General features: G+C 44.7%; 3 protein-coding genes and 1 long non-coding RNA gene across 9 annotated transcripts; 3 read left to right on the top strand and 1 right to left on the bottom strand.

Moving 5' to 3' along the window:
- Positions 1–37,359: 37,359 nt before the first annotated feature.
- LOC142775007 (uncharacterized) lies at positions 37,360–101,356 on the top strand. 2 transcript variants are annotated; one of them, XR_012886631.1, is made up of 5 exons: positions 37,360–37,977; positions 60,110–60,192; positions 63,832–63,941; positions 81,744–81,813; positions 96,324–101,356. It is a non-coding gene; the product is annotated as an uncharacterized LOC142775007 (long non-coding RNA). The 2 variants fall into 2 exon arrangements; XR_012886630.1 differs by lacking the exon at positions 60,110–60,192 and having other exon boundaries at positions 37,364–37,977.
- Positions 37,991–42,453, top strand: LOC119176616 (mitochondrial ribonuclease P catalytic subunit). Its single transcript, XM_075876258.1, has one exon. It carries the CDS (start codon positions 41,167–41,169, stop codon positions 42,367–42,369), a length of 1,203 nt encoding a protein of 400 aa, XP_075732373.1. The 5' UTR covers positions 37,991–41,166; the 3' UTR covers positions 42,370–42,453.
- On the bottom strand, positions 51,338–109,630 carry LOC119175829 (uncharacterized). 4 transcript variants are annotated; one of them, XM_075876254.1, is made up of 24 exons: positions 109,471–109,630; positions 109,231–109,341; positions 108,974–109,099; positions 108,734–108,862; positions 107,591–107,770; positions 102,415–102,543; positions 101,347–101,481; positions 94,665–94,961; positions 85,562–85,724; positions 78,802–79,008; positions 75,089–75,271; positions 72,186–72,323; positions 72,016–72,099; positions 71,624–71,687; positions 68,132–68,194; positions 66,760–66,880; positions 66,557–66,676; positions 63,475–63,584; positions 62,210–62,303; positions 61,377–61,463; positions 60,113–60,185; positions 59,529–59,607; positions 58,553–58,689; positions 51,338–51,809 (listed from the first exon to the last, which is right to left on the bottom strand). In XM_075876254.1, exons 1-23 carry the CDS (start codon positions 109,540–109,542, stop codon positions 58,569–58,571), a joined length of 2,886 nt encoding a protein of 961 aa, XP_075732369.1. In that variant the 5' UTR covers positions 109,543–109,630; the 3' UTR covers positions 51,338–51,809; positions 58,553–58,568. The 4 variants fall into 4 exon arrangements, with proteins under 4 accessions (XP_075732369.1, XP_075732370.1, XP_075732367.1 ...); XM_075876255.1 differs by having other exon boundaries at positions 51,338–58,689; positions 94,665–94,821; positions 94,912–94,961; XM_075876252.1 differs by having other exon boundaries at positions 51,338–58,689.
- A 571-nt stretch (positions 109,631–110,201) lies between these two features.
- Positions 110,202–184,308, top strand: LOC119175828 (stAR-related lipid transfer protein 7, mitochondrial). 2 transcript variants are annotated; one of them, XM_037426825.2, is made up of 6 exons: positions 110,202–110,967; positions 111,403–111,593; positions 111,677–111,726; positions 126,620–126,730; positions 136,538–136,720; positions 173,094–184,308. In XM_037426825.2, the coding sequence occupies exons 1-6, from the start codon at positions 110,504–110,506 to the stop codon at positions 173,298–173,300; spliced, it is 1,206 nt and encodes a 401-aa protein (XP_037282722.2). In that variant the 5' UTR covers positions 110,202–110,503; the 3' UTR covers positions 173,301–184,308. The 2 variants fall into 2 exon arrangements, with proteins under 2 accessions (XP_037282722.2, XP_075732372.1); XM_075876257.1 differs by lacking the exon at positions 173,094–184,308 and adding an exon at positions 152,095–152,631.
- Positions 184,309–264,411: the final 80,103 nt, after the last annotated feature.

The raw sequence follows: 264,411 nt of genomic DNA, 5'->3' as shown, positions 1-264,411 counted from the left end.
CAAGACAAAGTTGTAACATCGGACAAAATGTCAGTCTTCTTTCTCTCTCCTTTTTTTTTTACAACTGCTGTCTTCTTAACTTTTTTCTACACTGCATCGCGCATTTAAATTTCAGCTTGACTTCAGTTTTCTGACTTTTTTTCTCTTCTATCAATTACCCTAGTCTTGTTTACTTTTAAATAAATTTATATTGATTGATATGTGGGGCTTAACGTCCCAAAACCACCATATGATTATGAGAGACGCCGTAGTGCAGGGCTCCGGAAATTTCGACCACCTGGGGTTCTTTAACGTGCATCCAAATCTGAGCACACGGGACTACAGCATTTTCGCCTCCATCGGAAATGCAGCTGCCGCAGCCGGGATTTGAACCCACGACCAACAAGTCAGCAGCTGATTAAATAAATTTATACGGTCACCCTATTATCGGTCAACAAATCCCCCCCCCCCCCCCCAGTGCATGGGTGTGAGCCACAATGCAGAACAAGAACGGATCCCGCAACCACTGAAACGAAGTAGCGTAGTTTTTAACTGTGTTTATTAGCCTGCTCGCGTATACACGCGCCAACATTGCATTGCTATCCGATGAAATGCACTCCGAAAGGCAGCCTCAACGCCCGCCAAGAAGGTACCTCTGTTTTTTTTTTCAACTATTTATGGCTGAACAACACCTATAACGGCTCTAAAGTAAGGAAAACCAGTGGCGATGATATTTATCAATAATAAGGGCTGCACTCACTAAGTTCTTAGTAACAACGACATGACGTTCACAGTGTGCAGCGCAGCGAAAGGTTACGGAAAATAATGTACAAAAACATGCTGACTCTACGGGACTTGCCTTCTCTCACTATCTAGTATTTTCTATAACATTTCGAGCAATATTTATTTCATCAGAGCGATTAAATAACAACTCGACTAAGCTTCTTCTGTCAGCCTAATTGGAAAAAATGAAGGCGTCGAATATGTTGACACTACCAAAATAGCGGGATGAGTCACTGTGCGCGTTACAACCGACAAAACAGGTGAAAAATCTACGCCTCGTAAATAAAATAAAGAAAAAAGGGGGCAGATATCTCAGATATTTCACGACACGTCAACTTACGTTAATTTATCAATCTGCAAAACCACATAAAGAAATAAAAAAATTGTTGAGCTTTCACCCGCCCAAGGAAATGACCACACTGCTATCACTCCGGGGCTCCTCTCGGCCTAAACAGAGCAAAGGCATCTCTTGGGCGGGGTATACGTATACTGATCCCGTCCTCGTACGTTTGATAAGCTTACCTATAAAAAAGAAAAATGAGCAAGATTAGAGCATTGATTGTATTCGTTTATATAGCAACTTAAGGAACTACCCATTTGTGGCCGATCTCCTGTGGTGGGTTGCGCCAATTCAGTAAGGATCAACCAACCAACCCGAGAATCGTGAAGTAACAACTCAACAAAAATGACCTTCAAAATAGTTTTTAACCATATGACCACTACAAAATTACCTCCCTCCCACCATTTCTTTTCAGCTTAATTAAGACCACAATTTCTGTGGTATGTATGTGCTTAAGTCAAGAGGCAGAGCTGCCAATCATATACATGCTAGTATCCGTCTCATCACGTTCGAGTAAAGGAAGGTAACAGTCAGACTAATCCCTTTATTTTATTGGTTGACACGCGCACACAAGAACCGAAACACAACTGAGTGTCAATATGCCACCAAAATAGGTCTAATCTTTCCAAATCACATAAGGGTGCAGGAAGGCCAAAAAAAAGGCCGGAAGAAGAAGCTCTCTGCCATCTGCGGAAGAAGAACACGACCACCATGCTGTGCGGAGCCAGGGGAACTGCTAAACGTTCCTTGTTCCATCTTCAGGGTTGCGGTCCCTCTGGTCGGCCTCTGCTCCCCCTCAGGATTTGCCCTTATAGAGTTGTTTCTCCGCAATGAAACCCGTAGCGTTCATGTCGTTTTGGTGCCAACCACTGGTGGGCTGATCCGTATGAAGAATCCCAAGACGATCCAAACGGAACTTCGTGCGATCACTCCCCACTCCCTACTTATAACAAAGGTTCATCAGTTTGGACGCGGGGAGATACTCTGCTGCTCACCAGACAAGGCTTGTATCCAAGACCTACTGAAGTGCACTACTTTTGCATGACATCCGGTGAGCTCTTTTATCCCACCTCATCTAGCTTGCTGCAAAGAATTGGTTCTGGGGGTAGACGCAAGTCTAAGTCCATCAAAAGTCTTGGATATCTTTTCTCCAGCTGGTGTTATTTCTGTTTACCGCTGTACCAAACAGGAAAACAAACAGAAAGTTCCCACTGAAACTGTAATTGCCACATTCGCTAGAACGGATGGCCCTTCGGAGATCAAGGCATGGCCACTTTATAGAGTCCAAGCTCTATAGGTCCCCGTCCGTTGCAATGTGCTAAATGCTGGCGCTTTGGACGCAGTACTAAAGGCTGTCGATAGGACGCTCGATGCCGCATATGCGGGGCTATATACGGGGCCGGTCATAGTACTGCTGAGTGCCAATCAGGCAATAAGACATGCTGTTTGTGCAAGGCAAATAACGCTGCAGACGATCCTAACTGCCCTGCAAGATAAAAAAAAAACTTCAGGTGCTTGATATCATTGAAAGGAGACGATGCTCTCGTAGAGAAGCAATGGCAGAAATTCAAAGCAGGAATCAGGGTTATGCTGGCATATAGCACTTCGTCCACCTCTTGCTATGGGTGCATCACTTTCTCAGTCCATTTCAGTTATGGTAGAAAAGGTTGTAGAAAAAGCCTTAGAAAAATTTTTACTCAATCTGTCTGACTCACTCAATAATATCATGCATTCACAGATGTCGGGCGTATCTGATCGAATAACTAAGCATATCCAACCTCCTAGTACTTCACTCAATAAAGCCTGCCGAACATCAGACAGATGCCTCTATTGATAATGAAGCAAGCGTCATTCCTTACATTATCCATGCAGCTCACATATCTCGTCGCACCGGTCATGTGCTTCAAGTTTTTCGCCCGCGTGCCCATACTAAAACATCTTCTGCTTCTTTTTTTCCCAGAGCAGCAAAAGACTGGAATGGCCTTTCTCACGATATCGCCACAATCAGGCTCTCTATCAAGCTTCATGCATATTATTTCAAATGTAACTTCACATTTATCATTGTGACAAATATATTGATTGTATGTTATCCACCCCTTATGTAATACCCTCTCGGGGGTCTTTAGGGAAATATAAATGAAATTAAATGAAAGGCCTCCCCGATTTAACACAACTGAGCAGGAAGGTATATCTGATTTAGACTCAATAAGTAGTCGGGATGTAGATATGGATGCTCGCATTTGAAACGCACCAGATCACCTACTAGCAAGTCTTATAGTTCTTCTCATCCAAAAACAAAAAAAGAGTGTGAAGGAACCTAGGACTAAGGCGGACTTCTTAAAAGACAGTATTTTTGATCAAGCAGTTGCTACTGCTTGCTACTCATCATAGGGTGCCTTAGAGTACTTCAGTGGAACTGCCGTTCAATTCTCTCTGCAACTACAGGCTTATTATACCTAATTTCTCAACAAGCTCCAGATGTCATAATGCTACAAGAAACTTGGCTGTCTGCTGATCAAAACTTCTATCTAAAAAACTATCAGGGGCTTCGGCTGGACAGAGACTCACGTGGTGGAGGATTAATTTTTTTTTCATTTCATTCAAATTTGTCATAAAGCTCACTTAGTTTACAAACTAATATTACACGATTATGAAGTATTGGTTCTGGAAATTCACTTTCCTGAATGTGCACCACTATCTATAGTCAACAACTACTTTCCGGCTGGAATACAAGATGAAAGAGCCTTCGATGTGACTGTGCGTTTTTGCAGAAACAGCATACTATTTGCGGGAGACTTCAATTCCCATCACTTGTCGTAGGGATTCGTCGGGAAAATGTTTGTGGGACTGGACTAATCGGAATAACCTTACTTGTTTGAATTTCAGTTTCCACATTTGTTCGATGTAATTCGAGGTCCGTCTTAGATTTGACATTTACTAGCTCAAATGTGACAATATCTTCTTAGAGTGATCTTGATACCGCTACAAGTAGTGATCACTGCCCCCTGGTGTTTGAAGTCAGCATTTCTTTAGTGATGGTAGAATTGCAGGTGCAAAGTTTTGTAAACTACTCTAAATTTAAAGGAGCACTGACATCAAATTTACTCATGCCAAGTTTTTTGCGTCAGCGATTAGCTATAGACCCCGTAGCAGCGATTCGCGGCCTAAAACGCAACTGAGGGATGAATAACTATCACTTTTATTAATTTATATTACTGGTATCTAGCACTATTCAAAACAGCCGGCAATCCCGTCATTTCTAGCGCTGGAAGTATCAGCAGTGACGCTACCTCGCGGTCACCTCCAGATAACGCCACACCTCCACAGAAAAGAGTGACGTCAGGCTCAGCTGCTCTGCAAACATTTCGTCTGCTAGACGGACACACTCAGTCATGCCTTGTCACCTGCATTACTGTCGTCGCCGTACAAAGTGTCGACTGGGGTTCTATACGATAGTCTGGAGCTTGGAATCCCCGCGATTCGCGACGTCGCGAAATATTTTTGCTTCGATCGACCTTTTGCAGAACATTGATTCTGAAATGGACGCCGTTCCAAGCAGCACTACAGTGTCTAGAAATATACTGGCTAGTGTGCTGAGTGCGAGCTAAAAGATGGCCCCGCAGCTGATGACTGCCGGTGGCGCCCACATGATGCGCTGCTGTGCGAGTGGGTGCATTTGCGTTCAATTCTTCCTCTCCGCAAGCGCTGCAAAGCCTGCAGGAGGCAGAGCCGCGCGAAGCCAACTATTATTTTCCTGCATTTTCGGAGTGTTTTCAGGGCGAAGCTCCTTATGGCGTGGCTTGTGCATCCCTCGTAGTACGTAACTACCAGTGGCACATACCCGAAATAGCGGTCCTTACGATTTTGACCTCCAAGGTGGTTCCGGTGAGAGATTTCTTCTGTGCGTTGTTGAACAATAAAAGATAGTGCTCAATGCACATCTTAATGGCTGCTAAGGGGGAACGGGAGACAGGAGCATTCGGCCTTTAGGTAACGCGCACGCTGCGATCCCCATTAGCAGCTATTGGCATGTACACTGAGCACGATCTGACAAGAAAGGGTTGCTACGTTATACTCGCTGGGTGTAACCTCCTTGGTTTTAGAAAGGTTTAGCGAGCGTTGGGCCGCAAAGCCATGAATACAGTGAACTAGTATGTACCATGAACTCGAGGTGGTTAAAGGTGGGAAGTAAACCCGAAGCGCAAGCCCTAAAAAAGTGTGCATGTGCCACCTCCCGTTTAGTCCTTGCAATGTCCGCTGGATGGCGGTGCTTCTATATGGAGAATATATGATGAAAAGATGAGAGATGGTGGTACTTGGAGTGCTGAATAGATGGACGAACGGACACACAGACAGATGCATGGGTGGACGCATGAACGGACGCAGGCGCGGATGCATGGATGAACGCACGAACAGACGCACGCACGGACAAGTGGATGAACGCATGGACGGTTACACAGACGTACGCAGGAACGGACGGAAGCAAGAACGAATGGACGGACGAATGCTTCGCCCCACTCCCCATCATTCACTCCGTGGATATGCGGGCATTTTTTTTACATAATGCTTTATTGTGTAAGAACTACTCCATTGCTTTCAGAGTACTGGAGCTTTGCAATACCAAATGAAGATCATTTCATGGCATACATTTCGCTACCCTCTACTGCCCGAGAAAAAAAAAAGACGCAGATGCCACGTAACTTGGGAATCAATGCTATTCAAGGTGACTATGTTGTAATTTTTATTAAGTGAAACATTATGAAGTGGCGCTAAATATGGGCGAGAAATTGGATAGTCAACACAGGAACCAGCATTGGCGTTTCACGAACATTTGGCTCTTGCAAAGTATTTCGAAGACCCTAAGTTAAGGGGTGATCGTGAGGGCACCCAGACGTAGGCGATTCGATAGATAGATAGATAGATAGATAGATAGATAGATAGATAGATAGATAGATAGATAGATAGATAGATAGATAGATAGATAGATAGATAGATAGATAGATAGACAGACAGACAGACAGACAGACAGACAGACAGACAGACAGACAGACAGACAGACAGATAGATAGATAGATAGATAGATAGATAGATAGATAGATAGATAGATAGATAGACAGACAGACAGACAGACAGACAGACAGACAGACAGACAGACAGACAGACAGACAGACAGACAGACAGACAGACAGATAGATAGATAGATAGATAGATAGATAGATAGATAGATAGATAGATAGATAGATAGATAGATAGATAGATAGATAGATAGATAGATAGACAGACAGACAGACAGACAGACAGACAGACAGACAGACAGACAGACAGACAGACAGACAGACAGACAGACAGACAGACAGATAGATAGATAGATAGATAGATAGATAGATAGATAGATAGATAGATAGATAGATAGACAGACAGACAGACAGACAGACAGACAGACAGACAGATAGATAGATAGATAGATAGATAGATAGATAGATAGATAGATAGATAGATAGATAGATAGATAGATAGATAGATAGATAGATAGACAGACAGACAGACAGACAGACAGACAGACAGACAGACAGACAGACAGACAGACAGATAGATAGATAGATAGATAGATAGATAGATAGATAGATAGATAGATAGATAGATAGATAGATAGATAGATAGACAGACAGACAGACAGACAGACAGACAGACAGACAGACAGACAGACAGACAGACAGACAGACAGACAGATAGATAGATAGATAGATAGATAGATAGATAGATAGATAGATAGATAGATAGATAGATAGATAGATAGATAGATAGATAGATAGATAGATAGATAGATAGATAGATAGATAGATAGATAGATAGATAGATAGATAGATAGATAGATAGATAGATAGATAGATAGATAGATAGATAGATAGATAGATAGATAGATAGATAGATAGATGCTCAAAGTGGTTGCAGTACGCAAACAAATAATTTTAAAAACCATTGACAGTATAACCACCAGAGTTATTTTTTAAAATGTGCTTTGTTCTTGAGAGCAAGAATTATCACAGAAGACCCTAAAACCTTTGCCTCATAGCCTGAATCCCATTAGCATTCGAATGAAAACAAAGAAACATAACATGCCAATGAATAATCTGACACTCGCCGCATATGATACTCAAAACGTTGTTGGAAAGGGAGTCCGACATTGAAATGAGAGAAAAACTGTGTAAATGAAATTTGGAAGGATATTTTCAATTGTTTTAGATAAATACTAATATTTGAAAGCATGCCTAAACGGCGATTTCGTATCCGACACCATTCACCCTCATCCAAAAAGATAGCTCTATGGAGTCCCTCTCAGAATGCTTTTCTCACACGACAGCCTTCGGATTCAGCCTTCTGTCTGCCCTCTTGATCTTACTTTTTCATTCAGAAAACCGCGCTGGATCCGCTATTGCGGGGAACAAGACACCTTTTCCTTGTTCGACCGATAACTTCTTTGACACAGCGGCACAATGCACGTCATTTCTTTGCATTGCCGCTTAGCTTTTAACATCTCAGGGTGTTGCAGTGTACATATGGCACCGTCGAACTTCACAGTAAATCAGATGGTAGCTGTAAATCACTGATTTGAAACGCGGCGACGCTCCGGCAGCAACAGGACAAGAAGAATTTTGCGCGTTCGTGCACCCTCTCGACACGCAGCGCTGCTTGTGGCATCTGAGTGCAGTCATCAAATGCGGGGCCACCCTTTCTCGTAGGGAATGCGCGCGCTCAGCACCATAGGCAGTATATTTCTAGACACTGTAGCAGCACTACAGTTACAGTGTACTAGAAGGGGGCAGTGGAGTGAACGAGGCGGCCGCGCCGTACCTCGGCTGAATCTCCGGCGGGTGACAGTAGCGGTGGCGCTGTTGTCCCATGGTACTGAAGATCCCAGGAGCTTCTGCATTAGGAGCGCGTGCGCCCGAGCCTACGAAAGCGTGTGATTGCTCGTTTCTCGGCGCGTTTAATGCGTTTCTGAATCTTTATCAGTGGACCCACCTGCTACGCGTCATGATGCACGAGTGAATATGCAGGCACGTCGAAATGGCATCGATACAGTCACTGTTTCAAAAACCTGCCGACCCACACACACACAAAAAAAACGTCAATCAGAATTTGCATGGATCCACCTAGCTTCTTACTCAATCAGCGCTTTCAGCTGCATTGCACCATAAGTGGCTACTGGCGAACTACAAAGAGAGGAGAAGTATCAAAACCGTGAATAAATCATACGCTCGTTCTGTCGGCAGTCTCTACGATATCAAGAGCAAAGTGTTCCTCACATGAGCCTACATGCACTCGATCGTTTCATGAGAAACCCAAGTATAAGTAACGTTGTCACAACATTAATTGGTAACAAGTCTGTTTTATCATGTCAGTTTTGCGGAAGATAATAATTATTGCTTTCCGAAAGGCTTATTACATATTAAACTCATAAAATCAACACACAAACATATTAGGAAGTGCCATTCATATATATAGCCCGTCTGTTAATCAGCGTAAATTCATTGTAACCAGTTCTCATTTGTATCAACAGCTTAAGTTGTGCCAATTTTCAAATATTTCATTGGCGTAACGGCATTGCAAGCGGGCAAATTCATGACGATGTTTTGTATTGTAACCGTAGTTCTGTAATTAAGTGTCAAAAGTGTAGGCAGGTAGTGGTGCATTTGGTTTAGAGAAATTTACCTTCCTTGTATATATATATATATATATATATATATATATATATATATATATATATATATATATATATATATATATATATATATATATATATATATATATGTGTGTGTGTGTGTGTGTGTGTACTGGCCCAGCGTGTTGATGCATGCGAGTTCACCGTAGCACTATTCGAATATTCATATGGATGCAAAACGGCATCTTAATATCTTAATCAGTCCAAGATGGCAGCCTATGATCGTGCCCGAAACAGAGCGTATAAACGGAAGAAATGAAATGGTAGCAGTGCGTTAGGTGAAGAACTACACAAAGCCTCGAAGGATGTTTGATCGAGATTAGTAGCGTCGAGGCATAATATGTGCTCGAACCTACTCAGGGTATATCATCACCTTTCGTGGTGTTAAAGTTGATAATTTTCGAGGATGACCACTTATATGCCGCGTCTCAACATGCTGCAGAAAATATTTGATGCCTTTTAATTCGGGCATCAGATATCCGTGATGAAGATGCCAAGGCAGTAAGATGGCAAGAGAGAGAAAGGAAGGCTGGGGGATTAACCAGATCTTGGTATCCGGTTTGCTGCCCAGCACTGAGGGTTGAGAAATAGGGGCAAGAAAGGGCGTGTAGAGAGACAGAAAATAAAATGCATGTGCACTCAGGAGTAGGATGGCAAACTTAACAGAGGATTTATTACATTCTGTACAGACAGGGCGAGATATCTCTTGCGAATGAGCTGGGTGGCTCATTATAAAGTGTGTGTTTTGACTAAATCAGGGAATGGGTCCAGAATGCGCTGTTGAATCACGGGGGACACACACCATTTCTGACGGTGCCGCTCACACTCGCTCACGTCAACGTCTTTGATTGGGGCATGGCCACCACGCTGCACCTGTAACACCAAGAAACCACTGTGGTCGTCACGTCGAACGTCTTATGGTGTCGGGATGCCACCTCACTTCCCGGCTAAGACGGACAAAAGTCGGCTGGCAGCCCTTCGGTGACTTGTTTGACGAACAAAGAACGCCACTCTCCCCCGTCGGCCCAGGCGCCGCGTGTAACAACGCTATATAAGTGGTGAGCAGAAGCGTAATAAGCTTGTCTGAGGCCACCAGTTTAAAAAAAAAACAAAATAAAAAAACTTGCCAGCAAAAAGTTTACAAAAGACGGCTGTATTCGTCAATAATGCGGAGACAGACACTTGAGCGACATGTCATATATGACGTACTCCAGCAAACATGTTTTCACCACGTACATAGACCGCACCTACTGGCACTGTGAAAGATGAATAATAATTGTTGCGGACAGTGCATGGTGATGTACTTCTGTTGCGAAGGTAATGCTCAAAATTAACCAAATAAATCTTAACTTTATATTCAGGTCTTGATAAAAAAGTTAGCCAAGTTAGAAAGCTCCTCAAGTGGCTAAGTAAAAAATTACTTCACCATACTTTATGGAGAAGTAATTTGCAAATAAATAATGCAACCTCTGTTTATTTGATATTCAATGACGTGACTGCAATCAACGGTGTGTCGTCGCTATAAAACTGGAACGTTATCTGCGGACACGAGCGGGCGAATGCAGCGGAGAACGAATATGTCACGTAATAAAAGCGATGTGATGTCGCACATATTCACCTGTACAACTCCGTGCCCTTTTGCTTGCTCGTGATGTATTCGAAGGAGCTAGCCAAGTCTCGGGTAGCAGTCGAGCAGAGTAGCCGGGGCTGATAATAGGAACGTTTATACACACTATTTACACGGGTAGCTATATGTTGATGGTAGCATCATGGAAGCGTGAAGGGAGCTTCTCAGGGATGGTTCAGAGCATCGTGCTCACGCTTTACGCCCTGGTCTTCCTAAAATTATCTGCAGGACAAAACAGTGGACAGTTTGCAATAATCTGCTAGGCAGCTTTTCTGTAAGGTTAGTTTTTCAACCAAGAACTCACGTTCACAGGCTGTTTTTCTCGCTCATTTTGTTTTTGCCATTCCCCTTCTTTTTTGAGATCTTGTTGTGCTCGCGTGCCTTCGCTGGAATTTGGAGAGGTGACATTTTGTTGTACTCGCTGCTCAAAATGAGAAATAAAAGCAGTCTGTGAACGAGAGTTTTTTGGTTAAAAAACAAACCTTACAGGAAAGCCGCCTTGCAGATCACTGTAAACTAACAGACTGCTTGTCAATTCAGTTCAGGGCAGTCCGAACAAATTGTCGTCTTCGTCTCCGTCCGCCAAATGAAGGGGGGGGGGGGGGGGGGTAGTGGTTATAAGAAGGTGCCTGATTTCTGCAGCCCCACAGGGAGCGCAGGGAGCAGCGAATAAGGATTTTAAAAAACGAGAGAGGGAGAAAGAGAGAGAAAGTCAAACAGTGCCTCCTTTTCAACCCAGGAAAGAGAGAAGGTGCACGTTCAGTTTGTCACACGGCGAGAGAGAAACATAACGTAGGTCACAGTGCAATAACACGCACAACACATCACAGTGCAATACCATTGCATCGCATGTGCAGAATAAGGTATGCAGCGATAGGCAGGCTAGGGCTTGTGAGAATGGAAGACTTGAAAGCACCACAGAGTGTGGGAAACATACCTGACGAGGGATCCCAAGCTCTCGGCTAATTGTTCAGCGCGTCTCTTGGCACGTCGAACAAAACAAGCAGCCTCGATTTCAAACAGCTCTTCCTAGGCCGTCAGTCAGTCAGGCGTGTCCAAAGAGTTTTTGACGAGGGGAGCCAACAGCCCTAAAGAATCCGAAGTATGACTTTCGTGTTGTCGCCGCATTTGGCGCACCTCGAGAGCGTTGATCCGGAACAAATCTGGGTAGGCTTAGCTGCAATCGTCCCCCGCGTCCAAGCTGTGCCCAGGCAGGGAGGCCGATCTTAACATCTTCTACAGACACACGCACATAAGCACGCACAGTTTCACTCCAAGAGGGAATCGGTCACAATGACGTACGTAACATGCATCTTCTATAAAAACGCGTGCAGTGTATGCCATAGCTTCTTTTCTTTGAAAGTCATGGAATTCTAGTATATTTTCATTATATAGCTGAAGTATGAGGCGGTTGTTGGTCGCATATATTTGGTTTAAAGAACTACAAATATTTATTCACCGCGCAGGACTTCTATCGCGGAAATGTTACTCCCCCCCCAAAAAAAAAGGAAATCGCTCCAATTATTTTTAAACTAAGTTCGCACGTGGGAGTACTTGTTCTCTGTCTGCGCTTTTCCATGGTTTATGAGTGTTAAGCCCCGCTGCTGCTTCTATAGAATGGTGTACGATAAGCAATATCAACGCAGTGACAGGATTTCCTACAGACTACCAAGCATTCGATCACCAGGAATTTTCCCTCCGGCATATTTTGATTGAAAGAAGCGACATATTTTTGCTGAAAACCCGGTTTATGCACTGGGGCCCGGTGCACAGATGTTCCAAATTGCAACTCTTGATCATCGCGAGCGCAAAGACGGCAAGTGAAAGCCTCTATGCTGTTGTCTGTACGGCTGGTGTAACGAAACCCTTCAGTCTTGAGGGTGTTGGGTTAAACCATGTACTTTGCCCATTGCTATTTTTCATCATGGCGTTTGTCTATTAACTGAGTGGTGCTATGTGGAGCACGCGGCAGTAGTGCCGATGTGCTATTTGGTGCTGGTACAAAAAGAAAACTAGTTTGGATCGTTTCTTCAATGAGTCCTTCAATTAAACCTATGCTAGGGTGCTGCATAGAAGACTATACGCCTGACACACTTGGAAAAGTAAAGCACATTGTAAGAGACCACTTCTGCTAATTGAAGGACTTGTAGACCATCCCCATATAGACTTTGGTGTTCTGCATAAAACCCGGTTTATGCACTGGGGCCCGGTGCACAGCAGTTCCAAATAGCAACTCTTGATCATCGCGAGCGCGAAGACGGCAAGTGAAAGCCTCTATGCTGTTGTATGTACGGCTGGTGTAACAAAACCATATATAAAAATATTTCGCTTTGGACTCACTCGGACTGAGAGTAACAAAATTTCTCTCTATTTAAACTCACTCAGACTCACCGATGTTTTTGTCAGCCGGATCCACTAATACTTTCCTCAAATATACCCACTCATACTCAGACTGATCAAAACGTTCCTCTAGCGGACTCACTCGGACTAATAGACTCGCCAAATGTTTCTAAAACAGACGCACTTGGACTGAAAATGAGCGATATTCGACTTGGTCCGGCTCATACAATAAACGTCGAAGGAGCACCATTGAAAAACACATGTGAAAGAATTGCAATTGCCAAGAGCAACCTATATATATATACATATATATATATATATATATATATATATATATATATATATATATATATATATATTCATTATATATATGCTTTCAACATATAAAAACAAGTTATTTCTACTGCCTCTAAATAATAATATTAAAGAGAAACTTAACATTACATGCAATTTCCGCGATAGGCACATGCGCGCTGATAGCACTTAATAAAATAAGTACCATATGAATTGGCTGCTGTAAATACCTGTGCTATTTTGAAATTTGGTAATACTATGCTGGTATACACATTCGCCCACGCTTGTAATTTGGTCCGTGTGCGGAATGCTGTAATATAAAATGTTTGTCAGCAGAAAATCTGAGAACCATGACTTGACAGAGTCGCGTTCTTTAAAAAGTCTGTTACCTGTCCCGAGTTTCGTATCAGGTAAGGTGCATTCATGGTTCATTATTCATCAAGTCTTCCTGCAAAACACTGCAAGAAAAACTTGTCTTCATTGGAAGGACCTGTGGTTAGTGCACATGTACGTGTTATCCTACATAAGCTGAGTCTTTCGACATTAACTCATCAGTTGCAATACAGCGCCTGTGTTTGCGTCTTTTTAGGTGAGCATGATTGTGTTGTATTGTATGCTGCTTCCTCAAAAGGAAAATAATGACTAGGCCGTTAGCTACCTGCTGCAACAAATAAAAAAAAACAAGATGCAACATTTTTTTTATTCAGTACTCCTCTTTCTGCCCCCCACCCCCCGCACACACACGCACACACACCAGAGCTATAAGCGACCAAGAAGGAAGAGGGGCTGTTAACGGTTGCGCACCTGTCATTGCTTCTCTAAATGTTTCGGTGTGAGGGGGTTTATCGGAGCAGCGAGGATATGATGTACGACAGGAATCAAAGGTGAACATTCGACATAAGCCTGTCTGTTTTGGATAGAAACTGAAGGAATGAGAACTCCAACCAAAATATATTTAGGGGGGAAGAACAGATGTTTTGAAGCTGGTCCGGCTTCTTCCTCAGGGGTGAGAGATTGGCTTCAAAACGTCGTTTTTTTTAAATATGTTTTGGTTGGACTTTTCTCATTACTTCAATGTACGAATAGAAGTGGGGATGGTGGTAAAGGAAAGGATGGCCCCAATGGCTTTCGCAATACTTCATTAGGCAAAATATCTTCTCTTTTCATCTTGCTGTGTAATCTCCTATAGCCTTCTCATGAGTCTCGGGTAAGCTTTGTTTTGTGCTCGGTAGCTCAGGGTGAGGTGAGTTTCCGCGAACCTTACCTGCCTTCCAAACCAGTTACTGCATGCAAGCTTCCCCTGAATGGATGAATCTGTGGTTGAAGAACAGGAAAAAGACGCTATCTTTCCTTGCGAGAGCAGGGCTCAGTGGCTTGAAGTGGGGGGGGGGGGGGGATGGAGAAAAAAGTTTAGAAGTAGGAAGGAGGAGAAGGTTTGGAAGAACGTGACGGCCATGGCTGCCAGAGCAGAAACAGAATAGGGGTCGTTGGCAGGGGAGCCCGAGTCGTACGACTTGGAAATGTGGAGCTGCAACCACGAAAGCACATACCTATGGCCATTCCCACAAGAAAAAAAATGTCCTAGATCACCTTTCTTGGGCAAGAATACAGAAAACTAGCTAAACGAGAAAACTAAAGTAAATAAACAACCGATAATCCAACCACCGATTGTCACCACAGCTGCGGAAGGAAGGAAAAACGTAATCCGTGACCTTGGCACCAACGGCTACACAGAGGTATTTATTCGCAGAACACTGTGTATAAGAAAAGACACGGGAAACACGACACCAATGGCACTGCAACGACGCCCCATGTCGACCCAACTTGAGCGCAGGGAACAGCGAACAGAGCACAATGGCAGAACACTGCCACACCACTTGCAACATATTTGCCCCATACCAGTCCCGAAGGCACGGTGTAGAGCTCGTTGCGATTTGTAGTCTTTCTGCATTCCTTGAAGAGCACAAAGAGCGCGAAAGATTGGGTACGAGAAACTTGAGCGTGGAAAACTACCTTGCCATCAAGCCTTTTGCAGTGTGGACTGGAAAAACGCAATGATGCGTGAGGGAGGACAGGAAGTTCTTACGCGCTTCAAAGATGACTATGAAGGGAAAAATGTTTAAACAGGAATGAAAAAAAATCTACAAAAACACGGGCGTTGCTATGTTGTGTCGGTACAACAGAACTGCAGGCCTGTTGGAAAAAGATGGCAGCAAATTCTCATAAAGAGACTCGAGAATTAAAAGCCTCTCTGATTGCCGAGAGGTAAAAGAATTTTTCGACCACGTTTCAGCTTAAATAAATTTATTTCCGCGAGTGATGAAGGATCAGGTACGGCATGAACGGTGTGTTTCTGCCTCCTTCCTTCTTAAAATATGGCCGCGAGAATTTTCATGGTACCCTAAATTACGCAGCCGCTGTTTAATTGGTAGCAAATGACATGACAAAAGCCCATGGTCTGTGTCATCGTACATTTCAACAAAACTTGAAATCCAGCCAGATGGCGCATTGATATCGGAAAATTTTTAGCGCAAACTAATGCTTCCTCACGACGTTCAGAAGCACCCATCCTGTCTCTCTCGTTCTTCTTAAAGTCTTGTTTAACGTCTTGTTTAGCGCTCACAACTTTCCCAATTGCCACATTTATTCAAGAAAAAACTGAAGTGGCATCTGAGGGCACAAGCAGTTCAACGCAATAGAGAGAAAGAACGGGTGCTCGATTGCTCACGACTCGTGCTGCTTTCTCGTCTTTGAAGCCACATTAATAATGAATATGGAGCTTAGCACTTTTTCTCCGTTGATTAGGTACATAATCATAGATAAAGCTCAGTGTAGATTCCGATGTCACGTAATTAAGGTGCCCTGGAGTGGGACATGTGTCACAACAAGCTGCAGAACCCAATTCCATCCCTTCGTACCGTCATGCTCGTTTAATACAAACGTTTGTAGATTGGATTACATAAACAACATTAAACGACCGAGAAGTATTTAATTCCTCCGTTCGTTAGTAACGCACATCGTTATGTATTCTGTTCTTTGAGAGCAGATCACGTGATGAATTGACATAAAGGGCTGTTTCTATTTCACCACAGTCAGCGAACGGTGTACTCTACAAACACATCACCTACATTAAACTTAGTTCAAGCACAATGCATACAATCCTCAATTACATTGCCAAGAAAAAAAAAATAGGGGTTTCCCGGAAAGAATTTTCTAATGCTTCGTTATATATTCAAACGTCAAATTTAAAACTAGCACTACCATGAACGGGATTGATTCTATGGCCGAATTTCACTGTAAAAAGCGCTTGAATAACTGCACCTTTAAGGTATGCAATATTGCACGAGGTTTTAGATGTGTGGTGACATCATTAGTTCAAGTTACATTGTTTTAGCATAGAATTAGCTTTTCAGTCCCGTTTACTATACTTTTTAATGTTAATATTTCACTTCATCGTTCATTTAGTGACGGTCATTTCATTTCCACATCCTTAAATTAGGGTTATGAATAGTTAATATCCAAGCATTTTTTAAATATATATGACTGGTGTTTATCGAAGAACCTAGAATGAGTTCCGGGGAGGGAGAGATATGAACAGTTTTATCATTTGAAAATAAAGTTTTCGGCTTTACAAGCCGGAACGTCAATACGACAACAAGGCACGCCATAGTAGGAGGTTTTAATTATTCGGAACCATGGGTCGGCAAAATAAATGAGCCTACATTGACTCGCTCAGTAAATGTGCTTTTATCTTAGGACTCAATATAGGGCCCAGCCTATAGCCGGTAATTTGGTCACATATAGGTGACCAAAAATATTTTTCTCTGCAAAACATTTCCGCAATAGACTGCTTTCAATGGAGTAAATCATCCCGACATTTTTCGAATACACCAAAGATAGCCGCCAAAACGCCTTGGACGTTTGGCGTGGAATAACCGATCAAACTTTACGTCGATACCTATCACTTTTCGTCTCCACTGTCTCTTTCCAAGTTCGTGTTCTTCCTTTCTTGACATCCAACTTCACAGTAATTTAACAAATCCACATTATATTGGTTGTATAGAAGAAAATAGCTTGTGGTATACACATCTTAAATAAAACTTGGCCGTGCACTTACGCCCCATCTCACTGTTTTGTATCAATCATTTCACTGTTCTCATCTTACTTTATTGCCACGTGGTTGCGACGGCAAAGAATATGGTATTTGGGTTGCTCAAGACGACACTTTTTATTTCGTTAACATGTGCCTAGAAAAGTACAATGTACTAGAAATTCACGCTTTACGTAGATAGCGGTGATCAGAGCATTGGTCGTCGGTAATATGACCTGCGCGAAGGTATACGTCGCCATATATACCCGTGGCATCGAACATCATCCATATTGTCGGTAACTCAAGCTTATCAGAAGATTCTGAAATAATCTAGAATTTTCGCAGACTGCCAAGCGTGCTTTGCGCAAGGCAATTGATTAATATGAGGTGTTTAACGTTTCAAAACCACCATATGATTATGAGAGATGCCGAAGTGGAGGACTCCAGAAATTATGACAACCTGGGGTTCTTTAACATGCACCCAAATCTGAACAAATGGGCCTACAGCATTTTCGCCTCTATCGAAAATGTAGCCGCTACAGGCGGGATACGATCGCGCGACCTGCGGGTCTGCAGCTGAGTACGTTAGCTACAGAGCCACAATGGCGGTGTATTTGCGCAAGACAGTGACAAAAAAATACAAGCGAAGTGGCAGTATAATAATGTTGCGATAAAATTTCAGCAGATGCGACAGGCTCCACTGTGGATGCTATTTTCATACAGAACCGTCAGCGGGTAGCCACGCGTTGCTAAGTGGATCGACGTCTTTGGGTATTTCGAGTAGGCTAAGTTTCTACCTAAAACAGACGGCATGACGACAGCACTCACGTTGACTGTAAATTTTAGCGAAACGAAGTGCACGCTTCGGTTGGATGATATGCATATTATTAAGAAGCTGTTGTGTATTCCTCAAAGGTCGAGATCATCAATGGCCGAGCAAACCTTCACTATCACGTGCTGGATGAAAGGAATATTTCTATGTAATGTTTACAGCTAGCCTATAGACCGCAACCACAACTGACGGCGTGGGCCGACATCACTCCTGTGTGTCTATATATTTAGGGTTGTATCCGTTACAGTAAAAAGTAACTAAATACTTTACTCGTTACTCTAATAAAAAGGGGGAACATTTCACGGCTCCACGTTCTATATATACATATAAAAAGGTAACGCATTACCATTACCGTAACCGAAAAAACATAACGAATGTTACCTCTGCCATAGCTCCGGAATCATCAGTTTTAATCAACGTGTCTTTGCTGCAGAAACCCACAATGAGAATTTTAATATTTCAAATTTATGTTTTACACATACTTACCCAAGCAAGGATTATACTCAATGTTCAATTAACGAGAATTATTTGTACAAATGTGCTGAACCTTAGCAATGTTATATAGATGCTTAATGATGCCTGCCCATGTGATGGCTTCTGACTCTGCAGTGACCCAAGGTGAAACCTTTTTTTTTTTCATTGGAGCATTATACACAAAGTGAGGTTCGATAATCTATGGTATTCACAAAGAAGCTATCATTGAACTCTAAAGAAATTTACAACGATCTGCCTTTTCTTGATCCTTCAGCACCTTTAATAAAGCATGTCGAAATCGGTACTGTTGGTCCTAGCAACCGAAATGGCCCGCCGCGCGCCAGTATATAGGCAATCACGGAGGCCTACGGAGGCCTACATTTGTGCCTTTTTATTGGGGAGGGGGGAGTATTGGGAGATGTCTTGGGGAGGAGGGGGGACACTTGCAAGTTTGTGACACCAGATGTGGCTTGCAGACGCGTAAGTCTAGAAAAATCACGAAGGGGGACACACATCTTGCAATAGCAGCCATTTTGTTTTAATAGTTTGCAGGTTTTATTTTTGTTTATATAAGAATTAAAATCATGCCTAGAAATCAAATTGACAAACGAACGTAGGTTCCCAGCACTCGTAATTCCATTCTTCTATTGAGTCTTTTCCGGAACCAGTCGAGAGTGGCAGTTGCGATTTCAATTGTCTCACACACCTGATGGGTATTGAGCCCGTGTACACGCTACAAAAAAGCATTAAAAAATTGAATGTTTTATACATACTTATCAAGCATTCTTATTTGTGACGTTTTTAAGAGAAATTTTGATGGGGCCCACTTGCAAGGGGTGTTCCCCTCCCCCGACCAAGCACAAAGGGGTCGGGGAGTCAACGTTCTCTGCAGGCGTGGTCAACGGGCGTCCAGGTCATGGCCAGTATGGACTGCGCATCTGAGAAAATATTGCATTTGCTCTCATCTTCACATATGGCCATCGACAGGTTTTTGTCTTGAGGGTAAGGAAACCCTTCTTTCAACTTGTACCATGGCTGAGGGAGAGGGTCGTGCTGCTGTCGCAAGAGTGGGTAGCAAGTGCTGGTGCAGCTTGAAGGGGTCAAGTGCCCCTTTCGCACCACGCTTATGTCTACACTTCATTCATTGAACACAACGGTGAGGACTAGTTGACTAAATTCGCAGATTTGTTTTCTTCCGCATCTTATACCGCTACATAAAACATTTTCATATTGTGAAAAGTAGGTATTTCGATTCGTTTAAACGAAAGTAACATTCAAGGCAAGACAGATACTCAAAAGAGCGGTTTCCTGCAATCGCAATAAGAAAACGCGTAGCAGAGGTGCTTCTTTTTTCGTGCAGCGTACAATGTAAAAGTGAGATCCAATTCGGAAAAAGCGAACTGAGTGACGTGCGTCGGTGCTTGCTCAATGTTCAAAGAAAGAAGGTTTCATGAAGTATGACGTAGCCCAACAACAGGAACAAACTGTCGCATCTTAAACTTAAAAAAAAAACAAGCAAAGTGCTGCACATTCGTGGTAGAACATGGACATAAATTGAAATACGCGTTTTTTTTTATTATGAAAGAGAAATAAAAACTATTTTACAAAACGCTTTGCATTCATCGTGATGTCGACACATCTTTGTAGAGTCATTAGTGCTATTTGGATGAAAATCCCTGAATTTCAACTAATTGAGCAACCTCTGGCAGAAGAACCTTTTGAATTTTTAGTTTCGGTTTCCTCGCCGCCGGCGCCGCCGCCACCGATGAAAATTGGCCGCACGCCACCGCCGATGAATTGACCGGCGTGTGCCGACAACACCGCCGCCGCCGACTCTGAACGACCCCCACGCCGCCGCCGGTCGAAATCACCTCGGCGCACGCGGCACACCTCTAGTGACGATGGGAATGATGGGTAGTACACACATGTGCCTAGTCTTGGTACTTACGGGTGGCGAATCGTACTTGTGGCTTCGTTTATTGCTGTGTTTCAGTTTTGTTTTGAAAGAAAAAACAAACTCTTTTCAACTTATTGACTTGATTCGAAATGGTAAGCCTAAAAGAATAAGGTTGTGAAGCGCAAACGTTGAACATTTGCTAATTTATGTTTTCATGAAAAAACAGCTTCAAGCCACACGGACACACACGGAGCCAGAAGCAGGCCAGAAGTACGAAAATTAGACAACGTGTGTACTACCCATCATTCCCATGCTCGCTGAAGCGCCATGTGTTGCAAACTTGCAGCTCCCATAGACACTAGCACCAGAGTTCCCTCTAGTGTATATTGAGAAACTCTATGCTCAGGATGGTATTTGTGCAATGTATCACACCGATCACGTAGCACTAATGTCGATGTCGCAGGGTAGCTGTTTTTTCGTTTTTTTTCTGCTTAGCTTTTCTACGCTGTTTGACGTTGAAATAAAATAACTTCGACGCGGCGGACGACATTAAAATTTGGCAAAGAAGACCTATGCATACCAAGTGATTGAATAATGGGCACATCTCGATCTTAAAATTTCATGTCAGTGCTCCTTTAAAAAACAGGGACTAGGAATGCAGATAGATAACATTAGGCCAATCGCTTTAACATCGCATGTGGTTAACTTAATAGAAAGAATACTTTACATTAGAATTATGAAGTTCATAACGGATAATACAATACTCAGTACATGCCAGATTAGATTAAGACCAGGCTACTCTATATGGTGGGCGCACGTTGATTTAGAGGCTCGTATAAAGCTTGCTTGCTACACACGACAATATGCGGACCTAGTAACCCTTGATTTAGCCAAGGCATATGATAGTGTTGAACATGCTATTCTTATCAATGCCCTGAAAGACCTAACCTTCCCGAAGTATATAACAAATTATATTTACGAATATTTAAAGGCAGAAAATTTTATTGCTCCTAACGAAGTGTTTCCACACCGAAGGATAGCCAAACAAGAAGTGTCCCTCAAGGCTCTGTTCTATCACCAGTGCTATTTAACATTTTGTTAAGTTCAATACCACTGAGTTATAAGGTACAAGTATATGTATGTGCAGATGATATTGCGTATTTTGCATATGACTGTGATACTCATTATATTATATTCGACTTTGCAGTTTTGTTTGGCAACATTCGAAACCTGGTTTCAGAAAGTTCATATGAAACTGAGCGTAACCCAAAGTGCTATAATAGTTTTTTCATTGAACGTACCAGTACTAGCTATTTCTCTACAGTACCATCAAGAAATAATTCCCCAAGTTAATTCTATTAAATACCAGGGTGTATTGTACGATCAAAAACTGAGCTGGCGTGATCACATAGAACATATTAAAATTAAGGCTACACGCGCTGTTGCGATGATAGGTAGGCTTCGCCGGCTCCGTTCCAGTCTTCGCAGAGATACGCTGATTATGATTTATCACATGTAAGTTCGTCCGATTCTTGAATTCGGACGTGTACAATTATCTGGTACACAGCATACAAAATAAACCCCTTGATTTTCTTAGAGCGGGAAGCTTTTGGAAGTTGTTTAGGTGTACGAAAATTGTATCATGTTTTGTATCAAGAAGCTACGATACCCACTCTTGCTTGCAGATTCCGTATTTTAACAGTTAAAACCTAATTAAAATTTTCTGGATCCACTTTAGGAAGGCGACAGTTCGTATTCTTTGCCGAGCTTGGTATCTTTTTCAATGAGCTTTGGTCCCGTGTATATAAACCTCAAGTGATATTTGTTCAAACACTTCTAGATACTTTAAATGCTAATATATTCGAGATCATACCATCTGACGAACCAATCGGCCAAGTGCAAATAGAATTTGACGACATCTTCCCAATGAATGCTAAACACTTGCCCTCTAAATATTTGATTGGCTTATTCAAAGAACACCTGTCTCAATGAGGTACTAATATAAAAATTGCAACGAATGCATGTATGAGTGGCGAGAAGGCAGGTGTGGGTATTTTTTCTCTCTCATTATTCTGGTCCTTTTCATTACGCCTCCCAAATTATACACCAATATTTGAAGCGGAATTAACGGTTGGTATACTAGCTCTTCGTAAACATCCTGCGACTCATTCGACAGCTGTGATAGTGTGACTGTTGTTGTTGTTGTTGTTGTTGTTGTTGTTGTTGTTGTCCTATTGTTAGTGGCGCATACCCACTGTCAGGGATTGGCCAAGAATCGAGTGGTTTTAAAATTTACTGTTCAGATTTGGAATGATGGAGGTATAACAGAAAGATTACCGATAGCCTAGGAAAGTGTGGTGCTTAATGTAATGCATACAAATATTTATATAAACAAATTTATTCTTAGAATAGAGCAATAATCTGATTTTATACGTATATAGTTATGTGGACATGTTAGGATAATGAAACTGGTTAATTAGTCAACCTATTAGTTTCATCAATATAGTCCCGGGTGGCCGCGCAAACCAGAAATGGAAGCTCGAAAAGACAAAATTACAGGCACAGATAAGTCCATACCAATACCACGTAAAGGCATTCCTAAAAGGGTTTTTCGTAATGTGTTAAACCGTCTGCAGGTCAAAAAGAAATGGTCTATTGTTTCCAGTTCATCACAGAATGCGCATAGCGGCGAAGGTGCCTGAGCAGACCTGTGTTTATAGAAATTTAGATTTGGTACCCGGCAACGCAGCCTTGTGATAGCTACTTCTTGTTTTCGAGTGCGGCAAAAGTCTCTTCGCCAGGGATATAATAAATGGCGATATTCTGTAGAGTTTGTTAGTGCTAAACCTTTAAAGACTTGCATAAGCGTACGTCTGCGGAATCGAGCAGCAGTCACATAAGCGGATGATGGACAGAGCGGTAAAATTGGTTCGCTGATTGACGACTTAGCTAAGGAATCAGCTATTTCATTTATAAACAAACCTTTATGCCCAGGCACCCAAACTAATCGTACTTTTCTCAAATTCGCAAGTACTAGGGCGCGGAACGCCTTTGTTACGTGATAATCAGCACCAACAGAAAGTGCCGCTCAGAGAGATAGGGAATCTGTTATTATGACAGCTGATGTAATTGCTGTATCTAACTTGCGTAAGGGGAGCACTACTGCCAGAAACTCAGCCACAAAAACGGGTATGAAATAGGGTAGTCGAAGGGAATAAATCCAATTTAAAATCGGGCTGAAAATACCAACCCCTGACTTTTCGTCGTATTGCGATGCGTCTGTAGCAATAATAACGTTCGTTGTAATACGGCGCAGGGGATCTTGTAGTAGACCATCCAAAATATATGGGGAAGTAATTTGGCATTATTAGGAAAAATGTCGTCGAATTGAATTTCTACCGGGGCTGAATTATCACGACTCGGCATGATGTCGCATATACGTACGTTTAGAGACTCTAGTAAATTTTGCACAAATATAATTTGTGGCATGTGAAATCGCGGCCATCTAGCAGCAAAAAATGATTTCGGGGTGGAAATAAAGGCTGTTTCTTAATGTCGTAATGGTGATTCATAAATTCTTAAGAATGTCTGAACAGTCAGAAGGCGAATTCTACAAGAAAGCGGAGGGACCCTCGATTCGAGATACAACACATTGTTGGCAACTGTTTTGGGAAGGCCAAGGCATACGCGCAAAGCTTCTCTTTCCAGAAGAATTAGAGGCCGCAACTTGTAAGCTGGAACTCCAGAGAAAAGTACACAACCAAATTTCAAAATGGGACGAACGTACATGCGATATATCATTAATAATGTGTCTCTTCTCATACCTATGCGGTAGTTGCTTAGCCTACGTAATATGCCAATGGCCCACACACCTTTTCCGGCGATATATTCGATATGAGGTCGCCAGTTAAGCAATGTGTAATAAATTACTCCAAGGTATTTAACAGATTCCACCTGTGGTATATCCTCATGATGGTAAGACAGAGAGATGTTCACAGGGTATTGCAGCAGGAAAACAAGGAGGGCAGATTTACTCGGATTAAGTAAAAAGCTGTTGTCATCGAGCCAGCTCTCCAATATATTAAGGTAAGTCTGCAGCCGTTCATATAAGGTATGAATGTTATCTGCCATTGAAAAAAATGCGATATCGTCTGCGTAAACATAAGTTGTTATATCCTGTTTACGTGGAATGGTGCTCATTAGTAAATTAAATAGCACCGGGGAAAGCACCGAGCCTTGCGGTACTCCCTTCGTTTTGGTATGAGTAGATGATGAAAACCCATCTTTAAAACAATAAAATTTTCTGTCTGCAAGAAAATTGTGAACCTATGCTACTATGTATGATGGAAAATCAAGGTATTTTAATCGATCTATCAAAATACGGTGCTCCACGGTATCATATGCTTTAGCGTTGTCCAAGGTAACTAAAGCTGCATATTTTTTATGTAGCCGAGCTAATTGAAGCCGACTTTCTAAATCAACGTGGGCATCCCAAATTGAACAACCAGCCCTGAACCCAATTTCACTGGGACTTAGAATTGACCTCATGGTAATAAGTTCATTAATTCGTACATTGATGATTCTATCAACCAATTTCACTAAGTTTGATGCCAGTGCGATCGGCCTTATGTTATCCAACGTGTATGCATCATTTTCATTTTTAGCAACAATACAATTTTGGCAAGTTTCCGTTCTGCAGGTATCCATGCGTTCCCTAACGAATAATTAACTAGTTCTAGCAAAAGATTAGGCGATTCCCGGAGTAAACATTTCAACATAGAGTTCGTAATCCCGTCTGGTCCGGGAGCCATCCTCGGTAAGCATAATACTGTCTGACTCAACTCAGCTAAAGCAACTTCTGGAAATTCATGAAAGTTTACCAGAACGGACTGAATAGCCAAAAATATACCAGTGAAGCGGCGTTCTAAACCTTGCGCTATGTCTTCTAGAGAGGTGTTCATTTCTTCCGGCGCCAAGACACTTGACTGCAACGTTAAAGGTGCTGGCTGTACTTTTCTTGTCCGAAGATAAGCGAAAAAAAAAAACACGCTTATTTTTTTATTTAGAAAGATAATCAAAATGTCTACTGTCGTATTCTTCTTTCGCGCGGTTCACTGTACGCCTAAATACGCCAACAAGGAATTGATAGTCCTTCCAGTTTGTTGGGCTCTGATTAAGAAGAAGCTTTTTCCAAGCGGCTTTTCGTCTTCTATAATCGCGCGTACACTCATCGTTCCACCAACGAGAGGAGGATCATTTATTGGATGGAATAGAAAATTCGGAATTTTTTCTAGATCCCTCCAGCATTGAACCAATCGTAGATGCAATCTCCTTAGTACTGGCATTTCCAAGCTTGGAAATGGCAGAACGGAGGCAGGCTTGCAATTTGCTATGGTTGATGTATGTGCGTTTTGGTTGATCTGAAGGTATTGTTGGATAAGTAATGTCAAAAACTACAGGAAGATGGTCACTGTTAGTTGCCGAATCCAGAACAGCCCATGACAAAACCTTGATTGCATTGGAGCAAAACGTTAAATCCAATACTGAGCTAGTTTGACCTCGGACAAATGTTACATGACCTTTATTCAGACAGGAGAGGTTGTGATCAATAGTCCATTCCCACAGTCGCCTACCACAAGAATCTGTCCTCATACCCCAAGACAAATGATGTGAATTAAAGTCTCCTGTGAGTACAATTTCCTTTCTACATGCTACCAAAACGCTGTCAAGATAACGCGTGCTTTGCACACCGGAGGGGAAGTAACAATTTACAATTGAAAAAGGGTGGTATCTGGGGAGACACAAGTCTAATGCTAATATTTCACAATCCAAGTCTAACATTCTGAAAGAAATTTTCGCCCTATGACATAATTTACTTGATACAAGGATCATTAAACTGCCACCACGTGATGGGCGATCTAATCGAACAGAACGAAAACCTGCAAGATGGAAATTTTTATCTGGTGTGAGCCAAGTTTCTTGGAGAATTATAATATCAAGATTAAAATTATTGCAAAAATAATGAAAGTCGGTTGAGGCTGAGAATATAGAACGGCAGTTCCACTGTAGTACCCTCAACTGACCTATGGTGTTGAGCGCATCGCAGAGGCGCATGTCGCGCCCTTGTTAGCATCTTCACGCGAAATAGCTGATTCATTTCGTTTAGATTTGGACTTGAGATGGTGAAGATAGGGGATCTGGTACGTTTATTAGTTCGTAGATCGAGTTCCATATCTGTAGCAGTACTTGTGCTCGGCTGAGGCGAATGTCGGTCCAAGTGCACCTGTGTTCCCGACTGCTTAGTCTTGCCTGCAGATGCAGAAAGTTCGTCCGACAATACATTGCGTATCTGTGTGGCATCGCTGGTAATGTCTAATACTGCTGGTTCTGTACTAGTCTGTACTGTTTGTCCAATCTGTCTTGAAAGAATTTGCACCAAGCAGTCGGAAAAGTTAGATATGAGTTTATCCATTGCCTTACTCACTGCCTTTTCCACAGCAGTTTCAATAGCCTGCGATAAGTTCGAGTCCATACTGGAAGTGCAGCGCACTGTAATACCAGAGTATCCAAAAGCCCTGTCTCTAACCATGTCGATGGCTTCCCTTCAAGAACAGCGGCGGCGGTCAATAACTTCTAGGATTTCAACCTCCCGGGAACGAGCGGAACAGTCAGAGTTGTCGGCGCAGTGACTGCCCTCACAGACACAACACTTTTCCGCTGTTGCAGTACACTTGCTTGAAGGATGGCTCTCTCCGCATGTGCTACAACGAACGTTAGATTTACATCCTCCCGCACTGTGGCTGAATCTCTAGCAGTTCTTGCACTGAATAGGACGAGAAGCGAGGGGTTCTACTCGGAAGATCAGTGGCCATAATGTTATTTCTGACTGGCATTTTGTGCCCACAAATGTCGCGATGACAGATTGGGTTGGTACCCTTTCTTTGTCGACTAGGCGATTACACCGGTAAATTGAAATTACGCCTGCTCTAGAGAGCCTCTCTAGGGTCTCAGCTGGACTCAGCTTGGAGTCGACTCCCTGTACAAGGCCTTTGGTACATGCAAGGTGAGGCGGAATAAAAGCACTCACCGGGGTAGCAGCAAAGGAGGTGCATTTGAGAAGATCCTGTACGCAGGTCTGATCCGGTGACCTACGCACGATACCTCTCGCCCAAATGGGCGCACATCTGTGATGGTCTGGAAATGGTTTGAAGTTGTCTTAAGTCCCTTTTGAACCGCCTGAGGGTTTGTAAGTCTTACGAAGCCTCTATTTGTAGGTACCAGTGCCACGGGAATGCTGTCGATACCACTGAGGAAAAAGGAGTCTAGCGGTAATTCATTTGACGGCAGGGACGCTGACCAGGCGGATCGCGCCTGGCCAGGAGAAGTAGTCGACATGAGCACTAGAGATATGGTTAGACTCAGAAACAGATAAACTATAGAATCGGACTCTAAGACAGAAAGCTAAAACCACTCAATCCTCAGCCAAGAACACCCCAGCAGGTTGAGCACGGGCAAGGTTGAACACGATTCTCGGTGACAAGCGTGGGCGACAGCAGGTAAGGCGGCACACGAGGTTTCAGTGTGACTGACTCGTATTCCGTGTGTTCATTTTTATCATCATCGTCGGCATCAGCTGTACTAGAAACTTATAAATCAGTAATCCCAGCAAACATTCGTCTAGTGCGAATAATATGGGTGCCAGGCCATCGTAGTATACTTATAAATGAGATGACTGACTCACTCGCGCGAGCATCCTTTGATCTTCCGATTGTGCCAATCATGCCTATTACAGCTTATGTAACAGCAGCGATGTTCAGAAAACTTTCCCTTCTTGAAGACTCATCAAAAATTACGATACCGACTCTAGATTTCTCGCACCTGCACTTCGCATGGAATAATATTTAAATGGTGTCCCGCGCGTAAATTGAAAGTCTCTATAACAAAAGTACATTGCCGTGTACCACCTCTTAATTTCTACCTAAACAGGTCTAGTCTGGTACCATCCCCTCTGTGCTCAAGCTGTAATGAACCCGAATATATCGACCATTTTCTTCTCACATGTCACCATTTCAAAAATCAAAGAAAAAATTGTTTCGAAATTTTATTTAAAAAACTAGGAATATCACTTACTACTCCTAATCTTTTGTCTTTTGGGGCTGTTTCATTCGGACACAGGGACAGGAACATCTGCAAGGCTCTCTGCGAATTCTTGTGTAACAAAAGAAGATTACCTTGCTGAGCCATTGATCGGCTCTCGATTTTTACAAGCCAATCTAACATTTATTATTTAGCTAATACACTGTAATGATTTCACCTTCAGAGGAATTTCATATAACGATTACATCTCAGATATTCAACAAATTCTATTATTTCTCTTCTTTCTCTTTCTTTTTTTTCACATTGTGCCAAATTAATCACACCAAGTCAAAACAAAGTAATCATATTTCCCTAGCCTGGATAACCTAAAGGTATTGACTTGCATTAACCACCAGCTTCTTGGCAAATCCCCTTTAGTGGGTGAGAGCCACAAAATAAAGGATCAAGCAAACAAGCAAGAATCCGACGAAGAGGAGGCAGCACAGCACGCGCCTTCTCCGAGCTCGCGCTGCAAGCGTTCTCGAACACGGCCCTGCTCGAGAGCCAAACGACGTTCGGGCTCCTCTAACCCCGGTACGCCTGGAGATCCAAAGAAGCACTTGTGAAGGAGAGTACCAACAGGCGTCCCGGGAAGCATTCCGTCGGCCCCAGCATATTGTGCGCCGGCGCGTAGGACGAAGAAACGTACTTCGCGTCAAGCGAGACAGTCAGCGAGGGTGCCGACGATTTCTGGAACGGAAACATGGACAGCGTGTCGCCAGTAAGCCCCAGCCCCACAGACACCCTCTGCACGACGGCCGCCCGCCGCCGCAACCAACAGCGCAGCGGTTCCAGAGTGCGCAAATTGACGCCGCCCCCTGCAATGCAAGGCGGTCGCTACCGACCTTTGTGCCTCCTCCGGAACAAGAGCATGCAGAGCGTGCCCGAAGAAGACGAGCTACTGTTTGCCCAGATGCGGTGGTCGCCTGTGTCGCCGTCGCACCAACGCCACCATCAGCATTACCACGATGACTGTCATGCCACCGGCCTGATGTCGCCGCGCAAGGTGCAGTACTGTCGCAGTCCCGAAGTGCACGAGTACACAAAGGAGAGCAGTGGTTCCTACGTGGGCGCACGTATTGACTGTAAGATCCACGGCGATGTCGCCATTGTCAACATGGGCCCAGACCAGGCTACAGGTCTGCTCACTGCCAGAGTAGGCGAAGTTGGAAAGGCTGCGAATTTCGGGCACAATAATGTCACAATAACGGCAGCAGGCAATCAAGTCGTCTGCAGCCCACCCAGGGAAAACATAATCACAGTCCTGGAACAGACCAAAGGAGGTCAGCAGCAATTCCTTCAAGTCATAGAAGACTGCAGTTGTTTCGACCCGGAGCCAAAGGCTGAACCTCCGCCACAGCCACAGGTACAGACTTCTCCTTGCAGGGAGTGCTTGGACGAAATGCTTTACTACGGGCGCGAGCATGACCGGGCAGTGAGCAACACCGGCGGTGCGAAATCACCACCACAAGTTCGGGTTATGCAAGAATCGGCCCTTTACGAGAATAAGGATGACCACTGTAGATCTGTGCAGGTGATGGAAGAGCGCATCCACACCATTGCTCCGGGAAAGACTCGCACGACACCAATGCCACGGAGCGACGAATCGAACCACCGACCTGTCACTGAGCCTGCCATACGCATCATCACTGAAGAGCGTCTTATTGACCCAAACGCACATCCAATAAAACAAGATCCGAGTTCAGCGCGAGTTCAAACGCCAAAAGAAGCGATTTCTGTGACAATAGCTGCGACACAAGGTGTTGGAGGAAAAGAGGAACCCATACGTGAAGCTGCCATGGATCCTTCCATTGTGCCTGTGAAATCTCTGAGTGATGTTCACATAATCCAAGACTTCCCCAAGTTCAACGTTCCAGCGTCGGTGCGCATTATAAACAGTACGGCCAGTGCAAACAAGCCTTCAAGCATTCGCTTAGGGCAGGATGTGATACCCAAGGCTATCCCCGTTCCTTATGAGCCTTTACACGTCCTTAAGGAAGAACGGCGATTTGAAGGTGTAAACCTCATTCCAGGAGACGAAAAAAGCGATTCACCTCAGCAAGTGTCAAAGCAAGAACGCAAGAGCGATCACAGCTCGGAGTCTCCCACACAAGGGAAAGAATCTCGCCCCTCGTCTGGTCATGAACTAGGACGGCAGCTGTCTCATGAGCACGTTCACCAGATGTGGTCAAACAACTCGCAAGCTCTAGTGCCCTACAACGAGAACATTAATGATGATGACAAGCGAGGACAAACGCGTCCGAGTCACGAGCCGGGCCGCCTAAGCCGCCCACACTCACGCGAAGCGGCCCACCACTCCCACAGTTACGAGTACCCCTGGAATCGGCCACAACCAGCAAGCATCCACATCCAATCCCGCCGACGTCCTGCAGGGTTACACATTAATCTAGAACAACCAGAGCGAACTCCTTCCCCATCACCCGACAGGGCACGACGTGAAAAAGCCACGCCGGACAAGCTAAAAGGTCTCAAGGTTTCCGAACGAAAGTTCACTGCTAAAAGCCCATTGCCCTTCGAACCAAAGTTCAGACCGCCAGAAGTGTTACCTGTTGACACACGTTCAGCACCCATGGAGGAAGTGGCTCGTCATGCATGGAAGCAGTACTCCCGTGAATATCATCGCTATTTGAGCAACCTTGCCGATTGGAACCAACAGCAGCAAATTCTGCGAGACCAGCTCGGAAACTTGGGCAGCGACTCAACGGAAGGCGGCAGTGAAGTCGGTCAGTCCATGGCCAGTCACAAAGACACGAAGGACGAAGAGCCTATGCGAATTCGCATCACTTTGTCTGGGAACAGCCTGCGCCGCGGCCGTTTAGGCAATGCGCCAGGCCCATCTGTGCCAAAAGAACCCCCGAGCAAGCCTATTGTGTGCACCGAAAGCATCAGTCTTATTCAGACTATCAAGACACCAGACTCTCCGCGCTGTAGCAGTCACATAGAGGCCAATCGGCAGCGGAAGGTGCGTGCTGCAGAAGAAGCGGAACTTGAAGCAAGCTTCGAAGAAAGGCCAGACAGACGCGTCCATATGACCCCTCTTTGCACTGATCATATGTCGTTCCGTGCTTTTAATAGCAACCCACCGAACAGAAGAACATCTCCTCAAGTGCCAGTGCCTCGAAGCGCACCGATGTCCCGCCTAGTACCAGTGTTGCCCATTACTAAGCATTACATGGAACGTATCGACTTTCCCGACAACTTGGAACCTTCGCGGCGCCAGATGCCAGCTCGCAAAACTCGCCGCCACATGATTTACCCTATACTTCCTCAACTACAAATGGGAATACCTAGAGACTTCCTTGTCTACTTCCTAGTGTCTATGGCCACATTGGCCGGGATATTTGCAGCCATAGGACTGTTCAGCAAGCATGAGCGGAGTTTTACCGAGCGTGTTACACAAAATGCGCCCGTTGCCATGCCATTGCCTAATGACAGCCACTCACTCTTCGTAGGTCGCAACCGGCGCACTGGGCCGATGAACCTTAATGTTTGCAAAAACACTGATTGCCAGAAAGAAGGGCGCTACCTATCAAGTCACTTGAGCTGGGAGGTCGAACCATGCGCCGACTTTTTCAGATTCACCTGCAACAGACCAGGTCCAGCACCTCTGCGGATGCTTGAACAAAGTGCAGCCAGTGAATTGCGACGAAAGTCAAAAAACGAGGAGATCATGCCACTCAAGCAGCTCCACGACCGCTGTATGAAAGCTGAGGGCCGCAACTGGCATCAACTGCAAGCTGCCCTTGCCCTGCTTTCACTCGATGGTTGGCCTTTCCAAAACTCGCAAAACCTTAGCCATGACCTCATCTGGGAAATTGCTGCAACGCTAGAACGACGCGTCGGAGTAAGCAGTCTTCTAGGCGTGTCCGTGCACCCACGCTCCAAAGTTGTCGTACTCTCCAAGGTAAAAGTTTGGCCAGAATCCCAAGACAAACTTATGAAGGCTCACTTCACAAAATATGTTAAAGTGCTTCATTCAGCCAGCGACAACATTGAAGAACGTTTCACCGAAGTGAGGAACTTTGCCAGGAAGCTAGATTCCTTACCCGACGATGAGCCGAAGAAACACTCTCTTTCAAATGCCAGTCCCTACAACCACTTCATTTCTCTTCTCGGACTTGGCGAGGACAGTTACCAGCGAGAGGTTCTTTATTCCAAGCAACTGGCTTCACATTTGAAACGGGAAGTAAATGACATAGAACCTCACACTGTGCTAAACTACCAAGGTTTGCTGGCAGCCGAGAAAATGGGACCACTTCTCCCCAATGCTAAAGCTGGTGAGGAAGGCTGCTGGCGCCTGGTACAAGATGCACTGCCAGAGTTATTCCTTTACGCTGTCTATCGTACGAAGAGCTCTGTACTAAAGCGATCTGCCAACATTACTGAGAACATTAGAAACCATGTGATCCTCTACGTTAACTCTGCGTCGTGGATGGATGCTACCTTAAGGCAACAGGCAGTTGAGCGGCTGCGCAAACTGCGTGTGTTTGCTTTCGTACCTGGCTGGTTCTCGGACACTGAGCGGGTGCATGCCGAGTTCTCACGCCTCCCGCATCCCAGCATGGACAATGGGCCGCTAGCGTACATCGCGCTCAAGGAATACACCCATGGCCGGCGACTACACGGGAAAGCATGGCCCCTACCACCTGACAGCACACAGTGTGCCTTCGACGACACACGGCACACTGTGTACGTCCCACTGCTGGCTACCAACCTAACCAAAGTCCAGTCTGCACCACTCTTGCTGGCGAGGTTGCCACGTCTGGGTGTGCAGCTGGCAGCTTGCCTTATGCATGCGGTGACCGCAGAGGCAGCACATTGGTGGGGTGAGCGAAGTTTGCGAAAGTTGGAGCCGCTTCTCAAGTGTGTCGACTCGCAAAGTGCCATCACTGAGCCTTCAACACAAGGTGTTGTTTTGAATCACATGGCAGCATTAGCACCCGCGCACAGTGTCTACTCAAGCCGTCTGCGCAAAGAAGCAGCACAGAGCCATGAGTATCGGCTTAAACATGCAGAGAACATCACGATGGAGCAGATGTTCTTCATACAGTTCGCTGCAGCACGGTGCCACGGCCCTGCACAACTAGTCAATGTTCCACTGAAGAACTACGAGCCCTTCCGCAGAGCATTTGGCTGCCATCCAGGTACACGCATGAGTCCAGCCAAGACCTGCCGCTTCTGGGCAAGGTGACAAGTCCAGGAGTCAACAGAGCTGAAATGTGCATTTGAGTTTGGGATGTTGCTTGACAAATGCACAGTGCCAGTAGAACATTCGCAAGAATTCCTCCATTCTTCCATGAAAGCGAGGCTTGTGTGCCAGTGTCAGAGTACAGTTTTTTTTCTATTTTGTGTGAAATAAAGTGGAACAAAAAAAACTTGTTTGATCCCTCAGTCATAAAAATCTGTAGAACACGAAAGTGAAACTTGTATTTACAGACATAGTTGATTTTGCAGACATAGTGCTTGCTTGCACAATGTCTCTTGATGTTTGACAGCTATAGCACCGTTTAAAGTGAGCGCTGCCACGTTGATGCTTAGTGATACATATTCATTTGGGTGAAGATCAATGATTAAACAAACCATTGTGATCATACATGCTTGTGGTAGCTGTTGGAATTAACAGTGAGAGCGAAATCGGAGAAAGCGATTTGACAGCCAGGAGAGCAGTCACTCGGTGGACCCCACACTTGGGCTACCATTGCCGACACACAGCATGCAAGTATAAAGCCCCTAGAGCGGTAGAGTACTGAACGCCACTAGCCAAGTTGATGAAAATGCAACACGCGTCGTGTATACACTATAGGCCAGCCGCCATTTATTGCTGGGCGAGTGGAGAACGCGAAGTTACAGTGCTAGGTAATGCACAGATATTTTTGGTATAGGTGAATGCTCTAAGGGGTAATGTCACCATCTGGCATTGTGTCAATGCATCGAAAAAATTGCACTTCTCCTGTTGGAAACATGCCAAATGGGAAGGACGCATAGAAAAGACGCACTTCAAGAAGTAATCAAGAATTTCACTGTCATCATGAATTGATTCACATAACCAAGAGCACTGTGAAAGGACAGTGATAGATATAAAAAGTACATTCGTAATGTATGTGGCCGTGGCTCAGTGGGTAACGTGCCCCGTCTCTTTTGTCGCGGACTGAAAGATCATGGATGCGATTCCCATTGAGGGAACTTTGTCTTTGCAATCTGAATGTGCGTATTTTTTCAACGCCGTTTCCATGACGTAAATACGCCACTGAAGCCTTCGTGGACCCCAGCATAGAACTCTTTTGGGTTAAAACTTGAGTTAAATTGAGCACTATAACAATATCCTGTCATAATATATAGTGCCTACTTCAATCACTTTGAGCATACTTTTTTATTGCATGTTGTTACTCTAGAAGTTTAAATTGCAGATTACTACAGTTGAATTGATAAAGTTGAAAGTGGCTTATGTCAGTGAAGCTTTCGCATATGGCTGCATTCTGTGTATTGGGTAGCATATGCTTTAAACCATGAGAGCGTGAGCTTTTTTCGAACTTGCTGTGCACCCATTGTGTCTTAAGGGAATACATGCAATTACGTGTGTGCCTTCTGTAATGGGTGGTCTGCTTTAAACCGCAAAGTCCTATGATAATCACACGTTCTGATGCCCAATGGCAATCTGTGCTTGTATCACGAAATATTACTGCAATATTACATGTTGTATTGTGCAGCTTGTACACAAGACGCGTGTGTTTGTAAAGCATGAACGTTATTTTCACTCCATTTCCAAGTAGAGAAAGTTATTCTCACTGTGTTTCCAAGTAGAAGCGTGGCTGTGTTTTTATCTGTTAGATTTTCTAATGAATATCCATTCTCGGTGACTCATAAAAAGTAGTACAAAGATGTGTGATGCTGTTCTATCTGAACCTCTCTACCAAGCTATGTACTGGTAGTCGAGGGCAAAATGTGCTTAAGTGGGTAAGAGACTGCAAGTGCATGGCTCCTGCTATGACGTCCTTTTTTGTTGTTGTTTAAGCTTCACATGAGGACATTATCTGTCAAGACATTTCAAGCCGACCGTGTTTTTTTTTTTTTTCTTATCTTGGGGGATGATTGTCTTATATGAAGAAAATCAAAAACAACAGACCATGTTTCCCTACATTGCTTGGAAGGCGTATATTTCTGTGACATACTTCGAAGGACGGTGAAGAAGGATTTACCTCTAAATCTTTATGATATGAGATTTCTGCCAATAGATAATAAAGGGGGATCGCGTTTGACTTGATCTTGCTAAATGGCCTTCATTGTCTACGGTGGGCTCATATGGCATGGTATTATTATGATACAAGCGCACAGCCCCCACAAGTATATTCTCTAGAGAGTATAGCCAAGTTTATTGAACTGCAGAAAGTTCAGCAGTTTGTACCTGAGTGGTTATTGAGGGCAGAACCCTTGACGACACTCAGGCAGTTATTAACTTGTGTTTGTCTAGTAGGACTGACACGGCTTCTTTTTGTTACTATCATATGCTTGTGTGATGTACTTGTGAGCATGCGCATGCCCACATCGTTTTCGGAACTTAAGTCAGTCATATAAAAATGATACATAGGAAAAACAGCTATTCGTGCACGATAGTTAAAGATTTGTCGGACTATACATATATTTCGCTTGATTTCATACCGTCTTGCTCGATAAAAAATAACAGCATGGTCACCTTCCCCCCGCATGCTTCGCATGACATCGATTTCCAAGGTACGTGGGATCTGCCGAATTTTTTCTTAATGCTCTCGCATTTAAGATACCTACGTCTGTTGTCATTCCTAGGTAGATATGAGCTGTCAATTACCTGTGGCACATACAGCGGCCCGTGGTACACGGGTATATCATGCATGTTGCATCAAAAGGTTTGACGACGTAGGCGACGGGATTTTTATGTTATTTTCATGATCCGTCACACATATTCGTCTAACCCTTGTACCCTCCCATGGTAATTTTGGTCTATCCTAAGTTAAGGAGCTGAACATGAGAGCACGAAGAGGTAGGCAGCTAGTTAGATAGAAACACTCAAAGTGCCTGCAGTTTGCTCAGAAATGCTTCGCATTTTAAACACGGCAATATTCTGAGTGCACGCAATAAAGATGCTGCACAGTCAGAAGAGTTAAACCAGCAGGCACAAATATTCCATTCTTCACGCAAGAAATAGAGTGATCAAATGGCTCATTTTACAGCTACAGGAACTACAGTAAAACCTCGGTGATATGCTTTCGAATCATACGAATTTTGGAGCAACACGAATTTTTTCTTGGTAGTGCCCAATTACGATAGGCCTGCCATTTATCGGAGTACGGTTGTTAAGAACTGATTTTTCCCCAGTGGCATTTGATACAAACGTAACGCTACCACTCAGCTACCAACAGGTGCTGCCCACGGAAGACGCGATGAGCAAGCGATGGAAACCGAGTGCGGTCATGCGCGCAGTGCCACCAATTCATCACAATCACCGGTGTAGAAAAAAAAATCTTTTTTTACACTGGGTCAGAATAAACCTGTGTCGTAGCCTCTGAGATTGCGCCTGCGAATCTCAAAGGCCCCTAATGCATCTTAGTAGTATACTTTAAGGTTTAGATTACAAATGGCATTGGCATCGCACCTATTGTTTAACGCACCGACACGTGCTGCTCTCATTGTACTGTATTTACACATTTGTCTCATGTTCATGCAAGCCATGCCCCTGAGCATCAGACATTCTATGAAAGGCGGACGAGGACCGAAAGAGGAAGCAGACTGTGTCTTGGCAATTATAGACTAGGCTTGACAATGTCATGCTCTGATTGTTTGGGCATGACCGCAAATCTTCCAAATAACATCCTTTGCACCACCGTGATCAGAAAATAATTCGCAGATCCCACGTACTACGAGATTCGATGTCATGCAAAGCATGTGGAGGGAAAGTGATTGTGGTGTAATATTTCTTGTGAATGAATGAATGAATAGACTTTATTTAATGTCCGGCAGTTTTACCGGGTGAGGTAGGCAAAGAGGATATTAACCCCTGCCTCTTCCCACTCTCCATTGATTAGGAAGGCGGTGCCTCAGGTGACCGCTCGAAGTCCTTACACCCGGGCGGCATCTTCAGCTTGCCAGACGACCCAAAGCTGGTCGGCCAGCTTGTCGCTTGTGAGTGCCGCCTCCCAGCGGCAGCGCAACTGATGCCGCTGATCGGCAGCAGTGACCGCAGCCGCGGCGAAGGCCGGCCCCTGCCCTCGCGTGGTGGTGGCAGCAGAAATTGGCCTCAGATTTCGTCCCTGCCTAACATGCGTCGCGAAGGGAGTGGTGGCAGTGACGTTAGCTTTTTTTAGCACATTCCCAAAGCATGTGCTACAGTGTGGCCCTTTCTCCGCACGCTTTACATGCGCCCGTCGGGTATAGGTGAGGATAACACAGGCGTAGGATCACCGGGCTAGGGTGCGTATTTGTTTTTATTAATCTCAGAGTTACGGCCTGTTTTTTGTCCAATTTGTTGTGTGGTAGTTGGTATTTATGTCTGTTTAGTCTGTAATATTGTATAATGTCGTTGAATGTGATCAGGCGATTACCTCACGACCATTTCAGTTGTTGTGTGGATAGGGCCATCACCCCGTTCTCGGAGGTGAAGCCAAATGTTTTGAAAGGACGCTAAACATATATGTAGAAGTGATTTGATTGATATGCAGAGGTTAACACTTTTGTGAAGCCAAATGTTTTGAAATGACACTAAACATATGTAAAAGTTATTTGATTGATATGCAGAGGTTAACTAATGTAATATTTTTGATAGTTAAGTCTAGTGTAAATAAATTGTATCATGCTACATCTTGTTATCTTGCGTTGTACTTAAGCAATATAAATGTATGCGTGTTTACGTAAATGTGAATGTAAATGTGTACATATTTAGTACTCTAAGACAGGAAAACAAAAAAAATGTTATTGCCACTTCTGTCTACGACAAAAAACGAAAAAAAAAAATGTTATGCACACCACATATATAATCCTATGATACAGGCATCACGCTGGGTTAATGTCAATTGTATACTTAGGTGCCATAAAAGAGAAGTTGGTCTACTTAGTGCTATACATGGCTACCATCCTCACAAGCACAAGCGCTACACATTAGCGCTCATCATTAGGCAACTGTAAACAAATGATACATATGGGACTAAAATATAAAACATATGAGACTGCTCAACATTCCTCTGTGCGTACAACCTTTGTACATACCTGAAGCATTATTTCAAAACGTTTCGCTCTATATAAAAATTACATCTCAGTCACCTTCCTTCCACCTAACGACTTCCATAATACGTGGAATCTGCCCAATTGGCAAAGTCGAATCGCATAGAGCCAATTTCTCCACTGGCAATAGAACACAACTAAATGTAAAATACAAATAAAACAAAACCCGCGTGCACATCACATCTTTCTTCCTTGCTTGCTCTTCATTCCTCCTTCTCCTGACGGCTCTCCGTGGTTTCATATTCACCGACCATTCGAGCCATTCTAGTAGCGTTGAGTGCGCTCCCATATGCCCGCCGCAGCATCCTGTTTCACTGCTGCTCTAGCAAATTGTTTACTGAAACCGGTTGAACTAGAGTAAAACTTGAGGACTAGAGGTGATGTTACTTGTAGTAAATGTGAATGAAAAGAAAGCTGCCAGCTCATAACAAGATCGCTTGCTGCGTGACGCCAACATGCAGAAAAAGTGTTCCACACTCCCCATCAAAATATGGCTACTAGCAAGCTCACTGACATTGCCACGTACACCTATAAAGTGAACGAAGGGATGACCGCCACGGTAGCTCAGTGGTAGAGGTAGAGCATCGAACTTGTTCTTTGAGGGTCGCAGGTTCGGTCTCTGGTGGCGGCAATTAATTTTTTTGTCCACTTTTCTTTCTTCACATTCACTAGTACAACTAACATCCCCTATACTTTCCTTGGCATTATTGTGCATTAATTCTCAAGCATCCATCTACAATTTTATGTAGTCAGCGGTGATAGCATATTTTAGGCACTATAGTGATAGAGACCACATGCATTAAAGCGAAAGAACTGCTCATCACTTGGCGCAGTTTGAAAACTTCTCAAGTTGATGTCGTTACCTGCTGGCACCCATCTGATCTGCACATATCCCAACATCGTTTTACGTCCCAACGTCCAACATCTCAACGACACGCAAATAAATACACACAGTATTCTTTCGTAAATGAAATACACGTTAAAGAGGAACTCCGGCGTTTTTTCAATATTCACCAATTTCAATAAAACTTTGAACATGTGTTCGCATTGGTACTGTAGTGATACGTGCCAAATTATACAATCATAAGTCATTTAGTTTTTTAGAAAACAAATTTTACAATTTGCAGCTGATTTTGGAATCACACTTGTAAACGCGGGCCACCCTGTGTATATGACGTCAGGGCCTACTCTTTTTTTCGAAAACCCCGCCTTTCCCAGCAAATGGATGCAGTGCACGCTTTCTTGTACGAGGTGATGACAACGCGAGCGCAGTTCAATTTTGTCAGCTCCATTGCCAACTTGCTTTTCGTGCATCAGAAGATCGAGGCACCTGAGTTATGTTTACACCCTGGCCAGCCGTGGTGGTGTGTAGCAGATCTCGTGACGTCATCGGCGACGGTATCCGATGACGTCATTGGTTACCCACCATGGACGACAGAGTCATTCTCTGTTTCGGTTTCTGTTCCGACTCATCGTTTTTTGCATAAATAAAATTGACCAGTGCCTGGGCAAAATGAACCACCCTAGCTTTTTCACGACTGTAAAAACTATTAGAAAACAGCATTATCTCGGTATGAATGAAAGTCCACAGGAGTTCCCCTTTGTCGTCAGCTAATTATTTGACACCAAATTGGGAGCCACTACATTTTAATTATTCACAATAACATTATTAACACAATGCTGAGTTGTCGTACGAGCGAGAGCAAAACTAGGATCTTGTGCTTCCATATATTGCTCCAATCGGATATATTGCATGCCAATTTCGCCGCATGCATCTAATGGAGCACATGTATGGAGAAGACTCTACCTCAAAAATATTGTTACGGAAAAGATTTATTCACCGAGAGCTGGTCTTGCTAACGGCTTAGCGAGCGCACAGTCAAGCAGGCCAACGGGAGAAGCTTGAGAGTCCAACCCACTACAACCACGTTGTCGTCGTCTTCTTCATTTGGGTGCCAATTCAGCTGTGTCGGTGCGACAGTTCCATACACGTATCATCACCCCGGCCCGTAAGGCACCGTCTCGGTGCCTGTTAAATGAGCGCGTCGGCGTTGTAGGGCTTGAGACGAGAAACGTGGACCACTTCCGTTCTGGGAGCAGGAGCTGATGAGTTTGTGGTAGCGGCAATCTCGTAGGTCACAGGTGTGACTTGACGCATGACTCGGTAGGGCCCAGCGTATCGCGATAGTAGTTTCTCGCAGAGGCCAACACGTCGAGATGGAAGCCACAGGAGAACAAGAGATCCCGCAGAAAAAACGGCATCTCTATGTCGACGGTCATAAAGAGACTTCTGTGCTGTCTGCGACGACGATAACCGAGCACGCCCTACCGCACGTGCCGTGAGGGCACGGGTGATTGCATCCTGAGCGTACGAGGTGGAGGATGGGTGGTCTGATGAAAGCAGTGTGTCGAAGGGCAGTAAGGGATGACGTCCGTAGAGTAGATAAAAAGGGGAGTAGCCCGCTGCCGACGGCGGCATCCCAGAACGGCGTCGCCCAAAGAGCCGACGAACTTTACGCGAAAGTCGTCGAGTACGCAGCCGGTCGGCAGCTCTCTCCGAGCGACTGGGAGCGTTTCGAGCGGCAGCACAACCCGGACATGCGGCCTCCGTTCCGCGGCCAGCTCATGAGTTGCCTGGCCTCGAGGAGAGAGCACGAGATGGCTCACTCGCTGCTTGAGTATGCGGAAGGCGTCGCCAGCGGTGTGACGCGCACGATGCTCGGCCACTACCTGGCGTTCTGCTCGACCGAGCAGCGAGCGGACGCCTGTTTGCGCAGAATCCTCGAGTCAAGCGGTGGCTTGCTGGACAGTCAAACACGAAATCTGGTAGTGAAGTCCCTCTGCCAAACGCCTCTGTGGAAAAGAGCCATGGAATTCCTCGACGAGCCCGAGGCAGCTCCCGAACCAATCAATGCAGCGGCAGTCGCATGCTTTCAGCACCACGACTTCTCTGCAGCATGGGACTGTCTTGAGCGTCTGCGGCGCTCGCAACAACCCCTTCGCGTCTTCCCTTCCACAATGAAGGCTTGCCTTGAAGCTGCTCGCACGTTGGCACAGAGCGGCGACTATCTCGACGAGGGACGTCAACTCGTCGACCATCTCTTGGCGTACTTAGCCACTGTTAGCCATGGTCCACTTCCCACATCGCTAGCACTGAACGTGTCCAGCTTCTACAAGGATACGGCTCAGCCCGGTTGGAGCAGTGGACCTGCCAAAATTTCGAGGGCCGGCCTCTGCAACCGGTGCAACCGCCAGCTCGAGATGCACGGTCTCAGCGACACAGAGTGGGAGGAGCTGCGTCGAGGAGTCATGGAACGGTGCCTGGTGGGTGACGACCCCTACCTGGGCAGCAACCCCAGAGAGCTGGCCAAGTTCCAGGACTTCTTGGAGCGCGCTCCTGCCTACAATGTGGTCTTGGATGGACTCAACGTTGCACTCGCCAAGGGCAACGCCAACCAGAGGGACAGAGCTCAGCAGTTGCTGAAGGCAGTGCACCACTACGCCGTTAATGAGAAACGAATCGTGCTGCTAGTGGGACACAAGCACATGCTCCAGTGGCCTGCTGAAGTTATGGATAGAGTTTAGAAGCACTGCCTCCGATACCTGGCCAATGACACGTCGCACGACGACCCATTCGTGTTGTACCCAGCACCTCCACCAAAAGATGTTACGGGAAAGATTTATTCACCGAGAGCTGGTCTTGCTAACAGCTTAGCGAGCGCACAGTCAAGCAGGCCAACGGGAGAAGCTTGAGAGTCCAACCCACTACAACCACATTGTCGTCTTCTTCATTTGGGTGCCAATTCAGCTGTGTCGGTGCGACAGTTCCATACACGTATCAATATTAATTGTTGGGCTAGTTACTTGGGTATAACTGGCTTCAACAGATTACTGCAAGCATATCAGACATTGCTTGACTCCATGCACAACGCCGGCCTAACAAGCACACAACTGATACACCATATCGAGTCTCCTTTTTTTTCAGATATTGAAAAAATGTAGAGTTTTTCTTTTTTCTTCTACTGAAAGTATCATTGGGTCTGCTCCAACACTTTTTCCGCCAGTGCACCCGTCACTAAAATACCTTCTAGCCACCCTAGTAGCGATTAACTTGTGTTGCGTGCTCCAACAAGAGTTCGAGACGAGTAACAACAACAGAAACTACAGTGAATTCATGGTGTGCTCCACTTGCAAGGTCGTGTTAACATCAAACAAGGTGCCCGTGATGAACGGAACTTTATGTCGACCCATGGGCTGCACCGCATGCTACTCACAGTTCTCTTTAGTGGGAGATGGGATAATTTTTTACAAAACTTCACGTGTCTCTTAGAAGACCCCACGAAACAATAGTTTCAAAAAAGAAGTGCAAGGTAAGTATCGGAAACTTCGGCATGCAAGAGCCGCCAACTACCGTAGCTATGCAAGCTGTTCATTACGCCAATATTCTTTTTTTTTGTTCAAGCTGTGCCAATAGTCTACCAGCATATCTACGGTATGCGTATAACATGAAAGCCTTGTAATTTAATGGGGAACTTTGACACAAATCCCACCGCGCAGTATTTTTATGTTTCAAACCGTCGTACCACCGGGGATCAGAAGTACCGCCATAGATTATTTTATGTTTCCGATTTGAGTCGACTCACACAGGCTCATAACGTACCATGATTCTGCGACACAAATCAAGCGTGTTGTTTTCAATGCTTCTTCTTGAAATGTGGAAATCACCTATATTATTGAGCAAGTGGCAATGTGAAAAACAAAGCTGTTATAATGTTATTTGTACAAAGGAACCACACTTTGTTCAGACTAGAGCAACTCGTGGTGGCTATTTTTGTGATCAAAAGTGACTCTTCCCCTTGGGAGTAATGACATAAGCCTTGCATTTTGATTGGTTCGATGCGACAAGTAGCGCGAAATATTCAAACAGTCCCAGATAGGACATACTATTGTGCGCTAAAATGATAAAAGGCCCTGTTTGCTTTTCGTCAGATACAAAAAGATTTGTTTTTAAGTTTGAAAACAATTGCAAAACGATGCTAGGTGCGCTGCACAATGGACACAAGTGTGGGCGCCCGGGATCGTTTATATGCCTCGCAGCTTAACCAAAAGAGTGCTTACGATCGCCGGCACGGCGACGTACAGTACTCTCCGGGGTCACTCGTCTTGCAGTGGTTACCATCACGTCGTGTTGGTCTCAGCGAAAAACTAGTGTCCCGTTACGTTGGCCCCTACCGCGTCATACGCAAGGTCACCAGCGTGACCTATGAGATAGCTCCACTCCATACCACGTCAGTACCAGCTTCAGTCCCGACCGATATAGTGCACGTCTCACGGCTTAAACCATACTTCTCACGCCTCGAGAATTGATCGCACCGGGACGGTGCTTCTACCGCCGGCGGGTAATGTCACGGGCTAAGTAGATGCCTGAGGATGACGACGACGAAGTGCTGAACGGGAACGTGCTCGGACTGCAGCAGCATCGTACGCATTAGTTCGCCAGTATATTCGCCAGTACACATTTGCTCACCAGTGTATACTTTATTCCCCGTAACAATATGGCAACAAGGAGCAAATGGGGAAAAGTCAGAGAGGCGGAGAGGATTCATTGAATGACCGTGATGAAAAAGAAGCCGGCTATCGGTAACTACCGAAAGGGAAAGAAGAAAATAAGGTGGGAGAAGTTTTATAATAATTCTAGAAGAAGCGCTTTACTGTTCGAAGCGTGGTAGGGTTGCCTTAGAACACGTAGTCATAAAGCAAGATTCAATAAAGAATAATAATAATGTACATGCTATGCGGAAGCTAACGAAACGATGGAACATGTTCTGATTGAATGCGGCAATATCCAGCCATGAATAAGTGTGGGTACAAGCCTACACGAGGCTTTCGCTTTCAGGGACAAACATAGAAAGCTGAACACGTCCGCGATAGAAGCAAGTAAGAGACGGTTAGAATATTGGTGGAAGAAAAGTAGAAATAAAGTACAGAAATAGTGGGAAAATGAGGTCATCCTACCTGAAGAGGCATTGAGATGACATATAAATTTATATTTTTCTTTGTTATAAAAAGATTGATTTAATCAAAGCAAATAAGTCATTAAGCCAATATAAAAAGAAAGTTTTCTTCCCATTTCTTTTTCTTGAGAGCCTAACACATGTCATCACACAGATGTCACCACCCCGTTATAAAGGGGACGCTGATAGCATCCATTCATCCATCCATTAAAGTCTCTCTGTCTTAGCCACCATAACAAGGCAAGTTGTCCGATGCATCTGTGTAAGAGGCGAGCGGTGATTGGAAATAGCCTTTGACATCAGCGGAAGCTAATAAGTAATAACTTCTGTTAGCATGTACCGATTTTGATCATTCTTTTTGCGTTCATCTCGGTATTCAGCACTACACTGATTCCAATGCTGCAGAATACAGACGAACAAGTGTCGCAGAGCTCCAGCGCAAATAAACAACACAGGACCATTAAAGAAAGCGCTTGTAGTGTGCACGCTCTTTTTCTGCTGGTCCCATGTCGTTTATGGTGCTCAAAGTTATACTTGATCAAGAGATTCCAACTAGCCCACCTAGCTATCCTGTTTGGGCCATAAGTCTGGGTGATAAATCTTGTGGCGAGTTTGAGCTGTAGCAAGCTTGCGGCTGAAAAAAAATTTGCGAGTCTAAGTCCAAGTGAGTTTAGTTGAGGAACATTCTGGAGAGTCTAGGTGAGCTATACATACGAGCCGGAGATCCATGTTTTTTTTTTGTCCGACCTATGGTCCTGTATGCACAACTAAAGCATTACTAGCCTTATGTTGGCTCACGTATACTCGCATTGATTTCAACGCACTGGCACCCATTCGCCACTTCAATATTTATTGATCGTATACGTCAGTTTGGTCCTTCATCCAATGCATGGTGCACAATTCTGCCACTGTAAGAGTGCAGAGAAGCAAAATAGACAGAGAGAAGTATGGGTGTGCGAATCGTAAAAATTAATCTTGAGTCAAATTTGAATCGATTAGTGCTGAATAGTGTCCAGAAATATTGAATCGAATACCAAATACCGAAGATTTCATTGAATTTAGAATAAAGAGAACAAAGAAATGAAAGCTGCTAATGCTGTCGAGCACATAACGCAGTGACTGCTACTGAAAGACTGCAAATTGTCATGGAGAAACACATTGTTCCACATAACCGGGCTTCAGGGTTTTTTGCCGTGTTTCTTGCAGTTGAAAACATGCGCTCACTGGGAGGCTCCTCAGTAGCAGGGATAAAGTGCACCTCAGTAGGGTTACATGGAAAAAGTGCACCTCTGTCTGTCTTCCCATTATTCAAAGGATCATCTTTTCTTGAAAGCAGGGGCTCATTGTAGAATTCTTGAATTTTTTGACTATAAGATATCAGCTCAGTGAGCTGGTTATTTTTTAACATTAGCAGTTCGCCAGTCTGTTCCCTGGCCTTCTTTTTCTGAAGCCGTGATGTGCAGAAATGACAGATTTGCTACAAATAAGCATGCATTCACTTTTGAAGCAGAAAATTGGTGAAATTTTCAACAAAAGGCCTAGCTGTAACGACAATAGCATTCGTTGTGAGTCATCCCCCCTCCCTCTAACCAAGTTGCACCATTGCCCTTTTTCATGTTTTAGATATTCATTCTCTCGAATTATCCGAAACCTCGAATACTAGGTCTCAGAAAGTCCAATCAAATTATTTAATTACGTATTATTTGATTCAAAACTCATCTATTCACACACTCCTAGAGAGAACAAAAAAATTCTGCACTAGTGCCGTTCTTGTGTAGGTCTTGATGTAGTTCTAAATCCTGCGCTCAATGAAGCTCCATTAACGTGAACTCTGAGGGAGTGCGCAGCACAACCAACCCAGCGATCCCTTTGGGGTTTGCCACCACCTAAGTAATCGTACATTTGTCGAGATGGTGGTGCCCTTTCTTTTGCAGCGCAGGTATGAATCGAGTGTTTTAGAAACATTTTTTGAAATTTTATGTATATTATTGGAATTATTTCTTCGTTATTTCTGATGTGTTATTATTTTAGCCTTTGTTAGTTTATTTTGCATTACTTTCCAGCATTGTTACAGCATTATTACTTTGTTTTAGGCCTGTATTGACCACTGCATGGCTGATTGATTGATTGATTGATTCGTGGGGTTTAACGTCCCAAAACCACCATATGATTATGAGAGACGCCGTAGTGGAGGGCTCCGGAAATTTCGACCACCTGGGGTTCTTTAACGTGCACCCAAATCTGAGCACACGGGCCTACAACATTTCCGCCTCCATTGGAAATGCAGCCGCCACAGCCGGGATTTGATCCCGCGACCGGCAGGTCAGCAGCCGAGTACCTTAGCCACTAGACCACCGTGACGGGGCGACCACTGCATGGCCAAGCAGCACGAGCCAGAGTATAGATGACAACACGGGCCGCAGAGTGCTACACATTTAAAAAAGCTTCATCATGTCAGAAAAACACGTGCTTCCTCTCCTCCTGCACTTTAGAGGACATAAGGAAGGTACACCGCTCAGGGACAATGGTAGAAACAAAGGGCTCTGGCAGTAAAGCTTGCAGCATGACAGTTAAATTTTTCTTTACAGGTCTACTAATAAATCGATTTGAAAGATTATTTCGATAAGATGTTCCCCAGACAGGCCATTAGAACATTCAGTGATTAAACAAAATTTTCAATGAAGCCTATTGAACCACACTTTTAATGCAAAACTTCTCATTGGCAGTTCTCATTCAAGTTAGATAGTAGCCAAACAGTAGAGTAGAACGTTACATTCTCAGGCACGCTGCACCAAATTTGACAAGGTTTGTTGCACTCAAAAAAAGAAGTTAGAAATTTAGTGACTGCAAGATGGCAATTTTTAAAGTTGCAGACTCTAAAACATGAAAACAGAAAGTTAGTTATGTCTTTCGGCAATGAAAAGCAATATAACATAACATTCACGTAAACATAACAATTCATTATTAATCGTGACAACTGTAGGGTTTCATGCCCCCAAAATTTACATATGAATTTAAGAGATGTCATAATAGAGAACCGCAAAAATTTCGACCACCTAGGGTTCTCTCATCATCATCATCATCAGCCTGACTACGTCCACTGCAGGACAAAGGCCTCTCCCATGTTCCGCCAGTTAACCCGGTCCTGTGCTTGCTGCTGCCAATTTATACCCGCAAACTTCTTAATCTCATCTGCCCACCTAACCTTCTGTCTCCCCCTAACCCGCTTCCCTTCTCTGGGAATCCAGTCAGTTACCCTTAATGACCAGCGGTTATCCTGTCTACGCGCTACATGCCCTGCCCATGTCCATTTCTTCTTCTTGATTTCAGCTATGATATCCTTAACCCCCGTTTGTTCCCTAATCCACTCTGCTCTCTTCTTGTCTCTTAAGGTTACACCTACCATATTTCTTTCCATTGCTCGCTGCGTCGTCCTCAATTTAAGCTGAACCCTCTTTGTAAGTCTCCAGGTTTCTGCTCCGTAGCTAAGTACCGGCAAGATACAGCTGTTATATACCTTTCTCTTGAGGGATAGTGGCAAACTACCTGTCATAATTTGAGAGTGCTTGCCAAATGTGCTCCACCCCATTCTTATTCTTCTAGTTACTTCAATCTCGTGGTTCGGCTCTGCGGTTATTACCTGCCCTAAGTAGACATAGTCTTTTACAACTTCAAGTGCACTATTACCTATCTCGAAGCGCTGCTCCTTGCCGAGGTTGTTGTACATTACTTTCGTTTTCTGCAGATTAATTTTAAGACCCACCTTTTTGCTCTCCTTGTCTAGCTCCGTAATCATGAGTTGCAATTCGTCCCCCGAGTTACTCAGCAATGCAATGTCATCGGCGAAGCGCAGGTTACTAAGGTATTCTCCATTGACTCTTATTCCTAACTGTTCCCATTCTAGGCTTCTGAAAACCTCCTGTAAGCACGCGGTAAATAGCATTGGGGAAATTGTGTCCCCCTGCCTTACACCCTTCTTGATTGGTATTCTGTTGCTTTCTTTATGAAGCACTATGGTAGCAGTTGATCCCCTGTAGATTTCTTCCAGAATGTTTATATATACTTCATCTACGCCCTGATTCCGCAGTGTTTGCATGACGGCTGATATTTCTACTGAATCAAACGCTTTCTCGTAATCTATGAAGGCTATGTATAGGGGTTGGTTATACTCTGAGCATTTCTCTATTACCTGATTGATAGTATGAATGTGGTCAATTGTTGAGTAGCCTGTTCGAAATCCTGCTTGTTCCTTTGGTTGATTGAATTCTAATGTTTTCTTTACTCTGTTAGCAATTACCTTTGTAAATAGCTTGTATACTACAGAGAGCAAGCTGATCGGCCTGTAATTCTTCAAGTCCTTGCCATCTCCTTTCTTATGTATTAAGATGATGTTAGCGTTCTTCCAAGACTCTGGTACTCTTCCCGTCAGGAGACACCTCGTAAACAGGGTGGCTAGTTTTTCTAACACAATCTGTCCTCCATCTTTCAGCAGATCTGATGTTACCTGATCCTCACCAGCAGCTTTGCCCCTTTGCATGCTCTCCAAAGCTTTCCTGACTTCTTCTATCATTACTGGTGGGGTGTAATCTGGGTTACTGCTAGTTCTTATAGTATTAAGGCCGTGGTTGTCACGGCTACTGTACAGATCTCTGTAAAACTCCTCTGCTATTTTAACTATCCTATCCATATTGGTAGTTATTTTGCCTTCTTTGTCCCTTAGTGCATACATCCGACTTTTGCCTATCCCAAGTTTCCTCTTCAATGCTTTGACACTTCCTCCGTTTTTCAGAGCGTGTTCAATTCTCTCCATGTTATACCTTCTTACATCGCATACCTTACGTCTATTAATCAACTTCGAAAGCTCTGCCAGTTCTATTTTGTCTGTTGTACTTGACACTTTCATGATTTGACGCTTCTTAATTAGGTTCTTCGTTTCCTGGGAAAGCTTGCAAGTGTCCTGTCTAACTACCCTGCCTCCAACTTCCACTCCAACTTCCTCCAACTTCCATGAGGGTTCTCTCATGTGCATCTAAATCTAAGTACATGGGCCTCAAGTGTTTTTATCTACATCAAAAGTGCGGCCACGGCAGCCAGGATTCGATCCCTCGACCTGCAGATCAGCAGTCGAGCACCACAACCATTAAACCACCATGGCAGGCGATTCATTTAAAGAGAACAAAGCTGATGTACCATACATCATGATAAAATGTGACCTATATTTTGCTATGTAGTGCTATAAAGCTTTATAAATTAACAAATCAGATAACCTTCAAACTTATGTTAGTTATGCCCGCTTTTTATGCACCAACAGAGGCACCTCACATAACCCCTGCATCATTTTTTGGTGCAGTCATAGCTAAATGCATCTATACTTCTTTTAAGCTAACCAATTTTTTAGTAGTCTTTGAAAAAAAGATTTGTGGCCCTAAATTAAAATTCTGCTTTCTACAGTCACTATAATTTTATCGCTCAAATGCAGCAAACATTATTCAAATCTACCAAATGATGTTTCCTATAAGCATTTCTGCATTTAACATGTAAACTACTAACAGATATAAATGCCACATCAAATTTTTAGTATAACTACCGAAATGCACAATAGCTAGCGATAACCATGCAATGCCGCAACAAATGAGGTCTCTAAAGATAAAGTTGGGTCTGATATACATGCCCGTGTTGAAGTTACGCCGATATGATCCGAACCGAAAACAGTGGAAACGAAAGTGCGTGATTTATTTGCCCATAATTGTCCTGTTTCAATCAGTGAGTACAGTACCTGAACCTGTGGCATCAGAGTTTGTTCCTAGCTAAAGCTTCCTCACGAGTTTTTATAAACTGCAATAAAATTTTACCAATTTGTTTTGAACCACTGGCAAAATGAAAGTGGCGCACATGTCCATGTTGTAGATTTAATGACAATTGCATTGGCATTAAAATTGTAGAAGCATTGGCTTCTACAATTGTGTCCATATGTGCTGACAATATATTTAAGCCAGTGATTCAAGTTTGGCATTACATATGTCATTTTGTAGGACTCCCTGACCATGTAAAGATCACTACTTCAAGCTCAAAGGTCAGAAAAATTGGCCACGATCGCAGAATCTCTGCGGTGAAGTCATTCTTCGAGCTCCAAAATCGAAGTGGTCACATAAGTTGGCGAGCTGTAGCTTAATGCAGCTATGAAGTGATAAAGCTTCAGAGTTTTCACTTCACACGTGCTAAGCCCCAAGAACAGTTTGATGTACATTTACTATAGATCATTACATCGATGTGCCACTTGCTGTAACAGCTTCCATCTTACCATAAACCATGTTTTACATCCTGAACTTTATACCAAAACTAGACCAAGATGGTAAACCTAATATCACAGATTAGTTTGCCCCACAGTCGATGAGCTTAGGACCAACTCTGAAGATAAGAACTCACCTTTATAAAAGTGGCCGTTTTTTAGAAGACATGATTCCTTTTTGGACACCATTCCTGGACAGTATAATCACAACTGTCAGGAGAGAGCTAAAGATCTGCCCACCAAAAAAATGTGAGCACTTAAAAAGTAATGATTTATTTGCATTCTTTTACACGATTGTGGGGGAGCAACACCACCGAGTTAAGGCACTGAACAGAGAGTATCAAAATATACTTCTAGAGGACGGAAAGTAAAAGAACCATGCAAATATTTGTAATAAATAATATCTAATACAGTTGAGTTTCTCTACAACAATCACAGATATTAAGAAATGATTTGATATCGTAAAGGAAATATAAAATATTTAAATTAAAACCTGTTCATAATCACTGCTGAATACAACATTGATACTGCTGTGTCTGAGCGATTTTCTTCTATAACATATCTCGGCCTTGAACAACAAGCAATTCGCCAGCTTCGTGATCACAATTCATACGTATTATGACCCCACTTTGATGTTTCTCGGACATTCGTGATCATGAGCAATAGGGACAGACTTGAGCAATGCAGCTGACGTCCATTCTTATTCCTCAGGGGCAGGTGTGCTACACGAGCAGAATATCAATAGAACCAGTGAATGTATAAGTACATACAGAAAATACAGAAACAAAACCATGCGTATGCACACTATATAGCCGTGAATCAGATGTCCTTTGCTTTATTATTCTATTTGCTTTATTATTTACTATTCTATTATTCTGAATTTATTATTATTCTACTATTCAAGCAAGTGATGTAGAGACAAGGAAGTCAATCCTGTGTTTAAATCATTCCCAGATCATGTGTATAGCATCAACCTTCTGCAGAAAAATACAATATTATAGCTATGGGCAATGCAAAAGTGTACAGTTCCATATTAAAATCATTACTGCAAATAATGCTACAGCCAGCATACCCAGCAATTATTTTGGTGCAAAAAATCTTTAAAGCAAAACAGACAACATTTACAGTTACAAAATATAACATGCACACACCATACTTTAAGAATTAAATGGTGAGGTTTAATGTACTCAAGGTGCACAGCTAGTAGGCTATGTTGAAACTATTCTATTTTGTGAGTAAGGAATGTAAGATTAGAAATGTTCTCCCAAAGAAAAGTGTATAAAAATGGCATTTTGCATGCTGGGCATCAGCAGCACACGGAAACTAAGACAGTATTGGCACATACTCTCTTCAATACCATTAACATGTTCTCTCACCTGCCACCTATAATATGATTCCCATTGTTACACAACAAAACGTTTGCAAAGTGGCAACAACAGCGTCCCATAACCTGCATTCATTGACTGTCATGGAGCAAAAAGCAAATGCAGTCATAATATACACACAAATACACACACATACAACAAAGTCAAATTAGCAAAGAATAAAAACACTTAAATATTTCACTGGAGCAATTAATCTTTCAAACACAGTTGGGACCAGTTAGCTCTACTACATCCCATTAAAAATAGCTAACTGGACCACCCCCCCCCCCCCCCCAAAAAAAAAGAAAATTCATGGTGTTTGTAACACATAGAGCAGAAAAGTTTGAAATTTAAATTATTAACCTTACTGAAATTTGAACAAACCACAATGCTAGCGCAAGAATTTTAAAGGGAAGCCCGACATTTTTCTAGATGCAGTAGTCTTAATCATGTACATGCATTCCAGATAATTAAGGGTCACTCAGTAAGGCCATTCTTTTACAACTAATAAGTAAAGCTTTATAGCAGATTTCGTGACTACACCAAATGTCAACTGAAGCATTTCATTTGTCCCATCAAACTACAGACACCCTTTATGTGAACAGTTAAGTTTTAACTGGGCGATTATTTCACTCAGTGTGATTATGAGACCAAATGTGATATCTAAAACCAACAAAGCCAACTGCCATTAAAGAGTTACAAACAAGTACTTTTTTTTAATGTGTTGGCATTTACGAGACACCATTATGAAATCATTGCACCAGAAATTAAAGGAACACTAGAGAAAAAAAACAATTTTGCTTATAATAATGTTTCGCACCATTCCAAAATCACTATGCTTGACACAAAAACATGCTTGGTTAGTAAGAAAACTTTCAAAAAGGAAATGCCGGTTAAAATTCCACCCAGATATTCTCGCATCAAATGTCGGGATGTCATGAATTTTGACAGTACCTGCCAGGTACTACACAGGTCTTAATCCCACTGCTCTTTGATAGGGCTATAGCCTTAACACACCAAGTTTTCGGAAATCTCATCGAGCCAAAGTCGCCAAAAATATGAAAAGCACGATTGGAAATATGTGAAATTATGCGCATTGTTTTCTGGGCCAAATTTAAATTATTCTTTAACATTAGTTTTCTTCCCTATCAGTTAACCTATGGAACTGAAATTAACATCATAGTTTTTAGAGCACAATTTTTAATCTAAATTAATTCAGTGTTTAATTTTAGTGTCCCTTCAAGAAAAGGATTGACGCAAGAATTTTGTATCTTGTTCCTTTTGGTTGCAATAAGTACGTAGCTAATAACCAACTTATTGCAGCTGCAAACCTCATTTGCTCAAGCATATCATGGTTCATTATTTGGAGCCAGTTTTATATCACCCAGTCGCACTTTCAATTTTAGAGAGCACCAAGACCAAGTTGGTTTTTTTGTGTTAACACAGATGGCCACAAGGCCACACAATACGGTGACGGCCACACAAGTACTATATTGACAACTGCGGCAGACACCGTACACAGGAGCATGACAGCCACTACAAACTCATAACATAGGTGGTTTTTGGTTGTTTACATTAAAACCATATTAATGTACATGTGGTTAGGGGCTCCATTTTGCCCTTACTTTTATAGGATACACTTTGAAATTGCCTAATAAGAACTTTTTCCTGAGTGAGTTGGTGAACACTTGATGACAGCTTGAGTTTAGCGCTAAAAGATGAACATACGAGAGTTGAAAGACAAGCACTTGTACTGTCATCTCTCATGCGTTTGTCATTTTCAATACTAAAATCAAAATGTTATCAAACTTTAAAATTCATTTTATATAAGTTCTGGACTATATTCTATATTGATAATTTGTAGTTGATGTATGTGTGTCCACATAAATCTATCACACAAGTTATCTCGCCTTCAAAATTTAGTGTCAATACTTCAAGTGATCTGCTTCGAGTCAAGGAAGTTACGAGCTGCTAACTAGTTGTTACCCGTTTTTTAGCATTGTTTTTCCTCCCCAATTGTTCAGCATGCAGCCATTGCTATCAGTGCACCTCCCAACTTCAAACATGTGCTAATGGACTGATAGCACATTGTTGCAAGGTATGTATACTTATATGATTGTGCCAACCATGATTGCCATAGTTGGATATAACTTAAAGCATTCAGAAAAGCCCCCTCACCCATCAAGAGGACCAAAGCACAGCAGCCGATTACCTCTGTGACTAAAAATATAGTCCTGCTCATGCATGTGACGATGTGCTCCGAAGGGGGAACCAGCGGCCACCCAGCTCATAATATCTTACCGGAGTGCACACCCATTGGTACAGGCTGGTGTGCATCTGTGTTTGAGGAGGAAATGCCGTGCAGTTCTAAGTTGTATGCAACTAAGGTTATTACACATTTAGACAATTTCACAATAAAGAGATTCGATTTGTATTACACCACCTTTCCTGACCACAAAAAGACAAATCATGTACTGAAAAATACTAGGATACTTCACCAGAGTTGCCTTTTACCGTCCCTTAAGAGCTACTACAATGAGTGGCCGCTTACTTTTGATAAACCTGTAACATATTAATAAATTATCATTACTAAATTATTATACTGTTATCCCCTATAAGAAATTATTGTAAAAAGCATAAAAATTAGGGACAGCAGTGAAGGTATAAGTGACAGTATGAGGACCAAGTGCAAAACAAAACCTGTATAAGAAGTGAATTATGCATTATAGCCTGATATTACATGTCATGCATCATTTCACATTGCCATATAGCAAATATACTTATTGCGCAAATGGCCTTCTGAGGCTAAAGGCCAGTAACTAGTGGAGCAGCTGGAAACACACTGGTTATGATCAAGCTAGAGGTCTCTACGTAAACACATTCATCACCTGCTTTTATAACACAAAAATTACAACAACTTTCAAACTACCCAATAAAGTTGTTCAGCCCATCACTTTTCATAAGTGCATAGCTCTCACAATGTATGCATCAAAACTTGGCTCGAACATTTCATGATGTTCAGTAACAAGTTACAGATTATCCACATCATACAGCCCAAACATTGTCCTGTATGATGCACGTGAATTGCACCGGTGAGATGATATCATCCTTCGAAGGACACTAAAAACAAACATTGCTAAAATTAAATCAGTCGAAATCATCCAATTACATATTTTCCCTCAAGTTTTGCATTGGCTGCTTCGTGCCAGCAGATGATTAGTCGCCGAAAAAAAATGTCGTACAAAAGAGGCCTTACAGTCAAAAGTCGAGTTACTACCAACAAATGAGGTGGTATAAACACAAATATCCTAATAATAATTGCAGGGTCTAACGTGTCAAAACCCAAATAGTTATGAGAGATGCCGTAGAGGAGGGCCTTGGAAATTTTGACCACACGGGGTTAACGAGCACATACAACTAAGCACATCGACCTCTAGCGATTGGCCTCCATCAACATGCCACTGCGGCAACTGGGAATTGACCTCGTGACCTTTGGCTCCATGAACCCAAATATCTTAAGCTACCCAGAAACTCTAAATAACCTAGAGAGATATGGCACCCCTACCTCATAAACAGCACAAACAGCAACAAAGTGAAGATGTAACATCGTAAAGTCTTCCATTTATGTTTGTACTGGTATGCACTTTGATTACTATTCTGCACACCTTTTGTGCCTACCTTTTTTTTATGTTCCTGATTTATTGTGATGTTAATAAAAACTAAAAGAAAAATTGAACTTCACGAACATTGTGTCAAACAAATAAATGAGTCCTCAAACTAATTTTCCTTCAACACTTTATTTTAAGCAACTAACGAACCATTATTTTCCCGTTAGCTATAGTAATTAGTTTTTTCACCATCAGTGATTGACTGCAGCTTGTCAGTTATGAACATAACATGTAATTAGTTCTGCAACCTTGTTAACATTATACTAAAGTAGCACCATTTTGCCTTATAATTACACCATTATGTCAAATACAAAAAACAACGGTTAAGGCAGCTTTGAGAATTAACTTATTCAGCACAACTAAATACATCGCGTTTTAAATATATTTAGTAGAGTTATGGCTGAATCTGATTCTGGATAAGGAGAAAAACATCCTTCTGCTGCCCTCGTGGAGCACAGCTCTTGTTGATCAAGCCATAATCATTGAAAGGGAAGCTAACAGCAAAGGCCGGCGAACTTACTCATAAGTTGACTCACTCAGACTAAGATTACACTGTGAGTCTGAGTTTGAGCATGTCCGGGTGAGTAATATGCTGGCGAGTTTGATATGAGTGAGTCTGACTCAGGAAAATTTGAATGAGTCTAAGTCCGAGTGCGACCAAAACGCAAGAGATGTATCTTGACTGAGTCAGAGTGAGGTGCACTTATGTTTGCCGACTTATTTTTTTTTTTTTATTTAAAAATACCTTACAGGCCCTTGTTGCAGGGCATTGTGTAAGGGGGGTTACAAAGGGTGAGTGTCACGACAAAACCGTAAGGAAACATCAAACTTTGAAAGAACACAACAAGAAATAACGTTATATGTCACTAAAGAGAGAATGTACAAAAAGTCATTTGAAATTACACATCGGAACATTGCTGGTGGGAGGAGAACAAATATCCGCAATACACTTACTAAAAAACACCTAGCACACACGTAGCCAAAAATATTTTAGAGCAGCGTGTAGAAAGCAATTTGTTCTTGTTTAAGAAATACAGGATAATAAAGGGCGATAAGAGAGTTTTTCTCGTGTGTATAAGAACATTATAAAGTAGGAAAATGCAGGCGGTCACAAAGTGTGAAAAAAAAAAAAAATAGTGCGTGCTCTTTACTGAACGAACACAAGGCCCTAAGCTGTAAGCGGGAGGAAATGAAAAAAAAACGAATGAATATAATTACACTGAAACGATACAGGAGGTGCAACAAATACTTGTAAAAAGGAACCAATCGAAGTGTCTATGACTGAAAGAAAGAGTGAAGAAGTTGTCTGAATTTTTCAGGGTCTGATTGATATGCAATGTCATTCGAGAGATCATTCCACAAGCGGATGACGCGAGGAAGAGCCGATGAGTTAAAGGCGCCCGTTGACCCATATAATCGCGTGAAACTTAAGTTATTATGCAACCTACGAGATGTAACGCAAGGTTTATCGAGTTGAAATGGGAATGGTTTGTTACTGTAAACATACTTATGGAAGAGGCATAGGAGAGAAATATCACGCCGAGTACTCAATAGTTGAAGAGAAAGGCAAAGTTTAATTTCCGTTATGCTGCTATGGTAGTCGTAATTTCGTGAGATAAATCGGGCTGCCCTATTTTGAATAACTTCAAGCATGTTGATTAAGTAATTTTGGTATGGGGACCAGATCGATGCGGCGAATTCAAGTTGCGGGCGAACGAAGGTCTGATAAGCTAGCTGCCGAACATGGGATGGACAGCTATGCAAGTTGTGGCGTAAGTAACCCAATGATTTTGAAGCTTTCGCACAAATGGTGGTGATATGGTGTGACCAAGAAAGATTTGGTGTGAAATGAATACCGAGGTACTTGTAGGATGATGCGTACGACAGAGGGTAGTCATCAATTATGTACGAATGGCTAGAAATATGTTGCTTGCGTGTAAAACACATAATTTTGCACTTCTGCTTGTTTAGCGACATAAGTCATTTTTTGCACCAGTCATTAATCTTGTTGAGGTCATTTTGCAGTGTTAGGTGATCATCGGTACAGGTTATTGAGCGATATATAATGCAATCATCTTATCTACTCATATTCAGCATTATTATGAGCCTTACATGTATTCTCAGTTATACTCACTTTTACACACAAGTATTCCAAAACAGTATCATTCATACGCCATTTCAATATTTATTAATTAGAGGCGCCAACTACTTAGGGGGGTGCCTTGCACTCCCCCTCTGCCAACTCTTCTGGGGAAGTTCTTGATTCTATTTATGCTGTCATCTCTTTCAATAAAAATGACCTTGCTAATTTACAACCACTCAACTTGTACTCAAAGGTACTATACCAAACGGCACCAAGAAAAGCACAGATTGTTTGAGATATTGGGGTACAGCATTGACACCATGATTAAAGAAAGCTGATTTTAGACTTACGGACTCATGAGTCGACTCACTCAGACTCAAATTGAGCCTTGAGTACGAGCTGAGTCCAGGTGAGTAATATTTTGGTGAGTCTGAGTCCCAGTGAGTCCGGTTGAAGAAGAGTTTCGCGAGTGCGAGTCCAAGTGAGCCTGGCTCAGAAAAATTTCGGTGAGTCTGAGTCCGAGTGAGTCCCAAGTGCAAAATATATTTCATGAGTGAGCCTGAGTGAGCACCGTAATTTTAGCCGACCTATCACACTTGTATAGGCCCGTCATCGCTGGGTCACTGATACAACATTAAGCAAGATGTTTCTCTAAAAAAATGTAAATCTAGAGCAATGGAACAACACCAAAGGAATTATACTAGTACATGCAAATCATCAATCATAGCAACAGATAGGCACCCACAGCACAGAAATAAATCAAAATTATTGTAAGCGTTCCAGTGACAAAAAGCCCAACAGACACTCAACATGAGATGTGAAAGGAAGACAAACACGACCTTGACACTAACACTAATAGAAAGTTTGATAGAATGGCGCACAGATATATAAAAAGAATTAAACTTTATATCGCATTTATAGTTTAAAAAGCAAAGTATAATATTATAGCCTATCTCTTTGGCCTTCAGCACAACAGCTGGTCTAACAATACACTCTTCACTAAATTGGTTAGCCAAAAAAAAGGGCCTCTTCAATTTCCAAAACATCAGTTCTTTAGATATATTCGTCAAATTTCAATAAAAGTTTTGGTTGGTAGTGTGAATGCTGTGTTTACCTTCTGTGTTTAGTTTGTGTTGCCCTTTTTGTCACAAGATTATGAATAACAAACTAACTCAGTAAACCCTTATTTTGAGAAATTTAAGCCTACATAAAATTCAGAACACTAAGGCACATTATAAGTTGTAGATGCAATAAGCATATTATTTGCAAAATTAAATATATGACAGATAATGTCAATAGTAACAATAATTATAAGAATAACAATACCTTGAACACGGTGTTATGACCTGGAGTTCAATGTCCCAAAACCTTGATATGATTATGAAGAATGCTGCAGTGGAGGGCTCTGAAAATTTTTACCATCTGGTGTTCATAACCTGCACTGACATTGAATTAACATGAGCCACTAACAATTCATCTCCAATGAAATGCAATTGGAGCAGCCAGGATCAAACCTGCGACCTCAGGTTCTGTAGCTGAGCACCAAAACTGCTACACCACCACAGCAGACCGGATCAGCTCGATTCAAAGCACTGTTTCCAGCTATAAATATTCACTGAAATGCTAAGCCCCCCCCCCCCCCCCCCCCGCCGTTTAAACTAGCAGTTATCGCAACATACATCATGTAAAGGACACAACTAGTGGCTTCTGCACAGTATCCAAGAGAAATTTCAGACTATGCTCATTAAAGAAACTGTATTAAGGCACAAATAACAAAAAACAAGCAGCATGACAGAACGCTGCTCATAATTTGTAGGCACTTATATGATTCCTAGAGTACAAACAAGTAAAAACAACATGACACATTCACAAAACTCATGCAGAAGTGCTGCTTGCGATACTTGCAGCACCTGGGGACAACTTTTCATGAGCAGGCAGCAAGGTGACCACGACCGGTGAGTCCATCACAGCACCGTTGCAAGACTGAAAGGTATATTTACAAATTAAGAATGTAAACATACTCGTGTGTAATATAATGCAGGGTATAAGTATGCTGCAATGACCTAACGTGGCAAGTGAAACTTCAGTTTACACCAAACCTTTCTTTCTACTCATTATACAATTCAAACTTTTTTTATTTTTGCTTCCAAAACTCCATGAAATCTCACTAATGTCAGGAAACAACAACAAAAATTTGTTGCAAACAAAGGCAGCTCAGTGCAGCACCCAAGATTAAAAACAAGGCTAGCACATGTGTGGCGTTACCTATCCCCTATGTAACAGAAAAGCATGAAATATAGACAAACATCACTTCAAAGTATACTATTACTCAGAGGAAAAAAAGAAACTAATGTGGTAAGCCACTGGCCGAGTTAGGTGTGTGCCGCATCTGGCTTTGTCTTAAAATTTCAAGGATTTTATGGAATAATGTTTAAAAGTGCTGCACGCAATGCTTTGACCCGTATCACTCTTTAAAAACATACACAAAGCTTGAATATGTATCAGATTTTGCCATGTAATGGATAACATTATTCGCACAAGCTTTCTGTAAGAACCAACAGGATCCTGTTATTACTTTGTATAACAATATTTTGCTGCAGCATTGCTCAAAATATTTTTGTACTAAATATGTTGCACTGATATGTTCACGAATCAAACTTTATTCAACTGATCACTATTAATGGTCCCTATTAAGAATGCAGCTTGAAAAATCTTACCTATGCAGACATAGTGCTAAATTAATGCACAGACATGTAAGGTACTCGCAGATTCAAACCAGACATCAAGTTATATAGTACTATAAAGGCTGGCATGCGCAATTTCTCGAGATAATAACGCCATGTCGCACCAAATTTAGTGTCTAAAGGCAATGTTGGCTCTGATCTACGCAGTTGAGTCATAACTGTGCCTATAGTGTAACCCGAACTGAAAATGGTGGAAAAGTGAGCATGTGCCTTACTTTGCCCTAAATTCTCCTGTTTCTATCCATGAGTACTACACTGTACACTACACAGAAAGTCAACCAAAGTGTCCCCTCTCACTAGTTACGAAACAAAAAAGTTATGGCTTCCCTGAGAGTATGAAGTGCACTATACATACGTCATCAGCAAATACAGTTCTGATATATTTATAGTATGGTTCAAGTAAAATTTACATTCAAGATCTTGCACTTACCTGACCACATAGAATAGGAAGTGCCTTTGATATTTCAGATGCTAAAAGCAGGAAATTCTGGGCAAATGGTGCAACAGTCATGTTGGCCTGAAATGCACAATGCCACTTTTGTTGATACTACTTTTAGTTTCAGACCTAATTACATGAAGTATACTTCATGTAAAAATGTTCTATAAGAACATATAAACAACTATTTCACTAATTACAATAAAATTTTCATGTAGCTATATTCAAAATTTTAGGAGAGTTGTGTTTCTTCACTGCATTAGTCTATTTCATGCAACCCGTTCCTTTTATAGTAAAGAAGGAACACCAACTACAAAAAATTTTATGGTGAACAAGGCTCTTGTCACAGGAGACGAGACGTTTTAGCCTTATATAGTCACTGTTACTCTTTTACTTTTTATAATGCTGCTTCCCAACCAGATGGGTTTTTCATCATAACTTCGACTTCATTTAGGTGCTTTAATATTTAATGAAGTTTTTCTATCCCATACTGCTTTTCACAAACAAGGTAAACTGTAAGGCTAGTACCAAGCAGACTGTGGTGTCAAGGACAGTTTCAAATAGCTCATCATAAGCCAAAGCATAAATATGCTCATAAAGAGTGACGAGAGCCTCGGAAATTTTCATTTACTTTACTGTAAAAAAAACACACACACACACAGGAGCTTGACCTAATGAATGTGCTTGTGGTTAAGTTCAGCATGGACACACAACTTTGGCATACTGGCATAGTCAGCATGACATTTAAACTATGTGATGGGGTAAACGATATCAGACTTCAAGCTAACGTGATAGCCTGCACCACTCAATTTCACTTCAGCACTCACCACAGGTTTATCCTTTCCAAGATCCAAAAACAGCTGCATCTGACGAGCCGTGAACTCAATGTCATTTTGCGCTTTTTCCACACCCAGAAGCAACCTGAAAGAGCAGTCACACAGTACCATACAGTGGCTTAGTCTTAAGGGATGAGAATTTGGCCTGCAACAGTAACTGAACCACTCAAAATAAATAAAAATAAAAGACTAAAGCTATCTTGTTTCAGGGAAGCTAAATTTTGAACAACAAAATGCATTAAAAAAAAGATTTTGAAAAAACTCGGAGCCATTCCACTCTGTGAAGGTGGGTGACCAGGGGAGCTGACAGGGAGTTGTCTAAGGGATATGCAAGAGCAAAGTTTCATTGTAGGATGCAGTGCATCCCAGAGCACTCTTTTTGGATGGCATCGATGTCTTCTTTGCAACACTTGTCAACATTCTCACCAGCCTCTTAAAAGGCACATAAAAAAATGCATGCTAGGCATGACATTGCTTAAAGGATCAACTTTCCTGATGTGCTCAATTGCCCATGTTGGCATCATATCTTGTCCTGCAGAGGGTTTTTATAACCACCAAAACAAAAATCACCGAAGCTTCGTAAAAAGTGTTCACTTTTTACGTATGCTTTGCACCACACACATATTGTTCAAAAAAATTTTTTGCCTGTAGGCAAGGGTGTTTGGCCCAGTAGTCAAGGCACTCGCTCTGAGAGCATGGTGGCTCAGGGTAAATCCCACCTTGCCAAGAAAATTCGTTTTATTTTATTGATTTATTTTTGTATTCCCTACATGTTTTTTTTTTTTTCAGTGCATTAGTTTCTTCTGCTACAACATAGAGGGCACCAGAGGTCCCACTTTAATGCTTCAAAATACACCACTACTCCCTAGGTGGTGCTGGGGTTTTCGGTCTACACATGCAGCAATCTCCTGAAAATCAAGCATATAACAGCTCCACAGTAAAAAAAAACAAAAAAGCAATGAAACTGCATGGCAGTACACCAAGATGCAGTGCATAACAGTTTCGATGTGAAGGCTCATCAAAAAAAAAACAAAAAAACAAATTGTACACTTCAAGAGAGAGCAAGCTTCTGCCTTTAATTATGAACCGCAACCTATCGCTTAATTTGGCTTCCCCTCACTTCCTTCTATAGACAGTGCCTTAAAAATTGTGTTACTGCATAATGTAGCCTTTTTTTTGTGCATCTCGGTGCAAGTTTTAATGCAATCTTTTCAAACTAGTTTTTTGTGAGTCATCCGATAAACATGCTTACACACCTGGTTCTGTTGTTCATGGAGGTCTTTACATGAGAACACACATTCGCCACTTCTGATGCCAACTTGTGTCCGAGATAAGCCAGTTGTGCGAGAGAGTCAGAACTGCACAGCTACAACAACAAAAAAGACCATTTAAACACTTCTATAAAAACCAAAAATGTAACATTTTGGAATGAATTCTTATATGTTATATGCATGAGCTATTTAAAGGGGTTATGCACTATTTTTCCAAGTAATTAACAACTTACCTCAGTATTGGTGTTTATTACCTCACAAATTGATCACAAAAATGTTTCTTTGAAAAAGCTGAAGGGGTTGGTTGCGTGCCTTAAACACTTTTTCTATTCTTTTCTCTAGTCCTGACAAGTGCACTGAATCCTGACAATGGAGGAAGAGGTTACGACGACACACCTCACGGTCTTGACCGCATGTGATGAACATGAGCACTCTTTCCCATTGTGCTTTCTGTAAGTGTGGCTACATTTTGTGGCTTAAGCCTAATCCCACATAAAAATAAAACTAAGCCCACGTGGCAACAACCACCTGAATTATTGATAGGGCAGCGTTTTCACCCAAGAAATATCGCCGAAGAATGAGGGTGGGCAGGAGCACTTACAGCAGGCATCGCCAAAAGCGAAAAGTGTACAACCATTGCGTTTTACCTGCACCAGCGTATGGTGCATACATAAATTTGAGGAATAACAAAGAAACTCAAAAAGTTAAGGACCATGCATTGTGCAATGGAATAAAAATAGTGGATATAATAGTAAGAGATAGGATGAGAGCAGAGTCTGTAAAAGAATAGACAGGTGTAGCTGATACTGACATTAGGAAGAAAAATTAACCTCAGCTGCTAACGCAATGTGCAGGGCACATGACCAATGTAAATTAGAGTGACATAGATGGGTACCAAGGGATAAAAGATGCAGCCAAAGATGTCAAGAGTCAAGTAGATTGATGAAATTAAGGAATTAATTGGCACCGAATGGAACCAGTTCGCGCAGGGTACGGTATTGAAGATCATTGAGGCTGCAAGATCATTGAGGTTGCTGTTTGGCTACAACAGGCTGCATCAGTGCAGCGTGTTGTAGCCAAACAGCAATACAAGCAACAACTAGCTATAGCTGCAATGTTTTGGCAAGCTCCAATTGAATGACCCAACAGATTCCTACAGCTGCATTGCCTTTTTATAATGGAATTATTGGGGCTTATCTCGACAGTTTTGTCGTACAGGACATCACATTTTCCAAAGCAGGAAGTCATAAATCTAGTGAGTGCGTGTAAACATGATCATTCTGATTGAGCAAACTCTCGCTGCCCACAGTATTCTGATTTCAAGAAAAGAAGAAAACTGCATGATATTTTTTTATTTTTCTTTAAATGGTTTAAATGCAATTTAAGCTTCTCTTTATGATGTAATGCAAACTTGCCAAGACGCAGAAATCAGTTTGGGAAAGCTCACCAAACCTATAGAAAAGAAGTTTTTCTCTGCTATCATAGGTGAATAAAAACACTAACTATGATGTAGTGTGTGCACGTGGCATGATGTAGTCATGTTGGCAAAGCATCACCCTCTAGAGTCCAGTGGCTTCCCAACCGCAAACACAGCCATTGCCTGTGTTTGCAGTTGTTGGTACGCTCACACATCACCCGTCTTCAATTAGCTCCGGTAACGTTTCGCATCAGACGCGCAGAGCCATGTCGGCCTTGAGTGCCCAGGGACCTATTATGCAAGCTGTTTCACAGGTTCCCGACAGACAGTGCAACGTGTTTTCACTACTGCAGATGGGAATTTCTCTCTGCGCTGGTCTCGCTGTGTATCGGAATAGGTTTGACTAGGAGGAGCCCACCTTAGGCTTGGCATGACACCACCAGCTTCACGCAATTAAACATAACCCCCTCACGTACATACATGGCATGTTGTAAAAGTTAAGAGATTATAAAAGAGCATTAACAGGTATGAGAAAGCCACGTCACTTTTGACTACAAGGTTAAATTATGTAACTCTGAAAACAATGAAAATGCTGCAATAGTCATGTGTGTAGGCTATCATAACACAAATGCCATAAACTGTGTAGTAACATGGTGTGTGGTCCACTTTTGTGCTTTATAAGAAGTAGCCCGCATGCGGCAGGGAAGACTGCTATCCTCCCAGCAGACAAGGCAGACAATCGTGCTGTTTTTCGTTCTTTTTCTACTTCACAAATAAATTGTTGGTCTTCACTTCTTGTGGCCTTTGTCTGCCCTGCATTAACTATGGATGAGACGCAGAAAGGCAAAACCTCACAACGTAAAGCCTGAAGAGTGACAGAGACTACCAGCCCCTACCCCATCCCAGGAACTGACAATGACTCCCAGAGGCTAGCTATAAATAATTGATATCAAGAAAGTAAATAATGCAGCATTGAAGAAAAGTCTGGCAGAACAATAGCTGCATACTTCACTGCAAGAAGTCTGCATAAAATATTGAAGAACATTGAATTTTAAGGGCAAAGCTCCTTAAGGCATGGGTCTGTACATCCTCCGATGTTGTACGTAGCCACAGGTGACACATACCTGTGCCACAGTGGATGTGAGATGGTGGTACTTGGAATTTTCACTAGATGGATGCACAGACGGATGCATGGACGAACGGACAGACAGACTAGCAGACGGACGAACGGATGGACGGACGCATGGAGCGGGTATGTGCCAAAGAGGTTGTGCGATGGCCGTACTTGGAGTGTTCACTAGATGGACACACGGGCGGACGGACAGACGGATAGACAGGCTCACAAATGGATGCAAAACAGACAGACAGACGGACGCATGGATGGTCACGCAGACTGAAGCAAGAACGAACAGACGAATGGAAGCACGGACGGGCTGATGGACGCTTTATTCCACTCATCATCATTCACTCCGTGGATATGCTGTGGTTTTTTTTGTGCCAATGCCTTGGCATAAGAAAAGCAAGGAAAAGGTAAGGTTGACCTTGAACTCCAGTTTTTTAGGAGTATACCAACATAGAATGAACAAACACTCATCTATGGTGTTTCCAACAAAGTTTATGAGTTAAAATATGTTAATGATAGGTACCAACCTCTTCCTCAGCCTCCAAGATGGCCTTAACAAGAAGCTGTACTTCATGAATGAGTGCATATATTGTGCTGTTGTTCTGGAGCCAGTTCCTGGAGCTCATATTTCCAACACACAGGCTCCTCTGGAACAGGTCAAGAGACATGGATAAAAGAGACACAACATAAGGCAAGACTGACGTACACACAGGCTGAGAGGTAGACTTACATCAGAGCACCAGAGGGAGCGACTGAGTGCCTCACGCCAGCCAGTTTTTGTAAAAATATTTGATCTGTAATTGACATTCACGTGGGCCCTTGGTACTCGAGACCTTGCTGGGCGCTTAGGCCTGCAAAAAGTAAAAAAAAAATGCACACATGTGAACATATAAAAGTTTGGTTCAAAAACAGAGAAGAACATTGCCAATGTCCAAGGGAAATAGTATTATAAGAAATTATTAATAACACCATTCGATGACATCCACATACACGTCAACTGCCCTGTGCCAGCAACTGTAGTTTCTCACATCAACCTAAATTTGCACTTGTAGGATATTTTGAGATTGCAATTACTAACCAGCCTTTTAATTGAAACAAAATAAACTACAATATACTCTCATTATGAAACACAGTAAGATGCTAAAATATATTTACAAAAGTACTTACGATATTTATACAATTGTGTAAAACATCAATTATCAAGGGCCAGTGAACAGCTGGCATCACGTGCCAGCTGGCAAAGAAAGTGTTCCAAAATCACTTTCATGGCTACAAGCAGTGCTCACTAACACTCTTCAGGGTTTTCATGCTCATAAATACCCGATAAAGAGGACAAGAGGAGACCCACTGCAATAGCTTAGTGGTAGAACAATGGGCACATTATCCGAAGGTTGCACACTCAGAACCTGCCGGCTGCAAGTTGTTCGTCCACTTTATTTTCTTCACATTTGTATCACAATCACTACAACACATTTAAAACAGTATAATTACATCACCTATACTTTTATTAGCTTCATTAATGGAAGGTTTTCATTAAGGTTATACTAAAACAAAAAAGAAACGAGCCCTCAAAATTCCCTTCTTTCGTAAATTACGCCTTGTGGCACCATCACACGAAGACTTGCACTTCCGAATAACTACGGTGACTTCAACACAGCATGAACATCAGGGGAAGCCGAACTACAGGAGACCCAAGAGACATGCAAGGCAAACAACCTTTGGGGACATGAAACTATCGAGCATCTCTGTATGACGCATTCCCCAATTACATGCTTATTATGCATTGCCCACATGCACACAGTTCTACTGCCAAACTGTTTTCTACTTTTGCACTGTGACTGTAAGTTGTAGCAGTTTACAAGACTGAAGTACACAAAACACAAAAAGCAGCTTTTCAGCTTTTTCTTTATTATATGACAGCCTTAAAAGCTTCTAAAACTATCTACAAAATTTTTTTACCATAATATTAAAGCAATTCACCTAAAAGTCATTCTTTAGCAAATTTCAGCCAAGGAAATTCAACTAGAATATGCGTAGATTGATTGAAAACAGGTAACAAGTGCACAAGAACATTTTCCATACACAGCTAAGTATGAACTTACAAAGACATTGTATGCCCAAACTCCTCAGCAGGAAATGTAGCACCACCACTATCCTTTGGAGGACTGCACGAAATAGAGAAAAAAAAAGACCACAACTACAAATGCTTATCGAAACAATGTGCTTGATTCCTTTGACTTTCATGATTACCCACTCCAAATCTTCTGCTTCTTAAAAATGTACAATAAACAATGGCACTTGATACATTTTCAAAGATGATACACTAAGAAATTTTCATGAGAGCTGAAGTCGTTCAGGGATTAACAACTATAACACGTTATATATATATATAAGAGATTGATTGATTGATATGTGGGGTTTAACGTCCCAAAACCACCATATCATTATGAGAGATGCCGTAGTGAAGGGCTCCGGAAATTTTGACCACCTGTGGTTCTTTAACGTGCACCCAAATCTGAGCACATGGGCCTACAACATTTCTGCCTCCATCGTAAATGCAGCCGCCGCAGCCAAAATTCGATCCCGCAACCTGCGGGTCAGCAGCCGAGTACCTTAGCCACTAGACCACCGCGACGGGGCATATATAAATGAGATCTAACAGACAAAAATGCCAAGGAAAGTATAGGGGAAGTTATTAACACGAATTGTAATGTAAATATCAAGAAAGAAAAGTGGGTGAAAAGATAACTTGCCGTGGCCAGGAATAAGTTCAGATAACTTGCCGTGGACTGGTAATAAGTTCACGTGCTATGTGACGCCTCACAGGCTCATAAAGAGTGTGCCACACTCGCCGCCATGGCTACTGGTGGCGCTGACTGACACTTCCACGTTTAAATTCCCATATATACCCAATAAAGTGACTGGGGGGATAGCTGCCGTGGTAGCTCAGTGATAGAGCACTGAATGCGTTATCCGAAGGTCGCAGGCTCGGTTCCTGCCCATGGCAAGTTATCTTTTCACCCACTTTTCTTTCTTGATATTTACATTACAATATTTACATTACAACTCGGTCAAACTTCCCCTATACTTTCCTTGGCATCTTTGTCTGTTAGATCTCATTTTTTTCTGTCAAAACACGGAATTGAGAGCCCTTATGTATACACTTCTTTCCCTCATATATATATATATATATATATATATATATATATATATATATATATATATATATATATATATATATATATATATATATATATATATATATATTATGCTTGTTTGGTGTTTTACGTTACAAACGTAAACGTGTTGCGCTTATTGGCTTGATTGGTGATATCAAAGTGCATTTTGATGTCCGTATATTGTAAGAATTTTCTGTTGCTCTGTATAAATTTTACCGTCGATTTGTATCGACAAACCGAGGGTCCCACTAAAGTCTCTGGCTCTGGGACCCTCATCTGTATATCTTAGATTTTGTACCTTGTTTTTGGAAATAATAAAACTTGAAACTTGAAACCACAATCACATAATAAGGCACACCTTAGTAGAGAAATTTCTTAGTTTCTTAGTAATATTGACAACTTGGGTTAAGTGCATGTAAGCATGAGTACTACAAGCAAGTTTTTTTTCCTATAATGCAGCCACCATGGCAAGCATTGAACCCGCTACCTTGAGCAAAGCAGTTCACCGCTCATAGCCACTAGGCTACCACAGTACACAGCCAAAGGCTTACCACAGAGCTCACCAACCAAAGTCTTAAAAAAAAGAGTAAATCATAAACAATCAGTGAATAATTTCTATATATAGAAACTGCAACTAAAGAAAGAGTTTCCCTTTACATGCTGAGCTTTTCAGAAAAGAAGTGAATGCTCAAGGACACAGGGTGAAAGTACTAACATAACTGCAGATTGAGCCACAGGAGCATAGCAAAATTGCAAAAAGAAATGCAAAGAGATCTTACGCATACATGTGCTAGTTCAAATAAGCACTCTTTTCAGATTCATGCTAGACAAAACACAAAAAATGCACACAGCTGCAATATTTAACCGCATGGAGTTTAAAATGCAAACTCTGAAAGAAAATTAGAACTTGAAACAGCCAACGATTGAGGCAGAAGAGTGATACTTGTGAGAATCAAGAGTGCCTAACCCCTTTCTGCCTGCCTTGTTCCACAGCTAGTACATAGTGCGAGCTCCATGAGGCCAGATTGGCGGAAATAGCCATTAAACGACAGCATTTCAGTCATAAACTATACACAAGCCATGCTTCTACCTCCCTGGTGTCGCATATCACACTAGCTCCACCACTCTGTCATGCCAGTCCTCACTGGCCCCTTTCAGGCTTCCTCTCAACAAAAGCTCGCTTCCGTCTGCCACTTAGTCGTTGCACGAGGGATGATCAGACGCCTGCTACAAGAGTACATATCACGCGCGGAATCGATAGGCAAGTTCTGGTTCACAGGCTTAGCAGTCCCCTTTGTATGGTAACTGTAGCACCCAGGGAAGTCTACTTGATCAGTATTGTAGAGTTACCGTGTACGCACTGTGCTGCATCTTGGGTTAATAAACCTGTCCCGAGTGTCTTTTCTGTGTGGTGTCGGAGAGTAAACGAACTTGGCGGTAGTGCCTTTTTGCACAGCTGCGGTAGAGCAACATCGCATCCCTTCCCAGTCATGCTCGTATGGTAAGCTTCCTGCAACCCTATCCTCACAAGTTTGCCCAGCTCTCTCAAACACACAACATTCGGTGACAGGTACACCCCAACAGCCACTCCAATTATGCCACAGAAAACACTCTTCACTGCCGTATTCAAGTTTGCAAACCATTGATGAGCCATGATGGGAGAAAAAAAAATACAAGGATAATAGGGGGAAGTTTCTGTTCTGATGACTACGAAATTGAAAGTAACGTAAAAAAACATGCAATAATTTCAGGGGTATCAAACTACCAGTACAAATAGAAGAAAAGTAAAACTGTCATCTGCTCAACTGTACATGGTTTCATGCTACACTTAAGAGGATAGCAATTTACCTAACTTCACATAACATACTAGCAGAACTGATTTTTCATATTTTCTGAACTGTTAGGGACTCCAACAGAACACTAAACATGAAAAATGAGACTGCACTGATGTTCACAACAAGTTAACACAAAAGACCAGAATATACAAAAAAGCCACCAGTTATTATAATAAGGGCAGAAAAAAGCAGAGTTGTATGTCTAACTAGACAATAAGACTGAACCGAAAATATTTGCTCAAAAAGCCGGGACTGCACTGCAAAAATTGAGGTAGATGGTAACCCTACTTGCATTACATTGGTGGTCATGTCCCATTTGCACAAACACAGCGATTACCCAGTGAAACAACCCAATCCGTAGAAGTTTGCCTGAATGCACTAGGAGTTCACAATTCTTTTCCTCACAAAACAAGGACTTACTGATGCACCAATCACAACTGAAAGCACCAACAACTGACTGTAGTTACAGTTTTACTAGCAAGAAAGTTCTCAAACGTGAAAATTTGCATTATGATCAATGTTCTTTTGTTACTACAACATATAAAGCAAAAATTGCAACAGTCATACAAAAGTCTCGCACCTGGCTTCTGTAGCAGGTGAGTTCGTGCTCTCACATGATTGCAACTCCATTTCCTTCAATATTGCTGCAAGGAAAAAACAAACAATATAACCTACTTTCTTTAAGTTCACACAAACACCTACTACCTATCCATAAATTTCAGAAGTCATAATATGCTAGACAACTAGATTGCAGTTATAAGGTAATTGCCACTGCTATGCATTCCTCAATTCACTTATAATGAACATGAAACTAAATTTATAAACTCCGGTGAACCATATTGGATAATTTAAGAAATTTAACAAGTCCACAAAGAAAAGTGTTGCATTTTCTTACAGCTCACGCACATTTAGCAACTTCCCTCTGAAAATCTGCTTCAAAAGACATTTCATACTTGTTTTAGAGCTTATTACCTGTTATCTCAAGGTCTAGGGACTTCTCGCGTGCCACAGGATACTTGCTAACCATTGGTGTGGTAAGTCCAGTCAGCAAACAACCTAGGAGAAATTTTTCGTAAGATTGTTCAGTACGGCATCTAACAAATATCTGTTAAGTAAGCTGGGCGCTACTGTGGTACACTCACTTGGAATATGTGATGGTGTCTCAGAAACAACATCCAAGTGCCTAGTAATTTCTTCGTAAACAGCATTCACACAGCCACGAACAACCTTGGCCACTTTGATTCTGTTCTCAGACACTGCTCGTTGTAATGATCGCCGGGCTAAGGAAAAAAAAATCTTGCCTTTGAATTGGCTATCATAAACCACCTTAGCCAGGGTTACGTAAAATTGGTAATATGCAACCCATGAATGAATAAAATACCATAATTTTATGCACGTAAAAGTAGAGTGAAGTAAAAAAAATTCGGCCTCAAAGCTCGTAACTGAGTACATAATGTTAGTCTCATGACTTGAAGAGCTCCAAATATTTTCATGAAAAATTTAATTGAAGTACATTATTATGTCATGGCATACTATTTACTCACCATTTGGAAAAGACATTGCAAGTTCCAGGAATAAGGACAATGTGTCCAGGGCATAGCATTTACCACAAGAAATAATGCTCATAATTATGCATACCTTATCTACAATTACTAATATAAAATTACTAATTACACAATCATGCAGATATGAAACAGGGGGCATTATTGAATGTGACTCTTTTGTAGATCCCACAAATGTCTTCTCTAGTTTCAAAGTACACACACGCTTCTATATTTGAATCAGTGGTCCAGTTCATAGCCCTAAATTAATGGCACTTCCTGGACAGCATCATGAAATCAATTCCATATGAAATGAATCACAGCAGTACGAAAATGGAAAAAAAATACAAGCTGCGTAAGGTTCGCAGCAAGTTGAATCTTAAAAACTTCAGTGCTCTTAAAGTACCTTCCCTCTAAAAGTGGCATGTAACAGAATAAAAAGCATTAAAACAATGTCATTGCAACTGCAGAATTAGATTTTTTATTTGATGATAAAATTGTCATATCAAAATTAATTTAATGATAGCCATGGGCAATTCTCAGTGAGAATTTCGACATAGGTAGAAACTGCACAAAAAATTTGGTATTAGGATAAGGCACGAAAAACAGATGACATTCACAGTTCACCTAGCTGTGTTAAAAACAGGTATAGTATTTTTACATACATATGTCTCAGTTAGCCTAGAGATTTTTTTCGCTACTACATATGACAATCAGTAGTCCTAAGCATATTTACCACAAGCAACAGCACACTGATGTTATACAACTAGCTGAATGTGAGCATATTAAATTGCACATAGGCGGCTGCTCTTAGGCTTACAGATGGCAAGCACTGAAGAGCCAGAGAGTGCAGCCACATGCCCAAGTGCTCCAAAAATGTGCAACCAACCCCCGCCCAGCCATGCATATAACACAAATCAGATTCAGAGTTTACAATCTATTAGGGCACAGAACTCCTATAAGCTCAACCTCAGTAGAGATGGCCTTTAATAATGAAAATGGGCAAATATTGGGCACCTCAAATATTTGAACGAATATTACAGCTCTTGAATTTACTAGGACACAAATTTAGATTATTCAAAATTTCAAACTATTCAAAATAAACAAATTTAGTATGTATTTTTAGAGTGCATTTAGCCTCTCTGTAAAGCTTGTTTAACTACAACTTGGGCATGCTATGCCGTGAAACTGCCAATCCAAAAAGAGTTCGTACTGCCACGAAGCCACACTATAAGACTAAATGTACACCGTCAACCTTTATGAAAGGGAACGCCTGAGAGCGTGGTGCGCTATATGGTGGCTGCCTACAGCATCATCCATGGACATTGCCAGTGCGCTGTCAGAGTGGGAGCATAATCTAGCAGCGTTTGCCCACTAGCCATGATTCGGTATCTCGTTCACCAATATGAAATGCCACAAACGCAGGTGCGTTTTCCATAGCTGTTAGTTGATGGTGCTGTAGGCAGCCACCGCAGAGGGCAGGCCACACACTTGCGTGTTCTCTTTCATAAAAGAAGACGGTGTACATTTTACCACCAGCTGGGTTGACTATTATTAAAAGTTTACAAGCTTGTTATACAAGCTTATGTGTGCTAAGTATAAAATTCAAAAACAAAGTATTTTACCAGTTGTAACTTGTACCCTTTTGCTAGACAAATTTTGTTATTATTCAAAGTTGCTTTCAATTTACTTCGAACTAAATAATGACATTCACACATGCCTAGTTCCAATTCTTAAAAGTGTGGTGCAAATTAGTCGAGTCGCAACAAAAATGCAAATTTTTCTCAATAATATACTATACACCCTACTTAAACTATTTCATTCAGAAGTATTCAGCCAAATCACTATTCACAATAAATTCGCTTTGAACCTCATCCCTACAGCCTGCCAGTCTCCAGGAAATATCCATTCTAAGCTTGATTAGCAGTTAGCACATTACACATGTAGTAGTGCATATACAAGCACCAAGTTTTGTGCAGTCTGTATGCAACAACGGGAATTCATTTGTACACAGTTGGCATTCATACTTTTATATCAGATTATTGCAAGCTTAAGTAAAGGACCCGTGCTAGTGTATCACTCTTCTGGTCTTGTTCAAGATACAAAATTTGCTTTCACAAAATGCTAGCACTACTACCACACACAACTAGCAGCATGCGATTCTACAGAAGTGCTAGAATGAAAGTGTGCTCCAATTTCAAGTGGCTTACAATAGAGCTTGGCTTTGCCTTGACAACAACATGTATGAAGTAAGTGCTCCTGTTTTTATCAGGTTAATTGCTTATGTACAAGGGCACTCCTTCGCACTAAAAAGCACTCCTCTGACAACCACTGCTCATTTCAACCACATGTTTTCATGCATCATACCCTTTCATCAAGAACTCAGCACTAAATACAGTTTCTGCATGAATTCTAGTAAACGTAAACTAACAGCAGCATGAAGAATGCGCAGTGTAGTACACAGCTTCCGAAAAAAAATTATGAATAAAACTTATAGTACGTACCCGTCCTTAAATTCTTCAAGGCAACCTCAACTTTTTCTGGCACGGTGCTACCTTCAAATGCCACTGATGCCAGATCTGGCACTGCCTTTATTCTCATGCAGATTACACTGATGACACTGGCTGATCCTTGGTTATCCAATGGACTGTCACTCAAGCAAGCGATGCTTCTTTTTAGTGAGGCATCTGAAGCATATATGCGAGACAACCAATAAAATGCCTACCAAGCTGTTCACACTAAGTGCTATATTCAGAAAGACATACAGCTAGAGTAGTGCAAAACGTTATGTTCCTAGGAAAAGTTCTTGATTTTCCTTCATAACAAAAAAAAAACACAACTTGCATGGAGACTACATATGTCGTATCAAACATGGCATAAGATTTGCCAAGTACAAAAAAAAAAAAAAAGATTTTGTATACAGTATTCCTCTCACATGTCGAACAAAATACATTGGGCAGACATGTCTATACCCAAACGTGTGCCTTTGCAAACAACACAGTTCACTAAAAGAGGCACTATGCTCTCAATTAGCAATGCACTGCTAGGAGTGCATGTGCCGGTCAAAACTTTGTGACACAGTCATCACTGACAAGCACAAGAAGTGAAGAATAAGACAAATATTTGAAGCTTTTCACATTAAGAAGAGGAAGACAGGCGTGTCTGCCAGCCATCTGTACTGCTGTCAGATTCTGAATTTGCTTTTTTGGATGTGACAAGATTGATTTCTTTTCTTGATATTTAACAGTTTCAGATGCTCATTTTTGTATTAGGCAATCGCTCATTCTTACTGCCGTTTATTGATTCACAATTATTTTAGATAACAACGATGGTTTGAAGTGACATACATTTATGTGGTGCGTATATAGGATCATTCTTCCCCAAACAAAAATTTTCATTTGTAGTAAGCCCTCCGTCCTGTGTTCTTTCTTAGTCTCCGTGCTAGTTGCGCTTTCTTCATTATGAAACTATACCGATATGCCCAGTGGGTAGTTAACTTGATTGCTCTTACTTTGGCCAAACAGTTCTCTCCTGCAAGCCTATATTCAGTTTTACCTATCTAAATGAAGATTGTGATATTTACAGAAAAAAGTCCAATAAAAAATTGTTAAAAAAAACTTCAGGTAAGGTCTTCCTTGTTGTAATAATAAAACAACAGAAAATTAACAAACTAGAAAGGCACAAAACGGTGGGATATCAGAAGGCACATAATCTATACAATAGATAGTAGATTCCAGCCGTACAATAAAAGCATTTGCACACCCAAAACCAGCCAGCATTTCCTTGTCCATTACAGATTGTACCAGCTGAAAAAAATTCTACACATCTGTTCACAAGCCATTCTCACCTTTTTCTCTCTCTCTCTCTCTCTCTCTCTCTCTCTCTCTCTCTCTCTCTCTCTCTCTCTCTCTCTCTCTCCTTTTTTTTGTGAACTTGTTTTTTGGTGGAAACTTATTGTTCTTGTCTAAGTGACCTAACTGAGCAACATTTTAATTTTAACGATATGTTATATAACCCAGCCAAACTGACGATGTGCATGACAAGACAGAGAAGTGGTGAAACTGATTGATATGTGGGGTTTAACGTCCCAATATCACCATATGATTATGACAGACGCCATAGTAGAGGGCTTCGGAAATTTTGATCACCTGAGGTTCTTTAACGTGTGCCCAAATCTGAGCACACGGGCCTACAACATTTACTACGCCTCTATCAGAAATGCAGCTGCCACAGCCGGGATTCGATCCAGCGACTTGCGGATTAGCAGCTGAGTACCTTAGCCACTAGACCACCGTGGCGGGGCAAAGTGTTGCCACTATCAAACTAGTAAATTTTACAAATATTTTAATACTTCAAGTGGTATTGTCCCATAAGTGAATTGGTAAAGCTATAAAAATTACAACACTGAGATTTTTTTTTTCGTTGTTGCAATGCAGCAAAATTTAGGAGGAACAAATGAACTATAGAAAAGCTAAATAATCTTCTATGCTGGCAGATTACCTGGGCAAAAAAATTTTAAAGCATCCAAGGGCCTGTCTCTAAAAATGCCTTGGTATTGAAGATTCAAAAAAAAAAAGAAACTTAGTTCAATTACAAGCCTAAACAACTGTGATCTGCTGGGTTCTTCATCAACACTGAATCATGGCTCAGTCTGGATGTGATCCTGGCAGACTTCTTATTCCTAGAGCCAGCTTTAACCCCCACAAGGACATTTAATGAGGCAATAAAGAGAAAATGATATTTTTTATGTATGTAAACCACTATTTCACAGTATCAAAATTACCACACTTGAAACGAGATGTTTGGTAAGCAAGAAAACATGCGAAAATAAAATGCAGGTAGCAGAACCACCTTGAAAATTCTGCACCAATTGCAGTGGCACCATAGATTTCGATGTGCATAGTACTACGACACATGCAGTTCTTGCTCAGTAAACATGAAGAACATCGCCCTCTCACACAGGCCAGACATTTAAAGAGCAAAGTTTCAGAAGATTCTGTTGAGACAAAGCTGCCAAAATACAAGAAACACACTTGGAAATTCGTGACGTTATGTACGGAGATTTCAGTACAAAATTTAAAAAAATAAACATTGATGATGAAATTAATGACAGAGTTTTCTGAGTGGATTTTTATCAATCTAAACCAATTCAATGCTTCCCTTTTGTGTCATTTTCAATAAAGTCTATGTCTCTCAAGAGAAGCCTGAAAGGTCACTGCTTTGACAGTTTTCCCACTGTCGCATAGGCTGTCACAGAGCTTCTCAAAGAAATCACGGCAGGTGACTTTCAGGCGCCCTTGCAGTGTCAAAATCATATTGCATACTGTGTATTTATGCCCAAAGAGACTACCATATTTCAAAAAAAATTTTTAAACAACTTTAATCATAGATATTGAAGGGATAAATATTCTTTCACCAAACCTGGCCCGACAAACCATCTATGCTACTAAGTTAATTTAACTCAGTAAGACAATCACAATATATTCCCCTCAAAAGCACAATATGTTCACTAAAACAATGAAACATTCAATTTTGGGCTTCTTATATAAGCTTTTAACTTGAGTGTATATTGATACAAATTCCCCTAGCCATTATAAATACTGTATTCACATGAATAAATATATTCATCTAGAACAATAGCCACACCACTATAGTGAAGGTGAGGCACTCTTGTTTGTGGCAATTGCTGTCAGTTCAAGCCACTAGTAGTTCTGCGAACCATTTTTGTTTCTCAGTGTTTCCAAGAAGGCATTCCTACAAATTGTAAATCTTTCAATTTGCTCCTTTCACTGTGTTGTGAGAGCCTATTGCAGCTCATCCAAGTGTAAAGTGTACACACTAGAATCATGGTAGATTTATGTCAAAAGGCCAACTGTACAACTGCTTACTCTGTTCATTTTTTCCTTTGTGAGACATGCCAACAGAACAATGCATATATAATCAAATTCAGGTTAGGAATGTGCATGAGTTATCCCAAGATTACGCACACTTTACAGATGCCCACAATTAGGCTGGCCACAACTTCGTCAGAATTCGTTCCCACCGACATGGGGTTCAAACATGATCATATCACCAAGATATCTAGTATCCATAATGGCAAAAAAAACAAACAATCATTTGCTATAAACTTTGGAAAACATTCTGCATAGTAAATACAATGTTACCACAAAGCATGCAGCCATCATGAGGCATCAAATTATCCACAGCAGGCACTCACCAAGGCAAACAAAAAAAGCAGTAGGCTCAGTGAGGTGAAGCAGACTCTTGAATAGGCCTTGAACATGAAAGTTCCATGCGGCCTGCATCCTGTCCAGCACATCTGAGAGGCCTTCATCGCTACTACTGACCAGAGACATGACCGCTGCCACCAGCTCGGGGTCTAGCCACTCCATCAGACGCAGGTGTTCCCAGAGTTTGCTGACGGCTGAAATGTCAAAACGGTGGTCGATTTGCCATTTACTAACCCTTTCAGACGCTATGTACACAATTGGACTCACCACTTGTTTTCGCTGCTTGTATCGACTAAGGGCTAAGAAAGAGCGAGGCTTATCAAGACTTGGATAAATTCAACCTCCTGCACAATGAATTTCTTTTCATTCAACTATTTTTGCAGCGTATTATTGCAAATGGTCAATTTGCTAAGAGTCGTTCAACGTACTACTTCCTGCAAGACATGTAAAAAGTATATTTTTCTTAGCTCAGAATGGACATAACCAAAAATGAATTTATCGTTCTGGCCTGAGATTTCATTCTATTTACACCAAAACAGAGCGTCACAAACATCAGGATAAATATATATCTAATTACAATGTATAGTAGAATCAGTAAATGGAAATCTGGAACTGCTGCCTAAATGGAACAACTGCCTTTAGGATTATTGGTTCCACACCTGAATGCTGCACCCCTGTTCATCTTTCAGTAAGCAGAACTCCTGTTGAATGGAACAGACTTTCCTGGTCACTTCAGGTTCTGTTTAGCGAGTCTACTGTAATTAGGATTACTTACTCTAACATACATACATTAAAATATTATGACAATATTTTGTTGCAATAGACTATTGACTTCCTTGAAATGACGTATTGATTTGACACATTTACAAACAGTTCTTCATTACTGGCATCTGAGAGAGTTAAGAGGATTATTGAAAGACATGTTTCCAAACAACAAAGGGATGAACTAGATCAAGCACTTTGGAGCAGAGCTCTCTGAGCAGGACTGGAGTTTAGTTGTGTTGCTCTGAAGAGCCAACTTCATTTAGAAGAACTGTTTGGGCTAGCTTGCGTCCTACAATGATTAGTGGTGCAGCTCAGTACAAGACAGAAATATCAGCAAAACAAAAACGAAAATAGTTCGTAAGTGGTTTGATAATGATTGGTGCTAAACAAAAAGTAACATATTAAATATCAATGTTTAAATTTTCCCATTACTGATTCCATCATCTTAATTATACTTTATGTGCAGTGTTAGACAAAGGCCTCTCAATAATTTCCAGTTTGCCCTGCCACGCATGAGTTGATTCTAATTTGTGCATGCAATTTTGTTAATTACACTCTCACACCTAACCTGCCTTGCTGTCAGCAGCTTCGTCTAATAATGCATTTGGAGCAGGATGGCACAAGAAGACTGAATTGACACAGTGTGGCGTAAATGGCACACGACTTCCACAACTGTGTTATGGCATGAGCTGTATACATGCTCTACCTCACACCACTAGCTTTCACAAGCAACATAGACATCATCCATGTTGCTTGTTTCAAACGTTACTGTAGTATAGTGCGGCGGACGCACCGCATGGAGTACACAAGGCACGACGCTGAAGCGCTGGCTGACACAAGGTACGTAGCAGAAGGTAGCTAAGCAGGAACTCTTTTATTATGTACAATGTTGCGCATATATACACAGGGTAGCGCCCCCTGCGGGCGAAAATACTTTACATGAAGCCGATACTGGCAACCATGAAACTGAAACCGAAACACACCACATCATTCCCCTTTAGAATGAAAAGGACATGTGGCTCTAAGATCCTTATACAATGATTAATGGCATACAAGTAACTTTTACAATCTTATACAAATTAGAAGCATGTTATGACAGATAGAACTTCTGTATTTACAACCTAACAGTTACCACCAGAAGCGTAGCGAAAAATCAACTTTCTTCAAGCGGGGGAGGGGGGAGATCAGCTGTAATTTATCAGGGTTCGTAAAGGTTTCCAAAGCGAAAATTTGAGGATATTTAAGGACTTTTCAGGATCTTTTCAAAGTTTTTCAAAGACTCATAATGGCATGCAAAGTTGGAACTTTTTAATTCAAAAATTTTAAGAATGACCAATTTTATGGCACTTGTAATAAATATATGGATATCTCAATTGTAACGAAAAATCTAGTCTTGACTTCTTAAGATCGCAATACAATTAAAGTTTACAAAAGTGGTTGATATTTTGCCAGTATAGGGGGTTCAATCCACAAGGGGGCGATACCGTCGCCAAAGGTCTGTTTGTACGTGCCGTCTTGCTGCCCGGGGTTTGGCACGCAGTAAGTGCTTCAGAGGTCTCTAGACATCCAAGTTGCCATATCGATCTCAGACACAGCATGTACAGCAAGTTTTTTGCGTGTGTGGTGAGTGCGTGGACCTCCAAAATGACAACCAATTAGCATCTGTGAGAATCGCCCATTGTAGTGTTATTCAACTCATATAAAAACAAATAAATATATATCTTAATGATGTTAATAATTGCAATTGCTTGCATCGCTCTGCAACTACTGAACAGTAAAAAAAAAAACTTGCAATACACAATGAAGTCTTACAACAGAGATTGAAATCACTACACTATGAGCTCTGTGCAGTTCACCATACAGATTCAGAACAATCAGCATAATTTAATTTCACTAACACAAAGATAAATGCATAGGAAGTATGCACTTCATTGACATTATCTGTGACGAAAGCTAGCGGTGGTTCACTAATTTGCAGGTTCACGCACAGCACGCGCAAAAAACATGTAACACATGCTTGTTGTCTTTTTGTTATTTTTTAAGTGTAGTTTGAAAGGGGAATGTAGGAAGCTATCAGGAATGTGTTAAGTACAGTGCTAGAGAGGCTAAAAAGCAATGCGAGCACAGATTTCACCTTCGCCGCAAGTCTGTCTGGCTTTTTCAGACCTGGCTGACCCGGCGGCGGCGGCAACATCGCGAGAAGCAAGCAGGACCGATGCCGAGTGACGACTTTGGTATGTTCAGTTAGTGCCTCTTTTCAGCATGCGCTGGATCTTATTTCTTTGCACGCACTCATGCTACTTCAACTGAGTGTTTGAGCGGTTGGTTACCTTGCATAAGTGTGGTGCTGGTATTCTGCACAGGTGAGAGAACATTTCAATGTCACCGCAGTGTGCACCAGTGTTAAATACACATTATGTGTTAATGCGGTTTCAAACGCGGTAATTACTGCTGTACACAATGGCCTGTCATTTCCAAGTCAGTTGCACATCAGTAGCACATCAGTAGCATAAAATAATTTTTCCTTTGCCTCATCCAAGCTGTACGAAAAGTGCGGCGGCTTTCCCGGCAAATGTATAGCCTTCGGCGATTCTTAGATCGCGAATGGCGTGCAGTTAGGAGTCTGCTATGCCCACCAGGAAAATTGCCAACCTGTAAAGGGCCGACTCCACACAAGCATTGCAGCTTTTCAACGTGTGGCTTTTTGATGTGGCACTGCACCCTCTTCCTCACTATCCATAGGAAAAGGGCACAAGTTACGAGCTGACGGGCTTCAACACATATGTATGGTTAGGCCTTGAAGGAGTGGTGCCACAATATTTGTGGCTTCCACGTTCTTTGCTGCAAGTGTTTCTTATAGCTCCAAAAGGCACAATACACGCAACAAGATTAATTTATTCTCGCTAAATAATTTATCATCGCCTTATTAATGTGAACATGTTTAAGTTTCTGTTTGTGGGCACCGAGTTAGGCACGTACCTAGCAGTGTAGGTGACATAGTTATGTGAACACACGAAGCTATGCATGCATCACGCTGAGTATCGTCTGCTTTCACACACATGTGCCACATGAGCACCTGCAAAACAAGCGCGCCACTAGCTGCAGCAGCCACAATGCTTTGCCGGTACTAATAGGGCCAAAGTCCAGAGGTCATTCACCTCACTACAGATCTGGTGTGATATCACTACAACTTTTGTTGCCCTTCCTATAGAGCTTTGTCAGTGTTGGATGCACTCGCGATGGTCTTCGATTAGGAGAATGAAGATTTAGGTACACTTTGAAAGTGACTTAGAACATATTATAAACGTTTTCTGAAGTCGGCCATACATGAGAAGGGTCCTTGCATACAGAGAAAACCCACACGACGCTTGGTATAGCCTTGAAATTTGATGGCACCACTCCATTAAGAGCGTTTGCTTGTGCACATTTGACATTTACAGCACACTGCTCAAACACCAAGAAGTAACAACTGTGCAAGTGGTTAATTTGCACTAATCCTGTGGATACATCATCCTGTTGTTTTCTGGCATCCTTCTTGGTGTTCAAGCTGTCAAGTTGTGGCAGTTATTCATTAGCACCCGTCCTGTGCGCATTCTTTTCAAGCGTCTATTGTGCTTAAGCGGCACGTTGCATGTATCAAGTTGCTTGCCCTTCTTCGTGCAACATTCTAATTTCTCGCTATCGCATTCACTGCTTTGCCCTCACCATGAAACTAACTTTTTTTTTCTCACATGCATTTTTGCGAAATGGGACAGTGTGCACACGTGCTGCATCACTGCTTCAGAAATGGGGAGTTTGGCAGGTTGACACCCCGATAAACCACATTTAGGAGGTCACAATGTCGGTATGAGAATGCACTGCTCAAGAAATTTAAGGATTTTCAAGAACGGCAAAAATTCCAGGACTTTCAAGGGCCTTGAAAATGTATTCTTGAAATTCAGGGGTTTTCAAAAACCTGTACGCGCCCCGTCTATGCTTGTGCATGTATATTTGCACATGTGTGCATATATGTAGACAAGTAAAACTGAAAAATTTCAGGCGGCGTTTAGAGTGCCCCTTTTCAGGTTATGCCACTGGTTACCAACTTCGTAATTCTGAATGTTTTGCCAAGCGAAAATGGTCCGCAATAAGCACAGTAGACTCACGGTAAATAGAACCTGAAGGGACCAAGAAAATATGTTCCATTTAACAGGAGTTCTGTTTACTGAGAGGGGAACGTGGCTGCAGAATACAAGCCCGAAACCAAGCATTGCAGAGGCAATAGTTACATTTCAGTAGTAGTTCCATTTAACAGATTTCCGTTTACTGAGAGTGTACTGTATTTGCTACGCTGTACCTGACAACAGAAGAAAAAAAAAGTTTTTCTTATCATGGGTGGCTTGATTGCTAAGCTTCCCACAGTCATCACTCATTCTCTCATTGAAAATACACTATCATAACACCTTTTTTCAAAGGAATACTGAACAGAAATACAAATACAAAAAACTGGTAAAAACATTGAAATTCCACTCGGAAGACACCGCTGTTCTAACATAAAATTTATGCAATGAATAAACAGACTGTTCAAGTTTATGTCATAAATAAACAGACTGTTCAACCATGTTTAGTCTTTAGTTTTTTTTTTTAACTGACCCTATGTTTCAAAACCCATTCGGTCTCTTCTACAGGGGTTGGCTGTCTGGCTGGCTCCGAAGCTAGCGCTTTTTTTAGTGGTTGTCTCTCACTCCTCTGCAGTTCTTCCTGTATTCCTTCTCTCTGTGTTGTTTTCTTCATTGGTTCTGGAGGCAGTGTACATACACACTAGGCAAGGTCCCTGTTGACTTTTTGGTATTTCCAGGTGTCGTTTGGTTATGCCAAGGTTCTAGGGACTGTTGTTACAGCGAAAGCTGTCATGAGATCACAACTTGGGTCTCGCAAAGCGCCGTAGTTTTCCGCCGCCGCTGCCCGTGTCCGTAACTCATTGCACGAAATTAGAAAAAAAAAAAAAATAGTACCAATGACACAGTGGTGTTCGAACCTGGGTCCGCTGGGTGCCAGCCCAGTATTCTACCACTGAGCCACGCCGGTGCTTAGGACTTATTGCAAACCTGCCTTAGGCAGGCTTGATGTCAGAAAAGCAATGGCGTTAATAAGACTTATAATGCATTTTGAAACAGCGAAAGAACAACCATGTCATCGTACAATGGAAATAGCGTAACGAGTGGGCTGTCCAATGCTCCATCACATTACGAAAGCTTATTTTGTTCAGCTACAAACTGTGGCGCATGCCCATTTCAGGCATAATTTCTCATTGCCGTCAGCCACTGCATAAACAATTGGCACAAAATTCCTCGCAATAGCTTAGCAGATGCCACGCTTTTCAGAACAATGCCGAAAAATAGCATATCGAGTGCTGGCCTGCTACCCTAAAATTTTTATTATTAATGTCGTAGTGGGCATCAAGCAAGTGGGCTTGCAGCAGTGACCGAATGAGTGTTTATAGAAGGCTCTGAAAGGCCACTCTTCTAGCTTTCGCTGCGACTGTGCTGTGCCTTTCGTGCAGGCTTGCCGTTTTTTTGTGTGACTATTTTCCGTTTCGATGGCGGGTCATCAAGCGGCCATGAGAGGCAGCATAACTAATACTGAGCATAGAAATAAAAATATATATCCCCATTTAATGAGAAACACACAGTTAATTTTAGACAATACAATATACAACCTTTTAATTAGTGGTGTTATCTTAACTCATGATCCGAGTGGCGTTCGGTCCTTTTAACACAAATTCAGCTGTTCTATCCTGAAATCAAACCTACAGAGCTTTGCTCAGTGGCACAACACTTTACCTGCTAAGCCATGCGAGGATTCTTAACTTCGAGGATTCTTTACTGCTGATAGGCCGCATCTAGAATCTCAAAAGATATGTCTAAGCCATGACAATTACCAAGCCCGAAAGAGCACATATACAGTGACGGCAGAATAGCCTTGGCACCAATTAGTACTTACATCTAACATCTGTCGTACAGCCAGCAGCTAAATGCGCTATGCTGTAAGTTGTGTCCACAGATTCACAAAAATCATCCGCTTTACTTTTGTAGAGTTCAGACAGGTTGGCTGCACTGTTGTTGGTGGGCAGATGAGTGAAGCCGTCCACACTGCACTCTCTTTTCTGGAGTGAAAAAGGTGATAAAATCACTCCCCTATCATTAACCCTTTGTTTCCCACATACAATCTGTGCAGTGTACGTAGCTGAAAAATATATTTCCAGCCAGTTTTTTTTCTAAGTAATTCTTAGAAAGAAGCTTACATCAATACTTATACAATTTATAAGAACTTCATTACTGCCACATTTGTTGCAGCTAGCAATGTGGAGTTGACAATTGGACTACAATGCACTGACCTTTTGAAAGCTTTCATTAGGCATTTAAAGTTTAAAAGCACTTGATTTCCTCTGTATTGTTTTTGCTTTCTGATTTTTCTATTTTGTTGAAATCCTCCTTCACCCAGTACTACCATTGTTTTGTTTGTTCATCAGACTACATGCAAGTTCAATTTCTTCATCCTCACTGTTTATAGAGCTTTCACCATCCATGCATGGCTGTCTCTTTAGAATAATATACTCTTTTATCCAATTTGACTCTTCCAAGTTTTCAGCTTGGCTTCCACTTAGATATTTGTTTTGAAAAAGAATGTCACGAATTTGCTCGTCTTTGAGCTCTCGGCCCCATAATCAAAAACCTTTTTAAGGACTTGAGGTGCTCTAAAAGTTTTTTTTTTGCAGTAAATTAATAAAAAAAAAGAATACTACACTTTTTAGAATACCCAGAAAGCTGGACTTCCTAGTCCTGAATGCCGCAAACGTGTAAGCAAGCCTAAACTGCACACAATGTTGTCAATAGCCAATGATACCAAAATACTACAAGCTAGAATTGTTAGGTAGGCTTCGCGAAAAAGAATAGGGATGTTTATAACTAAATAATACAAGTAACAAGCAAAAAGGAGCATGAAAAAGCAAGGTACTCGTCGTCTTTGTGCACGTGATGCCCATTTTTACTATGAAAGCTGCACTCAAGTGCAGTACCAATCAAGTGTAAGTGAAAGCTTGGACTTCCACGTTTGTGGCAGTTCGGGGGTCAGTTCCGAGGTCAGGAAAAAAATTCAGACAAAACTGGCACAAACGTGGCACCCCAAATACAAAGGATTGAGGGCTCATCAAGCGGACATAAGTCAACATTATTATGAAGATTACTAGGCTTATAGTACAAGCAACTAAACTAGTAAAAGCTTTTTGCTGACGGAAACAAAAAGCTTTAAAGTTTTCTGAAGTGATTGGAGCTAAACCCTCTTACACCAATTTTCACATGCTACAAACCCCATAGTTAGGCTAAGGTACTCGGCTGCTGACCTGCAGTTTGCGGGATCGAATCCCGGCTGCGGCGGCTGCATTTTCGATGAAGGCTAAAATGCTGTAGGCCCGTGTGCTCAGATTTGGGTGCACGTTGAAGAACCACAGGTGGTCGAAATTTCCGGAGCCCACCCCTACGACATCTCTCATAATCGTATGGTGGTTTTGGGACGTTAAACCCCACATATCAATCATGTTATAACTGCACTGCATGACACAAATGCAAAAATATATTTGTGATGGGGAATCCAGCAGAGTGGCTGTCCCTCCTTTACTCCTCCTTTCTGCAGGCACCACTACCATCTCATTGAAGAGTTTAAAATCAAATGTAATAACTAATCATTAACAATTAGGGCCAGTTATACAGTGGAACCTTGATTATACATCTCTCAGGTATGTGACGACCTGCATTTTACTATGAATTGGTTTGGTCCTGCAAAACCCCCATAAAATTATTGCATTTAAAGCTTTGGTTGCACGACCCCATTTTATGCTGAACCTCCATATTACGACGACTATGTGGCAGCGTACGATAAGAAAATTACCCATTTTTTAAAAACTCAGACATTACGCTCTCGAAGTTTATAAATGTTTAAAATGAATATCTGTGTAATCAGCAGTTTACTATAAAACTGACATGCCTATATAAAAACAGAGAGAGACAGAAAGCGAGACAGGTACAATTTGCCTCATTAGAAAGAAAAATTTATTCTTTTGAAAGTTCACTTTTTTCGGTGATCCAGTTATCTTAACTTTAATATCCCTTCTGGATTTTGTGCATATTCCAGGGCTGCTATTTTAACAAGCTTTATCTACACGGAGTAGGTTAAGCTAGTCAGCAAGCTCATTTTCATGGTCTGAATAGTATTTTCCTATTTTCGACTCACGGAAAAATTTACTGGTTGACATGCAGCTGAAGTTCTTTCTTTGTGCTACTCGCTGTTTCAGGCCTTGCACATTTAAAAAGGAGATGACACGGCGCAAAAAACTCTCTGTTCACATGAGCATTCAATATTAAGGCAGCACATCACTGATTGCTGTTGCCAACGAGGTATCGGTTTCGTTTTGATGCACGGGCACTTTTCAAACTCAATTTATTAAAACGATGCGCAGAGTATTACAAATTTTTGGAGTTGAGATTCCCTCACACTTCCTTCAATTAAATTTTTAGCTGACATTTTTAAAAGTAATGTCATGTACCTTGCTTGGAGAAGTGCTGGGTGATGCAGTGGCCTCAATTAGGTGGTTTTAACCTGTTTTGGGGGGCAAGGCAGTGCATCACTACCTATATTTTTAGTTTTTCGATTATATGATGTCCAGAATACGGTGGTCAGATAATCGAGGTTCCACTGTATTTGCTTATTATAATCTCAGTAAATAATGCTTAATGTTCATGATTTTACACAAGTCTAACCTGTCATTTCATATCAAAAGAAGTCTTGCCTTGTGTACCTTTATTAGGGCACGCCTATATAGTACTTATAGCACACCACAAAACTACTACAAACACAGTATGACATCATTCCAACATGTGTCATTCCTACAGAGATACAGTAATCAAGGATTCAGAAGTGGCATCAAAATTTTCAGAATCTCGACAGATATGAGAACCTGCTCAAGATAAATACGTCATGTCATAATGAGTCCGGTCTTTTAATTTAATGTTGGCTCTGATCACAGGTGGGCAGAAAAAAAAATGGAACTCACTCAGACTCACTCAAGAAATATATCTCGCGCTTGGGACTCACTCGGACCGAGACTCACCGAAATTTTTTTCAACCAGGCTCACTAGGACTCAAGCTCACCAATAATTGCCCTCTCACACTCACTCAGATTCCGAATCACGGCTCGATATTAGTTTGAGTGAGTCAACTCATCAATGAGTTCACTGACGTATGGCTCTGATATATGCGATCGAATCAAAATTACGTTGATGTTACCTGAATTAAAGATGATGGTGCAACGAGGGTAGTGGGCATGGAGCTCGAGGATAGAAAAAGAAGAAGACTTGCTGTGATCGCAGGCTTGCGTTCAGTTAGCCCTTGCGCTAAATAAAGCTCTCCTTCGCCGAGTTCGCCTGTTTGTTCAACAACCCGTTTTAAGTGGTGGAAGTGCTGGGCACATCTGGTCCTCACCCTGGAACTTCGCAGCCGCACACTCCAACGACCTCCTACAATGACTGATCCGGGGCCATCTCATGCTGCTACTCCAGATCTCGCACCTGTGCCTGTCTTCTGCGCTGGCGCTCTCCGGCAGCGCGACCCCCCCATATTTGGTGGCACAGAGGACCAAGATGTGGACAACTGGATTGCCGAGTATGAACTGGTGAGCGCCGTCAATAAGTGGAACGCAGCCGATAAGCTCACAAATGTGAGTTTTTACCTGACCGACGTGGCAAAACTATGGTACAGAAATCATCAAAGTGATTTCAGTACCTGGTCGGAATTGGCGAAAACCCTCGCGGAAGTCTTTGGCCGTCCTGCTGTCCGCCGCCTTCGTGCTGAACAGCGCTTGCGGGGCAGAGTACAGAGAGCAGATGAAACTTTCACGAGCTACATCGAAGATGTGCTATTTCTCTGCAAGCTCGTCGATTCGACTCTGGACGAGGCAGGCAAGATCAAGAACATCATGAAAGGAATCGACGACGGTGCATTCCAAATGCTGGCTGCGAAGAGTCCCCAGACGGTCGCCGAGGTGATTCAGCTCTGCCAAAGCTATGATGAGCTGCGTAGGCAGCGCGCTTCTACACGTTGCGCTGCTCAAGACACCGCGGACATCTCATCCCTCGACTATCGCCATGACACCGCCGACCACTCTGCGTTGATGCCAGTCATAAAGCAATTCATACGCGAGGAGGTCGCCCGGCAGCTATCTATTATCACAAGAACTACCGAGCCGATGGCACCCTTGTCGCCTTCGCTTCGCCAGGTCATTCGATCGCAAGTTGCCGAAGCATTGCCGCCAGCTCAGGCTCCCCCAACTGTTACTGCACCACCAACGTATGCAGCCGCAGTTGCTCAACCACGTGCGCCAGCGTCTCCGGCCATCTACGAAGCTACTCGCCACGTTTATTCGTCGACCCCACCTTCCCGCTCGCTGACCGTCCCGTCTCCGGCTGTATATGAAACAGGTCAGAACGTTTATATGACGCCGCCGCCTGCACGACCATTTACGGTACCTTATTCAGCGAACAGTGCCCCTATCGTCAGCCAATGGCGCACTCCAGATAATCGGCCGATATGTTTTTCATGTGGCATCCCAGGCCACGTAGCTCGTCACTGCCGTCGTCGCAGCTTCCCTTCTCACGACATTGCAGGGGGCTCACATTACATGCCCACCATGCCCACTCAGCCGCGATACCCCGTTCCTGCCAATCCACCTCTAGCCGTGCGTCCCGGTCGCCGACCATCCAGCGCAAGCCGTTCACCTTCTCCTCGTCGTCGATCTATTTCTCCGATGTTACGTCGCAACAGCCCACCGCGAGGGGAAAACTGACGGGCGCAGTTCCGGAGGCAAGAACTGCGTTGGCAGCGAAAATTTCAAGACCTAACTGCTGTCCCCCGAACGAAATCGAACTCTATATTGATGGCATTAAGGTGCACGGACTTGTTGACACTGGAGCTGCCGTATCTGTAATTAGCGAGAAACTGTGCCGAAACTTGAAGAAAGTGACCACACAACTTACCGACTTATCTTTGCAGACAGCTACGTCCCATCATATTCAGCCTTCAGCTTTGTGCACCGCACGAGTCGTCATTCAAGGTGCGATGTACGTCGTCACATTTGTAGTTTTATTCCGTTCTTCGCATGACGTTATCCTTGGGTGGGACTTTCTTTTGTCAAATTCTGCTTTGGTCGACTGTGCTCGTTCTGAACTCGCGTTGTTTGTGCCGTGCTATGACCCCGACGATGGTGCTTCGTGTAAAGTGTTTGCTGCTTCTGACGTTGACATTGCGCCTTTCTCAGCTGTTGTTGTCTCGGTGTCGTGTGCCTCCCCTCCGAAATCGCCTGTGTTGTTTATGCCATCGGTCCCATCTGCGTGCCGTCGAAATATCATGCTTCCGTTTGCCGTCGTCATTTTTCGCAATGGTCACGCTGCCATTTATGTGTGCAATCCGTCGCACAGCCCGTCATCCCTACTACGTGGAGAATGCCTGGGAAGCTACGAACTTTACGAGTGCATTCTTCCGGCTACTATACCCGATTCTGCGGTTTCGTTCCCAATTGGTGCTGTCACTCCTACCAACGCGCCTAATGATGCTCTGGACGTATTCTCGGATGCCATCGACTCTGATCTCGCACCAACTCAGCGCGAAGAGATTATAAATCTTCTTCTCCGCTTTCGCTCTTCATTCGATCGTGACCAGTCAGGCTTAAGCCGAACCTCTGCGGTCGTTCACCGTATTGACACCGGTCAACAAGCCCCGCTAAGGCAGCGTCCGTACCGTGTGTCATCTGCTGAACGCCGTGTCATCGACGAACAAGTGGACGACATGTTGAAACGTGGCATCATCGAGCCCTCCAACAGTCCCTGGGCTTCACCGGTTGTTCTCGTCAGAAAAAAAGACGGATCCATCCGGTTCTGCGTTGACTACCGCCGACTCAACAAGATAACGCGCAAAGACGTATACCCTCTGCCGCGCATCGATGATGCTTTGGACTGCCTACAAGGAGCAGAGTTCTTTTCTTCGTTAGATTTACGCTCTGGCTACTGGCTGGTGCCCATGGCAGAGGGTGACCGCCCAAAGACAGCCTTTGTAACACCGGATGGACTATATGAATTCACCGTTATGCCCTTTGGCCTCTGCAATGCGCCTGCCACTTTCGAAAGGATGATGGATACCGTCTTGCGAGGTCTGAAATGGAAAACGTGCCTCTGTTATTTGGATGACATTGTGGTATTTTCAAGCGACTTTGCGACCCACCTCAGCCGCCTCGAGCAAGTTCTTACGTGCCTTTCCACGGCGAGACTTCAACTTAACTTGAAGAAATGCCACTTCGGCGTTCGCAAGCTTGTAATTCTCGGCCATGTGGTTTCTAAGGACTGCATTCTCCCGGACCCTACGAAACTTAATGCAGTCGCGGCGTTCCCAAAGCCAACCACCATCAAAGAGCTTCGAAGCTTCATCGGCCTATGTTCTTACTTCCGGCGCTACGTCCGCAATTTCGCCTCCATTATCGCCCCCTTGACCAATCTTCTTGCCAGAAGTTCTGACTTGTCAGCGTGGTCGCAGGCGTGTGATGATGCATTTCAGGAACTCCGACGGCTCCTCACCACGCCTCCCATACTCCGACATTTCGATCCGTCTGCTCCAACGGAGCTTCATACGGACGCTAGTGGTGTCGGGCTAGGGGCCATACTGGCCCAACGCAAGGAGGGCTTTGACGAGTACGTCGTTGCCTATGCCAGCCGCACTCTCAGTAAAGCCGAGAAGAATTACATTGTAACTGAAAAGGAGTGCCTCGCCATTATTTGGGCAATCGGAAAATTTCGGCCTTATTTATATGGACGTCCGTTTGATATTGTAACAGACCACCATGCGCTTTGCTGGTTATCTTCACTAAAAGATCCTAATGGTCGGCTCGCTCGTTGGGCATTGCGGTTACAGGAGTTCGATATCCGTGTTATCTACCGTTCTGGCCGGAAGCATTCCGACGCCGATGCCCTGTCACGTTCGCCATTGGCTTCAGAGCCTGTCGGCTCATCTATCCCCACTAGTGCTGCCTTGGCCATCAGCATCTCGGACATGCCTTCCGAGCAACGCAAAGATGCTTGGATTTCATCTCTTTTGAACTTTCTCTCAAACCGGACGCCCGCTCCAGTTTCCAGGACGCTTCGCCGTCAAGCAGGACACTTCGCTATTCGGGATAACCTGCTTTACCGCCGAAACTACAGCTCGATCGGCCGTAAGTGGTTGCTCGTGATTCCCCGACATCTGTGCTCTGACATTTGTGCCACGTTCCACGATGATCCGCAATGTGGCCACGCTGGTGTGTTAAAAACATACACCCGCTTGCAGCTGCGGTACTACTGGCGCGGTATGTACCGTTTCGTTCGCCGTTACGTAAGGTCTTGCCTTACGTGCCAGCGACGCAAAATGCCCACTCAACATGCCACAGGTCACTTGCAGCCGTTGCCATGTCCAGCACGAGCTTTCGATCGTGTCGGAATCGACCTTTACGGTCCGCTTCCCTATACTTCGAGTAGCAGCTGCTGGGTCATTGTCGCTATCGACCACCTAACGCGGTACGCTGAAACAGCTGCGTTACCTTCTGCTACCGCAAAAGACGTTGCGTGTTTTATACTGCAAAACCTGGTTTTAAGGCATGGAGCACCTCGGGAGTTACTAAGCGACCGTGGCCGCGTTTTTCTCTCCGATGCCATCAAAGCGTTGTTGAGCGAGTGTCGCATCATACACCGCACTACCACAGCCTATCACCCACAAACTAATGGGATGACAGAGCGTTTTAATCGTACACTTGGGGATATGCTGGCCAAGTACGCTTCATCCGACCAGTCAAATTGGGATAGCATACTCCCTTTTGTGACATATGCTTACAACACTGCAACGCAAAGCACCACTGGATTTTCGCCTTTCTTCCTTCTTTATGGACGCGAGCCATCATCAACAATGGATACCATTCTTCCTTATCGACCGGACCCTTCAGAGATGACTACCGTTTCTCGAGCAGCAGCACACGCTGAAGAATGTCGGAAGCTTGCTCGTGCGTTCATGTCACATGACCAGACGCGCCAAAAACATCGCCACGACGCGTCAACCACGCATATGAGCTTTGCTCCGAACTCACTGGTGTGGCTATGGATTCCTTCTACAACTCCAGGACTCTCCCACAAGCTTTCGTCCAGGTACCATGGCCCTTATCGAGTTGTGCGCCAAACATCCCCTGTCAACTACCTTGTCGAGCCGCTGAATGCATCTCCGGACAAGCGCCGTCGGGGAAAAGAAATCGTACACATCTCTCGGCTCAAACCATACCATGACCCTTCTGTCTACACCTGTCCTTAGGTCGCCAGGATGGCTCCCTCATCGGCCGGGGGTGATTGCAACGAGGGTAGTGGGCATGGAGCTCGAGGATAGAAAAAGAAGAAGACTTGCTGTGATCGCAGGCTTGCGTTCAGTTAGCCTTTGCGCTAAATAAAGCTCTCCTTCGCCGAGTTCGCCTGTTTGTTCAACAACCCGTTTCAATGGAAACAATAGTATGTGCATTACATAGCCTAAAATTGTCTGTTTCAATTCATGAGTACTGTACACAATTTTAGAGTGAGGAAGCACGTATACAGCTTAATAACGATAATCTCTGGAGTTTAACATCACAAAACCACGATATGATTATGAGAGACACTGTAGTGGAGGGCTCCCAAAATTTGGACCACCTGGGGTTCTTTCACGTGCACCTAAATTTAAGTACACGGGCCTCAAACATTCCCGCTTCCAACAAAAATGCCACCGCCACAACCGTGATTCGATCCCGCAACTTTTAGGTCACGTATACAGCTTGACACAAGGTTGTCACATCAATGATTTGACAAAAGTAAGACAAACAAAATGTCTGAAAAAATCAAATTTTAGCCAAACCATATCAATCTTTTTTAATCATGCTTTCACTGCTTTTATGGAGCAAGGTAGCCTAGTGCTGCAATTGCAAAAAGGCTATGACAGGAAAAAAATCAAGGGTTCTCACCAAGGGATCTTGCTTAGCAACTTGCAAAAGCTTTAAGAAACAAGAATTCGGCTTCATGTAATTATGGACTATAAGTTCCACAAGAGCTATGTTCACAAGCTCCTCAAAGTTCTCCAATGTGGCTTTCATTTTCTTGCACTTCAATTCCATGCTGTTTCTGAAATGTGACGGCAACATAAGATCAACATGAGGATGCACTGATGAAACTTGGCTCATTATGGTTAAAAATACTGTAATATATACATACCCTGCATCCCTCACCGTGGCTTTTTCCAAGTCGAGTTTGCACTCTAGTACCTAATTGCAAAGGAAAAAAAAAGAAAACAGGAAATTTGTCAATGCCATGAAAATTTTGTACTTTGACACTATAAATCTTATTAACCAGAAAAAATATCATGTAGACGTCATGCACATTGTGTTAACGGTACAGAGACATTTGCTTACAGTATATATATATAGGTAATTTTGAAATTCCTATTGCTCTTGGGACAATTTTTTTTTGAGACTCATACGAAGTATAAAATTTAGTGGTACCTCTGCATTTTGCCACTGTACTAATAAACTAAAGTAAAAAGCTTTGCTGCTCTATTGTATTTTTCTAAATGAGGGTGTTACGAAATTGTGACATTGGGCCAATGGACTTTCTTCGATCAATGCTAAAAATATATACACCTTGACATGAAATCATTGAATGCTGGATTTTTTTCTCAAACACTCATTCATTGCAATTTTAATGATACACATAAATTCAATCTTGCTAGTTCTAATGCCAATGAAAATTGAAGGAGTTATGTTTGTTGAAGAAATGCTAGCTGCACTTGAGAAAACTGCATTCTTCATGGTTGGCTGTTTACGTCTTTGCACATGTGCCTAACCAATGGTCAGCTTTTCGTTCAAGGGAATCACTTCAACAGAACTGCTTCCTAAATAGAACAAATGCTTCTGATATGAGTGGTTTCATACTTGAATTCTGCACCCTAGCTCTTTTCTCAAAAATCAAAACTGTTGAACGGAACACATTTTCCTGGACCCTCCAAGTTCCAATTCAACAAGAGTCTACCGTATATCCGTCCTGATGCCCACGAAATGGTGTGGACACAATCTTCACCAAGAGAATGCTTCCCATGCATGGCTCCTGCCTGCCATTATACTTTGTAACAGCTCCTTTTTTTTTTTTTGCAGTGTAATTTCTTTATCGGTCATCATCAAAGCAAACACATGAAGTTGCACATGGTGTGCTCCAGGTTCCCTGCATGAATGCATGCTTACTTCTCATTCTACTTATGGCCTGAAAGTGATAATACATATTTTTGGAGGGCACGAAATAACATCGACTAGATCATTTTTTTTTTGCATTAACTGATGACTAGAGACCGGATTATAGGCAAATTCCTATTTTGTTTCTTGCGTTCCGATCGTGCTATTTTGATATATCAGCATGAATTAGAGGTTAAGAAGGGCTTTTATGGTGTTTTTGTAGTGCCTATAGATACCCATTTAGGGTGTTCGTGCCTAAATGCTTATAGGTGCCTATAAATGCCTATTTTCTAAATGAGCGCCTATATGAGCGCTATTCAAGCCCAAATTTTGTTTCCGAGCGTGGTGTGAAACCGTTATTCATGTAAAAAAGGCAACATTGATATTTACAAACACTAATAGGTTCAACGAAGACAAAGCTGACATGCTGTGAGCGATTCGAAGAGGAGCATGAGGAGTGAAAAAGACACTATTTCTACAGTCCTAAGTGAAAAAACGTCTCAGCGTCTGCAGGAGAAGGAGGAAAGACAATTAAAGATGAAGAAAGAAAATAAAAGGGACGTCTATGGCCGAGGACATGGCGACCGCCTTCTATAGACAGCTGTCCAGTGCCGTGAAGGAACTGAAGAACCGCCCTGAAAACCTGGGTGTTGTGGTGGGAAAGGAAGAGCAGGTTTTTCTGGGCAGCCGCAGGTAGCTGGAGAACGAATGAAAAACCATGGAGGGCCACTCATGGAATGCTCTTGTTGATTCAGCGGTGGCGAAGGTCGCCAAATCGTTATACTTTATACAGCGAAGCCTGAGACAGGCACCGGCATGTTTGCAATCAACGGTGTATTTAGCATACATGCACCGTATGCTTAAATACACTTGTTCCGTATGAGATCCTTTGTCATATGCCTTTAAGTGACAAACATGAGAAAATAGAGAACAGGGCTTCAAGGTTTGTCCCGAGCCATTACTCATAAATGACAGCTGTAACATTATTAAAAGTGAACTAGGATGGGAATTACTATCATCACGTCGATTTAAACTGCAGTTAAAGCTCCTATGTCAAGCATTTCATGGTAAAACTTGCATTCAAAAATGAATGTACCTAAACACTCCTCTTCGTGCAATGGTAATTAAGATTTTAAAATGTCATATCAGTTATAATTTTTTATTAATTTATTGTTTGTCAGTTTCATGACAGAATGAAATGGCTTGTATAAAGAGAACAAAGTGTGTTGTGTCAATGAAGGCGTGTTTTCTTTGACATAGTAGCCCATCTGCTGCAGTGCCTTCGGGTAAAAAATGTGATGTGCATGCGGCTTTTCTTTTGTTTGTAATTTACTTTTTAAGCATCTCTTTCTAGTATTATTTATGGCGTAGTGAGTACCATGCAAGTGGGCTTGCAGCAGCAACCCAAAGAGTGCAAAAAAAAAAAAAAGGCTCTGAAAGGTCGCTATTCCAGCTTTCGCTGTGACAGTGCTGCGCATTCTGCGCAGCCCTGGCAGTCTTTTTTCTATTTATTTTTGTGAATACATTTGGAATGGTTTTCAGGGTTTAGGCTGTGGTCAGCAGCTGAGAGCTCTTTGAAACTCATACGTGAGTTGTGTCTCTAATGAGTAAAAATAGCAGCACATAGGGAGAAAGAAAGTAAAAAAGAAAAGACAACTCTAGCTGCTGAATAACCTCTTCTGATGGCATGTTCTGAGAGTGGAAATGTGCACTGCCGTTTTTTATGAAAGGGAACACACGATCGTGTGACCTGCTCTCTACAATGGCTGCCTACAGTATCTTGCAGCGCTTGTACAGCAGCCATAACTCGTTCTTTTGTTTGCCAATAGATAAAGCCAAAAGCCAATGTCTTTTGCTGTCAATTGATGATGGTCCTGTAGGCAGCTGCCGCAGAGTGCAGACCACGTGCTCACATGTTCTCTTTCATAAAAAACGACAGTGTGCATAGCCAAGGTGATAACACCTCCGGGAAACATTTATTCCGGGGACCCTAGGCTCTTTTGCGTTCCTTCATACTACAAGCCACATACATGAAAAATGCGAGGAACGCAGCTGCTTCCACTCGCGAGTCACTTGCCCCGGAACTCAAACTCTGTAGTTCAAATCAGTCCTGCGCTATTCTTCGAGTTCGTGGAAGAACGTGTAAGAAAGAGAAATTGACAAGATTCCAACTTTTCGGCAAGCAAGCAGCTTTTTTTCCCAAGAAATCTATTCTCCTGTGGTTTAGTGCGACTAGCAGGTTGTTGCCAATATCCCCTATCTCTAGTGTGGCTCGCTTTATTTTGGGATTTGCCAAACGCAGTGGCATTTTGTTCAGTGCTTTCTCAGTGTTCAGTCAGCAGTGATTTCTTGACTCGAGAAGACGGTCGTACAACCTTCAGTATGCACAGTACCATGATGAAAGTGACTTTTTACTTTTTGGAGCATACTTTGGAGCAAGAAAAGTACATCTTTGGAGCAGCCACAAGTGTTTTTGGGGCAGAAATAAATGCTAGTTAGAGCAGCTATTGGTACTTTAGGAGCAGATATTAAATCTTCCATAGATAAATTAGATTTCGGAGCATTGTCAAAGCATCTCGTACAAATACCTAATATTTCTTATAAAATATATTCAACAGACAACAATCAATGTAAATTTCATGCAGCAATGACAAGTTGCCAAAAATGTACTGTGAAATACGCTACATTTTAAAATACTACTATATGTGGCAGAAACCAAATCAAACCGGAAAAGCTGAGAGTCACATTTTAGAAGCAACCACAGGCTCATATAACTGTTTCCAAATGAGCAGTAGATTAATCTGTATAAGATGAAAGCAATCCTGCTCATTTTCACATTTCACCACACAAGCCTGCATGTCCAGCTGAGACAAAAACAGCCAAATAATGCTACACACTAGTAGCATCCTGGGATGATGGTACCGATTCTTTTAGTTTCTTTAGGGCTTACGAGTCAGTCAAACAGTAAAACTTTTTGATTCTAATTTTCTCAGCGTCATTTCGTAGCACATTTGGAGCAATTACTAACAAAAACTACTGTTTGGAGCAGCATAGAGCAGCCTTTTTTCTTTTGCAGCACTTCAGAGCAACTGGAGCAGAACTTCCATCACTGGCAGAACGTACATAGATATATATTAGCTGTGTTATAGTGTATTGCTGTGTTTCATATTGCAAGTCCCGTTGGGGGAAAACATCCGGTATTTCTTTTTATCAATTCCCAAGCAATGCTATGTGCTGAATGGCAAAAGAAAGTATTGCGAGAGACAAGCTCATCATCAATGACAAGTTTGCATCAACTGTCGCATAAAGCAGACACTTCCGCTACGAAGACTATATGTGCCTGCGTGCCTCATCAGAAAGTTTCTTCCCGACTCCATGCCTACTCTCTTCGAGGACTATCCTTCTTATTTGATTATAAGTGCAAAGAAGCCTCGCTAAGATCCTGCTTCAGGAGGGAGGCTGGACTTAAAATAGTAAATGGCAAAAAAAAAAAACAGTTTTGAGAAAAACGCATGTGTCTGCGTGCCACATCAGAAAATTTCTTTCCGACTCCATGCCTACTGTGTTCGAGGACTATCCTTCCTTGTTTTTCACTTGTTTTTCAACACGTGGTGAGTGAAGAAGTGCGCCCAAAGTGATGTGCCGGCGTTGCGCGCGCTGCATGAAGGGGCGGAGGAGGGTCACAGTCGCAGCGCCCCCCTCAAAGCAACGGCAGGAGGTATGTACTACACCCTATGCGAAGGCCGTAAAAAGCGAGCGCGCAGGTGCAGTCTAGCATACCCGTGGCTCAACCTGCCTTAGATCTGCTTTCAAGCACTAGCTCCTGGAAAGATCAGCATTGCAACTCGAATCTCCTGACATCGCAGTCGTGCCAGAACTCTTCAGGACTTCTCGCATCTGATCGTCATGGACGCAACATTGCCGATCATCTCACGAATGCCTTCACCTGTTTATACCATTGAACATTCACATCTTTACTGTTAATTTTACTCCATTGTTTGTGTAGTGTTAATTCATTTTGTGTATTTTACAAGCTTATTGTTTGACTCTATTGGTATATTATTAGTGTACTTGAAGTGCCGTATATTTAGAGAGCTTGTGCCCCAACAGCTTGACTAAAGCTGTTGTTTTGTTGTCCAAACGCGCCTCTGATTTCTTTGCTGCGTTTACTTGCAGACGAAGCGAACCAACCTGAAGTCATTCCCGCCACGGACTTCGTGCAGGGGATGCTTGAGTGGCAGCTTGTAACACAGAGACAGAAGCTACTTTTTCAGATGATGAGACAACAATTTTTATAGTCATAGAGCGTATGAAGGCAGGAGAGATACCGCCCACATGACCGAAGCCCAAAAGCCAATTGCCTTAGCTATTGAAGAAATAGTCCGACTCATGTACTCGGCAATGTTCTCCTGCACTGCAGTATGCTGACCGCACAGATTATGACATCAGTCCAGAATGCAGCCCTAGTGGTTCAGGCTTTCAGGCTTGTTTGCATCTGCCTTCGAGGTGGAAATGCCGTTGCCTTGTAAAGTTGGACACAAACACATATATTATCAACAAATTGGTGCTGCCCAGTCATGGGATGCTGATGACCATGTTTGACATCTAAATTACACAATGTCCCAGAGAATTAAAGGGGCACGGACACAAAATTTTGTGCCCGAGATAGCCTGTAGGGTTGATTCCCACGAACATTCCTATATCATCTGCACATTATCAACAGCAAATATAGCTGGGAAGGTACTTTAAAAGAATTTTGAAGTTTGTGCAAGCCCTCGACTCCATCGTGCCATTGACACCATCGAAGGGGACCTCTAGGTGACGCCCTACTTCCCTTACGTCACCACGCTGCAGTCAACAAAACATGTTATGATGATGTCATAGCCGCCATTTTTCTTTTGCCGCATTTGTTACTGCAGTCTATATTTCTCGGCGGCTGGTTGCGAGTGCGTGGCTGTGGCGCAGGCTTAGAAATTTTTGTGTTTGGTGATATGGCAGTCCCGTTTCCTATTTGAATGTAATTCTTGATGCCAACCGTGCGGAAGTGTGCCCCAGTTCTGTGTGCTGACGTGGTCAGAAGCTGCGCACTCTAGGTGGCGACAGTTGCACCCAGTTTTTGGAGCTCTCTCAAACCGAAACTGATCTATAATAAGAGGCCTGTAAATAATTATGTGTCGCATGCTGCAGCAAAGGATGTGTCTTGTCATGACTAACAGGCCCCCAGCAACACATTGCAGCAAAAAAACGCGAAGCCAAAGTTTTTGTGTCAGTACCCCTTTAATGTTGTTTTGTCTTTCTAGACAAGCTGTGAGCAACAGATTCTAAAGAATGAAACCACTGTGTGCAAACATTAACCACTTTCGATAAACACAGCCCAAAAAATGCCCATAATGAAAAGAAAATGCCTATGATGCCAGTACACCACCTGCTTGTATGCAGTGATCAGCTTGTCACGATCCGCTTCCGGGCACAAATGGCATACTGACATCCCGTGGCTAGTCACAGCATCCACAGCAGCGTAAAATTCAGCCCCCAACTTCTGACCCAAGTGGTACAGAGCCTGAAAAGATGAATTTAATCATTTTTCACCGGTAAACTTCCCACAAGAGCACACAATAAAACTAAGGTGTTAGGGAAGCGAGCATACAACCATTCTACAATAAGTGTATGCTTAAAGCATTCAATCCACACATCTCCAACTTAACACTGGTAAAAAAAGGCAGCAACTATGGTGACAGGGCCCGTCAACGCACTGCTATTGTAAAAGTGAGGGGGCCCGTCAGCGTAGTTTGATTATGATTATGGTGATGAGGCCGTAAGCCTAGTACTATTGTTAGAGTGAGAGGGCCCGTGATGATAGCAATGCAGCTATAGTGACGGGCCCCATCACCGTAAAGCAATGACTACTGTGAAGGGACCCGTCATTGTAGTGTATTGGTAAAAATGAGGTGGCCCGTTGCCGTAAATTTGTAGTCATTGCAGAGGCCATCGTCTAGCTGTTGTGGTAGCATAGTGGATTGTTGCGCAGTTGGGGAAGCGGTCATACCGCAGGTCGAGTTCGAATTCCAGTTTTGTTACTTTTGACTTTTTTTTTCTTTTTCATGGTAATGCATCAAGATTAACAATACTGCTCTCAAGGAGTCGTAATTTTACTTTTTTTACAAGAAAATAATGCTTCTTTTTGCCGGTAAAGTCACTGCCGGTAAAAAAATACACTTCAGCACAGGCAATATTATGCTGCCATGAAATCACGCACAGAAGCAAAAGCAGCAAGTACTACTACTGTCATCACAGCATAGGCAAGGCTGATGCGTGTGTGCAATAGTGAGATAGCCTTGCCAGTTTGAAACAAATGACGAAATGCAAAGAAGGAGAGTACAGCCCATGTGTATGAAAATTAAAGCCAGTTTCATGACAAGACCTTTTTTTTCTTCTTGCCATAATTACTAAAACCCTGGCACATTCTTCTCATTCTAGAAAATGCAGTACATACCTCATCCACCTTCCCAACAAAGGCACCCATCCAACCATCTAGAAAATCATAGGAAGAAACACTGCAGGCAAAGTCTCGCAACTTGGACAACCACAGGCTTGCTTGACGAATGGCAAAACACCAAAGTATCTAGAAGATAATATAGAATACAACACATTATCTGTTTTGTAAATCCTTGTTCTATCAAATCTAGCTTCCATAGCAGTAATACTACCACTGTCAGAATCTTATTAGCATAAAAGTCAGTCTCACTGCAGTAAGTCCAATTGACATCCACAAGATCCTTCATATTATTGATGTTCAAAAACCAGAGTTCTAAAGAAACTCCATTCTTACATTTCTAAGACCTCCCAATGAGGCACCACGACAAGCAACCTCGACAACGGCCCTATAGCGACCTCAGAATTTACGGGATAGGCCGTCCACATATGTCAATACAAGTCACACGTTAGTGCCTAAGAGTAAGTGTCAGAGCAAGCGTCATGACATTGACACAACTGAAAAGAATTGAGAAAACAAAAGGACGGCTGGACAAAGATGTTGACGAGCTTGTTTTTATCAAGATCGCATGAGCGCCACCCCGTGACTTGAGATAAGGAGAACGACAAGGAATACAGAGACTTTTTCACGGACACTGACTGGAAAATTATGGTGAGAAGATAAAGGAATGTCACCATCTCTATTTATTCAGGTAGTAGCTCAGTGGCAGCAGTACAGACTGAGAAGTAATCTTCAGGCAACTGCTTTTGTTTGGCATGGTGCTGTTACAGTAACAGTGTCTTGTACCTTGTCGGCGATACATTATGAGAAAAACAGCACTCAAAGAGACAGCATTTGTGTGTTGTGTTACCTATCTCCATCCCACCTGTTTGCTTGTTGTTTTTTCCGTTACCTTTGGGGCCCTGAAACACTTTTTCGAGTAACCATGAAATTAACTCACTGGAAGAGGTTGCTGCCTGACAACTTCAACGCCCCAAAAATTCAAGGAATCCGTCCAGTACAAGCAGAGTTAAAAAGATTTGTCGCCCACTGCAATCGCATTCTCTCTTTTCTCGTGCCGACGAAAGCACTGGAAGCTAAGCAGGGAGGGATGGGAGGGACTAACAAAATATTTCACGCGTGCCTCATGACCATGAGCACTTTTTTTCTTTTTTGTTCTTCGAATACGCAGCTTTTTCAGTGCAATCACGCATGCACAAGTGGACAAGTGACGGCCTCCCGTGGCGATCTCTGTAACAACCGAGCGCGCTATGTTCAAATCAGCCAATGGTTGATAGATGGCCTTGTACGAGTGATTTTTGAGCGTCTTCCGTCATTTGTTGAGGGAAGAGAAAGCAATTTTATTGTGAATTCCAGGCCACGCGCTGCGCTATAATATTTGGCTCACGTGTTGTTGGGAGCCTCTACTACCAATCAGCAGCGTCTTCTGACCATGCTCAAAAAGTGTTGCAGGGCCCCTTTAAAATACATGACATTATTTCATGTATTGAAAATGCAGATAGTGATACATGTCTAGCAAGTTCTATTGTGATAGTGATACAAAATTCCCAATAAGTATCTAAAATACAAGATGTCTATTTCTAACTGCCCAGCACGTGGCTCAAGCCAGCAAATAATGTTAATGCTATAAACAAATGAGAGGGTTGGCACAGGACCTAACGTTGTCCTTGTTCTGCTGCTTTCATAAATCTTGAATTTGTAGCATTAAGAACAAGCACTAGAAGCAATGAGTACACAGACATGGGCAACCAGTGAAAAGCACCAACACCAACCTTCACTGACTCACAAAACACTTAAGGGGGGATGCGGCTTTGGGATCGCTAAAAATGGCAAAAAAATCTATTTTTTGAAAATCAACTTTTCAGTTTCTGGAACCCTTCTTCTATCTTATTCCAAAATATCTACATTGAAAACCGCGCAGAAGTGCTTCGGAAAATTCGTTTTACCCACCTAGGTAGCGAAACTATTTCTGGAAATCGCGAGAAAACAGCAATTTTCGAAAAATTGTAGCTTCGCAATGGCGGGGCCGGCAGCCGGCTTTTTGGGCTCATCAGAAAGAGCACTTCTCCGTGTCTAACTTTCCTGACTCAGCTGGCTCCTCTCTCTTTGAAAACAAGTGCACAAACAGCAAAAATGCTTGATGGTCATTTCGAGGCCCTTGATTGGTTGTGGCCGCCATGTTGCCTCAGCTCGCCTCATCATTGGCCCGATGCTCACTCCGGGAGATCGTCATCTGCTGCTTGTGCGTTGCGAGAACATGGCTCTCGAAAATCACTACTTCATTAAGTTTTCACAACTCGATGATCATTTAGGATATAATTACGCGTTAGGAGCCGTAAGCGGATGCGCAATCAGGTTACTACGAGCGGGCGCGGTCTACGAGCGCGGCGCATCATCGGAGTCATCTTTAGCCCTAACTCCGCCGACAGCGAGACGGCAGGCAGGAATGACGTGCTCGCGCACTCGTGGCGACATGCTTCTTCGCAAGCAACGAAGCTGTAAGCGGCGGCACGATCAGTTTACTACGAGCGGCCGCACCAGATGCTTGATCAGATTACAACGAGCGGGCGCGCGGTCTATGACCCCGGCGCGTCGTCGGAGTCGTCTTTAGCCCTAACTCCGCTGACAGTGAGACTGCGGGGAGGAATGACGCGCTAGCGCACTCTTGGCAACGTGCTTCTTCGCAAGAAATGAAGCACATCACTCGCTAGCTCCTCTGAACCACGTATGGGCATTTCACGCATTAGCAGAGCACACAGCCAAGCTCGTCACCCCCCCCCCCCCCCCTCCTCACTGCCAAGGATTGCTCAGAACAGCGGCTAGCTGTTTCACACGTCTTCACTTAAAAATGTGATGCCAAGCGCAGTGCGCGTCGATTTTTTGTCATCGTAATTACACATTTCGCGCATCGTCACTGAATGCCGCCGGCAAGTGCATTACGCGCCGCCTGCACTGTCCACGCGGCCGCGCACTCCGCGGTCATATGGAGTGCTGTCAATAAGCTTTTGTGATGCGATTTAGACGTGCTTGGAGCCGTGCTTGGTATCGCCACGAACGTCCATGAATGTTCCGAGGCAATGAAAGCCTCGTAGATTAGCGTTCGCGACCGGCTGTACGATGATGCGTTTCGCAGCAAGAGTGGCAAGAGAGCAGTTATGAATCAGGGGCACAAATTTTTATATGCCCGTTTCGCGTCATTAAATATACTGCTAAAAATTCCTGTGCCACCAGTCTTCTGCCGAAAACTTTGTTATTTGAGAAGGCATAGGCCGTCATGGTGTAATTCATTTTTCTGATGCAATAAACCTCTCTCCAAATAAAGAAATGTTCAGTGATTATTTCTAATCAAGAACTCAATCAAGCTAATTACAACTTCAGAACAAGAAATGTGTGTAATCATTTCAGTATATGGTCTTATTCAATTAGAATCTTTTCTGTCATGCCTATCACACCACTCCTTCATACAAAGAACTTGGTTTGAAATCCATACTTGTTCTTTGTAAAACATGAAAAGGAGGTTATGGGGGGGGGGGGGGGGAAAAAGGGCAACCGAGGCACACTGGTCAGAGACCAGATACCTGAGAAGTCAAATATCACAAGACAAACCTAAGATCACAATCTTTAGGTGTTTTAGAAACGTAAAAAGAAGCTGTAACTTTAAACGCAGTTTTCTCAATACTATTTTTTTGGCATTATGCTCAGCTCGTGGAGCAAATAACTGAGCAACCACTGGACAGATTTTGATTCCGTTTATTTTGTAATGCTCCTTGAACTGTGCTTCAGGGGGCTGCGATCTTAGTTTTTCATTTTACTCCTTAAAGAATTTTTATAGTGTTTCTTGTTTGTAGTGCAAGTGTGCTCATTGCAGTGTGCCTGGAGAGAACGTTACCTACAAGTTTTCGTATTGCAAAAAAATTATTTTGAGAATGCAGCCCCCTTCAACATACATTTGGCTGTGCATACAGTAATTACCAACTATTTTTGTCATTTTATAAATCCTCCAGCCCCTACATGAGGTTCAATTGAAAAATAATTTGTCTCTCATTAGGTACTTGTGCTATCACTTCGAAATTTTTATGGATGCACGGTGAGGCCATTCTTACCCCCGTATTCACAAACGCTCCTCGACTCGACTTTCGCCCTTCACTTGACAGAGTTGAGCACTGCACCGCTGCTCGGCTGAAAGTGACGCTGCACTGCTCGAGAATCGCACCCCATTATCGCTGATATGCAGTGACCTGCTGTGACTATAGAGGGCGCTTCGATCGGCTTTCTCAAGTGAAGGTGAAGCGTCGAGTGAAGGGACGTTCTTGAATACGGGGGTTAGTGTCTGTGCCAATTTTCATCATCATCCGACCAGAAACAAGAAAGTTCATGGTCAAAGGCATGTCCCCTCTTAAGTTCGACGTCATAGTTTGCCAGCCTCCTAGTTGCACTGGCCCACTGATAGTCCTGACCGGACTTTAAATGAATAACTAGTCTTGCAAAATTCTTGCAGTCGTGTACAGCACCCGCTAGCAAAACATGTCAAGACCCAGTAACAACAAGCTCTTTCAAAAACATAAGCTCTGATTTTTAAATAACAAACGTTCTCTAATTTTCATTCAACCTAGTTGGACATGTGTCCACAATGGGCTTGAATAAATGGAGGTATATCGAACACAACAATAAAGAATGAATGCACAATAAGTTTTCATAAAAGCTACTTTTTATCAGACTATGTATCACCTAGTGACTAGGCTGCACTGGTTTCTTTTAAAAATTGATATGTGCATCATCCAAAACAACGTTTATGGACTAAAAATAGTAATAGAAGTCCCAAACAAGGAATGGGGAAATTTACAATCACAACACACAATAATATGACCTCTACTCCTGAGAAGCCTTACCGATTAAAAGCACTGCCTGAACATCTAATCCACATAAAAATTATCACTTTTTGTCAAGAAAGCACTGGATTATAGTGCAACTACATATAGTAGTTTTTTTTTTCTTGAGTACTTTTTTTCCAATCAAAAGCACTGCCTGAACATCCAATTCACACAAAAATTATCACTTTTTGTCAAGGAAGCACTGGATTCTAGTGCCGCCACATATAGTACTTTATTTCCTGAGTGTGCACTAGGACATATGAAATTACTGCGAAGAGAAAGAGTATACTATTTTTAAATTATACCTTCACATGCCGGCTGCTGGGATACTTCGAGAGAAGCTGGCTAACAGACACCAAAAAGTACAGGTAAAACTTCTGTACTGCTGCAGTGTCGACAAACCCATCAAAGATGCATCGCTGGGGCAGCGAGGAGACCCTCTTCTGGGCTTTTTTCAAAAATAGTAATACACTTTTGAAGGCTTCCTGAAATTAAAAAAAAAAGAATGCCATAGCTCAAAAAAAAAAAAAAAACAGCCAAGACAAACACTGGTGAGGCCAGTGGGCAAGTTGAAAAACGCTAAGTTGAAACCAAACGTGAAATATAGCAACACAAACTCTCCATCAAATATTAAATCTTGGCCAGTGCAATTTGCACACAGCTGACCAAAGGTCTTCATGTGAGAGAGAATGAAACAAAAAGAAAAGTAACTTGCACTTTACGGTTTCACTGTAGCAGCTATGTGAACATCCATCATAACTTGTAGATATTCTACACTCCACATCCACGATTACTGTATGCCATTACTATGCTAAGTTACATGTATTGCTTACACACTCAAACAGAAAAGGTAAAAAAAAAAGTGTTCCACACTCGCCGTAATGGCACCAGCTGGTGCTGACCGACTTTCCAAAGTTTAAATGGACATATATAACCTAAATAGTGGGCGGGGATTTGACCCCACTGCAGCTATGTGACAGAGCAGTGGACGCGTTATTTTAAGGTCGCAGGTTTGAATGCTGCCGGTGGCAAGTTATCTTTTTGTTCACTTTTCTTTCTTCACATTTACATTACCGTTACTTCTAATAATACCACCTATACTTTTTCTGGCATTAATGCCTGATAGTTCTTAATACTGGGTTTTCCATAAATTATCACTCATAATTTCCTTCAAATAAAAGTACAATACATATGTATATCCAACCAAAAAATACAACCTTAATCGATCACATAGAAAAAGGTAATTAGTTCCCAATAGATGGTACTTTCCCTTTTACTCACAGTATTCTGTACTTCTTGATGAAAATTTTTTAAAAATTTTTTCCTTCCCTCCTCCAAATCAAAGATCTCTTTTTTTTTCTTTTTTCATATTTGTGGTCTTCACTTAAGTTATGTCTGAATTTATAGATTAGCCTGATTTTATCATCCAGAATAAAGACATAACTTACTATGATCCTTGCAAGCACATCATCATCTTGACTTCCATACAATGACTCCAATGCTTCTACATTTTCGATGGCTGTGTCGTGAGCTTTTTCCAGAGCCGCAAGCTCATATTCTTCCAAAGACGTAAGAAGCTGGGAAAAAAAGCACTATCAGTCATTTAGCTTTTCTTAGAGCCCACATCTGACCTGTTACGAAGTGCCCCCCCTCCCCTAATTAGTTCTCCAATATATCCGAAGAATTACCTCAAGGCCCAGAGGCACAGCACACTGCCTTATAAAAGGTAAGTGTTGCCTTTCCTGGGTGCAAGTCCTAAGTTCCGCGATTCCTACTTTCAGCTTATGTTTCAGTGGCTCCAGGCTAGCCTGCAACTGAAATAAAACAGCGGTGACTGCAAATGGTGGCAGCACTCGCTCGTGTTTATTTGTTCTCGCTATGGAGTACAACATCAGACACTACATTTAACACGCAATGAAGAAGTATAAAGGAGAGGAATACTTACGTCTTCATCTCCATATTTATCAGCTGTGTCTAATATCGAAAGGATAGAATCTACCACTCCCTCACTACAGCGTTTCGTAGTGCTGTCTACACTTACTGCTAGATTGTTTACCTGCAAAAGAAAAAAAATCGAAGCACGGAGATCTGACTGCAGTCACAGTTCTGTGTTCATCAATTCCAATCATTACACTTACACGACCGTTGCATTACGGATTTATCACATGCGTGGTTGGTAACTTACCGACTCAGCTAAGTTCAATAGTAGCGACATTAATTCGCGGTTTCTTGATAGCACTTTAAGCTGATCTTCCATTATCACAAGGTTGTTTCATATGCAGCATAAGCTGAATAAGTTCACGCCGAATTCAAAACGCACTTATTTAAAACCATGACCTACTACACTCCTGACCTGCCCAGAGAGCACCTCTTCCAGCGCCCACGTTCTAGTTCATACCTTCTGCCGCTAGGGCCGTAACTTAGGAGCACTGTGGCGCTAGTCAGCACCTGTTCGCTGACGTCAGCTTGAGTGTTCGTGGTCATATTTCGGCCAACAGAGCACTCATATTGCGTAATTATTATGCACTAATGAAAAATAATTTTGAAACAAATATTTCAAAAGTCATTCACAAATTCTTTGCAATTAAATGGACGCAACATCACATATGCTGTCCTACACTATGTAAGTCTACGGATTCTCGCATTTGTCCACCAGTGTGCAATAAATTTTTCGTCACACTGAACAGCTTACTTGACCAGTCATCTAAGTGAAAAAATAGTCACATATATGCCGGCTGTTCATCACGGAATGCAGCCGTTCTTACTCTAGCGCCGTCCAAACAGCCGTAAAGTAGCAGACGAACAGGTTATAGGTAGCGCCACCTACGGCGAGCGATTGAACGAGAGCGGGGACACGCGCTCCCATAGGAACCCCGCTATCTGAACAGGTCAGGAGTGTAGTAGGTCATGTTTAAAACTTCGCGCTGCAGTCGCAGAAATTCTTCGTTTTGATTTGGCTCGCCTTGGCCTAGCATGTGTATTCTCACACCCAAAGAGCTCGCACCAGAGCACATTCTAGCGGGCATACTAGAGAATTTACCGGCGTGCGTGGTTTCTGTTTGAAGCCGCTTCCAAGCCACTTCGTCGAGAGTTTCGAAGTGCGCTTTCCGTTGTAGAAAGTCACGCATGTGAACATGTGATGCGGTGAATTGCATTTATTGCGCTGCTTAGTACAGTTGCATGCCCCTACTTACCGCACACAACGCTTATTAGATAAGATGATCCTAAATCAACTAGTGTCCGTGCTGAGAAGGCCACTGAGGCCCAGCAATCGCAAGCGATCTGATATAGTTACGATGAAGTCTCTTGCCGCCAACATCGCTACTCGTCAGCTTTTCAAAGAAAGTAGACTCTGTGTTCGCGATTTCGCTGGGGAGAGGTTTGAGTGCAATGTAGTCGGCGAGTTCTGGAAGCGCTTAGCTGCTGAAGTGAACGAGCGGCTTGTGCTGCTTGGCGAAATTTTGGCGAAGCAGTGCAACTTTTACGTTGCTCACCGCATGCGGCGAGCTAATCAGATATGGAACTTATACAGCCGGCTGTACACAGAGAAGTCACTTAGAACGCTAGTATCCAAGTTCCTCGACAGGCTTCGAAGCAGGTCGCAAAAGCCCATTGCCTTCCTTCTAAGTGCAGCGTTGTTCCAGTGGGAACACGAGCGGATCACAGACAACGAGGTGAAAGGGTAAGCGCAGATACCTAAAGTCCTTTGGCAAGCTTAGTTCTGTCACTAGCTTCTGGCAAGGTGAAAGCTTCAGATTGCTGTAGTTGTGTTATACTCGTCCACGTGGTAAATATGAGGGTTCTGGGAGATGCCATTGTCTGTTGAGTGTTGGAGCCATCATTTGGGTGTCGCATCATATCATTTTTAACAAGAATTTTAGAATCGCGGACGGCAGAAAGAGCATAACCACCTCGACGGCAAAGGAGACATATAAACAGTGACTTTCCGTTCGTGCACTTTGGAGAATGTTGTTTTTGATGTGGCAATGTCGGAGAAAAACAAGGGATCACAGGCCGTGGTTTTTGAGGTTACTATTGTATGGAGGCCCATTCGAACTCCTATGTTGCATACTATGAATAACTAACCTAGCTATCGACTTTTGGCCCGATGTTTCAGGTGCATAGATGAGTTTGAGATTCTTTCTCAAAAGTGTGGCAATACAAATGGCAACTGCAGCGAGCCAAGCCTGCAACCGGACATATTCAAAGCACATTTGGCTGAAGAAGGCTGGGAACCTGTAGTTGAAAATAGCAAGATGTTCTTGTGGAGACGTTGGACGCCAGAAACGTCTGGCTACGAGTATAAAGGTATAGCAGTGCTGCATGTTTTTATTATAAGTATAGCCCACTTGGCCTTTCTCGCACGTTTTTTTACACGTTTTCCCCTGCAGTATTTGGGACATTCAATGACATCCCGGCTCGGGCATTCTTCAGTGTTCAGGTATGTTCAGCTTTTACATTTAGCAGTTGCACTTTTTATGCTGCATACTTCACTTCAGTGTGGATTGCATGCATATAACATGTAATATAGGGGGAACAATCTCCTACATAACTTGCTACTACATTTCATCACACACTCTGGGATGTGATGGAGAAAGACGCTGCGAATTCTGAGCACACTGCAGCTGATGACACACCATCAAGGAGTGCAGCTTCAGCATTTCCCATCGGTGCTATAAGTCGCAATGGTGATAGATGCGATATTTGGCTGTCGTAAGAAAAGTGTGAGTCAAATAAAAAAACTATACTTGGAGATGCACTATAGCAGACTCTCAGTAAACGGAATCTGAAGGGACTGGGAAAATACGTTTCATTTAACAGGAGTTCCTTTACTTAGAGGTGAACATGAATGCCGAATACAAGCCGGAAACCAAGCATTGCAGAGGCGATAGTTCCATTTAAACAGTAGTTTCGTTTAACAGATTTCCGTGACTGAGAGCCTGCTGTATTTGATCAAGCTAGTAATAAACCGGTGCGATCGCATAAAGGAGCTGAGAGAAAGGGAGTACTTGGCTTGAGGGCATCAGCTTGCATTATCTCAAAATACTAATCAACATTTGTGCTTTTTGGGTGTTGTTTCCTAAAAAGAAAGTTGTATTTGCAAATCTGGTTTGGCACTCAGCACACCACCGTGAGGTTAGGCACTTGTGCCGCTTGTGCATGAGGCAACTTTTTGTCGAAATGACACCAAGTTAGGGTACAACGAGCATGCCTTGCTTTCCAGAGAAGCAAGCTAAGCTTTTTGATGGAACAAACGCAGAGTACAGAGCTTGGGTGCTTACCAAAAAGACGTGGGGTCGATCCCGACCATGGCAGCTGCACTTCGATGGAGGTGAAATGCTAGAGGCCCGAGTACTGTCCAATGTCAGAGCAGCCTGAAGGACCCCGTGTGGTAGAAATTTTGTTGAGTGCTCCAATTCAGTGTTTCTCATAGCTTGGGTTGTTTTAAGACATTAGAAAAAAATTTCAGCTGGCTTCCAAGCTGGTTATTCGGCCATAAATGCAGGCAGCAGTCTACAGCAATGAAACCTCTGCAGCTCGAGCTCTCTGAAATGTCTCTAGCAAAGAATGCCACTGTCTATGCACTGGCCTTCTTCTTGACTGAATCATATAAAGTCATTGCACTCAGTATAGACACCACTACGGTCTTGGGTGCTGTCAACACGGAGAAACCAAGTTCACAAGTCTACACCAGTTGACCAGGCACACAGACGGCAACTTCTTGCCACTTAGGTTCGGGTCGCGTTCTCTCCTATAGTAGTTGTGAGCAAAGTGATTTGTGCCGTCATTTAATCTGACAAAGCATTTGTAGTGTTGCCAATTGACCGCTGGCTGCAAACTTGCATCGGCTTGCATCAATCATGACCATGACAGCTGCTTTTTGATGGAGGTGAAATGCTATACTCGGGGACAACTTTCTGTGGCAATGAAGGGAAGGCTAAGGAGGCAAAGTGGGCATGTGCCACAGCTCTAAAATATAGTGCCACGAATGCGTCCGTGTTTTCCAGGTGAAACTAATAAAAAAGAACAACACTATTTTGTACTATATGCTGTTTTAAAAAGACGCTGCACGCTTCAAAGAGATACCATTATTTATTGTTGCTTTCTGAAGAGTCGTTTCACATTTTTGCACATCTGAAAACGTCGCACGTTTTACGTGCACTTCACAACTAAAATGGCATCCTCGTCTTTAGGTGAGCACGCGTCGCCCTCCAGCTATTCCGGCGACTCGCGGAAGGAGCTTGCGTCGAATTTTTTTCACAAATGGCTGTGTAAGCAGGCATATAACATTGTGTGCAGTGGAATTACGTGAACGCGACTGTCATTTGAAACGCGAGCCGAAGCAGACTACATCGCAGAGGAGTACAGGAGCAGTAGCTCCACCCACGTAGCCTTCCCTTCATTGCCACAGAAACTTTTGCCCGAGTATAGAGACCTGTGTACTGTCCAATGTCAGAGCAGCCTAAATTTATTTTATTTATTTATTTACACATGTACCTACATCGCCCTTACGGGCATCATTGTAGGGGGGAGAACAAGCAAAAGAATACAGTACAGTCGATATACCGAAAAAGATGGTTGCGGATAAAAGGCTGTATTGTTTGAAAGAACATAGTCATAACAAAGTGAAACAACAAAGTGAAACAACACTGTCATAAATAAGGCATCAAATTGCAAATACAAAGCAAACGTTGAAAGAGAAGAGTGCTATTGGTAACACAGGGCAATAAAAACAAAAGAAAATAATTAGTACGGAACGCATCAGAAATGTACAGTAATGATTAGTTCAACAAAAAATTGTGCAAATTTTTAACAAAAGATAAGGGAGGCGCAGAGACAATTTCCTCTGGCAAGCCGTTCCACTCATGCGTGGTTCTTGGAAAAAAGGCGTATTTGAATGCGTTGATCCTGGAAGTGTATTCACGCAGTTTTAAAGAATGGTCAGTACGGGGTGACACATAGGTAGGTGGCCTTATATACTGATCCTTGTCGATGCCTGTTTTGTTCATGAATATGCTGTAAAATAGGGACAGTCGTAGGTATTTTCGCCGGTCAGCTAACAGAGGCCATTGCGATCCTGAACGAATGTCAGCTGATCTTATGGTAAAGTTATAATTGCTTGCCACAAAGCGTGCTGCGCGTGCCTGTACACGCTCCAGGGCTTCTATATTTGATTTTGTTGAGGGGTCCCAGGCACTGCAGGCATATTCTAATATGGGACGCACATTGGATATGTATAGTGTTTCTTTCAACTTAGTTGGTGCCTGTCTGAAATTGCGCCTCAAAAAATTTAGCACTCGACTAGCCTTTAATGTTAAGTAATTAATATGAGCGTTCCAAGATAGGTTGGCAGAAAAAATGACCCCTAGGTATTTATATTCTGTTTCAACCGGCAAGGTAGCCCCGGCCATGACGTAATTTGAAATCCAAGGCTGCTTTTTGTTCGTAAACCTCACCAACTTACACTTCGACAGATTTAGTGTCATTCTCCATGAATCACACCAAGAAACTATAGAGTTCAAGTCATTCTGCAATTGAACGGTGTCCGCTTCAGAGGTAATGTTACTGTAAATGCAACAATCGTCAGCATACAATCAAACACGGCTAGAGAGATTGTCGGAGATATCATTTATAAAAATAAGAAAAAGCAGGGGCCCCAAAACTGACCCTTGCGGCACTCCTGACAATACACCGACGCTTGATGAGCACACACCGTCGAGAATCACGCACTGCTGTCTTTCTGGAAGGTACGCCTCAATCCATATGAGAAGGGCATTAGGTATGCCTAGACAATGAAGCTTTTGCAACAACAACACATGTGACACGGAATCGAATGCCTTCTGGAAATCCAGAAATATACAGTCAACCTGAAGGCCTGAGTTAATAGAAGCTGCAATGTCGTGCGTGAACTCGACCAGTTGTGTATCGCACGAGAAACCCGCCCTGAAACAGTGTTGCAATGGGGAAAAGAAGTTATTACTTTGAAGATGATTCATTAAGTTTGTGTAAATGATATGTTCGAGTGTCTTGCAGCACACGCTTGTCAGAGAAATGGGCCTGTAGTTACACTTTTTTGTTTTATCTCCGCTTTTATATACTGGGGTTACGTTGGCATTTTTCCAATCAGCCGGTAAAACGCATTGTTCAAGCGACGCTTTGTACATGAGAGTTAAAAAAGGGGCGATAGACACTGCGCAGTTTTTCAAGACGAAGTTGGATATACAGTCAGGACCAGGAGCAGAGTGAACATTTATTTTTTCCAACAAGAGCACGACACCGCGTTCGGAAATTTCTATGTCGTTCATTTGCGGGAGCGAGCCATCATTCTGGCATAGACTGCATGTGTTAACTGGATGCGAGAACACAGACTGAAAGTATGTATTGAAACCCTGAGCTTTGGTTTCCGTGTTAGATTCGTAATTTATCCCGTCCATGATGTCAGGAATAGTGGGTCTAGAATTACTTTTATTTTTCACGTATTTCCACACTTCCTTGGGGTTGGTTTTAAGTTTCTCGCCTAGATCACAAAGGTACATTTCTTGTGCTCTGCGCATAGCTTTTGTCACCATTTTGCCTATCTCTTTCATTTTTGAAAGCAACGCAGGATCAGGCACTTGGTAATACTTTCGATACAATCGATTCTTTCTATTTATCTTTGATTGGAGTTCCCTACTGAGCCATGGTTTATCATTGCGTCGCCTGGCCGAAATGATACACGAAGGAATGAAAGTTTGGGTCAAGGACATTATCTTTGTTTTGAAGAAATTCCACTGCGCATTCATGTCTAACGATGAACTATGCGATTGGAACTCAGGAAAAAATGCATCCAGTTCACGCGACAGTGATGGGTAGTCACCTTTTTCATATGAGAACACTTTGCGGGGTGCCTGAGCGCGGCGGTTTTTAGCACTACAAGACATTTTAGTGACAACAACATCATGGTCGCTGATACCAGGGACCGTGACAACAGAGGATACAAGATCCGGTTCACTGCACAAAAATAAATCAAGAATGTTTGCACTGTCACCACCAAGTCTTGTTGGCGCTTCGACAAATTGAAATAATGAGTGGGCATTAATCATCTCCCTAAAGGTAGTATACAGGAAAAACGTTGTGTTTAACACGGGTTTAAAGGACTTCCATTCTACATCCGGGAAGTTAAAATCGCCTCCGAGAATTACGTGCGTTGTTTGCAAACTTAATCAAACGTTGCTCAACTGAAAGAGAGGATGGGCAGTTCTTATACCGGGCGGCCTATAAAATGAGCCAATGGCAACGGAAGAACCGTTTTGTAGCAAAATTTTACACCAGACAGTTTCGCATGAGTCGGCTTCGATGCTTATAGAATTGCTAGCTATGCTATCTTGAATGAGAACAAATACACCACCACCATGGCAATTACGGTCTTTCCTATATACGGTATAGCCAGAGGGAAACATTTCGCTGTCGCTAATTGTGTTGTCGAGCCATGATTCTGTACCAATGACTACGTGCGGATTTGTTGATTCTATCAAGGAACTGAACTCTATAGTTTTATTTTTGAGGCTTCTGCAATTTACTACAATACATACGAGATCGTGTTTGCCGGATGGTTTCTTTTTACGGTAAGCTGCATTCGTTAGTGGCTATCGAGTATCCCTGGTCACGGTGTCGGTTTCAGCATTATATACGAAGGTTTGGTTGCCTATTTTCATTTTATTAAAATGCAACTTGTATTCTGCTTTACGGTCCCTGGCGAACTGAATCAATTTCCTCCTTTCCTGTCGAACTTTACTGGAATAGTCCTCACTCAACGCGAACTCAGTTCCTTTCAGCTTTGAGGCAACAGCAAGCACACGTTCTTTGTCTTTAAATGACAAAAACCTCAGAATTATGGGCCTTGCCTTTACCGCTGTGTAGCGTCCTAGCCTGTGAGCTCTTTCAATGGCAGCAGTGCTGATCGCCACGTTCAGTTTTTCGGAGCAAAAGGCAATCACTCGAGCCTCTGACTGAGCCCACGTTTCATTTACAGTATCTGGAAGGCCATAAACTATCAAATTGTTTCTTCTAGATCTGCCATCTAGGTCCTCATACGAGTCCCGTAATTTGGCGCAGGTATCAGCAAGATCTTCATTTTGAGCGAGTAGTTGCGTTACGTCATCCCGTAAAGGGGACACGTTATCTTCCACGAGCTTGACCTTTTCTGCCAGTTGCGATAGCTTTTGTTCGAGTGCTTGTTGGTCGGCTCGAATGAAACGAATTTCCGAAAGAATTTCAGTCTGTTGCTGTTGCATTGACGGTAGTGTCATGATATCAAACATTTCTTTTTCTTGTTGGGATGTCAGAGGGCCCGGGTTTTGTTCTACATCCCCAGACAGAAGCAGCAACATTCGAGCAACACGCATGCATGACAAAAATTTTGCACCCAGCAGGAAAACATTTTGAACAATCGTAGTCGACAGCGAGTTGGGATCTGGCACTAATTTTTTAAACGGCTTTCCGTTAACAAGGCGATAAGAATAACCAACCTGAAGAAAGACGAGCCGTGAGTGACTGACAGTCATGCCGGTGCCAGATCCGAAAGTGGGTGGTTGCAGTAGTCGCTTAAGTAGCCCTGCGCCGTCCTGTAGCGTCCCGGGTTGCCAGACGAAGTAACGGTAGCCGGACGGTGCCGACAGCGCTAGCACCTCAGAGCCTCATGTGGTATAAATTATGTGTAGCTCGTCACTACAGCATCACTCATGGTCTGGGTTGACATGCTTGCATCGGCTTGCGTCCCAGCTGGTAGCTAAACTTGATCCACTTGATCTGGCTTGTACTAATCTCACAAATTCATCTAAGTACGAAAGACCAAGTCATGAACAATTCCCCTTCGCATATTCACAAGGCAAATGATTGAGGCAAACACACAACGCAAAACGATCTACCACATGCACATAAACACTGCACTTGCAGCTTAGGTGCTCGGTGATGGCAGACTCAAAACCCAAAGACAGCAACTGACGTAATGTGCAATCTATGTATTGAAAACAGCTTTTGACAAAAAAGACTGTCTTGATGCATCACCTGAATTTTGATGAAAATGCCAGAGGTTACTTGCACGAGAAATCGGAATGATGGTCATAGAAATAAATTATCATTGTTGTAGAGTAATTTGTCATGGTTATAGCTCTTCAGAAGTTTGCATGACTGTGTTTAGTTACAAAAATTGGTATTGACAAATGACAAACTCTTTATGAATGAGAATTTTTCTGCTGGAAGGATTCTGGGAACATTGATAGGTTATCACAATAATAATTATAGGGCTTGTACAAATATTTGAATCCTTTGAATATTCAAACGAATATTACTGTATTTGAATTCGTGTTGATTTGAATATAAATTATTGAAAATTCTGAGATTCTGCGACGGCTGCATTTCTGATGAAGGCAGAAATGATGTAGGCTTGTGTGCTCAGATTTCAGTGCATGTTAAAGAACACCAGGTGGTCGAAATTTCTGGAGCCCATCACAACGGTGTCTCTCATACCATATGGTGGTTTTGGGACATTAAACCCCACAAATTAATCGTCAATCGAAAATTTTGAAGTATTCAAAATCAAGAAACATGTATATTAATCAACATGTAACCCTTTCTAAAGGTCGTTTTATTGCTGTGAAGGCCTGCTAAACCGTGAAAACATCTATCCAGAAGAAATCTGCACTGCCGCGAAGCCCCATTTCAAGGTTAAATGAACATCTTACTTTCACATAGCTTCACTTTTTAAGTTTAAAAGCTTGTTGTACCGTCTTATACACACTGTCTATAATAAATATAAAAGCAGAATGTATTTTACAGGTTATTACTTGCATTCTACCGAAAGTCAAAATCCAGGTACCTTTTAACGTTGTTTCCCCGAAAGGGGGGGGGGGGTGTTAGATGCTTGTGCGTGCGCGCTTATCCTTCGTCGGGGAGAATCGTGTGCCTTCAGCTTCCACCGGAATGATTGCGTTAGCTGCCAGGCCCTACACAAATGTCATTTCGCTGGCTGCACAGGCCCTCTTTGCGAAAAGAGCGCGCTTTTCATTCATAGTAAAGTAAAACAACTAGTGCACTTATTAGTTTGCACTCATCTGTACTTGTGACTATGTTTCGTGCGTTGTTTCTTTTTTAAACAGCTCGTTAAGTGTCGAGTGGTAAATGTTAACTAGCTCTCGTTCTGTGTATGTTGTTTTCGTGCGTCATTTGTGCGTGAGCAGCATGCTGCACGTTTCGATCTGCTTGCCGTTCTTAGCGCTGCATTCGAAGTTGTTATCGCATTCATTGCTTCGCCCTTGCAGCGAAACTGTGACTTTTTAATCTTTGCTTTTACTGCGTCCATCACCCCTGCTCTCGTGCTTTTGCCCTCTTGTAAAACGCAGTGCGTGGGGGGATGTTATCGATTGGAACATTACACAAAACGTGAAGGGGATAGCCAGTGGCACAGCCAGGGGGGAGGCGCATATCGGGAATGTGCCCCCTTTCAAAATATTGTTTTGCCATGGCATATGTATTGCTCAGTATTACCATTTGCATGCCTCCCCTTCAAATCAAGGTGCACCCCCTTCATCCCCCAAAAATATTTTAAAATTACCTAGGTTCCTGGCAATGGCAAAGACGGGTCGAGAATGTCCTTGTTATTGCTATCGCAATAAAAACAAAATGGCCCTCACCTCCTAGTCGTATTATGCATATATGTATAAGGTACCCTGTGAGGGTCTTTTTTCTTGCACAGAGAGGGGATCGCCGGCGGAGAAGGTTGGTTTTCTGAGACATGTAAAGACGTCATGTTAAGCCCAGCAGTATAATCAGTTGTGAAGAAAAATAATCTTTCTATATTCTTGGAGTCATCCAGGAGAAATGCAGTTGCATCTGTGTGTTTCTGGCATTGTAGGTCATAGCATTTGTCTACCATATATACTGATAACCACTTAAGTGTATTTATATGGTTATTTCATGAAGTACAATTTTATTCAACCAGTGCTCTGTTTATTTGCTGCAAAAATAATCGCTAAACAAGTTTTCTCAGATTGGCGCAACATAATGATGCAATTATTTTGGCATCAACTAAAATAGGGAGTGCTCCTAAGATGACTGAGTTCAAGAGATTTGAAATGAATGGAAATATTTCGAGCTCTTCACAAGAGACAAGAGCCCGACAATAATTATTCATGCCCTTGAATGTGAATGCATCTTGGTTCTCCTCCAGGATGTAAAGTTAGCTGCTCCAGATTGCTCCAAAATGAAAAATGTTTCTGCTCGGAAGTGCTCCGAAATGGAAAAATTTGCTGCTCCAAAGTGCTCCAAAATGCAAATTTTGCTGCTCCAATGTGCTCCAAAATAAACTTTTGCTGCTCCAAAGTGCTCCATAATGAAAATTTAGCTGCTCCAAAAACTGCTCCAAATCAGAAGACCTCGGCAGGATCACTGTACATTGTCTGGAGTGCTAACAGCAAGTCATTTATATCCACAATACACCGTTTTGCAGTCCTCAGAGCTTTGAAACTTTAGCGCGTCCTCGTTATCAGTGGCGAGACAGGCTTGCATTGGGCACGCTCTAAAGGTTGTCGCCTCTAGAAGCGCCATCTCCATGGAGCATGGTCTCTCCTGCGTGCACGCACACTTATCAGACGCGTAATTCGGGAGAGGACGAAGATCACTTCGCACGCTGCTGTGGCCACGTTTACGAAAGGAGCATGCTGCTGATACACGGCGCAAGAATTGCTACAGTTGCTCACTCTTGTCCTGTGGATCAGCCATACTTTTTTTTGTCTTAGTTTGCTCAATAACTTGATCGATGATGTATCTGAAAGAATTGCCCATCCCTCAGCGCGATTGCGAATATCGGTCATAAAAATATTTTTCTTGATATTGTATACCTCTTGAAAAGTTTGCGCATATTCAGGCACAACAGTTGTACTTGCTATTTTTGACAACAAGAGTAAAGACAGTAAAATGAAAAAAAAAAAAGTACTGCATGCTGTGAAGTAATCGTTACAGGAACAGACCACAGTGCTATGAAGGCTCACAAGAGTCACAACTGCTGGTGATCTCCTGCTGAAATGGGTCCGCACAACTTTCGTTTTCAGAGCTTGAAAAGTGACACGCCGCAGTGCCACTTGCTTTGGCTGTTTCATCCCAACTACTTGGTGATGCAATCACGAGGTGGGGCCTTCATGAGACCGTGGGACAGTGTTTTGCCACTTTTTGAAGACATTCTTACGAGTTTATTTCAGTAAACTACTGGCTTGATTTTGATTAATTCAGCTTCAAACTATTTCTTCGTAGTATATATGTCTATACCACAGCCTGTTTTCATATCATTGGTACAAAAAGTATAGGCGGTACAAATAGTAAGCATAGAACACAACTCTGGCAGCAAGGGGAGTAGCCTGAAATTCTTCCCGGGAGGGGGGTTCAATTATACTTAATGTATGTTTGTATGTGTGCATGTATATAAACACAAGCAAAATTTTTAAATTTCTGGGGGGAGTTTGAGCCCACCACCGCCTAGCGATGCCCAAGCCGGCAGCTCTGCAACAGCCTCTTTGCTGGCCTTTTCTAGCATTGCTTTGGAAGTTGAGAAAAAAAGGTCCTCCTCCTCTCGCTTACTTGTAAGAGGCGCAGTCAACTCATTTTTGGGTGGTTTGGATGGGGTGCGGGGCACATGCTGTTGATGCGGAGAGCCATATACAGTGCACAATGTAGCCAGATTCAATCGCTATATCCGATATTGTGGCACTTTAGGATCGTAATAAGCAGTTTATTTTATCATAGAAAGCACACAAAAGAAGACAGTGCAATCGGTGTTCATCGTTATGTGATACATTGTTATAAGTGAACTCGACTGTACAAAGCAGTTTGAAGCAGTTGTTATGGTCGGACCTAATAGCAACCAAAATAACATTGAATAATTTGTAAGTCATTGTGGAACAGTACTAAGGCTTTTTGCAATGTGGCAGGATGTAATGTTTTGGCACACTTCACTAGCTTTTTAATTTTCACACCTCCTGTAATGAACTGTCTGTAAATGTATCAAACCTATACCGTAAAGGAATGAGATGTACACTAAGAGCTTGTTTTCGTTGTTAGACACCATAATTATGAGAATTAACAAACAGTAATGCCAAAGAAAGGAATTGTACTTTACATTACCATTCTAATAACATCTGCTATACTTTCCTTGGCACCATTGCCTGTTCTCAATAGTATTGTGTCTAAAAAAAAAAGAGCCCTTAATGTACACTGCCGTTCTTTACGAAAGGGAACACACGAACGCGTGGCCTGCGCTCTGCGGCGGCTGCCTACAGCGCCAGCAACTGACAGCAAAAGAAAACATGTTCACTTTCACCGTCATCTGTTGCCAAAAAAAAAAAAAAAAAAAAACGAGTTATGACCAATAGACAAGCACTGCTAGATTGCACTCCCTCTCTACTCAGGCCTGCAGTGCGTAGTCCCTGTGCAGAACATTGTCGGCGCTGGTTGGTTTAACTGTGCAGAACGATGTTCTGCACAGTTACACACTAACTAGCCCGACAGCATATGTTACAGTGTGTAGTCCACTGCCAACATATCAAACGTTGTGTACGACCACAGCACAGGTTGCAGTAATCGCTCGATATTGCTCGCCGTGCAAGCGGTGGGAGAACGTAATCTGGCAGCGATTGTCTACCGGCCAAAACTCGTTATCTTGCTTGACCATAAATGACGCGAACGGCAAACGTGCTTTCTTCACTTCTCGGTTGATGGTGCTGTAGGCAGCCGCTGCAGAGCACAGGCCATGTGCGTGTTTCCTTTCATAAAGTACGACAGTGCACACTTGTGGGGGACTTGATGCCTTCAGGTAATATACGAGAGATATTTGTTAGCTGCCAGTTTGTAATAATGTGCTACGTGACACCAAAAGGCAAAAGAAGAGCGTTCCACACACACGCCGTGGTCACTACTGGCGATGCCGGCTGACACTCTCACGTTTAATTGCACATATATATATGTTATAAAGTGGATGGAGGGAAGACCGCCGATGTAGCACAGTGCTAGAGCATCGATAGGGGAAGTCACAGGTTCGGTCTCTGCCAGCAGCAAGTTATCTTTTTGCCCACTTTTCTTTCTTCATATTTGCAATACCTTACTTCTTATTACATCCGCAATACTTTCCTTGGCATGATATTCTGCTAGTTCTCAATTTTATGCAATGTTATTTCAAGGTGCTCAGTATTGTACTGCAACAAAAATAATGTCATTAAATGTTAAATAGTGTGCTATAGTAATCATTCCTAATTACTTTGTAGTTAAATATCTATTTATTCTAAGCCTATTCGTGCTATATTTTTAAATAGATCGAATCGAATCTCGGGCTAGAAATGTAGTGGAAATTTATTTTCACTTATGTCCATGCTAAGCGAAAAATTTCACTTTTGACATGGGGCACATCGCTCAACTCATTGAATGTGCTAGTGCCTTCAGTAAAGTGATCATACGCAACAGTAAACTGCAACATGAAGATGAATGAACACAAATTTATTATGCAGGAGGTTCCATTCATCGAAAGCCCAATATATCTTGCTTTTACATGGCCCCTAGTTCGATATCAATAGCAAATACAGATGGTGTACACAATTGTGTACGTAGCATGTCAAAGGGTTAAAATTACATATTTCACTTGAATCATAAACATCATGATGGCCTATATTATTGTAGATATAATGAATCTGTGAACCAGCATGCATAGAAACTGAGACACACCGACACCAATGCACTGTGGACGACAAATAATGTGTGTCTATCACGAAATGGAGTCTACAAACAGCTAATAATGTTATCAGTCAGCTACAAAAGTCCAAGCAGACCAGTGACCGTCAGCCTGCAAAGCCCTCCATTTGTCAAATGTGCTTCACAGCAAAAAGAATGTGTTAAAGCAGATACCCGTGTAGGCCGAGTTGGTTTATGTTGTGTATAACTTGAAGCAGCATGAAAAAAGAAGGAATCACAAGAAGGAAAGCACACAAGACAAAGCAGGCTGTGTTATAACGGTAAAGCAAGGCAGCAAGGTAGAGTAAGGCAAGGCAGTCTAGAAAAATAGAAATGCTTGATGTTTAGATGCATGCAATAAATGCGTATTTACTGAAATATTTAGTGACTAAGTTTCTGACGTACACAAGTAGCAAAGAAAAAAAATTAATAAATTATAAAAGATTACAGCTTTGCTAAACTAGAAGCTATATATTTCAGCACAGCATCACTTAGACTACGCTTTAGAAATTTTTTCATTTTCTAGCTGTACATATAAGCAGTACACATGCCATTCAACGTTTGGCTATTGTTAGTAGGTTTCTGCTTCAAACGAATTTCCAGTTGGCAGTTTGATGTTCGTCTTGCTTGTGTTCGTTCTTTACTCCTGTTCTTGTTATATTGCACTGCTTTTCAAGTTACATACACAAGAGTATACGTTTCAAGCAAGTCCTCCAGATGGTGCCTGCAAAGTAGCGATGCATGGTCTAGTAGGCACTCATTATTTAAGCATGGACGCTTGCTGCCAAGCGCGATGTATGCATTCTACAATTATTCACTCTTAGTAATTTTGAGTAATTACTTGATAGTGGGGTGCAGGACAGCTGTGCACAAAAGCAGTTGCGAAAAAAATGTTCCAATGAGTAACAATAGTTTGTTATTGTTGAGGCCAGCAGCAGCAATTATTTTTGGTTGCGGTGAGACATTGGCACCTGTCACTCACAGAAATTTTTATTTTCATGTTTGTCCTTGTCATCGACCACAGTGCTGCGGTGAAGCCAATACATGGCATTGTTACTTGTGAATAAAAGCTTGATTGATGGCTGGGTGTTGTCTGGCTTTGTATCTTTCTTTTTATTAGAACGGTTTTCTGTTCTCACATTAATAATTTTTATAAGTATGCTTCAGCACCCAAAGCCATACCTGCCAAGTCTCTTGGATTTCGACCATTTCTTCCGTTTGTACAATTGTCATGAAAATCTCCTGGAAATTAATCTTTTTGTGTGTGATCTGGCCACATTGACAAAAATGCAGGTCAGTCTGCTCCAGGCTGTTTGCGACCGTACCGCATTTTATTATAAACGAATTTAAGAGGCGTTCGTCTAAACATACAGTAGTCTCAGTGATACCAAACTGTGGCCGATACGAATTCGTGAAATTTCCCAGCAAAATTTCACTGTGTCTATTGGGCCATCATTTGAATGTTCCAAACACTTTTCCAAATCGTGGCGTGTGGTATGAACTTTAGTACCGAAATCAGCGAACCAAGGCCGATCGAGAGTAGCGTGCCCGAAGCTTCAGAAGTTAGTGTGCGACCAGCGCACGCACTGTCTTTTTCAGTGCATGTGGTTGTTGCCACAGCTGTTGTGGACGAAACCACGGTCGTTCTTGACACAATCATTAATGGCGACGACAGTGACAGTACTCCGAAAGTGTGCGCCAGTCCAATGCTCGACCACTCAAAGCAACGCTGCTCACCGCAAAGTGTGGACAAGACCGTGGCAGATGCAATCATAGAAAGCATAAAACGACTTCGTTTTGAAGGCACGTGCACAGCCACTGCACGCGGATTGAAAATGGAAACAGTTTGCCGCAACCGCCGCGCACAAAACCACGGTCGTGGCAATGTGATAGTGATCTACGAGCTCCGAGGACATGTGGCTAATGCAGCAGTAGAATAAAGTCAGTGAATACATGAAAAAATAAAAAAAAAAGGCTAGAAGCCTTTTGGTGTTCCTGTCCAAAGAATCTAGTAGCGAGCAAAGCCAAAGCTTTGACACGCACTTTCGTGGCAGCCAGCTGCGCCGTCCCATCCGTTCACGCGTGTCCCAGGAAGACATACTCGAGTTGTTTTGACGGAAATAAATTTTTGCTTGTTGATTTGATGACGCGAAAATTTTTGTAGTATTTGTGCTGCTCGTTGAAACTCGCCTTAGTGGGGAACCTACCTCGTGTGTTCGGCCACTCCAAGCTATTCATTATAAAACCAGAACGCCGTTGCTGGCGCTTGTGATTGGGACCCCCTCTCTCTTATTTTTGCGGGATGTCTTTTTTCCCTTTTTTTTTGGTGCGAAAAAAAAAAAAAAATCCATCGCTTCCACCCCTCCACCTACTCACTCCTGTTGCTAAAATCTCCCCGATTCAGAATCCTTGAACTTGGCAGGTATGCAAAGCAGCAGCTTACGAACTGCTGCGTAAGTAATAAAAACAAAATGCCCGAGTGCAGACTATACTTTAAGCAACACTTTATTTTAAAAACAATATTTGTGACTTAACAATGTGTATTTTTATGACAGACACCTAACTCTATATGCATTACTTTGCAGACGGACACTGAGTACCGCAAGCGATGGGATAAACTTGTGATCAAGCTGGACATCATCGACCGAGATACAAGAGGTGGTTGCGAAGTAGTTCACTGGGTCATGCAGTACCCTGTAAGTTGTTTGAATTTTATTAAAAGCGAAGTTCACATTATCATTGCCCAGGCAAGATTCGTTGGCACTAACACTTCTGAACTCTCTTGAACATACATTTTTAAGCTGCTGTTAATATAATTTCTGGCTCCAAAAAAAAAAATGTGCTAGTTGCTTGCATTTCTGAAAAACATTGCACTGAATAAAAAAAATGTTGGTGGTTTATTGTTTTTGCTCGTTTACACCTTGTAAGCATTTTTTTTTTCTGTATTGCTTAAACCAGACCAAGCACTGCAAATTTTCAAGTTATTTAGATAAAATAACCTTTTGGAGTCTAGTTTACACAGCAGCTGATAAGTTGTTTGGTAGATTTTTGGATTGAAGCATGCATTACAGAGTTTTAGAAAGCATGCAAGAAGCTTGCTGCTTTCATTCGTTTAAAAGATAAGTGCAACCAAATTATACATCGGGCCAGTTTGCTTAAAACTGAGTAATTCGAGAATTCAAGCTTAACTGCAACACTAGTAATTGCACTTAAATTATTGATAGCATGCAAAAGAGCAGTTATAATGTGCTTCTCTGCTACGTGATGAGGCAGATGAGCGTCGCTCCCACATTTGCTTGCTGAGTGTTCCCAGTAGTGTTGTTTGCCTTTAAAATACGCATAAAACACTTAACCCTACAGCCATTTGCTATGTACAGTTAAACCTCATCAATTGGAACTCGGTTATTTTGAAATCTCACTTAATTCAAAATATTTCTGTGGTCCCGTATTTTGCAATGCAATTATGAACGGATGATTTGAAACGGCCGTCTGCACCTTCCGGTTCATTCGAAAACAGAGTGCCATGTGCTGATTCCCAATGTCGCATTCGCTGCGAACCCTCAGAAACAACGGCCCTTAAGAGCCACATGGCAATGCAGCATAGTGGTACTAATTGGTGGCTACTGAGGCACCCCAGGCTCGCTACTTCCAGCACAAAAAAAGTGGGGGGGGGGGGGGGGGGAGGTCCCATGGTCAACTGAAACAAAACTTGCTTCACTGCAACACAGCGGTGAGGGGCGGGCAGTACATCGCATGCTTCTTGCAACGTCAGCACATTATGATTTACCAGTTCTCTCTGGAAATATAAGGAAATTCATAAGGGACAGTTCGGAGAAATTCACGACATATGGCGATTGCCAGTTGCTCCAGCAAATTGTGCTCTTGCACTACTGGCGGAGTTCTTGCCTGCAATGCCTACTCGAAAACTGAGTTCAAAAGCTTCAGTGATCATGTTTTCCAGCCAAAACCCATCATGAATTTTTTTCACCCTGGCCATTATTGAATTTATTTAATGGTCGCATTATTACATGCTAATGCAGCAAGGAACAGTCGACATGCTACCCGCTTGTCACCACTGTATTGAAGTGCAAATTTTTTGCTTTCCGCAGGCGTGGGCTTTAGTTAATCACGGCAGCATTTTTTCTTTTTTTTGGTGGCAGCAGCAAGGCCTGCCATTCCCCCGTGTTTGTAACAAAATTGGGACCAGGTATTACTGGAAAACATAACACTTGGAGCCATTGATTAACTGTTACAGTTAACGACCAGCCGTGAATACTCCAAATAATTCCAAGTTCCTTGCATCCCACTTTTTTGTATGTTTCGTTGATTCGAAAACTCGCGGCCCCCAGTGACTTCAAATGAACAAGGTTTTACTGTGCAATGTGTGAGGCAGTGAAGACTTTCGCGAGAAAAGTTGGTATACAAGATGCACCTCTGTATAAGATGCATCTATTTTTAAATCTGTCAACATGCTAAAACTTAGGCTTCTGCGAATAGTAATTTTGGTTGAATAATTTCAAATCGAATTTAAGATATATCGCATATTATAAAGAAAAAGGGGCATATTTGTGATGACCAAATTGACCTGCACAATATTTTTTTAAATTGAAACAAGGCCTGTGCAAATGCCTTTTTTTTTTTTCATTAAAGGAAGTGAAAAAACTTTGAATAGTAGCAGGATTTGGCTTTCAATAAAATGAAATGCTACATTTTAAAATTTGCTTTACTTAGAGTATATAAGTCGGCATAATGAGCTTTTAAACTGAAGAAATGAATCGATATGACGGTAATATCTTTATTTAACCTTGAAGTGGGGCTTCACGACAGTGCGGATTTCTTTTGGATGTGTGTTTTTGCAGCTTAGCTTGAATGCACTGCAGTAAAACCACTTCTACAGGTGACATGCCACCTAATATACATTTAGGTAAATGCTTTGTTAAAACACTTTTACAGGCTGGTTCATGTGGATTAATATGTACCTATTTGTCCGTTTCAAATAATTAAACGTTTTCAATAATTTAAATTCGATTTGAAGCGAATTCAAATACCGCATTATTTGTTCGAATATTTGAAGCACTTGAATATTCACACAAGCCTAGATGAAACACAATCATGCACGCAGTACATTCATAGTAAAATGCATAGTCACGCACAGTACTGAATATACATAAGCAGCAGCATAAAACTTGTAAATAACCTTGTTTTAAGGTGCAGAAAGCTGATATTTATTTAACTACATTTAAAGCCAAATCTTCTTGTGCACTGTCAAATGTTCTTCGGCCTTATGGCTGGGTGGTATTGCCTGCCTCTGAGTTACTCGTTTGTGCAGCATTGTAAGCACCTCGAAGCACAAAGTTGGCTTCGCCACTACGTCATTATGAGGTTTGGTGGAAACACATAGACAACACACCTCACACACGTGTACAAGACGCAGGTTGCGACCGGAAACTGGAGGCTGTCAATACTGCTATACTGCAGCTATTTCTCTTACAGAAATTAATGATGATGATAACAAAGTTGCACTTTCATTTTGTAACTAGTATTGTGAGTGCTAGAATGTACCAATGAAACATTGTACTGCCCTGTTTTATTTACTGCCTCAGTTCCGTGAGGTTAGTGTTTTGTTTAAAAAAAGAAATTGGAATAGTACAACAGGGCACGACAGGATGGTGGCTTTTATTGCAGCTGTAATCTTTGTGGTTGCTGCACAGCTTAAACAAGTAGCTAGCTGACTCCTAAGACCACACCCACTTCATTGTTATAACAAGATTGAATGTCTTTTTACGAATGCTCTTGCGTTCAGGATATCATACTCGTGAATGAAATATTGGCATATTGGTCACGCAGAATCGTATGACTTTTTGGATATGTAAGACTCAGCCTTGTGTGATATGCACCTGTGAAAATAATCAGATAAAAAAAAAGTGCATCTTGTATGCTAAAAAATGCGGTTCTTACCACTCAACTGAGGGGACATGTAAGGAGAAAGTAAGTTGAGTTTAATCATGAAATAAGCTATATGATGGCATGAGTACAAGAGTACCAGCATCTGTGCTCTCTGATACTATTTTGTCCATGTCTTCCTACCATACCTTTTTTTATGATGCATCTAGGGCAGGGTACTGAGACACATGGCCTGTGGCTTGCACACGACTGTCTTAATTCCTACAGTTTAAAAAATTTTTTGCACCTACGTTTGTGAGCTACACAGGCATGACTGGTCTAAAGCACTGTTTTCGCGAGTCACCTCATGTGGTCACTATCTTTTGAAACGTAACCATGAAACAAAAACTATGTTTCAGTGTTGCCGTTTATATTTTAGTAGTTTTGGCAATAGGTATCGACTTGTTGGAATGCTGTGCACTAAATTTAGAAATGACCCATACGTGAGACATAGGGAAGGTTTTCTTTCAAGTGGTAACTTTAACTGACGTTTTTATAAACTAACAGCCCCCCCCCCCCCTTTACCTTCCCCTTGTCTCTGCCCTTGTGGGACTAACTGCGACCCGCTGGCTGAGCTGAGTTTGAGACCTCTGATCTAAGGAGTTGTTAGAACCATAAAGAAAAAAATACCATGTATCACTGATACTGTTTTTTCTTTGTTATACAATATGTTTTTCTTCGGTGGCATTTTGCTCTGTTAATTTTGACTCACAATCGACACTTATTTCCTCAAGCAAATTTGGCAGTATTCAGGAAGGGTACCTTTTTTCAGATGGTGAACACTTGCTGATCACTGCTAAGCGTGCTCGAAGGCCTCGCAACACGTGTTGCCTGTGAGCAAGATTAACAGTGAGAAACGCTGCATAAGAGTTGCCATAACATACAGGATTCAAATAATAATAATAATAATATGTGGGGTTTACTGTCTCAAAATGACTATGTGATTGTGAAAGACATCGTAGTGAAAAGCTCCGTAAATTTTGACCACCTGGGGTTCTTTAATGTGCACTGTTGCGACCGGGGTTTGCGGCACCGGAGATCCGGGATCAAGATGTTGAGGCAGGAGGAGGTTGAACTTCGTAGAGAGGGTTTATTTACATAATTTACATGGCACGGGCTCTCTGGCCCGAAGCTCTACATAGAAAGCTCTACATTGAAAAAGGCTGCCTATTGAATAAGCTCCGTGAACCACACTAAGCAGCCCACGAGGGCTGATTAAATACAGTCTCATCCCCCCTCCCCCAGATCCCTATATATCGGGAATAGGTCCATACGGCATTGTCCAATAACATGTCTCACAGCACACATGAGTGTCATTATGCCGGCACCGCCCCCAATACACACATACACAAATATACAAACCGAACACATGTATGGTTTCGGTAATGCTGCCTCCTCCGGCGAATCTTGCTTGAGCGGGGTGAAATGAGTCTGTCATCTCGCCTCTTGGGCCGACCACCCGTGTTTTGTCGAGCGGCAGTCGTGGTCTGGGCGCCTCCGAGGGGCCATGCCTGGACATTTGGTGCTGATTTGAGCGTCAGCGGCTCATCAGTCAGAGACACACAGCTTGATGGTTCGACAACCGTAATCGGTGGAAGCTCGGCATTGTGGCTTTTACCGGGGCACAAAGACGCCACATGTCGCATCTCTGCGCGGACTCAGACAGCGGTGCTCGGTAGAGTAATTTCAGCCACGCAGTGCCCAGCACATGGAAACAGCAAAGCGTCTTGGCACTGCTCCTTATCTCCACGAAATGAGGCGGCTGCCTTTTTTTGTTCTGGCGGCCGCGGCAAAAGGGTGGCCCGCCAAACGCAAAAGCTTGTCCACTGACTGGAAACTAGCGACCTGAGGGTGACCAGCCGTACAGGTTACCCGAAGCCTCGTTCTTTTGTGGCCGATGACGCAATACGGCAATCTTCAATCATCCATGGACCTTTCCTCCCTGGGATTTCACAGAAATACACACGACCACAGACACGGGAGAGCGCCCTGCCTGCACTGAGACACATCGAGTCCGAAAAATGATGTCAAAAGAACATTTCTTAAACAGTAAAACTATAGCACAAAGCAGCAATCAAAGCATTTTTCTGAGCTTTCGCCGAAGCTTCCAATCTCTATTCGAAAATAATCGTCCCATTAAACTGCTCTCAAGAAAATGAACTCCTAATCAATGCGCTCTCCACGACATACTAGTGTGCCAGTGTTAGTAATCCGCTGTAACCTACCAGGCCTCATGCTCCTAAAATAAAGCCTTTTGCTTCATGCCATCTTTTAGTCCCCGAAATTTTGTGCCGCCAAATCGAGTCGTCAATTTTCTTTAAGCTGACAAAGAGGTTACTGTCATGCTGCACGAGCATCAGGAACATTCACATTACACCACCGCAAATGCACGCTATAGCGCTGCTGCGTGGATGAAGTTCTAATTCTGCCTTGCGGTTACCACTCTCCTAATGTAAACTCATGAACTAACTTTCCTTGCTTCTACAACCAAAAACATGCAAACAAAACAAAAAAAATAACAAGAAAAGCTTTCACGCAAACCCTGAAAAACTGACGAGGAATATCCTTGCGTCTCCGCGCTCACTCAAAATTGGTCTCTAACATCGCTCCTTCTCGACAAACACTCCTAGGCGTGTCGTTATGCAACCACACAACGCTTACCTCTAAAACCAAAACATACACTGCCTAAAAAATAAACAAAACCTAGTAATTGTTACCTAAACGCTAGCTCGCAGCCGAAATATTCAAAAAACACTTTACAAAATCAAAACCAACTTAAACAGCCAAACATAACTTCAAAACGAGAGAACAAACAAATCCGCTAACGAGCCTTTCCAATCGCTTACCGCTGTCACTCAATTTTGAGTCGAACACGTGGCGGCCGAGCCCTGTGGGCCTTTTTTGGTGAATGGGGGAGAGAACAATTGCAAAACCCATTCGCTTCGCCTCCGAACCCCGCTGAGTTCTTCGCTGGGGACCTGCATTGTTTCCCTCGCTCGGCTGCTTCTTGCGATCCAGCGACCTTGTGCTCCCGTGTCCCATCAAACGTGCCAATAGAACTAGGGAAGGTTGCCTGCTCCCTTCCTTCTGTCTGCATTTTGGCCTACGCACCCTTTTTCTCTTCGTCTGGCAGCTCGGACGCATGGAAACCAACTTCGGCACGGACGACAAAGTCCTCATTCTGCTTACTATGCCCCTTCCGTTTGCATGATCGCCCAGCGCGCTTTTCCTTTTCGTCCGGCGGCTCGAACACAGGTAAAGCAACTTCGGCGCTGACGACAAACGCCTAATTTTGTTAACTGCCCTCGAACGTTTACTAACTTATTTTAAGTGGGCTGTGCTCGTTGTCGCACTCTTTGCTTTACGACGCCGCTTCCGTCGACGTTTCTTCTTAAGGGGCCACTTGAGCCTGCCGCTCGCGCCTCTCGCTCTCCAGCACTCTCGTTGGTTTCGTTAGCTGTCTTGCCCACGCCGTCTAAATGATTTGCGCACAAATCATCTTCTCCCTCACTCTCCAGGCTGCCGGACAGCTTAACGCGTCTCATAACACTGCAGTTGTTTTCTTCCGAGGAAGCTAGCTCACATTCCAGGGAGCTACCCACAACTGCATTGTCCTCACCCATCTCTATTATAACTTTTCCCTCCTGAATTCGCCTCGGTGTCCCTGACAAGCGAGTCGAAATCCTCTTGGACACCGCATGCAGGACCCACCATTGCGATACTCTTCACGTGGACCAGGCTCACCTACCTGGAGCTGTCCACAACTACTCTACCCTGCGCTACTTCCGCACACTGCTCGCCCGACGCTGGTGTTCATGCCTAGCAGGTCAAAATTTCCTTGGACTCGGCGGGCAAGATTTCACATTGGGACACCCTCACTTTGTTTCTGTGCCGGGTTTCTACAACTATCTTAGCCGTTTTACTAGAATTTCCCTCGCATAGCACTTTCCGCATTTATCTCGCCTTTAGCGATTTCTCCTCGAAGCGCCGCTTCTTTTGCAGCTGTCAACCTCGGTTCATTCGTGAACCTACCGCTACCCTCGTTGGTGCTAGCTTTTTCTGTGGCTCCGATTTGCACTGCACTCAAGTGTTCCTCGCACTTCTCGTGTGCTACCTGTACTGATTGACCACTCCTCTGCTTCGCATCTAAGCTGCGTTCTAATCTTTCACACTCGCGTTTGAACTTTTCCTCCTCCTCAGAAATTTTTTGCATCGCCTTCCTGTATTCTTACTTCCTTATTCTCTGTTTCTCTATCCATTCCTGTTCCAATAAATACATATTCTCGAAGTGCTCAGTATCGGCCGTATTAGTTTTACTTTTGAGAATTACCTCATGGAGTTTAGATCCAGGCATATCATCCTCGAATTCTAGGTCGAGATCCCAACACAAGTTTAGAAGGTTATCTCTCGTCAATCTCATCAGGCCCATGGCGACTACTTTGCTTTGGCTCAGCTGTGAAATAACACAAACCCACCAGCGTTTCAATTCTGGTTCTGAAGAAATTGAAGCCTGGTAAATTCCACAGTGGAGATCAAAAGCATAAGCACACAAGTAGCTTTACATGGCCAACCTCCCTCTCTACACCTTTCCTATTTCTTTTGCACTCCTCTGCTCTCTTCAACTTCCCAAACTTTCCCGCAATGTACGCTTACAACTTCTGCTAACTCACTTACGTACCTACTGAATTATCTAAGCTTTCGTACTCAACCTACTTCCTCAAATAATCATCAAGTGCTGCTCTGTGCTCAAATAACAACCACAGGGGCTAGGCAGTTGTTTGTTATATCTATCTTTTAACTGGTCTAGGCTAAAAGACTTGCTACATTTCAAGCACAAACAAAGCCAGGCACTCACTCGAATACGTGCGGTCGTGGTATGCTGCGTCGATCCTGCTGAATTCCAGGGCTAGGGCTTTCGGCTGACCTCCGGTCTATGTCGCTCTCCGTCACCGAGTCTCATCTCACCACTGCCATCCAGTTGTTGCGACCGGGGTTTGCGGCACCGGAGATCCGGAATCAAGATATCGAGGCAGGAGGAGGTTGAACTTCGTAGAGAGGGTTTATTTACATTATTTACATGGCACGGGCTCTCTGGGCCAAAGCTCTACATTGAAAGCTCTACATTGAAAAAGGCTGCCTATTGAATAAGCTCCGTGAACCACACTAAGCAGCCCGTGAGGGCTGAATAAATACAGTCTCATCTCTCCAGATTCCTAGATCGGGGAACAGGTTCATAGGGCACTGTCCAATAACATGTCTCGCAGCACTTATGAGTGTCATTATGCCAGCACCGCCACCAACATACACATATGCACAAACCGAACACGTGTATGGTCCCGGCAATGCTGCCTCCTATGGCAAATCTTGCTTGAGCAGGGTGAAACGAGTCTGTCATCTCGCCGCTTGGGCCGACCACCCATGCTTTGTCGAATGGTAGTCGTGGTCTAGGCGCCTTCAAGGGGCCATGCCTGGTCATCTGGTGCTGATTTGAGCGTCGGCGGCTCATCAGTGACTGCGTTGTCTTCGCAGTGACTGCGTTGTCTTCGTAAAGACACATAAAAATCCAGTGACTAATACCCTTCTAAACTGCCTCATGTCAGCCTACAGATCCAAGCTTAAAATCACACTATGCTGGATTCCGGGACACTGCAACATAGCTGGCAATGAGGCAGCGGACCGACTTGCGAAGTCCGCTGCACTGCGCCCAACAGTAGACGTAGTCCTCATCCCATATAAGGACTTGAGGCTGCTAACCAGAAACCGAATGCGTAGGCAATGGCAAGAGGAATGGAACACAGCAATTTAAAACAAATTGCACACAGTAAAGCCAAGAATAGGTAGATATGCTCTTGAAAAACGTAACAGGCATCAAGAGGTTGCACTGTGCAGACTCGGGATTGGTTACACATGCAACACACTAGCACCTTTTAAGCAACTCTCCAGCACCGTGTTGTGAAAAATGTGGTGATGTGCTGTCGTTCACGTTTTAATTGTGTACCCGTTCCTTGAACCAGAAAGACTGCGTCACTTCCCAAAGCTATACAAATGCCACATATCGCCTCAAACTTTATTATTTTTTTTGGTGACGATCCCATGTTTTCTACTAAAGTAGTTTTAAAGTTCTTAGCGGATGTTGAATTCCTGCATTCCATTACATATTCTAACTAATCTCGGCCCTCTCTCAATCCTCAGAGAACCGCTGAGACTTCCTTACCAAATGTCATGCAGCACGCACTCCTTGTCCTGACAAGGACCACTGCCGCCACTGCATGACTTTTTAAAACCCATAGGTTTAGACCGTTTTAAACTCGCAACACATATTCATTAATTACACTTAAGTTTAATCCCTATGCCCCACTCTTTTATTCTTGCCACCCTGAGATTTCTTTTCTATAATTGAACCGACGAAAAACCCTGTGTTTGGCGCTCTTTGGCCTGAGTTGCCCTGATGGTAGACTTAAATCTACCATCATCATCATCATCATCATCTCCCCTTCAATGTCCTCTTTTTCCTGTTCATTTCAGCCTTTTCATATCCATCATATTTGATTGCTTTTCAGTTTCCCATGTACAAGCGGGACTACGTGTACATACGAAGAGCATTCGTTGATGATCAACGCAATGTTATGGTGATCATGTCCAGGTCAACGGATCACCCAGCTTGCCCCCCTATCAATGAGTGTGTCCGAGTGACCAAGTACACGTCACACATGGTGATCAGGCCGCACAGAAGCATAGATGAGGTGAGTGCACTTTCATAGGAATCACTTTAACCGTTATTTTCCTTCTTGTCTCTGTGGAAGCCCACCAGCTTTCACAATGTTTTAATAAACCCTCTGTTTCCACTGATGTACTTAAGCACAGCCTTCACATAAACGTCACCACGAATCGGCTGACTTGCAGTGTACTCCATGAAAATGTGAACAAAGTTGGTGCACATATATTTAAAATATTTATAATATAATAATAATTGTTAAGGCCTTACGTGCCAAGTCCACTATCGGACTATGAGGGACATTGTATTAGAGGGCTCCGGGAGTTTTGATCGTCTGGGGGTCTTTAACGTGCAATAGACCATTTTCATAATTGTAAAGAAAGCTTTTATGCAATGCAGTTCAATTTCTGGGGGCTTGTCATTTTTGTAAATGAGTGTGTTCAGGTGCAGTTTACTGGCACAATTATGCAGAAAATATAAACATGGCTCTCTTGATATAAACTCGCATAGTACACAAGCCCCAGAATGTGCAACTGGTGCCTCCTCTCCACTTGAGACACAACGAGTGCCTCCATTAGTTGAGGGAATGTGCAGCGCACTTGTAGTTTATGAAGAAAGTCCTTTAAATCTAAGTACATGGGTCTCCAGCAGTTTTTTATCTAAATGCTACTGCCATGGCCGGGATTCAATTCTGCAAGCTTTGAGTCGACTGTCGATCACCAAAATCGCTAGACCACTGTCGTTGGTGAAATTCATAAATTACAGTGAAACCTCATTAAGTCTAAGGTACTGGGACTGTCATTTGAATGGTTTTTTGAATAGACATACAAAAAGCGAGATGCAAGGAACCTTGAATTAGTAAAGGTAATCAGAGGGGGTCGTTTGCTGTGTCTGCTATTTTTATCTCCAAGGGTTATGTTTATCCAGCAATATCTGTGACCAATCTTGTAACGGCGGGCTTCGGTGCAGCTGGCACAAAAAAAAGGAGGTTTTTTAGTTAGCTGAAATGTGTGCCTGCAAAAAAAAAAAAAAAAAAAAAAAAAAAAAAAAAAAAAAACTTGCTTAACTGCAGCATAGTGGTGACACTTGGGTAGCATGTCACCTACTCCTTGCAGCATTGTTCCATCATTATGTGGCCATCTTCTTTTTGTAAAATAAGGGGTTTATTTACTACAAACAGGCCAGTGTGATGGAATTCACGATGTATTCTCTAGGACTCCACCAGTCAGAGCTTCGGCATACATTGCGAATTTCGTCACTCCATCCTTAACTATTATTTCTGTTCTAAGAAAGAATGGGTACATCATTGGCTTATGCGAATAGTGAATTTTAGGTTCGAAGCAAATGGTGACATTGGTCGAATAATTTCTAATCGAATTTTAATAGTACATATATCGTATATTATAAAGAAAAAGGGGCATATTTGTCATTATTAAACTAACCTGCGCAATACTTTTTATAAATTGAAACAATGCTTGTGCAGTGCCATTTTTCGCATTAAAGGAAGTGGAAACAACTTTGAATAGTAACAGGATTTAACTTTCAGTAGAATGCAAATAATGTCAAGTTTTAGAATATGCTATACTTAGTGCATGTAAGTCGGTATAACGAGCTTTTGAGCTGGAAAAATGAATCAGTGTGGTAATATTTTGAAGTAGAGCTTTTATGGCTTAGAACCACTTCATAGTGAAACCACCTTTACAGTGTGTTGCATGCGGACTATTATGCACCTATTCATTAGTTTCTAATAATTTGAATACTGCATTATTCATTCAAATATGAAGCACTGGAACATTTGACAAGCCTAGTAAATCTTGATGCTGTGACATTTTGAGAAGCATGCTACATACAGCTCGCGTATCACCACTGATTTGCAGTGAAATACACCTTCTCTATAGGCGCACATTTCAGCCAACCGCTTTCACCTCCTTTTCTCCTCTGCTGGGACCAGTCAAGCTGGCATGCTTCAGCTGTCAGTTATTAGTATTGCTACTTTGCAATTAGATGGCACTTGGTTCAGGCTAGTTGGTACTGATCCGTAACTTTTCGCTAAAGGCACATACGTAAAAGGAGCGAAGGGCACAGGCTTGTCTTGTGTCCTTCACTCGTATTACGTACGTGCCTTTAGTGCTATAAGCCTGGGTCCTTCGCTCGTGTTGCATACATGCCTTTAGCGCTTACAAAAGTTGTGCTACATTGCATTGCCTCGCTGCTGCTAAGGGCCATCGTTTACATGGGTTTGCAGTAAAATTGGGATCGGGCTGGTTCTGATCGCTGCTTGAAATGACCGTTAAATATTTCATTGTAAAATATGAGACTACAGAAATCCTTGGAATTAAGCAGTACTTTAAAATCACAGAGTTCGTATTATTGGGGTTTTACTGTATATTAATCTGTGGTGCGATGCCTCAAATCAAACATTTCATCTAATTTACTCTCATTTGAAAACAGTTTTAAGTAGAAATTTTGTAAGGTAGCACTTCTTAGTGCTAATAATACTAAGTCTCGTAACTCATATGCTGGATACCATGCCGTGCTCCGAGATTTTACCAAAAAAAAAAAAAGACACACTGTCTAGTCTGAATTGCTGTTGCCATAGACATATAATAAAATAAGCAAAGCAAGCGCAGCTCCTTTACGAGAGCTTTAGGCCCACAGCGTTTGTGGCTGCTGAGCACATTGTTTGCTCGCAGAATTACTCTACAGAACAAGGCATGGGACCTAGTCAGATGCAATTCCTCCACCCTCGTTTCATACTTAATTTGAATACTACATTATTCATTCAAAGAATTCGAATATTTGACAAGCCTAGTAAACTGTGATGCTCTAATGTTTCGAACAGCCTGGAACATACTGCACGCATGTCACCACTGATTTGCGGTGAAACTCACCTTCTCCGTAAATGCATATTTCAGCCAGCTGCTTAGAGCACCCACTCAGTGCTAGGCACTGTGTACCACAGGTTACATCATAATACAGTTAAACCTGCATATAATGAATCTCGAATAACAAGTTCCTCAATATAAGTCACCGACTGATTTTTCGGACTCCGAAAGTTCGGACTTGTTGGATATTTCGGACTTCAATAATGCACCGTCACAGTTCCCACAGGGCTAATGCATTTTTTCGACCGATTTTTCGGACGAATTCGCCCCCGAAAGTTGGATTTTCTGGACTAAATTCCTTGTGTTGAACCGTGCCACGAACCTGTAAGAATGCTGCCATGTTGGATTTTTTGCCGGCTTGACTAAGCTTGGTGACTTATTTTTAAAATTACTTTCCTGCCTCCGAGATTGGAAAGCGAACATCATAATTAAAGTTTCAGAGGCTGAGTCGCACGGGATCATTTTTTCGTCTTTGGTCAGCACAGAGGTCAGCACTATCATCATCGCACCGTACGGGGAGGAGGCGGAGTAAAGATTCTTCATTTTTCGTAGCAGTTGCTGCTTGCCAGCTTGTTCCAGTCGCCATTTAGCACGTGTTCTATGGGGTCGTATCGAGACATTGTGTGTGCTTCGCGGCGGCTATCTGCGTCATCGAATTTTGTGTGCTTGAGCTCGACGCCATGGTTTCACCATCTGTACCATCGCAAGAGCCAGGTGGTGGGAAAAAGCGTGGGAGCAGAAAACGTATTCTATTTCTCCGCCGATGCTCATTTGCGATAGCTATATTGCATTGACCCCTCTGCGTATACCTGAATGCTTTGCATGCCTAAACACACCAATATAGCTAACTGAGACACACGAGCGAGCATGGCTGAAGCATGCATCCTTGGGCACCTCTGCAGTGCTACTTGGAACGGTGTCCTTTTCGGAACCACAGTTCTGCAAAAGGTCGATCGAAGCGAAAATAATTCGCGATGTCGCGAATCGCGGGGAATCTAAGCTCCAGACTATCGTATTGAACCCGAGTCAACACTTCGCACGGCAATGACAGCAATGCAGGTGACAAGGCATGACTGAATGTGTCCACCTAGCAGACGAAATGTTTGCAGAGCAGCTGAATCTGGAGGAGGCGCTGCGGTCACCGAAATGAATGGACGCTCTTCACGTCGGCCCCGTTCTCATAGAATGATTTCGCAGCGAATACAGCCAGGCACCGCTCGGATTTATATACCATCTGATTCTTCTCGTCACCGAGAATCCGAAGAGACCATATTCTAAGGTGGGTGATCATTTTTTGAGATTTTACGACTGAAAACCAGCCCCCACCAAGCAGCGTCTACTACTCCTACGACCGGCCCTCCGCGTCGACTGGGGCGGCCTCGCGATAGCCAGGCCCCGGTGTTCGGGCCATACAGGGCGTAATCATCAATAATGGAGGTATCGCAGCAGAATTAAGACGCCACCCAACGGGACGACGAAGACGTCACCCAACAAGAAGATGACACAGGCAACGGTTGGACAGAAGTTCGATACAGAAAACGTGGGAGGAAAGGTAGCCGGGAACGCCGTGGTAGCCCTAGCCCTACCCGAACAGCTAGAACGCGCGGTGCAAATCTGATATTCCGGATAACCAGAGCCAGCAAAATGCCAAGACCGCCGACAGGCGACTTCAAGATAGTTATAAGGCCAAGAGGAGGACTGCAGCTAACCAAGCTTAGCTTAACGGAGCTAGACAAAGCTGTGTATGAAGCGGCCGAGATCCCTTATGAAGAAAGAGAGACGGACACGATTTGTCCGAATAATTTTCAGAACATCTTGGTCGTTAGCACCCCAAACCAAGACCATGCAGACAAGTACCAAGGCATCAAGCACATCAAAGCCAACGACAAGTTGTATAAGGTGGGAGCATACGAGACTGCCCCGGAACTCATTGCCAAAGGTGTAATCAAAGGAGTTCCTTTGAACGAAACCCCACGGGACATCACCGCAGCTATTATTACAGCCCGAAATCCTACGGCGATCGCAGCCAAACGTCTTGGCAACACCACGACAGTGATAGTCCTTTTTGACGGCAGCAGAGTCCCGACGCACGTTATGTACAGAGGAGTGCTCACACGCTGTTCACTATACAGGAAACAAGTTAACTTTTGCAAACAATGCAACAGACTTGGGCACAGGAGTGACGTGTGTCGGAGGCCAAACGACAAGCTATGTGCGGGTTGTGGAATGCCTGATCTGAGCGAGGACCACCACTGTCAGCCACGATGTCAGCTGTGCGGCAAGGATCATCCCACGGCTGACAAACTCTGCAAGGCCAAGTTCAAGACACCCTACATCGTAAAACAACACCAGTGGTTCCGACAACTTCAAGAGACGCTCGAGGAGAACTACCCCCCTACCACCAAGCCAACCAAACGCGGGAGGTCCAAATTCCGGACGAGGGCAACGCCTGGGTCCAGATCAAGGTCCTGGTCCTGCTCAACGCCCCGCGGCCACACCTCCAAGTCTCCGGGACCGAGAAGGCGCACTACATCCCGTTCCAGATCCCGGTCTAAGCCAAAGGGTGGCAATGGCCATCAAGGGAACCCGGCATTCACGGTGAGCTGGTCAGACGTGGCTAAAGGAACGCGCCCTGAGCCTTCGGGGGAGACTGCGCATAATGTCAGTGATATAGCGGAGCTGAAAAAAGAAAACGCTGAGCTTAGAGAATTGATATCACAACTTACTCGGGAAATTCAAAGTCTTAAAAACTGCACAAATAGAACTTCTAGTCAAATGCGTTCAACGGCCCAAGAGCGCCTCGAAGAAATGCCAGATAACCGAATGGACGAGGACAGTACCCCGCCACCTCCTAAAAGGAAAGCTCAGGTGTCTAATGACAAAACTACGGCGCAAACCTCGAACATTAATCAAACATTGTCCGAAATACAGAAAGCAGTTAAGGAACAGGCAGAGGCAACCAACAACCTCTCGCTTGCAATATCCATGATCATGAATAGACTAGATAAACTCGAAGCTAATGTAGCCAATCTCAACCCTAGGACACCTCCGGTACTTCCAGGTACCAACCTTCCGATAAGCACTGAAGGAAATTCACACTTATCTCAGGGCACCACATCAGTCGCTATATCAACTAATTTCATGAGGCCTGCCTCCTTTCACCCTCCTCCCTCTTCGATGGGCAACTCAAAATAGGGAAGCCGAGAAAAAGAGACTTAATTATTTGGCAGTGGAATTGCAGGAGCTATGAGGGGAAGAGAGCAGTCTTGCAACAACACCTTAGAGACAGAACCAAACCGGATGTTCTAATTTTGCAGGAAACCCATGCTTTAGCTAAGCTACCGGGATATCAGGCGATCAGCCCCTCAACAGGGGATATTAGAACACTAACCACTCTAGTAAGGAAGGGACTCGTAGCAATCTGCCACGACACCCGCATCACAGAAATTGAACATTTACTCGTACAACTTGCCCCTAAAAGAAAAAAATCTCCGAGCATATTTATTCTGAATTTGTACAGCAATCCCACACGCATACGACAACGCTTCCTTCTTCTCTTTAAGAAGGTTGTAGATATAGCAAAACCCAATCCACTCGTCATAGGTAGAGACTTCAACGCTCCACACAGTGCTTGGGGTTACGGATACACAAGAGCCAAAGGAAAAACGCTATGGCAGGATATTCAAGAAACAGGCTTAACTCTCATCACTGACCCCGACTCCCCAACGCGTATGGGAACTGGGCTTGCAAGAGACACCACTCCAGACTTAACGTTAGTTCGTAACGCGGGGACCGCTAAATGGAAAAACACATTCGATGATCTGGGGAGTGATCATCGAATATTAGAAATCAGGATAGAAACCATGGCTGCCGCAAAAATTCAGAGACAGATTAGATGGACTGACTGGGATAAGTTTCGGAAAGTCAGAAATGCGAAAAAACAAGACCCTATCAGCAATATAGAAGATTGGATCAAAGATGTCAATAACAACGTCAGCGAGGCAACGCGGAGTATCACTTCAAGTCCACCCCTAGAGCAGAATAATAGCCGTCTCGCACACATGTGGGAGGCTAAACAATCACTGCAGAATAGATGGCGGGGACAGAGGCACAACAGGCCCTTGCGCAAGCGCATAGCCAAGCTGAACAAACAGATCGAAGAACATTGTAAGCAGCTAAGCAAACAGCAATGGGACCAAGTTTGTAATAGTCTCGATGGCCAAATAAATGCTGGTCAGACATGGCGCATGCTCAAACACCTGCTAGACCCAGATAACACCAAATCAGCACACAAGCAAACCTTTCGTAAGCTGGTGCACCAGTATAACGGCAGTGAGGAGGACTTTATCGCTGAGTCTAGCAACACGTACATTCCCGCCATGCCTATCATAGAGCACGGACCATGTTCCGGAGGCCCGAACGAGCTCTTAGATGAGGAGTTTACTGTGGCTGAAATCAGGGCTGCGCTACAGAAGCTAAACACCAAATCTGCACCGGGACCAGACGGGATCACTAACAGAACACTACGGAACCTTGACGACCAAGCCATAGAGAACATCACGCAATATATTAATGAGTGCTGGACCAAGGGCACTATACCAAAACAGTGGAAAAAAGCTAAAGTAATCCTCATCCCCAAGCCCGGGAAACCCCCCGATCTATCGAATTTACGCCCCATATCACTAACGTCTTGTGCTGGGAAGCTGATGGAACACGCTTTTCTAGACAGAATCAACACTCATCTTGAGGAGAACGAAATCTACCCAGATTCCATGTTGGGGTTCTGCACACGGCTCTCCACGCAAGACGCCATGCTGCAAATTAAGCAGCAGATTCTAGACAAAACAAGAGCTACCCGGGCGATCTTAGGGTTAGACCTTAAAAAAGCCTTCGACAAAGCATCGCATACGGCTATCTTACATCAGATCTGCCAATTAAGCTTAGGATCAAGAGTGTATAACTATGTCAAGGACTTCCTAACAGACAGAACGGCATCTATCGTAATGGGAGAACTGAGATCTGAGGAAAGGCCTATGGGCAGTGCTGGTACCCCACAGGGTTCGGTCATATCGCCAATGCTGTTTAATCTCATAATGATAGGACTCCCGGCGCAGCTGAACTCAATATACGGAATACATCATTCTATATATGCAGATGATATCACCACCTGGGCGTGTGAAGGTAGTGACAGAGAGATAGAGCAGACACTACAGGAGGCCGTCACCACTATTGAGGAGTATCTTGATGGTACTGGCCTCGAGTGCTCGCCAGATAAATCCGAACTCCTCCTCTATCGCCCCACGCTTAAAGGTAGACCACCCAAGGGATACAACCGGGACCGTGCTTACGAAGAGATCCAAATTCACACCAAAAACGGCAGGACTATTCCTATAGTGCAACAAATTAGAGTCCTTGGACTCATCATCGAGTCTAAGGGTACAAACGGTGAAACCGTCAAGAGGTTAGTAACCAAAGTCACCAACGCAATATGGCTAATCAAGAGAGTCACCAACAAACACCAAGGAATGAAAGAGGCTAACGTGATCAGGCTTATTTATTTATTCGCTATAAGTCACATTATATACGTAGCGGCATATCTAAACTGGTATACAGCCGAAAAACTCAAGATCAACGCACTCATACGAAAGGCGTACAAACAAGCTTTGGGCCTTCCAGATAGCACCAGCAACGAAAAACTGTTTCAACTGGGCTTATATAACACTTTAGAGGAGCTGATAGAAGCTCAACAGATTGCCCAGTTGGAGAGGCTAGCCAGCACGCGCACAGGACGGAGTATCCTTGACAAGTTGGGGATAAATCACCATAGGCAACGAGGAAGTAAAGTGTCGGTTTTAAAGGTGATCAGGGAAAAGATCCAGGTCCCCAATCTGCCCAAAAACATGCACCCCGAATTTAATCAGGGCAGAAGAGAAAGCCGCGCTAGAACTCTGCTTAAGGCCTACGGCAGAGAGACAAGGAAGCGTTGTTCGTAGACGCAGCGGAGTACCCTAGTCACAAATCCTACGTTGTGGCAGTAATAAACACCGACCGCAAATGCGTAAACGCGTGCTCCATACGCTCGGATAATTCAGGAATCACGGAAGAGGTGGCTATTGCACAGGCCATAATTTCCCCAAATTGTAGGTATGTCATCAGCGACTCGCAGTCAGCAATCCGTAACTATGCACGAGGAAGAATATTTCCCGAAACAGCCAACATACTCCTTCGCAAGGCAAATCTCATATCATCCGAGGAATTCGAAGAAAGGTATATTATATGGTTCCCAGCCCACACCCCGTGTGCGTCGCTCATTCCCAACCTCAACGAGGAGGCTCACCGCGTAGCGCGAGGTCTCACTTACCGCACTCGCAATGGAGCTTCACATGAGGTACTGGGAGGAGATGAGTGGTGGGAGAGGGACAGAATGTTTAGGTTCTGCGACATTATCCAATTCTACCAAAAGTCGAGGCGCAGATTTCCACCACCTAGCTCCACATTAGACAGATCTCAGGAGGTTGACTGGAGGCGACTTCAAACTAGAACATTTCCCAATCCGAAGCACCTAAATCGCATCTACCCCGAACTATACCCAGATGACTCGTGTAAACTATGTAGCATGAGACGCGCCTCCCTAGAGCATATGTTATGGGAATGCACACAGATACAGGACGCCAGTGCAGTCTCCCCAGAACAGCTTGGGGCGCGGTGAAGAGCCGCGCTGATCAGCTCAGATCGGACAGATCAAATATGGGCCATCCAGCGAGCACGGGAGGCGGCTGAGAGACAGGGTCTCTCCACCGCCCCTGGTGCGGCTTAGGCCCACGCCTCAATCCGCTGGTTAAATAAAGTTTGCTCACTCACTCACTCAGCTGAAGCTGACGTCACTTTTTTCTGTGGAGAAGTGGTCAGCTGTGGCATGATCTGGAGGTGACCGCGAGGTAGCGCCACTGCTGGTGCTCCCAGCACTAAAAATGGCGGGATTGACAGCCGTTTTGAATAGTGCTAAGTATCAGTGATATAAATCAATAAAAGTGATAGTTATTCATCCCCCAGTTGCGTTTTAGGCCACAAATCGCTGCTACAGGATCTATAGCTACTCGCTCACGCAAAAATCTTGGCGTGAGTAAATTTGATGTCAGTGCTCCTTTAAGGCAGTGAAGACCCTCCCTGTGGACTACGATAGTACCTAACTCCAAGGCGTGGATCACGCAGTCATTATTTGAAAAATACCTACGCAAACTTTACTCCAAGATTGTGCGGCAAGGCAGGAAAGTCATATTTTTTGTTGACAACTGTGGCGCGCACGGTAGCGTGTCGAACCTTGAGGCCATTTGGCTGGAATTCTTGCTGCCCAACACCACAAGCATGCTCCAGCCAATGGATCAAGGTGTGATCCAAAACATCAAGGCACACTACCGCGCCCGCCTTCTCAGCCGCACCGTCTTGTGCCTTGGCAATGGGAAGGCCTACAAGGTCGACATTCTGGCCGCCATTCATATGTAGGTTGATGCTTGGAGGGCAATGAAAGCAGACACCATTGCACATTGCTTTAGGCATGCCGGGTTCGTTGCTGCGAAAGAGCTCAAGGCGGATGACCTGGACATAGGCGATCCGGACGGCACCCATGGTGGGGAGGACCTAATGCGCAACCTGCGCAGTGGTGGAGTGGATGTGCCTGCCACGATGACAATTTAAGTAAGCACTTCGCTCATGCAGACGATGACATTGTTTCATGCGCGGAGCCCACAGACGAAGAAATTCTTCACCAGGTTGTGCCGTAGCCAAAGAGCGGCTCGAATGATGACGAAGATAATCGCCCGCAGCCGTCGGTGGCGGAGATCGCCACCGCGTTGACACTTTTGTCGAGCGTTTACGCTGGCAATGTCACCTTGGTGCAAATACGGGCGAACCAAATTGCTTCTAAGCGTAGTATGAGGCAAGGCAGAATCATGGACTTTTTTAAGCCTGCCTGATGCTGTAAAGTTCATATTTTTGACAAAAACATTTTTCGGACTGTTCCGATTTTTTGGACTTTTTTTCGGTCGCCGCCAGGTTCGAAAAATCGGTCGGTGACTGTAACACATTTTTTTTATCCCCTGCCGGTACTCCGTAGAAGCACGTGTATTTGCGACTTCTATGTAACAAAGTAACAGCAGAATACATCCTTGGTATAAGAAATTTTCGCCATGGATAATATAGGACTTTGCCCCGGATTTCGTAATTTTGGCACAAGCATGCATTTTTCGCGGTTTCCCCGCCGCCACTGAAGCGCAAAGCAGCAGTGGGGCACACGGCAGGCTCGTGGCCTCGGTGACTCCCAGGAGAGAGAGCGCGAGGCTGGCTAGCGGCCTGCGCCCACAAGCCGGCGTTGCCGCCATTCTTGCCACCGTGGGTGCGTGAACAAATGTGTCCTCCCCCAAACGAACAACAAACAGAAAAAAAAAGAAAACTGCTTTTGGAGTTGGCAGCGCCACGCTTTTAGTTAGTATTACATATGTGGAGCCGCACTGCATATGGAGGGCACTTACCAAATCGTTTTCCATGGTATCTGTGTCGTTTCCTCTTCGTTTTCGATGCCGTGCGCACATGCATGGTATAACTGCACGCGCATGGTATGTGTTTTGACGACCTTCAGCTCTCTTTCTTTTTTTAATTTATTTAATGTGGACAAACGTGCCTTCACTACCAAGGTGATGTCAGATTAGTAGCTGATGTAAACTCTTCGAGACCACGGTGGCAGCAACGAATCTTCGAAGATCGGCTCGTCACGCGCTTCCGTATTGCGCCGCGAGTTTGCAGGATTGTAGCTTTGTGATTAGCCGTTTAGCTGTAGCAACACAATGGCACGTTGAATGCAATAGCAACAAATTATAATGTTATACGAAATTAGGCTGGTAGCCAACTCTTTTGGATGCGGTGTCATGGAACTCTTACAACATGCTGGCGTAAGCAAATACAGCCGCTTCAGGTAAAAGAGCTTTTTTCACAGTCTCTTAGTGTTGAAAGCGGACTGATGCTTGCCGAGGTAGCACTCACGCCAGCGTTCGCGCCCGCGCCTTCAAAATCAAAGTTTACTATTGCGACTCGAGTGACCCCCCTCCACTCTCTCCCCATGTTTCTTCATGCTTGTTCACGATCAAGGGTTTCATTTTTTCTGTTTGAGCATTGGACAGCAGTTCTATCACACAGGGAGATGTTATCGTATTATGTGGCCTCCAGGCGATAGAGGTGCTCTGGAGCACGCTTTTACCAGCTCGTATAAGTTATGATGAGCGAGGGCATATTATCAATTTGGACTTGTTACTGAACATGGGGGCGGCAGCAAAAACCTGCCAGGAGAGTCCATGTAATTTTCATCGCATTAATAACATAGTTTTTTACCGCTAAATCACTGTTTTTGTTTAGCTCTGCCTTCAGTTCTTCTTTTGTTTAATTCGTACATTTCTTTTTCAAATTTTCCCCAAGGGGCGCCTGTGAAAAGCAGGCGTTTGGTTTGTAGCGACACCACGGACCCGAGCTAACAGGGGAGTTCTGACTCCCTCCCACGCCTAGCCGTGCGTGGCTCTGCCGTGTCCTGGGAAAGGGGGATCCTGGGGTTTGAGCCGGCGCCGGTTGATCGGACCTTTAAGGCCCCTCAGCAGAGGCAACACACCTCTTTGGCCCCGGCTTCACGTAGACGGCACCCCTGGGCTGACCCACCCAAGAAAAATCGGCAGTCGCCTTTTCCTATCTCTCTCTCCCTACATCTTCGTCTTTATCTGTCACTTTTTATCTCTCCTGTCTTCTAGTCTCTTCTGTTTACTTCCAAACTTCCTGGAGGCTAGGGTTAACCCTGTGCAAATAGCCTACCTTGGTCTAGGCGCGGCCCCGCCGCGGTGGTCTAGTGGCTAAGGTACTCGGCTGCTGACCCGCAGGTCGCGGGTTCGATTCCCGGCTGCGGCGGCTGCATTTCCGATGGAGGCGGAAATGTTGGAGGCCCGTGTACTCAGATTTGGGTGCACGTTAAAGAACCCCAGGTGGTCAAAATTTCCGGAGCCCTCCACTACGGCGTCTCTCATAATCAAATGGTGGTTTTGAGACGTTAAACCCCACAAATCAATCAATCAATCATTGGTCTAGGCGCATTGGGTTATACCGTATTTACTCGAATGTAACGCGACCACAATTGTAACGCGAGGGGTGACTTTTCAGTGCCGAAAAAAAAAAAAAAAGCACACGAATGTAACGCGATTAAAGCGGGGGAAAAAGTACATTTATTTGCTGCACATGGTAGTGGCAAAGACATCCCAGTTTATAAATATAAAGTGAGTTTTGTTCATTCGTCGCTTTCATCGCCGGTGGTCGAGCCCTCTTTATCACTTTCTTCCTCCCAGATGAGGTCATCCTCCGTGCCATCCATATAGTTCGATATACAGCACTTTTTAAAGGCGCGAACTATCATGTCATGCGGCAGCCCGTACCAAGCGGCGGAGACCCACTCGCCAATCTTCGCGGCGCTAGGTCACTTCACCCTCCCTACCTGTAAGGTGTCAAAGCCCGATCTTCTCGCATCCATTCTCCGTACAGCTGCCGCATTCTATCCTTAAATGGTTTGTTCAGGCAGACGTCTAATGGCTGCAGCACGGACGTCATACCTCCGGGAATAACAGCGAGCTGCGTCTGAGTTTTCCGCATCAGCTTCTTCACTTCGGGCGTCAGGTGACCACGAAATGAGTCTAGAACTAGGATGGAGGCAAGGTGGAGAAACGCACCTGGCCGTAGGCACCACACAGTCTTGACCCAGTCAAGCATAAGCGGAGTGTCCATCCAACCTTTTTCTTGGCAGTGAACAATCACATCCCTGGAGAATAGCTCCTTCGGGATGGCCCCGCCGTGGTGGTCTAGTGGCTAAGGTACTCAGCTACTGACCCGCAGGTCGCGGGTTCGAATCCCAGCTGCGGCGGCTGCATTTCCGATGGAGGCGAAAATGTTGTAGGCCCGTGTGCTCAGATTTGTGTGCACATTAAAGAGCCCCAGGTGGTCAAAATTTCCGGAGTCCTCCACTACGGCGTCTCTCATAATCATATGGTGGTTTTGGGACGTTTAAACCCCACACATCAATCAATCAAGCCTTCGGGATGGTTTTGTGCCGGAAAATGATGTATGGCGGCAACTTGCGCCCATCCGCCAAAAGCAGGCTAGCATCACGGTTAGCCGCGTCTTCTCGTTGCCTGTTGTCCTTATGCGAACTTGGGGGGCACCTGTTTCGCTGACAGTCCTTGACATAGGCATGTCCAAGAAAACGGGAGTCTGGTCCGCGTTGCCAATGTGCCTTAACGGCGTTCGCGACGAGCGGCGCAGGTCGAGCACATAGCGCTGAAACTCCACTAGCTTCGCTTCGCAATCTGCTGGTAGCTTCTGCCTTATCGACGTTGTTTGCTGGAGGGAAAATCCATTTCTTCAGATGAACTTTTGTGCCCATCCACGTGAAGCCTTAAAGTTCTCCCGCGGGATCCCCATCTCTCGAGCTACGTCTCGGGCTTTCCACTGAATCAGCTCAACGTTGACCCCCAATAGGCGATTTCGCTGCTCTATCACGAACTCCGCCACTTTTTTTTTCGAGTTCTGTGTGACGGCGCCAACGAGGTCTACGGAAGCCTTGTCGGCCGGGCTCACTCTTGAAGAGCGCTTCACGCTGGAGCCTCCACCCACGGATAGTAGTTTCCGCCACATCTAGCCGTCGAGCCACGGCTGAGTTCTCGATTTCCTCAGCCATCAGTATTGCACTTCTCTTAAAGCGGGCATTGTACTGAACTTGTCGCGCTGCCATTTGCTCGAGCCAAAGTCGCGGAAGCACAAAAGAAATGAACCGCCTGCAAAACACGTCGCGAACAATAGGATTGGATTGGATTCGATGTTGCCAGCGTGCATATGTTTCCAGCACGAGGTTGAAAAATCGCTAGGTTTGTCGTAGCCATTTTAAGGAACCAGTCGGGCGGCACCGCCAAGGCACGATTTGAGGTGCTTCGATTATAACGCGGACCGCCAAATCACTTCAGAGAGATTTTGAAAAAAACTCTCCTTACATTCGAGTAAATACGATAGTTGCGTTGTACGGCTGGCGTCTGCAGGTTTTAGCATCCGCAAACTTGTAGCGTCCCCTCGTTGGGCTCCGTGGTGGGTGGCCGCCAACGCTTCTGAAGAAAATGAAACACTCATGCATAGAGCTTTTCCTCCGTTAAACGATCGTACCGCCTTAAAGCGCGTACGCGCCGAAGACTTGGGTTTTTTTGAACCGTTCAAAAGAAAACTTCCCCAATTTTCACGTCATACATAGTGAGAAGAGTGGCAAGCAAGCCAGAACTGTATCCCCCTTTGTAGTAGCCAGGTGTCTTACAGAAACTCTTGGGGCCGGGTACAAAGTTACCAAAATGGCCAGCGGAGATCTCCTCCTTGAAATTCGAGAAAAAGAGCAGTTTGAGAAGCTACACAGTCTTTCAACTTTTGGTGACACTCCAATCTCTGTAACACCACACAGATCTATGAACACAAGCCGTGGAGTGGTATCTGATGCTGATTTGCTTGGCTTGACCGAAGAAGAACTTCTGGAAGGGTGGAAGAGTCAGAATGTGACCAATGTACAAAGGATCATCATCAGAAGAGACAACAAGGTAACACCAACAAAACACCTATTACTCACGTTCGCTTTTGTAATCTGCCAGAAAGTATTCAAACAGGGTACACGAAGACCTCTCTCAGACCGTACATTCCAAACCCTCGTCGTTGCTTCCAATGCCAGAAGTACGGCCATGGTTCTAAAACCTGTCGTGCTCGCCAGACTTGTGCACAATGTGGAGTTCTAGGCCACGTGTCTGAGAACTGCAAACAACCGCCACACTGTGTAAACTGTGAAGGAAACCATGCCGCATATTCACGCTCCTGCAGATACTGGAAAAAAGAAAAAGAGATAATTATATTGAAGGTGAAAGCGAACATTTCATTTAAGGAAGCACGGCGAAGGTGTCTGAGAACTGCAAACAACCGCCACACTGTGTAAACTGTGAAGGAAACCATGCCGCATATTCACGCTCCTGCACATACTGGAAAAAAGAAAAAGAGATAATTATATTGAAGGTGAAGGCGAACATTTCATTTAAGGAAGCACGGCGAAGAGTCTCACCCTTCTATGAACCTACATATGCAGATGCGGCGCGTCAGGGTGCACCGTCGCACCAGCCCTCGCCACTCCTTTCGCCCGCGCATACCAAGCCAGCGGTTGTGGCACCTGCCCCCAAGGCGGCTCTAGTCCAGTCTACACCCCCTACTCCCGAACAGAGACCAGAGACTCCAAAGTCCTCAGGTCTCAAGGCCTTACCTCACCAGGGGAGGCCTAAAATTCGAACTAACAGCCCGCAAGTGCGGGCATCCAGTGCCTCCGAGGAGGCAATGGATACGTCGGTACCCTTGGTACTGAAAGAGCGGCGTGGCTCCTTAGAGCGCGCCAAGAAAACAAAAAAGCAGATAACAGGGCCTGTTGATGGCCCTGTTATGTGAACTCAAACTCCCTGCCTAAACAGCCCCTTGCTTTTCGTACACACAGCACTATTTTACATTCACCATGAACACTCATATTATACAATGGAACGTCGGGGGCCTTCTGAGAAACCTTGACGATGTCTAAGAGCTTTTACACGAACACTCACCAAAAGTGCTGTGTGTACAAGAAACACACCTTAATTCAAAACACACCAACTTTCTTTGTAAATACGTTATTTTTCGAAAGGACCGTGCTGATCTCATGACATCATCCGGAGGTGTTGCGATTATAGTGAATCAAGGGATTGCATGCACACACTTACAACTCCAAACATCCCTTGAGGCAGTGGCTGTTCGAGCGGTTCTTTTTGATAAACTGATCACAATCTGTACTATTTACATTCCTCCTAGCTATCACCTGCAAAAACGTGGTTTACACTCTTTAATTGATGAACTTCCGGAGCCTTATGTTCTCCTTGGAGACTTTAATGCGCATAGCAGGCTATCGGGTGACTCTCGTTGCGACGCGCGAGGTCGACTAATTGAACAGTTCCTTCTCTCGTCGAGCGCGCGTCTCCCAAATCGAAAGCAACCAACTTATTATAATCTCGCTAATAATACCTACTCCTCTATAGACCTAAGCATAGTATCTCCATCTCTTGTGCCTCTACTTCAGTGGAAAGTCATTAGTAATCCGTACGGAAGTGACCGCTTCTCCCTAGTTTTGAGCACAACTACAGCAACTGAGTGTCCACCACGTGTTCCCAAATGGCTCATAAACAGAGCCGACTGGGAACAGTTTTACACCAACGCTCGTTTAGCATGGAGTGACATATGCACTTTAAGCATTGATGCGGCTGTCAACTACTTCACAGCGTTTCTGATTGATGCAGCAACAAAATGCATCCCACAAACGAATGGACACCCTGGAAAACGATGTGTGCCATGGTGGAACTCAGAGTGCCGAAATGCGCGCAAGCAGCAAAACAAAGCATCCATATCTCCATATGTCCATATCTTAATAAGGTGAACTGGCGCTCTTTGGCCGTGAAATGGCCCTTGTGCCACAAAACATCAAACATCATCATCATCTTTTTAAAATTTTTTTACCAAACCTCCATATAACAAAATTCTCTTTATAACGAATTTGTCCGGGAATTGCTCGATTTCGTTATATTCAGGTTTAACTGTACGAAACCAAGTGCACAAGTTTTTCTTCTTCGTCTTTGTCTCTCTTTTGTTAGTGCCATCTGTCTAGCGACCATCGAGTGGTGTTCATAAATTGGAAGAAAAAAATGCAAGCAAAAATAAAACGTTTAGAAAAAGGAGGTGTTTAGGGTTGTGTACTGTATATATGACTGAAATAAGAGCATAATTTTCCTACAGAAAGCATAACTTTACTACAGAAACAAATGCGTTGGTTTGCCTTAAGTGAACATAGGAGATTGACATTAGAGAGTACCGTGTTAACCGGACTATAGGTCAAGTGGGAATATAGGTCGACCCCCCCAAGTTCAGGTTACTGAAAAAGAAGAAGAAAAAAAAGAATAACAACCCAAAACTGCCGAACCAAATTTATGTGCGAATTGGACACACCGCACCCCGATCGTCGGAGCTCCCCTCAACCATCATCGCAACTGCTCTTATTCGTCCAACGAAGCAAAACTGTCTTCTGAAGACGAGAGTTTGTCGCTGGCCGCCTCCCACAGTGCGTCGTCTTCAGTGCCATCCAGCCAGTTGCTGATGCAACATTTCTTGAAAGCATTTTCTATCATGGATTCCGGCAAGGAGCGCCAGGCGGAAAGCACCCAGCCACAAACAGTCGCAAGCGGAGGCCTCTCTAGGCGGCCCGTCGGTGTCTTGGGGTTGTCGCTGGACATCCACTTTTGTATTCCAGCCGCACTCGGTCCTTGAACGGCTTGTTTAGCACAACGTCGAGCGGCTGGAGGGCGGACGTCATACCATCTGGTATCACGGCGAGGTCCGTTTTCCCGTCGCCGAGTGCGCGTTTCACTGCGTCGGTTAAGTGGCCACAAAACGCATCCAACACCAGCATGCTGCGAAGACGCAGCAGTGCACCTGGCCGACGGTTCGACACCACTCGTATTCATTCGAGCATCATGGCCTCGTCCATGTATCCCTTTTTTTTTTTTGACACGAACGACAACACCGGCCGGGAACACTTCCTTCGGCGTTGTCTTGCGTTTGAAAATGACAAAGGGCGGAAGCTTTCCACCATCTGCCGTGCATGCCAGCATGACGGTGAAGCGCGAGTGCTCGTTGCCAGTGGACAACAGCTTCACATCCTTGGTGCCGCACTGGGTGATTGTGGTTGACGAAGGCATGTCAAACCACAAGGGGGTCTCATCAGCGTTACCAATCTGCCCCATCATGTAGTCGTTCTGCTCCCGAAGCCGGTTCACGAAGCGCTGAAAGTTTATGAGCTTGTCCTCGAACTCCTACGGCAACTTTTGACAGATAAATGTGCGCCACCAGAGAGAAAATCTTTTGCGTCGCATAAATCGACGCACCTAAGAGTTCAGTGCACGAAACTCTTCTCTCGTGAGCCCAGCTTCTCGAGCGAGTTCCAAGGCTTTCTTGCAAATGGTATCCACAGTCACTGGCAGCGAGCGCGCACAAACTTCCCGCACAAAGTCCGCTTGCTTATCCTCCATCTGCGGATGAACGGCACTTCGTCCACGAAACGACATTTTTTGTGGATTGCACTTCTGCAGCTTCTTTTTCTGCGGCCTCCAATAGCGAACGCTTTTTTTGATACACCTAAGCGGCGCTGAGCAGCCATATTCCCGTTCGCTTCTGCGAACTCAACAACATCTAGTTTAAATGCAGCTGAGTACTGCCTTCTCGCACCACTAGACATATTCAGTGAACGAAAAAAAAAGGACACTAAAAATGCAGCGCAATGTCAAGCAGAGTGAAAACTCGGAACAGATCGGAAGCAAATCACGAACACAAAGAAAACAGACGGAGAAAAAAAAAACATACTGCGATTGGATTTGGATGCGGATATGGCCGCGTCCAGCTTCACAAGCACATGCAAGTTACATGTTGCCAGACAGCGTCACACTTTCGGCTAGACACAGCTATATAAGACGAGGGGCGACTTCAGCTTATTATTTTATTGAAAATATCTCGACTTATATTCCGGTTTGTACGGTACCTATGCACTGGGCTATGTAGGACTTGTTAAATAGGTAATTAACATTAATTAGAGGCCTAGTAAAAACAGCATTTTGCATGTGCTTGAACGCTTGATTGCAGGTTTCTTAAAAATCTGGAATTTTTCACAGAGGTTATGCAAGTCTGATAAAATGTCTTACGGCGAAAGCTGTTATGAGATTGAAAATCGGGTCATGCGAGGCATATAGTTTTCTGCCGCCAGTGTCTGTAACCACATCGCACGAAATGGAAAAAAACTAGTACCAATGACACAGTGGGGCTCGAATCCGGGTCTACTGGGTGCCAGCCCAGTATTCTGCCACTGAGCTACGCCGGTGCTTCGGACTTGTTGGCAAACTTGCCTTAGGCAGGCTTGATGTCGGGGAAGCAATTGCGATAATACAACTTATAAAGCATTCTTAAACAGCAAAACAACAACCAGTCGTCGCACAATGTGAATGGCGTAACAAGTGGGTTGTCCTATGCTCCAACCCATTACAAAAGCTTGTTCTTGTTCACCTATTAACTGTGGCGCATACCCACTTCAGGCATAATTCCTCATCGTCGCCAGCCACAGCATGAACAATTGGCACAAAATTCCTTGCAAGTGTTGAGCGGTGTTACAAGCTGCCACTCTAGCGTCGCCAGCGCGAAGTTGGCGACGGGAATGACAGCAGGTTAGTTCGTTCCGTACGCAAGCAGAGACAGTGAAGAGATCAGAGACGTGAGAAAACAAAACAAACATTACTCTAGTGATATTGCAGCACACGGGATCTAATACAACACTTCAATACAACTAACAAGATACATCAACACTTGATACAACTAAAAAATGCATATAAAAACAATAAATCAGCTTACGAGAGAGAACTATTACAAACTACACAAACTAACAATAGAACTACGGAGGAGAAAGTTCGAAGATATAAACAGGTGAAGGCATACGTGTGATGACCGGCAGCGTTGCGTCCCCGACGATCGGATGCGAGAAGTCGAAGAGAGTTCTGGCACGACTGCGATGTCAGCGGTGTTGCAACGCTAGTGGCTCCGGGAGGCTAGTGCTTGCAGGTGACTTCGGGCAGGTGTGAGCTAACTCAAGGCGAAGTCCTGATGTCTACGTTGCAGACGTTAATATCGCGTCACAGCTAGACGAACGGCTAAGTTTAGGTGGCCAGCCGATACAGAGCCACACTAAAAACTTCTAGAAGAGATACTTGTTGATCTGTTTCTACACCATGTTGGTCAGCGACTAGTCTGCCTAGCAGGGCAAAATCCTGCGCTTAAATCCCCCTCGTGTCTCCTCGCTCTCTTCCTTGGGGACAAGAGACCTCTACATGGGTCCAATCATGCGTGTTTAATTGATGGAAACTCTGCCCCAAAAATATTTTGACCCCACCTCTTTTTAATTGGGAGAGGGCCCTCGACTAGCGAGAGTGACAACATGTTGGGTTGTTGTCATACGGCTTGGCCACCAGAGGTTTTCCCATGCTTTTCCCTGTGGGAAACGGTCAGACTTGTTCGGGGTACATCGCGGCCTTCCACGACCTTACAGACGCCGCCGCAGTTACAAAAGGATCAAACGTCGGCGGCGACGTTCTAAGAAGAGCACCCCATTCTGCACTTCCCGGCTCCCTTTCATGCGCCCGCCATTCTCATGGTCAGTGGGGGAGTACGGCGCCCGTTACTTGCCGTGACGCCGGGTCGCCAAAATCGGCCGTCCGTGACAAGCGGATACCACGCTTCTCTGAAGAATAACGAAAATAGCATACCGAATGCCAGCCTACTACCCAAAAATTTCTATGAATAATGCCATAGTGTCTATCAAGCAAGTGTGCTTGCACCAGTTACCCAATGAGTGTTAAAGGGGCCCTGGAACACTTTTTCAAGTGACCATGGAATGAATTCACTGGAAGAGCTTATTGTGTCACGAATTACACGCCGCAAAACTTTTAAGTATCCGTCCAGTGCGAGTGGAGTTACAAAGGTTTGTCGCATGCTATTCTCCCTTCTCTCGTACCGATGAAAGCGCTGGAAGCTAAGCGGGGGATGGCAGGGTCACAGAAAAACGTCATGCGCACCTCGCCACCTTGAGCACTTTGAGTTAGTGCAGACTACACACTCATGCATACCCACATCCACCACTGCACCATGTACTATAGGCGTCAAATAAAATGCGCACAGTGGAGTGGGTGGATCAAGCATTAGCAAAGCTATAATGCATACCATCCAGTCATCACCATTGGCAGGCACGCACATACAGTTTGGCGGGCATGCTCATCGGTTTGGGAGCACTGTGCTATCCCTCTATATTTCATGCTTGTGTTCTTGTTCCGACATAGTGATAATGTTAGCCGGCACGGCTGTGCCTAACACTTTTGGTTGCTTCACTTTTACTTGCTTTTATTTATTTTTTTAGTTGGTTTCGAATGTCACACCTAGAACTGACAAGAAAATATTAAGACTGTTGGGGATGACGCAGTGTTGCCAAACAGGATGTGCGTGCATGTCAACAGTGATGACTGGATTGCGCCCACTGTACCTTCGCTAATGCTTGATGCATGTGCTTCGCTGTTTGCATTTGATTTCACGTCTATATTACACCACCCTGTACTTCGAAACATGCCTGTGGTGAAAGGCAGTGGCATAGTCAAGGGGTGGCGCAGCGGGCCTAGGCCACACACCCCCTCGACTTTTTTTTTCCCTCGTGGAATACACAGCGCAAAATGCAACTCAGCCGCACCTATCTGTCTGGACCCCAAGTTGAAATGTCGGATTGGTGACCTTTGGCAGATGATGTGCTGGTGAAGCCGTTGCACTTTAATGTACGGCAAAGTCTTGGAATATTACTTGTGTCAGTTTTACTGTCTGCATTCTGCCACCATTGCGTTGCCTTCATATCACTTAAAGGAAAGAGGCACGCTCTCAGGCCCGATACTGTCAAAAAGGAGCAATCAACAAAAGATCACTCAAACCTTGGCCAGAGCTTAAAATGTGTGCCAACATGTCGGCATGCAGTTTTTTTTAATACAGTACAAGAGATGATGGACAGGGCCAGTAATAACATAAATGGTGATAATTCCTCCCATGCATGTAGACTGTAAAGGAAAGACATTGACACTTGTTCTTATTGATTTTTTTTCTGGCACTCAAATGTCATTTATTAAGCTGCTTAACCAATTTTAAAGTGCCTTTGTTCAGTTGTTTTTCTCGCTCTCTTTCTGTGTTTCAACATAAGTGTTTTATGCTAAGGTCCACCACAGCTCTAATGACTTATTTCTGTCACGAAATTCCCGTAAAACATACATAAGTTACAGCAAGGAAAAAAAACTAAAAGAAAAAGTTTTGTCAACGGGAGTTGAACCTGTCGCTCCTCGCTTGGCAGCGCATGGTGCGAACCGATTCGGCTGCAAAGCATACATTATTTAACTTGGTAACGGCAAGCTATTCATATACTGTACAGTGGTGGTCAAGCTGGGCCTATTGCGTCATTTTGCTACAGTTCTATAACCCTGCACCTTGCTGTGCACATCTGAGTTCAGTGTGTGCCAATAGCGCCCAAGTTTACTAGTCCACTTGTTCCCATGGCATCGGCACGTTTGTGGCCTAAAACTATTATTTGCCGGAACAAACACATCTCTAGCTTCTCTGTAATGCTGGCGATACTCTTACTCCATTCCAGTGATGCGCTTTTCATCATTATACTCATCCTGACCAAAGTCTCTGTGTGGCCGCTTGTCTCTGTTAAAATTTTAGCCTGCCATACTTTTTTATTTGTTAGGAAACTTGAGATAACATGTAGAATAGTCATCTTTTTTCATTCGAAAGTCACTCAGAGCACCATAATGTAGCCACTGCGGCCAAGCAACAACAGTTAGCGGCACTGCATGCTGTAAATGGGGTCATAGCGGTGTCCGTAACCAAACCGCACGAAATTAAAAAAAAAAAAAAAAACCTAGTACCAATGACACAGTGGGGCTCGAACCCTGGTCTGCTAGGTTCCGTTATTCGGCATCACAGAAGTTTGATATTTTGCAAAAAAAGTTAATGCCTCTTAATTGTGCTACATATTCTTCGGTGTGCCTATTGTAAAGCTAAGTCCAAATGCCTTTGTAAAGCACGTGTGGCACGATGTGGTGTAACTGCTCCTCGCGCACGTCCAAGCACTCGTCACAGGTCTTGATAGCGAAACTGATGTAACGCCATGGCAAGCTGGCACTCGAAGAAACTGAGCCACGCAGTGTGCTGCGAATAAAGAACAAGTGCTCCCATACACCCTAAACGCCATTAGAGGCTGGTGTTATCGACAATTGGCAAAAAAGGCCAAACCCTTCTAGGCTTGCAAATCTTTCCTACTGATTCCCTCGTGCGGTTGTCCAAACTTACACTTCCGAGTGTGCCCAGCATGACAACCATTTGTCCGTAAATCGCTAATTGACAAACATTGAGTGGCGCGGGAATTTCTCGCTCCTAAGTGCAGCATGTGGTAGTTTCGTTAAGTCCACACTGTGCTGCAAAACTTCAAATTAAGGAAACAGACTGGATGTAGTGACATTAGTCCTCAGCTCTTGCTGAGCCCTGAAACGTCCTTCCAGTAACCCAGTCTTGGAACCCCTGTCAACCATGAATACAAGAAGTGAGGAATGTGGAGGGGAGACGTCCGCCTCTCTCATTAAAAAAAAAAAAAAAAGTTGCCAATGGTGCTTTTCTTTCCTAACCACTTGGTTGTCCTCCGTCATCTGACCTGTTCACGGGGCGCCGAACTTATTCTCCAACCGAATGAGCAACAGGGGGACTCATACCTACCATTTGCACCCTGATAGCATATATTGTGGCGAAAAATTCATGAGCATGGGTTGTCGTTTACGCCAACCTTTCAACAAATGAACTTGTACTCAAAGCTGTCTTAAAAAAGAGCCTTCCCCCCCTCCCCCCCCCCCACCTTTGTTAATACTTGGTTTGATCACTTACACCACTCCGCGTTCATACCAGTTTTCTTTGCACCAGCATTAGCTATTTTTCAGAAGATTTTTCTGAATGCAGTCTATCCCAGATGTATTGACTCTAAGTAAATCACAAAATAATTCAATACATCAATAATTCTAAATACAAAGTATACGTATTTAAGGCCTACATTAAAGCATTTCAGGTCTCGAAACCGTTTTTGGAAATCATTTTAAGTTCTAACATAATATATAGTTTATGTAATAAAGAATCAGATGTGAACTTCTTCTGCAAGTCACCGCACTTTATTTCGCATGAAACTGGTCCATAAACTTGTCTTGCTTTTGGGGGGCCGTCATGTTCCAGTCATCTTCAATATCATCGAAACTTTCCAAATAAGGGAATTCTGCTCCTTCAGCCACAACAGTGTTGATTGAGGCAGAACGCCGACGCAAGTTCTATAGTGCAGCAAAAGGTTGGTTAGTGGCAGCAGCACCAGCGTCAGCATCGTCATAACCACACAGGTACACTTCCACGGCACTGTCAACCATGATCTCAGCATCGATGCAGTCAGAAACAGTTGCATCGATGAAGTCGCTCGCTGTCCGAGATGGTGCCTGGAAATGCTAATAAGTTGCAGAATTCACTGAGGCACTGTACGCCGTTTTCAGCAGTCATGACCCACCCCGAAGTCATCACTTGGCACCATGCCTGGGACAGAAGTCCACAAAGAAACAGTCTACAATGAAGCTTTACTTGGTGTCACTCTTAGGACCAGTCATTATTTGTATCGCTACTAGCAAGTCAATGTTCAGTTCAACTTCCGAATGAGGGTTTGTCAGCAACGAGGCGAGTACAGAAGTCCACAAGCTACAAAAGACAACGCTGCAGATTAGCATGTTCCCAACCTTCAACATATTGGCGATATCGATGTCGCAGGTGGTTTTGTAGCTGCCAGCCACTGCTTTCAGCTGCTTTGGCACGAAAAGCTAGAAAAAGTTTAGCCTCTGAGATGTGCATTCTAAAAGTCACAGCTTTGCTGTTAAGGCGAAGCAATGAACAGTACCTTTCTGCACGTGACCTTTCAGTACGCCTGGAGATGAAGAGCAGAGCGTCTCGACGTCTGTTTATTGCGGCGTAAATCTAAGAAATCCCCCCCCCCCCCCCCCCGTCTTTCTCTTCAGAGGAATCGGAACTTGTTGAAACACGGTCGGAAAAGGATCAATAATTGTTAGGAAAAATGCAATTTCAGGCCTTTGGCAGAGCGCAGCACTCTATGTACAGTGAAACCCCGTTAATTTGGACTTCACGTGACTGGAGAGATGTTTGAATTAACCGAGGGTACAAATTATTGCGGGTACGAACAAAACACTTGAAAAATGTCTCCTACATTATCAGACTTTTAAGAAATAAAAGTGATTTGCTTCACGGACGCAATGTGCGACGAAGTCACAATATTGTGCAGTTCCTGCAGGTGGCTTAGTCCGCGCACATTGTTCGAGGAAAACATGCATATGTTCTCCAAAACAACCAACGCATGTGCAGCCTCCATCATTGTGTGGTGTGGACGCTCATCAGCATCACTTACGTCCTCGTCAGCCAATTCCCCTTCGCCGTCCAAGACATATGTTCTCCAAAACGGCCAACGCATGCGCAGCCTCCATCATTGTGTGGTGTGGACGCTCATCAGCATCACTTACGTCCTCGTCAGCCAATTCCCCTTCGCTGTCCAAGACTTCGGCGACGATATCGCTGTCGGTCACTGTGCCGGCCACGGCAACATCGCTGTCAATTGCGAAGTAATTGCCAAGGGGCACATCAGCTGGCATGATGCTCACATAGTGGCCGTCTTGCTCTTCGCCGGTGTCCTCATCAGCCATCACACCCGGATCAGCAGCGTCGTGCACGAAGCTGTTATGCCTTAAGCAGTTTGCGACCAATGCAGGCGGTTTGTTGTTCCACACATACGTCAGCATGTGGATTGCGCTTAGCAGGCTTACTTCCTACTGCTTGCCTGACGCCATGCAGAGCAACATCCACTCGAGTACCTGCCGTCGATAGTGGCTATTCACGAACTGCATGATTCCTTGGTCCATTGGCTGCAGGGAAGCTGTTGTTCGGACGCAGAAATAGCAGTTCAATGTTCTCGAGCCTGGACACCTTCGTGCGCGCACTACAGTTGGCTAGCACGAACAAACCGTCCGAGCCTTGGCGGCAAAGCGGGGGGTCGAGCTGACGCATCCAGGCTTGAAGGAGTTCGGCAGTGATCCAAGCCTTTCTTTTGAACCAGTAGACGACAGGCAGCTGCTTAATATTCTTAGAACATCTTGACTTCGCAGCCTTCTCGATCACCAGCAGCGGCAGCCGCTCTGTGCTGGTCATGTTAGCAGCCAGAAGAACTGTCACACACTCTTTACTTGGTTTTTCACTCATGCACGGATCCCCCTTAAACGCGATTGTCTTGTCAGGCAGAGCTTTATAGAACAGCGCTGTCTCATCGATGAAAATGTTGCACGACTCGTACGTAGAAAGGCGCAGGGATAGTCCAGACCGCCAGTCCTGCACAACTCTTTCGTCAACGGCACCTCTTCCACCACACACGTTGCGGAACACCAGCCCTTGTCACTTCTTGAAGCAGTCGAACCAGCCTTTCGGCGCACTCACGGAGTAAATGTTCATGGTCACCGCGGACTTCTCTGCTTGTGCGCTGATAAGGGGGCCGCTTAAGGGCAAAAGCACATCGCGTGAAACGGCAATCCAGCGCAACAGCGCTTCTTCTAGCTTGGGATGCGCTGCCGTTCGAAGCCTCTTTCTTTCCATGTCCCCGTCATACGCTTGCATAATCTGCTCATTGTTCTTCATGTAAGTGCTCAGCGTGCTTTTGTTCTCATGGAACTTTTCCATCACTTCTTTTCGAGATGCTCCCGCTTGCAAAGTCCTCAATATTTTCACCTTCGCAGCCAAATCCTTTGCTTCGTACTTCGCCCTCTTTGTTGCGGGAGTAGGGGCGGTTGGGGCCGCAGGAGACGGAAGGTAAGCCATCCCGGCGTCACTCGCGTGGTGGTCACGTGCGTGCGCACGAAGTAGACAACACAAACACACAGATACACAGAAAAATGCACGGTGATGAAAACGAAATGAAAACTGGTTAACTTTTCAAAAAACAGCAAACAGTAAGACTGCAGATGGCACTTATCACGTATAGATCAATAATTTACAGCACACTAGAGGTGAGCAATCCAACTCAACCGTCACGCAAATGTGTTCAACGCGCAAGAAAAAAGGAAAGGCAAATCTATGGGTTGCCCATTGCTGATGACAGTAGCGATGCACTGCTTTTCATTTTGGTTGTTTAAAGCACCATGTGTGTGTGTGTGTGTGTGTATGTTCTTTTTGGTGCCTCCGAGATGTACTATCCATGGACGAAGTTTTTAATCTCAGAGGCCGTAATCCGATCCCAAAGTGTTTTAGGCGCACTGTCGATTTGGCCGACAGAATCCGCTGCTGCTTCCCCGTCATGACTCAACCGCGGTTGGGCGTTTGAATTGACCGAAGCGCAGCCGAATTTGTCCGAATTGATGAGAGTTTTCAGTCATAGAGCAATGCACAGTTTGGACGGGACCAGATGCCATGGCCGAATTAACCAAAATTCCAAATTAACGGGGGTCGAACTAACGAGATTTTACTGTAGCAGATGTTCCACTGTGCGAGAGTTCAATATACACATGCACTAGTCCTGTACCTTTGCATGGAAATTCAAAGGGATTTCTCAACTGCTCGATAAAGCCAGTAATTATATATATCTAAGTTTGATACATCCGGGATTGACTGTATTTCAAAAACCAGGAGTAAGTGCTCAATCCAAAGGGAGCGTTTGTCCTGTGTGTCCTTCTTTGTGTTTGTCAGTGTCAAACAGTGACAGTTCGCGCTGGTTCTATTTATGTTAATTTCATCCACCCTTTTTGCTTGAGTACTGTGCTGCAGGTTTTGAGCAGCTTGCTGTTCTTGGTGTGACATTACAATTTGTTGCTATAGCATATATTCCTTTGACCTTATGGCAAAACAATGTGCGATACAGGCTCAGCTACCTTTGTGAAGACACTTCACTTTCGGGTTATACAGATTCCTATTGCAGAGGGATCAGTCATGGTTGTTTTTCCTTCCTCCATTTCTAACTCCAGACACCACTGATGCATGGAGTCTGGTACAGCTAAAGCCTTTGAAAAGAGACACACTCCTGATGGTAGTTCTTGTCCATTACCTGAGGTGTCTCTATAAGCAGGTTATCACTAAAGCCCCTTGATCTAGGAAAGTAACAACACTCTCCTTCACGTGTTTCCTCCTCGATTCTCCTCACCCATCTTTGGCACGCACTGTAGACTGTCCCATTTTTCGGCGGGGCTTCCACGGGCATTGCCGAATTCAATGGAGGCATGTGATTTCAGGCTACTTGTGCGCCATAAGAAGATTAGTTTCTTCCTAAAGCCGCATAAATGTGGCATGCTACTTCGAAAGCAGCTTCATGGAACGGTCTATGATGCAGGTGTTTTTTTTTTCTTCTGGATAATAAAATGCTTTACATTCGCGTCATATATAGTTTTGCTTGTGGCAACTACTATCGATGTGAAAAAGAGTAAGTAGCAGCACACTCACTACTATCAGCTTGAGATTCATGTCTCTGTCGAGGGTGCTTCCTGTGCTTCGCAGCAGGGTGGCGGAAAAATGATGTTTGTACTGTGTCGGGTTTTCTAGGATTTTTTCTCAAATCATTATGAAATACGCAGCTCAAATTGATCTTCAATGAAAAATAGCAGGAATGCATAGAAAGCAGCTGATCATTGAGATACAATGTATAATTTCGTTTACAAAATGACAAGGAACTAACACGCAGTGCTAAAAATTATTGGTGCAGTACTTCTCTGAATTATTACTTAACATTCATAATCGTAACTGACTGCTAAATATTCGTGGCCAAACTCATCGATGCTATACTTGGGGCTCGTGTTAAAGGGCCTTTAAACCTTTTCTGATATTTGCCCAAACATTTCAAGTAAACAAGCACATCACATGCAGAATGCCGTCACAATCAACGATGCCACACGCCGCAGCGCTACAGGTGTGGGCCACAATTTCGAAAAAACAATAGCTTCTCTTTTCTGGTCCCTGCCGTTCCCGTCAATGACATGTGTGACATCCATAGGTCGGCACTTTGAGAGACTACTCACTCGTACTCGCTCACCACAATTTTTTCAGCCTTCACCCTCACTCACGTTCATACTCACGTCTACTCTCACTCATAGGCCCTCACTCACGTTCATACTCACACCTACTCGCACTCATGAGTACCCACTAACGTTCATACTCCCTCCTTGTCACACTCAGAGTACCCACTCACGTTCATACTCACTCCTTCTCACACTCAAAATACTCACTCACGTTCATACTCACGCCTACTCACACTCACTCCTACTCAATCACGTTCATACTCACTCCTTCTCACACTCAAAGTACTCACTCACGTTCATACTCCCTCCTTGTCACACTCAGAGTACTCACTCACGTTCATACTCCTACTCACACTCATGAGTACTCACTCACGTTCAAACTCACTTCTACTCACACTGAAAGTACTCATTCAGGTTCATACTCACTCTTACTCATACTCATGAGTACTCACTCACGTTCATACTCACTTATACTCATACTCAGAGTACTCACTCATGTTCATACTCACTCCTACTCACACTCATGAGTACTCACTCACGTTCAAACTTACGCCAACTCACACTCTAGGCCCTCACTCACATTCATACTCACAACTACTCACACTGATGAGTACTCACTCATTTCATACTCACGACTACTCACACGACTACTCAGTACTCACTTACGTTCATACTCATGCCAGCTAGCACTCATAGGCCCTCACTCACGCTCATACTCACGACTACTCACACTCATTGTTCATGGTTCACGTTCCTACTCACGACTACTCACACTCTTAGAGAAACACGGACTCCTGGCCGAGTTGGTGATTCATTTTAACTGAGGTGTGCGAAAAACTGAAGTACAAAAAAAAGACACCTCGAGACAGCGCGCCGTGTCCAGGTATCTCCTTTTTGTACTTCAATTTTTCGTGCACCTCAATTAAGACTCATAGTTACTCACTCACCTTCATACTCACGCCTGCTCAAGATCATAGGCCTTCACTCACCTCCCCACTCACATAAGAATTCACCTTCATACTTACGCCTACCCCTACTCAGGCGCACTCACCCACGTACTTTTACATTCACACACTCATCGTTATCATTCCAGCAGGACAAATGCCTCCCTCCGTTCCGCCAGTCAACTCGGTCCTTTGCTTGCTGTTGCCTCTTCATACCCGCAAACTTCCTCATCTCATCTGCGCACCAAACTTTGTCTCCCCTTTTCCCGCTTTCCTTCTCTTGGAATCTACAAAATAACCGGCAGAAAATGAAAGTAATGAACAACAACCTGGAAAGAAAACAGCGCTTTGAGATAGGTGGCAGTGCACTTGAAGTTGGAAAAGGTATATACGTCTACTTAGGACAGGTAGTACCTACGGAGCCGAGCCACGAGACTGAAATATCTAGAAGAATAAGAGTGGGGTGGAGAAGATTCGGCAAGCATTCTCAGCTCATGGCTGGTAGATTGTCACTATCCCCTCAAGACGAAGGTATATAACAGCTGCATCTTGCCGGTACTTACCTACTGAGCAGAAACATGGGGGCTTACAAGGAGGGTTCAGCTTAAATTGAGGATGACGCAGAGAGCGATGGAAAGGAAAATAGTGGTTGTAACCTTAAGAGTCGAGAAGAGAGCAGAGTGGATCAGGGAACAAACCGGGGTTAAGGATATCATAGTTGAAATCAAGAAGAAGAAATGGACATGGGCCGGGCATGTAGTGCGTAGGCAGGATAACAGCTGGTCATTAAGCATAACTGACTGGATTTCCAGAGAAAGCAAACGGGTTAGGGGGAGACAGTAAGTTAGGTGGGCAGATGAGATTATGAAGTTCGTGGGTACATAATGGCAGCAGCAAGCGCAAGACCGGGTTGAGTGGCGGATCATGGGAGAGGCCTTTGTCCTGCAGTGGACGTTGTCAGGCCGATGATGAATATTAACATTGAGGTAGCGTTACGTGTACTCAGGTTGCTCAATAAACAATGGAGCGGAACAATTGTCGCTTTCTTTAAGGGTCGGTAGGTTCCACAAACAGGCAATGACTCAGCGCAATTACGACGCACCTGCATTTTCATTTGTGTGCCACGACGCGTAGGAGACGCTGAGACATCGTTTAGAATCTAACGTGTTACAAGCACTCAAAACGCGCTTTCGTAGGCTACGACGCACGTGCGCGAAGTATAGACGCTCTCGACGGCTTCAGTATACTACACGACCGCCGCTATTACCCGCCAGAACCCAAGACGTTGCCGCGCCATCTGGCTCGGCCGCTTCGTTCGTTCCACTGCCCCTAGCCCCTTCTGACAGCACTAGCGTGACAGGCGGGCGCCACGGCCACCCTGGCCGCCCGGCCACTGGTAGGTGTTCTCTGGCCCGGCGCGACCGTCCAGGCGGCGCCTCCCCTCTCTGCCTCGCCTTCAGATGGAATGCGTTGCGTACGGCAGTTTTGCATTCGAGAAATTGTGCGCATCTTCGGAGATGTTTTCCTTCCTCTGTGGGTCGCGCTCACGCGGAGACTTCGTTGGCTTCGTGCCGGCACTGACGATTGCAGGGGGCCTTATTTATGGATCTGCGGACGCGGTTAACGTTCATTGGCAGTGTACGTACGCAGGGTTATCGCGGACAACCGAATAAAACGGTAATTAACGAGTTGCGTTATGTGTGTTTTTGTATTAGCCCACGTTATGTGAATGATAGAATAAATTATCAAGGGTGATTGGGCGCTTATTCCACATTGTGTCTGCACTGTTGAAAGCATAATAAGCCGCCGAAAACTGAAGCGAGGGTAGAGATTGAAACGGCGATGCAAACAGGGTCCGATTACGCTATTGCATACTATACTATTGACGGCGAAGCTCAACCGTCCTGCAAGCTTTCCTTTTTTTTTTTCTTAATGGGGCACTGAGAAGGCGAAGTTTGCACACAGCTTCGTGTTTGAGAGGTCATGAGATAACTTAAGGTTTTCGTTCAAGGCAACCTTCACTTGAGGGTCAACGCAGAGATAGAAACTGCAAAATTGCTGCACACAATGTGCGTCGCGCACACAATGTGCTTTCTCTAGCGGGCCATTTCAGCGGTTTTTTTTTTTTTTTTTTTTTTTGTCGCTTGTGCAGTGCATTTCTTTTTTCTGAACCGGCTCGCGCGGCGATTTTTTTTAAAGGGCTTCTCAAGACCTTGTTTTACATGTATTATCAGCAGGTTGTGTAGACTGAAGGCGCAAGAGGTAAGTGCAGCAAGAACGGTAGCTATAGGGACAGGCAGTTCAAAGTTATTCAGCCTAGAAAATTCTAATTACAATAAAATGGACGGCTACCCTCAACTCGAGTTTTGCGCGATCACCTCGCCCCCCCCCCCCCCCCATCTAATGTAGGATGGCTCCCCCAGTTTCCAAACTAACTGAAGGCTTTTACGTACAGTGAGTTGCATGCCATAGTGCCCGTTGTTTCCAATGTATTGAGGACGCCATTGCGATGGTTACAAATATTTATCACACTCATAGTAGCTTTCTCATGTTCCTACTCGTTGCTACTTACACTCACAGCAACTCACTCACCTTCGCAGTCAAGTCTACTCACACTCATGAGTACTCGCCCACGTTCGTACTTACTCCTACTTACATTCATGAGCTCTCACTCACTTCTAATCACACTCATGAATACTCACTCACGTTCATACTAACGAATACTCACACTCATCAGTACTCACTCATGTTCAAACTCCTACTCACTCACGTTCATACTCTCTCCTTCTCACACTCAGAGTACTCACTTACGTTCATACTCACTCCTACTCACACTCACAAGCTCTCACTCATTCCTACTCACACTGATGAATACTCACTCACGTTCATACTCACGGACACTCACACTGATGAGTACTCACTCACGTTTATACTCACTCATACTCACACTCAAAGTACTCACTCACGTTCATACTCACTCTTACACTCACAATACTCACTCACGTTCATACTCAATTCTACTCACGCTCAGAGTACTCACTCACATTCATACTCACTTATACTCACACTCAGAGTAGTCACTCACATTTATACTCACTCCTATTCACACTCAGAATACTCATTCACGTTCATACTCACTCTTACTGACACTCATGAGCACCCACTCACGTTCATACTCACTTCTACTCACACTGAAACTACTCATTCATGTTCATACTCACTCTTACTCATACTCATGAGTACTCACGTTCTACTCACTCCCACTCATACTCATCAGTACTCACTCATACTCACACTCACCACATTCAAATGAGTATGAATGAGTGTGAGTCAGTGTACTCATGAGTGAGTATGCCGAGCTATGGTGACATCACCAGTGAAACTCAATGACGTTACGACTTTTGATGCTTGCAATTGGCCGAACGACAACCGACGACTTCCAATCATTCTGGAAACAGCTGTTCTCGCGCACCTTGCTGTTCTTGGTTGTGTTGCCGCTTGCGAATTGACATCTGCGGCCCGTGACGCAACACAGGGTCCATACCAGCACGATTCGTAGGGGCACGGGCTGGCACGACAGCAACAGCGGTTAGTCAACAATCAGTGCATCCAGATGACACACAACACACTTGACGGCGAGCTGGGCCGTCGGAGTGGCAGATCGCGGCAACCGGAAGTAGACTCTGTCTCGAACAGCGGGTCAGTGGTGTGGTATGCCGCGCGAGAGGAGGAGGGGCACTCAGCTGACTCAGCGAGGAGGGGCCAAGCAGTTTTGGAAGAGAGTAGCGTTGAAAAGAAGGAAAGAAGCGATCGTCGCATTTCGATCAAACGAGTGTGACTCCGCTATTACGGCACCGTTTCAAAAATTCTCACGGCTACGTGTTTGTTGTAGACTCGAGCACAACTTCCTAACCTGAACTAAATTTAAACCACTGGGTGGTTTAGGGGCCCTTTAATCAATATAAAAAGGTCTCCAAAAATTCGCAGAAAGGTGATCTTGAAGCACTCACGTTGTGAGCGATAATTTTAGACCTTTCTCTCGAAGTTAATATTACCAGGAAGCGAGTACGATCAGGTGAACACCCTTTACACATCACCCTTATGCACGAGAAAACCAAATAATAATCGACATTCAATCATGCACACGTGACATCCAAATTCAAATGCATATTGATTAACTGAAAAAAAAAAAAAAACTCGATTTTGCCAGCTGATGCTGCTCATATGCAATATCATGGGTGTGCTTACTGTTAGGACGAAAGCCTTAGATGCCTCATCAAAGGCGAAATATGACTGTCAGTGTCCCACGTCGAAGGTGTCTCGCGTCGTCGGGAACAGGTGATGCACAAAATTATCATCACGAGATGGCATCACCGTATGATGGCATGACGGCGTCGCATCTTGTAAAATTTCTGTTGTCATAACGTCACAGTGCCGTCACGTGATGTAACTTACGCCACATGACATAGCAGCTCATTTTGCTGCGTATCAGGCGGTTATTGTTTTCTTTTACATTTTTTTTTCCGGCAGGGCTTGTTTTTCTTTTTTCTAGCACCAGATCGCCCTTGTGTCATTATTTTTTGTGTGAATACCCCCCCCCCCCCTTTCCACATTCATGAAAAAGAACCTCATCTGGTGACCATCGTCACTGTCACCTCGATCTATTCGTTCATTCACTTATTTTTTTTTTTTCACATTCATTTTCAATGGATCTTAACAATCACAATAAGCGCGATGAAGAAGCTGTGTTATAGCAGGTAACTGTTCGCTGCGGAAAGCAGTTTCTGTAGTTTATTTGAGAGTAAATAACAGTTGATATAGGCTCGACGAAATATTTAGCACATTCAGAAGAATCCTATTTTTATGGAACGCACCATTAGCCACAAAACAGAAACTATATTGATCAGGCAGGAAGAATACTCAAAATACATACAGCATTCGGAGACGCTTTCGTACAAGTAGTAAGAAAAGTGCCGTAACTCTCAAAGAACATGTTCTTTGATAAAACGAAGTTCTTTCGGCCGATGTACTGCAGCAACTGCTTCTTACGAAAGCTATCGTGCTTACCTTGGGTATCGTAAAAAGGATCATGGCCATATATATACAGGTTGCATCAGGTATGGGGACAAGCTTACGGCATAGCACAAGCAAACAGCGCAGAAAACAAAGGGGTGCGCAATGTCCGTTACGCAAGCTGCGTGCACCCTGGTGGTAAATGGTGCAAGCGAAAAAGAAAAATATCAGCACAGTGCATTAGTTGCGTGTTTCCATGCGCAACTGCGAAGGAGACCAATCATTGTGGAGAAACAGCTGCATAGAACGGGAGGATTCGAAAGGGGCAAGGAGGGAGAGAGGAGGTCGCGCGAGCGGCGGCAAGTACCGTAGATGGCAGTACTTTCCTAAGATCAAGGGGCTTTAGTTACCACATCCTCATTTTGTGGTCAACTACTTTTTTGATTTTTGGCACAGCAGTGTCCTAACTAGTTGTCTCTAATATCAGTGTCTATTATATAGGGGTTCAACTGTATTACGTACTATAAACGATGCACACTTTTGTCTTCAACATTGAACTGAAAAATTTTGTATTGTGGAGGACCTGATATGCAAAGTCTTAATTTCCATGGGGTCTAGACATGTAGTGCAGTATGTAAAATGCTTGATCTTCTGGCACCCTGCTAATCTAACATAGCTATGAATTCTGTTCATTTCAGGATGGTTTTGACTTTTTGCTGTCGTACTACGATGACCCCCGGTCCTCGTTTCCGGGGCCGATTTACAGCTGGATGGCAGCCTCGGGTGTGCCAGACTTCATTGAGAAGCTGCACTGCGCAGCCAAGGACTTGCACCTCAAGAGCACAAAGACACCACAGCCAAACCTGAGTGGCCAGAACTCATCAGTTCAGTGTGCCTATGCTTGAGGAGGCCATCTCCATCAGAGGCGGGCCTCTCGCCTCAGTGGCATGCACATAATTCAGTGCTGCTTGCAGTTAGGCAATTCGACGTATCTATATCTTTACTGGTGAGCTCAGCATTATGAAATTGCAAGTAATATCCTTGCTGCTAAGGCATGGGCACAGTCAAAATTTTGTGATGCACAGTAGATATGACTGGCTGAACTGTCATATCATTTCTTTTTTTTTAACCAGTAATGTTCATTATCAGGCCAGTGTGATTTACCAAGCATGTATGTGGATTTCATTTACCGTTTGAAAGTATGATTTGCTGATAAGAAGCTGAATTAGTCGTTACAGTGTGATATCATATGATCATTTAGTACTTGTACGGGAGCCAGATTTAGGCGGCCATAGACAGTTTCCTCTTTGGTTTCTTCGTCGCAGAAAATGGGTTCTCATCTAGGTACGTGATGGCATAGGCCTGTGAAACTAAATTAGACGTTATGTGATATTTTAGAAGCTAATATGCGGGTACGAGAGTGAATTTTGGACTACCGTAAACAGTGCATGCTCAGCTGAGCTTTCTTGGCTGGCAGAAAAACCTTTTCTCGTCTGGCTAAGATGTGACTTCATCATGGGCCTGTGTGAACCAGCCAAGGCATACTGCCACATAAACATAGCCATTTCATAATGAAGCACCTCTGTGAAAACTCTCCTCAACTTAACAATGCACAATAGTTTTTTTTATATTTGCAGCAGTTGTTTCATTAATGGAAAAGAAGTATTCATTTGTATAGCGTTCAGATTTTGTAGATGTTTCGCTCACTTGAAAGTTGGTTTCATGTGGAGGTTTGTTCTACTTCGTTTTCCCCAAATTACATCTTCTATATTCAACCCTTTCATTATGTAGTTATGCATGAACAGCACCAATATTATGGTATTCTAAGCACCAGCAGTACTAAAAGCTGTTTTGTGAAAACTTCATTTTTGCATTTGACCTAACCTCACATAGGTGTGTTCATAAATAGCCATTACAAGCCAAGGAAATCAGCTATAATTTGCAAGACACTGGGACGTGCATCAACTGTGCAATAGCTGCCGGTGGGGAACAAATATTTCTTGCCCTTTTGTAGATAGTTCCTCCAAAAATTTTGTGGTACTGATTCTTGGCCACATTGAGCAGACATAATGTTAATTTTCCCATCTGTGCTGATATTAGGACAGCAAGAGAGACAAAATGGCTCTTGGAAGTTAGTTGAAACATTTGCCAAGAAGATTATGGGACCTCTTACTTCATCTGTTGTTCATGTAAAAATAAAGATGTAGGGACTGAGAGATTTTATTATTTGAAGGTTTGCATATAAGTTCACTAAATTTGTTGCAGAATTGAACAAAAGTTCTTTAAGTAATCAGCTCATCCTAGAACTTGTTTTTAAAGGATAGTGTGTTGTATCTCAGTGGCTTTTGTTTATACATTGTTGGTTTGAAAATTACGTTCTCTGAAGAGCATCAGTATAGGTGTATGCAGTCACTTTCTGTGAGCAGCACTATGAAAACATTTTTTTTTATCATCGACTTGCATATATTGAAGATAAATATGTGTTACTTCTATTACAGATAAATATGGTAAGGTAAATTGGCTCTGTTGTAACATAACTATAAGCTTTAACTAGTTAGTGCCAGTAGTCTGTAGATTATATTAGTGAACATTACAGTTCAATGCGAATGCAGAAAATGTTAAAGTGTAAGTAAACTTATCAGTTGCTCCTACTATTTCATTTGTTCATATCGAGAACTTTTATTTGGATTTGCAGTAATGTCTGGATTATGTATTGTGTTGGTTATGGCCTAGCTTGTCTTATTTCATCTTGGATTTCATGTTTTAGAAGGGATTACAGGGAGAAGGGGCAAAGGGACTATAGTAGCTTTTATCAGCTACACTGCAGCAATGTGTCTACACGCAATGGCAATATTTGATGTTGCGCCAAATCATTATTCTCATAATTGAAACATTCTTGTTCTAAACATGCGTTTAGTAATTTTTTTAGGCAAGTTTTGTCTTTTCAAACCTTTTTGGTCCAGAAGCTCCATGATTTTGTCTTAAAATGCATTGAAGAACCCCCACGATGAGTGCCCTGGCTTTGCCAAAATAATGAGCAACGTTACTAGATACTTTTCCAGTTGTCAAACTCCGCCTGGATCGCCGCACAAACTTGACCCCTCTCTGTTTACTGCCGCCAGGGGCGCTCGTGCCACGGTCGGCCCGATCGAGCGCGTCGGCGCGCAGCTGAACAGGCAACTTTCCCCTGCAGTTCAGCGCAGTAGCGGGTGCTGTTCATAGGTTCTGCATGCTTTTTCGGCTAACATTTTCCTTCTATTTGAGGCAAGTTGCCTGCTATTATACAGAAAACCGGAAAACGCAGACTGGGCGGCTTGTATTGCTCGCGAACTTTCGATAAAGAAAGCACCGCGTATCGCGAATGTGCGTCAGCAGGTTGGTTCGTAACAGCTAGATTATTTTCGCACACTATCACGCCCACTCGCACGCGTGGTTGCTTGTGGAAGTTGGTATAACAAGTTGCTTCTTGAAAGCGCCAACTACCGGCGAGGACAAGAGAAAAACGTCAACTCAAAGCGCTCGTACTCACCTTTGCAGCAGCCCAGCTCCTAGCTCAGCAGTGGACGCCGACGAAATGTATGCACGCCCTGACAAACATTTATTTTACGCACAAGCAGGAGTGCTTCACATATCCAAAGAGCCAAAGTAATGCGCCAGCACACACTTAAAACACAAACGTACACACATTCAAAGAACCTTATTCGGCTGCTGCGTGATTGCTCACAGCAGGCGGGCCTTTTTGTTCGCTATTGCCACTTTTTGGCTGCTTCCGAGGCGGCGGTTCACATCCCGCGAGAAGAAATGCATGCGGGTAATGATAAAAAAGTTCAGCAGTTGGCACGTGAATGCTGAATTGTGCTGGTCACAGCCGAGTCGAGAAAGGTGGTGCTTCTCCAACTCTTCCAACACTTTCCAAAATATGTCCCCGCAGAGATCCTCCTTGTCCAGACAAGCTGAAACTACTTTGCTGACTATTTTAAAAAACGTCAACATCTTCTGTGTTGGATGCTTTAAGCTGCCTTGCTTGAAGCTCCTGTAGTCGGTTAGGTAGCTGTCAGAAGCAAGCACAGGTGTGGCGGAGGTGATGTCCTCTATGCAGAGATGGCATGTTGCATGCTTGGTGAACTTGTGTATGACATAGCCACACAGGTAGTACACAACACTGTCCTCCACCTCACCCTTGAAATAGGCGTGGTCGCTTGGCCCTTGCTCAGATGTGTCAGCAGAAGCAGTTGTAATTTCCATCATTTTGGCTTCCACTATGTCATGCAGGCGGACTTTCTCTTCTTGGTGGGCGTCCTTGGACGACAACAGAATCAACGAGTTCAGTCGACCAGCCTTGCAGCCGCCGTCCCTCTTGCGCCATTGTCGATAGCTCCTCGAACAAGGACTGGGTACTATCGAGTGTGACGCTGCCTGACACAGAGCCGTCTCTCTCCCCATAGTCGAAGGGGTTCGGCACTGTGTTTTCTTGTTCGGCGTCGTCCTGAACATTCCGACGCTTCGGTTGGAGGGGTGACCTCACGGCAGGAGCTTTGCATTTCCGCAAAGGCTTCGAAAGATATTTCGGACAGTTGGGAAACAAGCGGGGTACGGCATGATCTTTGAGGCTCCACTTGTCTCGCGGTATGACGACGACGTCACCGCGGATGTTGTGCACTAAGTTTTTCACAAGGTCTGCTTCCTGAAAGTGAAGGTCGCACACAACACAAAAGCTCGTGAGCTCCCTGTCGCTCCTTGGGATCGCGTGTTGCCATTCTTGAAGCCTCGAAGTTTCGTTGGGCGGTTTGAAAAAGTGTCTCTTCTCAGCTGCGCTCTTCGCAGAGTCGTAGCCGCTTTTGCAGCCGGTCACAAAGCAACGGGGCATTGCTTCTCACTACACAGTCACAGCAGTCATCGACATTCTACGTCTATACACGGGAAACAAAAGCAAACGCGCACAACAACTCGAGCAGAACGATGCGGTCGCCTTCTGCGCTCGCAGGCCGGTTCCTTCGCGGTTGCACCTCTCACCGAACCGGGCCAATCGTGTCGCGCGCGCCCCCACGCGGCGCTCAATCGAAAAGCGTCACGCGCCGCGGCGGAGTTTGACAACTGGAAAAGTATCTAGTAACGTTGATAATGAGAGCACGAAAAGTGAACTTTAAAGAAACACTGAAGGCAAATGACAATGTCCATCGGAGCGAAGGTCAGTGGTTTGAATCTCTAAAACATCATTATTATGAACAGCAGGGCTCTACATGTATTACACCATACACGCCACAAGTGGGACATTTTGAAATGGTCCCAATAATGTCAAAAGATCCGACTGCAATTCTTCACTAGTAATCAAACCAGTTTTAATTTAAAAAAATAACCTTCCGCGCATTACAACATGTAATAAAATGCTGTTTGTCCATTTATATTTGATTGAAGAAGAAAATGACTGCTTCGCGTTACCATGTGGGTTGGGGTGATTGGTTTAAAAGTTCTGTTTTCGCGAAGTTAGATGGTGCCGTATAGCGGGCCCCACTTATCCAGCCATAACCAGGCCAGCACTTTATTTTTATTGCAGAAACATTGTGCATTTTATTTGTAGTGTGAATGCATTGCAACAGCATAATTGCGAATAAGTTGCTTTTTAAATAATGTTTATATTAAAAATGTTAGGAAAATACAAACGTGTCAATGACTGTGATTGCACAAAGCATCACAAAATGTTGACACCATCGTCCAGTTACCCTGAATTTCTACAACCCTTTGCGTATGTCAGCGTCCGCGCAGTAAATGAGGCGAGCAACGTTCAGCAAGGCAACTGCTACATCTAGAAAGGCTCATTTTCAGGCAGGTGATTTGAAGTGTGCTAACGCTGTGTGGACCACTAAAACGTAATTTTTAGGGGTGTGCGAATAACCAAATTTTCGAATATGAATCGAATATAAATACATAGCGTCGAATACAAATCGAATAATGAGGAGGTGCAATTTTTTTCCACCAATAATTATTACTCAATTATATATTTTTGTTGGAAACAGCACAGTTGTTATTGTACTAGTAAGTTATTGTGCACGAAAATTCAAAAGAAAAATGTATACTTGCCAAAAAGCATAAGACTGTATTAGTTGAGCTTGTGACTGTGATGTCTTGGGTTCAATCCAGATGTTGAAGAAACCTTTTGTATCTTTTTTTTTTTTGTGGTAGCACTTTATTAAAAAAAAGTTTTCATACCTATCATGATGACTAGTGAGCATGAGGCCACCGGTTTGATTGTTCGACAGTTAATGTTGTGTACTTAAATCTAAGCAATTATTAAAGCAGCCTGGGTGGTCACAGTTGAGCCCTGTTCCTACACTCAGTTTTGGCTCGAAAGACCCCCGATTTGATAGTTTTCTTTTTAATTTTCTCCCCTGTTCTCACCAGTCCAGCCACTAAGGAAAAAAGGAGTACTTGGGGCATTTTTCAACTACACAGCAATACTCGTTATCTCGCTTGCTTCCGTTGCCTTTCTCGAAAACTGTGCGCTCGCCATTTTCCGATCAAGAATGCTGTGTTGCACTCATAGCTGCACGATTGTGACCGAGGTGCACCGGGCACGCAGCGGTAATGTGAGGTAATTGCGCGAGATATATAATTAGTGATGTGTGATAGAAAGATACCCCGAATACACCTTTTTGTTAATGGAGCCACAACTCCCGGGAGCAAGGCCACTATTTTGCCGCATCGCAACCCTCGTCAGCGCACTGGCTGCTGACTGCAGTAAACTGGCGTTGGCAAAACAGCATGATCGCAGTAACGGTTGATTGCAGGAGACGTTGCCGCTGGTGCGTGATGTGCGTACAACGGATTTTCAAAGGCGCTGTCCGGAATGCAGCGGAACTACACATTAATTCGTCCGTCACCTTACGTGCGCCGCCATAGCAACGGAGAACTATACGTGATAACGCCATTGTAATGTTACCAAAAGTGTATGGCCTTTTGTATGTTTGCCATTGCGGTGAAAACACTTCAGCTCATTCGCATGACCATATTCGCTACCATGAAATCATTCCGGAACAATGAAGAGAGTATACATGCTGAAGTAGCGGCACAGCTCACGGACAACTCGTCAGGCTTTGACATGGATGGATGGATGAACAAATTTTTATTAGCAAAAACTGCCGTGGCTATACATGAACTGCGTCACCATCGTACATCAAACTGAGCGCGCGCCGCGCCCTGTAACGCATACGCGTGTATTTGCCCTTGCGAACAGATGTTTTTTTTTTCTTCATGCTCGATCAGCACAGGACCAAGCAAAGATGTCAAAACTATTTTGTCGAGCCGATGTGGCAGCGGTGAATTGCCTTTTTTTTTCACGAGTGGTACGCACTTGCGGTCCAGGGCACAAGGGCGCGGCAGCGGACGACGTGGTTGGTAATTTTCTAATATATGGTTATCAAATCGAATACAAATATTACAAATGCAGTATTCGAAACTTTAGAATATTCGCACACTCTTTGTACTAATTTTATTTCAAAGTAACCATATCCTCAGTACGAAAGCAGCGTTACGAGGTTTCTGGATCGCTGTTTCAGCCATCGACGACAACTTAATGTCTGCCTTTAGTGTCCCTTTAAAGACCGTCAACTGCCCAGAACATGAAATGAAATGACTGCACGGATGAAAAGATTGTTGGTCATAGGGGCTCAAACAAACTCTGTTTTCAGCACGAGAAGTGGAGCCATATTTTTATTTCTTCATCGAAAATCGTAAAGGCCTGTGGCACCACCTGGTGGCCGAAACTTCAATTATTCGATGTGCCCTGTCACGTGACCGGAAACTAGGGTACGGAGCATAAAGTTCATATACAGACTCTGGAGGAAAAGTCGGGAAAGCTGTAACCACCAAAGCGCTGACATCTTGGAACATTGTCGTTGTTTCCATTACGAAACTAAAGAAGTGCTAAATATAGCAGTTTAAAACACTCCGATTCTCCCACTATAAATCATAAACAAGCGTCTTCACGTGCTATAAACAAACGTAAATTGTGTTATATGTTTATATCAACTACATTTAGAAAAGATAAAATGACCATTTATGCAATTTACTGCGTGCGGAAAGGAGCGTTACCTTCTCGGTGACTTCACTTGGCTCATGTGTCAAGAGAGCAATCGCGACGCAACAAGCAATCCACAACACAGGCACATCAACCTTGGGTGCAGGCGCACGCAACACGGTACAAATATACTACAGGAAAGCTGTGTAAAGCCGCATTGTTTCATTGTAATGGCTTGTTACTTTTAAAAAGTAGTTGTAAAGCTCCGAATAAACCTGGTTAAGCATAGTTACAGGAACTCATGCGAAAGCATAATAATGGCAGCATGCACAAGTCGCTAGAAGGGCTACCGGCATCACCATCAGTTGTCAGAGTTGCTGGTCAAAAAAGCTCATCAGTGTTCAGAAAATCGAAAAATACTGCTTAAAATTAACTACATGCCTTTGGGAGTAACTACTGCTGCTGCTAACACTGTGAAGGGTTAGCTTTAGGACGCACCGCGAAAAACTGGGTCAAAAAAATTTGTTAGTTCTTTTAAAGTGACAAACTGTACTTTACATGTGATGCAGTAAGATGAGCCTACCTATGGCAAGACTGTTGCTTTGACATTATTGACTTTATATCAATCAATGGATCACATTGTCGATTACAAAGGTTTAGTTAAAAGTTATGAGTCCCTTCACCGTAGTGAGTACCTAAAGTTTTAGTCCTGGCGTGATTTTGGCTCGCTATTCCATCAAGAATATAAGCGCCCCAGCACAATTCATGACATGAAGATCGATTTCTGAAATCAGTTTCAACTCTGTGTGCTGTTTATTGTGGCCCCAATTTCATGAGGCATTGCTTTTGTTTGGAATATTAGTTGTTAATGGAATCTAGTTGTACTATAGGAAGTTGGGTGCTAGTCATCTTGGTGATTGTTTCTTTATACAAGTTTTCTGAAGTTAGTGCGATGTCCTGTGCTACTATGTTCTTCTTTATTTTTGTTTGGCAGTAGTATATGTTGGCTGTTACCCTACCCTGTAATATAGAACTGTATTGAAAAGGTGGCATCTTTCAGCTTGGTTACTGTAGTCATTCACTTCACTGAGGAATGGCTTATTGTAATGTACCCTCCTTTCGTGGTGCCTCAGTTTCTTATACCTCAGTTTTCTTGTACACCATTCCTTGTCATGTTTTAGCCTTAACCTTTCGACCATGATTTCTTGTTGTGTTATGCTGTTGTAGTTGTCCATGGATGAAAGTGTATTGTGGAGGCGATTTTTCGTCTTAGTTTATTCTCAGGATTCTATATTTGTGTCGGCTTGACTAACCAATTAGTACATCTACGAACTATCTGTGGCATTTTGTGGTTATCAAGCCTGACCTGGCAGGAGAGGTTTATTGCTCCTCTTGTTTAGCGCACAGTTTTTACAGTAGAAATTTTGATAGCTCCTTAGCCAATTTTCTTGCCGGTAGTTTGTGCAGTAATATTTGTTTGGAAAACTTTTGGTTAACTTTTGGTCACTAATTCCAGTGAACTATGATGGATGGTTATGAGTCATGCTCGTTATATTTTGTGCCACTTTATCCTCTCACTCGCCAATTTCTCTTATTTTCTTAATGCTAACATGTGGCATAATCTGAGTTGTACTACAATCGCCTTCTGTTTTAGTTCTGCTTTCACCAACAGCGAACATGCAAAACTATTAAGCATGTATTTAAAGAGCCTTAAAGTAGTCATGACACCCAATTTTCAATCATAACCTGTGTTGGGTAGGTTAATCCTTGTGCATTCACAAATAGACTAGTGAAATTTGAGTGCAATTGGGTCACGTACTTAATTTATAATATTTTTATAAACACAAGTGGCTTGAGAGTCGAGCAACACTAGTCCACTCGCAAGCCTTGACGTGACAAGCAGCTAGCTGTGCGAGCGTCTGCATTCTAGTGAACAATTATTTTTTTGTGATCAGCTGCACGTGAAATTGAAATATCTGAGCTTTTTTCAGCTGGGCACTAAAATTGAACTATGTGTAGCAGCTGAAACTTCAATAGAGGACAACGGCTCCACACTTTACGTCACATGCGCCTTGGCAAAATGACAGTCGCCGGTGATGGATGGGTTTCGCAGCCGGCGACTTCGAGGGCTTGCACTAAAGTATTCTTTTACAGCTTACTTTTCATGTCTGTATCGGCATAATAAAGCCGCTACTTCTAGTTTTTGCTGAAAACCATACATTGTTGGGCAACTGTGTCATGGCCCCTTTAAGACATGGGCACAGCATCCCAAGAAGTGAGAAATGTTGCATAAATTTGGTAGTATTGTAACTGATACTTGCTTGTGGCGGGTGCTGCCCGGAACCGACTTTACTGCATGTTGAACATGTCACATTGTGCAGATGTGGCAGTTTATCGTTTGATACGTGACGTCCCAGGCTTGGAATTTTTTGTGACAAACATTAATTTCAAACAGTGCTGTTTCTGCTTTGCTATGTGTGAATGAGTAATGGCACCTTCACATATAATATACAGTAGTGCCTTGCAGAATGAACCTAAATTTTTCTGTTGGGAGTGTTCTGTGTTAAAAGTTCATTCTGAGGGAGGTGTTATTTTCATGGTTTCCTGTATGAAACCTATTTGATCTTCGAGCCTGGTTATCGGGGCAGAAAGAAAACATCCCTGAAGTTGTTACAGCAAATTGAAGATACTGTCGGTGTATTACCAAGTATTGAGATTAGGCGGAGGAAAGGGGATTATTTACACTCTCCAAGCATCTCCACACAAGTCACGCTTATTTCAGGTAGAAGGCACTGCTGTAAAAAAAACTCTCGTTTCTGTCATCGCATTCTTTCATTCCAGTTTGTAAAAACTGATACGACATCACCTACACATTTGTAAACGCAATGCAAAAGCAACGTGAGGACCTGGCATGACGAAAAATTGGGGTTTATAAACATGGAGATTGTAGACATTTCTGCATGCTTACTTGTTTACTTTGCTCTGATGAACTGTGTTCACTTAGGAAATGTGTGCCAAGCAAGTGATTCACTAAGTGAGCCACCACTATTTTATCCAGCTATTCATACAATTGCATTGCGAGTTCACAGAGCATGACTTATGGTGTAACTGCTTTTAATTTTAGGTATCGCTTGCTATGTCCATGCAACCCCCTTGGGAGCTTTGGTATTTCTAGGCTTGCAGGGAAGGAAAAGCTAAATATGTGGGCCCTGGAATAATGGCAAGTGTTGTAGAGCTAGAAAGTCTGGGAAGTCAGAGTGAGGGTTTTTTTCTTCTTTGACAAATGCTGGTCTCTATTTTTCCACTATTTTTTTTTATATCTACTGATCAGCCATCATTCACTCTAAACATGATTTGCTTTTTTTTTTTTTGAGTTAGCATTTATTGTTATGATTTAACAACAAAAATTATTGCTCCGTGGGCGTTGGATGGGGGATGTATAGTCTTGCATACTGGCCTTAGCAGGGTGGGGGGAGGGGGTGTGGTTACTCCTCCAAAACTGGGATGGAGGAGGGTGTTTCACCAATGACAACTAATAAAAATAGTGTTTTTCAAGGCCGTCAACAAGTGCCCTCCCCTCCTTCTGAAAAATTTCCTAGTTATAGGCCTGTTTGCATACATTGTATTTGAGCACAAATAACTTTCGCAAACTTTATTATTGCCATACTTAACATTTCATGTGGGTTATGGTCATCATAAGCTACATCAACGCACAAGCATCAATTAAAATGGTTCCCGCTTGCCAAGCATTGTTGCTTTTCTTTTAAAGGTGTCACTGTAAGCATGCTTACGGAAAAATTTCTAGTGAAGCGAATAAAATGTATGAAAGTAGGAAGCCTTGTTGTACCTTAAAGTTGTTGCAGTATCATGATGGGGATGAATAAACTGTTCTATTCTCATGTTTGCTCTTTTGGTGCCTTCATTGGAGCAATGCAGCTGGTAAACTCAACAAAAAGTTATGACATTCATTTCTATGTGTTGTGCTTATTTGATATTTAGGAAGTCTGTGTGTGCATGTGTGTGTGTGCGTGCATGCTCTTGCTGTTGGAATATATTGATTGGCCTCAGGAATCTACTGCCGTGAAATTCTATCAAGCATAAGCGGAGCTGCTGGTATTTAGTGCTGTTGTGATCGGCCTCCCTGGCTTGGCTCCGTTTAAACGCATGAGTCATTGGGGCTGAGCCTACCCTGATTTATTACGAATAAGCCCTCCAAGAGATGCCCCAAGAGCGGCGACAACACAAAAGTCGTTCCTCGAATTATCCAGGGCTGTCGGCGCCTCTCGTGAAACCTTTTGGACAGGCCTGACCGACTGACGGATTAGCAAGAGCTGTGGGCCGTCGAGGCGGCTTGCTTTGTTGATCAAGATGCCCCGTACAATGAGCCAAGCGTCTGAGATTGGTGTTTGTGTGCATTTGCCACGTTCTCCAGGGTGCATTCATGCCGCCGTTTCCACAAACCGTGGTCTGCCCGGCGCCTCACACTCATCAGTGCAACGGTATACAGAGTTGATTTGCACGTAGGACTCAATGTCTTCACTCTGTGCTGTCTCTGAAAATCCAACACCGAGATCATACATCGTGGCCAACGAAGATAGGCACAACGTGTCGTGCACGTTGTGCCTATCTGCACAAACACTGCACGTGTCGTGCACGTTGTGCAGTGTTTTCTCGCTCGCCATAGGACGTGTGAGACGCTGTCCGAGCCAGCGCGCAAACAGGACGCTTCGATGGCTGACAACAAAAGAACATTTATTAAATCAGCATATGGCCGAGGAGGAGAAATGGCATTAGTGATGCTAACAATGCCATAACGCACGCAGCGATGCCATAGGCCACATCTCCCTTTCTTTCTTGAAAGAAGATGGCTTGACTCAGAACTCTTCTACAAAGCGTCGTGGCTTTCTGCATTTTCTGGTGCTACGCCTTGGTGGTTGGAGTGGTGATCCGGGGGCCTGTGGCGTTGAAGTTTCTGTTGAGCTGTGGGCTCGCATGGGCTCTCGGTTACAGCAGAACTCTTTCTTATCTTCGTTGGCCACGATGTATGATCTCGGTGTTGTATTTTCAGAGACTACAATCGCTGGATGCCACCCGTAAATTCGGCTGTTAAACACTGCGACTTCGGATCCAGGATGTAAATGTGCTAGGTCTCTTGTGCCTTTGTCGTAGTACATCTTCTGCTGCTGGCGGATCTTCTTGAGTCTTGCCGCCACCTGCTTGGGAGGCACTGTCTTAGGCTCTAGTAACTCGATGTGAACAAGCAGCTGTGTTCCTGTTTTTCTTCCCATCAGTCGCTAGACTGGGGACTGCAAGAGCTTGTCTCTTGGAGTGTCTCTCGACTCAAGAAGGGTGTTGTAAAACCCTGTGGTCCCATAGGCGGTCTTATTAAATAGTTTTTTTGCCTCCTGAACGGCTCGTTCCACCATCCCATTGAACCGTAGATAGTGCGGACTTGATGTGGTGGGCTCGATGTCACACTGACTCATGTATTCAGCAAATTTGTGGTTGTTAAATGGTGGTCCATTGTTGCTGATAAGCTTGCAACGTAGACCATGAGTAGCGAAGACTACTTGGAAAAACATAATGGGGGCTTCAACGGTCGTGTGTTTTAAACGTTGAATCTCGGAGTAGAACGTGCAAAAGTTGACAATGACCCCATATTCCTCTTCCTCGTGGCAGAAAAAAATTGATGCCAACTGTTTGCCAGGGCAGTTCCGGTGTTTTGTGGCTCATCATCGGCAGTCGTTGGTACCTGGGCGTATGTTTCCTGCAGAGTGCAAATCGATCTGCTTTCTCTTGAATGTCTCCTGACATTCCGGGCCTAAACATAACATCTCTGGCGCGTTGCTTCATTTTTTCTGGTGCTCTTCCATGGGCTGCATGCAAAAGGCCTAAGACATGGTTCCTCATGCTGCTGAGAATGATCCGTCGGTTGGATCGGAAGAGGATATAATCTTCAACATAGGTGTCGTCACGGTACGGCCAGTAAGTTCGAATTTGTTCAGGGACTGACCTTTTGTCATCTGGCCATGTGGTACTCCCGTATTCCTTTAGGGTACATAGGTTGTTGTCTTGGCTTGTCTCACGCTTGATCTTCTGTAGTTTTTCGGTGGAGACTGACAACTCTTGCACGACATTTACTTGGAAGTGTTCTTCCAGCACCTTTTCTTTTGACTGAAACAGAGACGAGGCATCTGCTATAAAGATCTCAGTTCCTGGTTTATACATTATCTTAGGCGAATACTTTTGGAGTCTCAGTCACATCTTTTGAAGATGTAATGGACACTGGTGAAGCGGTTTCTTGAAGATCGTCTCGAGTGGGCAGTGGTCACTTTCCACCGAGATGCTTAGCTGTGCAAAGACATAGTCGTGAAATGTGGTGCATCCGTGTACAATGGCTAACATTTCCTGTTCAATTTGTGCATACTTTTCTTGTGCGTCAGTTAGTTAGCAAGAAGAGTAAGCCAAGGGGTGTCTATTCTGCAGGATGACCGCTTCTACTCCATTTTGGCTGGCATCTACTAGTAGCACAATGGGCTGTGTCTTGTCATAGTATGCCAGGACCGTTGCTTGTGACAAGGCTTTCCGCTGGCTCTCAAAGCTTCGTTGCTGCGCGTCTGTTCATACCCATTCGTTGTCCTTCAGTAAGTCACGCAGTGGTGCAGTTATCTCCGACATGTTTGGGATAAATCTGGCAACAAAGTTTACCATTGTCAGGAATGTCTTGAGTTGCTTGGTGTTCTCTGGGACTTGAACCGCGAGAATCGCTTCTGCTCTTTTCAGGTCAATCGAGAGTCCTTGGTCAGTCAGCCTGAACCCTAGATAGTGTACCTTAGTTTTACAGAAATGACACTTGAGCTCGTTCAGCTTGAGGTTTACTTCTTGGCACCGTTACAAAACATTTCGCAGACGTCTGTCGTGCTCCTCCTTAGTTGAACCCCATACCAGTATGTCATCCATGACTACGTCGACGCTATCAAGACATTGAAGTGTTTGATGCATTGCTTTCTGGAAGACTTCTAGTGCTGTGGAAATTCCAAATGGCATTCTTAGAAATCGGTATCTTTCGTATGGTGGGCTCATGGTGCATAAGTATGAACTGGGCTTGTCAAGTTGGATTTGCCAAAATCCAGTGGCAGCGTCTAACGTGGAGAAGTACTTGGCAGAATCTATCTTGGTCTTGGTCACGACGTCCTCAAGCGTCGGCATGTGGTAGTATTCTCGTTTGAGTGCCTTGTTAAGGTCGACATCCTGGATCCAAGCAAATTCTTATCTTGTCTTTACTACAACTACCATTTGACTTGCCCATTCAGTCGGTTCGGTGACAGGCACGAGGACTCCATTTGCTTCCATTCTGTATAGTTCGGCCTTGACCTTTTCACGGAGAGGTGGTGCAATGCTACGGGCGGGCTTGACTATGCCTTGAAATCCCTTGTGTAGGTTCATTTGGTAAACCACACCACATAGCTCACCGAGGCCTTTGAATGTGTCAGCAAACGGTTTTGCCACTTCATAAAGTTGGTTCTCAGTAGTTGTGAGTGTGACCACAAGTAGGATGAGTTCTAGCTTCTGAGACAGTTCACCGCTGAGAGCTGTTGGCACGCGTTCTTGCACAAAAAAAAATTGTGCTTGAGCAGGTTCGTGTTTGCTTGTAGCTTGTAGGATAACTCTTTCCATTGCTTTTTTCTTCTGCCCCAAAAATGGGTTAAGCAGCGTGTTGCTTGCTTCCGGTTGCGTGCTTGTAACTACTTTCAGTTGCTTGAGCAAAATCACTGAACAGTTCGCTCTGGTGTCTGAGTTGCAGAGCACTGGCCTGCTCTCAATCTTGATCTCGGCCTTCCAAACTCCACTCGTTTGCAAGTGGGTTTGCGAGACAGCATGAAGAAAGTAATTTTCTTCGCACTCGAGGGTATGAACGTTTCCCGTCTTCATCTGGGTCGTATTCCTCTTGCTGGGCTTCTTTTACCGACAGAGGCTCGCGAAGTGGTTGCGTTTCCCACACTTCTTCCGCGTCTTGCCTTCTGCGGAACAGGACTGATTCTTGTGGACTGTGTATCCATATTTCGTGCATGTTTCGTCGTTTTGGACAAAGTCGACCTCTTCAGGGCAGCCCCGCCACGGTGGTCTAGTGGCTAAGGTACTCGGCTGCTGACCCGCAGGTCGTGGGATCAAATCCCGGCTGTGGCGGCTGCATTTCCGATGGAGGCGGAAATGTTGTAGGGCCGTGTATTAGATTTGGGTGCACGTTAAGGAACCCCAGGCGGTCAAAATTTCCGGAGCCCTCCACTACGGCGTCTCTCATAATCAAATCGTGGTTTTGGGACGTTAAACCCCAAGAATTAATCAATCAATCAACGAAGTTGACCTCTTTAGGGCAGTCGGGGCGTTTGTCAGTGCTGCCGTGATTTCCTTGGGTCATTCACTGTATCTCTTCTATTTGCTTTTTGTTTTGTTCTCTGGTGCGACAAATTTCGATGAGCTTATGAAAATCTTGGTTGTCGAAAATTAACTGGCTTTGTAGACACTAGTATTTTATACCTAGGATGATGCGACTCTTCAACATTCTCTCTTCAACTAGCCCATACTCGCAGTTGTGAACGACCGCTCGGAGTTCTGTGAGCCATTTATCGAAATGCTCTCCCGGCTTTTGATCTCTCGTGCCAAAAACGAAGTCGTGGTATGCGAGGTTGACGGCGGGCTTGCAGTGTTCAAATTTTTTAACAGCTTGCCTACGTAATTACGGTCCGCTTCGGCTTCAAAATTAAACGTGCACTTGCGGTATGTAAACGTGCGGTAAATTCTCCGTCACTCTCCTCCAATTATGACGAAAAATGTTGCCGCTTGAACTTCGTTAGGCTTACTGGAGAGTCTAGTCGCAGGAGCGTGGAGCTTGTAGTTGCTTTCCCAAAGTTGCCATGCTATCCAAAGATCTTGCGTCGTATCCAGGCATCGTATCCAGGAAGCAAAGACGTAACAGTTCCTGTAGCAATGGCAAGGCTGCACGAATGCTTCGATGTCCGGTGAAGGCTTCTGGTTAGGCCGACAGAGCTAGGCCTACTTTGTCGGGTCTTCTGACATCATGTGAGACGCTGTGCGAGCCAGCGCGCAAGCAACAGGACGCGTCGATGGCTTACAACAAAAGAACATTTATTAAATCAGCATATGACCGAGGTGGAGAAATGGCGCTAATGGCGCTAACGATGCCATAACGCATGCATTGACGACATAGGCCACAGGACAAACTGGGCGTGCCTCCTCCCTTCATTTCATCTTCCGCGTTTGAGGGTGGAGGTGAAGATTGCAATTCATTGGACTGTTCTGGCCTCCATTGTTTTCCCTGCAGAGAATCCTGGGAGGGCCAGGCCACACATCGTGAGCGTTTAGACGCCTCAGGCGAGCTCCCATCAAGCTTCTATCCAGAGCTTCCATGATGTTACCCCCATCATGTAGTAATGCGCTACCTGTAAGTAATATAAATAAAAGTTTCTGTTAAGAGCTCCTCTCCTCGACATCTCCCCGAGACTGGCTGACTCCGGTCCTCTGGGCAGACCCTCGAATAGGTCAGTGCTTGCTACAAGCAATTTTCTCCTATCTTTGCAAGCGCACTGAAGGCTTAAAGGGGCCCTAAAACACTTCTTAACATAACCATGCAAAGAATTCACTGGAAGAGCTTATTGCCTCACGAATTCAACGCCGCAAAAATTTTAAGAATACGTCCAGTACGAGTGGAGTTACACAGGTTTGTCACATGCTGCAATCGCATTCTCTCCTCTCTCGTGCCGACGAAAGTGCTGGAAGCTAAGCAGGGAGGTATGGCAGGGCCACAGAGAAACTTAACGCGCACCTCGTGACCTTGGGCACTTTTTTTTTTTCGAATGCGCAGCTTCTCAGTGTCATCGCGCGTGCATAGATGGATGGATGGATAGATGGATGAATGCATCCGGCTGTGCCCTTTATATCAGGCGGTGGCTCACGCCACCTAGCCATAGAATTAAGTACTATCACTGTGTGTTTAAGGATGTAATTTCACTCGCACCTTGATTGTAGCCACCAATCAGTTACCCTCCTTCTGGTTATTTCTACCGGTTCAAAGTCTATTTTGCCTTCACTGTCCCTAAACCCCAATGCTTTGAAAAATTCTGTGCCATTATCTCCGACAATCGCGCAGAGCCCTTTACAGAACATTATCAAATGTTCAGCTGTTTCCTCCTCGTCTCCACACGCACTACATACCGTGTTTGTGCCTTCGTATTTTGCTCGGTACGTCTTGGTCCGCAATACTCCCGTTCTAGCTTCGAAGAGCAGAGAACTACCCCGAGAATCATCGTAGATCTTTTTTCTTGCAATATCCTGCCTAAAAGTTTGGTAGGTCTTCAGTGATGCTTTCGTAAGCATTCCAATCTTCCACATGTTCCCCTCTGTTTCCTTCACCTTCTTCTTATTCAGTGTTTCCTTTTGGCTTGGTATTCTGGTGTTGTCTAAATACTTGCTTGACAATTTTCGAGTTTGTTTCCTCCATTTAGTATCGACATTCTTCATGTGCAAGTAACCGACAACTTTCCTAGCCCAACGCTCCTAGCCCAACGCTCCTCGCCCATTTTTCTCAATCGCTTCTCAAATTCTATCATGCTGCTAGCTTCCCTGCACTCAAACGATGTCCATCTCATGTTTCCCTGTACCCCTTGAGTTGGGGTATTCCCGTGTGTTCCCAAAGAAAGTCTACCTATGCCACGTTGTTTAATTTCCAATCTTGCTTGAACTTCTCATTTCATGCACAAGACCGCATTGGCGAATGTCAAACCCGGGACCATGACATCTTTTCAAATCTTTCTCACAACGTCATACCTATTGTAGTTCCACAGTGCCCTATTTTTCATTATAGCTTCATTTCTGGTGCTCTTAGTCATTAGGTATCTTTAGTGCTCCCTTAGATACTCGACCCCGTTATTTATCCATACGCCCATTTATCCACTATTTCTAGCGTGACTTCCTCATCTTATGCTCACTGCCTTTGTTATCATTGGAAATAATGATTGCTGAGTTTTCCCTGCTGAACTTCAAATTTAACCTATCTCCCTCATTACCACAGATGTCTATTAATACCTGCAGATCTTCCTTGTTGTCGGTTGTTAATACTATATTATCTGCATACATTAATGCTGGTAATGACTGTTCAATGTGTTCTCCTAATTTGGCAAAAAAGAGGCTGAATCCGAGTCTACTCCCCTATAATTTGGCTTCTAGTCCCTGGAGATACCCCATAAGTAACAAAGGTGACAAGGGACTACCCTGTCGAAGCCCGCATTCTATCTCTATAGGTTCAGATACCTGTTCTTCCCATTTGATAACTGCCTTGTTACTTTTATAAATATCCATTAGAATATTAGTTATTACATTTTCCACATCTAGTGTGTCCAGTATTCCCCACAATATTCTTGAATCACTATCGTAAGCTCCCTTGATATCTAGAAATAACAGCCACAAGGGCCTGTGTTCTTTTTCCGCTATTTCAATACACTGCATCAATGAAAACAGATTGTCCTCCAACCCCCTTCATTTACGAAACCCATTTTGTAGTTCTCCTAGCACCCCTGCATTCTCCACCCATGTCTGTAGTCATTCCTTTACTATCTGCATCACCAGCTTGTAAACTACTGATGTCACTGTTATAGGACGGTAGTTGTTTATCTCGGCTTTGTCCCCCTTCCTTTTACAGATCATGCTCATCCTGCTTAGTTTCCCCCCATTGGGAGCTTCACCATTTATTATTGCTTTGCTCGCTGCCTCTCTTAATCTTTCTTAGAGTTTGGTCCTAGTTTCTTTATTAGCATGATTGGGATGCCGTCAGGGCCTGTTGATGTGCTATTAGGAGCTCTTTTCTCTGCCCTTTCGCACTCTCGTTGTCCCAGTTGAGCCACTGAGCTAATTGGTCCATCCTCATCTCGCACGGTGCATGCAGTGCTTCTTGGTGTTTAATTTTTCTGTCATCATTGTTTTTATATATTCCATTGCCTCATACCCTTCTAGTTTGGCTCCTTCAACTGCAGTTACAAACCTATGTTTTATGCTTGTCATATAACTGAGAGAATTGAGATGGTTCCAAAACTTTGCAGCTGCCTTTCTATTTTTTTGTTTACTTCCGCCATCCATTGGACCCCCTTTCTTCTAATCTTTTCACTGATCAAATAGGATGCTTCCCTTCTGCAGCTGAAAAAGTTATCCGATTTTTTTACATCATCTTCCGGTTCACCCCCCTTTTTAGCATACCTGTGTTCCCTGGAGGCTTCTTGACATCTTACTATGGCTCCCTTAACTTCCTCATTCCACCAGCTTTTGGGTTTGTGTCTGCTTTTACCGGTTGATTTGACTCGTACCTTAGCAAGCTCTAACTCAAACAACTGAGTTAGATTTGTGTAAAACCACTCTGTTTTAGTATCATCGGTGATTATTTTTTCAATCTGTTTCGTTTGTGTTTCTATTTGCCTTTCTGAATAAATATTACCGTGTGGTTGGCCGTGGTCCCGCCTTTCCAATTTCATTTCTGTTCCAAAACTCAGCCTGATACGTTTGTGATGACTACCTAAGCTTCTGGAGCCATATTCATCTATGTACCTTAGCCTATCATACATCCTATGTGACAATATTGCGTAATCTATCGTTGACTGCAGCCTTCCTGCCCCCCATGTTATCTGCCCTTCGCATTTCTCGGTGCTGTTGCAAATGATAAAATCATGCCTTTCACACATATCCATGATTTTTTGCCTGTCGGGTCGGTATACCCATCCACATCTTTTATGTGCGCCTTCATATATTCTAATATAATTACTTCGCACTCTTCTCCTAGTTCGTCAATGTCATTTAGCATGCACTGCACTATTTGTTGATTTTCCTCTCTGGCTTTTGCCCCTGTCTACAAGTGTAAAAATCCAGGAGCATCATTTGACCTGCCACTTTCACTTTTATCCATAAATGTTCTTGCACTCCTGCTTGACCCTTTGCCAATCTGTACTTTATGAATGAATGCCCCAATACCACCCCCTTTCTGCTGCCTTCGGTTCTATTACAATATTCCCACGCATAGTCCGGATTGTTAGGAGGTTGTTCCATCTCCCTAAGATGTGTTTCCACAAAACCATATACCATCGGCCCCTCCTTCCTTAGCTGCTCTTCTATCTCTTCCCACTTCAGCCTATCCCTGCCACCCCGCATGTTAATATACCCTACGTCTGAATCTGCTCGGCCCTCGTGGCTACGTCGATTTCTGCCCTGGACACTGCGTGTCTTACATATTGGCGCCACTTTGGAATCGTATCTGTCTATACCACCTGTCAAAGAATTCCCCTGGTTGTTTTTCTCATTACTAGCTATCCTGCACGCCGAAGGGCCCGCGTACCCCCCAAAAAAGCTACTTCGTGTCCTTCAAGTCGCCAACCCACCTCATGATAGCCTCCCATCGAAGTGAATTCTTTCTCGTTGAAAACCACCCCACCTATGCATCCTTCTGTTTATTTCCTCCACCTCAAAGCCTTTCTCTCGACTCATCCGTCAAATCTTTTGGTTTGCGTTGACAACTGCTCTTTGCAGGTTGCCGTCACGCACCAGTACTTCTGGTATCGTGCATATCACAACCTGTACTTGAGGAGAAATGGCTCGCATGTCATCAACCCCTTTCGCCAGTGTGGTCACTAGTCCTGCTGCATCTTCATTTAAGACATCGTTTAAACCGCCTGCAATTATCACGATGTTTCGTCCATCAGCTGTAGTTTTGGGTTTTGCGCTCTCTTGCCTCATGACTTCTTCCAACTTGCGTCCTGAGAACGTCCATTCTGCAACCCTCTTGTCACCTTTTACCCTCTGTTTGATTGCTTCTGCGCATTAATTTAAATTCGAGTCCCCGGCGATTATCACGTGCTGTGACTTTTCAGCTGGAGCGTCCTGCACCTTGGGGTTACTTGCACCTGTGACGCCGGCTGCGTTGTCCCTTCCCAGCCCCACCACTACTTCGCTGAAGCTGGGTCTTGTGATCATTGAACCGGCTGAACCTGTTTTTTCCGAACTTGCTTGCTCTTTCTTCTCCGCCATTCTGCTTTCCGGTGCCCTACCGTTCTCTCCGTCGGACGCTCCTTCGTTCACTTTCGCTAGTGCCTCCTCGGCGGACTTGAGCCTTTCTCCCATAGCCCTCGTTTTCTCTTGCTCTGTCGCCAACGCAGTCTCCAGCTCGATGCTTCTCATCAGCAGTTTACTCTGGGCAACCATCAGTTTCTCCATTTTTTCCTCGACCTCGCATTGCCTACACTTGGCGTCAGCCTCCTCTCCATTCGCATTTGCACTTAGGTCTAATTTCACACCCACCCCGCATTCTGAACATTTACAGCCTTTTTAGCCATGTCTTTTTGACACCAATGGTCCTTATGAATTATCCCACTCGGTAATTACAAAACACAGTGTACGACAAACCCTGCCCTACGAAAAAAATCTCTAATCTCTACTACAGAAACTTTGCGTGTTCGGTGTACGTGCACCTTCCCCACAGGGTGGCACGAGAAAAAAACACAAACACACACACAAACTAGTAAACACCTGGTGACTGACCCCCGAAAAAGTCGGACAATGTAATAAGCGCTACAATGGTTTTAACTGCTCTCTTAATAACTATAAAAGCAAGCTCGAAACATGCAAAACCACTTATGTGCGCAGTCGATCAGGAGTGCTCAAAAAACACGTCCATCCACCATGGCAGTCCGAACTGAACTGTCGCATTCTCTTTGCGCATAGATGGATATGGCCGTACCCTTTAGATCGGGCGGTGGCAAGCGCCACCAAGCCGTAATACACGATGAACCAAAAACTAGATTTATTTTTTTCTCTTAAAAAGTGAGGTTGTGGATTTGTACTTTGCAGTGAAGGGTTTAATATTCACTCGTGCCTTGACTTTAGCCACCAATCAGATAACCTCCTTCTAGTTACTTCTACCCGCTTAATGTCTATTTTGCCCTCACTGTCCCTAAACCCCATTGCTTTGAAAAACTCTGCGCCGTCATCCTAACTATAGGGTGAAGCCCTTTACAGAACATTATCAAGTGTTCCACAGTTTCTTCTTCCTCTCCACACGCACTGCATACCGTGTCTACCCCTTCGTATTTGGCCCGATATGTCTTGGTTCACAATACTCCCGTCCTGGCCTCAAACAGTAGAGAACTACCCCGAGTATTATCATAGATCCTTTCCTTGGAGATTTTCTGCTTAAAAGTTCGATAGATCTCTAGTGCGGACTTCTTAATCATGCCGATTCTCCACATATCGGTCTCAGCTTCTTTCACCTTCTTCTTAACCGATATTTCCTTTTAGTCCCTGCTGTTTTCTAAGTATTTACCAGTCAATTTTCTGGTTCGCTTCCGCCATTTTGTATCGACAATCTTCATGTACAAGTAGCTGAATACTTTCCTAGCCCAATGCTCCTCCCCCATTTCTCTCAATCGCTTGTCAAATTTCATCTTGCTGCTAGCTTCCATGCCCTCAAATGATGTCCATCCCATATCACCTTGTACTCCCCGATTTGGTGTATTCCCATGAGCTCCTTAGGCAAGCCTCCCTATTCCACGTTGCTTAATTTCTAATCTTGCTTGCACTTCTGATCTCATGCACAAGACCGCATTGCCGAACGTCAGACCAGGAACCATGACCCCTTTCCATATTCCTCTCACAACATCATACCTATTGTAATTCCACAGTGCCCTGTTTTTCATTACCGCTGCATTCCTGTTACCTTTAGTCGACACGTATATTTAGTGTTCCCTTAGGTACTCGGCCCCATTGCTTATCCATACGCCCAGATATTTGTATTTATGTTATCTCTAGCGTGACCTCATGTATTCTAAGCTCACTACCTTCATTGTCATTAAAAATCATGACTGCTGATTTTTCCTTACTGAATCTGAAGTCTAACCTATCTCCCTCATTACCGCAGATGTCCACTAATCTCTGCAAATCTTCCTTGTTGTCGGCCATAAGCACTATATCATCTGCGTACATCAATGCAGGTAGTGCCTGTTCAAAGAGTTTTCCTTGTTTGACGAAAGAGAGGTTGAAGCCCAGTCCACTTCCCTCTAATTTGGCCTCTAATCCTTGTAGGTACATCATGAATAATAAGGGTGACAGGGGACACCCCTGCCTAAGCCCCCATTTTACCTCTGCAGGTTTGGATACCTTTTTTTTTCCCACTGGCGCATGCGTTAACAACATGGCGCACGCGTGGACAAGTAGCGGCCTCCCGCGGCGACCTTTGTAACGAGCGAGTGCGCCATGTTCAGTCAGCCAATGGCTGATAGATTGGCTTGCTACGTGTAATTTTTGGGTATATTGCGTGATTTCCCGAGAGAAGAGAAAGCAATGTTTTGCTGACTGATAATTTATGAATTCCAGGCCGAGTGCTGCGCTATAATATTTGGGTCGCGTGTTGGCGGGAGCCTCTACCGATCGGCAGCGTTTTCTGCCCATGCTCAAAAAGTGTTGCTGGGCCTCTTTAGATGGTCGTGGGGTTAGCAAAGAGGCAAAGCCTTCACAGAAAGTCAGACACTGTGGGTCACCACCTTGGGTATTTTTTATTCCTTTTACAGGTGACATCACGTCTAGGCAAAGCCCCGTTCTGTACGAATTACAAGTAATGGTGTCGTATTCTCTTTGTTCACCACCAGCACTCCAGCTATAGCATTGTTTAAATTATCGGGGGTTTGTGATCGTCCGTGTAGCCAGCACGAATGTAACAATATTCACTAATGAGTACGTGATGACCTGACCCCACTCGCCAACATGTTCACTTGCATAAAGGCTTGGTATCGAGGGTTTGAACTCTCTTTCAGGGGAACGCCTACGCCCAAATTTGTACATAAAAACCACGTATCTCCGCGAAGTGAATGAAGCCGTGGGCAAAGATAGGTACCAAGGTTCATGATGTCGATTTTTCGGGGTTTTTTAAGCGTTTTTCTTTTTCGTTGTGCACGTGTTCAGTTTCGGTTTTATATAGTGCGACTGACGCCTGCAAGGCTAGGCCCAGAGGAGTTTCGCCCCTATATTCCATCATTAGGTGGCGAGTGTTCACTTATAGTTTTTTCGGCATAACTTGAGAAAATCAAGTGCTCAGAAATCGTTCAATTGCATCATGTTCCACGGGATCCATACGCCTTTAAGCATGACTTATCACTGACATCAGGGTGAGGGCAGCCGTTCGCTAATGCGCACTTGGGCGGGACCACGCTAAGTAGCTTGTCGTCGCGGTGTTGGCTCGGGGTATACGATGTGCCTGTTCAGGGTAAAAAGTTGCGCAAACGCAAAGACTGCTTAGACGCTCCCAAGACGAATGCGCATGTACACTCTTATTCAGGTCCCACTTAAAGTGCCGAATATAACCGGAAAATTGGTATTTTTTCTTATGGTTTCCTGGATATAGCCAGCATTTAACCAGGACCTGATTAAAAGTGTATGGTTAAGCAAGCACATCGCTAGAGGCAGCGTGAGGGCGTGACTGTTGTAGCTATATAATAACAGTATATAAAATCTAGCGATGGCGTAGTGGAAGCTAGCGATGGCGTAGTGGTTAGAGCATCCGCCTCACATGCAAAAGGTCCGTGGCTCAAATCCCGGTGCCGCGCAGCTCCCAACCGGATAAAAAAAAAATCCGCGTGGTGATAGAAATGCATTACGGGGCCTGGGGTGCGGCCTAACCGGCAACCGCCGCCGGGAACGCACTCCCTCACCAGAGAAGGATTGGCCACCCTGGTGCAGTATCTGGCCACTACCTCCCACATGCATACGTCAAATAACTCACGGCCCTCAGTCCCCAGCAGCTGCGAAGCAACTGACCACGGCGGCGGTCAGATCTGCAACGCAGCAGAGGGTGCTAATAATCTCTGGATCCGGACAGGCCGCCATTGGAACCTGAACTTGGCAACGTTTAACGCTAGAACCTTATCTTTTGAGGGAAGTCTAGCTGTACTATTCGAGGAGCTAAAGGGTGTTAAATAGGATATAATAGGGCTCAGTGAGGTTAAAAGGACAGATGAGGCCTATACGGTGCTACAGAATGGGCACGTCCTTAGCTATCGGGGCTTGGCTGACAGAAGAGAACTGAGAGTGGGGTTCCTAATTCACAGAAACATAGCTGGCAACATAGAGGAATACTATAGCATTAATGAAAGGGTGGTAGGTATCGTAATTAAACAGAATAAGAGATACAAGATGAAGGTGGTACACGCTTACGCGCCTACATCCAGCCATGATGACACTTCAGTTGAAAGCTTATGGTTGTACACTTTAATGCAAAGGTAGGCGTTACGTTCCGTTTGGTTCTTTCCACTCGCCTCTCGCTTGTTGCGCGACATTTGCTGCTGCCGCCAAGGAAGCCGAAGGCGAGAACTTTTCATCTGCTGGCTCCTTAATGAAACAACCGCTCCGACATCATCTGGATATAGCGACGTTTATTCGTTTCTTTTTTTTCATGTCCCTGCACCCCTGGTTTTATACCCTGTCTCCCCATTCAACCACTCTTACAGTCCAATCGTAACGCGCCACTCCTACAGTCCAATCGGAACACACGGATGTGTCTCTCCTCGCCACAACCTCAAAGACCCACCGCCTCTTGCCCACTCATCGGTTCTCCGCTGCCGCTCAGGTTTCTTCCACCCCGGTTCCCGGAATGATCGCCGACGGGCGTTGCCGGGTTGTGGAAAAGTGCCTCCGAGTAAGTTCCCGCGATTTCGGGCTGACAGGCCATCAATACAATTGGCCCGTGCACCAATGCCGTCGCCTCCGCTGATTCTAGCCCCGTGTACATGGACGCGACGGGGGCGGGCTGAGTTGAGTGGCGGGTTCAGCTTACCTCGACGCGCCCCAGTTTATATGAACTCGCACGTACGAGTTGAGGTGAGCGGTGATCGCAGCGATGCTTTGCGTCGAGGCGAGCTGAAAGCCCGTCTTCCGGTACCGGTTTCCGCTCCTCCAAGCCTGCGCTCTCGCCGCTGTGGGCTGCGGTTGTTTACGCAGTTGTCGCTCCGCCACCGCGATGGCTGTCTTGGTATTTTTTCTCAGTTTGCACCAGCTGTGCTTTATGGTTGTGTTGGTGTCTTGGCTAACACTGCACAACGCGATGGCAGCAGTGGTTCTGTTGCGGCACAGCGCTCGCCGCAGGCGTATCCGCAGCCTGACGCACCGTCCCCTGTTCACCCCTGGCTGGTTTCTCCGGGAATTCGCCGTACCGAATATAAATAATATTTTCTCGCGTAAAACAAAGATTCGTATTAAACTTACAAAATAAATATCGTTTCTGCACCCTTTGAAATGATCCGAAGTGTATATTTTTTATATGGAGCGCCACACAGACCGATAAGTGCCTGAACATGAACAATATTGCAAATTTTTCAAAGTTCATGAGCCAGCGCTTCCAAACTACTGTCTTCGCGACTCGTGTTTTTCCCCCACTTAACGTCAACAATGCAATCAAGCTATGCAGCTGCGTTGTCTCTGGAAAAGTTGAAAAGCTGTAAAAATTTCTGACTTTGGTCAAGAACACTGCATTGCTTCCCAGCGAAGCACATTAACATACACTAGTGGTGAATGCGTTTTAACAAGGAAATGCGGTTCTTTTCCTACCGACTAGAATCGTTTTACCGTGCTGCGTATAATATTTCACTTTTTCGAAGTTTCGTCGCAACCTAACTGCCACCATATTTCAGAAATTAAAATTTTATTTAGAAAATTGGTTCCAAAAATGAATAGTGTAGTAAAGTGACCAACCATTACTTTTTAGAGTGTAATCGTAGATGGTCTAGCGTACTGTCTGGGATATTTGGCCTGGAACGACCCTCATCTCCTCCAAAACCCGAACACTAAACCCGAAAAAACGTTCGAAATTCCCAAGTTCATTCAGGGATTCATCAAACACGAAATAATAAGAGCGAAACCAACCCTGGACTACGCTTTTCCTCTGGGGGAAATTACATGTATTGGTAAAGGCGCTTAATTTTTGTGATAAAGTCAATTTACACCACTTGCAAAAAAAAACAAAACAAAACGTACAAATAATAAAATACCCGAAAACATTTGCCTTTTCATAGTCGAACCTGGCTGTGAAGAACGCAAAATAAATGCAAGCGGAGTTGGAATGCGGCGCATTAGTAGACAATTCTGTGAATTTACGCAAATGTATTCTGATGGCGAGGTGACCAGAAACTTTATTAAAGCGTTCATGTGCACGTATTTGAGATTTCTGGCGCACAAGCCGATTTCCTGCTACGGGCAGAGCAAAATAGCCGGTCGTGAGAACGATAACCAACAAGCTCTCGTAGGACGTGCCAAGCAAGATTTAAACGTAAAAGTGATCTGCATTTACCGCATAACAGAACGATGTCCTCCGCGCGTACCGCGCGTACCGGCCGACAGAGAAAGAGCAACGTCGGAGTGATGGGGACAGGGGAAGCGGAGACGGCGACGGGCGGGCGAGGTCACGAGCCGTCAACTCAGCGCGACCGGTTATACATGCCCTTTCTGAGTGCGGCGAGTTCGGTGAACCTACCCCCTGTCTCCGGGTCGACGGGACTCGCCGCGACGACTATCCGCCCCGACGCGTCCGCTTATACATGGGGAGGGCGAGTCCAGAAAACCTGTTCATTTCGACTCAACGCGCCCTCGTCGGGTCAATGTAAACGGGCCTTCTGGTTGTCCGGTGGACGCGCACGTGTACCTTCCATCCTTGCAGCCTGGCCCGGCCACCTACAGCCTGGCTTGATCTCCTGTAAGGCGCCATAATTGAACCCCTTGGGGCACGGGAGTTGTCGCGTCCTTTGTGGCCAGCAGACAGTCATCGTCCCGCATTCCGGTGGCCCTGCTTCCTTGTTGGCGAGGGGACGCTGGCCGCGGGGTGGGTAACATAAAGTATTCGGGGAACGCACGAAGTTCGAGCCCAACACCTCCCCTTCAACTGTGTTGCACTGTATCTATGACATGCGACACAAACACAACCGCATATGCACACATGTTCACTGGCTCGACACGTGAGGCACCAACTGTCACTCGTACCTCGTTGACTCCGTCGCGCGCACGCGCTAACAAAGCATACACCCCCATTAACTCGCCGTACATTTTATGCGTCATCGTTAGGAGTCACTAACCGTGACATTGCGTCGGCATTAGCGTTTAGACACCCCTTTTTGTGTTCAATTTTCAGGTTATACTTCTGTTGTGCCAACGCCCAGCGTGTCAGCCTAGCGCTCTGCGGAGTGGTTAGAGTCAGAAATTTGAGTGGGTTATGATCGGTAATCACCTTGATTTTTAGCGCCAAACAGCCAAACATCCAACTTCCCCAGTGCCCAAATGATTGCATAAGCTTCCTTTTCTATTGTGGCCAATCGGGTCTGAGCCGGGCTAAGCTTCTTGCTCAGAAAAGCGATAGGGCGCTCCTTGCCCACCAGATCTCGCTGTGCCAGGCCCGCACCGACGGCGTAATCGGATGCATCTGTGGCGAGGATAAATTTTTTTCTTCGGATCTGGTGTCTGCAACGCCGACGCCTGCACTAGACAAATTTTCACCTTGTCAAAAGCTTCCTGCGCCTCTGTATTCCAAGGTAATTTCTGCGGAATACGTCGGCCAGTTAGGTTAGTCAGAGGCATAACGACTTTGGAGTACTCGGGCACGTAGTCCCTATAATAGTTGGCTAGCCCTAAGAAAGTACGAAGCTGTCCCTTTGTTTCGGGAGCCGGGATCTTCTTGATCGCCCTGACTTCCTCTGGATCGGCCGCGTGCTTGCTTCATCCCACAATATGCCCCAAGAATTTTACTTCTTGTTGTGCAAACCGATATTTGCTTACGTTGAGCGTCAACCCTGCCTTCGCTAGGGACACAAGCACCTTGTCTAAATGTTCCAGGTGCTCGTTCCAGTTCTCGGAGTATATCGCTACATCGTCAATGTAAGCGCAAGCATAATGTCTATGCGGAGCCAGTACACTATTGATGACTCTATGATAGGTACTGGCAGCATTCTTCGACCCAAAGGGCATCACTCTCCATGCGTACTGGCCTGAGGGAGTGGCAAAAGCAGTACAAACCTGCGCGTCCTCGTCGAGAGGTATTTGCCAGTAACCCCTGAACATGTCTAACAGAGTTATGTACTTAGCCTTCGCTACTTGGTATAACAGATCAGTCGCCACGCTCATGGGAAATGCGCCTGTCTCTGTTATTTCGTTGAGTCTCCTGTAATCGCACAGATGCGGATGCCACCGTCCTTCTTTGATACGCAGTCCAGTGGATACGCGTGCGGACTTTCAACCGGGTAAACCAATCCCCACTGCTGAAGCTCATTTACCTGCCTCTCTACTTCGTTCACCAGCGCCACCGGCAATCTGTATGGGTATGCGCGCCTCGGTTGCTCTCCTGCTTTGATTCGTATTTTATGGATTCCCACTTTGCAGGTGCCGGGTTTGTTTGCGAATACCCTCGGGTGCCTCGCGATTAAGTCTCGCAGCTGTTCTCTCTGTGTGGGCTCCAGGTGTGCAACCTCATCAAGCTGCAGCGTCGCCTGCGCCTCTAGCCCGCATGGTGGGACCGGAACCTCTCCAAATTCCTGATCGCTTTCGAATATCACTCCTACTGCAGTTACTCAGGCGTGATATGCGCGAAGCTTGTTAGCGTGAATGGTTCTGCGTGAACCGTCCTCGAGCTCAACTAAATAACTGTACGGTCGCAGTTTTTCGACCACTGTGATCGGTCCCTTACACTTCGCCACTAGCTTCCCCTCTCCTTCTTTCTCGAGCTATAGTACTTGGTCCCCTGTGACAAACTGTTTGTCTGTGACCCTCAAGTTATAGCGTCCTACGTACTCCTTCTGAGTGACTTCACTCTGTCGGGCGGCTCCTTCATTAGCTTCTTCCAAACTACTTCGGAGCTTCGCAAGACATTCCGCTGCTGGCATACCCAATGAATCCGTCACTTCCCAGTCTCCTGACCAAGTCCTTTTGAGAATGGATACGGGCCCGTTCGGCACCCGCCCGTACATGAGCTCGAACGGTGACCGCCCTGTAGTCGCATGTGGGACCTCACGATATGCCCATAACAAAAACGGAATCATCCTATCCCACTCGCGTCCATGTTCGCTGACTATGTGAGAAAGCATTCTTTTGAACGGGCCATTCCAGCGCTCGACTAAGCCATTGCTTTGCGGGTGATCGGGCGTGGAAAATCTCGGAGTTGCCCCAAGTCTTTGCAACATCTCCTGTGTCAACCTCGACGTAAAGTTGGTGCCCTGATCTGAGGAAATTGTCTCTGGCACCCTGTGTTGAGAAAATATCTGCAGTAACGCGTCCAATGAAGCCTTTGTCGTTAGTGAACGGAGGCATACCACCTCTGGCCATTTGGTATGTAAGTCTACGACACAAGGAGCATAGCGGTGACCTCTAGCCGAAGGGGGTACCATAGGACCGATGCAGTCCATGTTTACTGTCTGAAAGGGCGCGCTGGGCCTGGCCAGGGGCTTTATCGGAACCCTATCTATCCGCCTCGTCGGCGATTTCACCTGGCATCCATGGCACAACCTACAGTACTCCTTTACACCTCGTGACATCTGCGGCCAGTAAAATGAGCTTTTCACTCATTGTAGTGTTTTCCGCTCTCCTAAATGACCTGCCCATAGTGAATCGTGAGCCATTTTTAGTACTTCTTTGTGCCTGTGTGATGGTAGCACTAGCTGTTTGCAGATGCGACCCGCGAGGTGTTCCTGATGATACAATAGCTCGTCTTGAACGAGCATGTCATGCGTTCCGGCCTTTGCCTGCGCCCAAGCATCTCGCAAAGCCGGGTCTGCTTCCTGAGCCTCACGAAACTCCTGTCGTTTGCTTTTGACCGGCTCGGAACCTTCGCTGTTGCTCTCCGCGGTTATGACGCCTGCCATCGCCCGTTGCTCCTCGCATGCCTCATCTGACAGCTCTACTATAGCTTCGGTCTCCTCGACTGATGAACACTCGTCTGACACGATGTCACGTTTAACCCTTTCCTTGAGAAGCTGTGCGTAATCGTTGGGCGTGATCAGCGCGTCGGTGCCGTCTAGCAGCTTATCTGTGATTGCACAAAGCACATCCGACTGCACCGCGACGGACATCACGTAAGGACTTCCTTCAGTAGCTATGAGCGGCACGTAAGCCAACTCAGCGGTTACCTCTGGCCCGAACGCTCCCGTCAACTTTATCTGCGAATACTTCTACTTTACTTTTACTTTATCTGTTCTACTTTACGCGCTCAGCAAAGAGACAACCACACGAGACGCTAGCTAGCAAGGGACTGTTTATTGATGGCTGCCGCGCCGCGCGCGCGCCCTCTCTCAAGGTGGCCAGGTGAGGTGGGATCATCCCGATTTATTAAGCGGTGGCCCGCCTGGTACATCCTCCTTTTTCTTTAGGTGATGTAGTCGGCAAAGCGCGTCGGTGCTCTACGTGGCCTAGTTGATCTTCTGAGACTCGAGTCGGCTGCTTCTTGTGCCTGGCAAGTGACCTCATGCTGGGACGGGACCACGTCGGGGTCCCTTGATGGTTGACTTGCAATGGGTGGTGCACGTGCAGCTGACTGGTTCAGTAGAGCATCCGATGCAGGCGCCTGTTGTGACGGATGTCGTTCCTTTCGTGATGCGGATGCTGTTGTCAAATCGGGCGCTGTATCTGATGTTGAATGTTGTCTATGCTGTATAGGCGACGGGATTATCGGTGCGACATCCTTATCATCCAGTGGGTCTAAGTGTTCGGGCGTCCTTTTTAGATGCTGACGATTCCTTCGATAACGCCGGCCTTCATCTGTACAGACTATGTAAGATCTAGGGCCAGCAAGTTTCTCTACTCGGGCTTTCGGAAACCACCCCTTGTCGTTTCTTATTCTGACGACGTCCCCTTCGGAGAGAGGTGTGAGAGGTATGCCTTTGCCGTGATCCTGTGGATGTTTCCGCACTGACGATGTCGAAGCCGATGAGAAGTCTGGAAGTCGTCCCCGAAGCATCCGTCCCATAAGGAGCTGACTTGGTGTGCGTCCGTCTATCAGGGGCGAGATTCGATAATTGAGCAGTGCAACCCAAAACTCCTCGCCAGCGTACTCACTTTTCTTCAAGAGGCGCTTTACGACCTGTACCCCTTTCTCAGCTAGACCATTGGCCCTGGGGAAGTGTGGACTGGATATGGTATGAGTAAAATCGTATTTTACTGCAAACTGTCTAAACTCTCGCGATGTGAACTGTGGTCCTCCATCGGTACAGACTTCAATGGGTATACCGTGGCGAGCAAACATGGTCCCTAGTGTGTCCACTACGACCTGACTTGTTGACTGAGGCAACTGTTCCACTTCTGGGTAGTTGGAGTAGGCACAGTACGCAACCAGGTAACGCTTGCCCCCATGGTCAAATAGGTCGACACCAATTCGCTGCCACGGCCGCGTTGGGATTTCCCTCGATAACAGTGGCTCTGAAGGTTGCCGGTAGGCAAAGTGCTGACATGTGGCACACTTGCTAATGAGTGACTTGATGTCAGCATTCATCCCAGGCCAGTACATCAGAAGGCGTGCTCTGGCTTTGCACTTGCTCATTCCCAAATGGCCTTCATGAAGACGTTGCAGCATGGATCGCCTCAGACTCTTTGGGATTACCACCCTGCTGCCCCGCAAAAGCACTCCATCAACATATGACAGTTCTGACAAACATGGAGCTAGTTCGCCTGAGACTGGTCGTCCTTCCTGGAGTGCCTCCACCACTTGCTTGAGGTATGGGTCCGCCAGGATTGCAGAGGTCAGTTCAGTCTTCGTGTTCTCACTTACGATGCTGGCTAGCACGCGAGTCGCATGGATGCATACGTCTTGTTCGCTTTCTCCGTCACTCGGTTGGGTTCCTGGAATTCGGGACAGTGTGTCCGCCACTAGCAGATGCTTCCCAGGAACATATTGCAATTTGATATCAAAAGGCATTAGCCTCAAGAAATAGCGCTGCAATCGTGGCGGCATTTCACTCAGGTTCTTTTGTGAAATAGCAAGCAAAGGTCGGTGGTCTGTTTCGACTGTCACTGATAACCCCAGTACGAACTCCCGGAAACGCTCACAAGCAAACGTCACGGCCAGCGCTTCCTTTTCAATTTGGGCATATTTTGTTTCAGCCTTTGAGAGCACCCTTGAAGCATAACCCACTGGGCGCCAATCTTGGTCATGGAGTTGAAGAAGAGCAGCACCTACTGCAAAGCTTGATGCATCAGCTGAGAGTTTCGTTTGCTTCAATGGGTCAAAAACTGCGATCACTGGAGCCGATGTCAAAGCCTTAATAAGATCTTTCCATTCTTTGTCATGGTGAACTTCCCATATGAATTCAACATCATTCTTTATCAATGACCTAAGGGCGTCAGTTCTTTTTGAGAGATTAGGTATGAATTTGCCAAAGTAATTCATAATACCTAAAAACCTTTGAACTTCCTGTTTACTCGACGGCTTTTGCATGTTGGCAACGCATTCAATGAGACTAGCATCGGGTTTTATTCCTTCTTTGCTGATACAATCTCCCAGGAATTTAACTTCGGCCTTCGCGAACAGACACTTTTCTTTGTTCAGTGTCAGGCCAGCCTTTCTCGCTGCCATCAGTGCTGCACGCAGGCGTTGATCATGCTGCTCTTTTGATGCACCCCAAATTAAAATATCATCGACATATACGCGTGTGCCCGGCAGGTTTTCAAACACTTCCGTCATTGCCTTCTGAAATACTTCGGGGGCGGACGCGATACCAAATGGCAGGCGCAAAAATCGGTATCTTCCGAACGGCGTGCTAAAGGTGCAGATCTTTGAAGTGTCTTCGTCTAAGGGGATCTGGTGAAACCCGCTATTGGCATCAAGCTTGGTGAACATCACCGCTCCTGCCAGCTCTGCTTCTATTTCTTCACGTGAGGGTAGCTGATAATGCTCGCGTTTAAGGCTTCGATTAATGTACCGCGGGTCTAGGCATATTCGCATGCGGCCATTCTTCTTCATAATAAGAACAAGTGGACTCACCCAGTCTGACGGCTCTTCCATTTTGCATATGATGCCCTGCGAGACCATCCGGGCCAACTCCTGCTTAAGTGGCGCTCGCAGTGCGTGTGGCACTTTCCTCGGCGGCATGATCGTGGGGCGCGCATCATCCTTCATTGCCAGCGAATATGGTCTACGGATGCAGCCCAGACCGTGGAATAACTCCGGGAACTCGGTGACCCAGTCGGTGCTAACGTCACTTCTTGAAGATACATCGTGAACGCGGGAAATCAGCCCGAAACGTTCTGCTGCATTCAATCCGAGTAGGACTTGCTTGCCTCTCTTGACCACAAAAAAACTGATATTCTCTTGCTGCTCTCCTAGACGTAGTGGCAGACTGATAACGCCCAAATGATGTATTTTGCTTCCTTCGTAGTTAGTAAGTACTGTGGTCGATGGCCGCACCATGGTCGGCAAACGCATCCTGCGAAAGTACGAGTACGGCAATATGTTCGCTTGCGCTCCTGTATCCACTTTCAGTTCTGTCGGGTGCCCGGCAAGGTCCCCTGCCACCGTCCAATCCTGATTTTTGGACACGTTTCTGATTTGTACCGTGAGAACTTGAATATCTTCATCGGTAGCGTCCGAGGACTCCTCCGGTGCATCTTCTGTTGCAGCGACGCCTAACTCATGAACGCCGCGTCTACTCCTGCAGCAAGCTGCAAAATGGTTTCTTTTGTTGCACAGCGTGCACGCTTTTCCAAACGCTGGGCAGCGTCTTGGTCCGTGAATCTTGCCACAGTAGCCACAGCGTCGACGTTGTCCGCTCGTACGAGACTGTCCGGCAGCGTTTGCAATTTTTTCGACTCTCTGCACTTTCGCTTCGCTTTCAAGAGCCCGGTTCTGCGTTGCTGCCAGTTCCGCGGCTTTGCAGATTTCTACAGCTGATTCTAGGGTTAAGTCCTTCTCCTGAAGCAGGCGTGCACGTAGCTTCTTGTCGACGATACCGCACACTATCTGGTCCCTCACCATCGAGTCCCTAAGTTCGCCAAAATTACAAGTCTGTGCTTTCAACTGAATGTCGCGCAAAAACTGTTCGAAAGGTTCACCATCCTGTTGTTGCCGACTGCGCAGAACGTACCTCTCGAATGTCTCGTTGCACCGAGGCGTGCAGTAGTCTTCGAAGGCTTTGACGATCGAGTCATAGTCCTCTCGTTGTTCTGCTGATAGAGGTAGGGTGTTAAACACTTCAATTGCCTCTGGGCCCGCGACGTGTAGAAAGATGGCAGCCTTCTGTGCTGGCGTCCGTTTCTTGTTGGTCTCAGTAGCTTTGAAGTAGAGTTCGATTCGTTGGCGGAACTTTTTCCAGTTGTCGGCCGGAGTATTTGTCAGTACAAGTGGCTCGGGTGGTGGTAGGCAGTCCATCTTCAGCGCAGGGTTCGACTGTTACACTTCTGACACCATGTTCTACTTTACGCGCTCAGCAAAGAGACAACCACACGAGACGCTAGCTAGCAAGGGACTGTTTATTGATGGCTGCCGCGCCGCGCGCGCGCCCTCTCTCAAGGTGGCCAGGTGAGGTGGGATCATCCCGATTTATTAAGCGGTGGCCCGCCTGGTACACCCGCACCATCGTATTGAGGTACCACTGCCTTTCTGATGACGCTCACCTCCGCTCCTGAGTCTACCACGGCGTTTAATGATCGACTTGATCTCTTAAGCGTTACAGTTTCCAGTGAGGGTTGTTTCTGCTCTTTACGCTGCCACAACCTGTCTGTCATTGCTATTTCTGCCCCGAATGCAGAAGCCGTGACCTTCGCGACCACTGGACCGTTTTCTTGTCCCGCTGGCCTAGTGCCTTGCCTTGCACCTGAGCCCTTATTGGGTCAATTCCTGGCAATCTGGTCGGCACCCCTACACTCAAAACATCGCCTTTTCCCGTTTCCGTTCGTGGGTGTATCTACCGCTGTTTTAGCTTTCTTTTGCCACTCCTCTACATTTGCCTTCTTTTGTGCTGCCTTGCACTTTTCGCTCTCCTCGAATCTCTCCGCGAGCCTAGCCACGCCACTGGGCAGCAAAAAGGACTCCTGTTGACTACAAATGACGTGCGCTCTCGCTTCCGGGCTCAAACATTCTTTCAAGCCATCCGCGACGACTAGCTGCTTGAGTTCCTCGAACGTGCCTACCTTTGAACTCTGGACATAATAGTCGAAATAATTCTCAAGGCGTACGGCAAACTGATCCCAGAACTCCCTTTCTCCCTTTTCCGATCCCGCAAACAACCTCTTGTACTCCGCCGCCGAAAGCCTGAGACCCTCAAAAATTCTTGACTTAAGCTTAACATAAGCTTTGCGCTCCTCTGCTGTAAGCCTGCACAGCAGCCCACGTGCCCTTTCACTCAACTGTGGCAAAACTAGCCCGGCCCACCATTTGCTCGGAACTTCATACGACTCGAGCGTTGCCTCAACATCCTCGAACCACATTGGCACAAGCGCCTCTTGGTTCGGCATTGGTGCCAGTACACCCCTTAACAAGCTTGCGAATTTCAGTCGCCTGTCTTCCTCTGACCTTCCGCCAAGCGCTACGCTGTCATCGCTCTCGTTGGACTCTGCCCCATTGCTGGCTCGTAGCCGCTGGCTTTCCAGCACCAAACGCTGCTTCTCCGTTTCCGCCTCAGCAATTTTTAATTGAAGCTGGCAGCGCTAGCTGCTGTTCCGACGCCGTCTCTGACGTTACACTACCATGACCCCCCGTGCCGCTGTCGGCGACTTCCAACGCCTGCAAGTTTCCTGCCCCGTCCCCGTTCATTTCCGAGTTGTCCCTTTCTCTGTCTCGCAAGTTGTAATGCTTTGTCATCACCTGCGCCAAACAGAAAATCAAGAGGTACCCGCCTGAAGTAGCCTTGCGGTGCGCTCTTCCTCCTCGGAATCCGGTGGACTAGCCTTGCATCATTGATCCCGCAGCATGGTAGTCAGTTGGAGGTGGTTGTCGTCAGTCTCGGCCGCTGTCGCTCCCCGCTGTCCTCCTCAGTTCAGCCATGCAGATTCTGCTCGACTGGGCCAGTTACGTTCCGTTTGGTTCTTTCCACTCGCCTCTCGCTTGTTGCGCGACATTTGCTGCTGCCGCCAAGGAAGCCGAAGGCGAAAACTTTTCATCTGCTGGCACCTTGAGGAAACGACCACTCTGACATCATCTGGATATAGAGACGTTTATTCGTTTCTTTTTTTTTGTCCCTGCACCCCTGGTTTTATCCCCTGTCTCCTTATTCAACCACTCTTACAGTCCAATCGTAACGCACCACTCTTACAGTCCAATCGGAACGCACGGATGTGTCTCTCCTCGCCACAACATCAAAGACCCACCGCCTCTTGCCCACTCATCGGTTCTCCGCCGTCGCTCAGGTTTCTTCTTTCTCGGTTCTCGGAATGATCGCCGACGGGCGTTGCTGGGTCGTGAAAAAGCGCCTCCGAGTAAGTTGCTGCGATGCCGGGCTGACAGGCCATCAATACAATTGGCCCGTGCACCAATGCCGTCACCTCCGCTGATTCTGGTTGTTCGGCAGACGCGCACGTGTACCTTCCATCCTTGCAGCCTGGCCCGGCCACCTGCAGCCTGGCTTGGTCTCCTGTAAGGCGCCATAATTGAACCCCTTGGGGCACGGGAGTTGTCCCGTCCTTTGTGGCCAGCAGACAGTCATCGTTCCGCATTCCGGTGGCCCTGCTTCCTTGTTGGCGAGGGGTCGCCGGCCGCGGGGTGGGTAACATAAGGTATTCGGGGAACGCACAAAGTTCGAGCTCAACAGTATGGAAGAAGCAGGCTGGAGACCAGGCAGTAGGAGATTATGGCATCGGTACTAGAAACGCCAGAAGAGAGCTACTGGTAGAATTCGCAGAACGCAATAACTTACGGAATTTGAACACCTTCTACCGAAAACGAGGAAACCGCACGGAGGAACCCTAATGGCGAAAATAAGAACGATATAGACTTTGTAATGAGTGCACACCCAGGCATCGTGCAGGATGTGGAAGTGGTTGGCAAGGTACGATGCTGTGACCATAGAATGGTACGGTCTCAAATTCGCCCAGACTTGAGAAAGGAACGACATAAACTGATACGCAAGAAGCCAATCAATGAGCTAGCACTGAGAGGGAAAGTACAGGAATTCAGAGTCTTGCTTCAGAACAGGTACTCGGCTCTTAGTGAGGAAACCAACCTTAGCATAGATACAATGAATGATAATCTGACGAGTATCATTACGGAGTGTGCAGGGGAAGTTGGAGGCAGGGTAGTTAGACAGGACACTGGCAAGCTTTCCCAGGAAACGAAGAATCTCATTAAGAAGCGTCAAATCATGAAAGTCTCAAGTGCAACAGACAAAATAGAACTGACAGAGCTTTCAAAGTGGATTAATAGGCGTAAGGTATGCAATGTAACAAGATATAACATGGAGGGAATTGAACACGCTCTAAAAAACGGAGGAAGCGTCAAAGCAGTCAAGAGGAAACTTGGGATAGGCAAAAATCGGATGTATGCACGAAGGGACAAAGAAGGCAAAATAACTACCAATATGGCTAGGATAGTCAAAATAGCGGAGAAGTTTTACAGAGATCTGTACAGTAGCCGGGACAACCACGACTTTATTATTATAAGAAATAGCAGTAACCCAGATGACACCCCACTAGTAATGATAGAAGTCAGAAAAGTTTTGGAGAGCATGCAAAGAGGCAAAGCTGCTGGTGATGATCAGGTAACATCAGATCTGCTGAAAGATAAAGGACAGATTGTGTTAGAAAAACTAGCCACCCTATTTACGAGGTTTCTCCTGACGGGAAGAATACCAGAGTCTTGGAAGAACGCTAACATCATCTTAATACATAAGAAAGGAGATGACAAGGACTTGAAGAATTACAGGCCGATCAGCTTGCTCTCTGTACTATGCAAGCTATTTACAAAGGTAATTGCTAACAGAGTAAAAAGACATTAGAATTCAATCAACCAAAGGAACAAGCAGGATTTAGAACAGGCTACTCAACAATCGACCACATTCATACTATCAATCAGGTAATAGAGAAATTTATTTATTTATTTACAGATACTGCTGTCTCGATACACGAGACATAGCAGGAGTGAGTACATTAGGAAAATGAACGAACATACATTAAGCAATACCAAAGAAACATACAAAGCATTTAAAACATATTACAAAATATGGTTAGGCAATTCTTTCGAAAACAGTTCAATTGGTTTTTCGCGTAGGGAACCATCTAGGTTGTTCAAAATCTCAACAATGGCTGGAAAAAAGGAATGCTTAAAGCAATTTACAAATGGCTGGAAGGGAACAATGTTGAGTGGGTGAGATCGGCACGTGGTTCGTCGTGCTGAATCACAAAAAGTAATCGGTGCTCCAATGCAACTGCGGCTGTGTACAATCTTATGTAGCAGAGTGATACGGTCAAGTGTGCGTCGGAAAGCAAAGGGTTCTAACGACAATGAGCATGCGTAAGATGAGGGAGAAAAATTGCGGTCATACCGGCCAAATATAAATCGTATTGCTTTTTTTCTGTATGCCCTCGAGCATATTTATGTCAAGTGCAGTATACCGCTGAGGCGTACTCTAGAAATGGTTGGAGGAGCGATTTATACGCCGTTAATTTGCAGTCCTTGGTAGAGTACTTGAGTGTTCGTTTTATGTATCCCAGTTTTCGAAGTGCTCTAGCACAAATTGTTTCAATGTGATGGTGCCACTTTAGGTTTTGAGTGTAGGTAACACCAAGATATTTGAATGTATTAACAGAGTTTAGGTAGTGCCCATTGTAACTATAACTAAACCTTAGCGGCTGTTTTTTATTAGTAAATGTCATTTGAACAGTTTTTTGGTAATTAATGTTCATTTGGCACGTGGCGCTCCAACCACAAAAGGACGAAAATACTTTGTTCAGAACATCTTGGTCATGAGCATTATTTACGCTAGTATATAAAACGCAGTCGTCAGCGTACAATCGCAGCTTCACTGGTGTGTCCTTAATGACCTGTGTGACATCATTAATATAAATAATGAACAATAGGGGCCCAAGCACCGAGCCTTGTGGTACCCCGGAAGTGACTACACACGACGATGACTGCGCATGCTCAAACATAACAAATTGTGACCTCAAACGTAGCCAATCAGCTATCCAGCCTATTATTTTGTCATCGTTATTAATACTTCTGAGTCTAGTAAGAAGTTTTTTGTGACATACTACATCAAATGCTTTGCTATAAGCTCTGAATCTAGCGTCAACCTGTCCTCGAGCATTAAGAGCCGAAGCGATGTCGTGAGTGAATTCAATGAGCTGTGTAGTCGTAGAAAAACCAGAGCGGAAACCATGCCGATTACGGGACAATAAGTTATTAGTGAGGTGCTGAATTACATGTTTATGAATTATGTGCTCCAAAAGCTTGCAACAGGTACACGTTAATGAAATAGGCCTGTAGTTAGAAATAAGTTGCTTATTACCCGATTTAAACACAGGAATTACATTGGCGATTTTCCAAACGGTCGGCACAATACCCGTTTCTAATGGTTTAACAAAAACTATTGATAAATAACGAGCATTCCATTCTGCGTATCACTTCAAAAACATGTTTGGTATGCCATCTGGCCCAGCACCTTTAGTAGTGTCGATATTCAACAGAAGGTTACGAACGCCAGTGTAGCTCATTTCAATTGCTGGAAACAAATCTATTTCCTGGCTGCTACGAATGTCAGGGGTCGTTCCATTGTCATCTCCAAATACAGTTTGGAAATACTTCTTAAAGGCTTCAGAAATTTTGGATGAATCGGAGCAGGACACATCATCTATCATGAAGGTTGACGGACAGGCCGTGGTAGGATTGATAGTTTTCCAAAACTTAAGGGGATTATTTTTCATAAAAGAGCTTAACGTGGTATTAAAGTAAAACTTTCTGGCATCACTCATTTTAGCTTTAAGTTCAGATTTAAGCAAGTTAATTTGGGACTCCCCGTCATTATTGTGAACCCTCCGTTGCTTTCGCAGTCGCTTAATACGACGTTTAAGCTGTATAATTGACCTAGTATACCAAGGGTGTTTGGCATGACGTTGTATGCTCTTATGAGGAACAAACTGTGCTATACATTCATTAATTATACTGTGAAATTGGTTAGTAAACGTATCAATACTGCAGTGGTCACTAATCGATAAGAAATCGTCAAAGCATGTTGCAAGTTTAGCAAAAATAGAAGTGTCGTCTGCGCATTCAAAATTCAGCACAGCCTTAAACGTTGGTCGTGCTGGCTTACAAGCAACATTTAAATCAACAATAACGACCTTATGGTCGCAAATTCCATCGACAACCCTGCACTGATATCCATTCGTAACCAACTCATGGTTGGCAAAAACAAGATCTAGTATAGAATCCTCGCATGTAGCCTGATCAACCAGCTGCGATAGATCGAAAGCTAGTGACAGAGTAATTAAAGAATCACAAATTATTCTGTCACGACCAGTTGATGTTAACAAATTCCAATCTATAGAGGGGGCATTAAAGTCACCGGTCAATACGAGTTTAGAACAGTCCAGCCTTTGTCCCACAATATAGTCACTGACAGTCGAAAAAACGTCTGAGGCAGAGTTAGGAGGACGATAGAGAGCACCAACAACACTAGCGAGACCATCAAGCATTAGTTCGCACCATATAGATTCAGTATTTGGGAGTTCTGGCAGTAAAGAAAATTCAATACCACTTTTAATAAAAAGTGCCACTCCGCCACCACGGCCAGAAGACCTATCTTTTCTTAGAACCGTGTAACCAGGAGGCAAAAACTCATGATGAAGGATAGATTCATTTAACCAAGTCTCGGTCACACAGATAGCTGATGGACTATGACACTCAATGAGCCAGTTAAAGTTTGCAATTTTATTAACTAGGCTACTCACATTTAAATTCAAAAGCGCAAAGGACTTCGCACTAAGCCGTCATTCATTGTTTGTAGCAGACAGCCGACGGCTTTCGTTAACGATAACTTTTTTCTTCTCATCCCAAGAATACCGAACTTTGTCCACCAACAAATGATCGTAGTGCAGCCTGGCTTTTTTCGCAACCCTTCTTATCTCGGCTGAATTCTGCCACAGTTCCCTGCGTATCTGCCTCACGCGCTCAGAGAAGTCTTCATTTATAAATATTTTCGTGCCCTTCAACTTGCTTGCATTGCTTAAAATAGCGACCTTAGTTCTAAAATCCAGCAACTTAATAATAACAGGTTTTGGGCTAGTGCTACTGCTCTTACGCACTCCCAGCCTATGGCATCGTTCGATATCGCCACACTTAACATCTAGTTTTGATGTAATCAGTCCAGTGTTTCCAGCAACTCGTCTGAAGTTTTCCTAGAGTTTTCAGTTACGCCATAGATGAGCAGGTTATTTCTACGGGACCTATTCTCTAAATCGTCGTTTTTATGGTCCAGTTTACTAACAATCTCTCGAATGTCAGCTACGGCTTTCTCGAGTTCAGACACACGTGGTGCAACATTAGTAATTGACGCAATGGACAGCTCAATTTTAGTTAATCGTTCTTCGAAGGATGCAACCCTAGAAGAAAGACCTGTTATCTCCTGTGCAATTTTAGTCTGCCCCGAGAGCAACTCTCGAAACATGTCTTCGACCTCAGGACCAGGGTTACTCTCCACATCACCACACACAAGCAACAGCATTCTCAAGAAATTCATCAGCACAAAAGACATATTCATGAGGTTTGCAGGGGGGTCCGGCAGCAGCAGTAAGAAATAGTTGCCACTTCTATAGCTTTTGAAATTGTACTTTAAGCCCACCTGCAAGACAGAGCATAAGAATTTGAAGCGAGTGCTTTCCATGCTGCCGCCGGACCCACTGAAGAGCAGCGGGCGATGCGATGCCTTTATACGTTCCTGTGTCGTCACAGATGTCGCCTTATTCCTGATATCGCACCATGCACACGCACTTTCAGTCCAGCTGATACGGTTGCCAAAAAGTTTCTTCGCCGTAACCGAGCAAGCTACTTCGCCGCACGAGGAATAGACGAAACAATCGTTGACCGGCCCGAGGGTACGTTGCTTGAAAAAGATGGTCCGTCCAGAACACTGTAGATTCCGGTGCATGCATCAATCTGCAAGACAGAGCATAAGAGTTTGAAGTGAGTGCTTTCCATGCTGCCGCCGGACCCACTCAATGATCATAATGTGCTCAGAAATGCTCAGTAATGTACAACAACTTCGGAAAAGAGCAGCTCTTCGACATAGGTAATAGTGCACTTCAAGTTGTAAAAGACTATGTCTACTTAGGGCAGGTAATAACCGCGGAGCCGAACCACGAGATTGAAGTAACTAGAAGAATAAGAATGGGGTGGAGCACATTTGGCAAACACTCTCAAATTATGACAGGTAGATTGCCACTATCCCTCAAGAGAAAGGTATATAACAGCTGTATCTTGCCGGTACTTAGCTACGGAGCAGAAACCTGGAGACTTACAAAGATGGTTCAGCTTAAATTGAGGACGACGCAGCGAGCAATGGAAAGAAAAATGGTAGGTGTAACCTCAAGAAACAAGAAGAGAGCAGAGTGGATTAGGGAACAAACGGGGGTTAAAGATATCATAGCTGAAATTAAGAAGAAGAAATGGACATGGGCCGGGCATGTAGCGCGTAGACAGGATAACCGCTGGTCGTTCAGGGTAACTAACTGGATTCCCAGAGAAGGCAAGCGGGTTAGGGGGAGACAGAAGGTTAGGTGGGCAGATGAGATTAAGAAGTGTGCGGGTATAAATTGGCAGCAGCATGCACAGGACCGGGTTAACTGGCAGAACATGGGAGAGGCCTTTGTCCTGCAGTGGACGTAGTCAGGCTGATGATGATGATGAATAACAGTAATGAGAACCATCGGCTCCACGCGGCAGCAGGTGCAGCGTTTCACTAAAGAGGCGCCGGTTTTCGCCCGGTATGGCAGATCGCCACCCGAAAGCGCACACTCGCATCGGGAATATCCGGGCGACTTGTACGCTCTCCGCCACGTACCCTGACAAATTTTCCAAATGCTCCATGGTGGTGGCACTGATCGAGAATCGTTTTTTTTCTTGCGATTTGGTAAGGATAAAGAAATAGCATTGAACTATAATTGGTGTGATGACGAAGACCAAAACTGACACTCTGGCACAGACGCGCATGCTAGGCGAGAGAGGCGGAGGAGAAAGAAGACACAGAATCAACAGCTGGCTTGATAGTGTACATCTGTATTTAAATGTCAATAAATGTTCTGTTTTACGATTTCCACTCAAAGGCCCTTTTCACATCTCGCTCTCCTATCATCTGGATCCTATCCCTCGAGTAGTGAATGTGAAATATCTGGGCGTAATCTGGGCGTAATTTATGACCAATCAATGTCTTGGAAGACACACATTGAGTACATTGCAGCAAGGGTATGGCGTGCGGTGGGAATATTGAGCAAAATCAGTAATAGTCAGTTAGGTATGCGGAGAAATACTCTTATCCCAGTGTATTGTATGTATGTTTGCCCAGTGCTTGAGTTTGGATGCGTGTTATACGCGGGGGCACCTGCTTACAAGATACATCCTCTGGTAGTCATAGAGAGACAAGCCTTGAGACTATGCTTAGGTCTCCCTAATTTGTTGCAATCAAGAACTTGCATCTGGAAGCTAGGCTTTCCTCACTTGCTTCCCGTTTTAAATTGTTAGCTACACAGTCATTTCTCAGGCTGTATGAATCGCCGGTAAGGCGCTTAGAAACAGTTTTTATTGACCATCCTGACTTGTTTTTTGGACAATATTGGTCAAGATTTCATATACCAGAAATTCTGGTTATACAGCGCTTTCCAGATAATTTACACGTTAAAATCATGTTGTTCCTTTAATCAGTACCATTAACAATGCTATTAAAATACAGTTTATTGATATAATTCCGAAAAATAAAAAAATTGATACTGCTCAGTTTTTAGAAGCTATATTAAGAGATCACCTGGCAAATACGTCAATACAAGCAGTCATAGCGACTGATGCGTCACAGAGTGAAGAAAAATGTGGAATTGGTATTTTTTCTCCTGCCCTATAGACTGTTCCTTTTCGCTTCGCCTCCCAGATTTTGTGCCAATTTTTGAAGCAGAATCTTTTGCGATTATTCTAGCTCTCCGTAAAGTAACTGCTTCAGTAAGGTCTGCAGTAATTTTAACGGATTCACTATCAGTATGTGCCTCCCTTACGGCAGATGAGAACTCGCATGCTCAGAGTGCTTTCAAAGCATTAGTACCCTCGCATCTCAATCTGGTCAAATTGGTCTGGGTTCCAGTACATAGTCATTTATATGAATGAAATGGCAGATGCGCTGGCAAAGTCATCTTTAAATGGGCCTGTTATTGAGGTATTACAGGCATTTAAATTCTTTATAGGCGCTAGATCGAGAAGGAAACTGCTGTTAGAGGAATTCTCTACACCTTCATTGACAGCCACACCAAAATTCAAGCACTTGTTATACCATTGGAATAGTAAAATATGTCAAGCGCGAGGAACGGAAGGCGCAAACTAGATTGGGCGTCCGAATTCCGCAGCTAAATTTATATTTACACAGAGCTGATCTGGCAGCCTCCCCTCATTGTCCGGTTTGTGGGGTAAATGAGCCAACTTAACATTTCCTCATTTACTGTAATAGATTCTCTGCCTTACGAAAAAAAACACTTTAGGTCCCGTTTGTCACCTTCTCAGAATAAATATCATTGCTCAAAATGTGCTTTCTTTCGGGGTTTTGTCTCTTGGCCTCAGTGAAGGGAAGATTGTTGACGCATTGCAGGAGTTCGTCAAAAGCTCAGAGGTTTAAGTGTTGAAATCATTCTTCGGTATTTTGACTTTTCCAAATTCACATCAAATCAAATATGCCGTTTCATTGCATTACACTACAGATTATTTACAATTCAACCATCAAATTCGTCCTGTTGCATCTTTCATTTATTTCTCGTAAATACATTAGTTTTAACCTGTTAGTAAGAAAAAAAATCATGAAAACTACCCGGTTCTTGGCGAACACTCCAGCGTGGGTGTACGGCACATCATCAAAGATCTTGACTTGACTTTGCCCAGGATAGGGTGCTGCCTCTGTCTCGTTTATTCCTTTACAATGGCGCAGTTCCACAGCTGAATCTTGCGGCTGAAGCCAACTGTACCTCGCGGGTCGTCGGTAGCGCGGGTCTCTCAATCCAGAAACGCCGTCCACACTTCCCGACTCATGAACTTCGTTACCCGACCACCGCTGCGGCTACCCAACGAATCCTTCGCAGATAGCGTCAATGCCTCTGTGGTGGTTCCAGGACACCACCTGGCGGTACCCCATCAGAGAAGGCGCACGGGCTCCTGTCGTTCGGAAACGTCAGGCACACTTCCCGTGATATGAATCCTGTGCCCAACGCTATTCTAACGGGTAAGCATCCAAGAGACACCAGTAAGGCTTCCTTGGCGTACCCCGGCGTCGCCAAGACAACGCACAGTCTCCCGCTGCCAGGGAACGCTTTTCACGCTTCCCATCACGATATCCTCTCCTTCAATGCTCTATCGACCCCTCAGCAGCTTTTGGATGCTGTACAAGCTCCCTCAGAGAAGAAAACCGCTACCGTGACCACAACCATCACCTTTGACTTCCGGAACATTGCCACTGGCTCCGCGTGCGGGTCATCGGATAGCGCCCCGCAGCTGAAGCATACCATCACGTGACTCCGCCTCACAGTCAACGCCGTGACAGTGATGAGCCCCGCGCTGTTCTCTGCAATCTTGCCGGCCCTGAGCGCAAGCAACGCCATGTTGGATGCAGTCACCACGCAAGACCTTGAAGCTTGCTCAGAGAGCAGAGGGGCACCCTCTTGCAGCTTTCAGACCAGCTCGACGACTTTGCCTCAGTTATATCTGCATTCTCACGAGCGAGACCTCCCCCCCCCCCCCATCGCCGTCCACCTACGAACTGCCGGAATTCGACGGGTTCCGGAACGACGCCGACAGCTGGGTGGCAACCATCAATGCGCTAGCCATGCGCGTGGCCTGGACAGGGAATCAGAAATGGTCCGTGGCCATAGACCGTCTTCGAGAAAGTGCAGCGGCGTGGCACTGGTATGAAGGCTGGAAGCAGCAGTCATGGGTGCAGTGTGCTCCAAGCTCATAGCTGCTTTCGGTCTAATTCCCTGTGCTACCTGCCCATGCAACTCGACCTTCTCTGAGCACGGAGCTCAAAAGAAGCGTGACCTAGAGGATGCAATTGTGGCCCCTACCATCCTGTCATCTCTCGGTGACCAAGGTGAAGGGAACCATCACGGCCGTGTAACTCTGCCTTGCACAGGCATTTATGCTGCCGTATTTGGAGCTCCTGAGGAGCACCGGCCTGACAGTGCAGCTGTGTCTGGCGGGTCTCTGACGGCAAGCTTTGCGCAACACTCTGCAACAGGTCCCAACGCGGGCCGTCTGGCTGACGTAGAGGCGCCGGCCCCCATCTTACTGTGCATTCTACCATCTAATGAGATAGGTCTTTCCACTGAGTCTAATAACATCCCATCTGATCAGACGGAAGCGGATATGCATGCGACGCATGCACGACGCAAATTGGTAGAGTCTCTGATTTTCGGAATGGCTTCCGTCGAGGATCTCCCGCCAGTACGCAGCGTGTCTTTAAGAATCGCTGACTCAGTAGCGTCTGGGAGCCCCATAGCGACAACGCTGCGCAAGTCACGTACTAGTTGCATCCCGGCGCAGAAGCCACGCCACAGGTCAGCACGAGGGCTTCACCCCACGTTAGTGCAGATGTCTGATCGCGCCGGAAAGCATCCCCCAATCCGCCGAAAAATGCGCAGACGATGCTACTTGTTTCGTTGCCGAATCCGCCATTTCCTGCCCTGTTTTCCAAAATGTGAGGGAACAAAGGAAAGCATTTTTTGATCAACCTGTGACCATGTTGATCCAGTCTAGGACGCCCGCCAGAACCATCTCCAAAAAAAAAACCACACCACCGCAGGACACTTCATCTACCATGAGGATGCCTGCCCGGTCCACCAAAGGAAAATCGATGTCCAACTGCTTTCTAGTAAAATTCGCAGCGTGGCCGAGGTTGTAGATTGCCACGCGACAGTCAATGTCATCCCGCGGAGTCATCATCAACAAAGGGACCAACCAGGACCCAGTCTCCACTACGACATGGCGAACGACCCAGGCGACATAGCCAGCGTCGGCCGCGGGAGCCAATTCGACAACCTTCCAGCGTGGTTGGGACCGACCACAATGATGCAGCCAACCCCGCCCACCTGAAGCACTGTCAACTGCTGCAGCTAGCCTCACCCACCAGTACATTGTCGTGTGGCCCATCAACAATGCTTGCAGTCATGGCCGAGTGGGATGACGAAGACCGAAACTGGCACTCTGGCACAGACGCGCATTCTAGGTACAGCAAGGTGGAGGAGAAAAAATATACAGAATTAACAGCTGGGTCAGGATCGGGTACTGCCTCTGTCTCATTTATTCCTTTTGTGGGCAACTGTGGGCGCAGGTTAGCCAGATGAGGACAGAGGACGTTCGAGGACAACGAGAGACTTTTATATACACGAAGACGGACAAAGGGATGCACACAACATAAACTCACACATATATACACGCGTTCACGGTCCTACGCGAAAGGGAGTTAATGTTCTTGTTCGTCCACCTCACATTCTACTCTTGGGGCGTGAACGTTGCGCTTGACCTTGAGCTCTCTGGTAGTCGGGAGGCGGTGTGCCTTGTGCTTGCGGAGTTCGTACCGAGGCGGGGCCCGGTCTAGAAGATAACCGCCAGGGGCATCCCAGTACGGTGGTCAACGCCTGGGCTTGCCTGTACACCACCGAGAACAGCGTATCGCTGACTGCCGCGAACAGACCTGGGACAGCGCCTCGCTCCGAGACCAGAACAGCAGCTGGCCGTGACGAACGCTGCTTCAGACCAACGTGGGTGCGAGGTGGGGCGATGTCCAGTCCAGGACGCACCCGAGGACTTCAACGCCGGGACGAGGCCCGGACACGGAGGGTCAGAACGAGCAGCCGGGGCGTGGCCCGAACTTGTCCTTGCTCTCTGCTCTCTGGGGTTAGCCGAGCTGTCCCCGTGGCTCGGGAGCTTTTTCACGAGGTACGCGCACGAGCACGCGCATAGGCGCGCTCATAGTTTTACCGCTATCATCGTCATGATGATTGATTGATTGATATGTGGGGTTTAACGTCCCAAAACCACTATATGATTATGAGAGACGCCGTAGTGGAGGGCTCCGGAAATTTAGACCACCTGGGGTTCTCTCGTCATGATGATTCCCGCGCACCTTGAAATACTAAATCGGCCCCGCACACCGATTTCTACGTCAAAGTATGGCGCACACTCTCCAGGGCAGCATTTTTTTACCACATCTTCCCCCCAGTTCAAGAACAGCGAAACGGTGCGGTAAAAATGATAGGCATGTTCATAGAGTAGACAACGTATTACCCGCGTCATGAGTTCTTTGTGTACACACACACACACACACACACACACACACACACAAAATATATTTACACGGAAAAAGCAACTATTAATGGATCATCTCTAACATGGTCTGTCAAATGTAGTTCTATGCGAACTCTCTCACTTAGACGTCTCTCGCCGTTTTTTGATTGGGCTTGGACGCCGATCGCTCGCATGACATGTCGTCTGTCCCGTTGACGTCTTCAACATGAGTTGGCCCACGCCATCTCACGGCCTTCTGCCGCCGTAGCAGCAGGAGGGTAGCAGTCACTTGGAAGCTCCGCCCTCGAGCAACAGCTCTCAGCCGCCGCGTTCGTCCCAGTAGCATACCTGGGTCGTGCCAGCCACCCGGAACGGCAGCAGGACCAGCGGCCCACAGCAAACGGGAACTCGTACCCACTCGGGACGGCAGCCGAAACAGCGGAACCTCGCCTGGTACCTGGGCCAGTCACCCAGCCGGAGTCGAGGCCTCATTCACCGGTTGTGCAGCTGTCAGGAACGGCAGCCGGAACAGCAGCGGATCGCCTGGTTCCTGGGCCAGTCACCCAGCCGGAATCCAGGACAGTACTGAACCTAGAGGGCGTCTCTTAGTTCCCCGGACCAGTCTTCCAGCCAAGAACCGTCTGTCCTTGCCCGCTTCGCTGCTTCGAACGCTGTCACGTGCTTCCCGGTGTTGAAGTGTTGAAGAATATAGGAATGCATTTAGCTTGGTACCTTTGTTGTTGTTATGCATCTAGTTCGAAGTCCAGTGTCGTGTCGCAGTTCAGTTCGGAATCGGTCAACCAGGTTTGTACTCTTCCTCCTTTTCTTCCACGTACTAGCGCAGAACCAGAGTTCTTTCTTCCTATTTTCTTCTGTGTACCGCGGTGGCTTCTCGATGTTCATATAGATGGAGCAGTATTCAATCCAAACATTTGGGTCCGAGCGCCAAGCTACACAGTCTAAAGCACGCCACGTCTTTCGGTTGTCTCGAAGTTCCTGTGCCTCCACACGGCACGGAGTACAATGTTTTGGGCTCACAGCGTTCCTAGCTCCACTACTACTCTGGCAGTTCCGGCCCCTCTTGCTCGAATTATGGTCATCTTCTGGCTCTGTTTTAGGGTTTTTCAATGCCACTCGCTTTTCATTGGGCTCCGAAGCAAGAGTCTCAGATGCGCATGACGTGTTCTTTGTATGGCCGAGAGGTTTCAGCTGACCACTGCAGAGGCCATGCTGCTCTATACTTCCGTCACCTTCAATGCCATCACATGTCTGCTTAACACATTCCCTAGCAGACCGTGTACCCACAGCTACATCACCACGTTCTTCAACACACACTTTTTTGGGTGTACCTGACAGATTTGTGTCCACATCATGGATAACTATCTCATCCTTGAGATTACTGACTTGGTCCTCTTCATTAACCTCCTTAAGCGCTACTCTATTTGCAATCTCTCGGATTTCCAAGATAGCTGTGCTGATCTCAGGCAACAGCTTCTCTCCTTCCTGTCGCAAACGCACACGCTCATTGTCATTTTTGCACATGTACCGAAGTTCAAAATCAATTCTCTTATGTTCCTAATTAAGGTCTTCTTGCAACATTCGCTCCAAGTCGGCGCAAGACCACCCGACCTCCTCTCCAATACAAAGCAGTCTTTGCACGTTTACAGGCATCCTGTGTGCGACCGATTCTCGCCTGAAAGATGTTGAGTGCTGATCCTGGCAAGGCCCATGTCCGTTCCGATCGCGTGCAATTTCTCTAAATCCATCGGTTCGTCCCGCCCATCTGGCTCTCGGCAAGAAGGTACGCCGATCTATCCTGGCAGGCTCGCCAAAATTTGTGGGCAACTGTGGGCGCAGGTTAGCCAGATGAGGACAGAGGACGTTCGAGGACAACGAGAGACTTTTATATACACGAAGACGGACAAAGGGATACACACAACATAAACTCACACATATATACACGCGTTCACGGTCCTACCCGAAAGGGAGTTAATATTCTTGTTCGTCCACTCACATTCTACTCTTGGGGCGTGAACGTTGCGCTTGACCTTGAGCTTTCTGGTAGTCGGGACGCGTTGTGCCTTGTGCTTGCGGAGTTCGTACCGAGGCGGGGCCCGGTCTAGAAGATAACCGCCAGGGGCATCCCAGTATGGTGGTCAACGCCTGGGCTTGCCTGTACACCACCGAGAACAGCGTATCGCTGACTGCCGCGAACAGACCTGGGACAGCGTCTCGCTCCGAGACCAGAACAGCAGCTGAGACCTGGGACAGCGTCTCGCTCCGAGACCAGAACAGCAGCTGGCCGTGACGAACGCTGCTTCAGACCAACGTGGGTGCGAGGTGGGGCGATGCCCAGTCCAGGACGCACCCGAGGACTTCAACGCCGGGACGAGGCCCGGACACGGAGGGTCAGAACGAGCAGCCGGGGCGTGGCCCGAACTTGTCCTTGCTCTCTGCTCTCTGGGGTTAGCCAAGCTGTCCCCGTGGCTCGGGAGCTTTTTCACGAGGTACGCGCACGAGCACGCGCATAGGCGCGCTCATAGTTTTACCGCTATCACCATCATGATGATTCCCGTGCACCTTGAAATACTAAATCGGCCCCGCACACCAATTTTCTACGTCAAAGCATGACGCACACTCTCCAGGGCAGCGTTTTTTACCACACCTTTACATTGGATACAACTTCAGAAGCTCGGAGAGGCCCCGCCCAAATGACGGAAGTGCGGCTGCAGATCTCGTCCACGACTGAAGAAATGGTTCCGTTCGTGCACTATAGGTAAGGTTCCATGCTTTTGGTTTTTATTTTTATTGATATTTGGAGGGTATTTATCAAAACGTAATTTTTTTAAAGAAAGTCGGCTTTTATCGGAGTTCTGTTCTCGTAAATACCCAATTAGTTGAAATTCGATGTTTATTTTGAATTAAAAGTCGCAATGTAGTGTTAATAAATATTTATAATTAAATTGTGTTGAATTGTTTCTCTATTGTTTTTTTTCTCTCACTAGCTGTTTATTTACCCAGTGAGTAAGGCTGTTTTTGCGCTGTATTGTATATTTGCCAAAACGTACTTTTATTGTTATTACTATCCTCAGTACTCCGAAATGTTAATGAGATCGTTTATGACCACGAGAATCAGCGAGCATGGCAAGTGTATTTGAACGTCTGGAAGGTTTCACCGAACAATCATGTATACACACAAGCACGAATACTAAGAACACAAAACATGTACGTTTCTTCGCATTATAACCTTAAAACTTGTTTTTTGAGCACGCAAGCATACTTTACGAGGTTACTGCCACTGACTGAAATGCGCCCTTTTCGATCAATGATTCTCAGCTTTCACAATTCTCTTTCAACGTTGAGAATGTTCTCTTAAAATAGGAGTTTATCGGATAAACCAGAGTTGCCAAACATTTCACCCACGAGTGTTTATCGAACTTCTTTTTTTGGATTTGTCCGAAAAAGGCGAGGTCACTGCAATTCTGCCTCATGACGCCACTGGAACGAATGCCCATTAATTCATGCTGGTGTGCATCCGCCTTTGTAGAGGAAATGCGGCGGACTTCTCACTACTAAAGTTTTTTTCGTATATGACATGATTTGTCGAGAGAAGATAGAGTGATTGCCAGCTGACTCTGAGAACTGATCGTGAACTCCACGTTGCGTACTGCGCTAGGATATTTGGCTCGCTTGTTCTCGGGAGCCTTGACTATGGATCGGCAGTGTTTTCTGACCATGCTGAAAAAACTGTTGCAGCTGCTCCTCTAAGAGCGCAGCAATAAATACGATAGAAACCAATTGTAATGTTATATGAAGTAGCTAACACCTAACTCTTTCGAATGAATTCGATCTTGCGTAATTCAACAGGACGCTTGCTTAAGGAATGCGCCGCTCAAGGCTCCTAAGGGGTTTTCGTGCCGTCTTAGGATGCCTGTCGAGACAGCGCGCACCGGCAACCGCACCCTTAGGGTTACGCAGGGCCCCTCATTATCCTATGGCGTCACTTCCTGCTCCTAACGAAATACAGGCCGGGTGTTTCCTTGCTGCTTGATGAAAAATCGAAGGCGGGGTAATGCTATCGTATGCGTCCTCTGTGCAACTGAGGTGGTGTTATGTTTGGGGAGAAAATTCGTCATGAAAAACGCCATTGTGCATTGACTTGCCGGCCGCAGATTTGTCCCCCTTCCCTTGGACCCGTGCTTGGGGGGGGGGGGGGGTAGTGAGCTCTGCATTTTCCTGCAAGAAGCTTCTGCACATTGGTCGAGCTAGCAAAGTGGCTTGTCGTCCTGCTAAGCATCACGCAGAAGCTCGACAGCGGATCGAGTAGCGATCACCGCTTCCTGCGAAACGTCCTCAACGTGAGAGGGTGGCTGGAAAGGTTCCCATCGAACCAGGGCCCGTATTCGCCTGAACGCAAAGATAACCATAGTGTTTTCAGGTTCTCAACGATCATCCAGGCTTTACGTCATCGCCTGGCGTTCCCTGTACCAAATCACCGAAACATGGGTGGTGTGGTGCACTTGTTAACCCTACTGGACACCTCGACCATGCTCAACAACGGATGTATCGTGGCACCTGTTTCACCCTTTCTGTTGAGTGGAGCGCGGATTGGCAGGAACTGCTTTCACCGTTTTCCCAGCGCCTCGGTGCTCGAGCAAAGGCAGTGGTACCCCCTCCCCACCCCGCGAATATTTCCGACTTTTTTTTCCTTTATATACACGCGCACATGAAATCGCATGCATGAACATAAATAAAGTATTGTTGAACCCCCCCTCCCCTGCGAAAGAAAATTTTGACTACGTCCCTGGCAAATGGTGAACAAATTATGAATGTAGCGATATTGCCTTGAAACGAGAGAACGCGTACTTCTCACAGGAAAACACCGGCTATGTGGAGGCCTATACCGATGACGTAGCTCGTCGGAACTACAACGGTCGGTTCGTTCCATCTGCGCTTCAGCAGCGCTCACGCGAGCTTCACTCACGGGTAGAATACCATTGGCGGGGTAATGTTATCACTTGACGTTTTACGAATAGTGACAGTGACGGCAGCGACTTTTCGAAAGTGGCCATATAATCGCTATCACAATAAAACATAAGATGGTGCAGTGCCACAACAAGTTTGCGCTATACATCACTTGGATTGGCGATCAGCCCTTCTAAACAACTCATTAAAGTACATACCAGAATAATATAAAACTACACCCTATAAAACAATATTATATGTCGGATGGGTATGAATAACTACTCCATAGTTTCTGCGAACATATTGAACTATGTTAGAGTATTTAACTAATTTATGCTCGCTTGTTTTCTAAAACATATTATTCCGAAAGTATGTCCGCCTCGCGCCGATGAACTTCTCTTCAAAGACACCAGATTCATTGCATTTATGGCCTTTATTATTATTTTCAGGTCTGTGTGGTCTAAAAAAATGTATATTTTTGTGAGCTAGCGCTATGAAACGACACGCTAAGAGAAAGCGACACAGTATGGTGCTTGCTGCCCCGCCGCGGTGGTCTAGTGGCTAAGGTACTCGGCTGCTGACCCGCACGTCTCGGGTTCGAATCCCGGCTGCGGCGGCTGCATTTCCGATGGAGGCGGAAATGTTGTAGGCCCGTGTACTCAGATTTGGGTGCACGTTAAAGAACCCCAGGTGGTCGAAATTTCCGGAGCCCTCCACTACGGCGTCTCTCATAATCATATGGTGGTTTTGGGACGGTAAACCCCACATATCAGTATGGTGCTTGCTTCGTCCTCTGTGTTAGCGCTAATTGGCGTAATAAAAATATTAACAAATTAAATCGGCAATCTGGGTATACCTTGTATGAGTTTTTTTTTTTTTAAAGGCATTTAACGTGATCGCACGCGCTGCGTCTAAGGACAGCAGTTGCTTATTGTGCTTTCGTTTATGTGATATATAAAGAAAGAAAAGGGCAGAACGTTGCGCGAGTTAGTACTGCGACTTAAGTTTGGGTGATCAAGTCCAGTTTCCTTGGCAACGAGGCAGAACTTTGCATACGGCAGTGGCAGCTTTCCAAGCACGCACGCGGCTCGATGGCTACTTATGCAAAAGCGCCTGAAGGCGAACATTGGAAGAAAAATGTCTCATTCTTTTGCGGAGGTAACCTTCCAGCGGTGCAGTGCCGTCAAGCGGCCGGCTATCCACGCGTGCTACGAGGCCAGGATCACCGAGTGTCCGCGTATACTTTAGGTAGATGGATGAGCCGCGTCATGCCACCGCCCATTGTTGGCTTTTGTGGTGGGTTGCTGGCTTTTCTTCAGTCGTCTTTTGACTTGGCTCTTTGTTGGTTTCTTTCTGTGCGCCTCGGTGAGGACTTTCTGAAGCCCCTTCACCACTTCCGAACTAACGGTGCCCACTTTTTCCTCGTGCGACGGCCGCCGATTGCGCACGCATGCAAAGTAGAGAAGATAACTTCACAGGCAAAAAAATTATGACTTCTTTTCGTTGTTTTTTATTTTTTCTACAACGTAGTTACACTGCATTCATTTATTCACACCCTAGAAAGCCACGAGTGAGTAAAACAAGATTCGATACAAGTAGAATGGACTGTTTGAAGCTCAACTGTAATTTTTTTTCGGTTTTGTTACTCCAGTCACTCTATCTGTGAGAATGATACAACTCATAAATGCTACAGTTTGCTTTAGGAAGCTCAATATAAATTTTATACGCAGACACAAGATCTACATACATGTTATGAGAGGTATGTACTGTGGAGGAGGCATACTTTCTCGCCTCTGCGCGCACTTTATTCACGTATTCTGGCTACGCAAAGAGGTCACTTCCACAAATTATCGCTGATGATCTTTACGAATGCATTGAGCTCTTCCGTTCATACGTAGAAGCCTTGAAAAACATTAAGCGATCAAGTGTCGACAATTACCTCGTGGCACTTTCATGGAGTTAATCTGTGCGTGTAGAAGCTTATAGGTAGCTTTAGGAATTATTGTTGATCTCGGCTATTGGCCTGGCCTTTAATAAAATTCCATGAGCGCGTTACTAACATTGTGGATTGTCACTTCAATGTGTTATCAAAGGGAAACATTTGACAGAAGTCTGCCTGGTTGGCAGAGAAAACTGGGCCCATGGGAAAACTCCAACCAAATTTATTTTAGGAAAACCCGACGTTTTGAAGCCGGATTGGCTTCTTCAGGGGGGGGGGGGGGGGATGGCCGGAGATGTGCGGCTTGCCATGCATGCGAGGCTTTGCATGACTAGTCGGAAGCCCTGACAGTAGAGGGAGGGCAATGTCCCCGTATCGGTCGATGTTTCCCGCCGTCCGCTGAATGTGCCAAGATTTTGGGAGGAGCTGCCGGCGAAGGTTCCTCTTTTTTTTTTTCAAAATCACCACGTCCTCGGGACTCTTATGGTGGTAAAACCGCGTGCGCTCGCTCGCATGAAGTGTTCTGCTACTGCGCTTCGCTCGCCGTTCAAATGGCGGAGGTTATTCTGCCGCATTTTTTTTTCTTGGAAGTTCTTCGTTTCGCTGATGTAGGAAGCGGGGCAGTGCAAAACCTTCTAGAGCTAAGGCCTCTTCACTACTCCATGACGTCATCACGCTACGATGAGCGCGTTTTCAGAAATCTGATAGCTGGGCGCTCGTTAGTGACCACGCGTTGCTAATCAATTCGTCCCATGCTGTTTCCCGTTTCCTGAAAGGGCCGACAAAGCAACTCCGCCATAGTGTGGTAACGTAGATGCTAAGAGAGCAAGATATGAAGAGGCCGTAGCTAAGCCAGAGGATGTTCGACATCCTCTGAAATAGACAGATCGCGTGCGCCGACTCCAGAGGAGTCGGCGCACGCTTTGCTTGTTTAAACCCAAGTTGATTGTTCGCTATGGGGATAATTGATTCTGTGTGGGGAAGTCAGGCGAGGTCGACAATCTGCCCACCTGCTTGAACAACGTTGAGCCTGACATAGAGTTTACAGTGGAAAGAGATAAACATTGGACTATCTTGATTCAGGATGTGCTGGCGAGAAGGCAACATCAGAGTCTTTCCTTCTGAGTTTTGAGGAAACCTCGTTATCTCCACTTCAGCTCGAACCAACCCACCTGCCGTGGTGCGAAGCTTTGTTAGCAGGGTTGAAAGAATGTGCTCGTTGCCACAGCGGTGGGAGGAAGAAAGTGAGAAAATAATTCGTGACCTCGGCAATAATGGCTACACAAAAGCGTTTATTCACATAGCCCTCCGTATAAAAGTCGGGGGAAACGGGGCACCTGCGTAGCTGCAACGACACCGCGTGTCGATTGGTTCATCCCCTACACAACCGAGCAATAGCTCGTATATTCAGAAAGACAGGAGTTGACGTTGACCACAAGCCATCCACCGCCATCGACAGATTCATCACTTGGTCCCAAAGATCGCTCACCTGCGGAAGAGAGAAGGAAAAGTAGGGAGGTGAACCAGTCCAGGATAACCGGTTTGCTACCCTACACGTGAGAAAGGAATGATGGAGATTGAAAGGAGAGGAAAGAGACAGAAAGCACATCACGCAGCACGTACACAAGCACCTATAGTCAGTAAGAGTCCAATAATCTGGCATGGAACACGACACCCCTCTCAGAGCCGCTTTACCAGGTTCGTCTTCCACAAAAACCTCAGCAGTGCCTTGGTCACCTTCAGCTGCAATGCCTTTTGTTGACGACATGCGAGAACAGATTTAACAGACATTCCTCTATTGTGAAGTCACGCTATAATGCACGCCAGTGATTGTCTTGGTACATTGTAGAGCAGACAGTCACCCAGTATGTGGCGTAGCGTCTCTTCACAAATATAGGCATCACAAAGAGCATTGTTGGCCATTCCAATGCGGGAGAAATACGATTTTGTAAATTGGAAAACCAATAACTTCCATGAAAGAATGTGGCGAACGGCGAACGGAGCGCAGTAGCCGAACATAGCATGCGAGCGCGCGCGCACTTGACCACTAAATCAGTCCTGTTGCGAATCAGGAGTCGCTGCATCCCACCGCTTCCATCACTGTTGCAACTTCGGGTAGCGTGGTCCAGACCGGAGCCATCCAAGTCTCAGGAAGAAGACGACCAGAGGAGCCGGAGCTGATAACAGGAACATCCATTTACAGCAACTTACATGATGAAGGTAGTGTGATTGGTGTCATCCTCGAGTCTCGGCACTCGCGTTTTAGAGCCCCAATTGGTACTCCCCAGATTCTCTGCAAGGGAGAACAGTGTAGTACAGAACACTCCAATGAAGAGGTAGTCTTTACCTCCCCCCCCAAAGAGGGAAGGTCAAACGCCTCCTCCTTCCCAACCCAGGAGAAAAGGGAGAGGCACGCTCAGTTCGTCGCACGGCGAAAGAGAAGCACTACACATAGGCGCTGTGCCATGCTCCCTATGGGGCTGCAGAAATTAGGTGCCTTCTTCCTCTTCTAACCACTAACACCACAACCACTACTACACAAAAAGAATGCGATGATACACAGAACACAGCACAGGGCGATGACGATGTCTCCTTCGTGCAGATCAACTGTGTAGTCCTGTGACGAGTTGATTCATCGACAGGGTCTGTGGCGCTGGGCAGACCACTTGCTTGTGGCTGTGTGAAACGGACCCGAAGACGGATCCGAGACGCTCGGCTTATTGTCCAGTGCACCCTGCTGAACAAAGCCGCGCAGATTCCTTCCTAAGCCATTAGACGGTCGAACGTGTCCAAAGAGGCTTTTCCGAGGTGAGCCACCGACCCTGAAGAATTCTCATTACGACTGTCGTATGGACGCCGCTTCGGGATGTTGCTTTTGGCTGCTGAGAAGTGCTTGGCAAAGGACAACTCGTGACAAAAGGAGCCGGTGAGGTAGGAAATTGCACGATTTTCCCCATTTGTCGCCGTCCGAAGGACGAGGACGCCGTGGTATTTGGTGAGGCACAACAGTCCCAACGACGTGGCGATTCTGAAAAAAGAAAGGAACCTTCGCCGGTGGCTCTTGCTCAAATCCTGGCACAATTAGCAGACGGTGGTAAACATCAACCGCTCCACGGGGACACTGTCAGGGCTTCCGACTAGTCATGCACAGCCTCGCATGCACGGCAAGCCGCACATCTCAGGCCTTCTCTCCTCTGAAGAAGAAGCGGGTCCGGCTTCGAAACGTCGGGCTTTCCCAATAAATTCTGGTTAGATTTTTTTTTTCATTTCTCCAATCATTGTTTTATGGCTTGCAAGGTGAAAAGTTTTGTCTCACCTGCAGGTACGTCGTCCTGTAATGTGTACAATAGATCATTTTAAAAAAATAACCTCGTATGTTTGATTTTCACTGTAATTATCGTCGAAAGACGATATCCTTCTGCCAGCGTACTACACGTGTCCTAATTGTGTCCTCATCCGCGGCAACCCGTGATTCTGTTCTTGTACCATTTCCATCCTGGAATAGGATCAATGCAATGGAGGTTCGTTTGAACAGATTTCATTTTACCGCATTATCATTGCTGGTATGCCATGTGTTCGTACCTCCACGGCATGTCAGCAATGTTTTTTTTTTTTGGCTGCGTGTGTAGTGTGGTACAGTATAGCATGATATTTTCGAACGAAGAACCATTTGTGAGACATGAATGTATTTTATTGCGTGTAAGGGTCGATGGCTATGCAAATGTACTGCTGGCGCGCAGAAGTAAACTAAAAATGGTCGATTAAAATGTTTAATTGAATAATAGGTAATTAAGCGTTTGATCAATAAATCGCTTTCGATGTGATATCTTAATTGTTATTTGACATTTTTGATGGGTGCTTTAAAAATGGTATCCTATTGCTCGAGAAGCATTATTTGTATAACAATGGAAGCTTGAACGAGTTGGTATACGTTCTTTTTAGTTGATACAGTGCACACGAGAGGAGAACGAAGAAAAAAAAAACATTCTGGTCTCGAAGCCTACCAGCTCTAAGGGGGATTAGCCATTAAACTGGCGGTTAATGTAAGGAGGAAAACAAGTTTAAAGCTTTGATGAAAAATAATTATTCAGTAATCTAGGGAACATAAATTTGGACAATCATAAGGTTACCAATGAATAAAGTAGGTAGATAACTATTAATTGCAAGAATAAATAGACGAGAATTTCGAAGAAGTACAATTTCGTTAGTAAGAACCTAACAAGAAAACCTTCTTGTGTCTAAAAAATCAGCAAACTGCTATGCAGACGCTCCTGTCACTCTGACCCAGAGAAGAAACCCCAAGAAAAAAGATAATTTCAGAATTAAGAGTAATGCTTAACTTTCTGAATATAGCCAGGGGCTGAATAACCGGGGTTCAAAGGGTTTAAATGAACCGGGCCCTCTGATTTTAGCCCCCTCCCCCAGGGCTAGAAAAAAAAAAATGTCCGAATTCGTTGTCTTGTTCGAAAAACTTTAACGCTTCTGCTGGATTCCCCTGATAGAAACCGATTATGTATTTCTATAATCAATATAAATGCTTCTGAGTTGTTGTTCGTTGCAAAACATGCATAATCTTGAAGTCAGCTCACAGTTATGTAGTCTGCAGTAAAAACATTTTACTCGCCCAAGGCCATTCATTGTGTGGAGGGAAAGAGCTGATCCAGAGGATGTGGACACACAGAGCAGCCTGACGAGGATTTTAGCAACTACGGTCCAACACAGAAAAAGCGAAGGCGAATATAAGAAAGAACTTTGTCTTTGGGGAAAGAACATTGTCTTTTGAATGATGTGATTGATAATAATCGATAAGTAATGTATGGCACGGCACGTGCGCTATCGGTTGTTTGTTATGCATTTCACCTTTCTTTTAGATGCGGAGCAGCTCTTTGACTAGCCTGTGTAACGCTGTTCATCCGTGTCTCCATGCCAACGCGCCACACCGCGTTCCCCCCCCCTACCCCCCCCCCCCCCAACGCAGTTGTTAGAACGACGCCAAGTAGGCCAAGTTGCAGCTGCGCGTTGACATCACTCTCTCCCTCATCGGCCGTGGCTCACCTTCCTGCTGGCCCTGCGGCGTTTCGGAGCCTCGCTAGCCGCATCCTTGCAGCTAATTCTCAGGGCTTTGGTCGCGACCACAGCCTTGCTGGTCGACGGGTTTTCGGTAGTTGGCTGCACTAAATCGTCGCTCCGGGTTCCGTCCCACCGTCACCCGTCTTTGACCCCATGCAACCCGCTGTCGTCTTCAGCATTGCCGCTTGCCGGTGAGGGGGGGGGGGGGGGGGGGCGGAGATGGCTTTGGTGAACCGTCACCCCCGGAAAGTCTTTTCAGGCCTGCGCCCAGCAATCTGACGTCAGTTCCGCCCGGCCGACTCTCGGCGAAGCCGCAGCGCGGGCGGCGTGGTGTTGACGGTGTTTCACGTTTGTTGCTTTCCGTTGTTGTTTTGCGGCAATTTCGTTTCCGTGCGTGATGCTGGAGTGATGCGACAATGCCGAATAAGTGTTGTGTATCCGGATGCACCGGCAACTACAAAACAGGAAAGAAGATACAAGTGTTTTCCTTCCCTAAAGACGCCGACGCTCTCAAACAATGGCTACACGCCATTCCTAGGAAGGACTTCGTGCCGACTTCGTGCACTAAGGTAAAAATTTGAGATGCTCCTGTTCTTAGCTTGTCGTTGCTTGTTCGGGTAGAAATCACCTATGATGGGAAATACTTGAGCGTGTGGCCGCCGGGCCTCGCGAAGCGCTGACGCCAGCAGTTGATGAGAATCGCCCAGAAAGGCACGTTCGCAGCAAGGATGGTCAGCTGCGCTTTGTTCACTAACAGTGCCGTGGTGTCGTCCATTCTTGCAAGCTCTCGGTGGAAGCGCTTCGTGGAGTGCGGTGACATCACGCTCCCGTGTTTCCTTTCATGTTGCTTGTACCGCTTAGCGCAGCGCTTTTATTTAGATGCTTGCGAAACGTAGGTAGACTTTGTTTTAGCTACACGGACTGTAAACACGGTCATGCAAACAGGAGCGCATTTTTTTCTTTTGAGAAGTGGCGTCTCAGACGTTCTTGAAACGTTTGTGCAGGTGTGCGCGGATCATTTCGACGCTTCATGCATCGAGAAGACGACATCGTACACGGATCCAAGGACAGGGAGAGGTGTTGAAGTTGCACTCCCAGTACCACGGTTGCGTCTTGGATCTGTCCCAACAGTATTTCCCGGCTGTCCGTCCTACCTATCAGTACGAGACCAGAGCACGAGAGAAACCCCTGACGCCAAGAGGAGCCGACAAGAAGCCTCCCAACTCGCCCGTGCTGTAGAAGAGTCGCTGGCGTCATATGAAGCGGAGCAAGAACGAGACCGGTTTTCGTCCCTCGAAGAACTAAGGGCTCGCCTGCAAGGGGTGTCAGTGTCTCCGAAGTGGACTGTGATTCATAAAGAAGAGTGCTCCATGTTTTTGAACATTATCGACTATCGTGAACCTTGTTTGAATGCGTCATTGACCGTGTTTGCAAACCTTGAAGTGTTTGCCTGCTATCAAGGTTCACCAATCAAGAACCTTGGTAGCGCTGTTGTACCAGACTCAGTTCAAAAAGTAAGGTCCTTGTTGGAAATTTTGAACAACCTGTCGATGCTGTCTGAGGAGCGCTGCACTTATCGCCACCTGGCTCAAGCAATACATTCTCTTCTGGACAAATTGGAAGCCAGCATTGATGAAGGCAAGAAAGAGACGGTGAACTTTATAAAGGAGCAGCTACTACTCCTTTCTGCAGAGCGCATTCAGTATAGCGCACAAGTGATGGTCTTTGCATGCATCTTGCGTTCAATATCATTACATGCCTACAAGTTCCTGAGAAGCACAGGTACACTAACTTTGCCCCACCCAAGCACTATTAGAAATGTGTACTCGTCTATTCAAAATCCCACAAGTTGATTCTTCTGACGACACTTTCCTTCAGTATGTGTCTCAGAGATTCAAACATCTGCAGCCACATGAACACACTGTGCTGCTGATGCTTGACGAGATTCATATCAAACCTTGTTTAGATTACAAAGGTGGGAACATATGTGGTGCAGCAGTTAACTCCAACGAAGCGGCCACATCAGTGCACGTGTTTATGATACAAAGTATGCTGAGCGCATTCAAGGAGGTGGCGCACATTCTTCCGGTAAAAACCTTACAGGATGAAGATCTTCATTGCATGCTGAAGAAGGTGATCTTGGGCTGAGAAGAAATTGGATACAGGGTCATAGCCGTTGTCTGTGACAATAACACGCTGAACAGGAAGGCAATGAAGATGTTTCTGCCAGAACCTAAGCTAAGCCCCGTTTACCCGCATCCGGCAGACCCAGATCGGCCGTTATTTTACGTGGTGGATGCTGTACATCTATTTAAATGCATAAGAAATAACTGGCTCAACCAGAAAAATGCTGGAACTTGCTTTTTCTACCCACGCTTCGAGCTTTCGAACAATGAAGTTCATCCCGAATGCAAGATGACTGCTTCATTTAAGCATTTGAGAGATTTGCATAAAGAGGAGTCACCCCTGCTTCTGAAGTCTGGGTATGGCTTGACGTCAAAAGCTCTAAATTCAAGCAGCTTTGAACGACAGGACGTCAAACTCGTACTGCAGGTTTTTAATCCGCACGTAGCCGAAGCCCTGGCCGCTCGCAAGGGTCATACTGATTTTCAACATGCTACAGCAACCACCGAGTTCATCAAAATAATTCTTCGTTGGTAGAGCATTGTCAATGTAAAGACACCTAGTAAAGGCTTCCATCACCGTAATGTTTACGAAGAGCCTATGTCAAACCACACAGATGACCCAAAGGCAAGCTTTCTAAGCGCTTTTATCACATGGCTCGATGTGTGGGAATTTTATAGGCACGACACCGGAGTACTTACCCAGGAAACAATGAGTGCCTTGAGGCTCTCTGCTCAATCCCTTTTGGCATTGGTGAAGTACTGCGTTAGTGAGCTTCACTTTAAGTACATTCTGCTAGGGAAAGTCCTGACGGATCCCCTCGAGAGTCGCTTTGGACAGTACAGCCAGATGGCTGGTGGGCAGTATCATATATCTGTTCGCCAGCTTTGCGAAACCGAGGGAAGGATTCGCCTTCAAAATGCCCTTCCAAGGATGAGCAACGATGATCTCAGAGGCATCGAAGAGACGGACAGTGTCAGGGATGCGGGCACTTCTTTTAGTGTTCATGTTAGCGATGCTGATCTTGAAGAGCTCAGAGCACAAATGCCGGTGATTGGCTATGTTGGTGGGTATTGTGCACACGCTGCAATGAAAGTTCTCAAGTGTGAAAGCTGCCAGAGGCAGTTCCCCCGCCGCGGTGGCTCAGTGGCTAAGGCGTTGCGCTGCTGAGCACTAGGGCGCGGTTTCGATACCCGGCTGCGGCGGCCGCATTTCTGATGGAGGCGAAAAGCAAAAACGCCCGTGTGTACGAGATTTCGGCACATAATAAAGATTCCCAGGTAGTCAAACTTAATCCTGAGCCTTCCCCTACGGCGCGCTTCATCGCCTGCGTTGCGTCGGCGCGTTAAACCATACAATCAATCGATACCTTGATAAATCGTGCGGACATGGTGTCAAGGAACCTCGCCTGAGTCAGTAGGCGTGAAGGGCGCGCGCGGGAAGCGCTCGCGGCTGGCGCAGCCACCCAGCGAAAGGCGGCCGGCGCGATGTGACGTCGTCGACGTCCGTCACGTGACGCGCAGGCCTGAAAAGCTTCCGTCCCACTGACTGGGGCCGCGTTCGGTTCTCATACACCACGTGCGCCCACTTCTTCCTCGTCTCGCAGAGATCTTGAGGCAAGTTTATACCACGGGAAAATTTACAATATGAATAAAAAGATCACAATGTTTACTTATGCCAATTAGTGCGATTACCTTCAAGAAGATGGCTCATCATTTCTTCCTTCTTTCACCCCTATTCTGACGTTTAGCAATAAATGTTTAGTGGAAGTTAAGCACTTGCGTCTCTTCTCTCGTGTTCCTGTTAGATGTTATGCGCTTCCTACCAAAGCGGATTTATACCGACTTGCCCAATTTTATTGTTTATTGATTCTTCGCTTCTGGCAATACCGTTCTGTCTTAACTTCTGCTTGGTGGTTTTATAGGGAAGCTTAAAGAGACCATCATTTGGTAAAGGTTGTGTACAGGAAATATGCACAACATATATCCACTATCTGGCTGCCAGCAGACCCCCACCGCAATCGCTTGAGCGTCGTGGTGGTGGTCTTCAAACTTTTGAATTTCTTTTACACAATGCACTGTGTAGCACATGCAATCACGGGCGTCTCAGGTAAACATGATGCTTGTACGGGCCGACCGGATGCGTGCCGCTTGTTCTAGATCACATAACAAGGCACCACGGCTCCTATGGCGCACTCTTCAGTTAAGGAAATTTTCTTTGTGCGCAATGTTTTGTACATGTACACAACACTGCAAGAAAGAAAACACCCAGGTGGCATTAAACACTCCGGAGAAGCTTAGAATAAATATGGCATGTGTTCTTTGCAGCTAAATCTAAAAAGCGTTAATTTCCAAGCATGACCAGATGACAAAGCCGGAAAGAAAAAGGGCAGTGTGAGGAACCCCTTTATGTTTTCGAACCGGTCTCTCCGCACTGTTAATCCGGCCCTGAATGTAGTTTCTCAACGTTTATTCCTGTGGCTTGTGAACCGCACCTGTCAGCGCCTGTTCTGTTTCTTATTCTTCAAAGTTCTCCTGTGTGTTGTATCAACCAAGATGAACGCATTGTTTCTTTTATCTCGACCTCAGTCTCTCTATCAGGCGCACTAGGGAGCACATGTGCACATTGGCGCCTTCGTGAAAATTCGTATTTTCGCCAGTGGATAAAGGTGAACCGTCGTGTATGGGGATGTCGCAGAATGAAGGATTATTATTATCATTATTATTATTATTATTATTATTATTATTATTATTATTATTATTATTATTATTATTATTATTATTATTATTATTATTATTATTATTATTATTATTATTATTATTATTATTATACTTGCATACACAAACACACAACGACAGTAAGAAATGAGAGAGGCCCCGCCATGGTGGTCTAGTGACTAAGGTACTCGGCTACTGACTCGCAGGTTGCGGGATCGAATTCCGGCTGCGGCGGCTGCGTTTCCGATGGAGGCGGAAATGTTGTAGGTCCGTGTGCTCACATTTAGGTGCGCGTTAAAGAACCCCAGGTGGTTGAAATTTCCGCATCCCTCCACTACGGCTTCTCTCGTAATCGTATGGTGGTTTTTGGGACGTTAAATCCCAGATATCAATCAATCAAGAAAAGAGAGAGATAAGACGCACGGGAAACACGAAGCTGGTTAGGAAATTTGTCGAAAGGCAAAGCAGAGACGACGAGGAAGTTAATAAGACACTCTAACTATAGAGTGTTCTAGTAAACTATACTCGAATGGCATTTGTGTTCTCCCAGTGCTTGAATTCCGGTGGATCTTATACGCTGAAGCGCCGGCTTATAAGCTCCATCCATATGTAGCCCTTCAGAGACAAGCTTTGAGGTTAAGCTTGCGTCTTCCGAAATCAGTGGTAACCAAGCTCGTTTTGTGGGGAAGCTAGGCTCCCTTCACTTGCTACCCGGTTTAAATCATTACCAGTGCATGCACTTTTAAGGCTGTATGAATATCCCGTCAAGCGTTCAAAATCAGTAATAGCAACAACTCTATTAAAAATTGGGTTTGATGATATTTTTTGAAATATTGCAAAACTAATCGCTCCACTCAATGAATCTCATAGTAGTAATTAAATGGAACATATTCCTAGGGACGGATGCTTGACAAAGTGAAAAAAAAAAATGTCGAATTAAAATTTTCTCCTCGACTCTACATCAGTCGTTTTCTCTTCACCTTCCAAATTTTGTGCCCATCTTTACAGCATAATTTTAGCAATATACTTCTAGCTCTACCTAAACTATAGCAGCATTAATAAGCTTAGCAATAATTTTCATGGATTCGCTATCTGTATGTGTTGCCCTCATTGCAATGAAGATTTGGACATTTTGAGTGCTTTCAAATCATTGGTTCCACTGCACGTAAGTTTAAACGTCGCCATCTTCATCCATTCCGTGTCATTCCCATGTCTGTGCCAGAGGTATACCTATCTATACCCGTGACAATATCCCGCTCGACAAAACAACCTACCGGCGCCTGCTATGGTTAGAAGGGCATACCACTGTCAGGGCTTCGGGAAACAAACACATACAATGTCAGTTCCGGATGTAACAGTCGATCAGTTCGTAGTCGGGAAAATCTCATAGGTGACAGGTGTCACCTGGCGCAGAACTCGGTATGACCCAACGTATCTCGATTAAAAGTTTTTCGCAGAGGCCGAGACGGTAAAATGTGAACTACAGTAGCACGAGAGATCCCGGGGGAAATTGGCATCCCTATATCGACTGTCATAGAGGGACTTTTGTGCAATCTGGCACGACAAGTACCAAGCGCGGGCCATAGTCCACGTGCGATGAGAGCTCGGGAGAAGTGGATGTAGGGTCAGACAGAATAAAGGTGTCGAGAGATAAAATAGAAAATAAAATGGTGAGTAGCTGGCAGTTTCGTGAGGCGAAGAGTTCAAGTTTAAGGTTGCGAACGGGAGGACGATGACCCATCGGTGTGGTAGTCACAAACGTATAAGGAAAGCATGTCCGTCAGTGCTCCTTTGAGATATTTGGTGAGACCGTTAGTCTTAGGTTGGTAAAAAGTCATAAAGCTGTGTCGCGTAGCACAAGATGGAAGTAGATCATCAACCACACTAGACAGGAAGCAGCGGCCACAATCCGTGAGTAATTGAGAAGGAGCGCCATGCTGAACGATGATGTCGCGGAAAAGCAAATCTGCAACGCCCGTCACCAGAACAGAAGTGGGCTGGGATGTGCTAGTCCAAACCAGCCTCTCTGCCTTCTAATATATTTTATCACTTTCATTCATCAGTAACCAATTATCTTTTCTTTGCTAAGGAATAAAACATAACGGCTCCTGGAACCACCCAAGAAATAGACAACACATATACAGTGTGAATCTTCTTGGACCACTGTATATTACCGTTAGAGAACAAAACAAGAGAACAAATAATAATAATAATAATAATAATAATAATAATAATAATAATAATAATAATAATAATAATAATAATAATAATAATAATAATAATAATAATAATAATGTCACAAACGAGCACCCAAGAAAGCGCGCGCCTCCGAATTTGTGGCGCCACAGTGTTACCCTCCGAAGCCAGCGGTAAAAAAAGAAAGAAAACATCAAAGGACTCCTCGGGCGCGCTGACCATCCCCCTCGAAAGCGCAGTTTCGCCGACCAACCTCCTCGCATCAGTCGGCGAGAGATCGCTAGAAAATTCTCGAAGGAAAGGCGCGTGGTGATACAGGGTTGCGTCACGTGTCGCGGACGGTTCTCGAAACTTCTCGCCCTTTCACGAGCTTTGGCTGTGCAGCGCGCCGACGAAACGATTAGAAACGTCTAGAACCTGGCGCGAAGGTATTTAGGCGAGCAGCGGAGAGTGGTGATCAGGAGATGAAGGAAGGTTTGCGCAAGTGTGCGTAGGGTCTTTCCGCCGTGTCGCGCGAAGGACTTGGTCCTCAGTGACAAAGCAGCAGATGAGGGAAGTTTTGCGCCAGTGTGCGTAGAGGTGTCCCGCCGTTGAGCGAAGGCTTTTATTGTCAGGGATAAACAGGTGAAGAAGAGGGTTTCCACCTGAAAGGTGAAGGCTTGTGCACAAGCAAAAGAAGAGTGCATGTCTACCGCCAGCGAGAAAAGACGCGAGAGAAGACGCGAGAAAAGACAGACTGACAAACAGACAAACGGAAATACAAACAGATAGACAAACAGACAGACAAACAGACTGACAGGCAGACAATTATACAGACAAACAGACATACATACAGAAAAACAAATACAGAGATAAACAAACACACAGACAGACTGACAGACAAACAGATATACGAACAGCGAGACAGTTAAAAGACAGACAGACAAACGTACTGAAAACAGACAGACAACTTAACAAACAAACAGACAGACGAACAGGCAGATGAACAGGCAGACAGACAAACAGACAGACAGATGGACAGAAAAACAGACAGACAGACATACAGGCCGATAAAGAGACAGACAAACAAACAGACAGATAAAGATACAGAGGGACAAAAATCAGACAACGATACAGACAGACAAACAGACAGAACACACACACAGACAAACAAACAGACAGATGGACAGACAAATAAACAGACAAAGAGACAGGCAGGCCAACGGACGGACAGACAAATAGACAGACATACAGGCAGGCAAACAGAAAAATATACAGACAGACAGGCAGACAGATAAACATACAGACATACAAACAGACAGACAGACAGACTGAGAGACAAACAGACAGACAGATAAACATACAGACAAACAGACAGACCGACTGACAGACAGATAAACAATCAGACAAACAGACTGACAGACAAACAGATAAACAAGCATAAAGATACAGACAGACAAACAGACAGACAGACTGACAAAGAAACAGACAGACAAACAGATATACAAACAGCGAGACAGTTAAAGACAGACAGACAAACAGACAAACAAACAGGCAAACAAACAAACATACATACAGACAAACAGACAGACATACATACAGACAGGCAGACGAACAGACAGACAGACAATCGGATAGACAGACTGACAGACAAACAGACAGACAGATGGACAGAAAAACAGACATACAGACATACAGACCGATAAACAAACAGACAGACAAGCAGACAGACAGACAAACAAACAGACAGATAAACATACAGAGAGACAAAACAGACAACGATACAGACAGACAAACAGGCAGAACACACACACAAACAAACAAACATACAGACAGACAAACCGACTAATTGACAGACAAATAAACAGACAAAGAGACAGGCAGACCAACCGACGGACCGACAAATAGACAGAGACATACAGGCAGGCAAACAGACAAATATACAGACAGACAGGCAGACAGATAAACATACAGACATACAAACAGACAGACAGACAGACTGAGAGACAAACAGACAGACAGACAAACAAATAGACAGACAAACAGACAGACAAACAAACAAACATACAGAAAGGCTAACAGACAAACATACCGACTGACTGACAGACAGATAAACAAACATACAGACAAACAGACTGACAGACAGACAGAGAGACAGACAAACATACAGACAAGCAGACAGACAAACAAACAGACCGAAAAACAGAGACAGCATTGGAGTGACATGTCCATAGTACCAATGGGGACATCAATTTGGAAGCGACGGTAGCGCCGTCTGGGTTTTGTAGGGAATAGTAAAAAGATGGCAAAATGGCTATTTTACTAATAAGTGAAAAAGGCTTCATTACCTTCAACACATAAATATATTTTTGAACCAATTTCAACTAAAAAAATTGTTTCTATAATTTATAATTGCGTGTAAAATTAAATTGGTTTCAAAACCACCAGAGTGTTTCGATATGGCGGCTGGCCTTCCGCATGACAGACGACATCATCGTCGTCTGCGTCACGGCTGACCGCCGCTCGTTGTAGCAGCCGCCTTTCTCGATTTCTATCGTTTCTACATAGTACATTGCAGTAAACTGCGTAACATAAGCTCATAAGTATTTTGCATACTTACTTTAGTAAGTTGTGAGGCGGCATACAAGGCGTGCGAAATGACAACGCTGGTCACACAAGCGTGCAACGATAAATCGTTTTATTGCAAGTCAATCGATCAATGTTTACGCAAAATAAAGACCCGTAAGTAACATTTTAGCACGTAGAGCAGTGAATAATATGCATGCATGAGCGTTCATGTGCAAAGAAGGTATACGTACTGCGCATAGCTAGCTACTACGCTCTAGCATAGCCCTAACGCAGATGCCCGGAGCACACAAGATGTCCAGCGCTGGCTGATATAACCATCGCACTGCACGAAACCTTCACTGCAGTAAGTAAAGGCATGCCACTTACGTCCCTACACTTCTGTAGCCCAAGATTTTGCAACAACTCGTTGACAGTATTCGGTAAACTTTCTGTAATTGTGTGCCTTTCACGAGCAGTGCGGCAAGACTGTTTGTTTCCTCGTCCGCACTGTCCACTAAAGTGCGTAACTTTCCAATTTTCTACGCTATCGCACTATGCATGCTTCTGAATGCTTGAAATTAAATGAGGAACGGTTTTTAAGCTTACCATTCCGAAGTCTTTGAAATAAAATTTTTGAAAAAAAGGCTTCGTTCGGTTTCGTTTAACTACGCGGCCAGGTGTGCTGTCGTCGTTTCAATGGTGGCGACTCCTCACGCTGTGGCCGCGAACCTCGCAACATGCCACGGGCCTGCAGATAGACAAACAGACAGACAAACAGACAGACAGACAAACAAACAGCCAGACAAACAAACAGACTGACAGACAAACAGGCAAACATACAGACAGGCAGACAGATAAACATACAGAGACACAAAAAACATACAAACAGACAGACAAACATACAGACAGACTGAGAGACAGACAGACAGACCGGCAGACAGACCATTAGACAGACAGACAAACAGACAGACAGACAAACGGACAGACAGACAAACATGCAGACAGGCAGACAAATGGACGGAGAAACATACGGACAGGCAAACAGACAGACAGACAGACAGACAGACAGACAGACAGACAGACAGACAGACAAAAGACAGGTAGAAAAATAGACAAACACAGCAGACAGGCAGACAAATAGACAATCATGCCGACAGACAAACAGACAAACAGTCAGGCAGACATACATACAGACAGACAAACATACACAAAAACAGACAGACAAGCTTACACACAGACATACAGACAAACAAACAGACAGCCAGGCAGACATGAAAAATCCATAAACATGCGTTTTGTTTGAGAGCTGCCCAAATTCGCACCCCTCCCCAGTGCTCCAGCAACACAAGCAGCGCCCACAGACAACGAAACGATGGCTTGCCAGGTGACATCATCGGAATTTATTCTGCCCCACCGTGCTTGCCTGAGCCCTTCCACATGCCCCGCCGCCGTGGTCTAGTGACTAAGGTACTAGGCTGCTGACCCGCAGGTCGCTGGTTCGAATCCCGGCTGCGGCAGCTGCATTTCCGATGGAGGCGGAAATGTTGTAGGCCCGTGTGCTCAGATTTGGGTGCACGTTAAAGAGCCCCAGGTGGTCAAAATTTCCGGAGCCGTCCACTACGGCGTCTTTCATAATCATATGGTGGTTTTGGGACGTTAAACCCCACAAATCAAATCAATCAATGAGCCCTTCCATGGCAACACGTTCGAAGATGTAGAAGATTGGTTATAACACTTCAAGCGGGTTGCGAAGACCAACGGCTGGGACGAAGCAAGGAAACTGCGGAAACAAGGACATATCCCGCCTTTTCAAACGCGCTGACCCGAACATGACCGAAGAGAAAAGACTGCGTCACTTGATGCGAGGTGTCAAACAGGAGTTATTTGCCGGTTTTGTACGCAACCCACGTCGTACAGTTGCTGAATTTCGCACTGAAGCCACCTCCATGGAGCTGGCATTGCAGCAGCGCTCCAGTCACTACAATCGTGGTGCCAGTAGTGTCCCTGCGGATGTCCTCTCAGCAAGCCTGGGCAGCAGAAGCGAAGCATTGGGGGAAATGGTGCGATTCATTGTGAAGGAAGAGCTCCAGAAGCTGCTGCCTCCACAAGTCGCAACGCCAGTTTCATATCTTACTACCCTGATCAGAGATGAAGTTCTCCACGCCATTCTATAAGTGGAACCTGAGGAGCAATCTGTTCGACTTGAACAGCAATTGCAGGAACGCCCCGTACCGACTTACGCCGGTATTGTGCGCCAGCCCGGCATGCATACTGCTTCGTTTGCAGCTCCCAGTGGCTACCAACCGGCTTCGCGTGGCCCAAACTATCCAGCTAATTCAAGGCCACGGAAAAGTGACGTGTGGCGCACACCCGACAGCACGCCGCTCTGTTTTCACTGCGGCGAAGCTGGACCCCTGTATGGTATGTGCCCATATCAACGAGGGTTTCCTCCGTGGGTTTTCTCTAAACGCGCCATGCCCCCGAAATGGAAAAAGACCCGTTGAAATCGAAGATTACTTGTCCAGCCATCTGTTTCCAACTGCATGGTTTCCAGCATCAGCCAAGATCACCAGCGGCTGCTCGCTAGCGATCACCAATTCCTCGACGATTTAGTTCACCTTCTCCACCTTCAACCTCAACACCGTCGTTCAATACCCTTTGCCACGTATTTATGATACGTTGGAACAGCTACGGCACGCAAGGTATTTTAATTTATTAGATTTAAAACGCGGTTATCGGCAAATTGAAGTGGACGAAAGGGACCGTGAAAAGACTGCTTTCGTATAACCCCGGATTGTCTATATGAGTTTAAAGCACTCCCATTCGGCATCTGTTGTGCGTCTGTAACATTCCAGCGCGTGATGAACAGCGTCCTTTCAGGCCTCAAATGGCAGTCATGCTTAGTCTGCCTGGACGACGTTGTGGTGTTTTCAGCTACGTTTGAACAGCATGATGTAGAGCGACTACGTTCAGGCTATCCAGGCTATCCAGTGAGGCTTCAGGCTATCCAGTGAGCTGGCTTGCAAATTAAACCGGAAAAATGCCAGTTTAGATTCGAGAAGCATCGTTTCCTCGGTCATGTAACTAGCACTCAAGGTGTTGGCCCGGACCCCTACAAGACTGTGGCCGTGGAGCTGTTTCCCAAACCAAAAGACAAGAAGGAGGTACTCCGATTTTTAGGTTTATGTGCTTATTACAGGCGGTTTGTGAAAAATTTTGTGGTGATTCCGAACCTATAACAAGACTCACGAAAGAGGACGTGTCATTTATTTGGTGCACTCAACGAGCGAGTGCTTTCAACAAACTAAAGAAACATTTGCAAGCCCCACCTATCCTGGCCCACTTCGACGAAACCGCGGATACGGAAGTTCATACAGATGCCAGCAATCTTGGCTTAGGAGCGGTCCTGGAAGAGAAAGTGATAGCATATGAAGAGAAAGTGATAGCATATGCTAGCCGCACCCTCTCAAAAGTAGAAAGAAACTACTAACCAAAAAAAGAGTGCTTGGCAGTCATATGGGTGATCAGCAAGTTCAGGCCATACCTCTACGTCAGGTCGTTCCGTGCCGTCAGCGACCACCACTCACTTTGTTGGCGGGCGAGCTTAAAAGACTCAGCGGGGCACCTTGCGAGATGGAGTCCGAGGCTCCAAGAATATGACATTATGGTCGTATAGAGGTCTGTCAGAAAGCATGATGATGCTGACTGCTTATCACGTTCACCAGTCGACTCGACTCTCTCAGAATAAGAGGACTTCCCACTCCTTTGTCTGATGAAAACCTCAGAAATCGCCGAGTATCAACGGGCTGACATGGAACTGCTCCCATTGATAAAGTATATCGAAGGTCACGATGAACAAGTTCCTCGCGTATTTAAGAGAGGGTTATCGTCTTCTGCCTCCGAAATAATGCACTTTACAACAGGAATTTCGAACGCAACAAGGAGAAGTCCTTACTCGTTGTACCATCAGCCATGAGGCATGAAATCTTAGAAGCCTGTCATGATGAACCGTCTGCGGGTCACTTGGGCGCGAGTCGAACATTCGCCAAAATTTATCAGAAATATTACTGGCCCAAGTTGCTAGCGTCTGTGAAGCATTACGTCAAGACATGTCGCGAGTGTCCAAGGCGCAAAACACCACCCCTCAAGACGGCCGGCCTTCTCCAGCCTATGGATTCTCCTGCAGCTCCATTTCAATAGGTTAGAATGGACCTCCTCGGACCATTTCCAATGTCGGCATCAGGAAAAAGGAGGATAATAGTTGCTACTGACTATTTGACACGATATGCTCAAACCGGCTGCCTTGAGCCAGGAACGGCAACGGAAGTCACGGAGTTTTTCGTTCAGAATATTTTTCTCCACTATGGAGCCCCTCTCGTCATGATTACCGATCGAGGAGCAGCGTTCACGGCTCATTTGATGCAGTCCTTAATGACAATGACTAACACCAGTCATAGGAAGACCACTGCATACCATCCGCAAACCAACGGGTTGACAGAACGCCTGAACCGCACCATCGCTGACATGCTGTCGATGTACGTTGACGTTGAGCATAAATTGTGGGACAAAATCTCGCCATGCGCAACCTTCGCCTACAATAAGGCCGTGCAGGAGACCATCCGCGTCACACGATTTCAGCTGCTCTACAATCGCACTGTAACTACGACACTCGATGCCATGTTGGCAGTATACAATGTTAATTACGAGCCATCTGAAGTTGACGACTTTCTGCAAAGGGCTGAAGATGCACGCCAGTTGGCACGACACCGAATACATCAACAGCAAAACAAGGACGCAAGCTACTACAACCTGCGCCGCAGAAAAGTTCAGTACAACCCAGGCGAGCGAGTGTGGACATGGACACCAATCCGACGCCGCGGCCTATCAGAAAAGCTCCTTTGTCGATACTTTGGTCCCTATAAGGTTCTCCGATGAATTAGTCACCTAAACTACGAAGTCATCGCCGATGTACACATCCGTTCAAAGTGTGAAAACAGCGCAGAAGTCGTACACGTCCTTCGTATGAAGCCCTCTTAGGAGAGACAATGAAAAAGCTCCCTTTTTTTTGTTTGCCTCTTTCTATGGCTGCATTGGGATGATGCGTATTTGATTGATTGTTATGTGGGGTTTAACTTCCCAAAACCACCATATGATTATGAGCGACACCGTAGTGGAGGACTCCGAAAATTTCGACCACCTGGGGTTCTTTAACGTGCACCCAAATCTGAGCACACGAGTCGACAACATTTCCGCCTCCATCGGAAATGCACCCGCCGCTGCCTGGATTCGATCCCGTGACCTCCTGGTCAGCAGCCGAGTAGCTTAGCCACTAGACCACCGCAGCGGGGCACGATGCGTTTGTCGAAGGGGGACTAATGCCACAGAGACTAATTACCCTATCCGATATTATGAAGAATCAGCGCCCACACTCTTGTGCGCGCTCGTGCTTGTGGCCGCACGACTCATGCCTCTCGTTCACGGGCACGAGCCAGTGTGGGTTGGATCTGCGAAGAAGAAGAAAGCGTTGTTGGCGGATGAACAGCTTTTGTTTTGGAACGCTCTAGCGGACTTTTCCATTTTCACACATAATTTTCAGAGCACAAGTCCGCCCATAATAAACTAGTTTTCGGTGTTTCTTCTCTTCAACCCGTTACAACATATACAAACAGAAAAACGTACCAAACTTTCTGCACACAAGTATCCAGAAAAGGATGTCGTCTTAAAAAAAAAAGGGGGGGGGGGATTAGAACCACCAAAACAGAATTTCCTGCTACATAGTGAACCTATCAGGGGAAAAATTCTATCGGCATCAACATCTCCACAGTGACCATTGATCAGAACTTACAGTTTAGTCAGGACATTCTGTTGGGTGACGTGCCCCACTGCTATGTAGGAACGTTAATGTGCTGTCGTTTAGAATATGCCCAAGGACGTAGCTAGAAAAAAAAGCCTCCAGGCCTGCGCGGAAGGCGCAGCGCAGTCACAGCGAAAGCAAGAAGAGCGGCCTTTCAGAGCTTTTTCGAAACACTCATTGTGTAACTGCTACAAGCACACTTGCTCTGGGTGGAGGGGATTAATGCGTACCCCCGTGGCTACACCAGTGTATGCGTGTGTGCCGTCGTACAAGGGGAAGGGACTAACTAGTCATGCAGAAGCGTAGGCAGAAAAAAAAAACGGGCATGGTTTGCCACCCCTGGCTACGCCACTTGACTACTTCGTTTTTTTTTACCGCGCAAGTGCCATTTGTTAGTTGTACTTCCTACTTATTATGATCCCTAGAGGACTAAAATTGCACGGAGAAATAACATTGCAAGTCTATACAGACTTGGATCAATGGATTGCTTGACTAGTTGAAACGTCGTATAGAAAAAAAGCGCAACAAGAATAGGCGACAGAGAGGAAACGGTTGTGTTTCCTTCCCCTCAGTGTCGTCTTTTTTGTGTGTGTTAGTGTTTTTATTTTGTAGAGGCCGTAACAAAGTCATCCACAAAGCAATGCTTAATGCATACGTTCCAGTATATGAGCAGAAGAATGTACTTCGTGGTCCCTGTTAGGGGTGCACCTATGTCGATCTGATGGTCCAGCGCCGACGACGCCACAACGGACTTCCAGCCGCTATAAAAAGTCATCCCCTTAGACGGCGGGTGCGGCAGGGTGCTTGCCTCATCAGCAGTAAGCTCCGCTACGAGCCGCTTGCTGCGCAGCCGCCACCGCGGCGCGCTTCACGTCCCGGAAACCAGGGGTCGCTAGCGCCGTCGGAAGAAAGTGCGTGAAACGCGGAGAGCGCATTTTCGGGCGAGAGCGACGTGCCCGTTATCGGCTCTTCACGCTACATTATTTTCTTTATACGATTTTCCGCCACCCGAATCGCGGCAGTCACAATTTCCTCGACGCCTGCGGCCTTCGCGCACGCCAGCTTCCGAGCACGTCGTAGTGTGTGACTGCGCCGTTCATCGCCGTCGCACGCTTCCTTTTTTGTAGAGCACCATACAATCCCATCTGCCCTCGACGCACGTCACAACCACAGAAACGGTCGGCGGTCGCTTGAAACTACTTTTCATACATACTAAGCGTCGAGAATGGAGCTCACGGCTTGTGCCTGTCGGCGCAATCGCCTTTTGACGAGCGCTAAGTGAAATGCTGGGTTACAGGGGCTGCGGTGTACGCACCCACTCAAGGTGAATGCATCCGCAGCTCACGTGGGAGGACAAATGAACATTTATTACCTTGTACAGCACTTCGATTTTTTCGTGTCTGGTTGGGTCAGTAGTAGGGCTAAACATGCCTTATTAGAAAGTGACTCCTTGAATGAAGTGGAAATCGTTGTACGCCAGCACCTTGGAGAATTTAATGAACACCAGTCTCAACGTTCTATTACAAATGTCCATGTGTATGTAAAACCAAATCCCGACTGCGGCGGCTGCATTTCCGAAGGAGGCGGAAATGTTGTAGGCCCGTGTGCTCAGATTTGGGTGCACGTTAAAGAACCCCAGGTGGTCGAAATTTCCGGAGCCCTCCACTACGGCGTCTCTCACAATCATATGGTGGTTTTGGGACGTTAAACCTCACATATCAATCAATCATGTGTAGGTAAAATGTCATGGTGTATTCACACTATTCGCTATAGTCGCCCTTTGCGTTAGTCCTCCTCACTATATTACGGGGAGCGTGGTTGCGAAAGGGTGATGGTTGAAATATCCTGCGGTATACGCTACGGGACAGTATCACGGACTATATAGAAATGTGACTGTGAAGGTTAAACTGTAGCAATACGTCTAATGCATGATGCACCACGTGCATGCGACCATTATTAGTAGCTAATTAGTGTAATTAAATCAACGTCATCAAGTTTGCCAGCTTCCCTAAATGGCGAGATTTCTCCACCGCCTTCTTTTGTTGCGCTACAGAAAACCCCCACGGAACCTTACTCCCTTGATTGATATGTGGGGTTTAACGTCCCAAAACCACTGTATGATTATGAGAGACGCCGTAGTGGAGGGCTCCGGAAATTTAGACCACCTGGGGTTCTTTAACGTGCACCCAAATCTGAGCACACGGGCCTACAACATTTCCGCCTCCATCGGAAATGCAGCCGCCGCAGCCGGGATTCGAACCCGCGCCCTGCGGGTCAGCAGCCGAGTGCCTTAGCCACTAGACCACCGCGGCGGGGCAATTTTACTCCCTTCGAGAACTGCGATGATGGGACAGTATCAAAAATTAATCAGTGGGAGGAAGACCGGCGTCCATGAGAAAGGGCGTCTAAATTCTCATCGGCTGCTATGGCACGTCGTGTGCACGCCTTGATGACGCAGAGTGGGGCAAATTATGGTATGTCCCGCACCGTGACTGCATGGCTGTGCAGTAGTCTTTAACGTAAACTTTTTGCGATGACTTTTTGTGAATACGGGCCCAAATGTTAATTGTGGGGATGAGGGCGTCGCTGCTATACGCTCACTCTCGCTTTCGGAAGGCCGAAATGCGTGCAACATTTTAGCGGCGTCCGAGCGACGAACTTCGTCCGACGGTGAACACCAGAAACGCAGTGTCGTTTGGAGCGAAGATCAGCCTTTATCCCCACGTCCCGTGTCCACGCAAGCTCACGTTCTCACTTCGCCTTGGTAATGACTGTAATGAAAATTATTTTGTGAAAAAAGTCTCAGCTTCGCCGCAAGTGTAAAGCAATGGACGCGGGAGCAACAAGTTGGAATGTTATACCATGGTCTCCGAGGTTGCGGGCGCGAGGCGTGCTGCGCGCCCGCCATCTCGGAGGCCATGGTTATAAGAAGAAAGGCTAGCAGCTCACTCTGAAATCTGGCTGCTGCAGCTAGTAAAGTAACTTTCATGTTATCTATGGCTTTAGAGCAAACTTAGGACACAACACGTAAATAGTATGGGCCATCCGTTGATCCTAGCATTGCACGCGCGACCACGGGCAAACACGCTCTGATGCATATCTTCCCGGAGGCAAAGCCTTTTTTTGTTCGACAACAAACCGGCGAGGTGTTTGCTGTCTGCTTCAGCAGCAATCGTCGACTGCTACCGCATGCTCGCACCCGCGCGTAGAACAAACGTCGGATGATGTCGTCGCCGGTGGACTTAATACACCTTTTCACGGAAGACTTTCAGGGCACCGTCATAATACTCTCTTGGCTGTGGCGAATAGGCGAGACCACTCTAAAGGGCATTCCCGAGGCTGTGATGTCAGCCTTTGTAATGTCGTGTCACAGTCCATAAAGAGCTATTTCTTGTCTCATGTGTTCTATACCAACCAAGCAACGCTCGATCACGCGCCCTTATAATGCACTGGAGAAAATTGTACGTCTTGGCGAGCATTTGCGTTTCGTCGGAACGATTCTGATGTCGTTACCGGGCGCACAAAGGTTACTGCAATTGTTGCACAGCCTACGTTTGCAAAAAGAGCGCGCTTTTAAGACACAGTGAAGTAACAACTGAGACGTTTATTCGCGTTATTCTGTACCTGTGAGTACGTTTTCTGCGTCATTTATGCGTGAAAACGTACGTCGTACGTCTTGGCAAACCTTTGCGTTTCGTCGGAACGATTCTGATGTCGTTACCGGGCGCACAAAGGTTACTGCAATTGTTGCACAGCCTCTGTTTGCGGAAAGGGTGCGCTTTTCAGACACAGTGAAGTAACAAGTGAGACGTTTATTTGCGTTATTCTGTACTTGTGAGTATACGTTTCGTGCGTCATTTGTGCGTGAAAACGCGGGGCACGTTTCGATCTGCTTGCCATTCTGCGCGTTACCTTTCAATTTGTTTGCTATCACGTTCATTGCTTCGCCTTTGCAGCAAAGCTGTGACTTTTTGAGTAGTCCTTACATATAGCTAAAGATAAATGGCGTTGACCAACTATGACTTGCCACAAGTGCACGGTGGCCATGATGTATATTGTATATTTGCAGCCTTTGTTTTTTTTTATTGGCAAAGGGAAAAACACGCGTTTGATGAGGTGTACGCACATGCATTGTGTCGTTCCACACGCCACAGTGCAGGCGGCAAAATGCAGAATGGGATACGATATTACGGTTATTGTAAATAAACGATCTATTTATTTATTTATTTATTTATTTATTTATTTATTTATTTATTTATTGTACCCTCAAGGCCTTTCGGCATTACAGGGTGGAGTGGGTTACAGGGGAAAAAAAGAGACAGCTGTACTATCTAAAGAACACAATTCATAATTAGTACTATGTTCGCTAATCATACAATGTTAGCTGAGTATGACAAATATCGCACGCCAGGAGAACATAATTAACAAAAGCGTGAATTTTGTTGCTTATACAGTATAAGTTGGGTCGGTGAAATACAGTGTTGTATGAAAAACTGCAGGTTTATTTGAAATGAGATGATGAGATTTTCAGGTGCAGCATTAATATATAGTATGCCATAAAAATTGTTGAGGAGACATTAGTTCGCACAAAGGCTTATTACTGCACAATGTTATGTAATGCTTTCCGAAAGTTCTCATTGTTAATAATATTGACAATAACAGCCGGGAAGTCATTGCAGTCGTGCGATGTACGAAGTATAAACGATTTTGAAAAACATGTGGTGTTACACGCACAAATTCTGACTTTGTGTTGATGATCCATGTGGTGAGATAAGTAATATGGTCGTGGCATCAATTCCAGATGTTATGTGGGATGGTGATACAACTTATGAAAAAAAATGATAGACGAGAGACCTTACGTCGTGAAGCTGGTAATTCGAGATGCAGATGTGATTTTATTAAAGATGCGCTGGATGTTTGGTTGTAGTCCCATAGAATAAATCGGCAAGAGTTATTTTGAATTAGGTCAATGGATTGAATAAGATTGTGGGGATAATGGTCCCATGTAGATGAAGCGTACTCTAGTTTTGGTCTTATCAATGTATTATAAAGTAGTAACTTTATTGAAGATGGAGTACGAGAAAAGTTATGTCGCAAATAGCCCAACAAACGATTGGCTTGATTATAGTTATGTATTCGATATGTGTATTTCATGTTAAGTTAGATGTTATACGCACACCCAAGTATTTACATGCATTCGTAGTTTCTAATGAAATGTTGTTCAGATGGTATACGGGCAGGTTACTGTTCGATCTAGATATTCTCATAAATTTACACTTGTTAATGTGAAGCTCCATTCGCCACAGATGACACCAATTGCAAACGTTATTTAGATCGGATTGAAGAGTGGATATATCATGCGGTGATGTTATTTCTCTAAAAACTACGCAATCATTGGCAAACAAGTGTATATTAGAGGTAACCACTGAAGTAAGGTCATTAATGTAGATAAGGAATAAAAGAGGCCCCAGGACCGAACCTTGGGGCACTCCGCACTGAACGATGTGGCGTGGCGAGTCATGATCATTAGCTGTTACGAACTGGAAACGATTAACAAGGAACGACTCAATTCATTTTACAAGGTTACGATCAAGGTTTAGTATGCTTAGTTTATGAAGTAAAAGTTTATGGCTTACCTTATCAAATGCTTTTGAAAAGTCTAAAAAAATGCAATAAGCAAGGGATGAGTGGTCAAGTATCTGGTGTAATTTTTGAGTGAAAGACAATATTTGGGACTCACAAGAAAAGGTTCACCGAAAGCCGTTTTGTGAATGCGTAAAAATGAGTTAGATTCAAGAAAATGCATTAGACTATAGTAAAAATAACATGTTCGAGCAATTTACAGCAGTTGCTAGTTAATGATATGGTACGATAATTTGCAGGTGAGATTTTGCTTTCAGATTTATGTAAAGGAACGCTCTGTGACTTTGTGAATGCGCGTTGAACATGCATTTGCGCGTGCGCATAATATTTTTTTTTCTGTCTCCTTCGTCATCCCCCATTGTAAGGTAACGTGCAGCCTTTCTATATATGTCCCTCTGTCGTAAATAAATGTCATTCTTCGAGAAGATAGTATTCATTATTAATTACTGGTATTATACCGGCATAATTTATTCGTTTTGCTAGTATCCTAGCTAATTAATTAAGCCCATGTTTGTTTGTCACTTTGCACGAACCACGTAGTCATTACGGCTTAAACTCTGCATCACAGCGACGCCAGATGGCGACTTTGCTTCTCCCGTTGTTAGACGCATTTGTCTCGCATGTACTTTTGCTTTCAGCGTCCCTTAATTGTGCTCCCATTTCCAGTCGTGAGCGTGCCTAAATCCTCTCTCCAGCAGCGAAGCCCTTTCACGTGTGTTCGCGCCAGTGTGTGAGCCAATTCATACTGGGTCCCATTACCATTATCATTACAGCTCGGGACCTTCATCGCCGTCGTCGAATTGCAGCGGAGTCCGGCACAGCACACTTCCATATGATAAAAACGAGGCGCTAAAAAGGCTTTATTTCTCGGAGGCTGCGCGCTCTATAGGGAAGGGGGTCGACTGCACAATCTGAGGCGCCTTGTTGTAACCAAGGGCCGGGTGCAAAAACCCACTCTGTCTCGTTAGCGCACATCTTTCGCTTCATTGTTCGTTCATCGATTGGGGGTGCATTAAGAGACTTTTTCAGAGATAATTGGCGTCATTTAAGTTCACGACCTGCGGCCATTATGGAAACGCGCGAACTGGTGGTTTCTGCATGCGCACTTGCGGAACAATCTCGTCAAATAGCTCGCGCCAACCAAAATGCCCCGGGCCTAATCGGCGGCGCCGCCTTGGAGTACACGACCCTCACACGAATACTCCACACAAATGAATTTAGGAATTCACTCTTTGGCCATCTGTCAAAATTATTTACCGCAATTCACCCGCGTAAATCTAACGACGGAACTTCATCAGGGCGACATTTTTTTTTCGAAACATGAGCTGAATTGCAATAATTTTCACTTACAGCAATGTTGAAGAGGCAGTCCCTTATTATATTATACGCATTTGCGAGGCGTTACTTCCCTGTCGCACTACATATAACAATGACTTGATTCTGGCCATAACGCCGCTGTAACGCGCTGCAGGGAAGTTATACCATATAATAATGAATGTGTGGTTAGAAGGGAAGATAGTGCTATTTGGTAATTGTCAAAATTAAGCTGACCTTCTGAAGTATGCATATGCTCATTTAAAAGGTCATTGCGGTGACAATCAACGCATGACCTATACGGGGCAATGTTGAATATCCGTGCGTGCCTATATGCTTCCATGTTTATGCTGAGTGTATGCATACGTTTCTAAGCCCCATCCTTGCTGACGTATAGAGTTAACCATCCAAAAGAATGGGTTAAGCGTCCTCGCAGGGCTATATATGCTAACGCAGTCTTGCCGCTAATATGATATGTCGTTATCCCATCGAAATTGTAACGTTGGTATCTGTGCGCGCCCTTCGCATCGAGCATGCTGATAATGCACGGTGATCGTTTACCCCGCCGATCTGCAGTGATTCACCGTGCTCTTACAAGGCTCGAGATGACCCCATCGGGACATTCGCCTCCTTCCTTTCTGTCTCTCGCGTCCCGGAGCAGCGCGAGGCCGCTTTTGCGTTGAACAAGTTCGAGGATTCTGCGTAGCAGCCGCGTGAGAGACGAGACCTCCCGGTACGCGGTAGCGTGCAATTAGAGGCTCCCATCCATCGCCGCGCGCCCTCGTCGATAAGCGCAGGTGCGACAGGCGCGCAATTTGTCAGGCCGACGGACACAGCAAGGCCCGACTGGCTGCTTTGCGCCCGGCGTACAAGAAGAATCTTCCTGCGCCGCAAATCCGCGCCATTTGTCAGCCGCGCACTGGCGCTGACCAAGATGGCGACGACCATACCGCATGAGCACCCCCCCCCCCCCGCGACTGCTTTAATAGAGCGGTCTCCACGGGGCGCAGTTTTTTTTTGCGGACTTCCCCATAAATCATCATTACTAATTCAATTACAAAAGGCGCGCCTTTAATAAAGTGCGTTTTATGAGGGCGACTCCCGACCGCGTGACGGATGCGCACCTGATCCCCCATCGCGGTGGCATGCAAATGCCCCCGGCGGCGATATGCCCCCCGCGGCGCCCTCTCGCGAGGGGCCTCGGCGGCGCGAACTATGGAGATGCGAGCGCCCCGGGGCGGCGGCGGGCGCCTTCTGAGCCCCGCGGCATCTTTCATCTTTGACGGGCCCGGATTTTGCGAGACGGCGTGGCCGAATATGGTAAAGAGAGGAGCGCTGTGCACGAGGGGGAGGCCTTTGTGCGCTCCCCTTTGTGCGCCGGCGACGGTAATTAGCCAGGCTGTTGATTGCATTAATGGACGCGTCCGGTGGCGCTCGGCGGCCGCCATCGACCGGGGCGCCCCTTATCGCGACGATTAACCGCGACGCCGCCTTATCGCCTCGGCATTAATTAAATTGGGAAACGCTAATGGGCTCGTTAAACGGGGCCCTTTGTGCTCCCCTATTGATCGCCGTCACGCCTTCTGTTCGCGCGCCACAGCCGCCGCTCTTATCGGCCGCAAGATGGGAGAAGAAAAGGCCGAGCTCGGAAAGAAAGAAAGCATATACACATACGTGCGGCCTCTGTGTAAGTAGCGCCCGCTCTGCTCCGGTCGGTGCACTTCACATAGCGAATATATGCGCATGAAGCGATGAACGCGGCATGCGCATGCAAGACCACGCGCTGATCACGACGTATATTGGACACAACGTTTTTTTTTTCTCTCTGCGTCTTATAATTCGCGTGTTGCACCAAATAATCTGTTATGATGTCACTAAACGTTTTTTTTTCGTGACATTGCTTCAGCCAGACACGCCTGTAGAAAGCTAGACGTTTTGTAAATTGATCACGCATACTTGTGATCTTAGCACCGAGGGAATGAAACCAGGACATTTTCTAGCCTCATTTCAAAGGCTTGCGATCCTCCCAGCAAAGCCCACTGCTTCTACTACTTCGCCCTGTAGGTAAGCACCGATTTTCACTTGTGATTTTAGCGTCAAACTATAGTATATCTGACAAACAGTACAAACAGTCGGAGGTAGCTTAAAGTTCGACTCGAATGGAGTTGCCACAGCTTGGTTGTTTAAGTCGTGCCGTTTTATGCAACTGCTTGTTGCATAAAACGGCTCGATGAAACCGGCATATACAGCACGCAATGTTTCTGTATATATCTTGTTGAAAATGTGTAACATAAATCATTGGGTTTTCCTTCAGTGGTGAAAACCGGTGTGTTAATTCGACGACGCTGAAAGCCTGTCGCTGCGTGTTTACGCAGCTTGCTGGAAGGACTTCTTCAAAGCTGGCTTCCCCTCAGTAAAACAATAAGTGAGGAGAAGCCCAATGTATGATTTTCATGTTTTGCAGATAATTGTTAGTGTATGGGTAGTAACTGCCCGTTTGTTTTTTTATTGTAAGTTTAACACTCTTACAGTGCCGCAACTGCTTTCTCTCTCATCTCTCTACTTACACGTTCTCCAGCGTAGGGCAGCCAATGAGACGCTTCTCTGCTTAACCTTCCTTCCCTCAGCTCTTTTGATTCATTATTCTCTTTCGTATGCATCAATCAATAATTAATACAGATGAACAAATGTGACTGAGCCACTACATAAATGGGCGCTTTTTTTTGTCTCTGAGACTAGAGGTGGACTAACGTCACCTTCGGTATTCATATATGGGACGCTTCGTGTTCTAACAGGACTCAATGGCTCGCTATGTGGCCTGCGTTTAGTGAGCATCTCGCAGCGAAAAGTCACCTGATATGCGTGTAACCACATTTCAGCGGCGAAACAAAACATACGTGAAAGCACGTGCGGCTGCTGCTTGTAACACCTCGTTCACAGTTTACGATATTAAGCTCTAATGTTTGCCGTCCCTCACAGTCATTCGCGGGCAAGCTTATTGCTGGCTGCTTGAATGTTCAGGCACGTCAACTTTCGCTGACGTATACGCTTGACAGCTACTGGTGCGAATTCTTGATGTGAAGCGAACGCCGAGGCACACCAGCCGAATGAGATGAATCCGACGGGAAGGAGTCCGTTCAGTGCTTTCATCCCAGTATATAGCGAGCCCAGCACGCATTCAGAGTCTTCAAGCGTTTACAGCCTCAAGCAATAGATGGCGCCAGTTTATATGAGGAGCATTTTATAGTCGCATCTACTCCCAAATAGAAACGACGACAGACGAAGCGAGGACTCTTACTAAGAGTTTATTGCAAAATTGAAAAGAAACATATGAAGATCGTCACAATCTTGTGTTGGTCATGCACACGGAACAAAATGTGGATATTTTTGTTTTGTGTCACACAATGCAATAGATGGAACGCTGGTGTAATGCCTTGTTCGCTTCTTATCTAAACTACTGCTATTTGGCTTGGGGGACTACCCCAAAATTGGACTTCTTGCACAAGACGCATTCGAGTACAGGTTACTCTGTGAATATTGAATACATTGCGAGCACCAGGGTTCTCTTTTCATGGAATTAATAACGTTGCATCCGAAAGAAACATCATATATTACGAGCAACCGAGACATGGAATGTTCCGCATTGTCGAACTGGTTACTATAAGCAAATGGCTTGTAATAAACTTCCGCGTTTACCAAGTGATTAAAACAATAAAAATCTTCATATTCGCGATGTAAATTTGTCTGACTGTATGGTTTCTTCTTACCTTAAGCTCTTTATTTAAATTTGTTTGTCTGAATTTCTAGAAATGAGCACTTAAAGTGCCCCTAATGCAATAGCATATAGTTGTGACTAAGTGTTGTGCATCGCGCTGATGTGAACGGTGTACATAAATGCAGGACGTTGTGTATATGGTAGCAAACAATAGATGTATATTCCGGGGCTTCGTTCAAATTCACGTTTTGCTTAAAATGTTTTGTTAAAAAGATTATGTGTTAACAGTGTTTAGAGCATGCTTGTACCTCAGCTGCTGTGTTTGACTGAACTGGGGTGAAGAGCTTCCTTAAATCATTCTCGAAAGTTTTTTTTTTCTATTCGCCTTCTATCACATGTGCTGTGATGAATCGATGAATAAATAAAATTAATTTGTACCTGACCAAGAAATGTGTGCTGCCTCAATTTGCCGCGTTATGTCGGGACCTTTTCATAGCAGCAGAAAAGATTGACCGTGATAATTCAGACAGCAGTGGTTCTTCCGTTGGCCATCAATGTATGTATGTATGTATGTATGTATGTATGTATGTATGTATGTATGTATGTATGTATGTATGTATGTATGTATGTATGTATGTATGTATGTATGTATGTATGTATGTATGTATGTATGTATGTATGTATGTATGTATGTATGTATGTATGTATGTATGTATGTATGTATGTATGTATGTATGTATGTATGTATGTATGTATGTATGTATGTATGTATGTATAATGAAGGAAAGTGTAAACTTAAAGGCTTGTTTCCTTTGTAAGGCACACTATTAGTGAGAACTAAGAGACAACAATACCAGGGAAAGCATAGGGGATGTTACTAGAAGCAATTTTGTATTGTAAATTTGAAGAAAGAGAAGTGGACGAAAAGATAACTTGCCACCTGCGAGTTCCGAACATGCGACCTTCGAATAACGCGTCCAATGCTCTACCACTGAGCTATACGGTGGCGGTTATCCGCCCGTACACTTTATAAGGTATATATGTGCCTTTGAAACGCGACAGCGCGACATACATACATACATACATACATACATACATACATACATACATACATACATACATACATACATACATACATACATACATACATACATACATACATACATACATACATACATACATACATACATACATACATACATACATACATACATACATACATACATACATACATGCATGCATGCATGCATACATACATACATACATATAATCAATCTGACTACGTTGCAGGGCAAAGGCTTCTCCCATGTTTCGCCAATCAACCAGGTCTTTTGTTTTCTGCTTCCACGTTATACCTGCGAACGTTTGAATCTCCTCAGCCCACCTAACCTTCTGTCTCCCCCTAACCCGCTTCCCTTCTCTGGGAATCCAGTTAGTTACCCTTAATGACCAGCGGTTATCCTGTCTACGCGCTACATGCCCGGCCCATGTCCATTTCTTCTTCTTGATTTCAGCTACGATATCCTTAACACTGATTTGTTTCCTGACCCACTCCGCTCTGTTCTGATTTCTTGAAGTTATGCCTATCATTTTCCTTTCCACCGCTCGCTGTGTCGTCCTTAATTGAAGCTGAACCTTCTTTGTAAGCCTCCAGGTTTCTGCTCCGTAGATAAGTAGTCAGGCAAGATGCAGCTGTTGTATACCTTCCTCCTGAGGGTTTCCGGCAAATTACCATTCATGATTTGAGAATTCTTGCCGATTGCGATCCACCTCATCCTTATTCTAGTTATCTCAGTCTCACGGTTCGGCTCCGCGGTTGCTACTTGTCCTAAGTAGACATATTTCATTACAACTTCCAGCGTCTCTCCACCTATTGCAAAGAACTATTTCCTACCGAATCTGTTGCACATTAGTTTTGTGCGTATTTATTTACAGACCTACACTTGTGCTTTCGGTGTTCAGTTCAGTAATCATGAGCTGTAATTCGTCCCCTGAGTTACCCATCAAGGCAATGTCATCAGCGAAGCACAGGTTACTAAGATACTCTCCCGTAACCCTTATCTCCAAGTCTTCCCTATCTAGGGTGCTGAATGTAAACACGCGGTGAATAGCATTGGAGAGCTCGTGTCTCCCTGCCTTACACATTTTTTTATTAAGATTCTGTCGTTTTCTTTATGAAAAAATACGGTGGCTGTGTATCAACTGTAGATTTCTTCCAGTATGTATGTGTAGCGTTCGTCGACGCCTTGATTCCGTAGTGCCTGCATTACTGCTTAAGTCTTGACAGGCTCGCTCTCTCGATTTCGTGCCGACCGGTTGTGGCCCCGGGATCTCCGACGAGAGCGCACATCTGGCTGACTGGCTCGCCCTACGCCATCTCCTGACGTCGACAAGAGCTCTCGCTGGGTGGTGCCCCGTCCTCGGACTTCTGCGACCGTGTCCATCTTTCCTATCTTCTCCTTATTTCCGTATGTGGGTCTCTCTGCCCCTGCTCCTATCTCTATTCCTATCTCCTTTATTTCTCCCTATTCCTTTTATTCCCGCCTTACCCCCATCCCTCGTGAGCTATACTGTTGAGGTGTCACACTATGATGCAGACAGTTACGGGGTCCACTTTTATCTTCTTTTTCTTCTTTTAGGAATCACAAATATAAGTCTTGACAGACTCAAACGCCTTCTCGTAATCTATTAAAGCTATGTATAAGGGTTGGTTGTATTCCGCGCATTTCTTTATTACCTGATTCATAGTATGAGTATTGTCTATTGTGGAGTAGTATGTACAAAATCCTGCTTGGTCCTTTGGTTGAGTGAACTCTAATGTTGCCTTAATTCTATTAGGTATTTTATTTTTGTAAATAGTTTGTAGAGAAAGGACAGTAAGCTCATCGGTCTGTGATTTTTCAAGTCTGTGACGTCTTCTTTCTTATGGATTAAAATGATGTTGACATTCTTCGAAGATTTTGGTACCTTTCCCGTAAGGAGACAATTCGTATATAAGGTAGCCAGTTTTTCCAACACAATTTCTCTGCCATCTTTCAGCAGGTCTGTTGTTACCTCATCCACACCAGAGGCTTAAGCCTCTTTGTATCTCTTCTCGACCTTTTTTTACTTCCCTTGCCACTACTAACAAGATGTTGAATTCCTCTGGGCTATTATTGCTTCTTACGATATCATCCTGGTTGTTTCGGCTTCTGTACTCTCTTTAGAAGCGCTCTGTAAAACTCCTTCACCACCTCAACTATCCTATCTATGTTGGTTATGATGTTGCCTTCCTTGTCCATATAACACATACATCCGATTTTTGCGTATGCACAAGTTTGCCTTCACAGCTGTTAGGTTTCTGTCTCTCTTTATAGCCTGCTCAACTTTCTCCATGTTATACCTACTGATGTTGGTTGGCTACCTTT

Source organism: Rhipicephalus microplus, chromosome X, assembly GCF_043290135.1.
Source record: "Rhipicephalus microplus isolate Deutch F79 chromosome X, USDA_Rmic, whole genome shotgun sequence".
NCBI lineage: Eukaryota > Metazoa > Arthropoda > Arachnida > Ixodida > Ixodidae > Rhipicephalus > Rhipicephalus microplus.
This window is presented reverse-complemented; position numbering and strand designations above follow the sequence as displayed.

What these genes read in the sequence shown, in the direction of transcription:
- LOC119175829 (XM_075876252.1), bottom strand. Translation starts at nt 109,542, where the DNA reads ATGGAAGATCAGCTTAAAGTGCTATCAAGAAACCGCGAATTAATGTCG. An exon ending in TTTGGGCATACAATGTCTTT is followed by an intron (nt 66,881 to 68,131) that starts GTAAGTTCATAC and finishes TACTTTTTGCAG; the next exon opens with GCCTAAGCGCCCAGCAAGGT. An exon ending in TCCATGAACAACAGAACCAG is followed by an intron (nt 62,304 to 63,474) that starts GTGTGTAAGCAT and finishes CTGCTCTTTCAG; the next exon opens with GTTGCTTCTGGGTGTGGAAA.
- LOC119175828 (XM_037426825.2), top strand. Translation starts at nt 110,504, where the DNA reads ATGATCCTAAATCAACTAGTGTCCGTGCTGAGAAGGCCACTGAGGCCC. An exon ending in ACTGGGTCATGCAGTACCCT is followed by an intron (nt 126,731 to 136,537) that starts GTAAGTTGTTTG and finishes ATTGCTTTTCAG; the next exon opens with TTTCCCATGTACAAGCGGGA. An exon ending in CGCACAGAAGCATAGATGAG is followed by an intron (nt 136,721 to 173,093) that starts GTGAGTGCACTT and finishes TGTTCATTTCAG; the next exon opens with GATGGTTTTGACTTTTTGCT.
- LOC119176616 (XM_075876258.1), top strand. Translation starts at nt 41,167, where the DNA reads ATGGGTGGTCTGATGAAAGCAGTGTGTCGAAGGGCAGTAAGGGATGAC.